At 29.8% G+C, this 282011-nt stretch overlaps 34 protein-coding genes and 1 long non-coding RNA gene across 71 annotated transcripts in view; 18 read left to right on the top strand and 17 right to left on the bottom strand.

Annotated features, from left to right (window-relative positions):
- Positions 1–3887, top strand: part of LOC123263003 — a 4861-nt gene extending 974 nt beyond the window's left edge. The window contains exons 2-6 of the mRNA XM_044725515.1: positions 2400–2489; positions 2598–2730; positions 3550–3605; positions 3682–3828; positions 3860–3887. Of these exons, the coding sequence (XP_044581450.1) occupies positions 2400–2489; positions 2598–2730; positions 3550–3605; positions 3682–3813 (411 nt within the window). The 3' untranslated portion in view covers positions 3814–3828; positions 3860–3887. The remainder of the gene's footprint in view (positions 1–2399; positions 2490–2597; positions 2731–3549; positions 3606–3681; positions 3829–3859) is intronic.
- A 566-nt stretch (positions 3888–4453) lies between these two features.
- On the top strand, positions 4454–7176 carry LOC123262998. Its single transcript, XM_044725507.1, has 5 exons — positions 4454–4956; positions 5021–5488; positions 5798–6045; positions 6384–6803; positions 6854–7176. The coding sequence occupies exons 1-5, from the start codon at positions 4471–4473 to the stop codon at positions 7155–7157; spliced, it is 1926 nt and encodes a 641-aa protein (XP_044581442.1). The 5' UTR covers positions 4454–4470; the 3' UTR covers positions 7158–7176.
- An 832-nt stretch (positions 7177–8008) lies between these two features.
- LOC123263110 lies at positions 8009–12579 on the top strand. Its single transcript, XM_044725646.1, has 5 exons — positions 8009–8573; positions 9442–9589; positions 9659–10321; positions 10628–11126; positions 11652–12579. Exons 1-5 carry the CDS (start codon positions 8037–8039, stop codon positions 12577–12579), a joined length of 2775 nt encoding a protein of 924 aa, XP_044581581.1. The 5' UTR covers positions 8009–8036.
- Positions 12580–13594: 1015 nt separating this feature from the next.
- LOC123263002 lies at positions 13595–15684 on the top strand. Its single transcript, XM_044725514.1, has 3 exons — positions 13595–14318; positions 15203–15350; positions 15425–15684. The coding sequence occupies exons 1-3, from the start codon at positions 13803–13805 to the stop codon at positions 15682–15684; spliced, it is 924 nt and encodes a 307-aa protein (XP_044581449.1). The 5' UTR covers positions 13595–13802.
- On the bottom strand, positions 15673–18178 carry LOC123262999 (cytochrome P450 9e2-like). The gene is made up of 2 exons (XM_044725509.1): positions 17915–18178; positions 15673–17764 (listed from the first exon to the last, which is right to left on the bottom strand). The coding sequence occupies exon 2, from the start codon at positions 17759–17761 to the stop codon at positions 16280–16282; it is 1482 nt and encodes a 493-aa protein (XP_044581444.1). The 5' UTR covers positions 17762–17764; positions 17915–18178; the 3' UTR covers positions 15673–16279.
- Positions 18179–18268: 90 nt separating this feature from the next.
- Positions 18269–22097, bottom strand: LOC123263001 (serine protease persephone-like). 3 transcript variants are annotated; one of them, XM_044725512.1, is made up of 6 exons: positions 21969–22097; positions 21435–21632; positions 20370–20638; positions 20015–20307; positions 18780–19094; positions 18269–18314 (listed from the first exon to the last, which is right to left on the bottom strand). In XM_044725512.1, exons 1-5 carry the CDS (start codon positions 22027–22029, stop codon positions 18803–18805), a joined length of 1113 nt encoding a protein of 370 aa, XP_044581447.1. In that variant the 5' UTR covers positions 22030–22097; the 3' UTR covers positions 18269–18314; positions 18780–18802. The 3 variants fall into 3 exon arrangements, with proteins under 3 accessions (XP_044581447.1, XP_044581446.1, XP_044581448.1); XM_044725511.1 differs by lacking the exon at positions 18269–18314 and having other exon boundaries at positions 18745–19094; XM_044725513.1 differs by lacking the exon at positions 18269–18314 and having other exon boundaries at positions 18745–19094; positions 21435–21629.
- Positions 20189–31678, top strand: LOC123263004 (transmembrane reductase CYB561D2-like). 3 transcript variants are annotated; one of them, XM_044725518.1, is made up of 3 exons: positions 20189–20321; positions 29371–29574; positions 30126–31678. In XM_044725518.1, exons 2-3 carry the CDS (start codon positions 29398–29400, stop codon positions 30645–30647), a joined length of 699 nt encoding a protein of 232 aa, XP_044581453.1. In that variant the 5' UTR covers positions 20189–20321; positions 29371–29397; the 3' UTR covers positions 30648–31678. The 3 variants fall into 3 exon arrangements, with proteins under 3 accessions (XP_044581453.1, XP_044581452.1, XP_044581454.1); XM_044725517.1 differs by lacking the exon at positions 20189–20321 and adding an exon at positions 28432–28534; XM_044725519.1 differs by lacking the exon at positions 20189–20321 and adding an exon at positions 28563–28708.
- Positions 25400–28114, bottom strand: LOC123263009. 2 transcript variants are annotated; one of them, XR_006509074.1, is made up of 3 exons: positions 28083–28114; positions 27150–27153; positions 25400–25489 (listed from the first exon to the last, which is right to left on the bottom strand). It is a non-coding gene; the product is annotated as an uncharacterized LOC123263009 (long non-coding RNA). The 2 variants fall into 2 exon arrangements; XR_006509073.1 differs by lacking the exon at positions 27150–27153 and adding an exon at positions 27272–27274 and having other exon boundaries at positions 28085–28114.
- Positions 31679–32492: 814 nt separating the features above from the next.
- LOC123262997 (sodium- and chloride-dependent glycine transporter 1) lies at positions 32493–39735 on the bottom strand. Of its 2 annotated transcripts, none has more exons than XM_044725505.1 (10): positions 39579–39735; positions 38575–38978; positions 37951–38383; positions 37218–37425; positions 36960–37131; positions 36541–36897; positions 36261–36470; positions 34792–35133; positions 34521–34728; positions 32493–33498 (listed from the first exon to the last, which is right to left on the bottom strand). In XM_044725505.1, exons 2-10 carry the CDS (start codon positions 38620–38622, stop codon positions 33356–33358), a joined length of 2121 nt encoding a protein of 706 aa, XP_044581440.1. In that variant the 5' UTR covers positions 38623–38978; positions 39579–39735; the 3' UTR covers positions 32493–33355. The 2 variants fall into 2 exon arrangements, with proteins under 2 accessions (XP_044581440.1, XP_044581441.1); XM_044725506.1 differs by having other exon boundaries at positions 38575–38770.
- Positions 39736–42245: 2510 nt separating this feature from the next.
- LOC123262993 (T-complex protein 11-like protein 1) lies at positions 42246–48288 on the top strand. Its single transcript, XM_044725501.1, has 7 exons — positions 42246–42276; positions 43216–43303; positions 43925–44264; positions 45738–46253; positions 46353–46537; positions 46615–46781; positions 47941–48288. The coding sequence occupies exons 2-7, from the start codon at positions 43245–43247 to the stop codon at positions 48186–48188; spliced, it is 1515 nt and encodes a 504-aa protein (XP_044581436.1). The 5' UTR covers positions 42246–42276; positions 43216–43244; the 3' UTR covers positions 48189–48288.
- Positions 48237–54162, bottom strand: LOC123262992 (regulator of telomere elongation helicase 1 homolog). Its single transcript, XM_044725500.1, has 4 exons — positions 54118–54162; positions 53839–53983; positions 52161–53285; positions 48237–50259 (listed from the first exon to the last, which is right to left on the bottom strand). Exons 2-4 carry the CDS (start codon positions 53969–53971, stop codon positions 48689–48691), a joined length of 2829 nt encoding a protein of 942 aa, XP_044581435.1. The 5' UTR covers positions 53972–53983; positions 54118–54162; the 3' UTR covers positions 48237–48688.
- Positions 54163–54722: 560 nt separating this feature from the next.
- On the top strand, positions 54723–56338 carry LOC123264424 (FGFR1 oncogene partner 2 homolog). Its single transcript, XM_044727716.1, has 3 exons — positions 54723–54816; positions 54887–55278; positions 55921–56338. The coding sequence occupies exons 2-3, from the start codon at positions 54892–54894 to the stop codon at positions 56173–56175; spliced, it is 642 nt and encodes a 213-aa protein (XP_044583651.1). The 5' UTR covers positions 54723–54816; positions 54887–54891; the 3' UTR covers positions 56176–56338.
- Positions 56339–57389: 1051 nt separating this feature from the next.
- Positions 57390–64677, bottom strand: LOC123264422 (glucosamine-6-phosphate isomerase). 4 transcript variants are annotated; one of them, XM_044727712.1, is made up of 3 exons: positions 64659–64677; positions 58998–59126; positions 57390–58126 (listed from the first exon to the last, which is right to left on the bottom strand). In XM_044727712.1, the coding sequence occupies exons 1-3, from the start codon at positions 64669–64671 to the stop codon at positions 57444–57446; spliced, it is 825 nt and encodes a 274-aa protein (XP_044583647.1). In that variant the 5' UTR covers positions 64672–64677; the 3' UTR covers positions 57390–57443. The 4 variants fall into 4 exon arrangements, with proteins under 4 accessions (XP_044583647.1, XP_044583648.1, XP_044583649.1 ...); XM_044727713.1 differs by lacking the exon at positions 64659–64677 and adding an exon at positions 59702–60053; XM_044727714.1 differs by lacking the exon at positions 64659–64677 and adding an exon at positions 59706–60053 and having other exon boundaries at positions 58998–59130.
- A 1355-nt stretch (positions 64678–66032) lies between these two features.
- On the bottom strand, positions 66033–70523 carry LOC123264421 (ADP-ribosylation factor GTPase-activating protein 2). Of its 2 annotated transcripts, XM_044727710.1 has the most exons (8): positions 70396–70523; positions 69187–69378; positions 68958–69089; positions 68836–68865; positions 67888–68172; positions 67479–67744; positions 66664–67027; positions 66033–66430 (listed from the first exon to the last, which is right to left on the bottom strand). In XM_044727710.1, the coding sequence occupies exons 1-8, from the start codon at positions 70468–70470 to the stop codon at positions 66170–66172; spliced, it is 1605 nt and encodes a 534-aa protein (XP_044583645.1). In that variant the 5' UTR covers positions 70471–70523; the 3' UTR covers positions 66033–66169. The 2 variants fall into 2 exon arrangements, with proteins under 2 accessions (XP_044583645.1, XP_044583646.1); XM_044727711.1 differs by lacking the exon at positions 68836–68865.
- A 3121-nt stretch (positions 70524–73644) lies between these two features.
- Positions 73645–82183, top strand: LOC123264420 (probable protein phosphatase 2C T23F11.1). Of its 3 annotated transcripts, none has more exons than XM_044727709.1 (6): positions 73645–73662; positions 74895–75112; positions 76934–77139; positions 77294–77519; positions 81307–81730; positions 81994–82183. In XM_044727709.1, the coding sequence occupies exons 2-6, from the start codon at positions 74926–74928 to the stop codon at positions 82028–82030; spliced, it is 1080 nt and encodes a 359-aa protein (XP_044583644.1). In that variant the 5' UTR covers positions 73645–73662; positions 74895–74925; the 3' UTR covers positions 82031–82183. The 3 variants fall into 3 exon arrangements, with proteins under 3 accessions (XP_044583644.1, XP_044583643.1, XP_044583642.1); XM_044727708.1 differs by lacking the exon at positions 73645–73662 and adding an exon at positions 73685–73796; XM_044727707.1 differs by lacking the exon at positions 73645–73662 and adding an exon at positions 74465–74613.
- Positions 82184–83855: 1672 nt separating this feature from the next.
- LOC123264419 (protein TAPT1 homolog) lies at positions 83856–89598 on the top strand. Of its 2 annotated transcripts, none has more exons than XM_044727706.1 (8): positions 83856–84063; positions 84145–84486; positions 85319–85473; positions 85594–85691; positions 86840–87162; positions 87461–87558; positions 87633–87848; positions 88489–89598. In XM_044727706.1, the coding sequence occupies exons 2-8, from the start codon at positions 84171–84173 to the stop codon at positions 89131–89133; spliced, it is 1851 nt and encodes a 616-aa protein (XP_044583641.1). In that variant the 5' UTR covers positions 83856–84063; positions 84145–84170; the 3' UTR covers positions 89134–89598. The 2 variants fall into 2 exon arrangements, with proteins under 2 accessions (XP_044583641.1, XP_044583640.1); XM_044727705.1 differs by having other exon boundaries at positions 84142–84486.
- Positions 89599–90347: 749 nt separating this feature from the next.
- On the top strand, positions 90348–96886 carry LOC123263184 (GTP-binding protein 2). Its single transcript, XM_044725738.1, has 6 exons — positions 90348–90476; positions 90744–90763; positions 91808–92070; positions 93675–94603; positions 95264–95539; positions 96379–96886. The coding sequence occupies exons 3-6, from the start codon at positions 91812–91814 to the stop codon at positions 96658–96660; spliced, it is 1746 nt and encodes a 581-aa protein (XP_044581673.1). The 5' UTR covers positions 90348–90476; positions 90744–90763; positions 91808–91811; the 3' UTR covers positions 96661–96886.
- An 8968-nt stretch (positions 96887–105854) lies between these two features.
- On the top strand, positions 105855–114345 carry LOC123263270 (proton-coupled amino acid transporter-like protein CG1139). Its single transcript, XM_044725881.1, has 4 exons — positions 105855–109473; positions 109749–110361; positions 111366–111729; positions 112900–114345. The coding sequence occupies exons 1-4, from the start codon at positions 109397–109399 to the stop codon at positions 113139–113141; spliced, it is 1296 nt and encodes a 431-aa protein (XP_044581816.1). The 5' UTR covers positions 105855–109396; the 3' UTR covers positions 113142–114345.
- A 9306-nt stretch (positions 114346–123651) lies between these two features.
- On the top strand, positions 123652–159008 carry LOC123264256 (paired box protein Pax-6-like). 2 transcript variants are annotated; one of them, XM_044727450.1, is made up of 9 exons: positions 123652–124580; positions 129190–129315; positions 137510–137675; positions 137742–137922; positions 142156–142426; positions 155403–155653; positions 156747–157009; positions 157071–157369; positions 157570–159008. In XM_044727450.1, the coding sequence occupies exons 2-9, from the start codon at positions 129303–129305 to the stop codon at positions 157665–157667; spliced, it is 1542 nt and encodes a 513-aa protein (XP_044583385.1). In that variant the 5' UTR covers positions 123652–124580; positions 129190–129302; the 3' UTR covers positions 157668–159008. The 2 variants fall into 2 exon arrangements, with proteins under 2 accessions (XP_044583385.1, XP_044583386.1); XM_044727451.1 differs by having other exon boundaries at positions 123655–124580; positions 157071–157452.
- On the bottom strand, positions 147379–148718 carry LOC123264259 (pro-resilin-like). Of its 2 annotated transcripts, XM_044727456.1 has the most exons (4): positions 148585–148718; positions 148319–148528; positions 147917–148135; positions 147379–147810 (listed from the first exon to the last, which is right to left on the bottom strand). In XM_044727456.1, exons 1-4 carry the CDS (start codon positions 148588–148590, stop codon positions 147430–147432), a joined length of 816 nt encoding a protein of 271 aa, XP_044583391.1. In that variant the 5' UTR covers positions 148591–148718; the 3' UTR covers positions 147379–147429. The 2 variants fall into 2 exon arrangements, with proteins under 2 accessions (XP_044583391.1, XP_044583389.1); XM_044727454.1 differs by having other exon boundaries at positions 147917–148528; positions 148585–148715.
- Positions 159009–159045: 37 nt separating the features above from the next.
- Positions 159046–167523, bottom strand: LOC123264258 (zinc finger CCCH domain-containing protein 11A-like). Of its 2 annotated transcripts, none has more exons than XM_044727453.1 (6): positions 167352–167523; positions 167086–167155; positions 166205–166324; positions 164618–164789; positions 164368–164484; positions 159046–159856 (listed from the first exon to the last, which is right to left on the bottom strand). In XM_044727453.1, the coding sequence occupies exons 2-6, from the start codon at positions 167143–167145 to the stop codon at positions 159171–159173; spliced, it is 1155 nt and encodes a 384-aa protein (XP_044583388.1). In that variant the 5' UTR covers positions 167146–167155; positions 167352–167523; the 3' UTR covers positions 159046–159170. The 2 variants fall into 2 exon arrangements, with proteins under 2 accessions (XP_044583388.1, XP_044583387.1); XM_044727452.1 differs by having other exon boundaries at positions 164368–164487; positions 167352–167522.
- Positions 161687–164372, bottom strand: LOC123264260 (uncharacterized histidine-rich protein DDB_G0274557-like). The gene has a single exon (XM_044727457.1). The coding sequence runs from the start codon at positions 164255–164257 to the stop codon at positions 163811–163813; it is 447 nt and encodes a 148-aa protein (XP_044583392.1). The 5' UTR covers positions 164258–164372; the 3' UTR covers positions 161687–163810.
- A 1395-nt stretch (positions 167524–168918) lies between the features above and the next one.
- Positions 168919–170091, bottom strand: LOC123263669 (WD repeat domain-containing protein 83). 2 transcript variants are annotated; one of them, XM_044726586.1, is made up of 2 exons: positions 169979–170091; positions 168919–169896 (listed from the first exon to the last, which is right to left on the bottom strand). In XM_044726586.1, exon 2 carries the CDS (start codon positions 169825–169827, stop codon positions 168940–168942), a length of 888 nt encoding a protein of 295 aa, XP_044582521.1. In that variant the 5' UTR covers positions 169828–169896; positions 169979–170091; the 3' UTR covers positions 168919–168939. The 2 variants fall into 2 exon arrangements, with proteins under 2 accessions (XP_044582521.1, XP_044582522.1); XM_044726587.1 differs by having other exon boundaries at positions 168919–169893.
- Positions 170092–170411: 320 nt separating this feature from the next.
- Positions 170412–173308, top strand: LOC123263668. The gene is made up of 2 exons (XM_044726585.1): positions 170412–170501; positions 171692–173308. Exon 2 carries the CDS (start codon positions 171711–171713, stop codon positions 173256–173258), a length of 1548 nt encoding a protein of 515 aa, XP_044582520.1. The 5' UTR covers positions 170412–170501; positions 171692–171710; the 3' UTR covers positions 173259–173308.
- A 1920-nt stretch (positions 173309–175228) lies between these two features.
- Positions 175229–177847, top strand: LOC123263670 (CDC42 small effector protein homolog). 2 transcript variants are annotated; one of them, XM_044726589.1, is made up of 3 exons: positions 175229–175542; positions 175621–175933; positions 177222–177847. In XM_044726589.1, the coding sequence occupies exons 2-3, from the start codon at positions 175658–175660 to the stop codon at positions 177228–177230; spliced, it is 285 nt and encodes a 94-aa protein (XP_044582524.1). In that variant the 5' UTR covers positions 175229–175542; positions 175621–175657; the 3' UTR covers positions 177231–177847. The 2 variants fall into 2 exon arrangements, with proteins under 2 accessions (XP_044582524.1, XP_044582523.1); XM_044726588.1 differs by having other exon boundaries at positions 175230–175542; positions 175613–175933.
- A 948-nt stretch (positions 177848–178795) lies between these two features.
- LOC123263667 (sterol carrier protein 2) lies at positions 178796–184166 on the bottom strand. Of its 2 annotated transcripts, XM_044726583.1 has the most exons (4): positions 183865–184166; positions 183714–183785; positions 180714–181524; positions 178796–179738 (listed from the first exon to the last, which is right to left on the bottom strand). In XM_044726583.1, the coding sequence occupies exons 3-4, from the start codon at positions 181517–181519 to the stop codon at positions 178925–178927; spliced, it is 1620 nt and encodes a 539-aa protein (XP_044582518.1). In that variant the 5' UTR covers positions 181520–181524; positions 183714–183785; positions 183865–184166; the 3' UTR covers positions 178796–178924. The 2 variants fall into 2 exon arrangements, with proteins under 2 accessions (XP_044582518.1, XP_044582519.1); XM_044726584.1 differs by lacking the exon at positions 183714–183785 and having other exon boundaries at positions 180714–181523.
- A 1400-nt stretch (positions 184167–185566) lies between these two features.
- Positions 185567–194160, bottom strand: LOC123263652 (another transcription unit protein). Of its 7 annotated transcripts, none has more exons than XM_044726562.1 (5): positions 194022–194160; positions 190865–191347; positions 188968–190141; positions 186715–187196; positions 185567–185800 (listed from the first exon to the last, which is right to left on the bottom strand). In XM_044726562.1, exons 2-5 carry the CDS (start codon positions 191340–191342, stop codon positions 185622–185624), a joined length of 2313 nt encoding a protein of 770 aa, XP_044582497.1. In that variant the 5' UTR covers positions 191343–191347; positions 194022–194160; the 3' UTR covers positions 185567–185621. The 7 variants fall into 7 exon arrangements, with proteins under 7 accessions (XP_044582497.1, XP_044582490.1, XP_044582493.1 ...); XM_044726555.1 differs by lacking the exon at positions 194022–194160 and adding an exon at positions 192502–192551; XM_044726558.1 differs by lacking the exon at positions 194022–194160 and having other exon boundaries at positions 188968–189664; positions 189704–190141.
- Positions 194153–225389, top strand: LOC123263647 (tight junction protein ZO-1). 5 transcript variants are annotated; one of them, XM_044726538.1, is made up of 12 exons: positions 194153–194673; positions 196592–196742; positions 205070–205136; positions 215224–217091; positions 218178–218352; positions 219028–219240; positions 220123–220434; positions 220824–221053; positions 221119–221317; positions 221386–221789; positions 222836–223089; positions 224459–225389. In XM_044726538.1, exons 1-12 carry the CDS (start codon positions 194379–194381, stop codon positions 224668–224670), a joined length of 4380 nt encoding a protein of 1459 aa, XP_044582473.1. In that variant the 5' UTR covers positions 194153–194378; the 3' UTR covers positions 224671–225389. The 5 variants fall into 5 exon arrangements, with proteins under 5 accessions (XP_044582473.1, XP_044582477.1, XP_044582476.1 ...); XM_044726542.1 differs by lacking the exon at positions 222836–223089 and having other exon boundaries at positions 224459–224510; XM_044726541.1 differs by lacking the exons at positions 194153–194673; positions 196592–196742 and adding an exon at positions 199945–200045.
- LOC123263657 (facilitated trehalose transporter Tret1-2 homolog) lies at positions 201231–204482 on the bottom strand. Its single transcript, XM_044726569.1, has 2 exons — positions 204103–204482; positions 201231–202600 (listed from the first exon to the last, which is right to left on the bottom strand). Exons 1-2 carry the CDS (start codon positions 204230–204232, stop codon positions 201273–201275), a joined length of 1458 nt encoding a protein of 485 aa, XP_044582504.1. The 5' UTR covers positions 204233–204482; the 3' UTR covers positions 201231–201272.
- Positions 225390–226077: 688 nt separating the features above from the next.
- Positions 226078–229201, top strand: LOC123263653. Its single transcript, XM_044726563.1, has 2 exons — positions 226078–227828; positions 228584–229201. The coding sequence occupies exons 1-2, from the start codon at positions 226137–226139 to the stop codon at positions 229088–229090; spliced, it is 2199 nt and encodes a 732-aa protein (XP_044582498.1). The 5' UTR covers positions 226078–226136; the 3' UTR covers positions 229091–229201.
- A 2524-nt stretch (positions 229202–231725) lies between these two features.
- LOC123263660 (elongation of very long chain fatty acids protein 4-like) lies at positions 231726–244566 on the bottom strand. 2 transcript variants are annotated; one of them, XM_044726576.1, is made up of 7 exons: positions 244405–244566; positions 237527–237608; positions 235725–235912; positions 235567–235647; positions 234053–234224; positions 233619–233896; positions 231726–231835 (listed from the first exon to the last, which is right to left on the bottom strand). In XM_044726576.1, the coding sequence occupies exons 2-7, from the start codon at positions 237603–237605 to the stop codon at positions 231755–231757; spliced, it is 879 nt and encodes a 292-aa protein (XP_044582511.1). In that variant the 5' UTR covers positions 237606–237608; positions 244405–244566; the 3' UTR covers positions 231726–231754. The 2 variants fall into 2 exon arrangements, with proteins under 2 accessions (XP_044582511.1, XP_044582509.1); XM_044726574.1 differs by lacking the exon at positions 244405–244566 and adding an exon at positions 237904–238077.
- Positions 244567–246600: 2034 nt separating this feature from the next.
- Positions 246601–251846, top strand: LOC123263658 (glycine receptor subunit alphaZ1). 2 transcript variants are annotated; one of them, XM_044726572.1, is made up of 7 exons: positions 246601–246837; positions 248955–249019; positions 249076–249486; positions 249559–249699; positions 251018–251247; positions 251306–251434; positions 251498–251846. In XM_044726572.1, the coding sequence occupies exons 3-7, from the start codon at positions 249165–249167 to the stop codon at positions 251738–251740; spliced, it is 1065 nt and encodes a 354-aa protein (XP_044582507.1). In that variant the 5' UTR covers positions 246601–246837; positions 248955–249019; positions 249076–249164; the 3' UTR covers positions 251741–251846. The 2 variants fall into 2 exon arrangements, with proteins under 2 accessions (XP_044582507.1, XP_044582506.1); XM_044726571.1 differs by lacking the exon at positions 246601–246837 and adding an exon at positions 247027–247110.
- LOC123263649 (periodic tryptophan protein 2 homolog) lies at positions 251783–258644 on the bottom strand. 2 transcript variants are annotated; one of them, XM_044726549.1, is made up of 9 exons: positions 258503–258644; positions 257350–257462; positions 257086–257180; positions 256828–256956; positions 255495–255975; positions 254868–255449; positions 252906–253924; positions 252627–252843; positions 251783–251984 (listed from the first exon to the last, which is right to left on the bottom strand). In XM_044726549.1, exons 1-9 carry the CDS (start codon positions 258518–258520, stop codon positions 251858–251860), a joined length of 2781 nt encoding a protein of 926 aa, XP_044582484.1. In that variant the 5' UTR covers positions 258521–258644; the 3' UTR covers positions 251783–251857. The 2 variants fall into 2 exon arrangements, with proteins under 2 accessions (XP_044582484.1, XP_044582483.1); XM_044726548.1 differs by having other exon boundaries at positions 254868–255975.
- A 290-nt stretch (positions 258645–258934) lies between these two features.
- LOC123263662 (V-type proton ATPase 16 kDa proteolipid subunit) lies at positions 258935–262185 on the top strand. Of its 2 annotated transcripts, none has more exons than XM_044726578.1 (4): positions 258935–259090; positions 259170–259277; positions 259794–259986; positions 261849–262185. In XM_044726578.1, exons 2-4 carry the CDS (start codon positions 259187–259189, stop codon positions 262063–262065), a joined length of 501 nt encoding a protein of 166 aa, XP_044582513.1. In that variant the 5' UTR covers positions 258935–259090; positions 259170–259186; the 3' UTR covers positions 262066–262185. The 2 variants fall into 2 exon arrangements, with proteins under 2 accessions (XP_044582513.1, XP_044582514.1); XM_044726579.1 differs by having other exon boundaries at positions 258953–259086.
- Positions 262186–269238: 7053 nt separating this feature from the next.
- On the bottom strand, positions 269239–281050 carry LOC123263651 (eukaryotic translation initiation factor 4 gamma 2). Of its 4 annotated transcripts, none has more exons than XM_044726552.1 (7): positions 280955–281050; positions 278758–278863; positions 278436–278652; positions 275350–276362; positions 273021–274020; positions 271323–271628; positions 269239–269444 (listed from the first exon to the last, which is right to left on the bottom strand). In XM_044726552.1, exons 4-7 carry the CDS (start codon positions 276321–276323, stop codon positions 269376–269378), a joined length of 2349 nt encoding a protein of 782 aa, XP_044582487.1. In that variant the 5' UTR covers positions 276324–276362; positions 278436–278652; positions 278758–278863; positions 280955–281050; the 3' UTR covers positions 269239–269375. The 4 variants fall into 4 exon arrangements, with proteins under 4 accessions (XP_044582487.1, XP_044582488.1, XP_044582489.1 ...); XM_044726553.1 differs by lacking the exon at positions 280955–281050 and adding an exon at positions 280857–280922; XM_044726554.1 differs by lacking the exon at positions 280955–281050 and adding an exon at positions 280861–280903.
- Positions 281051–282011: the final 961 nt, after the last annotated feature.

Below are 282011 nucleotides of genomic sequence, written 5' to 3'. Positions count from 1 at the left end.
TATAATTTTTAGACTTTTGAGCTGGAAAAAGCATAGAAAAGCTATCTCTCCAAGCTCGGAGAGCTCAAAATAATACATAAATCGATCCAAAAAAAATTAGGAAAACGGTTGACCCTGAAGGCCATCCCTGCAACTTCCCGCTAATTTCATACTTAGGCGCTTAAAATTGCACCAATGACGTTTTTGAGCTCTTCGAGCTTAAAAATACAATTTATGGGTTATTTTGAGCTCTCCGAGCTCAAAGAGATTGCTTTCCTATCCTTTAAAGCTCTTCGAGCTCAAAAGTCTGATAGAGATTTGATAAGACACTATTTTTTTAATTTTTAAACCACAATAACTTTTGAATGAATAAACTGATTTTTACGCGGTTAGAAGCATTCGACGCAGTTTTTCAAGCCTCACAAAGAATCTTAAATTTTGAATTGATCGCGCTAGGAATTTTGGAGTTATTCCGAAAAAACACTTTTTTCGGTTTTCTTTCGTTCACGATATCTCTCGAATGAATCAACCGATTTTGACCGGACTGGTGGCGATCGACGTGGTTTTTTGAGGTTAAGAGCTGATTAGTTTTTGGAATTGAACTATTAAGCCGTTTAAAAGTTATTCCAAAAAAACCACATTTGAAAAATTTTTTTTTTTTTCAGTTTTTTGAAGATTTCTCAAAATCTATTGATCTGAATCGGTCCAAATAGTTTTCAAAATCTAAGTTTGGTCAAGCCCTTTCGAATGGCACCAACCGCGATGAAATCGGTCAAGCCGTTCAAAAGTTATAAGCGGTTCACATACTTTCACACACACACACACACACATATATATACAGACACCGTGACAACCTCGCGGGGATAGTCAGGGAAGCTTCCTATGACCTTCAAACGTCGAGATCTGATGAAAACTCGATTTTTGCAAAACGGGGTGAAAACAATAACTTCCCGATTTTTGAAAATCTTCGATTTTCTTAGCGGGAAGTTAAAAAGATTCAAGACTTTGAAGCTAAATTTATTTATGGGTTGTTGAAAGAAACTGTTTTTAAGTATGGAAAAAAAAGAGAAACTTTGTATAATCTGGCTGCTAAGATTTTTAATGATAAAACTGTTAAACCGTTCGCGAGAAATAATAAATTTATCAAGTGTCTCGATAAGTATCGACCAAGAGATGATACTTTAAAAATTATTGTTCATCAGATGAAAGTACGACTTGATTCAGTTAACAAAAGAATTCGATTGTTAGAAAAAGCTAAAGAACTTAGCAAATTATATTGGATGTTTTTGAATTTTTTAGCAATTATAAATTGAAAAATTTTATTAATTGTGTTCAAAATATCTAATTATTTTTATATTAATAATTTGGTCATACTTAATTAACCTCGTAGGATTATGCATATATTTTTCTACAATATTTATAAGTCATCTTGTCATATTCTATAATTTTTTAAGTTAATTTTTTAACTCTATTAATGTTGTAAACTATTGGGTTTGTTTCAATAAAATAAAATAAATTCTTTTAGATTTTCTTAATTAGATTTCATATCATTAAAGCTAATTTTTAATTTTTCACTTAGAAGAATACAAAAAACGATAGGAGATATATTATATGTTCTTTGTACTCTCAATAATTTATTCGTTGTAATTTAACGATAATGGTGCGTTAAGCGCCATTTGACGAAGATTGAAAGTTTAATGAGAAAAATGTAAGCTTATCCGGCGATGACAATAAAGGAATCTTCTTAAATAACATTTTTTTTAGTCTTTTTATAGCGTTTTTCCGGAGTAAGTTACAATTTTGTTATTTTTTTAATTAATGTCTTTTTTTTTTCTTTTTTTTTTTTATTTTAACCCCGCTTTTCAGACTTCTGTCTCGATAGGGGTCCGGCCGAGACCGGAAGGGGACTCCAGGCTGGTCGGTACATTAAGTTTGGCAGAATAAGTTTGGCGGTATTACATACTTTTTCAGCCTGGAGAGTAATGCGGCGATGGGCCGACTTTGGGGAAACTGCACGCATTTGCCTGTGCCCCACCGGTAGCACAGGGCTTGGGGAAACCATCGAAAAACCCAAACCTGTACAGCCCGGCGTGAGTTACGAGCACCGATGTTCACTGAAAATTAAATTTCAGCTCACACCGGGATTCGAACCCACGCCTCACCAGTCCCAAGCAAGCATGACAAGCATTATACCACTTAGCCATGGGACTGGCTCTATTTTTTAAAATTATTTTTTATTAATCTTATTATTTACTACAAAATTTTTTATTTTATGTATTTTTACCTGTTTAACATTTGTTAAATTTCAAAAAATTGAATAATCACTCTTAGATTCTTTAATTTAGCATTCTCCGCTACATGTGATTTGATGTCATCCTAACCTAAATTTTTTTTAATTAATTATTTATTTATTTTTTTAGGAACAAACAAAGAAAATGCAGCTGACTATCCGTGGACAGGATACTTTCCTGGTAGAATGCCAGGACAGCGAATTAGTTTTTAATCTCAAGGTATTAATAATAAATTTATTATTGATATTTTTAACTAGCTAAAAATTTTATTTTTCTATTTTAATAAATATTTATAAACCGATTAATTAATTTTAATTGATTTTGCAGGCTAAGATCGCAGAAGCCCAATCTTTCGAAGATACAGAGTTTACTTTGAGTTGCAACGGGCATTTATTGGCTGATGATACTCCAGTGTCTCATTTAGCTGGTCATTTAGACCTTAATGTTCCTCTTCTTGGAGGTTTGTTTTATTTAATTTAAAAATAATACTTTGAATTTTTTTATTAACGCCTCGAATTACAAGCCAAGAAATGATTTTTTATAAAAATTAATAAGTCACTTTTAATCTCCTAAAATTTCTGAAAAAAATGAGCCGTCGCACGACAAGATTGGCCGCAGGTCGATTTTTGATTAATGATCTATAGATCAATTGATAAATTATTAATGCGATTTTTTATATGAATCATAATTAATTACTTAGGGTTGTAGGGGTTCATTTTACTCGGGAGCTTGAACCCTAGGTCGCAGTATGACTAATTAAAAAAAAAATACATTTTTTTTTTATTAACCTTTAATCATACATGGTGTCCCAAAAGTCACGGACGCCATTGTAGCATCTGATAAACAAAATAATTCTGAGACGAAAAGTCCTTAGCCATTTTTTAATCAGACACATAGATAATTAATTATTAATTAAAATAACGTCCTTCTATGCGTTAGAGAGAGAGCACTAGTGTCAAGTCAAGTGCGTTACAACGAAGACGCTTGCACGTGTGAATGTGTAAGTAAATATGTGTGACTACGTTAGCTATATATCCTACTAGAAACTAGTTAGTCATACAGTTAGTTGTGTCTTTGTTTGGCACATACTTTACTGGACACTGGCGCTCTCTCTCTAACAAATAAAGAGACGTTATTTTTAATTAATAGTTAATTATCTATGCGGTTAATTGAAAAATGGCTAAGGACTTTTCGTCTCAGAATTCTTTTTTTCATCAGATGCTACAATGGCGTCCGTGACTTTTGGGACACCCTGTATATTATTTTTTAAATATTTTAGGTAAGGTTCATGGATCTTTAGCTCGTGCTGGTAAAGTCAAGGGTCAAACCCCCAAGGTAATTTATCTTGAATAATTTAATTTAATTTATCCTAGTAATGACAAATTTAATTAATAAAATAATAAATTAATAGGTTGAGAAACAAGAAAAATCAAAAAAGAAAACGGGACGTGCTAAGAGACGCGTACAATACAACAGGAGGTTTGTAACCGTTGTACCAACCTTCGGACGTCGTCGTGGACCAAATGCTAATCCTGGCACATAATTTTTATTAATCAAATTTGGCTTAGCATATTTTTTTATAATCATAGTAATAAACTTTTATTAATTAGCTTTAAATTTTATTTTTAGTGATTATTGAGCCAGCCCTTGATTTTACATCAAAACTAATAGGTCACTTTTAATCTCCTTAAAATTCCGAAAAAAATGACGTATCGCACGACTCAATCCGCTACAGGTCGATTTTAGATTAATGATCTATAGATCATTTGATGAATTCATAACGCCATTTTTTCTAGGAAATCCTGGAAATTTATCTAGAGTGTGGGGGCTCATTTTAATCGGGACAAAAAATTCTAGGTCGCTAGAAGTTAATTTTTTAGAAAAAGCCAATTTTTTTTTTTTTTTTTTTATTCTATTTGACCATGTATTTTTTTCATTACATCTTTCGTAATTCTACACGAATCTTATCGATAAATTTTAATTGTTAAAAATCTATTATAGAATTTAATTGCAATCGCAATTAAAGTTTCTACGTAAAAATCTTTATCGACAAATTTATCTATCGATCAGTCGTTAAAAAATTCCAATTGAAGCCAGCAAATTAAAAAAAAATTTTTTTTCAAACTTTAAAATGTTTTTAAAATTTTTTCTGATATTTTTATTTATCAAAAAAATAACCGGAACTCCAGAAATTTTTAAGATGAGTTCCTTTAAAACTTTTGCGGAAAAATTCACTGAAAAGATAGACGTCGAGTTGAAATTAACTTTGAATTCATTCTCGAACTTCGAAGCGGGAATCACGGATTGGAACGAAGTGAATTTTTTCTCGGACGTCCAGGAGCTTCTGGAGGACACTAAGCTGAGATGTGCGGGTCTTTCTGGACACGTTTCTCGGTGGAACGACTTCCATGAACTCCTGGTGAAGCACATCCGCCGAAGCAAGGGAACTGAGGGAGTTTTAAACGATTTGCATACCAAGGCTTACATATTTTACTCCTCAGTGGTGTATTTACTCCAGCAACTTCCGAGTTTGGCACCAGACAGCCAGCATTTGGAATTTTCCCAATTTTGTAAAGGGTTTAAAATGATGAGGGAGAACAATATTCTTTTTAGGTCGGAAGGAGAGTATAAAAATAATACTAAAGACCTGACCGGGTATTTTGAAGAAATATTCAAAGTTTGGAAGGTTTGAAATATTTCATTATTAATAATTTATAATATTACAGATTTTTAATGAATTTTTATTTCAGACCCCTGAAATCAAAAAATTCTGCGGTAAAATTCCGTCCCCCCGCGCTGGATTGTTGAGATACTTCAAAGTAATTTTATCAATCCACCTCCGGAGATTTATAGTCTCTTATTTCGGCAACGCAGTCTGTACTCGAATCACAGCTAAGAAAGAAACTGAAATTCTCGAGCAATTCCTCAACGAATCAAAGACTTACACCACATTAATGCAAATTGCTCTGAAAGATTTAAGCCATTATGTCTTCGATTGTCCGCCGAAAATTAAAGAAAGAGACCAGGAGGCCTTAAAAATCCAGTTGGAAAGCCTGATAAGGATAAAAATCATCCCCGAGACGAGTCTGAGCAGTTCTGCGATGCCCTGCAAACACAATTGTGACCTCCAAAGCATTGGAAGTTCTCTAAAAACATACGAATGCTCAAAATATCTCGATTGTCGGTATATTTCCACTGGATATGATATTTGTCTATTGGTAATTGTTTTAGATAACAAGCCACTATTAATTTCCTTGAAATTCCGAGAAAAATGAGCCGTCGCACGACAAGATTGGCCGCAGGTCGATTTTTGATTAATGATCTATAGATCAATTGATAAATTATTAATGCGATTTTTTGTATGAATCATAATTAATTACTATGGGTTGTAGGGGTTCATTTTACTCGGGATTTAAAATCCTAAGTCGCAGTATTGATAATTTTAATTAATTCAAAAATTTTTTTTTATGATTGCGTATTGGTAATTACTTTAATTAAATTTTTTATTTTTGGAAATCTGACGACAGAATAACAGTTCAAGATCTTACGAATGGATAAAAGATAACGAGGGAAATATCTATGGTAAGAGTCAACACAGTAGAGCGCACAAAGTGTGTCAAGGGACTACTGTGACCTTAAATAGAGAGTACACGTGGTACAATGGATATTTCTGTGATTACTGTGTTTGTACGTGTGTGGAAAAACCTAAATGGACGAGCCGAATAATCACTGCGATAAGTTTCCGTGATCAACTATCTGACGTCAAAAATAACAGGTAGTTAATTTTAATTACCGATATTTAATAATATTTTTTATTTTGGGGCTTTGTTACACAAAAAATCGGTTTTTTGGGAATAATTACCGATCTGATATAGAAATCGGCACTTTTTTTTCGATAGATCGTTTCTATAGACTCTTCTGGGCCTAAATATGCCAAAAGATCGGCACTTTTCAAAAATATCGGTATGAGACTTCAAGAGTTAAACATGAAAATCGGTATTTTTTAAACTAATTTTTTTCTCACTTAACTTTAACGAAACTAGGGGTTGTTATATATCATTTCACGCGGAATTTCACGAGAAATAACATGGTGACAATTAAAAAATTTTTTAGCGTCGTAGTTGGAGTGAAGTTCGTGAAGAAAGATTTTATGATCCACGTGCAGATAAAAGAAGGACAACTTCTGCCTTACGGAGAAATTAATTTAACAAGATGGAAGGATCTCGAGGCCTTTGACTACTCTGAAGAAAATGGCTGCTTTTATTTGGACAGTTCCTCCGCAGATTCTAAAAACCGGGTGATGACACCTGGAAGAGACTATGGACCTGCTGAGAAAATTAATTTGGACGACCTGGTGGCCCCACCAGGGTACCTGGTCACCGGAGTGAGGTTCAGGTTCGCTTGGGATTCACGTGCTTGGCCCCTTCTTAGGCGCGGGACCACTCAGCTGGAGATCCAAGCAACAAAGTTTGATTTTGTTCAAGGAAAACTTTTTGGAAAATCATTCTGGGTTCCCGCAAGTTCAATGTCAAAGTAAGTTTTTAAAAAATTATCGAATAGAGCATAAATTTTGTTGATTCCAGGAAATATTTGGAGCTGGAGAACCCAGATGACCCTAGCAAAGCTCCCGAAGAGCTCCAGGAAGTCACTTCAGGAAAAACAGTCAAGTTCCGAGCCTCAGACTTCGAAAAAGACGCCGGGCAGTCGACAGTGCCTTTCTTCGATGGCAGAAGCCTGGAATTTTCACCTCCAGTTCCCCTCCAGGGCCTGGGACTCTTTCACCGTGGACACAAGGGCTTTGGAGGATATCTCGCCTTTCGTGCGGTCGATCTTAATATGTTCACTATTTTTTCTGACTATTCAAATTTTGTAAAGAATTTTGAATAAAAGCAAAATTTTCAATTTATTTAATTATTTTCTGGATTTTTAAGCGAACCAATGATTTCACAGAAAAACTAATAAGCCACTTTGATTCTCCTTTAAATTCTGAAAAAAATAACACCTCGCACGACCCGATTGGCCGCAGGTCGATTTTTGATTAATGATCTATAGATCAATTGATAAATTATTAATGCAATTTTTTGTATTAATCATAATTAAGTACTATGGGTTGTAGGGGTTCATTTTACTCGGGATTTTAAACCCTAGGTCGCAGTATTACAAATTTTAAAAAATTCCAAACTTATTTTTTTTCATAATTTTAATCAGTTAATAAATAGGTTAAAAAAATTTTTTTTAAATAAATTCTTTAGATATTTTTAATGTTTATTTTATTCCGAGTAAAATGTCATCTTACGACTTATTTGATAGTAGGTCGATATCTTATCAAAATTCTAACAATAACCTTGAACAATTTTCTAAATTCGAGCAAAAAGACTCAAAAGTACTGAAGATCTTTCTAATAGAGGATAAAATTCTATAAAAGGACCTTCTATGCATCCTTTACCCAAAATTACAATCTAAACTTTCGAAATATTAAATCACACCAGAATAATTTCAAGCACATTTCTATTATAAGAAAAAACCCATTTCATCACCTCATAATCTGTTAAGCCGCGCTATCTTTTTATCACTCGAGTACAAAATTACCGTAATAAATAAATAGTCAAACAATGTAATAATTACTTTTATCAAATACCACGAAACGTTTTTTATTTACCCTAGCTAAAATATTTTATAGTCCATCTTATATAAAAACGCCCGGAAGAAAAATTTATCAGTCGAAACTTGAAATTCACCCAGCGTTAAATTAAAAAAATAAACAAAATGAGAGTGATATTAAGTGTCACAATTCTGGTGCTGACCTTCTCCGGGAGCAACTGCCTCCTGGAGGAGTTCCTGATGTCCGACGACCTAGACCCTTACGCGGCTTTCGTCAGCAAGATGGAGGACAATTTGAAGGGCAATTGTCTGACCGAGTTCTTGATGCCAAGTTGGCGACGGAGGTTCGCCGTCATGAACACCCTTAAGAACATGACGAGGGTCTTGTGCGAGTACGACAACGTAGACAACACCAACACTGAGTTCCCTTGGCGGTCTATTATTGAGAAGCTGGGATTTTACGAAATACAGGAGATGCAGTTCAAGTTCGAGCCGATGCACCTGATGAACAAAATCGCCAAGTATTGGACTGAAATTGACAAAATCACGAAGACGATCGACTTTGATACCGACCTGGATTTCGGCTGCGACGATTTGAGCAAGTACTTTCAATGGATATATAATGTAGATGAGGAATTATGCAACGGGGATATCAATAAAGTGTACGCGCAGTATGTCATAGCGATCAAGGATAAAATGGAGGTAAGAAAATTTTTTGGAGGAAATTTAGAAATCTACGCAGGCTGCGGCCTGGGAATCGTCGGCCCCAGTAAAATGAGTATAAACACTTGTATGTTTAAATAAAAATAAATAGCATATTAATTGATTAATATTTTATTAATCGATCTATAGATCATTAATCAAAATTGACTTACGACCAAATGAGCCGTGAGACGGCCCATTTTACTCGGGAGTTATCGAAGATTAATTATTTTTAATTAATTTATTTTTAAAAAATTTCCTAAATCCATTAATCGCCTTATTAATCATTAATGAACAAAAAAGTTTTGTATTTTCAAAAATTATTAATACTGCGACCTAGATCTTCAAATCCTGATTAAAATAAGTACCTACAACCCTTATTGATTAATATTTGTTCATCCCAAAAATCGCATTAATAATTTATTAAATGATCTATAGATCATTAATCAAAATTGACCTACGACCAAATGAGCCGTGAGACGGCTCATTTTACTCGGGAGTTATCGAAGATTAATAATTTTTAATTAATTTATTTTTAAAAAATTTCCTAGATCTATTAATCGCCTCATTAATCATTAATGAAAAAAAAAGTTTTGTATTTTAAAAAATTATTAATACTGCGACCTAGATCTTCAAATCCTGATTAAAATAAGTACCTTCTACAACCCTTATTGATTAATATTTGTTCCTTCCAAAAATCGCATTAATAATTTATTAAATGATCTATAGATCATTAATCAAAAATCGACCTGCGGCCAATTGGCTCGTGCGATACGTCATTTTTTTTGGAATTTCCTCAGGATTTCAAATAACTTACTCCCTTATTTCTAAAAAATTCCTGGGGTTTAATTTTTGCGTTTTTTTGCAGAAATACGCAAGCAAGCTCAATATTTGCGTTATGAATAAGACTCTTCAGAATGAATTGATGGCGTTCTTTAAGCTGGGGATGAAGGCACACATTCAGAGGTATATTCTTACTTCTTACGAGGTGACTGTTTCTAACCATTGCAAGGATTGTAAGTATTTTAACAAAAAAAAATGAAAAATAACTTTACTTGGTATTTAAATTTGAAAGAATTTTTCAGCTTGCGTAGATGCAGAGCTTGAAACATTAAAAACTCAGTTTTTGAATGACGTCGAAGCCTACAAAAATTTGATGTTCAAAACCATGGAAGAATTCGCGGCTTACATTAAAAAGTGCGACGCGCCAAAACCGACAGTTCCTCCATCCCCTGAAGATCCCAAAAATCCTGGCGGGGGAGTAAAAATTTCGGATCCAAGCAACAAGAAGCCTCCGGCGCCTCCAGCGCCAAAACCGACAATTCCTCCATGCCGTGAAGATCCCAAAAATCCTGGCTGGCAAGTAAATATTCCTCATCCATGCAATGAAAAGTCTCCGGCGCCTCCAGCGCCAAAACCGACAATTCCTCTATCCCCTGAAGATCCCAAAAATCCTGGCGGGGGAGTAAAAATTCCAGATCCAAGCAACAAGAAGCCTCCGGCGCCTCCAGCGCCAAAACCGACAATTCCTCCATGCCGTGAAGATCCCAAAAATCCTTGCTGGCAAGTAAATTTTCCTTATCCATGGAATGAAGAGTCTCCGGCGCCTCCAGCGCCAAAACCGACAATTCCTCCATGCCGTGAAGATCCCAAAAATCCTGGCTGGCAAGTAAAGTTTCTTTATCCATGGAATGAAGAGTCTCCGGCGCCTCCAGCGCCAAAACCGACAATTCCTCCATGCCGTGAAGATCCCAAAAATCCTGGCTGGCAAGTAAAGTTTCTTTATCCATGGAATGAAGAGTCTCCGGCGCCTCCAGCGCCAAAACCGACAATTCCTCCATGCCGTGAAGATCCCAAAAATCCTGGCTGGCAAGTAAAGTTTCTTTATCCATGGAATGAAGAGTCTCCGGCGCCTCCAGCGCCAAAACCGACAATTCCTCCATGCCGTGAAGATCCCAAAAATCCTGGCGGGGGAGCAAATATTCCGGATCCAAGCAACAAGAAGCCTCCGGCGCCTCCAGCGCCAAAACCGACAATTCCTCCATGCCGTGAAGATCCCAAAAATCCTGGCGGGGGAGCAAATATTCTGGATCCAAGCAACAAGAAGCCTCCGGCGCCTCCAGCGCCTCCTTCTCCCCCTCCTTACATTGAATTAGAGCGAGCTTATCAAGTTACGATAGTCAGCGAGGAGAAAATGGATAAAACCGGAAGCTGCTCGCACAATTGTGACCTTTCGAAGGTCAGCATCAATCCAGGAGAAGAGTGCCAAGATTACACCCAGTGCACATTTATTTCCCACGGATTTGACGTCTGCGAGGCTCAAAATAGCGCGAGGAGGTACGATTGGGTCAAGGATAGAAATAACACGGTCTATGGAACCCCTTCTGCTTGCAACGGAAGAACCAAGTCATTTTTCAACATGAATATCTGGTTGTTGTCACTCACTTCCTGCGATTATTGTGTTTGTACGTGTGTTTCTAAGCCTAGACATGATCCACATACTCTTACGGCTGTCAGCTTCAGAGAGCAAACTTCGGATGTCGTTAATGACAAGTAATGATTATTAAATGACCTTGTATCTTGTGAACTATTGACATTTTTAAAGATATAAGCTCATGATGATGTTACATTCATCGAGACCTTTCATGTGAGTACCCACATCAATTTTTCATATATTTTATATATTTATATATATTATATATATGTATATATGAAAAATATATCAAAAATTGATGTGGGTACTCAGATGAAAGCTCTTGATGAGTGTAACATCAAGATGAGCTTATATCTTAAAAAATATCAATGATTAAGAAATTACCTTGTATCTTGTGAACTATTGACATTTTTAAAGATATAAGCTCATCCTGATGTTATACTTATCAAAGCCTTTCATCTGAGTACCAACATCAATTTTTCATATATATGTATATATATATGTATATATGAAAAATATATCAAAAATGCATGTGGGTACTCAAATGTAAGCTCTTGACAAGTATAACATCAAGATGAGCTTACATCTTTAAAAATATCAATATTTAAGAAATTACTTTTCAATTAAACAATTTTATGTTTCAGAGTTGTCGTAGGTCTAAGATTCGTAAAAAAAGACTACATGTTACACATTCAAATTGCGGAAGCGCGTCTTTTGCCCTACGGTAAAATCAACGCATCAACTTTTACCTGGAAACCTTTGGAGAACTTTGAGTTGAAAGAACAGGAGCAAAAGTTCTACATAAAATCAAGTTTTGGAAGGATGGAGGCGCTTTCCCTTGGTAAAGACTGGGGTCACGCTTCGTCGATCAACCTGGACGACGTGGTGGCTCCCAAGGACTACATAGTCACCGGAGTGAGGTTCCGCTACGCAGGAGACAATTTAGCCTGTCCAGTGTTCCAGTCCGGTTCCCTGGAACTCCAGCTGCAGGTCAGAAAACTGGACTTTGCAGGCGGCTACATATCCGAGTTCTACAGTCCCAAGTGGATCTCCGCTGGGAAAAAGTATCACAGCGAGCTGGTGCTCTGCGAACCCGACAACCCACTCAAGGCTTCGATGAACACCGAATTGTCTGCTAGCGGCCATTTTGTTAGGTTCCAGGCTTCGGACTTCCGTAAAGACGCCGGGCAGTCCACGGTTCCGTTCTTTGATGGGTTTGATGTTCTGGGAACTCCCTTGGTTCCCCTTAAAGGTGCTGGGGTGTTCCATCGAGGTCTTAAGGGCTTCGGAGGGTTCGTTAGTCTCAAGATTTATGGTCTAAATTCCAAGTTTTATTCTGCTGCTAATGTCAAGAAAGCAGCTCCTCCAGCTAAGCCTGCAGCTCCTCCAGCTCAGCCTGCAGCTCCTCCAGCTCAGCCTGCAGCTCCTCCAGCTCAGCCTGCAGCTCCTCCAGCTCCTCCATCTAAGCCTGCTACTGATAACTTAGATGAATTTCCAGTTTTAAAATTGATGGAAAATTTGCTTAGAAAACCGATTAAAATAATACATGATTTTGTGAAGAATATGGATTAAATTGTAATTTTTAAATTGTGAATAAATTATTTTTATTTGGAATTAGTTATTATTTCTGGTGATTAATAAGCTAATGATTGATTTTAAAGATAAACTAATAAGCTACTTGTAATCTCCTTGAAATTCCGAAAAAAATGACGTATCGCACGACCCGATCCGCCACAGGTCGATTTTTGATTAATGATCTATAGATCATTTGATAAATTATTAACGTGATTTTTTGTATCTCATCTTGGAAATTTATCCAGCATATGAGGGTTCATTTTACTCGGGATAAAAAATTCTGGGTCGCTAAAACACAATTTTTCAAAAAACAGAAAAATTTTTATTAATGTTAATTATTTAATATTAAATAAAATTTTATATATTCTTTTTACTCAGGTTTACCTCAAATTTTATCAATAATAATGATTTTAAAGATAAACTAATAAGCCACTTGTAATCTCCTTGAAATTCCGAAAAAAATGACGCATCGCACGACTCAATCCGCCGCAGGTCGATTTTTGATTAATGATCTATAGATCATTTAATAAATTATTAATGCGATTTTTGGTAGGAACAAAAAGTAATCAATAAGGGTTGTAGGTAGTCATTTTAACCAGGATTTAAAGATCTAGGTCACAGTATTAATAATTTTTAAAAATACAAATCTTTTTGTTTCATTAATGATTAATGAGGCGATTAATGGATCTAGGAAATTTTTTTAAAATAAATTAATTAAAAATTATTAATATTCGATAACTCCGGAGTAAAATGAGCCGTCTTATAACTCATTTGGTGGCAAGTCGATTTTGATTAATGATCTATAGATCGGTTAATAAAATATTAACGCGATTTTTTGTATCAAATCTTGAAAATTTATCCAGCATGTGGGGGTTCATTTTACTCGGGATAAAAAATTCTAGGTCGCTAGAACTGAATTTAAAAAAAAAAATACAATTTTTATCAACGTTAATTACACAAAATTCTATATAATTTTTTTTACTCAGGTTTACCTCAAATTTTATCAATAAATCGGCCTTCTAAGTTGTAGCTTCTTAATGATAATTATAGACCATTAGTCACCTTTACTCAAAGACAAAGAATCAAAGTCATTAACAGCTTTAGGTGTTAATTAAAAATTAATGACAAAGTTGGCCCAGTAATCTTCTTTTATTTGATTACACTTCTTCTATTTAACCAACAAATAATTTTTTGAGTGTTTTAATTTTTAACAATTTACTATGAAGATTTTTACTTTATTATTTTTCGTGATATTAATCTCGGAAAATAACGCAAAAGTGGACAACGCAGAACTGTACGATGATTTTATCTACGAAACAGAAGTTCGGGCAAAAGGCGCGTGTGAGCGAAGAGATTTCCCGCTGAATTATTACGACAGAAGAGAAAAGCTGGACCAAATCCTGGAGGAGTTTAACACTTTCATGGCCCAAAAAGCTTTGACTGGAGACAGTTCGTACGAATTTCCTGGAGAAGATCTTCTCCGAATGATAAACTTCGAGGCACTGGCTGACAAGAAGGCGGGTATCAAGATGGTGGATGAGAAGAATAAAATCAACTACTACTGGACATCTCTGAACCAGAACACAGTTCGGAATATTGTTCCCGGAACTTTGACGAGGTTCGATTGCGACCCTGGCAAAATCTTCGACTGGGAAACTAAAGTCGATCCGGAGTTCACTTCTGACATCAACGAGATTTACAAAAAATTTGCGATGACTGTTGCCGAGCTCCTGCAGGTAAGAGAAATTTTTTTTTAGAATAATTCAAAAATCCACGCAGGCTGCGGCCTGGGAATTGTCAGCCCGAGTAAAATGAGTATAAACACTTGTATGTTTAAATAAAAATTAATAGCAAATTAATTGATTAATATTTTATTAACCGATCTATAGATCATTAATCAAAATTGAACTACGACCAAATGAGCCGTGAGATGGCTCATTTTACTCGGGAGATATCGAAGATTAATAATTTTTAATTAGTTTATTTTAAAAAAATTTTCTAGAGCTATTAATCGCTTTATTAATCATTAATGAAAAAAAAAGTTTTGTATTTTAAAAAATTATTAATACTGCGACCTAGATCTTCAAATCCTGATTAAAATAAGTACCTACAACCCTTATTGATTATTATTTGTTCCTCCCAAAAATCGCATTAATAATTTATTGAATGATCTATAGATCATTAATCAAAATTGACCTACGATCAAATGAGCCGTGAGATGGCTCATTTTACTCGGGAGTTATCGAAGATTAATAATTTTTAATTAGTTTATTTTAAAAAAATTTCCTAAAGCTACTAATCACCTTATTAATCATTAATGAAAAAAAAGTTTTGTATTTTAAAAATTATTAATACTGCGACCTAGATCTTCAAATCCTGATTAAAATAAGTACCTACAACTTTTATTAATTAATATTTGTTCCTCCTAAAAATCGCATTAATAATTTATTAAATGATCTATAGATCATTAATCAAAAATCGACCTGCGTTCAATTGGTTCGTGCGATACGTTATTTTTTTCGGAATTTCCTCAGGATTTCAAAAATCCTACTCATTTTGGTCTAAAAAATTTTTTAAATCCATAAATCGGGCTTTTAACTAAATTTTTTATATTTTTCAGGAATATCAGAAAGAAATGGAACTTTGCCAGAAGATTCCGAGCATTAAAACCGCCCTCATTGATTTTGTGACCCAAGCAATGAAATCTCACTTCCAGCGGTACATCATTGATGTCTTCGATGCGCGAGTTTCTACTTTCTGCCGTAGACGTAAGTTTATATTATTTTTCTTCGCTGTTTTTTTAGAATATTGAGTTATTTATTCCTTTTTTTTTTTTTTTTAGAATGCATCACCACTGAAGTAAGAGCGATTAATCGAAGATTTATTCAAAATCTTAATGGTTTGGACGAGTTGATCGTGCTGATGACCGCTGACTGGCACGAATTCCAAGAAAAATGTGAACTTAAATCTACAACAACTTCCACAACGACTCCAGCGCCAATTATAATTCGTCCTTACCATCGATCTCGGCCTCACCTAAGCGACGACTATGATTGTTGGGGTATCTTCGACTTGTTTAAACACCACAACTACTTTGATTAGTTTCTTTATTAATTACATAAGTACTAAAAATAAAAAAATTTTTGGAAGAAATATAAAAATCCACGCAGGCTGCGTTCTAGAAATCGCCAGCGCGAGTAAAACAAGTATAAGCACTTATAAGTTTAAATAAAAATTAATAGTAAATTAATTGATTAATATTTTATTAACCGATCTATAGATCATTAATCAAAATTGACCTACGACCAAATGAGCCGTGAGACGGCTCATTTTACTCGGGAGTTGTCGAAGATTAATAATTTTTAATTAGTTTATTTTAAAAAAATTTCCTAGACCCGTTAATCACCTTATTAATCATTAATGAAAAAAAAAGTTTGGTATTTTAAAAAATTATTAATACTGCGACCTAGATCTTCAAATCCTGATTAAAATAAGTACCTACAACCTTTATTGATTAATATTTGTTCCTCCCAAAAATCGCATTAATAATTTATTGAATGATCTATAGATCATTAATCAAAATTCGACCTGCGGCCAATTGGGTCGAGCGATACGTCATTTTTTCGCAAATTTCTTCCAGAATCCAAAAACTTTACTCACTTTTCCCTAAAAAAATTCCTTGACCCAAAAAATCCCACTAAACTTTCCTCCGTTCTAATTTCACCCAAATTCCTCCTTTAGGCACTAAATTCAGACTCTTTTTATCAAAAACAATCTCTTTGTTAGATTTCTCACTCGGGAGGATCCAAAACTTCTTCACCAGCCTAGCGAGCATCAACTTGATCTCCATCATAGCGAACCTTTCCCCAATGCACTTCCTGGGTCCAACTCCAAAAGGCATATAGACACAAGGATCAACATTTCCTTTGTTTTCATCCGCGAATCTTTCAGGGTCAAAAGTCTCAGGGTCAGGAAAGTACTTGCTGTCCTTCTGCATGGCAAAAACCGGAGCCCAGAGGACAGTGCCCTCTTCAACGTCAACCTGGGTTGAACTTCCCGGAGGAGGTGGAAGCTTGAACCTCTTGGAGCAGACGCGATCCAGGATCACTACCGGAGGGAAGAACCTCAGAGTCTCCAGGATGACCATCTCCAGGAACTTGAGCTTCCCCAGGTGTTCATAGTTGATTTCTTCAAAGAATTCGACCTCCTGGTGCAATTTCTCCTGGATGTCTTGATGGAAAGCAAGCTGGTGGACGACGAAGCTCATCAGCGTGGAAGTGGTGTCGAACCCAGCAAGAAAGAAGATGAACGCCTGGGCGACGATGTCGTTGCTGCTAATCTTGTCGCCTCTAGCCTGCATCAGGAGGTGGATCATATCCGGCCTGACGACCTTCTCCAGGTCCCGACGCTTCACTTCCTCCCGGATCAAGTCAATGAAGAACCTGTTGGTGTCCTTGCTGAGGTAAGTCTGCCCCAGGAGGCGCATCATCCTCGGGAACATTATCCCCATTACAAACTTGAAGATCCTGGAGATTCCAGTTAGGTTGGTCGCGTCCTTGCCGCGGAGGTAGAACTCATTCGTCCTGTCCTTTAAGGAGTCAACGGACAGTCCGAAGGCCGAAGTTGCAATCACGTCATTAGCGTACCTGGTGAACAAGTCCTTAGCATCTAGGAGTTCGCAATCCTGAGGATGATCTTCTAAATGCTTGATCACGTTCCTCGAGACTTCTGCCATCAGCGTAAACAGAAACTTCATCTTCGTTGCAGTAAACGTCGGCGTCAACGCACCTCTCACTTGGCGCCATCTGTCCCCCCGGAGAGAAAACACGTTTTTGCCCAGGATCGGGTCGAAGTCTTCTGTTATGAAGCTCAAGTGGTCCGGGTTGTTGTCGAAGTTCTTTATGAAGATCTCCTTGATTATTTCTGGAGAGTTAATTAGCAGAGTTGGCGTGTTGAAGTTCATCAAACCGATGTAAGGAAGTTCCGGGTGCTTGAGGTAAATTTGGCGGGAAAATTCCGCGGGAGACTGCGAACCGGTGAAAAAGAATGTCGTGTTACCGACAAGAGGAATAGGTCGCAGGTGCGGAACTTTTCTTGATGACCAGTAGGTCATTTGGCGGATTATGAAGTACGTCAATATAATGACTAAAGCTGTTAGGAGGATTGTTATAACCTCCATTGCCTAAAATTTACAAGTTTTGTGGTTATTGACTATTAGTAAGTGATGATTTTTTTTTTTTAATAAAATTTGTAAATAAATGATGAGGTCTATAGGTTATTTTTCAAAATATTTAATAAAAAATTAAGATTTTTAATTTTTAAATTTACTTACAGAAAATAAGATGTCAACTATAGTAGAGTGGTTTCTAGACTGACCTTAGTTGCTTATTGCGTTCAATCACTAGTTGCGTAACAATTATCATTTGATTGATGGAGTGGGAAGCGCATACAGTATTTACTTGAGAGGAATAAACGTGTTCTATGCAAAGTTTATGTGGACGTTGGACTACCAAGATATTTATAAGCAAGCAGTTTTTTTTGTCTTGTTAATTTATAAGGAAATAGTTTTTTTGCTTTATTTAAAAGCAAGATTAAAGATAAAATATCGATCCTAAAAAAAAAATTAGGGATGAAATTTATAGAGGGTTAAATTTTCTACAAAAAGTGTCGTGAAATTTTTTTTAATTTTTAATATTTTCCTGGTAATTTTGGAAATAAATTTCAAGGTCAAATTTTGAGTAAATACCAGGAAGTTTTTTTGTTTTAATAATTATTAAAACAAATAATTAATTAATTAACTATAATGAATTAATTATAACTAATTAATTTTAATTATTTAATTATAACTAATTAATTGTAATTAATTAATTATAACTAATTAATTGTAATTAATTAAATGTAACTAATTAATTAAAACTAATTAATTAAACCTAATTAATTATAACTAAATTATTATAACTAATTAATTATAACTAAATTATTATAACTAATTAATTATAACTAATTAATTATAACTAATTAATTGTAATTAATTAATTATAACTAATTAATTGTAATTATTTAATTATAACTAATTAATTGTAATGAATTAATTATAACTAATTAAGTGTAAATAATTAATTGTAATTAATTAATTGTAACTAATTAATTAAAACTAATTAATTATAATTTTTCAAAATTTTTGATCATTTATTTGTAATTAAAAAACTAAATAAAATTTTTAAATAATTCTTTCAGGCCAGACAATGCTTTCAATCCAGTCGATAAAAGAATGAACGGAAGTATAAACAGCGGCATAGGGACCCCCGCAGCTCTGACCAAAGGAGGTAACTCCTATAACAGTGTCCCCAGAGGAAGATAACAGCAGAAGAGGACCTCCGCTGTCTCCCTGACAGGCATCGGCTCGGCGAGTAGTGTTCGGGTCCTTGGCACAGATCATACTTTCGTCCAGGCCGTAGGGGAGCTGTCTGAATCCTTGGTAAGCCGTGGAACAATTTTCTCTTGGTTCCAATCTATAAAATTTACAAAATTAATTTTTGAACTATATTATTAAGAAAATAAGAAAAATTTGTCATATGATAAAATGACCTTGTGAACTATTGACATTTTTAAAGATACCCACATCGATTTTTCATATATTTTATATATTTATATATATTATAAATATGTATTTATGAAAAATATATCAAAAATGCATGTGGGTACTCAAATGAAAGCTCTTGACGAGCATAATTTCAGGATGAGTTTATATCTTAAAAAATGTCAATAATTAAAAAATGACCTTGTATTTTGTGAACTATTGACATTTTTAAAAATATAAGCTCATTATGATGTTACACTCATCAAGACCTTTCATTTGAGTACCCACATCAATTTTTCATCTATTTTATATATTTATATTTATTATATATATGTATTTATGAAAAATATATCAAAAATGCATGTGGGTACTCAAATGAAAGCTCTTGATGAGTCGAACATCAAGATGAGCTTATATTTTTGATATATATATTATATATGTATGTATCAAAAATATATGAAAAATTGATGTGGGTACTCAAATGAAAGCTCTTGATGAGTATAACATCAAGATGAGCTTATATCTTAAAAAATGTCAATATTTAAGAAATGACCTTGTATCTTGTGAACTATTGACATTTTTAAAGATATAAGCTCATCCCGATGTTACAATCATCAAGACCTTTCATTTGAGTACCCACATCAATTTTTCATATATTTTATATATTTATATATATTATATATATGTATATATGAAAAATATATCAAAAATGCATGTGGGTACTCAAATGAAAGCTCTTGACGAGTATAACATCAGGATGTGCTTATATCTTTAAAAAAGTCAATATTTAAGGAAGTACAATGCAATTTAACAATATAATAATTAGTTTTTTTTTTTTTTAGATCAACTTACTGAAGACTGGGAGTTTTAAGAAGCTTGGTAGACTTCTCAGCGTCAATGTCAGTGACTCCCCAGCCGACGACCACGAGGTAGGTCCCGACGACCTGGAAGTCGATCTCGTTGGGGGGCTTGATCTGCAAGCAGATCGGCTTCACGGTCTTGGACCAGTTTATGGCCTCGAACAACTTCAGCAGGGCAATGTCGTAGTACATTGTACTTCGCTTGTACTTAGGATGCGCAATTATTTCCTTTATGGGGATTGTCTGCTCGTCCTTGGACTCCAGGTCTACGGAGCCTACCCTGACCTGGAAAAATTTGTGTAAATATCTTATTTTTAGGAGTTATAGCCATTTTTATATCCACTTACTAAAACAGGAACATCCTCATTATGATTACTAACACAGTGCGCCGCAGTGAGAACAAACCGCGGCGCAATAATAGTACCCCCGCACCCATATTTAATTTTTCTAATTTTTCTTTCGCTATTATCGCTGGTAACTTCGCTTGATGTCTTCTCAACATATCCTAGGGCTGCCAAGTAGGGAAATTCTTCCGCAGCAGCTTCAATTCCCGCCAAAATGTGCCAGGTCAGTCTTTCAATTCCCGAAAGAATTTCATTTTCGTAATCGTGACATGCTAAAAAAAAAATTTTAATTTTATTATTATTATTATTATTATTATGATCATTATTATTTTTAAAATTTTTAAAAATTAAAAATTTTAAAAATTAAAAATTTTTTTTTTCAAAATTTTATTATTGTTATTTTTTTTATTTTTCAATTTAAAAATTTTTTTTTTTAATTTTATTATTATTATTATTATTATTATTACCATTATTATTTTAAAAATTTTTTAATTAATTTAAAAATTTTAATTTCTTTTAAATTTTATTATTATTATTATTATTATTATTAATTAATTAATTATTAAAAATTAATTTAAAAATTACAAAAAATTAAATTTTTTTTTTCAAAATTTTATTTTTATTATTATTATTTTTTTTTCAATGATTTAATAAAATGCAAACTAGGTCATAATATCATTTATCAAAAGTCGTATCAATTTACGTGGGTGGATATAAATAATAATAATTATTATTTTTTCATTAAATAAATTTTAAATAGTCTATCGTAAAAGAAAATAAAATTCCCTTTGATTTGAGTACCATAATGTATTTTTATCACACATCACACATGTGCGTCATGTGCGTCGGAGCACACAAGATAAAAAATCGACATGGTACTCAAATGAAAGGTAATTAAAAGCACTCCAAGAAAATGACTCTAAAAACTTCCAAAAATAAAAACAAGAAAAATTACAAGCAAAAAAGTGGATAATTAAATTTTGAAAAGTGACCTTGGAAGTTTTTGTGACGCAAGGAGTGATTGTTTGTATTTAAGATGGTGAGTAATATATCGGGATTTTTACGTGCCTATGTCAGCCGGACGTATGTTTATTTTTCCTTGGACCGGAGCTGGACAGCAAACAACTTCAATGAACCCAGCGAAGCCGCAGCGGCTTGATAGCGCGGTCCGTCTTCCTTTTCTTGCGTCATCAAGTTTTGGAGGGCATTCGGGCAACTTTGTACAGACTCCAGGGCTGCCGTTTTCTAATAAACATTCACTTCCTTCTGACAGATAATTATTATTATTATTAATATTAATAATAACGCCTATCACTCTTAAAATATTGAGTTTAGGAAAAAATTATGAGACTAAAATTGTAGCTTAAAAAATTTCCTATAAAAAATGTTTGTATACTATGGGTCTATTTTTAATATTTTAGGAATTATTAAAAAAAAAATATAATTTTTTTTAATAATTCTAATTCCTGATAAAAAAAGTTATCAAGAAAAAATGAAGGTCAAGTCCAATTATCTGATAGTTTAAAAATAATAGCAACAATTATCCAATCACACCAATAAAAAAAAAAAAAAGTTATCTTTATTTGTAATGATAAAACTTACCTTCAAGTTGAGTAAAGCCGGTCGCAAATAATCCAAAAAAAATAAAAATTATAAATTTCATTGTAATTTATAATTAAGTATCACAAAATTTTACCGGAAAAAATAAACATTTATTAGTTTATTGACTTGATAAAAATAATTATTTATCATCCGTCCGACTTGTTTGACGGCTGATGCCCGACTGAATTTATATTATTCGATACCATCGACATTATCTCTAATTCATGATTTATTGTTATTACAATAATAAGCGTTGAAAAAAATTTTTTTATAAATTAATAATTATACTTACTATAAAATCTATTTTTTTTTTATTTTTTACTCTTACTATTTCTATCTTCTGAAATATTGAAGACCTATAGTATAAAAACATTTTAAATAGAAAATTTTCTAAGCTACAATTTTTTCCTAAAACCAATATTTTAGGAGTTAAAACTTTTTTTATAATAACAAAACTCTTAAAATTTTCCGTTATATCCCCTCCACAAAAAATAATTCCAATTCCAATTAAAAATCTCTGAATTAATTTTTCTTAAACATTTTTGTCACCGAATCATATTGAAATGTCATGAAATCGTTGCTGTCAAAATTAAAATAATCTTGTATTTTTTTCCAAATTGAATAGCCGCTAGCAATAAAGGGCCCCTCATTTATTTCTGTAACAACACTAATATCTTCATCCTTCTTAACAATAAACGTCTTCTTCCCAAATTTAAACTTCATGGTATCTTCCGTCTTGTCATGAATAACCTCGTTAGGATTGACGTTTTTATCCTTGATCATTTGTCTCAATGACAAACCCCCCATCGGTCAGCGTTAAACCCTGATCAGAACCAAACTGGGGATTAAACTGCCTATCAATATCCTGATCCTCCACCTGAATCCTCACGGATTCTGCGGAGCGATTCCTGACGTGGTGTCGCATTACGAGTCCATTATCAGTGCAGACGCCGTACTCCGTGATCGACAAATTAAGTTCCAAGTGATTAAACGTGAACTTCTGCATCCAGTAAAGTACGCTGCCTTGGTCTTTAATCTCAAAGTGCCCAATACACGAATCAATAACCTTAACAAAGTGTTTATTGACGAGATTCGTCTCATGGAGCTCCTCGGAACTTGAATTATTATTTCCGTCGAGTGAAATCATGCCGGGTTGTTTCTTCAGCAGCTGAAACGTCATTTTTCCCTCGAGGCATGTGTATTCCAATGTGTATTTCAATTTTTTTAAAGTCCTAGTAAATAGATTTTACGAATTTCATTAAAAGTAAAATATTTTGCAACCGCGCACACTAAATTCGTTCCAAATTTTTTTCTTAATTTTTAAATTTATAACACAATTTTTTTTAATTTCCGAAAATCATAAACAATCATATCGGTTACTTGGATTTTTTAATTTTTTTATTTTATATATTTTTGTAAAGAAAAAAACAAATTTTTTTTTCTTAATAGTCTTATAAACGTGGACTTGGCGCGATTTTTTACAGTGAAACTGTTTTTGTTCGGATTTTAGTATTTTTTGTAATTACTAGTATACGTTGCGCGCGCAAGCGCGCGTGTGAATTTAGTATGAAATTATCTATATTTTCATACTTATGATATATTTGACCAATCACGTTACGAATAGTTTGTCTTATTGTGTATATTTTCATATTTTTCATCTAAATTATAAGAGTGGATATACGTTGCGCGCGCAAGCGGTGTGAATTTAGTATGAAATTATCTATATTTTCATACTTATGATATATTTGACCAATCACGTTACGAATAGTTTGTCTTATTGTGTATATTTTCATATTTTTCATCTAAATTACAAGAGTGGATAATAAAAATTTACAATTGGTACCAACTTAAATCTCGCGTTGGTTGCATTTTTTATAGCAAACTATCCCCTTGAAACTACAGTTTATGTAAAAATAATTCCAGCGCACCCTGGCGGGTGTAGATGCAAGCTGTGAAATATCTTTTTTTAACTGTAGTTTCCCATCTAATGAAGGATTACTATGCATTCTCGAATTATTTAGTCTGTGGCAGATCACTTTGCCCATCGAAAAAAAGTCAGGATCGAAATTTTTGCGTTGCTATAGTTTGTGCTGATTAAATTTAATAATTTCAAGTAGATTAATTGTTATAAGTGAATATAATTAATTAATAACAGTCAAATAAAGTATGAATTACTGTTATAATATACAATTTAGGAAAAAAAAGTACCGTAGAATTAAATAAAATTTTGCAACCTCAAAATATCGTCTGCTTACAGTAAACACAGTCGGTAGTCTAGCGCTCCGTTTACAGCAGATTTGAACGGAACTTGGCGCCAGATTCTACCGAATCTGTGGATATGTCTTTCTACATTGGTAATAATCTGTATTCAATGTTTTTAGATGGTAATAATCATTTTATAACTACCGGTGCAGGTGAGGCCATATTATATTATTCTTCTACGATGAAAATAGTATATTACACCCCTTGGGAAGGAAAATAAGAAAAGCCTCAGATCATATGTAATTGTTGGCCGAGGCGAAGCCGAGGTCAACAAACATGTGATCTGAGGTTTTCTTATTTTCCTTCCCAAGGGCTGTATAATATTTTTTTTTGCCCTCCGGGCGGAAAGTGGCAACTTTCGTCCCGCTGCGCTAAACTAAGTTGCCGCTTTCCGCCTTCGTCGGACAAAAAAATAGTATACACTCCACGGGAAGTAAATAAGAAAGCCTCAGATCACATGTTTGTTGACCTCGGCTTCGCCTCGGCTAACAATTACATGTGATCTGAGACATTTCTTACTTTACTTCCCTAGGTGTGTAATATACTATTTGTCCGAGGAAGAAGGAAAGCGGCAACTTTGTTTAGCGCAGTGAGACCAAAGTTGCCACTTTCCGCCCAGAGGGCAAAAAATGAAATTTCCTCGCTTCAACCCATTGATGTCAATAGTATATTACACACCTAGGGAAGTAAAGTAAGAAATGTCTCAGATCACATGTAATTGTTGGCCGAGGCGAAGCCGAGGTCAACAAACATGTGATCTGAGGCTTTCTTATTTACTTCCCGAGGAGTGTATACTATTTTTTTGTCCGACGAAGGCGGAAAGCGGCAACTTAGTTTAGCGCAGCGGGACGAAAGTTGCCACTTTCCGCCCGGAGGGCAAAAAATACAATTTCGAATTTGATATTGAAACATATTCGTACAAACGGAAAAATTGATTAAGATTATTTGAAACTATTGATTTTTTTTTGGGAAATTTGTAGTGGAAAAATAGCTGTAACTAGAAAAGGAGGGGGTTTAGGGAAAAGTGTAAGAGACAAAAATTGTAGCTTAAGAAATTTTCTACAAAAAAAGTCTTTGTACTTCAACTCTATCTTCAATATTTTAGGAAATATAGGAACTTTAGGAGTAAGAAGGTTAATGAAAATTATGAGTGAAGCTTTAGGAGTTAAAAAAGTTGCTATAACTCCTAAAATATTGAGTTTAGGAAAAAATTATAAGAATACAAAATTGTAACTTAGGAAATTTCCTATTAAAAATGTCTATTGTTATGTAAAGAAATTTTTTTTTACATATTTATTAATTGTAAAAAAATCGAGTATGATTTTATTTCATTTTTTAACGATTGTAAAAGATAACTCGAGTGTGATCATTAAGTGTCTCGTTTAACTCTTGTAAGAGACCCAGGGAAATTCCCGTAATTAGTCTAGGGCCCAGGTACATTAAAGAGATTAAATAGATGAATGGGAGTTTTGTTATACGTAAGCAAACTCACTTATACTTAAAATAAGAAATACTTAAGTAATGACAAAGAACATTAAATAAAAGATTTATTTTAAACCAAAAGATTTTAAATTAACTTAATTACAGAATTTTAGTGTTAAGACAAATATTGAAATAAATTTTAATAATGCACTTTCTGAAATAATTTTTAGATAATGAAAATTAGATATGAAATGAGAAACAAATAAAAAAAATAGAACTTGAAAGTTAAATAATTTAAAATAAACAAATATTAAACAATTAAATTCTAAAATAATACAACAAATTTATAAAACGACAAAACAGAAATATTTCTCCAAATAAATAATTAAATTCAAGAAAACGTAAGAGATGCTAGATTCGAGTACATATTTATTCATACGATTTAAATAAATAAATTAATTTAGACAGTACAAATGTATGTCTTTGTCTATGCGTAAATGCGCTTACGTATACACAAACACAAAGATGAATAATAGAACATAAGCGTAAGTGAGAAAGTATGTTGCACTCTGACCCAAGTAGAGGGACTCATGCAACATTTGTAGACAAATTTAAGAGAGAGGGTAAGGGCCCAAGAAAATAGACAAATAATTAGACATTTGTTTCCCCCAATGAGTGGAAATTAGTAACGCGCTAAAATTCGACACCTCGCAATTGTCACCAAAAAAATCTCTCTCGTTGTCCTGACGTCCTAGTGTTAACATCGTACATAGTTTTAATAAGTCTCAATAGACCACGTGTAAATTTAATCTATTGTATAGAAAGTAAAACATTTCCCGTGTAAAAAAAATTTGTTCCTAAGGGATGCCTCAGGAATCCCGCATCAGGAACGTCCCGCTCGTGAGACGGACAGGAACTATGAACGGAAGATTGACGGGACATATTAAAATATTGAAAGTAGCCGAACGAGTCTTGAAAACCTGAAAATGATCTACGAGAAAATTCAGAGTAGTTTCAGGTGTTTTTTCGGAACATAAAAAATTATAAAAGTGCCGCCGAAATTCCTGCAAATAACCTGAGGCTAAGTTTAGGATAGTTTTAAGTACTTTTGCGGAATACAAAAGTAATAATAGCACCACTGAAATCCCTATAAATGGCCTAAGGGCTAATTCAAGTCCTGCAAATGGTGTTTCAGGTTCTTTTTCAGAATATAAAAAATTATAGAAGTGCCGCTGAAATTCCTACAAATAACTCTAAGTAAAATTGAGGATAGTTACCGGTTCATCTCTGGTATAAATAAAAATAACTTAAGTTATAATTTTAGCGACACTTTTATAATTTTTTATATTCCGAAGAAAAACCCGAAACTCCTTTAAATTATCCCACAGGTCATTTCCAGGTTTTTGAACGGTACTTTTATCATTTTTGTATCCCGCAAAAGAACCTGAAACTCCCCTAAATTATCCCCGAGATCATCTGCAAGAATGGTAGCGGTACTTTACTTATTTTTTTTATACTACAGATGAACCGGCAACTATCCTGAATTTTTCTTCAGGTCATTTACAGGACTTTCAGCGGTACTTCTATAATTTCTTATATTCCGAAGAAGAACCTGAAACTTCCTTTAATTATTCCACAGGTCATTTGCAGGACTTTCAGCGATACTTTTATCGTTTTTGTATCTCGCAAAAGAACCTGAAACTACCTCGAATTAGTCCTTTGGTAATTTACAGGGATTTCAGCGGTGCTACTATTAATTTTGTATTCTGCAAAATTATTTGAAACTATCCTAAACTCAACCTCAGGTTATTTGCAGGAATTTCCGCGGCACTTTTATAATTTTTTATATTCTGAAGAAAAACCTGAAACTACCCTGAATTATCTCGTAGATCATTTTCAGGTTTTCAAGGCTTTTTCGGCTACTTCCGATATTTTAATATGTCCCGTCAATCGTCCGCTCATAGTTCCTATCCGTCTCACGAGCGGGACGTTCCTGATGCGGGATTCCTGAGGCATTCCTTAGGAACAAATTTTTTTTACACGGGTTGTAAAGGTAAAGTAAAATCGTAAAGTGAAACCAACTAAAACAAATTAAATTAACAAGGTTCATCAATTTTTTTATCAGGTATTTGTGAATTTAGTAATATTGTAAAATAGTTATATGAAAGAAAAAGTTAACTTTAATCACTGTACAATAATTATAATTATTGTAAATTAATTATTGATAATAATTTTGGATTTAAACAATATATATATTAAAATTATTCAACTACATCAATTATTCAAACAAACCTATCATTCTCAATAAATTAAAACTCGCAAGTTCCCGGTCTATTAGTCTAACACGCTAGGGCCGAATACTTAAACACATTAAATATTTTAAATGTAAAATTAATTAATTACCCTAAATTAAATTTTTTTTTACATAACACTATACTATATACCTATTTTCAATATTTTAGATATAGCATTAAAAAATGCTTACGTGATTAAAATAAAGAATCACAATCTACTTTATAATTATCATTACCACAATTAAATTTATTATTTGTAATTAAACCACCACCAAAATATTTAGATAAAATCCTAGAAAAAGATAACCATCACAAAAAATTCTTTCCGTAACGTCTTGAATAGCTCGATTGTTACTGCGTGATTTCTTTCTTTCTCTCTCGAATTTACTACAGAGCCTCCTACTATGCAACCATCGGAGCAGAAGCCTCTACTCGACATATATCTCGTGCTTAATTCCGATAATAAAAAAAACATAATAATAATTATAATATAGCCTTGTAAACACACGCGTCTTGTCTATATAGCGTCAGTGTGTGCTGCGCTGCTTTGTGAGAAGGATGTTTTTTATCTATTAAAATATTTATCGCGTAAGTAAAAATTATTTATTTACACACTCGAGTGTTTTGAGGAAGTAAGCGAAAAAAAATTTAGATTATTTTATTATAAAAGTCGAAAAATCCCGGAAAATTCAGTGTATTATTTTTAGCGAGGTGATTTTAAGCAGTCGTTAGTTTTTATCGATTTTCTCAGAATCTAAAGAGGTAAGATGGACACTTAGGGTGTGCTTTGGTTAGGAAATTTTCCGGGGAACAATTTTTGTTTAAAAAATTTTCCGATAGCTCCAATAGCTTGCAAGTTATAGACTAAAAAACAAATTAGTGCGCAATTTTTAGAAAATTAAGCAGTCATTAGTTCTCAATTTTCTCGGGATCTAGCGGGGTAAGATGGACACTTAGGGTGTGTTTTGGTTAGGAAATTTTCCGGGGAACAATTTTTGTTAAAAAATTTTCCAATAGCTCCAATAGTTCAAAAGTTATAATTATTTGAAAAGTTCACAAAGAAAATTAATGCACAATTTTCAGCGAATTATTAAACAGTCATTTGTTTTTCTTAATTTTCTCGGAATCTAGTGAAGTTAGATAGACACTTAGGGTATGTTTGGGTTAGGAAATTTTCCGGGAAATAATTTTTGCCTAAAAGTTTTCCGATAGCTCTGATAGTTTAAAAGTTGTAAGCGTTTAAAAGAAAGATTGTATTAAAAATCGTGAATTGTAAATTCTATTGTCGTAATTGTGTAATTAAATAATAATAAATAGTTGTGAGTATGAGTCACTCGCTGAGATTCCTACGCTAATTACGGCGAGGAAAATGTTCATTTTTTATCATAATAATAATTAAAGTAATTATTTTCCTCTATTTGTAGGACACGTTGCTGATAATAAATTTGAAAATGGAGACGGATAAAAGCGGATCAGGTGATAAGAAGAGCGATAGCCTGACGATGATTAACTCTGTAATGACTATAATTACGCACGCACTGCTATTAATTCCTACGGCTTATATTGTCATAATTTACTTTGTTCATTATAACTTTTTTTCATGGCATCCAATTTGTATGGCTCTAGGAGTAAGTTTGATTTTTATAATTAAATGATGATATCTCCTAAAATATTGAAGATAGACCTGTACTGTAAAAACGTTTTTTATAGAAAATTTCCTAAGCTACAATTTCAGTCTCTTATAAATTTCTTCTAAACTCAATATTTTAGGAGTTACAGCTAATTTTTTATTAGCTAAATAATTATTAGGAATTATTAGGAGCTGTATCTCCTAAAATATTGAAGATAGAGATGAAGTACAAAGACCTTTTTTGTAGAAAATTTCCTAAGCTACAATTTTAGTTTTATAAATTTCTCCTAAAATCGATATTTTAGGAGTTATAGCCACTTTTATAGTCCCTCAATGTTAATTTTTAATTTTTCACTTCCTATTCATTCCTAAAGTTGCTATATCTCCTAAAATATTGAAGATAGAGTTGAAGTACAAAGACGTTTTTGGTAGGAAATTTTCTAAGCTACAATTATTGTCCCAAAAATTTTTTCCTAAACTTAATATTTTAGTAGTTATAGCCATTTTTAGTAACGACTGAATTAAAATGACTAATATCTCCTCTTTTAGGTGGGTTTACTTTTAATGGAAGGAATCTTCGCAATATCCGGCGAGTCAAACTTAACCTCGCGCATAAAGCGCACCCAAAGAGTGACAATCCACTGGATACTAGTGACCTCAGGACTGATATTGATGTTCATCGGCTTGATAATCGCAATTATAAACAAAAACCGACTAAATAAGCGTCACTTTGTGTCGACCCACGCGCAGTTGGGCCTCGGCGCTATTGTAATCTCCTGCGTGGTCACCCTGGTCGGCACAGTCGCTTTAAACTCGCGCTGGCTGTACCCCCATGTAAGGCCAGTGGTCATTAAAGTCGCCCACGCATTCGGCGGGATCGCTATGAGCGTCATCTTCGTTGCCACCAACATCAACGGGACCTACAAGCACTCTTTTCCCGGCGGCTATGTTGGGAGGGACTTTGTCTTCGCTTGCTACTTCTTTGGGACGCTGCTGCTTCTTTTCAAGCCGATTATTGGAGCTATTTCGAGGTCGAGAGTCATTTTTAAACCTTCGCAACCTTCTTCGTGATTTTTTTTATGATTAAGGAATTTTTTTTGTATGATTAATTGTTGAGAAATAAATTATTTTTTTACTAACCATATTACCCCGGGTTGGTTTTTTTGGAGAAACGGATGTCGGGAGGGTATTCTGGAGGTCGAGACGAGAAAAATGAGTATAAACACGGGTGGTATTGGAGAAGGTCATGTGTAACGTATGTTACATATGTGTAACAGATGTAACATATGTAACATTTGTAACATTAAAAAATATTATGTGTAACATAAAGTGACAAAAGAAAAAAATCAGATGTGACGCATGTAACATAAAAAAATCATATGTAACATGTGTAACATAAAAAATCAATTGTAACATATGTAACATAAGAAAAACAATCAAATGTAACATGTGATTGTGTAACTTAAAAATCATATGTGACATGAAAAAAATTTTGTGTAACATATAGTATCAGAAAAAAACAGATGTTACACATGTAACATAAAAAATTATGTGACATAAAAAAAATTTTGTGTGACATATAGTAACAAAAAAAAAATCAGATGTTACACATGTAACATGTGTAACATAAAAAAAATCATATGTAACATATGAAGAAAATCATAAGTGACATATGTAACATGTGTGATCTAAAAAAATTATATGTAACATGAATAACATATGAAGAAAATTATACGTAACATTAAAATTAAATAATGTGTAACATATAAGGAAAATCATATGTAACATGTGTAACATAAAAAAATTATATGTAACACATGTAACATTAAGTAAAAATTAAGTGTAACATCAGAAAAAAATCAGATGTAACGAATGTAACGTAAGAGAAAAAATCATTTGTAACATGTGTAACATATGAGTAAAATCATAAGTAACATATGTAACATTACGGAAAAATCAAGTGTAACATAAGGAAAAAATCAAGGTCAACATATGTAACATGACAAAAGTCATGTGTAATATATGTAACACATGTGGAAAATCATCTGTAGCATATGTAACACTAAAAAAAGTATTATGTGTAACTTGTAACAGTGTAACATGTAACAGTGTAACATAAAAAAAATCTTATGTAACATATGGGGAAAATCTTATGTAACATATGGGGAAAATCATAAGTAACATTGTAACGTTCTAGCGAATTTCGAAATTTATTTGACGGTTCTTAGAAATTATTTTTATTAAATAAAACCTCGATCATTCCGTTGCAAGAATTATTTAACGGAGTGACGAGGAGATAAAGAAATTCTGCGAACGCCATCGCGACTCGAATTCAAAACTCATGACGCTGTATGAGATTCGGGCCTCGATGGTGTTCACTAGGGTAACCTGAGATGCGGCGTTGCGACATTTAATTATTAAAATCTATTGTACTGGATGCAAATCCAGAGCAGTCTACCCTGAGCAATCAGGCGACAATCATCTTGGGGCTCCGGACGTATGTCCGGTGCCATCTGGCCCAAATTATATAATTAATTAAACAATTTACTTTAATTTTATATAATCGTGTGTATTATTTTAAATATAATACCCTTAATAATTATTCTAAAAATTTATAGAGTATCTAAGAGCAGGGTGCGCCTGGAATCTATAGATCTCCTATAGACACCTGCCTGGTAAATTATAAAAATATGAGCTGGAAAATCCAGAACGTAACAAACATATGTAACAAAAGAAAAAAATCACATGTAACATAAAAAAATCGTCTGTAACATATTTAATATTAAGGAAAAATCATATGTAATATATATATATATATAACATTTGTAACATAAAAAAATCATATGAAACGTATATAACACAAAGAAAAAGTAATATATAACATCCCTTAAAAAAAAATGATAAAACTCACAAGAGTAAAATCAATTTTTTTATTCATTAAAAGTATTCTAACAACAATTACAATCTTAATTACAATATGTATATATATATATATATATATCCATTTGATAACATTAACTATATATTAATAATTTATATATTTTTACGAGGTCAGGGTTGATTTTCAGGCAATTTTTTAAATCTTATTGATAATAATTGTCAATCGACCAGGTTTGTACTTACAATCTTATTTCTTTGATTCGCGCTTCAATTCACAGTAAGCGTTGTAATTATTCGTAATTAAAATAATTCGTAAATTCAGACTCTATTTACCAACAGCCGATAAATAACTTACAGATGATAACAATCTTCCATATCGACCCGCGATAAAATGTTATCTTAAAAAAAATTCTTAAAAAATAATTATTAAAAAAATATTAATCTATCCCTCTCTACAATTATTATCAATTATAATTAATACTAAACACGTAAAAACATGCAAGTCCATTCATAAAAAGTAATTAATAAATATTTGAACATTAATTACATATATATGAACATTTTTGGGTAAGTATTTGTATATATAGTTTTTTTTCTTCAAAAAAAAATAATTATCATTTGTACAAATGAGCTCGGTCGATAACAAAATTTAAAGTTAAATTATTATTATTGTTTTTTAAAACTATTTACAGTCGATCGGCGTAAGCGAGGTGTCGAGACACAATATTGACATGAGATACAACCTCTCGGCGAGATGAACGAACAGTGACATCTAGCGCTAGCTTTTTTAATCAATTCATTAAGTTTTTAGTTTCTAATGAGCAAAATACACGGACATTTACTTACTTTAAGGGAGCTTAAGTGTTACCGACGGTCGGTAACTAGCTACATTACCGACCTTAGACTTGCTGGGAGGTTATCAGGTCGACCTTGCTGGAGTTCTTGAGGATCGACGGCCCTGGGAGCTTCTGCGAGGGCTGGATCACTGGCTGCCCGTTCACCAGGATTATCGTGTCGTGCACTGATTCGTAGCCATGTTGTCCTGCAAGGATAAATATGGCTGTAATTCCTAAAATATTGTACGATTTTAGGAGAAATATCAACTAAAATAGAAGTTAAATATTTAAAATTGAATTATAGAAGGTTAGGCAGTAGAAAAGTGACCATAACTTCTAAAATATTTATTTTAGGAGAAACTTATAAGACTAAAATTGTAGCTCAGAAAATTTCCTATCAAAAACGTTTGTATACTATAGGCCTATTCCTAATATTTTAGGAGATATCAACGTAAATAGTAGTTTATATTTAAAATTGAATAATAGAAGGTTAGGCACTATAAAAGTGTCCATAACTCCTAAATATTCATTTTAGGAGAAATTTTAAGGAGAAAAATTGTAGCTTAGGAAATTTCCTACAAAATACGTTTGTATGCTATAGGTCTATCTTCAATATTTTTGGTGTTAAAGGAACTTTAATTGTGCCTAAGTAGTGAAAAATAAAAAATTAATTCCTAATTATTATTTAGGCACTATAAAAATGGCTATAACTCCTAAAATATTAATTTTAGGAGAAAATTTTAAAACTGAAATTGTAGCTTAAGAAATTTCCTAAAAAAAGTGTTTTTATACTATAGGCCTATTCCTAATATTTTAGGAGAGATATCAACTTAAATAGTAGTTATATATTTAAAATTGAGTAATAGAAGGTTAGGCACAATAAAAGTGGCTATAACTCCTAAAATATTGATTTTAGGAGAAAATCTTAAGATACCAAAATTAACGCTCAGAAAATTTGCTATCAAAAACGTATGTATACTATAGGCCTATTCCTAATATTTTAGGAGAGATAACAATTTAAATAATAGTTATATATTTAAAATTGAATAATAGAAGGTTAGGCACTATAAAAGTGTCCATAATTCCTAAAATATTGATTTTAGGAGCAAATTATAATTGACTAAAATTGTATCTTAAGAAATTCCCTAACAAAAATGGTTTTATAGTACAGATCTATTGCCGATATCTTAGGAGATATCGGCAATAGATCTGTAGTATAAAACCTTACCTAACGAGTTCGGGTTAGTCAGAGTCCTAGAAGGCGTAACAGAGTTCTGCGAAGCCGGTTTCCAATCCGCAGTTGGTTGTAGCAGAATCCTCGCCCGTTCCCAGACACTCCCACTTCCTCTAACTGTTTCCGAGCTAGTCGAGGTCCTGGGATCGTCAAAATCATCATCATCATCATACGGGCGTCTCTTGGGCTTCCGGAGTTGAAACTACGCAAAAAAATACAAAAGTTACCATCAGTCGGTAAGGAAGATAAATAACTGTCTACTTACTAATGCCAGCACAATGATCACGCAAACCGGGTAGAGCCCAACCAACCACCCAACAGCATCAGCCCATTTAGGGTAAACATAAGCTCCGTAGGTAACTGGCTCGTATTCCACCCAGTTGAAGAACAAGATAAAAAAGAGCGCAGCAGGGGTTACTACTTTCCACATCCATTTCCAGAAAAACTTCCAGCATTTGCTTTTAGGGCCTATCATCAGCTGGACGTCATCTAGAAACCGGTCTGCTCCGTATACCCAGGCTACTAGGATGCACTCGGTGATTGCTATTAGGAGCACTGACCAGTTTGCAGCGTACTTGTCCATTAGTTGGAGCCAGTACATTCCTGCCTGTTGTTCATTTGATTTCATTGGTGATGATTTTGGTGATCGGAGTGAACAATGATGATCAAGATGAATAGTTGTGATCAATATGAACAACGGTGATCAATATGAACAATGATTATTGAAGGGAATGATGATGATTTTTGTGAACAAAGTGAACAATGATTATTAAAGGGAGCAATAATGATTTTTGTAAACAAAGAGAACAATAATAAACAATAGTGATCAATATGAACAATGATGATTACAGTAAACAATGATGATTTTTATGATTAAAAAGAACAATATGATCAATATAAACAATATGAACAATGGTGATCAAAGAAAACAATATGAAAAATGATGATAGATAGGTATACTGATGATCAGTATAAACAATAATTATTAAAGGGAACAATGATGTTTTTTATGAACAAAGTGAGCAATATGAACAATGATGATAATTAAGAACAATGATGATGAATATGAACAATGGTGATTAAAGGGAACAAAAGAAACAATGATGATCAATAGGTACACTGATGATCAGTATGAACAATGATGATCAATGTGAACAATAGTGATTAAAGGGAACAATGACAATTTTGATGAACAAAGTGAATAGTGATGAACAATATGAACAATGGGGATCAATATGAACAATGATGATTGAAGGGAACAATGACGATTTCCTTGAACATAGTGATCAAAAGGAACTATGATGATTTTAGTGAACAAAGTGAACAATGATGATTGACGGGAACTATGATGTTTTTGATGAACCAAGTGAACGATGATAAACAACATATAGAATAATGATTAAAGGGAACTATGATGATTTTGGTGAACAATATGAACAATGGCGAACAATATGAACAATGATGAGTAATATGAACAATGATGATCGAAGGGAACTATGATGATTTTGGTGAACAAACTGAACAATGATGAACAATATGAACAATGGTGATCAATATGAAGAATGATGGTTAATACGAACAATGGTAATTAGAGTCAACATTGATGATTTAGGCGATTCAAATGAACAATGATGATTTATAAAAACAATAGAGATTAAAGTGAACAATAGTAATCGATATGACCATTGATGATAATGATAATTTGAATAATAAATAAAAACAAAATCTACTTACATTAGTAGTAAAAATAATGCCTCCAGCATACCCAAATACAGACACCCCCAGAACAACCCAGACCTTGAAATTCCTCAGTGCTGGAATTCCGTCCAAGATGGCAGTAGTAACAGTCTCCATCAGTGCGAATTGGGAATCCAGTCCCAGAGTGAGCAGCATCACGAAGAACAGCAGTGACCAGATCGGAGCAATCGGCAGTCGCGCCACAACCTGGTGCAATTTATAATATAAATAAACAACCAACCAATATTAGTTAATCAATTAATCATTGAATACTTACCTCTGGATAGACAATGAATGCAAGTCCAGCCCCCTGGTCAACCACCGACGCAACTGGAACGTTCAATTCATGTGCCAGGAACCCAATCACTGAGAATATGACCAGTCCAGCGAAAAAAGAGGTACCGATGTTGCTAACAGCGACAATCAGCGAGTCTTTGTAACAGTTGTTGTCGAACTTGTTGTAGGAGCTAAGAGTGATCAGTCCTCCCCAGGCTGGGCTCAGGGCGAAGAAAATCTGAACTGCAGCGTCTCCCCAGACTTTTGCAGTCGCCAGGCGGTTCCAGTCTGGAGTCAGGTAGAAGAGGATCCCTTCGTTTGCTCCAGGAAGCATGATTCCTCGTACGAACAGCGCGATCTAGGATTTATTATCATTAATGATGATTAATAGGTCATTAATGGTGATTAATGATCACTCACCAAAACCACGTAAGGAAAAAGAGCTGTAAAATAAACGACCTTGCCAGAACTCTGGACGCCTTTGCTCAAACACAGAAAAACAATTAGCCATGCTAATAATAAACACGCAGCCATTGGAGCTCTAATTGTTCCTGTGAATTCAATTCCTTCGCTGATTCCAAGAACATTGTTCCTAAAAAAGATTAAGTATTATTTTATTATTATTATTTAGGTTTATTTAATCATTAAGAACTCAAAAGTCGATTAATAATGACTTACTCAAAATATTCCTCAGCAGGCGGTCGTCTCAAAGCCGACGTAATATTTTCTACCGTCAAATTCATCGCCGACATCTGCGTACTGTTCAAACAATTCCGTTTGTAGTAAGTGTTATTATTATTCGCACAGTCCTCGGCCTTGACTGGGTCGATACAGTCCTCTGTGCTCCATTCTGGGGCGCAATCACTCCAAGGAACTTTGCTGCCACCTAAAACATCCACAATTTTTATTGCTTCATAAAAAATAAATTATAATCATTTAATTAATGTCTATTTTCTGGAACAAGGCCTCTAAAAAGTTCAAATTAACCTAATTGGATATAAATCAGTCATTTTTGTAGTCAAGTTCCACCAATGGAACATTTAGAACAAATCAGGCGCATGCGCAGTACATTTTTTTGCAAAAATAACTTCTAATTACTTAATTACTATCTATATTTTGGAACAAGGACATCTAAAGGTTAAAATAAACCTTATTGTATACAAAGCAGTCATTTTTGTAGCCAATTTCCACCAATGGAACATTTGGAACAAGTTATACGCATGCGCAGTACGTTTTTGGTAAAAATAATTTCTAATTACTTAATAATTGTCTATTTTTTGGAACAAGGACATCTAAAGGCTTAAATAAACCTTATTAGTTGTATATTAATCATTTCTATAGCTAAGTTCCACCAATGGAACATTTGGAACAAATCAGGCGCATGCGCATTAAAAATTCAATTTTTAATTACCGATAACTGAAGCAAAGATGTAATAGAGCGTCCAGGCTATGATCAGGTTGTAATAAAGCATTACAATTGAGCTGACCAGGACCATTCCATAACCGAGTCCGCGGAGCAGCGGCGAGAACCGTTTATAAGCCGCGACTGGGCCCAAGCTCGCGTACTGCCCCAGTGACAGTTCCATGAACATCAGAGGGAGCCCCGCGATTATTAGCATCACCGTGAAGGGGATCAGAAAGGCGCCACCTCCGTTTGAATAGCATAAGTAGGGAAAGCGCCAGACGTTCCCCAGGCCCACGCTGTACCCCAGGAGGGACAGGAGGAAGTCGAATTTTCCGGTCCAGGTGCCCCGTTCCGGGTGCTCGTCTTCGCCATCTTGGAGCGGCGCTTGGCTGTTTGCTACTGAGTATTTGTCATCGTTCTGTAGTTTGTCTTGTGTTTCCTGGAAAATTCTTACTTAGCTTTTCTTTGCTTGGAAAATTATTAGGAAAATTTTTTTTTTAATTTTCTTTGTAGAAAATTTAATTTCCTACATAAAAATTTATTATAAAAATTTTTCAAGCTATTTTTTTTCAAAAAAACTGAAAAATAAATTTTTTGACGATCTTAATTAATTAATTAATTTATACTCACATCCCAGCAGTCAAGATAGGGGCGTATTCTCGGCGAAGAGTCCTCCATCTCACCTGACCAAGTTCCAAAATATCAACACTTGCGGAGGTTTTCCTCAGCTTTTCTACGATCGGCCATCCTCGGGAATTCACTCGTCCATTACAAAAATATAAACAAATAACTAAATTTTCATATGACTTCTAAATTACTCTCCCATCTGCAACACAGTCCAAAAAATTTATAATTTTAAATTTAATCCACTTAAACACTATTTACGTAACCCAAACTGTGACGCAATTCTCTTCAAATTATTATTATTATTATTATTATTATTGGTCGTCGGTTTTAGTTTAGTAGACGCCGGTAATGGGTTTCCTTGACCTAGACATTCATGTCGCACTCTATGTTTGATTAAAAAATATTTTCTGTAAAAAAAATTTTTTATTAGGATTTTTCCCAAGAATTTTCCTGGAAAATTTTCCGAGAAAATTTTCAGAATTTTCCGACCACTTATTAATATTATAATTATAAATTTTCAAGCTTAATTTTCCAAATTTTCCGAATTTTTTACTTAATTCTCCAAACTTTTTTCCTTCGTAAATTTTCCGAATTTTCCTTAGAAAATTTTGTAGAAAATCTGGAAAATTTAAATCAAGAAAATTCGGAAAATTTTCTAAGGAAAATTCGGAAAATTTACGAAGGAAAAAAGTTTGGAGAATTAAGTAAAAAATTCGGAAAATTTGGAAAATTAAGCTTGAAAATTAGGTAGAAAATTTTTCAGAAATTCCAAAAGAAAATTCGGAAAATTAAAGGAAAATTTTTTAATGAAAAATTTGGAAAATTAAGTGAAAATTCGGAAAATAAACTTGGAAAATTGAGAAGGAAAATTTTCTGGAAAATCCAAAAGAAAATTCGGAAAATTAAAGGAAAAATTGATGGGGAAAAATCAAGCAAAAAATTCGGAAAATTTAATTTGGAAAATCGGAAATCTCAGAGAAATTTCGGAAAAATAAAAAGAAAATTACCTTAAAAACTCCAAAAAATTAAAAAAAATCTACACTCCGGAAAACTCGTCGAAAAACTCGGAAAATATAAAATTTTTAGGAAAAATAAAAATGTGACCCACTGCTTGAGCGTAACACAGACATACTGAGGACTGAGGGAAACTGAGAGGTACAAGTGAGCCGAGAGTGAGTTTGGTGTTGAGGGTTTAAATCCATTGAGATCGATAGTACTGCTCCTGCGAGGTGCGTCCTACCCTAAACCTTGCACTCTCACCCTCTCAGCCTCCCACCCGCTCGCCCTCGGCCTCCTCATCTGGTACGCTATTCATCTTCTCTTTCACCGGGGCTTTAATCATTCCTCCTCAGTGCCCTTGCACTCGGCTCGGGCTCGAGTGCTCTGACGTTAGAGCTATAAGTATATTTGCGTTTTCGATTTTAGAGGGCTCTAACGAGGGATCATTTTTAGTTGAGGGGGTTTTTTGAAAGAGAATTTTCCGGGCTACAATTTTTCATTTAAGATAAATTTTCCTAAAATTAATAGTTTAAGATTTATAAGCCTTTAAATAGTTAAAAAGGTGATTTTTTCTAAAAAATAGCAAGTTTGAATTTTGATTGGCTGTCACTCGGAAAATTTTAGGAAAAATTGGTCATCTTAGGATATTTTTGGATAGGAAATTTTCCGGGCCACAATTTTTTACTCTATGAAAATTTTCTTAAAATCAATTGTTTAGGAGTTATAGGACTTTAAACAATTAGAAATCTGAATTTTCCTAAAAAATTGGAAAATTGTGATATAATTGGTTGTAACTTGGGAAATTTTAGGAAAAATTGGTCATCTTAGGATCTTTTTGAATAGGAGATTTTCCGGGCTACAATTTCATTCCATAAAAATTTTCCTAAAAATAATTGTTTAAGAGTTATAGAGCTTTAAACGATAAGAAATCTGAATTTTCCTAAAAAATTGGAAAATTGTATTTTCAGTTGGCTGTATCTCGGAAAATTGAGAAGTAAAGTACACACCTAAGTATTGAATTGGATAGGAAATTTTCTGGGTTACAATTTTTGTCCAAAAAAATTTTTCTAAACTCAATATTTTAGGAGATATAAGCCTTTAAAAAATATTTCCCATAATTTTATTTTTTTTAGCTTTTCCGACTCTCCCAGCCTCGTGAAATTTTATTCTCAAGGCCTGAATAATACATTTAATATATGCATACTTCAATAAATCTTTAGCAAACTCGCACTGACAATAAATTCATGAATAAAAGCCAGACTGATAAAAAATAATGAAAATTCCGAGGTCATGAATTTTTATTATTGTTTTTTTTTTTAGAAAATAAATTTCCTAAATTGGAAAAAAGAAACGGGATTTCATTCATGAACTCGGTAGTAATTAAAGTGATAGACTGTTCGCGTAGGCAGTGAGTCAATAATTTCCCTCTGTAAATCTTGCGAGTTGTTTTGTTTCCTTTCTGCCCGCTGGTGGCGACATCTTTAATCACGCCGAGGAGGTAAAGTGTTAATGAGTGATTAGGTGTTGATCAATGAGGTCTTAAGGAGCCGGAAGTCGGAAAATTGGAAGGAAATTGAGGAAATTTTAGTTTTAAAAAAAATTAGAAAAATTATATTTTTATTGGCTGTATCTCAAAAAATTTTAATGTAAAGTACTTACCTGAGTAGTGAATTAGATAGGAAATTTTCCGGGCTACAATTTTCATCTTATAACAATTTTCCTAAAATCAATAGTTTAAGAGTTGTAGGACTTTAAACAATTAAAAAACTAAATTTTCCACAAAAATTGTAAGTTTTAATTTTAATTAGCCGGAACTTGGAAAATTTTAGGAATAATTGGTCATCTTGGGAACTTTTTAAATAGGAAATTTTCCGGGCTACAATTTTATTCCATAAAAATTTTCCTAAAATCAATTGTTTAAGAGTTATAGGACTTTAAACAATTAAAAATTTGAATTTTCCTAAAAAAATTGGAAAATTGTATTTTCAATCGGTTGTAACTTGAAAAATTTCAGGAAAAATTGGTCGTCTTATGACTTTTTTGGATAGGAAATTTTCCGGGCTACAATTTTATTTTATAAAAATTTTCCTAGAACCAATTGTTTAGGAGTTATAAGACTTTAAATAATAAAAAATTTAATTTTTCCTAAAAAAATTGGAAAGTTGTATTTTCAATTGGCTATATCTCGGAAAATTGAAGAGTAAAGTACTTTTCTGAGTAGTAAATTAAATAGGAAATTTTCCAGGCTACAATTTTTGTTTAAAAAAATTTTTTCTAAATTCAGTAGTTTAGGAGATATTATGCTTTAAAGATTAATCAGATAAATTATTAAATATTTAAAATTTCCCGCTGAATTTCAACTTTTATTTTTTGCCGCCAGAAAGCGCTACTTTCGGTGAATTTCAGAGAATAATAATAACAATTCTCGAAAATAAAATAGATTGCAGTATGACTAAAATAAACAGCTGTTTATAACATATAACCATTTGTGTATATTTTTGATTGAAATATGACGCCGTAAAATAAAATTTAAAAATTCAAATTTCGTTCTAAATTCTAGTAATTTTTTTTTTTATAAAAAAAAATAATATTATGAATTTTTGGTAAAAATATAAAAAATATATGCATTATATATATATTAAAAAAATTTATATGTAAATTGTTGACTTTATAATTAAACAATAAAATTCAAAGTTCAAATAAAACGTAAGTGTTGTTTATTTATTTATTATTATCATTATTATTATTATTATTATTATTATTTTTATAAAATTAATTTATATTATTATTTTTTTAGGAGTCATAAATTTTTTTTTTTCTATAAAAAATCAAGAATTTTTTTTAGGAAAAAAATTGGAACAAAGAAAATTTTTTTTATTAGAAAAAAATTGTTAATATTATTCAATTATTATTATACTTACTATATCTTCTAAAATATTAAAGATAGACCCATAGTATAAAAACATTTTTGATAGGAAATTTCCTTAGCTTTAATTTTGGTATTGTATAATTTTTTCCTAAAATCAATATTTTATGAGTTATAGTTAATTTTATATTACCTAAATAATTATTAGAAATTTATTTATAATTTTTTATTATTTAGGAACTAAATAAGTGGCTATATCTCCTAAAATATTGAAGATAGGCCTATAATATAAAAATGTTTTTAATAGGAAATTTCCTAAGCTACAATTTTTCTCCTATAAATTTCTCCTAAAATTAATATTTTAGGAGTTATAACCATTTTTATCACTAAATAAATTTATAATTCTAATTTTATTATTATTATTATTGTTATTATTATTATTATTATTATTAATGTGTTTTTTAATATAATTATTAATAATATTATTTTAATATTATTATTAATAATAGAAATGACTTCAGCAATAATAATAATAATAATAATAATAATAATAATAATAATAATAATGGAAGTGAATCCTTGAGAGTTCATAAAAGGACAAACCAAGGATTCACCAAAGACAAAACAAATAATAAAAAATAAACACAAAGGTCAACTTTTGTCCTTACTCTCTTAAAAGAGCAACAAAAATCACTAAAAACTTTATTGTAAACTTTTCTTTTGACCGATAAACACCTAATTATTTTTATATTAATTAATTATTGTTTTTCTGATTTCAGTGATAAACTATATTTAATTTTTTTATAAAATGGAAGAAGATAAAAATGTTAATCCAAGTGCTTCTATTAAATCTGATGATAAAGAAAGGTAATTTTTATTTTTAAAATTAATATTGTGGCTAAAATAATAAAAATATAAAAATTTAGGACAATTTTATATTTTTGATACTTTAGCCAGAATTTTAATTTTTTTTAATTTTTTAATAAAAAATTTCCTAAAATTACAAAATTAAAATTTTCTGACTTAAATATTAAAAATACAAAAAAAAATGTGAAATAAAAATTATAGGAAATTCTCTTGCCTACAAAAAAGTATTTTTATATAAATTTTGGATATTTTTGCCAAAATTTGAATTTTTTTTCAATTTTCTATTGAAGAAATTTTAATATAAAATTTCTTTAAATTAAGGTAAAAGACCCAATTGTTGACACTTACCTAATTTTTTGATACTTGCAATTTTATTCTGATTAAAAAAATTAAATGTTCTGAAAAAACCAATTTTCTTAAAATTTTTAATTCAAAAATTATATTTATTAATTTATAAGGGTAGATTCATTTTTTTTAATGAAAATTAAATTGCAAGTGTCAATAACTGGGTTTTTTACCTTACAAACTAAAAATTTTCTGATTTAAATATTGAAGACCCAAACAAAAGTTGTAGGAAATTTTCTTCTCTAGAATTTAAATTTAAAACAATATATCTTCCAGACAATGGTCAGCAAATTTCCTAACAGGAGCATCTCCGCCGAAATTCGTTTCTCTGGACGAAATAATAAACGCGGCGAATGGAATGACAAACATGGCACTGGCTCACGAGATAGCAGTTGACAAAAACTTCAAGCTAGACGCTGCAGTGCTGGAGAACAACTTGGACGAAGGCGAGGAAGCTGAAGGAGAAGCTGACGACGAAGTTGCTAAAACTAAGAAGCTCCAGAAGAAGGTCAAGGAGATCATGCACTACGCTTTCTGGAACTTACTCAAGCAACAGCTGAACGAGGACCCTCCAGATTACAGCCAGGCGCTGGTGCTTTTGAGGGAAATTCGGGAGGTGGATATTTTTTAATTTTACACTAAAGTAAAAGCCCCAATTATTGACACAAGAGACAAAGTTATGATTTGATTTTTTTTAAAATCAAATATCAATATCGTTGAATTTTGTTTGTGGCTCAAGTAATATTTCAACTAATCAATTTTTTTTTTTTTTTAAATGAAAATCCCTGATATTTACTAATTAATTTTAAATAATTAAATAGAGTATTCGGATACACCAAATATTGACAGGTTAAAAAACTGATTGATCTAATAATTGACATACCTTAGCCCCAATTATTGACACCTATACTAAGCATGCCACTAAGGCTTGTAGGTACTTATTTTAATAAGGGTTTAAAGATCTAGGTCGCAGTATTAATAATTTTTAAAAATACAAAACTTTTTTTTTCATTAATGATTAATGAGGCGACTAATGGGTCGAGGAAATTTTTTAAAAATAAACTAATTTAAAATTATTAATCTTCGATAACTCCCGAGTAAAATGAGCCGTTTCACAACTCATTTGGTCGCAGATCGATTTTGATTAATGATCCATAGATCATTTGATAAATTATTAATGCGATTTTTGGTAGGAACAAATATTAATTGATAAGGGTTGTAGGTGCTTATTTTAATCATAGTTTCAAGATCTAGGTCGCAGTATTAATAATTTTTAAAAATACAAAACTTTTTTTTTCATTAATGATTAATAAGGCGATTAATGGGTCGAGAAAATTTTTTTTAAATAAACTAATTTAAAATTATTAATCTTCGATAACTTCCGAGTAAAATGAGCCGTTTCACAACTCATTTGGTCGCAGATCGATTTTGATTAATGATCCATAGATCATTTGATAAATTATTAATGCGATTTTTGGTAGGAACAAATATTAATTAATAAGGGTTGTAGGTACTCATTTTAATCAGAATTTAAAGATCTAGGTCGCAGTATTAATAATTTTTAATAACTTCGATTATTCAATTTTATAAATTTTTCATATGTTGTTAATTAAAAAAAAAAAAAGATGACATTATTAGATGAAGAAATTAATTTAAACAGCATTTAAAAAAATAGCTTTTCTAACGAAAGTTGTTAAGAAAGACGCTCGTAAGCTGGTTTGATGGTGCTAACTTTATTTTTTAATAATTAATATTTAATATTAACGGACAATAATTTTTTTCAATTTTTTAATTAATTAGAATTTAATACAAATTTATCTAGTTACTCTTATTACAGATAAATATAGTTAAAAATAATTTAGGGTGTCATTATTTAGACCCCTGTCAATAATTGGGGCTTTGACTTTATACGTTGCTATATCTTCTAAAATATTGAAGATAGACCCATAGTAAAAAATCGTTTTTAAAAGGAAATTTCTTAAGCTACAATTTTCTTCCTAAAAATTTTTCCTAAACTCAATATTTTAGGAGTTATAGCAATTTTTAGTAGCTAAGTTATTTAACTAAAAAAAAACTTTTATAATTCCAGACATTAGAGGATCTAGTGTTGCCGCACCACAAGAAAATTCGAGAAAACCTCCGCGAAATTCTAGACATCGACTTAATAAAACAGCAAGCGGAGAAGGGAGTCCTGAACTTTACTCACTACTCCCACTACGTGCTGAATTTAATGAGCAAGATCTGCGCGCCGGTTCGCGATGACAAGATCAAGGAGCTTCTGGAGTGCTCGGACATCGTCGAAACCTTTAAGGGGATCATGGAAACCCTGCAGCTGATGAAGCTGGACCTTGCGAACTTCACAATCACGATGATGCGCCCGAACATCGTCGCTTCTAGCATCGAGTACGAGAAAAAGAAGTTCGCCCAATTTTTAGAGATCCAAACGGATGGACTTCAGTTCACTAGGCGCTGGCTACTAAAGCACCTAGATGACAAGAAAGTCGCTGATGCTGCTGATGACAATGCTGTTAAGCAAGTCACACATTATTTACTCGCTGAAGCGTACTTAGATTTGCTTAATTGGGACTCTTCTCCTGAAGCTGAGGTTAGAATTCAAATTCTGGCTTAAATATTGAAGATACAATATTGAAGGAGTAATTAAAAAAATTTAATACTGTCTTAATAATATTTTACTATTTTTTAGACTCTGATGTTAGATCAAGGAAGACTTTTGGAACTAAGGGACAAAATAAACAGACTTGCAATAATAGGATCTATTCTTCTAATCTGCGGAAGCACTGTCGGCGGATTGATGCAAGGTGTTGAGAAATTTAAGAAGAATGTCAAAGGACACTTGGATGTTATCTTAGACACCGTTCATTCTAATGAGTAAAAATTAATTTATAAATTAATTCTAATAATGAAAAAATAAATTTACAAGGTCAATAATTATTTGATTTTTTTAGACAATTAGAAAAAATTATGCCTAATGTGATAGTCCAGATAAAAAAGGACGTAAATGATATCCTGAAAGAAATCCACAGTAAAGAGCTGGATAAAGAAACTGAAGCGATTTTGGAACGGCAGATTTTGGAACTAATTAATGAAGATCATAAAATCCGAACGTTAGTCAGTAAGTTTCAATTTTTTTTAATAAAATTCAGTCGTTTTTGGAGCTAAGTTCCACTAGTGGAACATTAGAAACAAGTTACGCGCATGCGCGGTACGCTTTTTGCCAAAATAACCAAATTATTGTTTATTTTTTGAAACAAGTACAGACAAAGGTCTAAATAAACCTTATTGAATACAAAGCAGTCATTTTTGTAGTCAACTTCCACTTAAGGAACATTTGGAACAAGTAACTTGTAATTACTTAATTATTGTTTATATTTTGGAATAAGGACACCTAAAGGTTAAAATAAACCTTGTCAGTTGTATATTAGTCATTTTAATAGTTAAGTTCCAACATACGAACAATTGGAACAAATTACGCGCATGCGCAGTGAGGTTCTCGCTAAAAAGCGTCTAATTACTTAATTATTGTTCATATTTTGGAACAAGGACATCTAAAAGAATAAATAAACCCTATTGGATTGTAATTATTAGTCATTTTTTTAACTAAGTTCCACCAGTGGAACATTTGGAACGAGTAACGCGTATGCGCAGTGTGTTTTTTTGCAAAAAGAACTTTTAATTACTTAATTATTATTTATATTTTAGAAGAAGAACATCTCAAGGTTGAAATAAACTTTATCAGATGTATATTAGTTATTTTTATTGCTAAGTTCCACCATAGGAACATTTAGAACAAATAACGCGCATGCGCAGTAAGGTTTTTGCAAAAAAACCGTCTCATTACTTAATTATTGTTCATATTTCGGAACAAGGATATCTAAAGGACTAAATAAACCTTATTGGATAGTAATCAGTCATTTTTATAGCTAAGTTCCATCATAGGAACATTAGGAACATGTTACGCGCATGCGCAGTACGCTTTTTGCAAAAATAACTTCTAATTACTAATGTATTGATTATATTTTGAAACAAGGACATCTAAAGGTTTAAATGAACCTTATTAATTATATATTAGTAATTTTTGTAGCTAAGTTCCTATAATGGAACATTTGGAACGAGCTACGCGCATGCGCAGTACATTTTTTAAAAATTTTAATTTAAAAACTGCCTGGACAAATAAATTAAATATTTTTTCTCTATTTTCTCACTAACTTTTACTAAACTTTAATGAACTAATAAAAATAAAATTCTCTATTTAAAATTTTTAAAAATTCTAGACCTACGGATCCGTCAATTCCTCGAGAAAATAATCCTCACCCAAAATGGCGTACCGACCCAAGTTCCTCCCGGATTGTCTTCCTTACAAGAAGAGCTCGCGTCTGTAGCCGCGAGGTTCTTTATAATCGTCGCTCACAATCGGAGCGTCTTTGGGGAATACTACCAGGACATCGTCGCTAAGGAAATTGTAAGGAGGAAGGATTCTTTAGGATCCATGAATCATGACAACGCTGTCATGGACGCTTAGGTCCAGACAACAATTACTAACTTATAAATATATACATAATGTGACTTATTATAAATATTTAACCTTTTATTGGACATTTTGAATGAAAATTTAATTTTACCAAAATAATTCTTATTTAATCTTTCATCCAAGTCCTTTAGTCCTTATTTTTCACACTAATTCACTATAAAAATTTTTTACCGACAGCTGGCACTCAAAATCACTTTACCGATCCAATAACTATCAAAAAAATTTAATTATAAATAATCACTGTCAACAAATCCCTTTGATTATTTAAATTAATAAAATTACCTACAATCGGTAACAAAATTTGTTCACCCAAAAAATTATGAATAGTTTTCATTAAGATTCTACATTATAAATTTTGTTACCGTCGATCCTAAAATTGTATCCTCTACATTATCAAAACTTGAATCTACTTTACCGACCGTAACTTCATTCTATACCCACTATTTACACTATAAAAAACTTTCACTTAACTCTACAAACAATAAAAACAATCACATACCCTTTCTCCTACAAAATTCTTCAAACTCTTCCACATGCTGCTTCTTCAAAAAAGTCCTGAACCCCACAATTAACTCCTTCATCCCCTCCATAAATAACATCTCCAAGGTCTTAATCAACTCATTAAAATCCCCTTCTGCACGATAACTCTCAATCATCTTCGCGAAAACTTTAAAATTCTCTTTACTCAGCTCCTTTTTAACACTTTTAAGATATTTTTGCCCCACTAATTTTTTATCATCTTCTTTACCGACTGCCTCCTCTTCACCAACTGTCTTATCATCCTTATAATTAACCTCAAGCTTCTGAATTTTAATCTTTCTCTTCTTAACAACACCCTCCCCCTCCTCCTTAGTGCTCTCCCAACTCCTTGCGCTCCACTGACCCTGAAGTTTACTTGTAACAAAATTTACCGACCCTTCAACTTTCTTAGCTTCTTTTTTATAAGCCCCAAAATCCACTTCCTTTTCTATCACCTTCTCTACCCCCAAACTTGCCACTTTCTTACCGACCGTCGGTAAAGTCACCGTCGGTAACTCTCTAAAATTTCTTTTACACTCTCCAACATTCTTAAAAAAGTCCCTAAGCTCCCGGGTAACACTCCCGAAATTCTGATAATTTTTTAAGTAAGGTTTAAGCCATTTAGATAGGTGTTCTTTAAACTGAGGACTATTAAACCTAGTATCACACAAAATAATAGCACCATAGTCCCCAATGTGTCTTATAATCCTCCCCACAGCCTGATTAACCGCCCGGGAGGCTTCTAATTGGTACCACTGTCCGCCGGTAAGTCCGTCTTTGTTTTTCTTCCTTACCTCATCAAGGTAACGCTGCTTTAACAACACCCTGGGGTCCATCATCGGTGGGTAAGGAAGTCCAGTTACCAACACAGCTCTTCCGTAGTCATCAGAAAAATCCAGACCCTCGCTGACCTTGCCTCTGCAGACCGCCAGGAAGATGGCGCCACGGGACTCGGGAGCTTTGATTTTCGAATAAAATTCAGAAATTACAGCATTAAAGGTGTCCTTGCCCTGCGGCTCGATGAACACTGGTTTTTTGGAGACTATACTGCTCCAGAGACCGGCTTGCTGCCAGTCCTCGACGCACTTCTTCATAATAGGGTACGAAGGGAAGAAAACTAGGAGGCCATCGGGAATCAGGTTGCTGAAGTTCAGGAGTGTTCTTCCTAAACTGGAGATGTACTTCGGGTCATTTCGGGTGTTGAAGGACGAGTTAAGGACCTGCCCGTTCGGACCAGTACCCAGGACTCCGATGGAAATCTGCTTTGAGGGGATGATGTGAGGGTTCTCAAGGACGATGTCTATCGGGATTCCCAGCTCGGTGATGAACGGCTTAAGAGGGGATAGTGTTCCACTGGTTAGGATTATTGAGTGCGCGCCTAGTTCCAGGAGCTGGCGCATTCCGAAGCCGGGGCTGAAACACCAGTAGCTGATCAACTTCCCCGTGGAGTTTACTTTGGTTGAGGTCCAAGAGTCTTTTTTTGGCTTGGGTTCGCTGGTTACGAAGATGCGGTAGCATTCTTGAACTCGTTCGCGGTGGAGGCCTAAAAAACAGTAAGTTTGGGGTATATATAATCAGAAATAAATTTATTAGGAGTTTTAAACTGTAATAAATAACAGGCGATTTATAATAATTAATTATCAACTGCTAAAAATTACCATTTGAAACAGTAAAATCGTGATTTTACTATTCACTTTATAATATTTATCATTTAAACGTTACAATTTACTTTTTACATGGAAGAAAATATTATTTCAAACAGTAATATTCGCAATGTAAATGTCTAAAATGTTTAAGTATAATAATTAAGAATTCAAACTTTGATATTTATTATTTCGTACCTAAAAAATGATCTTATGATATCGCATTACAAATGCCATAAGGGCGAATCAGCCTACTATACGCCCTTATGGCACCCGGGTACCATAAGGACGTACTAAAAAATTTTTTTCGGGAATCGACGTAGTTATGCCTAAAACGGGCAGAAATGCAAAAAAAAATTTTGGTACGCCCTTATGGCACCCAGGGTACCTACCGAAAGCCATAAGGGCGTACCAAAAAATTTTTTTTCGGGAAACAACGTATTTTTACTTGAAACGCGTAGAAATGACGAAAAAAAATTTTTTTTTAATTTGAAATTTTTTGGTACGCGCTTATGGCTCCCGGTAGGTATCCATGTAAAATGAAAATTCTAAATTTTTTAAAAATTAATCAACTAATCAACTGTTTGGCATTTGGGCCTTGTAGAGGATGTGAATACAATTCGATTGGTACATAACAATCATTATAAATAAATTTATCGAAAGATTTAAAGCCTAAACTAATTTACCATCGTTAAAAATAACTTACAATAGTGACGCGGAAATGTCAAAATTTGAAATTGTTAAATTTATAAAAAATTAATCAACTAATCAACTGTTTGGCCTCTGATCCTTGCAGAGGATGTGAATACGATTCGATTGGTACATAACAATCATTAGAAATAAATTTATCAAAGGTTTTAAAAACTTAAACTAGTTAAAACTCAACAACTATTGATAACAATACCCACGCGGACATGTAAAAATGAAAATTCTAAATTTTTTTCAAGTTAGTAAGCTAATCATCTGTTTGGCCTAGAATCCTCGTAGATGATGCAAAAACGGTTCGATTGGAATATAATGATCATTAGAAATAAATTTATTGAAAGTTTTGAAGCCTTTTATGAGATATTCTAATTATTTTCTGGTATTTTATGAACGTGGTCATGTATCGAGAGTTTTTAAATTTAATACGTGGGGGCGCGTCCGACACGGAAACGCGAAGACGTAACTTGGACTAATTAGTTTCTGGAATCGATTTGGCATTTCCTACAAAAATTTCTAGTTTCTTATAAAATTATTAATTTTCTGAAAATTTACTAATTTCCTAAAAAAATTCACTAGTTTCCGATAAAATTACTAATTTCCTAAAAATTTACTTATTTTCTAAAAAAATTTAATATTTTTTTTATAACATTTCTAATCTACACTAATATTATAAAGAGAAAAGATTTGATTGTTTGTTTGTTTGTTTGCTTTGAATTGGCTACGAAACTACTAAACCGATTTGAAAAATTCTTTCACTGTTGGGAAGCTGCACTATCTCCGGGTGACATAAGCGATATTATATTATGAAGTTTAGTAATTTTTGTTTAATATTTGTGCGAAGCCGGACGGACTGCTCGTTTCCTGTAAAGTTACTAATTTTCTAAAAAAATTCACTAATTTCCTAAAATAATTCTCTAATTTCCTAAAAACATTTACTAATTTCCTATAAAATAACTAATATCCTGAATTCCAAAAAATCTCCTAATTTCCTAAAAATTTCTCAATTTTCCCAAAAAATCTATATTTCTCCTTTACCCACTATCTTTCCAAAACCTCTCAAATTTCCTCTAAATTCCTCAAATAAAAATAAACTCACCAGGCGGCAGCGAGCTGGTGAACACGGTCCTCACAAAATCAGCAAACTTCTGAAGCGCCCTTCCAGTCCTGGCAAAAGGACTCGTCGAAGTAGTAGCCAGCCACAGGACAACCTTATCAAGTTTCTCAGCGACCTGAAGATGATTCCCGACCAGCTGCGCACTTTCTAGCAGCTCAAAGATGAACGACCCGGGATAAGTGTCTCCTTTCTCATCCTTAATCTTCAGCTGATCTATAGCAGCCTCTAGACCCAGAAAAATACTCTTTAGAGTGCAAAGATCATCTGGAGTGAAATCTTTGGCCTCTTTTTCTAATTCAAACCCTCCTCCGACCTCCAGGTCTTCTTCCAGGAGCCGCTTCATCACACTAGTGACCTCATCAATGCAAAGCGCGATGTCTGTGCTGGAGATTTGGAGTGAGGCTGACTCCTCGCAGGTTTTTTCAACGTTGTGAGCTTCGTCGAGGAGGATCACGTGGTTCTGGAGGTCGATGCCCTGAGACCGGCGGGTTTTGGGGTCTAGGAGGTAATTATAAGGCATGAAGGTGATATCAGCGGATTGTTTCAATTCCTTGGCCATGAAATAGGGGCAGCACTTGTGCTTGGTGCCGTTCTTTACAAGATCTTCGATGTCGCAGATGGTGTCTTTAAATACAGCCTCTTCTTTTTTAGTCTCGACGTTGTTGTAGTACATGCAGGACCTGGTGCGCACTTTAGACTGGCACAGGTGGATCTTGTCTGCTGAGTTAGACTCCTTTGAGATCTCCGGGTGGATGCACAGCTGGTCTCTTGAGCCAATCACTGCAACTTTGAGGTGCTTGAAGTTGGTTCGCTTTAATTCGCCCATTACTTGGGTTAATTGAGAGTGCGTGCGTGAGGCGTAGATTATCTTCGGCTGAGACCATCCGAACGACGCTGGGCTCTGACTTGGAGATGGTTCGGGGTTTACTTCTGCTGTTCCTCCGCCACCGCTTGCCATTTGAAGGTCTTTTTTTAGACGCTTGAAAAAATCTCCCCCGAAGTCTGGAGAGTCTATCGCTCCGACTAAGGATTGAGCTTGGAGATGCGCTTTGCGCGCTGATAGCCAGCTTAGGGAGGAACATAACAGGCATAGTGTCTTACCTGTCCCTGAAATTTTAATAAAATTTAGTTAGCCGACATTTAAAATTTTTTAGTTTTTTTTTTATTGAAAAAATTATTACAAAAAATTTTTAAAAAGTGTTACTTGTAAAAAACTTTAAAAACTGTAAGTGAAATTTTTTAAAAATATTTTTTTGTTTTAATTTAATTATTAAAAAAAAAATCAAATAATTAAAAACGTCGGCTAACTTTAGTATCATTTAAATTAAAATTAGCCGACAGAGAAAGATTTTTATTTATTGAATTAGCAAAAAAAATATTTTTAAAAAATTACCTGGATAGTTTTTCAAATTTTTTACATGTGCAATTTTTTGTAATAATTTTATTAATGAAAAAAATTCTAAAAGTTTTCAACTAATTTTATTTTCATTAAATGTTAAATGATATTGTTAGGTGTCAATTTTAAAAATTTTTATCGAATTTTTTAATTAAATTCATTTTATAATTATTTTATTAAAAAAAAAAATCATAAAAAAATTTTTAATGTCTATCAACTTTAATAATAATAATAAAGTTAATTTTTTTTTTTTTTTGTAATTACCTGTCGGCGATTCAAGGACTCCATGCTTTTTATTTTGTAAACATTCTATCACTTTTGACATATAAACCTTTTGAACTTCATAAGGCTCAAATGGAAAGTTTACAATTATATTGTTTAATTTAATGTCTGGCATTTTGACAATAATCTGTAATTACAAATTAAAAATTAAAAATAAATTTTAATGTTAAAAAATTAATTTATTAAATAAAATAAAAATAATTTATTTATTATATAAAAAATTTACTCATTTTTAAGAATATTAAAAAATATTTTACTTACAATAAATTAATATTTATAACCCCAAAAACTTTTCAATTTAAATTCTGTTTTTTTGCGCGTTTTTTTCCACTTTCTTTAAAAATAATTAATTAAATGAATAAAAAATACTAAATTACCAAAAATATAGTTCAATTACTCACTAAATTACTTGCAACAACAATTGTTTACCTTCTCTGACATATTTACATCTTTTTAACCGGTAGAATGTCAAAAAATTCTACTGCGCATGCGCGACTATTAAAATTTACAAAATTTTCCTTATTTTTATTTTTTTTCTTCAATATTTATTAAATAACAATTAAATTTCAATAATTAACACTTTAACAATTAACTAAATTCATTTTATTAATTTTAACAATGAATATTTACTACCTCTGATAATTTTTTCACTTCTGCGCAGTAGAACTCATAAAAAACTTCTGCGCATGCGCAGAAACTTTGCGCATGCGCGCAAGCTCAAAGCGCGGTCAAATTTAAATATTAAATAAAAATTCATAATAAAAATTTAATTAATTAAAAAATAATTAATTAAATTATTTAAATAATTAATTAATTTAATATAATTAATAATAATAAAATTGTTTTTTAATAAAAATTTTTAGTTACAATTTTTTCCACGGCGCTTTTGTCGCTGTCAAATGTTAAAAAATTATTATTATTATTATTACTTACTACAAACATAACCTTGGATTAAAGAATGTAAGTAAATATTTATAATAAAATTTAATTAATTAATTTTATTAATTAAAAATAATTATTTAAAAAATAGAAAAAATGTCGCTGACAGTCCAACAAATAATTTGCGACGCTAAAAAATTAGTCGGTAGAATTTCTGACCATGAAAACACAGCTGACAATTTAATAACAGAAATTCAGAGTGTGTGTAATCAAATTGACAACATGAAGCAGTACCAAGAGGAAATTGAGGTGCTAAATAATGAAGCTAAGCAACAGCCTAGAGACGCTTTGATCGCGGGGATACAGCAGGAGACTAAGCACCTCCGAGAGCTCCAGGCGGAGAACAGAGAGCTCAGGAACGCTTTGGAGGAACATCAGAATACTATTGAGCTGATCATGTCTAAATATCGCGAGCATACTGCGTCTCTGATTAAATCTAATAAAATTAACTTGTCTTCTATTTATAATGCGAGATACGCTAATGTAAGAAATTTTTTTTTCTGGGATTTTGCAACCTTGCAGTGACTAATTTTTTAATTATTGACGATTTTAAATATATAAGCTCATCTTGATGTTACACTCATCAAGAGCTTTCATTTGAGTACCCACATGCATTTTTGATATATTTTTCATATATACATATATATAATATATATAAATATATAAAATATATGAAAAATTGATGTGGGTACTCAAATGAAACGTCTTGATGAGTATAATGTCGGGATGAGCTTATATCTTCAAAAATGTCAATAGTTCACAAGATACAAGATCATTTATTAATTATTGACATTTTTTAAGATATAAACTCATGTTGATGTTATACTCATCAAGAGCTTTAATTTGAGTACCCACATGCATTTTGATAAATTTTTCATATATACATATATATACATATATTCATATAAATATATAAAATATATGAAAAATTGATGTGGGTACTCAAATGAAAGGTCTTGATGAGTGTAACATCGGGATGAGCTTATATGTTTGAATATGTCAATCGTTCACGAGATACAAGGTCGTTTCTTAATTATTTATCTACCATAAAAACCCATTTAATCATATAAATACACTGGCCACAAAATTTTGCTTATTTTCTTAATAATATAAATTACTTTTCAGATAATTACCAACCAGGCAGAGAAAATAAACGAGATGGCTGCAGTAATGCGAGTTGCGGCTAATCTTGACGAAGAATGCGAGCTCAAGTACAAAGAAAATCTCTCTAAATTAAAAGCAGAGAACAATGTACTTCGCGAATTAGTTAACATTGCTAACAGTTACGGTTCTTTGGACAGCAGTAGTACCACCGCGAGCACCGTGATTCAGGACAATAAAACTGTCCAGACTGATACTAATGATAATAAGGAGGTGTAACTTTTTCTATTTTATTTTATTTATTTTTTATAAATTATTTTATTTAAAAATTTTCGGTTTAAACTTTTTCTCCTGATATTAATATTAATAATAATTGATAAGAGTGTACTTGTAGCGTAATATATTTGTTACCGTCACAATAAAATTTTTCTTAATACAAAAATATATTTTTTTAACAATATTAAACTGTGTTTGTTTTTAGGTTTGAAAAAATTCCAGAAGTTAGAAATTGAAATCCGCGGATTTAAAAATTTCGATTTTTAAAGATATTTAAAGACCCGGTCATATAGAAAATTTTATTGGCTACAAAAAAGGTCCTTATCCGCGAATTGATTGGACCAATTAAGAAGTGAGCTTGTATCTCGTGAACTATTGACATTTTTTAAGATATAAGCTCATCCCGACATTACACTCATCGAGACCTTTCATTTGAGTACCCACATGAATTTTTCATATATTTTATATACTTATATATATTATAAATATAAATATATGAAAAATATATCAAAAATGCATGTGGGTGCTCAAATGAAAGCTCTTGATCAGTATATCATCAAAATGAGTTTATATCTTAAAAAATGTCTATAATTAAGAAATGACTTTGTATCTCGTGAACTATTAATATTTTTGAAGATATAAGCTCATCCCGATGTTACACTTGTCAAGACCTTTCATTTGAGTACCCACATCAATTTTTTATATATTTATATATATATATTATATATGTATATATGAAAAATATATCAAAAATGCACGTGAGTACTCAAATGACAGCTCTTGATGATTGTAACATCATGATGAGTTTATATCTTCAAAAATATCATAAGTTGACAAAATACAATATAATTTCTAAATTATTGACATTTTTAAAGATATAAGCTCATCCTGATGTTACACTCATCGAGACCTTTCATTTGAGTACCCACATCAATTTTTCATATATTTTATATATTCATATATATTATATATATGTATATATGAAAAATATATCAAAAATGCATGTGGGTATTCAAATGAAAGCTCTTAATAAGTATAACATCAGGATGAGCTTATATTTTTAATATATATATTATATATATGAATATATCAAAAATATATAAAAAATTGATGTAGGTACTCAAATGAAAGCTCTTGATAAGTGTAACCTCATAATGAGTTTATATCTTTAAAAATATCAAAAGGAAAGGTTCCCCATAAGGAAAGAAACCCCAGACTTATACGTAAGAAAAATATATTTCCTTATAAAAAACAACTCCCAAGATTACAGCTTAGTCTTCAATCAACTTCCGGTGAACATCACTGAGAGCCTTGAAGTACTTGACAGTCTTAACCCGAAGCTCTAGAGTAGCGTCCTCGTCGCAAATAAAGAGCGCATGGGGGTGTTGCTGGAAGGCAGAGACGGTCCACATGTGATTGATGCCCTCCTCGATGGCCTTGTAGAGCGCGAAGGCTTTATGTGACCCGGTGATGAGAATCATGACCTCCTTGGCGTCCATGACAGTGCCGACTCCGACAGTGAGCGCCTGCTTGGGGACCTTCTCGATGTCGTTGTCAAAGAAGCGCTTGTTCGCCTCGAGAGTGTCTTGCGCCAGGGACTTGACTCTGGTGCGAGAGGCCAGCGACGAGCCGGGCTCGTTGAACGCGATGTGCCCGTCCGGGCCGATTCCTCCGATGAAGAGGTCCACGCCTCCGGCTTCCTGGATCTTCTTCTCGAAGTTCCGGCATTCTAGTTCAAGGTCCGCGGCGTTTCCGTCTAAAATGTGCGCGTTTGAAGGCTCGATGTCGATGTGCTTGAAGAAGTTGTGGTACATGTAATAATGGTAAGACTCAGAGTGGCTGCTTGGCAGGTTTACGTACTCGTCCATGTTGAAAGTCTTTACGTATTTAAATGATAGCTTGCCTTTTTTATAAAACTCGATTAATTTTTTATACATCCCTAGAGGAGTTCCTCCTGAAATTAATTATTTGGTTAATTAATTCTTTTTAGTTAATTTTTTTTTATTAATTTTTTTAAATTAATTTTTGTAATTAACTTTTTTAATTAATTTTTTTAGTCAATTTTTTAATTAATTGTTTTTAATTAACTTGTTTAATCAATTGCTTGAATTAATTTGTTTAATTAATTTTTTCTAATAATTTTTTTTCAATTGATTAATTTTTTAAATTAATTTGTCGAATCAGTTAATTTTTATAATTAATTAATTTTTTGTAATAATTTTCTTTTAATTGATTAATTTTTTTTAATTAATTAATTATTGTAATTAAGAATTTCAATTAATTTGTTTAATCAATTTTTTTAATTAATTAATTTTTTTTATCAATTAATTTTTCTAATCAATTAATTTTTTTTAATAAATTTCTTTCAATTGATTAATTTTTTTAATTAATTAATATTTGTAATTACAAATTTTTTAAATTACAAATTAATTTTTTCAATTAATTTGTCCAATCAATTTTTTAAAATAATTAATTTGTTTTAATAATTTTTTTTTTATTAATTAATTTTTTAAATTTATTTTTCTAATCAATTAATTTTTTTTAATAATTTTCTTTTAAATGATTAGTTTTTTAAATTAATTTTTTCTAATTGATTAATTTTTTTAAGTAATTAATTTTTGTAATTACAAATTCATTCGATTACAAATCAATTTTTTTAATTAATTAATTTGTTTTATTAATTAATTAATTCTTTTTATTAATACATTTTTTAATTAATTTTTCTTATTAATTAATTTTTTTAATTACTTAATTTTTTTAATCAGTTAATTTTGTTAATTAATCAATTTTTTTAATTAAAAAATTTTTTTCGAAAATTTTTCTACCTGTAGGCAAGCCCAAGACGAAGTACTTGTTCTCATTAGGTTGGAAGTCATGGATACGCTTCATTACATACTTCGCGGACCACTCTGACACGTAGTCGACTGTGTCACAGATTACTAGACGCATTTTTTCTGGAAAAATAAAATTAAAATTTAATTTCCTACAAAAAAGGTCCTTATCCGCGAATTAATTTAACCAGTAGTTTAAAAGTTACAAAAACCGCGAATTAAAAAATTTCAATTTTTAAAAAATTTCTTTTTAGATTCTTATAGGAAATTTAATTTCCTACAAAAAAGGTCCTTATCCGCGAATTAATTAAACCAACCCTTACAAAGTTAAAAAAACCACAAATTAAAAAATTTCAATTTTAAAAAAAAATTTCTTAAGAATCTTATAGGAAATTTTATTAGCTTAAAAAAAGGTCTTTATCCGCAAATTAATTACTCCAGTAGTTCAGTTGTAATAAAACTAATAAAAAAAAATTTTTAATTAAAAAAAAAAGAGATAAGAAATTTATTTCTGAAGAAAAAAATTTTTTATCCGCGAATTAATAATACTGTTTTAAAGTTCTAGATAAAAACATTAATTTTTTTTTTAATTTTCACAAATATTAAATCTAATTTTTTAAAATTAAATTTTACACTTTATACTACAAATATTTCTAAATAAATTAATTAATTATTAAATTCCAGGATTTATGACTCACACAGTTATTTTCCACAAAAGAATAATGGTGTATTGTTTACAACAAAAACAATCCACTGAAAAATTTAATATGACCTTATTAAAATTCTGCAGCTCTTATTTAATAACTCCGATAAATAATATATCAGAAGTCGCCCGGTTGATAAAAACCCTCCTACATATATCTAACTACAATAATAATAACACTATTTAATTATTATCCCCAATAAAATACGTATAATTACATAAAAACTCTAAATTGGTGTCAACAAGATCGCCAAAAAAAAACAAATGGCGGGCGGTGGGAGGAGAGGGGGTGGGTCTGAATTTTTGAAATATTTTTTGAAATTCTAAGAGAGGGAATTTTGGTGAGTATTAATATAATTTTTTTTTTTTAATAATTGTTAATAACTGATGTCAAAAATCTATTTTCTAAGATTGTATCGTCGGTATGTGACCACGACAAGATGGCGGCGGGAATTGAAATGGCGCGCTAAAGCGCGGGAAATTTTAAAATTGAGATTTCGAAATTTGGTGAGTTAGTTGTGATTAGGTTAATGGCTTTTATAGATAAAATGATAATAGAATTTATTTTGGTTGATAGTTGAGTCTAAGACAAAATGGACGACAGAAGAAAGTATTTTATTTTTCTATTCACCACGCTGATAACTTTGATTTCTATTGGGTCCATATCTTACCTCCTGCTTAGTCATATTTCGACTGTTGATGTTATGACAGCTAGATTTTTGGATTCTAAGAAATTTCGGGGTATGTAAAATAAATTTTTTTTTTAATTTTTTATTTTACTAACTTGTAACAGCTGGGTCAATTAATTCGTGGATAAGGAACTTTTTTGTCGGAAATTAAATTTCGTTTAAAAATCTAAAAATTTTTTTTAAATTGAAATTTTTTAGTTCGCGGTTTTTTAACTTTTGAACTATTGCTTTAATTAATTCGCGGATAAGGACTTTTAAATTTCATTATTTACACGGAAAGAATAAGATGACATTGGATATCATCCTAGATTATACTCAGTGATATCTGTGGTGAAAAAAATTTAAGATAGTAGCTAAAAAAATCCCGACTGTACTGCGTGATATCTGGATTATACTCATTATAATCTGAATTATACTCATTGTTATCTGGATTATCCTAGCTACTATCTGAAATTTTTTTTCACTCAACATAATCTGGGATTATATCCAGTGTCATCTTGTTCTTTCCCTGTACACATCTTATATTGTTGATTATAAAAAAAAAATTTTTTTTTTAATAAATTTTTTTTTTTTAATAAATTTTTTTTTTTTTTTTTTTTTCAGAAACTTATGATGAACGTCGCAAAAAGTGGGTCAGCGCAAGCAAAATTAATTATTACCACTAAAAATAAAAATATTGTGATATGTTATTTTAAAATAAAATTTATTTAAAAATTGAACTATTGAATTTTTTTTTTTTTTTTTTTTTTTTTTTATTAATTATTATTTAGAGTCGGTTTTAACTGCTGAGGTCATATCGCCGACTTTAACTGTTGGGAGTGGTACGTTGGGGTCTTTTTGGATTGTGTAAATCTTAACCTACGCGGCAAGGGCCGAATATCAACCAAGTTGGTTTCTAAGACCAGCTTGGGATTCGAACACACGCCTGGCCGGTAAGTTAGTCCGAGTTCTCTATAGGCCATGCGCCTTAGACGACTCGGCTAACGTCACCGGTTTTTGAATTTTTATTTATTATTATTATAGAAAATTAAATTTTTTACAAGATCCTCATCAGCAAATCAATAAAACCAAGTATTTCTAAATTACACCCAAAAAACTAAATTAATTACTTTAATATATACAAAAAAAATTAAATCGTAGTAAATAGTCAACTAAAATTCATCATCACTAAAAATAATTTTAATCATTATACCGGATATCACTAAATTCTTTATCACAAACGATTAATACCTTAGAAATGATGTAGATAACTTTAATTAAAATCCCACAGTCTTAAAACTACAATCAAAATTCTTTAAAAAAATTATCCATGGCTTTAAAATTAATTTTCTTAAATTTCTTTTTAATCTCTGTTCACTCTTACATTTTTCACGCACCAGAGGAAATAATTACTGAGTGTACAATAGAGAACTATAAAAAATTCGGGATAAATCCCGAAGAAGGTAAGACTAATTTTCAATTAACCGCTATTATCTCTTTAACTACTGAGAATATTTTCTCGACCAAAAGCTTATCTGAAAGGAAAATTCCTCCTCTACAAAAAAGGTCCTGAGGTTAATCATAATAAATCCAATAGTTTCCGAGTTACAGTGCTATTAATCAAAACAAGTCGGTAAACTGGTGATTACAGACCGGAAGTTGATTAATTTAGCTGTAACTCGGAAACTATTGGACTTACGATGATTAACCTCAGGACCTTTTTTGGAGAAGAGGAAATTTTGATGCTAAAATGTCCAAGTTTGAAGCAATCAGAGCATTAAGGGGAGAGTTAGCGGCTTTTGAAATAAAATTTGGCTTTTTTAGTTGAGGATTGTAAAGACATTAAGGTTTTTTTGACGGATTTGGGAGGCGGCAGATTCTGGTTGAAGATCAACCAGTTCTATAATGTTCAGTACTATGATTTCGAGTTTAATTATGATGAAGAAGCTATTGAGTCGATTGTGTCTAGAGAGTTTGATGTTAGACATTTGGTTAAAGATGGAAGGAGAATTTCGTTTGTTACTAATAATGTTTGCGGGGTAAATTTTGGATTATTATTATTGATAGTAATTATTTTATTTTTTTTTTAATTAGTTTTATTTTAGGATTATAGTGAATTTAGACACTTGCACTCGGTTCATGATTATGAGACTAAAACATCACTTTTGATATCAAAAAATTTAACTGTGGTAAGTACTGAGAAAATTCTATTTTATTTTATTTAAAGTATTAAGGAGTTGAAATTTCACTTATAAATTACTAGCGAATAAATGAATAGAATTTTGCTATTTTAAATAATGAATTTTGTTAAATTGCACTGTATTTTTTTAACTATTGACATTTTTAAAGATATAAGCTCATCCTGATGTTATACTCATCAAGAGCTTTCATTTGAGTACCCACATGCATTTTTTATATATTTTTCATACATAAATATATATAATATATATAAATATATAAAATATATAAAAAATTGATGTGGATACTCAAATGAAAGGTCTTGATGAGTGTAATGTAGGAGTGAGCTTATATCTTTAAAAATGTCAATAGTTCACGAGATACGAGGTCATTTCTTAATTATTGACATTTTTTAAGATATAAACTCATTTTAACGTTACACTCATCAAGAGCTTTCATTTGAGTACCCACATGCATTTTTGATATATTTTTCATATATACATGTATATAATATATATAAATATATAAAATATATGAAAAATTGATGTGGGTACTCAAATGAAAGGTCTTGATGAGTGTAATGTAGGAGTGAGCTCATATCTTTAAAAATGTCAATAGTTCACAAGATACAAGGTAATTTCTTAATTATGTATCTACCATTAAAACCCATTTTATCATATAAATACACTGGTCACAATATTTCGCTTATTTTCTTAATAATATAGATATGAAAATATATTTTAAAACATCTAAAATTTTTAGAATGGCATTATCTTTAACAAGTATCACATTCGTAATATTAACAACGGGAAGCATATAGTAATTGAATTAAAAAATACAGTGGATACTTATGGAGGTAAGAATATTTTTTTATCATATTTATCACTTTTTTTAATTATATTTTTTTTTAGAAATTTATTATGATAATTTATTGGAAGCAAAAGAAGTGAATGGAATTAAAAATGGAATGTCTATTAATTTAAATATTAATGTCGATTATTCAAAGAACAAGTAAATAAAAATAATATTATTTTTTGTATAAATATTTAAAAAAAATAATTGAATTAATTTTCAGCAAAATTTTAAAGACTGATGTAAGAATAATGAACATTTTAATCTACTGGAATGCAGTAGCGATGTTATTTTCTGGATTAAATCAAAAATTTAATATAAAAATAAAGAAACTAAATTTTGCTGAGGTGAGATTTTAAAAAATATTTTTTAAGTAATTTTTAAAAAATATTTTATAAGTAAATTTTTAAAAAATATTTTCAAGTAATTTTTTTTTTTTAATATTTAAATGATTTTTTTTTTTTTAGACTGCTGGTGTATTGTTTCCGAAGGAACCTTCCATGACCTACACATTGTTCGGGATCTATAGATCTATAAATAATTATTTTTCAAAGAACAGAGTGTCTGTTAGAGACAATGTTGACATTCAAGTGGCTATGACAACGTAATATTTTTGATTTAAATTTTTTAAAATTAATTTTGACTAAGTTTTAAACTTGGGTTAATTAATTCGCAGATAAGGACCTTTTGTAGAAAATTAAATTTCCTTTCAGAATCTCAAAAAAAAATTAAATTAGAAATAATTAATTAAGTAATAAAATTAATTAATTAATTAAAAAAATTAAGTAATTTAAAATTAATTAATTCATTTTAAATTAAATAAAAAAATAATTAATTAATTAATTACTTTAAAAAATTAATAAAAATAATTAATTAAAGAAAAAACTAAATTGGAACTAATTAATTAATTTAAAATTAATTAATTAATTTAACAAATTAATTACAATAATTAATTAAAAAAAAACTAAATTAGAACTAATTAATTAATTAATTTACAAAATTAATTAATTAATTAATTAAAAAAATTAATAAAAATAATTAATTTAACAAATTAATTGAAAAAAAATTTCTAATCTAAAAATAAAATTAGTTTTTTTTTTTGAAGAAAATTAAATTTTTTATAAGAATCTAAAAAGGAAATTTAAAAAAAATTAAAATTTTTTAAATTTGAAATTTTTTAAAAATTGAAATTTCCTTCAATTATCATGAAATTTCCTTAGAAATTCCCATAAAATTTTCTTTAAAAAAACTTACCTTTATATTCCATAATTTTTCAGGGCCGACATATGCTTACGCGCTGTAGCTGCTGACTGCGACATAAAAGGTAAAAAAAATACTTCTTTAATTAATGAACTTCTTGAATGAACCCAAAATAAACTTCTTTAATTCTTCAATAATTATCAAAAAAAATTTTCAGGGTACACGCTTCTATTATCAGACGTCCGTCCAAGCGATAAATTAAACATTGCAGTAATAAATTACTCGCCTTTACTGCTTAATTACAATCTCGGAGCTCGCGAAATCGCGCATTCGTAAGTTTATACCTTCAAAAGAAAAATAATAATATTTAATTAAAAAAAATTTTAATTATTAGATTAGGAGTTAAATATGAAGATTGCGAAGGAATAATGAATAGAGATAATTCACGGCAATCATTTACCTGGTGTGAAGAAACTTTGCCAGAATTTAGAAATATTGAAGAGTTTATTGAAATTTTGAGGTATAAATAATTTATTTAATTAATTATTTTTAATGTAAGAAATTCATTAAAAAAATTATTTGTTTCAGGATGAACGGAAAAAGCCACAGAAACTCTCATATTCCACTAAGTTTGAATTATTAAAGTGATAAATCATATTTTAGAATTATCTAAATTATTAGATTAACCAATAAAAATTTTTTGAACATTCTAGAACTCCAAAAATTCAGAATTTAGGAGTTCTGAATATTCTAAAACCTCCAAATGGCTCTAAAATCTTTTTATGATCCTCAAAGTACCAAAATGCTGAAAAAAAAATTTTTTTAATTGTTCCTGAAACACTTTAGAATATTCTAGAATCCTAGAAATATTAACTTTAATGGGACTGAATGTTCGAGGAGATCCAAAACAGTTACTAAAGGCTTACTATTGCTCCAAAATTTGAATATAACTCATAGAACACTTCAAAAGTTCTCGGAACCGTTCCTGGAACCTTTTGAACATTCTAGAACTTCAAAATTGTTGAATTTGCACTATTTACAGATCCTAGAGGTTCCAAATCAATTCTAAGAACCTTCTAAAGGTTTTTAAGTCTTGTTTTGATCTGAAAAAGCATTCTAATTTCCCAGAGCTGTTCCTAGAATCTATTAAACATTCTATAACTTCAAAAATGTAAATTTCTCGGGATCTATTAACTCTAGAACTTCCAAAAAAGTTCTAAAATTTTTCTAGAAGTTCCAAGACTTCAGATCATCCAATAAAATATTTTTAGAATATTTAGAACCATATTAAAAATTCATTCAAGCATTCTAGAACTCTCAAATTCTTAATTTCTCTTCATCCAATCACTCTAGAATCTTCAAATCTTCTCTTAAGGTTCCAAAACTTTCTCACGCCACACCAAACATTCTAAAATCATAAAAAAAAAATAATATTAATAGTGATAATTTTTATTACTCAATAGAACCTTACAAATAATAACTTTAAGGCAAATAACAAACATTTACTGTAAAAAGATTAACAATCAATTAATTTATATTTAATTACAGGATAAATTAATTTATCATTAAAAATAACGATCCTGTAGTGAATTTACCGCTGCATTTGCCAGAGAACTAATTTTTCCAGCAACTTTATTCACACCTTGACGCACTGACTCGCGAACATCCTCAAGATCAACGGAGCCGGTTCTAGCGGCGATGCTGCTCATCGAAAGTGACCCCGGTGAGTACGAGCCAGTCGGAGAAATTTGATTGCTCCCAAAGTAATCGGAGGAAGAGATCGATGAGGAGCCCTCGAATCTCCTTAAATTGCTCTTGCGTTCCCACTGTAATTATTTTATCAAAATTTAACCCCCGGATTCTTACTCCTGATGAAATTCCGCGTAAAATGAGTACCCACAAGCTTATGTTTGCTTTGTGTGCGTCGTGTGTGCTGTGTGTGCACCCGGGCCGAATATAGGCTTGTGGGTACTCATTTTACGCGTCTCGCAACCCCGGACACGATTCCGAGGGTCTCGTTGAAAAAAAGTGTACTTTGAAGAATTGAGAGCATAATTACCGCATCGTCGTTGTTACCATCGCGGAAATATTGATCCGAACTGATCGCCTTGGCTTCCCCGAATTTTCTTTGGGCTTCTCCGTCCCCGCTGGCCAAGTGCTTGACTTCCGGCTTGACCCTCGGACCTCTCTTAGGCGGCTCGGGCTCGCTGATCACAACGACCTCCTCGGTCGACTTGTAGGAAGACTTTGAGGAGTACGGCGTGCTTATCGCCGAGAAAAAATCGTCTAAATCGTTGACGATCCTCACAGAGGGCGCTTCCGTCTCTGGCTCGTCTCTTAAAGAGAACTTGGACTCCTTGCGAGTGTTGGTTGACTCCTGGGTGATTACTTTCATGTCACTGAACGCAGAGTGACTCGCTCCGCTAAAAAAGAAATAATCTATATTATTAAGAGAATAAGTGGAATTTTGTGGCCAGTGTATTTATATGATAAAATGGGTTATTATGGTAGATAATTAAGAAATGACCTATCTCGTGAACTATTGATATTTTTAAAGATATAAGCTCACTACGACATTACACTCATCAAGACCTTTCATTTAAGTACCCACATCAATTTTTCATATATTTTATATATTTATATATAATATATATATAAATATATGAAAATATATCAAAAATGCATGTGGGTACTCAAATGAAAGCTCTTGATGAGTGTAACATCAAAATGAGCTTATATCTTTAAAAATGTCAATATTTAAGAAAGTACAGTGTAATTTAACTAAATTAATTATTCTACAAAGCGACATTTTATTTATTAATAGTTCACAAGTCACGGCAGTCACATGCTTGTTAAAAAAAAAGTCTTAAGTACCTGCGCGAGCCGAATCCCATCCCAAGGCGCTCCGCCTGGCTAGCCTTCTTAGGGTCCATTTTTTTAGCACGCTCATTCACGAGCTTCGCCTGTTCCGTAAGATTCTGCTCCATCTTGTAAGCCAACCGGCTGTTAGCTTCTGATTGGTCCTCTTCTGTTTCCGGTTCCTTAATAACAGCCGCCTGGGACTCGGCGACTGATTTTTCCAGCTCGTCAAAGTTTGTCGTCACTCTCTGGGCTCCCATTCCTCCAGCTTTCTTTCCTAACTGTTAAAAAAATAGTTAATTAAAATTAAAAAATTTTTTAATAAAAATTGAATAGTAGGAAATAAAAAAAAAAATTAAGTACTAAAAATTGAATAGAAATTAAAAAAAAACTAAATAAAAATATTTTAATTAAAAATATTCACCCCAGGTCTCTTCTGCTGAACTTTCCGTCCTCCAATAGTCGATTTAAAACTACCACCTCCAGATCCTTCCGATAATTTAACAGTAGGTCCCATAGAATTAATTAATAAATCAACATCTTTATCCTTGTCCTTCTCTTTCACCGGCTCTATCGTAGGAGCCGCCATTTTGAGGCTGGGAGCCGCCATATTGTTCAGCTTTTCGAAAGATTCGTGCTCGGTGAAAAAATCAACCTCTTCTTTGTCTTTTTCTTGGCATTTATTCGATTCGCTTTCATCAATATGCAGCTAAAATTAATTATTATATTAATTTATTTATTTAACATTATTTTTTTTAATTTGCCTGTTAATTAACACACATTTAATATTTTTATTTTAAAAATTGAAATTATAATTTATAAATTAAATTTCATCTTTTTTAATACTTTAAATATTGTTAAAACAATTAAAATAATTAATTTTTCAATAAGTATGATATGTACAACAAAATGGCCGATGAATTATTTGAATTCAAAATGGCGGAGCGCGGGAAAATTTTTAAATTCAAATTTTTTAATAAAAATTAAATGATATTTTTTCTTTTTTAATAATTAGTCAAGTTTAATCATTTAATTATTGATTTTTTTATTTTGCTTTTTAATTATCACACTTTTAATATTTTTGTCAAAATTATTTTATTATAAATTAAAATAATAATTTATAAATCAAATTTAAACTTTTTAATACTTGAAATATTATTAAAACAATCAAAATAATTAATTTTTTAATAAGTTTGATATGTACAACAAAATGGCCGATGAATTATTTGAATTCAAAATGGCGGAACGTGCGAAAATTTAAAAATGTAAATTTTATTTCTTTTAATTATTAGTCAAGTAAAAAATGAATTATTAATTTTTTTTTTTTTTTTTTTTGTTAATTAATTTAACACACTTAACATTTTTTTCTCACCATTTTAATGTCATACGCTGTAATTATAACCTACAATTTAAAGTTTAAATATATTTATATAAAAAAAAATTTTCTGAGATTTTTGGAGGGAAATTTGAAAAATAATAATTATTAATTATTACCTTGGTACCGTAACGTTTCATTGCTTGATTGGAAGCTTGAGCAAGTTTTTCCCGGTACTGCATCGCGGTACGGGATTTGTATTTTTGTTGGGCGTCTGTGCTTGTACAATTGTGTGATGAAAAAAATGATCTCTGAAATATTTAAAGATATTTTTTTAATAATAGTAATAAAAAAAAAATTTATTATAAATTTCTAAGACAAAATAATTAATTAATTAATTAAACTTACTGCGTGAGCATTTCCTCCCAATTGCATATTCCGCAATTGTTGCCATGTCCAATTAGTGTCTAATTGAGAAGATCTTACAAATGTTAAGTGAACTCCCAAGCTTCGGTGGATTGCGGAGCAATCAATGCACAGAAATACTCCGTACGTGACACTGCACCAAGCTGGGTTTTTTGCATTGCAGTCAAAGCATGTCTTAAATATTTTAAAAAATAATTATAATAATAATCTCAATATTTTAATTGTTAGAAATAAAAACTGTAAAAAAATTTTGACATAAAAAAAAATTTTTACACTCACAAATAACAATTTTAAATTGTAAAAAAATTTTAATAAAAATTTTGACAAAAAAAAACAATTTTAAATTGTAAAAAAAAATTTTACACTTCAAAAAAAATAAAAATTGTAAAAAAAAGTTGACATTTAAAAAAAAAAATTAAAATTGTAGCAAAAAAATTTAATAAAAATTTTTGACATTAAATTAAATTAAAATTGTAAAAAAAAGTTTAATAAAAATTTTTGGCATTAAAAAAAAAATTTAAATTGTAGAAAAAAATTTGGACGTTTAAGAAACAAATTAAAATTGTAAAAAAAAAAAATTACACTTACAAAAAAACAATTTTAAATTGTAAAAAAATTTTTACACTTAAAAAAAATTTTAAATTGTAGAAAAAAAATTTGAGATTAAAAAAAAAACAATTTTGAATTGTAAAAAAATTTTAATAAAAATTTTGTCACTTAAAAAAAATAAAACTTGTAAAAAAAAATTCTTAAAATTTTTGACAAAAAAGTTTAAATTGTGAAAAAATTTTGATATTTTAAAAAGTCAAAATTGTAAAAAAATTTAATAAAAATTTTGACACTTAATAAAAATTTTCAAAAATTAAATTTTGACAAATTTCAAAAGAATGTCATCCATAACCTGAAACTTATAAAATTCACTGATTAAAAATAAAAAAAAAATAATTTAATAATAAAAAATTACCAAAAATAATTTATTTCAACTCACTAATAATTATTTAAACAATAACAAACTAATTATTGATTAAAAATTCGGAGATAATTATGTAAATATGTGAGGCGTGTCAAGAATGTGATCAAAGATGAGCATGTTGATATTTTTTAGCCATAGTTTTGATAAATAAAATGACTCTTGAAGTGAATTTTGTAAGAAAAGTAATTAATTAATATATTTTTGATGTAAAAACTCACTTTGTTTGAAGAAATAGCACGCAAACGTTTAAAAACTTCCTCAATTTCGGTTTTTGTTGGAGATGATTCTGCCATTTTTGACGTGTTGTCACTCTGCTACGAGGTCGCCTTGTTTTTTATCGCTATTACGCATGACTGTTTCCGTTTTTAGAACTTGTCAGTGCTGCGCTCTGGCGTAGAAATTTTTATTTTAAATTTATAAAATTAATTTAGTAAAAAATTGCGTTTTTTTAATTTATTAAAATTTTTATTTGACTTCATATTTTTTTATTTTTTATTGTTATTATTAATATAAATTATTATTATAAATATTTAAATTGTTTATTATTAATTAAATAAATATTATTTTAATAATAATAAAAATTGACAACTTACCGGAGGAATTTTAAACAATTGATTTGTTTATATATTACTAGCTGACCCGGCAAACATTGTTTTGCCATGTGAATAATTTCTAGAGAACTTCTAGTGTCGGAAAAAAATTACTAACTTATTGGAAGTGTATAAGGATGTGGAATATGAGTGAAAAAGGCCTGGAGCGCTGTGAACGATGAGGGAATGTTGTTTAAAAATAACAAAACACCAAACATTAATTGTTTTAATTTATTAAAAGTAATAATTATTTATATAATTAATTAATTACATAATATTAATCTCTTAATGCTGCAGCGTGAACAATATTTTTTGTTAGCTCGTCTAATCTCATGACTTCATTGCATTCAGCTCGTGTATCGTCTGATTGTTCTTGACGCAATTGCGCCATTCTCACACGCGCTCTAATATTTTCTTCCTGAACTTGTTCTTCGGTTCTTTGGGCTCTTCTATTTCGAATGCTTCTAGATTTATTTGTATCACGGCTCAAATTGGCCCCTTTGCGTTTTGTAGGCATTGTTCACTGTACAATACAAAACACACATGAATAGAACTGATTGAATTATTTAATTATTATATTAATCATTTATTTTATCTTTGATTACATTAAATATACATGTAAAAATTAGATAGTTTCACGAAAGCGAAAAATTTTATGTTTCTTAATTATATCTAAAATACATATTGTTAGAAATAGTGAAAAAAAAAAATTCTGTCGAAGTTAGAGCTCTTATAAGTAAACACAAAAAAAAATTTCCCAATTGTAATAAAAATCAAACTTTCACCGAATTCGTTTTTCACCATTCCCAACAATATTTTCGTTATAAATAAGAAAGAATAATTTTTGATTTTATAATAAACGTAAAAAATAATTTATACTTGCAACTCAATAGCCCTTGTTTACGGGAACTCATGACACGTGTTGAGTATTTTAGAGGTTTGTAAGTCACTTAATTAACTGATCGTGCGATTTACACTCAAAATTAATAATTTTATTAGTTATTAATAATTAATTATATTCAATAATATTAGTTATTAATAAATAAATAATAAAGTTACTCGAGAATATATTTGATATGAGAGTTACACTGAGATAGTAAAAATGTTTAACTACTACGCTTGAAGCATAAACACTAATAATAGCCGAAAACTGTAGAGGTAACATCCCTACTCCGTGCTGTTTACAGGGTGAAAAGTGACGACGGTAGACACATGGAGGGGATAACTTACCAAGTGATAATAATTGATGTTATCGAGCGGGATAGAAAATGATAAAATTATGAAAATGACTATTAAAAAGCAAGGGTTGGTGATAAAAAAGTGCAAATTTAGAGTTGTATGTATTTTTTGATGCCACATAATAAAAAAATTAAAAAAAAAATTTTATCAAAAAAAAAAAAAAAAATTTTTGGGGTGAACACCCCTTATCACTTAGAGGTTAGACAAATAGATAGTAGCCGATTCTCAGGCTTACTGAATATGCATAAAAAATTTCATGAGAATCGGTCAAGCCGTTTCGGAGGAGTATGGCAACGAACATTGTGACACGAGAATTTTATATCTATATATATATAGGAGACTTTCTATAGATATAGATAGTCACTCATTACGATATCTCTGGAACTATAAGACCTAGAGACTTGAAATTTGACAGGAATATTCCTTTTGCCAAGTAGAGGTCAGCTAAGAACGGATTTCACGAAATTCCACCCACAAGGGAGGTTGCGGGGGTGTTCACGAAAAAAAATTCATATTTTTCAATTATGGCTTTTAATAGTTCAAAACTTGGTCAGAATGTTTCAAATTACATTTAGAAATTTTTTAAAAACGAATTCTGTGACATTCCACCCCCCTGGCGTGCCCGTGCGTGGGCGTCAAATTAAGAAAAAATTCGTAAATTTCAATCTATAGCTATTAATACTTTGAAACATGGCCAGAATGCTTTTTTGGCGTTTTTTAGCTGTTAAGAATAAATTTCATTAAATTCTACCCCCACATGTCCGTGCGTGGGCGTAAAATTAAAAGAAATTGTACCTTTTAATCTATAGCAGCTAAAGGATTGAAACTTGGCCAGATTGATTTTTTTGGAGTTTTTGAGCTGTAAAGAATGAATTTTATGAAATGCCACCCTCCCAAATCCTTGCGTGGGCGTTAATTAAAAAATTATAAAATTCAATTCCTAAAGGATAATAAGAAGGCATTAAATATAAAAAAAATTAAAAATTTTTATATAAGGTAAAAGCCCTAATAGATGATCATGTACCATTATATGATTACTCTATGTATTTGTACACCTATATTTGTGAATATAGATATACAAATACACGTATATTGTACGCCACGTGAAGCGGGCGGGTAACGGCTAGTATTAGATAATAATCAAAAAATTTCATTAGTCATTTCATTAGAAAATTTTCATTAGTCATACGTGTACTTTTATTGTAACTCTTTTTGTATACTTTAACCATCTGGCTATACTGCCTTGGCATTGAAATTAAATAATAAATAAATAAATAAATAAATAAAAAAGTTATTTTTGAGTCATTTAACTTTCTATAAATACTCAAATAACATTAATTAATAATAATTCTATTTTTTTTATTTAATTTGTAAACTTTTTATCTCCTTTTTCATGTTTTTTTGACGCGAGCCTACCAGCTGGCTGTTTTACAATAAATAGTTCTTAAAAATTCCGTCAGAGCGCGGGACTAGTTTATTTTTAAAAATTTAAAAATTTTCGCCACGGCAGAGGAATAATTTCACTTTCCAATCACCTATTAATAGGCTTATCAAAGCATGCAATTTCATAGTCCAACAGGATGGTGATATTGATTTGCTTAACTTCGCATCGCGTACAAGTGCCAATATACTCGCAACCGTGATTGTTAACTCCAGGTAAACAGACTACATAGTGAAAAATATTGTGTAAGTTCAGCACAATGTTTTTGTGTGGACCGTATTTAGCACAATATTTCTTACTGTGTACCGTTCTCCGGCATCTACATCTACATCTACTAATACTCACTTAGGTCAGCAAATTTCCTAGTTCCTAAACGGTTAAACTCTTATTAATTAATCTATATGTCTAATAATTATCTACCTCAGTCATACTTAGTCATATATAATATAATAAATTATAGAATGTAATACATTTATCGAACATTACTGGTAAGCTGTATATATGTATATATGATTATAACATCTTTATATCCTGTAAATAGTTCATGGGATACTTACGCTAATATTACCATAACAATAAATCATTTATATTTAACATTATATTATTATATAACATAATATTTACAGAATGTAAAACATTATCTTATACATATGTATCTTTGGTTACATGCGCCATTCAGGCTCAAACTTACTGTGTCTTATTGTAACCTTATTATTGGCCTTAAAAGGCTGTTAGGTTTTTATCAATAAAGAAATAAATAAATAAATAAATAAAAGAGTATCACGGAGGCTAGATATATCTAGCCTCCATGGTTTAAATTAATAAAATTAATTTAATAAATTTTTTTTAGTGTTAATTATTGAAATTTCATTGTTAATAAATAATTAAATACTCTTTTAAAATTTTTAGAATTTTAAATTTTAAAAAATAAACTAGCCCCGCGCTCTGGTGGAATTTTAAAGAACTATTTATTGTAAAACAGCCAGCTGGCAGGCTCGCGTCATGAAAACATGAAAAAGGAGATAAAAAGCTAACAAATTAAATAAAAAAAATAAAATAATTATTAATTAAGGTTATGTGAGTATTTATAGAAAGTTAAATGACCCAAAAATAACTTTTTTGATTATTATAATAAATAAACAAATATATTATTTGAAATTCCTCCGGTAAGTTGGCAATTTTTATTATTATAATAATATTTATTTGATTAATAATAAACAATTCAAATATTTATAATAATAATTTATACTAATAATAATAATAAAAGATTAAAAAATATCAAGTGAAATAAAAATTTTAATAAATTAAAAAAATGCAATTTTTTTTTAATAATTTTTTTTAACAAATTTTTTTTGTTAAAAAAAATTAAAGTGACTAATATAAAGTGAAAATAAATAATAATAATGATAATAATAAAATAAATAATGATAGTAAAAAATTATTTCAGACTGTTTTTTTTATTAAAAAAAAACTCAAAAATGGGGCAAACTTTAAGCGAGCCAGTGACAACAAAACAATCAGCATGTTGCCGGGATGAAAATTACCTGGTGGGCAGTTCAAGCATGCAAGGATGGAGGGTCAAGATGGAGGATTGCCATGTTCATATTCTGTCGCTTCCTGAAGACCCTGGGACTGCTTTCTTTGCCGTCTACGACGGCCATGGTGGTTAGTTAAATTTATTATTTTATTAAATTTATTTTAATTTAGGTTAAAGAAATTTTTAGTCTCAATTTTGTTACAATTATTTATTTATTGATTGATTAATTCATAATTATATTGGAACTTGATTTATCCTTATTTTGATTAATGGATTTGAAAATCATATTGAAAAATTCTTGGAGCCATTCTTCAAACTGAAAAAAATTAGTGTGATTAATATTTTTGGTTTTTAAAAATATAAAATTGATTAGTTATTATAATGATAATAATATTAGATTAAAATGATTTAAAAAGCATTAATTAATATATTAAAAAAAATTATTTAATTAATTAAAAAATTAAATAATTAATTTAAAAAATCAATTAATTTAAAAAAAATTATTTAATCAATTAAAAAATTAATTAATTTAAAATATCAATTTAAAATTAATTATAAAAAAAATTTCTAATTCAAAAATAAAATTATTTTACGCCCATAAGAGCGTGTTAAAAATTCTATTTTTTTTTAAGCCCAAAAAAAATTTCTTTTGAGAAAAAAATTTTTTTTTTTGAGAATTAACTTATTTTTGTATAAAACGTGGAAAAATGCAAAAAAAAAATTTTTTTCTAAACTAAAAATTTTTTTTGGACTTAGAAAAAATAATAGAATTTTTTTTTTAAGAAAAATTTTAATACTTACTCCTTCTGGGATGTATTTAATGATCTCAACGATGTTCCTCATAATTTTTATGAATAATTTTTCAAATTTAATAACTTCACGCTTATCTAATTTATGGCTGAAGTTGTGGCAAATTTTGCGAGGTTTTTCTGTATTACTTTGCTGCGCCTTTAATACAAAAAAAAATTTAATTATTATAAAAATAGAATCACAATAATTTTTAATTAAAAATTGCACTAAAATTAAATTTAAAAAAAATTATAAGTTTATTAGAAGAAAAAAATATTTTACAAATTTTTATTTAAAAGCATTATTGGTTTAATTATGAAATAATTAAAACTTACATTAACAATTGCACAAATTACTAAAACAGTCAATAATATAATAATTATTGATTTACTCATTTTTATAAATATATTTAAATATTTTATAAAATTTTTAAAATAAAATTTAAACACGTGGTCTTGTGAAAATAAAATCCACTGTAATTATGGTTGGAAGTTATTGCTGCTGCAGGTAATTGGGGACTGAGGGTTGGACGATGAAATTTAAAAAGAAAATTACTTTAAAACTCCAGGTGCAAATTGTAGCAAAATTTTCCCTTTAAATATGAGAGCCTCATTAGCTAATTACTATACTAAGTGCAATAATAATGGTAATAAGTTTTTAAAAAATAGGCGGTAAAATTTTTAAGTAAAATAAATTTATATTTTTTTTAGGAGCGATAATACTGTCTGAAATATTGAAGATAGATCTATAGTATAAAAACGTTTTTTATAGGAAATTTTCTAAGCTATAATTTTAGTTTTATGATTTTTTCCTAAAATCAATATTTTAGGAGTTATAGCCATTTTTATCATACCAAAATAATATATTGATAATAATAATAATAATAATAATAATAATAATATTAATAATAATAATAATAATAATAATAATAATAATATTAATAATAATGAATTTGTTTATTTTTAATTAAAAGAATTTTCTTTTTTCTTATAAATTATAATATTTTTTTTACTCAACAATAATAACAGTAACAATAATAATAATAATAATAATAATAAATTTGTTTATTTAAAATTAATAAAATTTTCTTTTCTTTTTGAACATTATTTTATTTTTTTTTTTACTTTACAATTTCTAATTACATATTTATTTTTTTCTAGGAGCGACAATGTCCCAGCATGCCGGGAAACATTTACATGATTACATTGTGAAGACTCCGGAGTACAAACAAGGAAAAATAGTAGAAGCTATGGAACAAGGATTTTTGCAACTGGATGAAGCTATGCAAGCAGACACAGTTTTAAGAGCCGAACGTGCTGGGACTACAGTTATTGCAATTCTTATTAAGGATAATGTACTTTATAGTGTAAGTAATGCATGGTTCAATTTTTAATAAAAATATTTATAATTTTTAATAAAAATTTTTTATATGTCCTAAAATATTAAAGATAGGCCTTTAGAAATTTTTTTTTATTTCTTATTTATTTTCTCTTAAATTAACTAAATTTTAATTTTTTTAGGCAAACGCTGGAGATAGCAGAGCAATAGCCTCCGTAAACGGCTACCTAGTTGAGCTGAGCCGTGACCACAAACCCACATTGGAGGACGAGCGGAAGAGAATCGAAGCCGCGGGTGGTTGGGTGGAATTCAACCGCGTAAATGGTCACCTCGCGCTTTCTCGCGCTCTGGGTGACTTTAAATTCAAATGGAACAATACTAAGACTGCCGAAGAACAAATAGTTACAGGTAAAAAATTTTTTTTTCAATTAAAAAAAGAACAAGGTCATTTTTTAATTATTGACAATTTTAGAGATATAAGCTCATCCCGATGATACACTCATCGCGACCTTTTATTTAAGTACCCACATGCATTGATATATTTTTCATATATTCATATATATAATATATATATCAAAAATATAAGCTCATCTTGATGTTACACTCATCAAGAGCTTTTATTTGAGTACCCTCATGCATTTTTGATATATTTTTCATATATACATATATATGTATTAGAGTGGTCCAAAAAAAAAAAGTTTTTTGCCTATCATCTTAAAAGCTTCTCTAAGGTATAAAAAAAATTCCCTTCAAAGCGCAGTTTGATATCTCAATTCTTCATGAAGCTCAATGAATTTTTATTTTCCCATTTAAATAACACGTAAAAAAATTTTATTTACGTTTTTATCCGGCAATAATACGAAAAAAATTTTTTTTGTATTTTTCGTCAATTATTCTTGTAGGAAATTTAATTCTCTACAAAAAAGTAATGAGGTAGTTTCTTCGTAATCTTAACGAGTAAAAAGTTATTGAGTTTTAAATACTTGCACAAAAAAAATTTGAACGAAGATAGTTTCAAAGCAACTTTTCGAAAACTTTTCGGTAACTGCATGTATTTATTTCAAAATTTATCAAACTAGACTGTTTCTAATATAATTAACACCTGTCTTTTGGTGAAGTATTAACTGTGAATGATGAATAATTTCTCTCATTACAATTTGGATATTTTTTCCTATGAGCAGTGATTTATTAAAATTGAACTTGAATTTCATTACGGAATCTGAATCAAGAGCAAGCTAGTACTTCCGGATGTATACCGAATTTAATTTTTTTATTTAAGAAGATGTAGGACAGGTAGAACAGGTGAATATTTAAATTTTGAACATGATGCTGGGACGCTTTTTGACCGAATGAAAAATCACGAAACTTTGCAGGAGTACGTAAATAGAAGTCCTTCGTGAATTGATTCTTTTATTTTTAAATTTAATCATTGAAAAAAAAAATGATAAATAAACAAGTAGAGTTAGTGCGGAAAACTGCCTTATCTCAGGAGTCATCACATATTTAAGTAAATAAGCTTGACTATAAAAAAATTGCTAATAAACATACAACCAATATAATCTTTGAGACTGATTTAATTTTTTGGTTATTTCTTATTTTAGTTTATATGACTTATAAGACATAATTATTAAAATGCAGCTAGGTTGAAGTAAAAACTAATTGTCAACAAAAAATTTAATTTACTATATATCTTCATGTAGGCCGCAAGAGAGTGCTAAAAGTAAATTATCTAGTTTAATTTTTTTAAGCAGTGGTTAGAGTATTTACAAAGTCTGGTAATCTCCTTCAGTGCATTTAACATGTGGTTCAAATAAACAAACCGATATATTGAATTGTCATTTGTTATCACTGGTCCAGACTGAATGACCGATATCAGACTGTATACTATGTTTTTAAGAAAAAAATATAAATTACTTAATCAAATACTTTGAAACAGAAAATGTGATACAACATGAATTCTAAAATCATATCTGAGTAAATTTTCTTTTATTGCGAGTATTTAAAGCTTAATAACTTTTTACTTGTTAGGATTACGAAAAAACTACCTTAGTACTTTTTTATAGAGAATTAAATTTCCTACAAGAATAATTGACGAAAAATACAAAAAAAAATTTTTTTCGTAGTTTTACCGGATGAAAACGTAAATAAAATTTTTTGATGTGTTATTTAAATGGGAAAATAAAAATTCATTGAGCTTCATGAACAATTGAGATATCAAGCTGCGCTTTGGAGAGAATTTTTTTTATACCTTAGAGAAGTTTTTGAAACAGCAGCACTTGAAAAAAAAATAAAAATGTTTTTTTTGGACCACTCTAATATATATATATATATATATATATATATATATATATATATATATATACAATATATGAAAAATTGATGTGGGTATTCAAATGAAAGGTCTCGATGAGTGTAACATCAGGATGAGCTTAAATCTTAAAAAATGTCAATAGTTCACAAGATACTAGGTCATTTCTTAATTATTGACATTTTTTAAGATATAAACTCATTTTGATGTTACACTAATTAAGAGCTTTCATTTGAGTACCCACATGCATTTTCGATATATTTTTAATATAAATATATAAAAAATTGATGCGGGTACTCAAATGAAAGGTCTCGATGAGTGTAACCTCGGGATGAGCTTATATCTTTAAAAATGTCAATAGTTGACAAGATACAACGTCATTTCTTAATTATGCATCTAGAGGTAGAGCATTTTTAAATGCAGCCTAAATACTTATGGGGCATTCCATAGTAACTGGTGGGACATTTGACTCTGGAATTCCATCAATTATATATAATTATGTGACTGAAACTTATACTACAGTAAAATTAATCTTATAATATAGAAGAATAACTAATTAACAAGATCCCTTTGTCAACAAACCTCCATTACTTTTTAAGTTTCTCGTAATTATAATTTGACTGAGTGTGACTGGTGGGATTAACAACAAATCCTTCTCTCTTACCAAAGGTATACTTAAAGTCCAATTGTCAGTTCGAGCACTAAACTTTTAAAAAATACTTCCCTCGAAAATAACAAAATTAATCCTACAACACATTGAATATTTTGAAGAATTAGACTGATTACCTACGTAGAAACAATAAAAAAAATTTGTTTTTATTGCGACTGGTGGGACAGGCATTTGTCACTGGTGGGACAAGTACTAAATCGTCTACATCAAGTTGTTTATTAAAAAGACTTTTATATTATTTCAACCTTACAAACATTATTGTTTATATATTTAACTATTAATTATTTGGGATAATTAAAAAAAAACTAATTAAAAAAGACAAATAAAGGGGATTTAGCTTGCTGACAACACCATCTTGATAAACTTAGGTGTTAATTAATAACGAACATAAACAAAATTTGTTCTTAAAACTACAATAATAAATATGTTAGTTAATAACAAACATTAAATGAATTTGTTGTTAAAACTTTTAAAACAACATTTAACCCGGATAAATGTTAGTACGGCTGAAAAATTACTAGGAGAGAAAAATCGATTTTCTTATTGATTAAAAAAAATTTTCTTTACAAATTAGTAAAATATAAACTTTTAATAATAAATTAGGACTTAATTAGAATTAATTAGAAATTTTTAAATTTTATTCATTTTTTCATTTTGCATGGAATACCCCAATAATTAATTCTTAATAATTAATTAAGAATTAATTCTTAATTCGTAATTAATTCTTAATGAATGCCCCAATAATTAATTCTTAATAATTAATTAAGAATTAATGATTAAGAATTAATTCTTAATTAATTAAGAATTAATTCTTAATTAATTAAGAATTAATTCTTAATTAATTAATTCTTAATTATTAAGATTTAATTCTTAATCAATTCTTGATTAATTCTTAATTAATAAATTCTTAATAAATGCCCCAATAAATAATTCTTAATAATTAATTAAGAATTAACTATTAAGAATTAATTCTTAATTCTTAATCAATTCTTAATTAATTCTTAATGAATGCCCCAATAACTAATTCTTAATTCTTAATTCTTAATTAGTTATTAATTCTTAATTCTTAATTCTTAATTAGTTATTAATTCTTAATTCTTAATTAATTCTTAAATAATTCTTAATGAATGCCCCAATAATTAATTCTTAATCAATTATTTTCTTTACAAATTACTAAAATATAAACTTTTAATAATAAATTAGAATTTTTTTTTCAGCATTTCCTGAAGTACAAAAATTTGAAATAAATAAAGATTGGGAATTTATTGTCCTTGCCTGTGACGGAATTTGGGACGTAATGACCAGTCACGAGGTAGTAGACTTTATCAGGAACTATATAGCGACTCAATATAGCGTTGACGAGGACTCGCATCCTCGGAGTCGCGATTCTAGTATCGAAGACTATTCGGAAGATTCGGACAAAGGAGGGAAGAAAAATTTGGAAAAAGCTACTGTAGACCCGGAGTTAATTTGCGAGGAGCTGTTGAACCATTGTTTGGCTCCTGACGCACTCATGGGAACTGGCTGCGATAATATGACGGCTATTGTCGTCTGTTTGCTCCATGGAAAGCCTGTTTCTGATTTGATACTTCGCTGTCAGAGGAAAAGCCATGACACGGAAAATTTATTACATATCAATAGGTAGTTTTTTTGTTTCTTGTAAAAGTAGCTATAACTCCTAAAATATTGATTTTAGGAGAAAATTATGGGACCAAAATTGTAGCTTAGGAAATTTCCTATAAAAAACGTTTTTATACTATCGGTCTATCTTTAATATTTTAGGAGATATAATAACTAAAGTAAAGAAAATTAAAATAAATTACTGCGCATGCGCGACTGCCATTTTGAATCCCTACGCCATCTTGTCGTCAATATTTCTTATAATTTTCTTGTTTTTTTTTCAGTGAACAAGAAGCAATAAACAATAAAGATGCAGATTAATTAATTAATTCTAAGTATAATGAATGTTAATTAGTATTTATTTGTGTTATTATTTAGTTTGGTGGTGCTTGAGAAGAAAAACTGAACTTTATTTATTTACTTTGTAAAATCAAAATTAATGTATTAATCATGTTGATTTTTTTGTAAATAAACGTATTTTTTTTTTTTGAAAACTACCCTTGACTGAAAAAAAAATAATGTATATTTAAAAAAAATTTTTTGCAAATCTTTTTAATAATTTTAGAGGTGTTGAAAGATTTCAGAACTTTCTAGAACCTTAAATTAATTAAATTTACTCATTTTAAAACTTCTAGAAGCTTCAAATAATTTTTAAAATAATTCTTGAATCTTTTCTAGACCTATTTCTTCTTCCTAGAATTTTTTAAACCTTCTAGACTCTTCAAAATTGCCTTTTTTTATATTTCTAGAATCTTCTTTAAAATTTATTTATTTCTAAAATCCAAATTTCCCGCTTTAAATTCAAATATCCTGCCTTGAACATTCTAGGACATCAAAATAATTAATTTTACCCTTTTCAAACCTTCTAGAGCCTCCAAATATTTTTTAAATAATTTCTGAACCTTCTTAAGACCTATTTCTTCTTCTTAAAACTTTTTAAACCTTCTAGACTCTTTAAAATTTCCTTTTTTAAACTTCTAGAATCTTCTTCAAAAGTACTTCATTTTAAAATTCAAATCTTCTGCTTTAAATTCAAATCTCCCGCCTTAAACTTTCTAGAACTTCGAAATAATTAAATTTACCCTTTTTAAACGTTATAGAATCTCCAAATTTTTTTTAAATAATTCCTGGACTTCCTCTAGACCTATTTCTCCTTCCTAAAATTTTTTAAACCTTCTAGAATCTTCAAAATTTATTTTTTTTAACTTCTAGAATCTTCTTTAAACTTCTTAATTTTTTAAATTCAAATTTCCGTTCTAAATTAAAAATTACCGCGCATGCACGCCATCTTGAACATTCTAGAACTTCATAATAATTAAATTCACCTTTTCTAAACCTTCTATAAGCTTCAAATTTATTTTAAATAATTCCTGAACCTTTTCTAGACCTATTTTTTCTTCCTAAAATTTTTTGAACCCTCCAAACGCTTCAAAATTTCCTTTTTTTTACTTCTAGAATCTTCTTGAAACTTCTTTATTTTTTAAATTCAAATTTTTCGGTCTAAATTCAAATCTCCTGCACATGCGCGACGTATTGAACATTCTAGAACCTCAAAATAATTAAATTTACCCCTTTTAAACCCCCTAGAAGCTTTAAATTTTTGTTTTTAATCTTATTAATAATTTAAAATATCTTAAAAATTTTTAGAACTTTTTAGAACCTTAAAATAATTAAATTTACCCCTTTTAAACCTTCTAGAATTTCCACATTTTTTTAAAATAATTCCTGAACCTTCTTAAGACTTATTTCTTCTTTCTAAAATTTTTTAAACCTTCTAGACGCTTTACAATTTCCTTTTTTCACCTTCTAAAACCTCCTTAAAAATTCCTAATTTTTAAAATTCAAATTTTCTCGCTTTAACATTCTAGAACCTCAAAATAATTAAATTTACTCTTTCTAAACCTTCTAGAATCTCCAAATGATTCTCAATATCTTCCTAAACCTCCTCAAGCTCTATTTCTTCTTGCTAAAATTTTTTAAACCTTCCAAAATTTCTTATTTTTAACTTCTAGAATTTTTTTTTTTAATTCTTAATTTTTGAAATTCAAATTTTCCCGCTTAAAATAAAAAACTCCCGCGCATGCGCGCCGCTTAGTTTCAAAACTGACAACCGACAGTGCACAAGTCCACACATGAACAACAGCTGTACTGTTGTGTAAGTGATGATGTGTCACACGTACAAAAAATAATAATAATAATAATTACACACTTGAAATTGTCTTAATAATTATTTTTCTAATAAATATTAATATTGTAGTGAACGTAAGATGTTTTTATAATATTTTTCTACAAATGATTATCTGCTCGAGTCCAGTCGAGTAAAGTCGAGATCACACCAGCTGTTTTGCTACAAAGTATAAAAATAAAAATAATTATTTAATTATTTATTATTAATTAAATTAAATAAATAAATTTTTTTATTAATTTAAAAGAAGAAATAGGTTATGTTGAAGTGTTGACCATGGCCACGGAAAATGACAAGGTTGTTAATAATAATTATCACAATAATAACATTCACTTTAAAATAGTAAACAAAAATAGTGAGCAAGAAGGTGGTGATGTCATCATGGACAAAAAACATATCAGGTTCAGAAAGTCTTTTAATTATGATAATGATGATGATGATGATGATTATTGTGGGGTTGGTGATAATTCTCGGGTTCAGGGGCTCAAGATAGCTAATGGTGAGGATGCTAGAGGTGGTGATGACCTGGTTGATGGTCATGATCAAGGACAGATTAGTGGGGAAGAAAGGAAAGAAAGTCATATTAGAAATGGTAAGTTTTTTTTTTATTTATTATTATTAGTATTTTAGTAAGTTACAAGTGTTAATCATAATAATAATTTTTATAAAAATTTTTAGCATTATTATTATTATTATTTTTTTATTAAGTTACAAATTTTAATAATAATAATTTTTACAAAAATTTTTGGCTTTATTATTATTATTATTATTTTTTATTTTTTTTTTATTGTTACAAATTTTAATAATAATATCAATAATATTTTTTTTAAAAATTTTTGGCATTATTATTTTTTGTAAGTTAAAAATTTTAATGATTATAACAATAATAATAATTGTAATTATAGTAATATTTTTTAAGAGTTTTTGGTATTATTATTATTATTTTAGTGAGTTACAAATTTTAATGATAATAATAATTTTTACAAAAATTTTTAGCATTATTATTATTATTATTAGTTATTTTTTTTATTAAGTTAAAAATTTTAATGATTATAACAATAATAATAATAATAATAAAAATAATAATAAAAATAATATTTTTTACAAAAGTTTTTGGTATTATTATTATTATTATTTTAGTAAGTTACAAATTTTAATGATAATAACAATAATAATAATAATTTTTAAAAAAATTTTTTAGCAATTATTATTATTATTTTTTCATTGTTACAAGCTTTAATGATAATGACAATAATAATAATAATAATTATTATTATATTTTTTTCAAAAATTTTTGGCATTATTTTTGTGAAAAAAATTAAAAAATTTTTTTAAAATTATAATTAAGGAATTTTTTAGTAAAAAAAATTTTTTTTTAAAATTATTATTATTTTTTAATTATAATGATTAATTTATTTTTTTAGGTGGATCATTTTTTGATTTTATTAAAACGGAGCTAACAAGAGGTTATGAGTTAGAAAATGATGAAGAAAGATTTTCTGCAAGAAGAGAAAAAATATATTCTTTTATTAAAATTCCTAGAGAAGTTGAAAAATTTATGACTTATGGATTTCTTCAGGTATTTATTTATAATTAATAATAAATTACTAAAAATTTTAATTTTATTTTACAAAAAATTATTTTTAATAATGTTTATCAATTGTATGAATTTTTTTCTATACTATTTTTTTTTTTTTAGTGCGCAGATTCATTTTTATTTGTCTATACATTTCTACCTCTCCGCTTCCTAATGGCAGTCTGGGCGATAATTTCAAAATTCCTCGGCTACTGTTTTGGGTAATTACATTTAAAAAAAAATAATAATAAATTTAAAAAAATTATTTTTAGTGTCATTGCAAAGATCTTGAATTTATCCATTCTTAAGTCAATTTATTATAATGTATTTAAGCTGCATTCAAAAATAATCTCTACATACATAATTAAGAAATGACCTTGTATCTCGTATACGATTGATATTTTTAAAGATATAAGCTCATTCTGATGTTACATTCATCAAGACCTTTAATTTGAGTACCCACATCAATTTTTCATATATTTTATATATTTATATATATTATATATATGTATGTATCAAAAATATATCAAAAATGCATGTGGGTACTCTAATGAAAGCTCTTGATGAGTATAACATCAAAATGAGTTTATATCTTAACAAATGTCAATAATTAAGGAATGACCTTGTATCATGTAAACTATTGATATTTTTAAAGATATAAGCTCATTCTGATGTTACACTCATCAAGACCTTTCATTTGAGTACCCATATCAATTTTTCATATATTTTATATATCTATATATATTATATATATAAATATATGAAAAATATATGAAAAATGCATGTGGGTACTCAAATGAAAGCTCTTGATGAGTCGAACATCAAGATGAGCTTATATTTTTGATATATATATTATATATGTATGTATAAAAAATATATGAAAAATTGATGTGGGTACTCAAATGAAAGCTCTTGATGAGTATAACATCAAGATGAGCTTATATCTTAAAAAATGTCAATATTTAAGAAATGACCTTGTATCTTGTGAACTATTGACATTTTTAAAGATATAAGCTCATCCCGATGTTACACTCATCAAGACCTTTCATTTGAGTACCCACATCAATTTTTCATATATTTTATATATTTATATATATTATATATATGTATATATAAAAAATATAAAAAAAATGCATGTGAGTACTAAAATGAAAGCTCTTGATGAGTATAACATCAGGATGAGCTTATATATATATATATATATATATATATATATATATATATATATATATATATATATGTATATATGAAAAATTAATGTGGGTACTCAAATGAAAGCTCTTGAGGAGTGTAACATCAGGATGAGCTTATATCTTTAAAAATGTCAATATTTAAAAAAATACAGTGCAATTTAACAAAAAATTTTCAGAGTTAAATCTACGCGAAAATCCGAGCGATTTTTGCGACCAGCGGAGATCTGCGACCTCCTAAAGGGAATCGTGGTGATAAGCTGCTGCGTTGCGACAACCCACTTCGACACCTCAATAATCTACCACAGGGTGAAGAGTCAGAGTGTAATAAAGCTGTACATCTTCTACAACATGCTGGAGGTCGGAGACCGGCTCTTTAGCGCTATCGGTCAGGACACGATAGATGCGCTGCTCTGGACTGCGACCGAGCCGCAGTCGAGGTCCCGCCGGCATCAGCATCTCGGGACTATTTCACATTTATTGTTCACTGTTGGTTATGTCAGTATCCTTTTATTCAAAAAATAATTTTAATTATTTATTATTAATTAAGGTAACAGACCCAGTTATTGACACTTGCAGTTTTATTTTTATTAAATAAAACAAATCGACTTTAATAAATTAATAAATATAATGTTAATAAATAAAAAAATAAATTAATAAATATAATTTTTTAATTATAAATTTTAAGATAGTTAATTTTTTGAGAAAAATTTATTTTTTTAATTAGAATAAAATTGCAAGTCTCAATTTTTTACCTTAATTATTTATTTATAATTTTCCTTAATTTATTTATTAATCAGTATTACATAGTATATTAGTCCTAGTCCAAGCAGCGACATTAAACGTCGCTATTAATAGCAGTAATAAGGCGTTGCTAACAATTGTTTTAGCTAACAATGTAAGTAAAGTATTTATTTATATTTTTTTTAAGTTAATATAATAATAATAAAAATTAATAAAAATTTTTTGCAGTTTGTTGAATTAAAAGGAGCAGTGTTCAAAAAATTTGACAAGAACAATTTGTTCCAAGTAGCCTGTTCCGACGTAAGAGAGCGCTTTCACCTCCTGACGCTCCTGGTAGTGGTGAGTCTTCAAACAATGCGGGAGTACGCTTGGAAAATTGACCGGCTTTATATATTATTGCCAGATTGTTTTGCACTACTCGCTGCGGAAGTAGTCGTTGATTGGGTAAGAGATTATTTATTTAAATATTGACATTTTTTAAGATATAAGCTCATCATGATGTTACACTCATCAAGAGATTTCATTTGAGTACCCACATGCATTTTTGATAGATTTTCGATATATACATATATATCATATATATCAAAGATATAAGCTCAGCCTGATGTTACACTCATCAAGAGCTTTTATTTGAGTACCCACATGCATTTTTCATATATACATATATATAATATATATATAAATATATAAAATATATGAAAAATTGATGTGGGTACTCAAATGAAAGGTCTTGAAGACTGTAACATCAGGATGAGTTTATATTTTTAAAAATGTCAATAGTTTACGAGATACAGGGTCATTTCTTAATTATTGATATTTTTTAAGATATAAACTCACCTTGATATTATACTCATCAAGAGCTTTCATTAGAGTACCCACATGCATTTTTGATATATTTTTCATATATATATATATATATATATATATATATATATATATATATATATATATATATATATATATATATATAAAAAACTGATGTGGGTACTCAAATGAAAGGTCTTGATGAGCTTAACATCAAGATGATCTTATATCTTAAAAAACGTCAATATTTCATAAGATAAATTTCTTAATATTGTTTCAGATAAAACACGCCTTCATAACGCGGTTCAACGAGCTGCACTCGACAGTTTACAGAGACTACACCTTGAGCTTGGCCTACGACATGGCTCAAACGCGGCAAAAAACGGCATTTTCGGACCCCTCGGACTTAGTGGCGCGTCGGATGGGCTTCATTCCGCTGCCGCTAGGTGTCGCGATGAGCAAAGTCCTGTTCTCGACTTTGTCAGCGACCTCTAGGCCGTCGAACATGATCCTGTTCCTGCTGGGGTACTTGATCCTGTTCGCATTAAGGATCCTCAACAGCCTGATCCTCCTGGGGCGGGCTTGCGACCTGATCGCCTCCCACTCCGCGGAAACCAGCGACAAGTTCGAGAAGACAAGGAAGAACAACGTCTTCAACAGGACACTCAGTGTCGATCACACCAACATATACTTCCGAAAACACGGCGCGGAATTTTCTCCCGTGCCGTTGATTGTCTTGAATGACAAAGATCCCAAGTCCGGCGTCGCCATCTTGTCTAACAGCGCCACCAGCTTGACCAGCGTCTGCTTCAACGACTCTCTAAATGCCGACAAGAAGTCCTGCGAGGCCTCTTTGTCCTGCAATGATGTTAATCAAGAGATAAAACCTGTGGCTCGCGCTGAAAGCGAGCCGCTGTTGCCTTAAGCCTTTTTCGGAGACTTCAGAGCCCTCTGGCGCCTCAAATAGTCACTTTTGGACCTTGTCGCTTTCCATTATTACTCATCGCTGCCTTTTGCACCACATGCAACCCTTTTCTCCCGAATTTTGTTCCGAAACAAAATGGCCGCCGGCATAGACACAAAATGTTTGCCAGAACGGGAAAATTTGAATTTTTAAAATTATGTTTTTGACAAGAAATTTTGAAAAATTTTGATTTTTTTTTTTTGACTAATTTTTTGTGCCAAAAGTTGTTTAAAATTCCCGCCAAGAAGCCATTTTGAAAGCTCAGAGCCGCCATTTTGTTGAAATAGAATTCTGGAATTTTTGAGGCGCAAAAAAGGCTCTAGAGACTCGGAAAAAAATTACAGTTTATATTATTAGCTAATTTTTTTTGTTGTAAAGTGTATATATTATATATGTCTATATATATTAATATATTTATATATGTGGGAATTTTTATATTTATAAGTATGTGTTTAACTATAATATTTAATTTAATTTGTTTTTTTTTTGTGGATCTTAAGGCTAATTTTTTTTTATACGGAAAGTTTTGTTTGCGTTAATAAAAATTTATAATAAATATTTTTTTTATTGGCAATTTTTTTTAACCTTATAACAATAATAACAATTAATAATTATAATTATAATAATAACAAATAATAATAATAATTTTAAAAAATAAAATTAATAATTCAAAATTGAAAAAAAATAATTTTTTTTATTAAAAAATAAAATAATGATAATAATAATAATAATAATAATAATAATTTTGAAAAATAAAATTAATATTTCAAAATAAAAAAAAATTTTTTTTTTTTACTAAATAATAAAAAAAATGATAATAATTACTAGATAATAATAATAATTTAATAATGCTAATAATAATAATAATAATAATAATAATATTAAAAAAAATTTTTTTAATTTCCCCGCTAAAAATTAAAAAACATTTTTTTTTTTTTAAATAAAATGATAATATTTACAATAATAATAATAATCATAACAAAAATAATAATTATAACAATAATAATAATTAACAAAATTTTTTTATTTCCCTCGTAAAAAATAAAAAATAAATTTAAAAAAAAAATAAAATAAAGATAATAATAATTACAGTAATTACAATAATAATAAATAATTTTAAAAAAAATTTTTAAATTTCCCGCTTAAAAAAATAATTTTAAATTAATTCCAAAATTCCGCCACCAGATGTCACTTAAAACCAAAATGGCGACAGTCTAACAATCAGCTCCCAAGTGCTGAGTTTTAAAACAACAACTACCCAGTATTTATCATCACACATTAAACCGTGAATGGAAAACTAATCAGTAAGTAATTAAACTTTGCCAATTACTCATTATTTTCCTATAACAATACCAATAATTCCCTTACCTGGACAAAGAAACTGAGGTAATATTGCGCGCTTTAACCAGCTGTCACTTTCTCTCCAAATTTCATCATTATTAAATGCCCCTTTTATTTTCCAACAATTATTTAAATAACAAATAATTTTATTTATATTATTAATTATTAATAATCATAATTTTAATAATTATTGTAATAATAATAATAATAATATTTTTTTTTTGTTTCAGGACAGAGTGATTTGTCGCAGGTAATTTGACCTTCAGCTGTTCAGTCTTGTCATTGTTATTGATAGACTTTGTTTGTATACAAGATATAACACACCAAATTGTCAAAAATAATCACGTGACAGCTGATGCAATTATTTTTAATAATAATTTGTTGCATAAGGGCTCATATTTTATTTTATTTTAAAGAAAATTAAGACACAAAAATAAGATTAGAAATTTTTTTTTTTACTAAAAATATTTTTTTTTACTTAAAAAAAAATTTTACATTTTTTTTTAATTTTATAAATTAAAAAAAAATTTTTATCATTTTTAATTTTTATTTTTACAATTTTTAAAATTGAAAAAAATTTTTTTTTTTTAATTTTAAAAAATTAAAAAAAAAAAATTTATTTTAAAAAATAAAATCCTGCTAGTATTTTTGTAAAAAAATTGTGGCTCTAAAATTAGATAGAAAATTTTTTATAAATTTTTTTTTTTACTAAAAATATTTTTTTTACTTAAAAAAAATTTTTTTATTTTTATTTTTACAATTTTTAAAATTAAAAAAAAATTTTAATTTTTTTAATGAAAAAAAATAAAATACAAATTTTATATTTAAAAATAAAATCCTAGTATTTTTATAAAAAAATAATGACATAAATTTTATCAAAAAAAAAAAAATTTTAAAATCAATTAATATTTTTAATATAATTTTTAGTATTAAAAATTTAATTTATAAAATTAAAAAAAAATTTGTTACTCCGCCGGGAATCGAACTTACGTCCAACCACTTTACAGATCATCGGCCTATAGGCCTGATTGAAGGCCTGCACGAAGTAGCCACTGTACGAGTTACGAAAGCGAGCGTCTTAGAATTTCACTTATTCTTAGAATCTACAATAATTAAATTGACTAATTAAAATTAGTATTGTTTTTTTTTTTTTTTTTAATTAATTTAATTTATTAAATTAATGAAATAGAATTAATATTAGTGTTTTTTTATTTTTTTAATTAATTTAATTTATTAAATTGATTAAATAAAATTAATATTGTTTTTTTTAATTAATTAATTTAATTAATTTTAGGACAATGGAATCATTTCTGGCACTTTTTGACACTGAGGACGTAAAGTCCAAAAAATGGGACAAGTTTAATGGAAACACTGACGTGGAAAGTATGAAAACCGAAGACGACTTAGACTTGGACTGTCTGCCTCCAGAACCCGAGCAGGGGAATATTGAGTATAAATTGAAGTTAGTTAATCCCTCGTGCCAGCGGTTCGAGCACCTTGTTACGCAGATGAAGTGGCGGCTCAAGGAAGGACATGGTGAAGCTATTTATCAAATTGGTAAGTTAAAAATCTCTAAGATACATAATTAAGAAATGACCTTGTATCTTGTGAACTATTGACATTTTTAAAAATATAAGCTCATCATGATGTTACACTCATCAAGACCTTTCATTTGAGTACCCACATCAATTTTTCATATATTTTATATATTTATATATTATATATACAGAGTGTCCCAGAAGTGACGGACGCCATTGTAGCATCTGATAAACAAAATAATTCTGAGACGAAAAGTCCTTAGCCATTTTTTAATCAGACGCATAGATAATTAATTATTAATTAAAATAACGTCCTTTTATGCGTTAGAGAGAGAGAGCGCTAGTGTCAAGTCAAGTGCGTTCCAACGAAGACGCTTGCACGTGTGAATGTGTAAGTAAATATGTATGACTACGTTAGCTATAGAAACTAGTTAGTCATACAGTTAGTTGTGTCTTTGTTTGGCACATACTTTACTGGACACGGGCGCTCTCTCTCTCTAACAAATAAAGAAACGTTATTTTTAATTAATAATTAATTATCTATGCGGTTAATTGAAAAATAGCTAAGGACTTTTCGTCTCAGAATTATTTTTTTCATCAGATGCTACAATGGCGTCCGTGACTTTTGGGACACCCTGTATATATGTATATATGAAAAATATATTAAAAATACATGTGGGTAGTCAAATAAAAGCTCTTGATGAGTGTAACATTAGGATGAGATTATATCTTAAAAAATGTAAATACTTAAAAAATGACCTTGTATATTGTGAACTATTGACATTTTTCAAGATATAAGCTCATCCTGATGTTATACTCATCGAGACCTTTCATTTGAATACCCACATCAATTTTTCATATATTTTATATATTTACATATATTATATATATGTATATATGAAAAATACATCAAAAATGCATGTAGGTACTCAAATGAAAGCTCTTAATGAGTATAACATCAAAATGAGTTTATATTTTTATAAATTTCACAATTTGACAAAATACAATATAATTTCTAAATTATTGACATTTTTAAGGATATAAGCTCATCATGAAGTTACACTCATCAAGACCTTTCATTTGAGTACCCACATCAATTTTTCATATATTTCATATATTTATATATATTACATAAATGTATATATAAAAAATATATCAAAAATGCATGTGGGTACTCAAATGAAAGCTCTTGATAAATGTAACATCATGATGAGCTTATATCTTAAAAAATATCATAAATTGATAAAATACAATATAATTTTTAAAATATTGACATTTTTACACATATAAGCTTATCATGATGTTACACTTATCAAGACCTTTCATTTGAATACCCACATCAATTTTTCATATATTTCATATATTTATATATATTACATATATGTATGTATCAAAAATATATAAAAAATGCATGTGGGTACTCAAATGAAAGCTCTTGATAAGTACAACATCAAAATGAGCTTATATTTTTGATATATATGTTATATAATGAATATATTAAAAATATATCAAAAAAGCATGTGGGTACTCAAATGAAAGCTCTTGAAGCCTGTAACATCAGGATAAGCTTATACCTTAAAAAACATCAATATTTAAGAAAGTACATTGCAATTTATTACCTAGGCGTTGAAGACAACGGCAAACTAACAGGCCTGTCCCGAGACGAAATGAAAGCTTCCTTAAAAACCCTGCGAGACATGGCGTCGCGCCTTGGCGCGACGACCCGAGTGCTCCGCGAGCGCTCTGCCGGGCCTCAATCAAAGCTCTCACCTCCCCCGGAGCGGCGAGTCGCAGAAGTGATAGTAAAAAAGTTTCGCAAAGGCGATAGAGAGGGCCAGGACATAACTGACCTTCGCTTAGCAGTCGTAGGCTCTCAAGACGCGGGTAAGTCAACGCTCCTAGGAGTCCTGACCCAAGGAGAGCTTGACAACGGGCGCGGAAGGGCGAGACTTAACATGCTGCGCCATCTACACGAGATCCGCAGCGGCAGAACTTCCTCGATCTCCCACGAGATCATTGGCTTTGCTCAGGACGGTCATGTGTTAAATTACGCGGAAATGACAACCGCGGAGGAAATTTGCGAACATGCTAGTAAAGTAGTGACCTTCATTGACCTCGCAGGGCACCGGAAGTATCTCAGGACAACGCTATTGGGTCTGATGGGGTACTCTCCTCATCATGTGATGCTAGTAGTAGCTCCGCCCCTTAATGAAGCTGCCCAGGAGCACATGGCGCTGTGTCTCGCTCTCAGGCTGCCGTTTTTTATCGTTGTTACTAAAATCGACCTTGGGTTCTCCAAACGGCTGACTTTGGAACAGCTAGAGGGCGCTGTCAGGGCTCAAGGATGTACCATGCCTCTGCAAGTGGTGAAAAATACTGGGAACTTCAGGAATGAGAGGTGGGACGGGAAAATTCCCGTGTTTTGTGTTAGCAGTGTTTCTGGAGTGGGATTGGAGGATCTTACGATGTTTATTAGGGATCTCCCCGCGGAACCTTCGGATCTGGAGACTGAGACTGGAACTTGCTTGTTTCAAATCGACGAGACTTTTAAGGTAAGGAAAAATTTGAGTTTAATTCCTAAAATATTATTATTATAGGCACTAGAAAAATTACTATAACTCCTAAAATACTAAGTTTAGGAGAAAATTATGAGATAGAAATTGTAGCTTAGGAAATTTCCTACAAAAGATATTTTTATACTATGGGTCTATTTTTATTATTTTAGGAATTATAGGAACGTTTATAGTGCCTAAATAGCGAAAAATAAAAAATTAATTCATAATTTTTATTTAGGCACTATAAAAATGGATATAACTCCTAAAATATTGATTTTAGGAAAAAATTATAAATGACCATAATTGTAGCTTAAGGAATTTCTTATCAAAAACATTTTTATACGATGTATCTATCTTCATTATTTTAGGAGTTATAGGAAATTTTATAGTGCCTAAGTAGTGAAATATAACAAATTATTTCTACTTATCATTTAGGCACTATAAAAATGGCTATAACTCCTAAAATATTGATTTTAGGAGAAAATCATAAGAAACCTAAATTGTAGCTTAGGAAATTTTCTACTCACAATGTTTTCATACTATAGGTCTATTTTTAATATTTTAGGAGTTACAGGAACTTTATAGGAACTTTTTAGGAGATATAGCCTTTTTATATGAAACTTCTCTAATTAATCCCTAAAAAAATTATTTTTCCAGGTGGCGGGTCTGCCGGATCCAGTTCTTGGAGGTCTAATGGTCAAAGGTAGCATCGCTCCAGGATCTCGGCTTCTAGTCGGACCACTGCCTGACGGCGAGTTCTCGCACGTCCGCGTGGTAAGCCTGCACCGGAATAAAGCCCCCTGCTGCCTAGTAAGAGCCTCGCAGAGCGCGAGTCTCACCCTAGAGGGCCTAGAAGACGCACTACCGCATCTAAGGCCCGGAATGGTTCTCGTCTCAAGCGCGGACCATCCCCACGCTACTGTCTTCTTCCAGGTAAGAAAACTCCTATACTATTGAATTCTCCTTAAAATTCCTAGAAATTTGAGTACCCACATGATTTTTTGTAATTTTTCCGGAAAATTTGCGAATTTTCTTGAAAATTTCCATGAAGCATATGGGTACTCATTTTTCCGGAAAATTCCTCTAGAATTCAAAAATAATGATTATACTTATGAAAAATTATTTTCATTGCTTGATTTTTCCGGAAAACCTGCAAATTTTTCCGGAAAATTTTAAAAATGCATATGGGTACTCATTTTATCGGAAATTTCCTGGAAAATTAAAAAATAATAATTATATTAATGGAAAATTATTTTTTCTGGCTTTCCGTATTTTTTCTGGCTTTCTATTTTCCGTAAAATTTGAAACAAGCATGTGGGTACTCGTTTTTTCGGAAATTTCCTCTACAATCCAAAAATAATAATTATATATATGAAATTTTTTTTTCTGGCATAATTTTCCGGAAAACTCGCAAATTTTCTGGAAAATTTCAAAATAGCATGTGAATACTTATTTTTTCGGAAATTTCCTCTAGAATTTAACAATGATAATTATATTTATGAAAAATTATTTTTTCTCCTTGATTTTCCGGAAAATCCGCAAACTTTCCGGAAAATTTCTAAATGGCATGTGGGTACTCATTTTTTCATCAATTTTCTAAATAATTTGAGAACAATAATTATATTTATTAAAAAAATTTTTTTTTTGGTGAGTTTTCCGCGAATTTTCTGGAAAATTTCAAAAAGTCATGTGGGTACTCATTTTTTCGGAAATTTCGTCTACAATTCAAAAATGATAATGATATTTATGAAAAATTATTTTTTTGGCTCCAGGCGACAGTTTTCGTGGTTTACCACGCAAAAGGGATTTTCCCGGGTTTTCAAGCGACAGTGCACGTCGGCAACGTCCGACAAACTTGTGTAATGGAGGGAATCATGGACGTGAAAGAAGACGGGCTCCAGACAAATGACACCGCATCGGTCCTGTTCCGGTTCGTGAGTCACCCGGAGTACCTCCACGTCGGGATGCGGCTTCTCTTCCGCGAGGGCAAGACCAAGGGGATCGGTAAAATCACTCAGGTATTTCCGCTCATTGGATCTCAGAATCGACCTTAAGTTTTTTTCGTTTTTTTTTTTTTTTCAAATTATTTAAAAATAATTATTAATATAATTAATAAAGATATATTACAAGACAAGTAGTATTTATTGTGAGAAAATATTTATCGTAATTGCTCAATAATTATGACGAATATTTTTATATATCATTACTGTCTATCAAGTGTTAAGGCCATTGTAAATAGACTAGCTCTAAGATTACAATAAAAAAAAAAATTATTCAGAATTTTTGAATTTTTTTTTTTTGATAATTTTTTTGGATGAAATGAAGTGTGGATGGTTAATGCTGAAGTGATTATGGTTAAAATGAGTACCCACATGCCTATATTCTGTCAAAGTGACAAAAACCGCGAATTAATTCGCAAATTTATTCGAATTAATTTGGAATAATTCGAATTAATATGGAATAATTCGAATTAATTTGAATTAATTCGAACTAATTTGAACCAAATCGAACTAATTTGAATTAATTCGAATTGGTTCGAAAATTAATTTGAATTAATTCCAATTAATTTGGAATAATTCGAATTAATTTGGATTAATTCGAAGAAAGTTGAACCACTTCGAACTAATTCGAATTAATTTGAATTAATTCGTGATTAATCTGTGGATTTTGCTTATAGGGCATGTGGGTACTCAAACTTCAGAGAATTTTATGAAGATTAAAAATATATAGTCAAAAATTCCAAAATTTTGAATATTAGGATTGTAATTATAAATTTAAGATTTTTTTTTGTAACTAATTTTCATTTTTTTTTAATTTTTAACTTCCAAAAATTTTTTTGGTCAAAATGACCTTTAGATTCTTATTCTACATTAAATTCCGGTTAAAATGCGTACCCACATGCCTATATTCCATAAAAGTCATAAAAACCGCGAATTAATCTGCGGGTCGCAGATTAATTCGCGGTTTTTCGCAGATTTTGCTTATAAGGCATGTGGGTACTTAAACTTTAGGGAATTTTATGAAGATTAAGAATATATATTTAAAAATTTTAAAAATTAAAAATTAAATTGAGGTTTTAATTAGAAATATAACAGAAAAAAATAGATTTTAAACTTTAGTTGATATATCAAAAGTAACTTTAAAATTTATCGTAATACTTTTATGAAGTAATGTTAGTGCCGGATATTAAAGCGGGCAGGGTAGCTGGCAGAGCGCCATCTACAAAGTTATACACTTAATTCTTCTGCGCTCACACTTCTAACCCGAGAACGTACTGGCGAGTTTAACCGTAATTCAAACAATAATCCAACTCTGCGGTGCGACATATCTCGTAATCAACCCAAAGTTGAATTATCTTCTGGTTCCTACCCAACATCTATCTCCTTCTTAAATTCTCTTGAATCTTTTTTAAAATTCATTTTTTTTTAATTTCACCTATATTATGTTATTCTACACAAAATTCGCTAAAGTTTAAGTACCCACACGGCCTATAACCAAAATCCGCGAAAAACCGCGAATTAATTCAATTAATAATTAATTAATTCAATTAATCACTTTCATTGAATGTAAGCTTGTGAGTACTCATTTTAACCGGAATTTAACGTAGATTAAGTATCTAGAGCTCATTTTTGAAAAAAAAATTTTTGGAAGTCAAAAAAAAATGAAAATTAATTCTAAAAAAAATTTTTAAATTTGTAATTAAAATCTTAGTTCCTAAAATTTTGAAATTTTTACTTATAGATTTTTAATCTCCATAAAATTCTCTAAAATTTGAGTATCCTCAAACCTTATAAGCAAAATCTGCAAAAAACCGCAAATTAATTCAATTAATAATTAATTAGTTACTTTAATAATTAATTTAATTAGTCACTTTTATGGAATAAAGGTTTGTAGATACTCATTTTAACCGGAATTCAACGTGGATTAAGAATCTGAAAGCCATTTTGAAAAAAAAAATTTTTGGAGCTTAAAAATGAAAAAAAAAAATGAAAATTAATTCTAAAAAAAATTTTTTAATTTCAAAATTTTGCCATTTTTAGCTATATATTCTTAATTCTCACAATATTCCCTAAAATTTGAATACCCACAAGCCTTTTAACTAAAATCCGCGAAAAACCGCGAATTAATTCGCGGATGTTCGGGGGTTTGGTCACTTTTTCGGAATATAGTCATGTGGGTACTCATTTTAACCGGAATTCAATGTAGATTAAGAATCTTGAGACCATATTTGAAGAAAAAATTTTTGGAGCTGAAAATAAAAAAAAATGAATATTTGAAAAAAAAAATAAATTTAACAGACAGTTAAGGGTAAAAAATGACGATATTGTAGAGGAATTTCTATAAAAATCCTCAAAGAAAAACCAGACAGTGCGGGTGATACGCAACCGTGTGTAAGGCAGACAAAGAATATTTCTTATCCCAGCGCACGTAACCCTCTAACAAGCCCCGAAGTTTGCCAATAAATTGTGAGCGAGAAATATTTGTTTTCAACTTTCCAGAAAAATATTTTTTAATATACAGCAGAAGAATTTTTAGATTGAAAGGGGGATTTTGACCCCCCTTAGCTTGAGCTAGTAGGGAGCCGTAAGACTTAAGTCCGCGGGGGGGCTGTTAATTATAAAGCTTATGAATAATAATAGTCGTGTAGTTGCACCAACATTGTGCTTAAATGTTTGTAAGGTACGCCCCAGTCAGTGTCGCACGCTCCGGGCTACCCTTTTGCTTGGTGTTTACTCCTCACAGTGGGTCGGCCATTACCTGAAGAAAATAATAAGAACAACTTTTTTAGTTGGTTATCTTTACAGGATCTTTTAGTGTTGATAGAAATTTATTTATGAATTTCGCTACTTGCTTTAAGGCTAATGAGAAAGTTCCCACGTAAGGAATAAATATGTTTATTTTTACATGCGAGGTTTAGGGTGGCTTTGGCTTCTAGGATTGCAAGAGAAATTTGAGAATTTTTATTGACAGCTGTAATTGATTTTTAATTGTCGGTTTACGAAAACGCTGAAAGTTGTAAGGGTCTATTAAGCTACAGGGGGCAGAAAAAAGGCACGGGAGGGGAGAAGTTAATTGGGGAATTGAATTTTGGGGAAAAAAACCAGATTTAGAAGTTTAAAGAAAAAAATTGTGTTATATTTTTGTAGATAAAAGACTTTAAGTTGGGTAAGTAGAAATTTTGTGGATATCCTTCATTTTGTTCAAAAACCCAAACTTAATTTTCTCAAAAGTTATTAGCTTGACTGTTTGCCAAATTTATATCGTAATTTCTTACATTAAGCCCTTTCAAAAAAACTTTAATTAATTCTAATCTGACCAATAGTTCCTTAGAGAACTGCAAAAAATGAAATTTTTGAAGATATCCTTCATTTCGTCCAAAAACCCAAACTAAATTTTCTCTAAAAATATTAGCTTGATTGTTTGACAAATTTATATCGTAATTTCTTACATTAAGCCCTTTTAAAAAAACTTTAGTTCATTAAAATCTAACAATTAGTTCCTTAAAAAACTGCAAAAAACGAAATTTTTGAAGATATCCTTCATTTCGTCCAAAAACCAAAACTAAATTTTCTCAAAAAATATTAGCTTGATTGTTTGCCAAATTTATATCGTAATTTCTTACATTAAGCCCTTTTAAAAAAACTTTAGTTCATTAAAATCTAACAATTAGTTCCTTAAAAAACTGCAAAAAACGAAATTTTTGAAGATATCCTTCATTTCGTCCAAAAACCAAAACTAAATTTTCTCAAAAAATATTAGCTTGATTGTTTGCCAAATTTATATCGTAATTTCTTACATTAAGCCCTTTTGAAAAAACTTTAGTTTATTGAAATGTAATAATTAGTTCCTTAAAAAACTGCAAAAAATGAAATTTTTATAGATATCCTTCATTTCGTCCAAAAACCCAAACTTAATTTTCTCAAAAATGGCTAGCTTGATTAATTTCAAACTTTATAACGTAATTTCTTACATTAAGTCCTTTCTAAAAAACTTTAGTTCATTAAAATTAAACGATTAGTTTCTGTAAAAAAACTGCAAAAAACGAAATTTTTGAAGATATCCTCAATTTCGTTCAAAAATACAAAGTTAGTTTAATCAAAAATGGCTTGTTAGATTAATTCCAAACTTAGTATCTCAATTTCTTGCATAAAACCCTTTCAAAAAAGCTTTAGTTCATTAAAATCTAACAATTCCTTGAAAAACTGCAAAAAACGGGATTTTTGAAGATATCCTTCATTTTGCCCAAAACCCAAACTTAATTTTCTCAAAAATTGCTCAATCGATTAATTTCAAATTCTATATCGTAATTTCTTGCATAAAACTTTTTTAAAAAAACTTTAATCCATTAAAATCTAACGATTAGTTCCTAAAGAAACTGCAAAAAACGAAATTTTTATAGATATTCTTAATTTCGTCCAAAAACCCAAACTTAATTTTCTCAAAAATAGCTTTCTCGATTAATTTCAAACTTTATATCGTAATTTCTTACATTAAGTCCTTTCAAAAAAACTTTAGTTCATTAAAATCTAACGATTAGTTTTTGAAAGAAATGCAAAAACGATATTTTTGAAGATATCCTTAATTTCGTTCAAAAATACAAAGTTATTTTAATCAGAAATGGCTTGTTAGATTAATTTTAAACTTCATATCGTAATTCCTTACATAAAACTCTTTCAAAATAACTTTATTCAATTCAAATCTAACCATTAATTTCTCAAAAAACTGCAAAAAACGAAATTTTTGAAGATATCCTTCATTTCGTCCAAAAACCCAAACTTAATTTTCTCAAAAACGGCTCAATTGATTAATTTTAAACTTAATATCGAAATTCCTTCTACAAAACCCTTTCAAAAAAACTTTAGTTCATTTAAAACTGACCATTAGTTCCTTAAAAAACTTGAAAAAACGAAAATTTTTAAGATATCCTTCATTTCGTCCAAAAACCCGAACTTAATTGTTACAAAAACCGTCTGCTCGATCAATTCAAAACTTTGTATCTCATTTTTCTATATAAAACCCTTTTAAAAAAACTTTAGTTTATTAAAAACTGACCATTAGTTCCTTAAAAAACTTCAAAACATAAAAATATCCAGAAATTCAAAGTTTCTATCCTTGTTTCGCAAACTATAAAATCAACAATATACCTTTCACCTGGTATAGCACCTGTCTATCTTAAATTCCCTTATTTACCCAAAAATTAGGACATCAAACGTGACAATACTCCCCACATTTCTTTAGTAATTGTAAAGAGCCATTAAAGCGTTACGACCCCTCCTGCTCTTACATGAGGCGCGAAGTATAAGAGGGCTAACATAGCAATTAGATTATTCATAGACTGCCAAAAAGTTATCCGGTGTTGAGTCTATCAGATCTAGATGTGATGTAGATGTTGACGTTCCAGACAGGGACAGACGTAGGAGCAGTAGCAGAAATAGGGACATGGCCAGAAATAGGGATGGCATATGCTGTAGCCCAAGAGGATGACACTTGGGGTGGATTATAATCGAGATCTGTTATCTTTGTATTAAAGCGGACGCTCACTCTCGTCCGTGTCTCACACGTGTGTTACGGATTACTCTTCCTGCTCCTGCTGATGCTCCTGCTCCCTCAGCGCCACTCCGCGATAATAGAGATGTCAACTTCTCGAGGATTTGACGAGCCAACTTCCCGACCAACTAATCTTCTGTCTATTATTCCTCCTCTTCTGGGTAAATTTATAAATAAATTTACAAATTAGTAATGAGGCTGAGTTATGAAAAATTTTTAATTTTTTTAATATTCTTCTGGACCCTACGACCAACTTGGTGATAACGCAGGACTTTCGGACGAATGGTTTGCCACCCACCCTACGTTATATCGACATCCCCCCGCCGTCCAAAGCTTGTTCCGATCGCTGAGTCGATAATCGCGCTAAAGACCCGGGGGTACGCATGTCCAGATCGGTATCGGATTTAAATACTTTCTGCCACGTGCCGGAAGACTGGAAGTGTGATGATAGATCGGTTTGGGATGAAACTACTTTCGAGATCCGGGCGGGTGATTTTTTTTATTAGGCGAACTGTTTTTGAGATAATTTTCGGTGAAATGGAGGATATCTTCGACAATTTGGTTTTTTGCAGTTTTTTAAGGAACTAATCAGTAGATTTTAATCAAGTAAAGTTTTTTTGAAGGGGTTCTATGTGATAAATTGAGATGCAAAGTTTAAAATTAATCGAAAAAGCCATTTTTAAATAAACTAACTGCGAATTTTTAGACGAAATGAAGGATATCCAAAAAAATTTCGTTTTTTTGCAGTTTTTTAAGGAACTAATGGTCAGATTTTAATGAACTAAACTTGTTTTTAAAGGGTTTTATGCAAGAAACTGAGATACTAAGTTAGAAATCAATCAAGAAAGCCGTTTTTGAGAAAATTAAGTTTGGGTTATTTGGACGAAATGAAGGATATCTTCAGAATTTCGTTTTTTGCAGTTTATTAAGGAACTAATGGTCAGATTTCAATGAACTAAAGTTTTTTTGAAACGGGTTTATGTAAGAAATTACGATATAAATTTGGCAAACAATCGAGCTAATAATTTTTGAGAAAATTAAGTTTGTGTTTTTGGACGAAATGAAGGATATCCTCAAGAATTTCGTTTTTTGCAGTTTTTTAAGAAACTAATGGTCAGATTTCGTTGAACTAAAGTTTTTTTTGAAAGGGTTTCATGCTAGAAATTGAGATACTAAATTTTAAACCAATCAAAAAAGCCATTTTTAAATAAACTAGCTTTGAATTTTTGGACGAAATGAAGGATATCTTCAAAAATTTTGTTTTTTGCAGGTTTTTAAGGTTTTAATGGTCAAATTTAAATGAACTATAGGTTTAATAAAAGACTTTTATGCAAGAAATCACGATATGAATTGGGCAATTACTCAAGCTAATATTTTTTAAGAAAATTAAGTTTGGGTTTTTGAACGAAATGAAGGATATCCACAAAAATTCCGTTTTTTACAGTTTTTTAGAGAACTAATGGTCAGATTTGAATGAACTAAAGTTTTTTTGAAAAGGTTTTATGCAAGAAATTACGATATAAATTTGGCAGACAATCGAGCGTATGATTTTAGAGAAAATTAAGTTTAGGTTTTTGGACGAAATGAAGGATATCTCCAAAAATTTCATTTTTTGCAGTTTTTTAAGGAACTAATGGTCAGATTTTAATAAGCTAAAGTTTTATTTAAAGATTTCCATGCAATTAACAAAAACACAAAGTTAAAAATTGTTCTAGCAAGCCGTTTTTGAAAAAAAATTCAATTTTAGATTTCGTTTGAATTGATACCTTGAAAAAAATTTTTTTTCAGCATTTTCAAGAACTTGGATTTTTATTCCAGCTTAGATAACTTTTTAACTTCATTTCACAACAAAATAAAGATAAGACTCAAAAATTAGAACCAAGTCCTTGAAATTCAAATTTTCATACTTCGAAAATGAAAAAAAAAATTTTTTTGAACAAACGTAGCTCGGTGAAAAATCTTCTCAGGGTCTAAATACAGTTGCCTGGCAGTGGGAGATAAAACAGGAATGCAATTGAATTCAATATATATATTTTTTATTGTCCTGAGAAACGCCTTCCCCATTGTCAGCTCTTGAGAACGTTTGACTCGGTATAATATGATTGCAGGGTGGATTTCTTGGTAGTTTGGGGTTATTGTGCCCAAGAATTGAGGGGAGGTGCTGCGGCTCCTCAAAAATCGATACCCTAAATTTCAAAATATCCTCCCCTTGCACTTGCTATCACTTAAAAAAAAAAAAAAAAAACTTCAATAATTCCCGAGCAGTATTTGTATAAACCGCAAGTTTAATTCAAGCATGAAAGCTCATTCGCGAAAAAGTATGAAAATATTTCCTCGATTTTAGACGAATAATATTTCTCCTTTTTAAATAGTTGTTTTTGGTTCTTTTGGTTATTAATAAAACGTTTGAATCCGCTTTTGTGGGGTAAGGGGGGTGGGTAACTGGTGTGTTGGCTGTATACTCTGCCGACAACGGGCCGCGTTGGTGTAGAGAGAGTGTGCGGTTGTGCTTTTACCGAAACCCACGCCTAATTTCGAAATTGCAAAACATTTTCACACTCTCGTGAATACGTACTGGTTAAAGCTTGTTATACAGAAGCCGTGATATGTGTCCGAGAGGATACTCCTCTGTGCTGTATGGTATCATATCCTCTATCTGGATGCGGACGCGGATTAAACCTGTACCAGAGGTTTCATATGCTCAAACGCCGGCAACTAAATTGCGGTGCCAAAAGCATCATTTTAAGCATTCGACTGAAAAAAAATGCAAACCACCTTTTTCTGTTGGATATGTTATTAAATTGATGACGGGAGCTGGAGCTGAAGGTCCTTTGTGCGAATTTTTAATAGAGATTCATTTATCTCTTTTTGTGTTAGGATTTAGAATAGAAGGATTTTTTTGAAAACTCTTCATTCGATCGGTTTGCAATTTCTCACGTGGATTTCTTTAGTGGCACTTGTTTAAAAAAATTTTAGTTCATTCAAATCTGACAATTAGTTCCTTAGAAAACTGCAAAAAATGAAATTTTTGAAGATATCCTTCATTTCGTCCAAAAACCCAAACTTAATTTTCTCAAAAATTATTAGCTCGATTGTTTGCCAAATTTATATTGTAATTTATTACATAAACCCGTTTCAAAAAAACTTTAGTTCATTAAAATCTGACCATTAGTTCCTCAAAAAATTGCAAAAAATGAAATTTTTGAAGATATCCTTCATTTCGTCGAAAAACCCAAACTTAATTTTCTCAAAAAATATTAACTCGATTAATTGCTAAATTTATATCGTAATTTCTTGCATAAAACTCTATTAAAAAAACTTTAGTTTATCCAAATCTGACCATTAGTTCCTTAAAAAATTGCAAAAAACGAAATTTTTTCGGATATCCTTCATTTCGTCCAAAAACCCAAACTTAATTTTCTCAAAAACGGCTTGCTTGATTAATTTTCAGCTTAGTATCTCAATTTCTTGCATAAAACTCTTTCAAAAAAACTTTAGTTGATTCAAATCTGACCGTTAGTTTCTTAAAAAACTGCAAAAAATGAAATTTTTTTTGGATATCCTTCATTTCTTCCAAAAACCCAAACTTAATATCCTCAAAAACTATTTTTTTTAATAATTTCAAACTTTGTATCTTAATTTCTTGTATAGAAATTTAAAAAAAAAAACCTCATTTTACAAAACTTCAACAATTGGTTCGCAAAAAAATGCATATTTTTTTATGATTTTTTAGGTATCCAAAATAATTCTAATCACTGGCATAATGACAACACTAAACAAAATAGATTAGCATAGTTTATGGGTTTTAATTGTCGTTAAAAAAGTCGGCTCGTGAGGTAACGGTGGCGGTCATTAAATTATTCCGCGTTATGAGTCCAGTGACGAAATGGTTGGTAGAAAAAAAGCCTCACCAAAGATTCATTTGTACTATTAAGTCATCCATTGGCAGTAGGATAAATAAAACCTCGAAAACATCTGGTTCGATATGTGTGTCGAATAATGGGACAATGGACGGTCCTTGACTCGGAAGATTCGAAAAAGAAATAAAAGAAGAAAGGTGATATCAAAGCTAAGCGCATAAAGCGAATCCCGCCGTCAATAATGTTGATATTCCTCGGTGCATTCGAATGTCAAGTCATCGGGGTGCCTAATATTCTGTTGAAGGAGCCACTAAAGAAAAAGTTTAAGGGGAAGGGGAAGGGAGAAGGGGTGAAAAAAATAAAAACAGAATTAGTTGTCCCGAGGCGTGTCCGGCAGCAACTTTAGCACGAGCTAAAGGATCCTTAACGATTCAGTGAATCCGAAAACGATCCTCAAAAATGTGCGCGAACCCAAACGTGTCGGCAAACAGACCCAGTTGGGTGGATGAATCGTTAAACCACTCGCCTGCTCAATATGTCGGGATAAAATACTTGCTATTTGAATTATTGAATTAAATTCACTCTATAAACCCACAAATCATAATCATAGTTGCTACCTACTAACAGATTGCTTCAAAGCCAACCGCGGATTCGTTTGTGAGGAAGGCCCGCGGGCGAGGTGTCACTCACTTGCAGGTTCCCAACTGTTTTATAAGAGGACTTTGCTCACGGAGGGAGCACGCCAGAAGAGCTATGTTTTAGGAAGAAAATTCGCTTTTCTGTGGATATCTTCGAAATTGCGTTTTTTAAGTTGTTTAAGGAACTAATTGTCAGTTTTAAACGAATCAAAGTTTTTTTAAAAAGGTTTTATGCGAGAAATTGAGATACCGAATTTGGAATCAATCGAAAAAGCCATTTTTAAATAAACTAACTTTGAATTTTTGGACGAAATTTAGGATATCCAAAAAAATGTCGTTTTTTAAGGAACTAATGGTCAGATTTTAATGAAATAAAGTTTTTTCAGAAGAGTTTCATGTAAGAAATTACGATATAAATTTGGCAGTTAATCGAGTTAATATTTTTTGAGAAAATTAAGTTTGGGTTTTTGGACGAAATGAAGGATATCCACAAAAATTCCATTTTTTGCAGTTTTTTAAGGAACTAATGGTCAGATTTGGATGAACTAAAGTTTTTTTAAAAGAATTTTATGCAAGAAATTACGATATAAATTTGGCAATTGATCAAGCTAATATTTTTGGAGAAAATTAAGTTTGGGTTTTTGGACGAAATGAAGGATATCCACAAAAATTCCGTTTTTTGCAGTTTTTTAAGAAACTAATGGTCACTTTTCAATGAACTAAGGTTTTTTTGAAGGGGTTTAATGTAATGAATTACGATATAAAATTTGAAATTAATCGAATTGATGGTTTTTGATAAAATTAAGTTTGGGTATTTGGACGAAATGAAGGATCTTCAAAAATTAGTTTTATTCATCAACTTTACCAAAATATTTATTAAAAAAAGAATAATTACTACTATAAAACAATATTTTGATGAAAAGATGACGATTCGGGATTAATTGAGCCATCTGGGTCTGCAAAGAAAGAGAAAGATAGAAAGACATACATATAGTGAACTGGAAAGACGTCATGGGGCTCGGATAAAATGTGACTAAAATGTGCCTTAATCGCACGCAGTGTTTACACTTGAGATGATGCTTCCCAATGGAATACGCGGCGTTAATTCAAGTTCATATATATAATATAATATATATAAGGCACTGTATTTCTTAATGCTCAATCGGGAATAATCCAATGAATGGCTGCCGATTATTATCGAGTCGAGCGAGTCCCGTGAATGTGTCCGCCGAACCGTCCGCGGTACACCCGCTGGGTTAACCGACGTCCAACTACTAAATCCCCCGTGAAAAAACCCATTTTTATAATACTAGATGTAATATCTATTGTTATTATTTCATCATTGCTTCCACCGGTGACAATATTTAGAATTCACCATCAGATAATCGCTTTTTTATTGACCTAAAATATTTTATTGTGACCCATCTTGCCTCCAAGATCATAGACTAAAAGGTTCATGGGTTAATTTTCTTTAAAAAAATTTCCTTTACCAAAAAAAACCCATTTAAACCCAAAAAATTCCAAAAAACACCTTCAAACATTTTCTATAACCCATAACTTTTTTTCTAACCCCAAAAAAAATATTTTCTAACCATTATTCGTTAGGAAATTTTCCTTCCTACAATTTCCTGCCCTTATTTTTCTTAAAAAAAATTTCCTTCCCTAAAAAAATTCCATTTAAATCTCAAAAACCCAAAAAAACTCCGAAAAACACCTTCAAACATTTTCTAAAAGCCATAACTTTTTTTCTAACCCCAAAAAAAATATTTTCTAACCATCATTCGATAGGAAATTTTCCTCTCTACAATTTTCCGCCTTAATTTTTCCTCAAAAAAATTTTCTTGCCCAAAAAAATCCCATTTAAATCCAAAAACTCAAAAAACACCTTAAAAAATTTTCTAAACCCCATAACTTTTCTTCTAATCCTAAAAAAAATATTTTCTGATTACCAATCGCTAGAAAATTTCCCGCTCTACAATTTCCTGCCCTTATTTTTCTTCAAACAAATTTCCTTCCCCAAAAAAATCCCATTTAAACCCAAAAACTCCCTAAAAACTCAAAAAAACACCTTAAAATTTCCTTTAAATCTCCATAAATTTTCTTCTAACCCTAAAAAAAATATTTTCTGACTACAATCCGATAGTAAATTTCCCGCCCTTAATTTTCCTCCAAAAATTTTCCTTCCCCGAAAAAATACCATTTAAACCTCAAAAACACCTTCTAATAATAAAAAAATATTTTCTAACCTTTAATTAATAGGAAATTTTCCGCCCTGCAACCTCCTACCTTCAATTTCTCTCTAAAAAATTTCCTTCCCCAAAAAAATTCCATTTAAACCCTCAACACTCCTTTTTTCCAAGATTTCTTCAAATCAAACACACCCTCTCGATCCCTTAGGATATAAATACGTCCCTCGGGATAAATCGGCTCCCTTAGTCCATAACTCGGTCAGTAAGTCCTTTCTTAACCATCTTCAGTTATCCGTAAAGGGGTAAATTTTCTCCTTTTTTCCTTTTGTCACCCATCGTAAGGGTCGGGACGAATTAACGCATCCTTAATCACCTAATAAGATAATTTATCCCAGGTATAATTTTTATAAAAATAAATAAGGTTAGAGTCACTCAAGCCTTTGTTTATTTCTTTATTATAATTTTTTTTTTTTTTTAAATATTTAATCAACTAAACTGAAGTTAATCGCTAATTACCAATTACTTGTAAGTGACTTCAGTTTATATTAATAAAAAATGACCGAGGTTGAGCGTGCCAATGGCGAAGAGCCCTTCGATCCTTACCGCAGGGACGCGAATAAAAAGTACCTCTCGTAAGTACCCGCCATTTTTTTTCCTAAATCACTTTTTTAAAAAAGTAATTATATTTTTGTGTTCCTTGAGTCATTCCGCGTTGATTGAATACCCACATGGCCTACAAGCTGTCATTTTTGTGTGTGTGTCACACACGACGCACATGTGTTACAACAACGGCAACCTAGGCTTGTGAGTATTCAAATTACCGGAAATTTCCCGGAGAGCACAAAAATGTTACTGGTTAGTTGATTAGAATTAAGGGGAAGGAAATAATCGAGCTTTTTTCCTCCAGGGACTTTGGCTCGTTCATGAATTTAGTGAAAAGCGCAGCCGGGGCCGGGTTGTTTGCGATGCCATATGCTTTTGCGAGTGTCGGGATGATCTTAGGGGTCGTCGGGACTCTCCTGATGGGTGTGTTGATAACCGTAGCTCTGCATTTGTTGGTGATAACACACAGCCGATTGTGTACTGAGCAGCGGCGGCGGGCCATTCCGTATGACCAAATCGTCGCTGCGACAGTGGCCAGGGGAAGACTTTCTACTAACACTGCTAGGTTGGTCATCGACATCATCATGCTGATCTGCTACATCGGAATTGGCGCGGTCTACATCATCTTCGTCAGTGGAATCATCCAGGATCTTGTGGATCAAGGAAAGACTGTCGGACTTGCGTATTATTCGTTGATTTTGTTTCCCCTGTTTTTGCTGCTTAATATGATCAGAGGATTGAACGCCATTGCTCCGGTTGCTATCATTGGAAATGTCCTGATTGTTGTTGCTGCTTTTATTGGAGTTGCTTATGCCGTTGTCAAGGCTGAAAGTGACTGGGTTTTTTTTCAGAAGGACTATCGGAAGTATCCTAAGTTTCTAGGGACTGTTTTTTTTGCACTTTCGTCGCCGGCTTTGGTAAGTTTTTAATTTAAAATGGGATTTTTTGGGGGAAATTGGGGATTTTTCTTTAAAATTTTTTGAAAATATTCTATAGAATTTATTTCTACGTAAAATGAGGTATAATAATGTTAAATTTAATCAAAATTAAGGGGTAAAATGGGTTAGTGAAAACAAAAAATAGGTTATTTATTAATATTTTGGAGTTTTGGGGTTTAAATCGTGATCTATTTAGGGTAAATAATTTTTTTGTTTTTTTAATTTTTTAGGAGTCTTCTAGAGGATTTAATTCTGCGTAAAATGAGGTATAATATAGTAAAATTTCATCAAAATTAGGGGTAAAATGGGTTAGTGACTATAAAAAGTAGGTTATTTACCAATATTTTGGAGTTTTGGGGTTTGAATCGTGATCTATTTGGGGTAAATAAAATATTTTTTGAAAAATTTTTTATGAGCCTTCTAGAAGATTTAATTATGCGTAAAATGAGGTATAATAAAGTTAAATTTTATCAATATTTAGGGGTAAAATGGGTCATTAAAGTTAAAAAGTATCTTTATTTTGTAAAAATTGACTCTTTTGGGTTTCAATCGTGATCTATTTGGGGTATATGAAACTTTTTTCGAAATTTTTTTTCTTAATCTTCTAGAGGACTAAATTCTGTGTAGAATGAGCTATAATTAAGTGAAATTTAATTATAATTAAGGGGTAAAATGGGTAAGTAAAGCTCAAAAGTACCTTTTTTTCCTTAAATTTTACGTTTTTGGGGCTTAAATCGTGATCTATTCACCTTAAATAAATTTTTTTGGAAAAATTTTCATTTAAACTTTTTAAAGGACTAAATTTCGCGTGAAATGAGCTATAGAAACTTTAAAATAACTGAAAATAAAGGGTCAAGCCAGGTCAGTAAACCTAAAAAATCTCCAAATTTCCCAATTTTTCCCATTAAAATCACAATTTAATCCTCTCAAACTTCTTCTAACCCCTTCTTTCTTCCCTTCTGTTTCTCTTTATCCTCCTATAGGTTCTGGCAATCCAACAAGACATGCAAAGGCCAAGACACTTCACCCGCATGTGTGGAGTCCTGAACTGGGGTATGGGATTCCTGATCCTGCTGCATTTGTCGGTCGGAATAGTCGGCTACGCAAAATACGGAAGCTCAGTAACCGGAAACTTCGTCCAGAATCACCCGATACTAGACACGGTGACAGGAATTGCTTTGGGGGTCCAAGCTTTGGCGATATTTTTCAGCTACGGACTGCAATGCTACCTTCCAATTTCCATTCTTTACAAGGACTATGCGGTTCGCTCGATTCAAGACGGATTTTTGAGAGGCACACCTTTTCTATGGAGCATCTTGATTAGGGTCTCAGTTACGCTACTTACTTGTAAGTCTATTTTTACACAGGAAAAATTAATTTAGAAGTTTTTATTTTTTTTTATGTAAATTTAACAATTTTTCCATGCATTAAATTTAAATTTTTTAAATGTAAATTTTAGAAAATTTTCATGCGATAAGTTACATTTTTTCCATGGACTAAACTTACATTTTTTTATGTAAATTCAACAATTTTTACTACTTTCTCAATTTACATTTTAATTTTGTAAATTTAACAATTTTTCTATGCACTAAATTTACATTTTTTATGTAAATTTAAGTGTTTTTTTAAAAAGTAAGTTTACACTTTTTCCACGAAGTAAGTTTACATTTTTTCCGTGTAAATATGAACGTTTTATTAAAGTGTTAAATTTACATTTTTTTAATGTAAATTTTACAAAATTGTTATGCTTCAAGTTTACCTTTTCTCTATGCAATAAATTTACATTTTAATTATGTAAATTTAACAATTTTTCCATGCACTAAATTTAGATTTTTAATTAAAATTTAATAGTTTTTGTATTTTCTGAATTTACATTTTTTCCATGCATTAAATTTACATTTTTATCTATGTAAATTAAAAAATTAATTTTACATTCTAAATTTACACTTTTAATGTAAATTCAACCATTTTTTCCATGCATTAAGTTTACATTTTTTCCGTGTAAATTAAAAAATTAACTCTACATTTGAAAATTATATTTTAAATGTAAATTTAGCAATTTTTTTCATGCAGTAAGTTTACATTTTTTACATCTAAATTCAAAAATTAATTTTGCATTATAAATTTACATTTTTTTTTATGTAAATTCAAAGATTTATTTTACATTCAAAATTGACATTTTAACGTAAATTCAACCATTTTTTCCATGCATGAAAATTTACATTTTTTCCATACACTAAATTTACATTTTTTCCATGTAAATTCAAAAATTAATTTCATTTTCCAAATTTAAATTTTTAATGTAAATTCCCCAAATTTTTCCATGTACAGAATTAAAATTTTTTCCAGACACTAAATTTACATTTTTTTTTTTAATTAAAAAATAAAAAAAAAATTTTTTTTTTAAATGTAAATTAGATAATTTTGATATTAAATTTTATTTTCCTGCACCTAAAAAAAATCTATAAGATATCTTTATAGTGCAGAGCATAAGTGATAAAAATAAAATCCTTTTAGGTATCCTTGCGGCGTCAATTCCTCAACTGCACGTCTTTGCCAGCTTCGTGGGTGCGCTGTGCGTCGCCACCTTGGGTTTCATCATCCCGGTGATGGTCTACATGATCAGCCACTACGGAGAATTCGGCCGTTTTAAGTGGAAATTGGTGCTGAGCATAGTTTTCTTAATCCTCGGAACTCTTGCGATGATCCTCGGAATGATATCCAGCGTTAAATCTATGATTGATTACCTAAAGGAATAGTTACAATTCCGTTCTTTTGATTTTTAGAGCGAGCGTGCACGTGCGGCTTTAAGATACCGAGTAATTACGCGTGAGGCACGTGCGGCTAAACGCTCGCTAATTGCTACTTCATGGACCAGTTGCTTTTTTTTTGTAACGCTTTGTGTAATACTTTTGTAATAAAAGAATAAAAAGTAAAAAAAAGAAAAAAAAATTACTAACTTCACATATATATAGACCGTGAAAATAAGGAAAATATTTTCCGGAAAATTTTAAAAAGTTTGTCCGAGGTTAAAATTACCGGAAAATTAAAACTTTTCTTTCAGCGCCTCGGCAGTACTTTTTCACGCCGTAGTTTTGCACCAGCAAGCGCTAAAAATACGATCGAAGACTCTACGTGCGCCCTATTGAACCCTCTACACGGAAAAGTTTTCCTTTCGCCGAAAAAAAAATTTCCTACCCGGAAAAATCGCAGTCAAAATTGACAACTCCGGAAAATAAAAAATTTTCATAAAACTTTTTTTTCAAAACCCTATAACTTTTTTTCTATCAACCCTAAAAATACCAACCAAAGAGGAAAATGATCCTCAGAGTATCCTCTTTGACCGTCCGTTAGCCACTTGGCTCTAAAAAATTTTCCTCTTGCTCTTTTCAGCGCCCCCATTTTCAACCCTCCCAAATTCGACCTTGGAAAATCTTTTTCCCTCTGTAGTTTTCCAACCGCTTGCTCTCAAAATTCGACCAACCACTCTTCTTCCTCCTCTTTAAACCGTCTAGAGCCTCTTGCCCTCATTTTTTCCCTAAAAAATTTTCCGACCCCTTAAATCACCCTAAAAGCCAAAAAATCCTTGAAATCCTTGAAAATTATCACTTTTTCCGGGAAAAAGGGATTTTCTCATAAAAATTTTCATGCGCGAGGAAGATTAGCCAGGGGTCTTAAACCAGGGTTGTATATAGCCAGATTTAGTAGGTTGTCATCGCCACGCGGAGTCTCCTCAGCCATTTCTTAGAGTGTCTGCCGGCGGGTCTTATCTCGAGTCTGCAAGACTGGCTTCGTAATACTCTACCGTGAAGATCTGAGGGTGGTTCCACCTCTCTCAGCCCTCAGTTAGCTGTCCTCAACACAGCGAAGAGGGCCGGGTGTGTTAGAAGAGAAAAATAGCCTTTCAATAAAGGATTAACGCGCGAAAAGATTAATCTCACAATATTTTATCGGTTTATTGTTCAAAAAAAAAAAAATTATTATCACCCTCGTAAAAAAATATAAACGACCTTAAAGACATGGGGTGACTATACGACTGGGTATATATACATGTTGAGACCGTGGAGTGAGCACACGCATAAAGAGAAGGGGGAAATATACCCAGAGAGAAGCATCCCCGGAATTATGTCGCGTTTAAATTTACGGAGGCTTCATTATACGCGACACTTTACACGCTTCGTTTGTTCTTATTCGCTACGTTACGTGTCACTAAATTATTGAGAATAACTATCTTTTTTTATTATTATAAATTTTTTAGAAAAAATCCCGTTTTTTCCCGAAAAAAGTGATAATTTTCAAGGATTTCAAGGATTTTTTGGATGTAAGGGTGATTTTAGGGGTCCGAAAATTTTTTAGGGGAAAAATGAGGGCAAGAAGCTCTAGAAGGTTCAAAGAGGAGAAAGTAGAGTGGTCGGTCGAATTTTTAGAGCAAGCGGTTGGAAAACTACAGAGGGAAAAAGATTTTTCAAGGTCGAATTTGGGAGGGTTGAAAATGGGGGCGCTGAAAAGAGCAAGAGGAAAATTTTTTAGAGCCAAGTGGCTAACGGATGGTCAAAGAGGATACTCTGAGGATCATTTTCCTCTTTGGTTGGTATTTTTAGGGCTGATAGAAAAAAAGTTATAGGGTTTTGAAAAAAAAGTTTTATGAAAATTTTTTATTTTCCGGAGTTGTCAATTTTGACTGCGATTTTTCCGGGTAGGAAATTTTTTTTTCGGCGAAAGGAAAACTTTTCCGTGTAAAGGGTTCAATAGGGCGCACGTAGAGTCTTCGATTGTATTTTTAGCGCTAGCCGGTGCAAAACTACGGCGTGAAAAAGAAGGACTGCCGAGGCGCTGAAAGAAAAGTTATAATTTTCCGGTAATACTAACCCCGGACTTAAACTTTTAAAAATTTTCCGGAAAATAGTTTCCTCATTTTCACGGTCTAATCTTATTATTATTAGTCTATAAAAAATAATATTCTGTGAAAAACTAATTAAATCTAATCTAAAAATAAAAACAAGTCTAGTTATTCGCACCCTATATTTTTCAGAAGCAGCTTCCTAGAGCTGATTGGATGTAGAGTTATCTCGCGTAACGTTACTTCCGGTTGATTGGTCGCTGCGGTCGTCATGACTACCCACCACCCACAAGTTAGTGGCATTCCCACCCCCTACATATGAATTCCCGCCGTACATTTTGCACACATTGATGCCCGCCTGCGAGCTTCGATAACACGCGTCAACATCTGTACTTTCATACCACCCACATATTTATAATTTAATTTTTTTCCTTCATAATTAAACATCCAAACTTCTCTAGCTTTAGATTTTTCCATTTATCACACCGATTTGTTGTATAAATTCAATGCCGATTCATCATAACTCATAACAATTTTCGATAATGCATTTTTACATCATTATCCTACAAAATCGGTTGTAACTACGAATCTGATATAGAAATCGGCACTTTTTTCTCGATAAATCGGTTCTATTAACCACTCTGGACCCTAATGTACCAAAAGATCGGCAGGTTTCAAAAATATCGGTATAAGACTTGTAAATTCTGGATCATTTTAAAAACTTCAAACGCCGATAAGTTATAAACTATTGAAAATACAAAAAAAAGTTTCGAACAAAAGTTGTAGGAAATTTCCTTTTCAACAAAAAAGGTCTCTTACAATTTTCCCGTAACTAACCATTGCCCCAGAATCCGCCTCCAAAACCCTGAAAGTGCTACTGATCCAAAAAAACCGGTTAGTTACCGATCTGATATAGAAATCGGCGCTTTTTTTTCGCTAGATCGTTTACAGTGACCCCTCCGGCCTTAAATCTCCCAAAAGATCGGCACTTTTCAAAAATATCGGTAAGCGACTTGCAGTCTTCACACCCCCCACTCCAAAGCTTTAAAACCTCAAAAATCGTTCTTTTTTCTCCGAAAAAAATCCTCCTACCTCAAAATATTTTCTAAAATCCCCTTATAAACTTTCAAGTGACACTACACTGTTTATTAAAATGTAAATAAATGACTCACAGTTGATCAGACACGTGAAATAGACACACGCTTACATTAGGCGCCGAATTAATCGCCCGTCAACGTTGTATAATCCTATTATATATGACACTTGATGTTTTATGCTAATAATAAACACTTTCCCCCTCTCTAGCCCTTTTTTTTATTTAAACAGGGATCTCTCCTGCCTACCGTGGAAAATCCTTCACTCTTTTATGACGAATATTAACAATTATTATCATTATAACGACAAAATGGTAAAGTAGGCGTGACCATTTATATATGTATAACAATAGTCCAGTTGAGATGTCACTTTTGTTGGGAATTCGTCAGGGACATCTGAACCAAATTCGTCTCGAGTACCGTGGATCATTTAATTTATATAGATTTAGATATATATATATTACGATTGGGAATATCAATCATTATTTTTTGGAGCAGATCCTGATTTTCGGGAGAATCTTGGAGATTGGTAAGATTGATGGCTCTAATTGGAAGTTGGGGTAATTGATAGAAAAATATTGATTTAGAAAGGGTTAGGATTAGATTTAGGGAATTAATTTCCTGCTCTTGGATAATAAAGAAAAATTTGGAATTAATATTTTTAGTAGTTCCCGAGAAAATCACAAGTTTGAAAATCCGAAAGCATTCTAGAATTGGAATTTTTGGAGGTTTTTAAGGCACTACTCAGCAGATTGGCTTCAAATTTGGAAGATACTATCTGTTGGACTCAAGAAAGGAAGTTCCGAAGTTTGGAATTAATTCGTCCAGTGGTTTCCAAGAAAATCGGTGGTCAAAAATGACAGTTTTGAAGGATAGCTTTCTAGAATTGGAATTTTTGAAGGTTTTTAAGGAACTAAGCTAATGATTAGGTTCTAAATTGACCTGGATCTTCTGATACACATAAGAAAGAGAGTTCCAAAGTTTGGAACTGATCCTTCGAGTAGTTTGCTAGAAAATTGCTGTTGAAAAATCGCTATTTTGATGGGAATCATTCTAGAACTTCAATTTTTGCATTTTTTGGGGATCTAATCATCAGATTGACTTCAAATTCAATACATACCTTCTGTTTCACGTAAGAACCAAAGTTCCAAACTTTGAAATTAATCTATAAAGTAGTTTTCGAAGAAGGAAACCATTAAAAATTCACAATTTTCATGAGAATCATTCTAGAAATTCAATTTTTGCATTTTCTAGGGATCTAATTATTAGATTTACTTCAAATTTAGTACATACCTTCTGTTCCACTTAAGACCCAGAATCCCAAACTTAGAAACCAATCTATAAAGTAGTTTTCTAGAAAACTACCATTAAAAAATCGCAATAATCATGAGAATCATTCTAGAACTTAAATTTTTGCATTTTATAGGGATCTAATTATCAGATTGACTTCAGATTCAGTACAAACTTTCTGTTCCACCTAAGAAACAAAGTTCTAGACTTTGGAACTGATCTATAAAGTAATTTCCTAGAAAACTACCATTAAAAATTCACAATTTTCATGGGAATTATTCTAGAACTTCAATTTTTGCATTTTTTAAGGATCTAATCATCAGATTGACTTCAAATTCAGTACATACTTTCTGTTTCACATAAGAAACAAAGTTCTAGACTTTAGAACCGAGCTATAAAGTAGTTTTCTAGAAAACTACCATTAAAAAATGGCATTTTTAAGGCAATCATTCTAGAGCTTCAATTTTTGAAGTTTCTGAGGATCTAATCATCAGATTTTCAAATTCAGTACATACCTTCTGTTCCACCTAAGAAACAAAGTTCCAAACTTTGAAACTGATCTATAAAGTAGTTTCCTAGAAAACTACAATTAAAAATTAACAATTTTCATAGGAATCATTCTAGAACTTCAATTTTTGCATTTTCTTGGGATCTAATCATCAGATTGACTTTAAATTCAGTATATACTTTCTGTTCCACCTAAGAAACAAAGTTCTAGACTTTGAAACTGATCTATAAAGTAGTTTTTTAGAAAATCTAGGTCCAAATCTACATTTTCCTAAATACTATTTTAGTTCTTAAAATTATTCATTTTAAAAACGGAACTTATCATAAAATAGCTTTAAGACTCAAAAATCAGTCTTGTAACCTCCAGGTAACATACCAAACCCTTCGAGGAAAGCACCTGTCACCAGAAAACAGCTTGAAGAGCTAATAATATCAGAATATATCTTCGCACGGCGACATTTGATGCGATACTGTTATTGCGGTAACATTAGACGCCCGGTCGGGTCCTATAGGATGACCCGAGTCATTTTATACCTCTGCGACAGATGACAGACGTCCTGGACCACCTCGGAGACCTCGATCTTCTTTATCTCGCTCTCAATCTCGATCAACCGCCAATAAAACTAACACATAATTATTCCGTAGCGAAACAAATTGTCACTTTTCGTCCAAATCTCAATTCTAAATCTTGCCTAGTTATATTTAAAATATTTCTCACGTCATTATTGAGCAACTTTTCGACGCTTCAATTGTTAAAGTCAACAACGGAGAAGTTAAAGTCTTCTGGCTTCTAGTCTATTCTCAAAAGCAGCCATTGAATTATTTTTATTGAAATTGTAAAGACTTTTTTTTTTTTTTTTTTTTGTAAAGGGATTATGAATATGGACTGTAGACGATAGACACACAATGAAAAACTCTAGCTGCAGTTGTGAGTATCTTATTTTTATTTATGGTCTATATAAAAGTGTATAGACACCGGACAAGAAAATATTTTATTCACTCTATTATAATCATCAACATTTTTATTTACCTAATTTTTCTTACTGCTTCAGTGAGATTTATTGTCCTTTAATATAAGTCGTGTCAAAATTTTTTTTTTTCGTGCTTCGATTTAAAATTCGAATCATTTATGATGTATCCTTATTAAAAAGAGTATTTTTTAGTGTTGGAAAATGGATTTAAGTGAAAAAGTAGAGAATTTTAGTAAAACAAGGTATGTATTGAATTTGAAATCAATCCGATAATTACATCCCTAGAAAATGCAAAAATTGAAGTTCTAGAATAATTCTCATGAAAATTGCGATTTTTTAATGGTAGTTTTCTAGAAAACTACTTTATAGATTGGTTTCTAAGTTTGGAATTTTGGTTCTTAGGTGGAACAGAAGGTATATACTGAATTTGAAGTCAATATAATGATTAGATCCCCAAAAAATGCAAAAATTGAAGTTCTAGAATGATTCCCATCAAAATAGCGATTTTTCAACAGCAATTTTCTAGCAAACTACTCGAAGGATCAGTTCCAAACTTTGGAACTCTCTTTCTTATGTGTATCAGAAGATCCAGATCAATTTAGAACCTAATCATTAGCTTAGTTCCTTAAAAACCTTCAAAAATTCCAATTCTAGAAAGCTATCCTTCAAAACTGTCATTTTTGACCACCGATTTTCTCGGAAACCACTGGACGGATTACTTCCAAATTTCGGAACTTCCTTTCTTGAGTTCAACAGATAGTATCTTCCCAATTTGAAGCCAATCTGCTTAGTAGTTTCTTAAAAACCTCCAAAAATTCCAATTCTAGAATACCTTCGGATTTTCAAACTTGCGATTTTCTCGGGAACTACTAAAAATATTAATTCCAAATTTTGGAACTATATTATGTATATTAAATATAAACTATATACCGAATTTAAAGTCTAGATGCTTAAATCTACTCGAAAAGGTAAAATTCATTTTCGTCATAAATTTATTTTCTTAAAGCGTTCTAAAATTAATATACTTCTCTTTTAGTTCCTCAAAATATACAAAAAAATTTGTAAACGTTTCGATAAAAGTGAACTAAAACGTAAACATCTGTCGAGCATTATTGTCCATTATAATATTAAACATTGACACTTATATTCTGACCAGGAAACATGATTAGTGTCTGCACACTTGACCTGACTGAGACCCTCCGTCCCTTTTCCCTCCTTTCTTCTTCTCTGGCATTATATCGATACCAATATACAAGGGCCAGGGGACACCAGCTTCGCTCTTATATATATATATATATATATATATATATATATATATATATATATATATATATATATATATATATTCCCATTCACAATAATAACAATACTACCTCGTACAACCGTTGGATTTTTGGAATAGAACCGTAACAATTTATTAATATTCCCTCTAACTTCAGATTTTTCCATTTATCACACCGATTTGTCATATAAATTCAATGCCGATTCATCATAACTCATAAAAATTTTCGATAATGCATTTTTACATCATTATTCTACAAAATCGGTTGTAACTATCGATCTGATATAGAAATCGGCACTTTTTTCTCGATAAATCAGTTCTATTAACCACTCTGGACCTTAATGTACCAAAAGATCGGCAGTTTTAAAAAATATCGGTATAAGACTTGTAAATTCTGGATCATTTTAAAAACTTCAAACGCCGATAAGTTATAAATCATTGAAAATACAAAAATAAGTTTTGAACAAAAGTTGTAGGAAATTTCCTTTTCAACAAAAAAGGTCTCTTACAATTTTCCCGTAACTAACCATTGCCCCAGAATCCCCCTCCAAAACCCTAAAAGTACTACTGATCCAAAAAAACTGGTTAGTTACCGATCTGATATAGAAATCGGCGCTTTTTTTTCGCTAGATCGTTTACAGTGACCCCTCTGGCCTTGAATCTCCTAAAAGATCGGCACTTTTCAAAAATATCGGTAAGTGAATTGCAGTCTTCACACCCCCAAAGCTTTAAAACCTCAAAAATCGTTCTTTTTTCTCCGAAAAAAATCCTGCTACCTCAGAATTCTCTCCGGAATCTCCCTCTGTAAAAAGAAAGCTAAACAAATCACCCCTAATCCAGCAGTTAACCTCCAAATTTATCGGCTTTAGTCAGCAGCGCTACCTATCACCTCTTAACGCGCCATTACTGTTACACCTTGACAATCGCTGCGTCATCAGGTTATCAATTAGTCCTCATCACCCCCACAAATTTATCTCAAACACATACATGAGATATATACAAAATACTTTTGATGTTTGGCCGCCTGTTGCACGAGTGACGTCACAGCCCCCCACCGCTCCCTCCAAGCGGGGGGAAGCGCCAATGAGAATGCAGAGGCGGGGCTTAGCGCCCGCCCACTTTTTACAAGCCACGCCTGCTTATTAATTTTTTAGCTAGTTATCTATGTATTTTTTTAGGTAGTTCTAAATAATTTTAGCGATAAAATAACACGAATTAACCTAAAAAAATAAACAGTTTTTTTTTAGAATAATAAAAATTGAATTATTTATGGTGATTTACACAACTGTGTAAAGTTTGACATAATTTAACATTTACTATTTGCATTACGCAATTGTTTTACATAATAACCAGACTTTGATAATCACTAGTGGCCTAAAAGTTGATAAGATAGTTTTTTTTTTTTTTTTTTTTAGCAAAGCCTATATATACGTAAGGTGACTTGACCTTGGCTGGATTTACGCGTTGGTGAGCTAATGCAAAATCGAAACGCGTTACTTCCACAGCGTGAGTACCCTAAAGCCGAGATAGAGATAGAGACAGATAAAAAGAAAATAAAATAAAGATAAAGGGTGGGGGGGGGAGAGAAAAGCAACTTTACTTTTCGGAAATATGGTTATTATTTTGATATTTTTAAATGGGTGACACTTGGAGGGGGTGAGGGTGACTCAGAAGCACTCTACCGTAGTTCGTCACCCTTAGTGAAGAAACGCGTGACTAGATAGCGCGTAGATGAAAGGAAATAAACGCCAATTATAGGGGCTTACTTTGTTTTTGAAGGTAATGGAAAAGGATTTTTAAGGAACTGCACATTAGGTTTAAAAAATTTAGAATTAATATTTTTAGAAGTTCCCGAGAAAATCACAAGTCTGAAAATCCGAAGGTATTCTAGAATTGGAATTTTTGGAGGTTTTTAAGGTACTACTAAGCAGATTGGCTTCAAATTTGGAAGATACTATCTGTTGGACTCAAGAAAGGAAGTTCCGAAGTTTGGAATTAATCCGTCCAGTGGTTTCCGAGAAAATCGGTGGTCAAAAATGACAGTTTTGAAGGATAGCTTTCTAGAATTGGAATTTTTGAAGGTTTTTAAGGAACTAAGCTAAGGATTAGGTTCTAAATTGACCTGGATCTTCTGATACACATAAGAAAGAGAGTTCCAAAGTTTGGAACTGATCCTTCGAGTAGTTTGCTAGAAAATGGCTGTTGAAAAATCGCTATTTTGATGGGAATCATTCTGGAACTTCAATTTTTGCATTTTTTGGGGATCTAATTATCAGATTGACTTTAAATTCAGTATATACCTTCTGTACCACCTAAGAACCAAAGTTCTAGACTTTGAAATTGATCTATTAAGTAGTTTCCTAGGAAACTACTATTAAAAAATCGCAAATTCATGAGAATCATTCTAGAACTTCAATTTTTGCATTTTCTAAGGATCTAATCATCAGATGGACTTCAAATTCAGGACATACCTTCTGTTCCACCTAAGAACTAAACTTCTAAGCTTTAGAACTGATCTATCAAGTAGTTTCCTAGAAAACTACTTTTAAAAATTCACAATTAATGCGAATCATTCTAGAACTTCAATTTTTGCATTTTCTAAGGATCTAATCATCAGATCAACTTCAAATTCAATACATACCTTCCGTTCCACTTAAGAACCAGAATTACAAACTTAGAAACCAATCTATAGAGTAGTTTTCTAGAAAACTACCATTAAAAATTCCCAATTTACGGGTATCATTGTAGAACTTCAATTTTTGCATTTTCTAAGGATCTAATCATCAGACTGACTTCAAATTAAGTACATACCTTCTGTTCCACCTAAGAACCAAACTTCAGAACTTAGAAGCCAGTCTATAAAGTAGTTTTTTAGCAAACTACCATCAAAAAATCGCAAATTCATGAGAATCATTCTAGAACTTTAATTTTTGCATTTCCTGGGGATCTAATCATCCGATCAACTTCAAATTCAAGACATACCTTCCGTTCCACTTAAGAACCAAAATTACAAACTTTGAAACTGATCTATAAAGTAGTTTCCTAGAAATTTACCATTAAAAATTAACAATTTTCATGAGAATCATTCTAGAACTTCAATTTTTGCATTTTCTAAAGATCTAATCATCAGATTGACTTCAAATTTAGTATATACCTTCTGTTCCATAAGTGAACCAAAATTCTAAACTTATTAACCAATCTATGAAGTAGTTTTCTTGAAAACTACCATCAAAAAATCGCGAATTCATGAGAATCATTCTAGAACTTCAATTTTTGCATTTTCTAGGGATCTTATCATCAGATTAACTTCAAATTCAGTACGCACCTTCTGTTCCACCCAAGAACCAAAGTTCCAAACTTGGGAACCAATTTCTCGATAAATTCTATAAGAACCTCTGCTCTCACCTTTTTCCTTTTGAAAGATTTCTAACTTAAGAATCTAATCCAGCATCATCAGCAGCGGGCTCTATAAACAAATATCAACAAGTAGATAAATAAATCCCGTTAAGACAATGACAAAGTAAAACTAGTAGTTGGTAGTAGGAACAGCTCGGGGTAGTTAAAATAAATGTATTTCTTAATATAACAACATATAACTTGAGCAATAATTCTGTTGCGCTTGCGAACTTCTCGACGCTCCGACCCTTACTCCAGAGTTCCCTTCGCCCCAACACTGCTGTCGTCCCTGCAATATTTATATACATATACACACTCACACTATCCCGCGGAACGAGCGCCCCCGAGAGTCGCTTCCGCACGAATAACCATTCTAGCCATTCACAATCGATGATGTCACGACTCAAGGCGACTTGGGAGGGGGGACCGCCTCTTTGCGCTGGAGGGAGCCGCGCTGCGGCTCTCATTGGCGCGCTAGCTGCTCTCCACACCCCACTACTATCCACAGAGAGAGAAGATGCACAAGCCTCGTGTCTCATGTGTTACAACCTGGAGGGGGGAGAATTCAAGTTTAGTTTACTCGCGAGTCATAATCCCGATGTGTACGCGCCAAAACGACACGCGACTCCGCTCCCGACGGTGCTCACGCTCGTGATCATTTCTACGGACGCGGCTCCGGGATTTTTTTTATTTTTTAACCTACTAGGTAGCTTTAGTGGTTTTTTTTAATTTTTGGTGCCTAAGTTTGAAGTTGTGATCTCACGTTCAGTGGTTTTGTGATTTTGGATCTTTTTTTTCGACACGGAGTTACAGGATTGGTAAGTTAATTTTTTAAATCAAATTTTAATTCTGAAGGTAAATTTTTTTAGCTTTATTTCCTTGACTATTAAAGTTTTTAACGATGTAAGCTCATCCTGATGTTACACTCATCAAGAGCTTTCATTTGAGTACCCACATCAATTTTTCATATATTTTTTATATATTCATATATATAACATATATATCAAAAATATAATCTCATCTTGATGTTACACTCATCAAGAGCTTTCATTTGAGTACCCACATGCATTTTTGATATATTTTTCATATATACATATATATGATATATATAAATATATAAAATGTATGAAAAATTGATGTGGGTACTCAAATAAAAGGTCTTGATGAATATAACGTCAAGATGAGCTTATATAGTCCAAAATATTAAAAGTTCAAAAGATATAAGTTTATTCTGATCTTACACATCAATTTTTCATATATTTTTGATATTTACATATATATATATATATATATATATATATATATATATATATATAAAAAATATAAGCTCATCCTGATGTTACACTCATCAAGAGCTTTCATTTGAGTACCCACATGCATTTTTGATATATTTTTCATATATACATATATATAATATATATAAATATATAAAATATATGAAAAATTGATGTGGGTATTCAAATGAAAGGTCTTGATAAGTATAACATCAGGATGAGCTTATATCGTCCAAAATATTAATAGTTCACGATATAAGCTCATTCTGATCTTACACTCATCAATTTTTTATATATTTTTGATATATACATATATATAACAGATATATCAAAAATATAAGCTCATCCTGATGTTATACTCATTCAGAGCTTTCATTTGAGTACCCATATCAGTTTTTGATATATTTTTCATATATATATATATATTATATACATATTATATAAATATATATAAATATATAATATATATAAAAAATTGATGTGGGTACTCAAATGAAAGGTCTTGATGAGTGTAACATCAGGATGAGCTTATATCGTCTAAAATATCAATAGTTCACAAGATATAAGCTCATTTTGATGTAACTCTCATCAAGAGCTTTAATTTGAGTACCCACATCAATTTTTCATGTATTTTTTATATATAACATATATATCACAAATATAAGCTCATCCTGATGTTACACTCATCAAGAGCTTTCATTTGAGTATCCACGCGGATTTTTGATATATTTTTCATATATACATATATGTAATGTATATAAATATATAAAATATATGAAAAATTGATGTGGGTACTCAAATGAAAGGTCTTGATGAGTGTAACATCAGGATGAGCTTATTTCATTAAAAATGTCAATATTTCACGAGATACAAGGTCATTTCTTAATTATCTATCTAGAAATACCTTTTTGAATTTTTTTTCAAAAAATTCCTAAGAAAATTTTTTTTTCGAAGAAAAAAAAATAGCATCGTTATTATTAATATTAGCATTGAACATGACAACAGTAACATTAATAAATCCCGGCAGAGTGAGTGTTTGGCATGTATACTAACCAGAGAGGATTACCACGGGATTATGCTCGAGTGAGCGCAAACAGGATCCCTGTTTACAAGACTCGATTTAACACATATCCCTTTTCATTTGATTTTAAATTCTATTTTCCTCATCTACCCTTTCTTCCTCCAGCCTACGAACAAAAAGCTACACCTCCCAACTGGAACATTCGTCATTCACCGGAAATTAATCGCGGTAATTAAGTGCCTACTATACTAATTTTTCGACACACTCAAGGGTGGTCTTTTATCTGAGAATTGCAAAACATTGTACACCCTTTTGGATAATGTAGATCGAAAGGAAGGGCGTAATTAACGGGTTTCAGTAGCTTGTAGCTTGTAGCTTGTAGACTCTTGTTGTTCCTCTGTAATTGTCGATGAGACTTACACTCAACTACCTGCACTCTTATTTGTCTTCCAGCCTATTTACGGGGTGTGTTAGAGGGAATAACGTGTTTGCCGCCTTCAAGGCTTTGTTTTCAGAGAAAGTTTTACGGGTAATCGATTTTCCGGGCTTATATTGACGGGAAAATTTTTTAAGGATCAGTTTTTTTAGGTGGAATAAAAAGTGCAAGTTTAAAAAAAAAATTTGGGTAGGAAAATTTTTAGTTTTTCTTTTAGGAAAAATTACTAGTATTTTTTTTTTGGTTGGAAAATTACTAGTAGTTTTCCATTTAAGAAAACTTACTAGCAATTTTTTTTTTAGGAAAAAATTACTAGTAATTTGCATTTAAAGGAAAATTACTAGTATATTTTTTTGCACGGAAAATTCCTAGTAGTTTTTTTTTAAGGGAAATTTCTAGTAGTTTTTCTTTGAGAGAAAATTACTAGTATTTTTTTGGTAGGAAAATTACTAGTAGTTTTTCTTTTAGAAGAAAATTACTAGTAACTTGTATTTGAGGGAAAATTACTAGTAGTTTTTCTTTTTACGGAAATTTACTAGTATTTTTTTTGGTAGGAAAATTACTAGTATGTTTTTTGCTCGGAAAATTACTAATAGTTTTTTTTAAGGGAAAATTACTAGTAGCTTGCATTTGAAGGAAAATTACTAGTAGTTTTTCTTTTAAGAGAAAATTATTAGCAATTTGCATTTAAAGGAAAATTACTAGTAGTTTTTTTTGGTAGGAAAAATACTAGTAGTTTTTCTTTTAATTAAATTTTTCCTAAAAAAAACTACTAGTATTTTTTTTGCTCGGTAGTATTTTTTTTGGTAGGAAAATTACTAGTAGTTTTTCTTATGAGAAAAATTCGGAAAATGGGTTGTTTTTCTTGATAGGAAAATGACTATTAGTTTTTCTTCAAAAGAAAATTTTCTGTAGTTTAATTCATAAAAAAATATACAGTTGATGATTTAAATAAGAAAATAAGTAGTAGTTTTTCATTGAGGAACACATTTTGTAGTTTTCTTTAAAGGAAAATGGGTAGTTTTCCTTTGAAAAGAAAATAACTAATAGTTTTTCTTTCAAGGCAAGTAACTAGTAATTTTTTTATCGGAAAATGCAGAGTAGTTTCTTTCTATAGGAAAATAAGGAATTGTTTTTCTATTGAAAGAAAATGCCTAGTAGTTTCATTTATTAGAAAAATGACTAGTAGTTTTTACTAGGGAAAATATATTTTCGTTTTTCATTTCGAGGAAAATGACTAGTAGTTTTTCTTTACATAAAAATTCCTAGTAATTTTTCTTTCCATGAAAATTCCTAGTAGTTTTCTTCAATAAGGAAATTCCTAGTAGTTTTTATTTAATAGGAAAATCCCTAGTGATTTTTTTACAAGAAAATTTCTAGTATTTTTTCTTTCCATAATAATTCCTAGTAGTTTTCTTCAATAGGGATATTCCTAATAGTTTTTATTTAATAGGAAAATCCCTAGTAAATTTTTTACATGAAAATTCCTAGCAGTTTCCTTCATTAGGAAAATTCTTAGTAATTTTCCTTTACATAAAAATTCCTAGTAGTTTCTTTCAATAAGAAAATTCCCAGCAATTTTCTTCAATAGCAAAATCCTTAGTGATTTTTTACATGAAAAATCCTAGTAGTTTTCTTCAATAGAAAAATTCTTAATAATTATTTTACATGAAAATTCCTAATAGTATCTTTTAATAAGAAAATTCCTAGTAGTTTCCTTCATTAGGAAAACTTCTAGTAGTTTTTCCTCAATAGAAAAACTCCTACTAGTTTTATTACATGAAAATTCCTAGTAGATTCTTTCAATAAGAAAATTCCTAATAATTTTTTTCAATAGGAAAATTCTCGGTAGTTTTTCTCTACATGAACATTCCTAATAGTTTCTTTCAATATAAAAATTCCTAATAATTTCATATTAAAAAAATTAGGAATATTTTTCGGAAAATTAATTTATAATTTTCCAGCATAGAAAAATAGCTTCCCTAAAATTTTTTTTTTAAATATTACATTTAACGAAATATTTCGCAATAAGCCGATAAAATCCTTGAAAAATCTCAAACCGACAAGTTAAATATTTTATTATAAAAGAATAAAAATATAATATGAATTAAGGTATTGATTTTGGTGATAAGAAAAGAGTATGATGAAATAATTCACGACAATAAAATTTATATTGAGACACTCTTATGACTAATTATCGCACTCGGTCGGAGTCGGAAATCCATGGCATGTAGCATACTAGAGAATGTTGTGAAAGAGTATCAATGAAGGTGCTGTGGTGCATTAAAAGGGAGCACGTTTGTAAACACATCTACACAAATATACAAATATATATATTTTACATTGAGTTAATGGGGTAAATTGCGACACTTGAAAACAATCTCATCTTTGAAACAAAATAAATAAAAATTATTTCTTTAATTAGCAGGGGATACAACAAATAAAGTTTTGGGTTTGTTTTTTCAGCAAATAAGTTCGTTGAACTTGCTCTAAATGTCGAGCGTTACGCAAGATTTGTTCGGTCGTGTACATATACTGTTGACGCAGTTGGCGAAAATATTTCGAATCTGCATTAAATTACTTTTATAGAATTATTAAAACCAACTAAAGAAATTTACCTGACCTGATTTTGAATTTGATAACGAATTATTGTGTAATTTTCGGTTATTATTTATGTATGCTAATCTTTTGCGCAGATATTATAAGACGTTATAAAGGCCCGAAGATTCTGCCTTCGCAGCAACTTAGCGCTGCGGTCGCTCCATGGCCGGGCGCCACCGGCCTTTTGGCCTCTGTTACCGCTGACGATATGGCACACAAAGGTATGACACTTTTTTTTATATTTTTTCCCTCTAACTCCCTTAAAACAAAATATTTTATGAAATTTTATTACTGAATCTTAAAGCTTAGAATATTTCCTACAAAAAAATCATCAAACTTCTCCCCCTAGACAATTAAATCGCGTGCAAATTGCGTTAAAAGCTCAAAAACTCAAAAAATCCAATTTTTCTCCATTTTTAAATCTTCAAAAATTTTTTCCTCCCTTAAAACAAAATATTTTCTGAAATTTTATTACTGAATCTTAAAGCCCGGAAAGTTTTCTACTAAATAAGTATCTGACTTTTCACTTCAGACCTTTAGTTTGCGTGCAAATCGCGTTAAAAGCCTAAAAACTGAAAAAATATAATTTTTCGCAATTTTCGGAGCTTCAAAAATTTGAAGATAGAAAAAAAATGTTTCCTACAAAAGTTGTTGGTCTTCAGATTCTCTGCAGAAAAGGTTCTTATGACTTTTTATCCCAGACTAATAGTTTCTTCAAAAATCGCATTCAAAACCCTCAAAAAAATGTCGCTTTCTCCACACTGAAAAAAAAGTTTTTTTTTACCAAGGAAATGTTTCCTTATGGTTAAAAAACTGGTATTCTTATGGTTAAAATACGAAAGTTTTTTAACTATAAGAATACCGTTTTCTCACTGTCAAAAAACTAGCCTTATAAATAAAGCGTGGTATTTTAAGGTTAAGAATACCAGTTTTTTTATATCAAGAAAACTCAATAAAAAATTTAGTATTCTAGGTGGAAAAAAATTTTTTTTTCAGTGTATAAGCTAGTTAATAACCCCGATAACTCGTAAAATAATTAATGGATTTTTAAAATTTTTGGTAGAATTAATCTATACCAAAATGCAAAGGGCCCCATAAATTTGGTACAAAATCCAAAAGACAGTTTTCAAAATAATCACAAATTTTGATTTTTTTTGGTTTTTTTTTTGCATATTTCAACTCGAGATTTTGAGTTAACTATTGAAGATATAAAAAAATGTTTTAAACAAAAGATATAGCTCTTGAAATTCCCTACAAAAAACATTTTTACATTTTTTGTGTATAACCTATATTTTTGTTAAAAATATCAAAAATTAGAAATGATCTAAAAAAATGTAATTTTTTTGAAAAATTCTGCAATCAGGAATTTTGTAAATTTAAAATAGAAAATTTAATATCGTGGAAGATAAAATCTCAGGGCATTGATCGTTTTTGAATACCGAATGATATAGAGAGTAGTAACCCCCTGACTAAAGAACGTCGGCGTCTTATGCTTCAGAGCGTCGCACCCCCATTCTCTTTTGCTTACCCTCACCCTTACACACGCTCACAACTAAATACATATATATTTAACGTGAGACTATTTTATACTTTTACTCGTTAAAAGTCGCCGCGAAAAACACTCTTTAGAGCTTACCAGCAAACTCCATAGGGGTTCAAAAAAAAGGGTATATATAAACATATACAAGTACAAGGAACTCGAGGAGAACATTAAAGACAGCCAAAGTGTCGCAGACATGATAAGAAATTTTCGTCTGCAAGGCCCTTTTGATCTAGTCGCTCTCTTGCCTCTTATTCAATTAATTCTTAATTTTCCGGCGAGAAAATTTTTTTACTTTAAAATATGGAATTTTTTGAAATTGAATTTACAAAAAAATGTTTCCTACAAAAATTGTAGGCCTCTTAATTCCCTACAAAAAGGTCCTAATGAATTTTTATCCCAAACTAATAGTTTCTTCAGAAATCGCATTCAAAACCTTCAAAAAAATATCGTTTTCTCTATGAGCTTATTAATAACGCCGATAACTCGTAAAATAATTAATGGATTTTTTTAATTCTCGGTAGAAGTAATCTATACCAAGGTACAAAGGGCCCTGTAAATTTGGTACAAAATCCAAAAGACAGTTTTCAAAATAATCACAAATTTTGATTTATCCACAATTGCGCATTTTAGGTTTAATTTATTGCGGCTATTAAATTGAGATATCTCGTAAACAATTTTATGTACAAAAAAAAGTTTTCGCTCAATTTGAAGTACAACCCTGAGAATTTGCTAAAATAAAGCCTTGGTTTTTTTTTCTTCAATAGTGCAAGCACGATAACTTGGAAACTAATTTATGGATTTTGTTTAATTTCCGTGGAAGTTTATTATTTTGGGCCCTGAAGGATCCTATTGAGTTTGAAGTTGATCGGCAAAGTAGTTTTTGAGAAAATCGAAAAATAAAATGTGCCGCTAATTTTTGGATATCAAAAACGGAACTTTTGAACTGGCGATAACTTGGAAAATATTGAAGATAGAGAAAAATGTTTTGAACAAAAGTTGTTGCCCTTCAGATTCCCTACAAAAAGGGTTCTTATAATTTTCACCTCAGATCAATATTTTACTCGCAAATTGCATTTAAAATAAAATAATGGGCGAAAATACGATTTTCCGGTATTTAGACATCGATAACTCGTCTAATAATTAGATTATCATAAATTGTGATGAAAGTACACATTTGCAAGGACTCTAAAAAATATAAAGCGTCCAAAAGCATGGCCGTCTTGTAGAATTTTATCGCTTTGTTTCGTGGTATTGATTCGATGATGAGGAATTTTTTAACGTTTTCATTTTTTGTTTTATATTTATTTTTTAAAAGATACGGATCTGGAGAGAAAGAGAGTCGCCGGCTCGCTCTCCCGGAATCGGTGGTGCATCCGACTGTAAAATTTCCTCTTCAAACAGAACGCCTCATCCTCGTCCTCCGACGCTCCCCCGGGCACCTCGTGCCTCTTTTCATGCCCCTCGTGAGCCAGAGTCTTGCATACATAGTATATAGTACAGAAGGGATGTTCAAGACACGTTTACCAAGACAACGTTTTAAAACAAAAAACAGTTTCGATACATCCACCTTTTTCCTTTAATTTTATCTGTGTTTTACAACCAAAGGAAAGATACACTCTGCTTTCTTGTAAACTCCTTTTTTATTTAATTTTTTCGAAAACTAATCTTCTGATTTGATCAATAGTACCGAAAATTATCAATATCCTGTTGGTCAATTAATTCAAGAGTTATCATCATAAATGTCTAAATACTGGAAAATTGTATTTTCGCCCATTTTTTTTCTTTAAATGCGATTTACGGGCTAAATATCGGTCTGAGGTGAAAATTTATAGAAACCTTTTTTGTAAGGATTCTCAAGGGCAAAAACTTTTGTTTAAAACATTTTTCTCTATTTTCAATATTTTCCAAGCTATCGCCAGTTAAAAAGTTCCGTTTTTGATATCCAAAAATTAGCGGCACATTTTATTTTGCGATTTTCTCAAAAACTACTTTGCCGATCAACTTCAAACTCAATAGGGTCCTTTAGGACCCAAAATAACAAACTTCCACGGAATTTTAAAAAAATCCATAAATTATTTTCCAAGTTATTGTGCTCGCACTATTGAAAAAAAACACTAAGGTTTTATTTTAGCAAATTCTCAGGGTTGTACTTAAAATTGAGCGAAAAGAGTAAGATACTTATAAAATAAACCGAAAAAGGAATCAGTGGTTGAATATAAAAAACCGAAAATTATTGTTTACGAGTTCCTCGACAATGAAAACAGTTTGTCGGGGTTGTTATATACATTAATAAAGGTACAATCTCATATAAGCGATCACAAGGTGCGCTTTACAATGCTAAAGTCCTAGTGTCATTGTGGCCGCGCTGCGGGGATGTCCAGGCCCAAAGTAATGCATCCAGTCTAGGTTTGTAGACTGGCTATTCTTACCTCAGTATTGGGACTCGGTTCCCATGGGCCCGAATTAGGCCCACAAATATTAAACTCCGCAGGACAACTCAGTAATTAAAACAGCTATCATGGGAAAATAAATGTTTTTTTTTTCTTTTAAGAGGGGATAGCGATGTCGAATTCGACTGCTAAATAAAGATATCTAAAATCACGAGAAATATTTACCCTATAGGGGGTTGCGCTATTGAAAATGCAACATCCATTATTACAATAAGATCGATGTAATCTTCGGCTACTATTTGTAGGGGAAAATTAGACCGACAGTTGTACTTTTACCCCTCAACTATTTGTGTAATCTCGGAACTAAATCCATCATTTGTCACAATATTTTGTTGCGCTGATTTTTTTTGCCAACGGATTTGATTTTTTTGGGACCTATGGATAAAAATTTTTAGTTACTTGAAAATAGCTAAAAAGTATTTAGGTTGTCAAATCTTTGATAGTTTAATTATTATTGATTTTTTTTTCAATAGTGCAAACACGATAACTTGGAAAATAATTTATGGATTTTTTTTAATTTCCGTGGAAGTATTTTATTTTGGGTCTTAAAGGACCCTATTGAGTTTAAAGTTGATCGTCAAAGTAGTTTTTGAGAAAATCGCAAAATAAAATGTGCCGCTAATTTTTGGATATCAAAAACGGAACTTTTTAACTGGCGATAGCTTGGAAAATATTGAAGATAGAGAAAAATGTTTAAAACTAAAATTGTTGCCCTTTAAATTTCCTACAAAATAGGTTCCTATAAATTTTCACCTCAGACCGATATTTAGCCCGTAAATCGCATTTAAAGAAAAAAATGGGCAAAAATACAATTTTCCGCTATTTAGACATTTATAATGATAATTTGTGAATTATTCGGTAAAAATAAGCTTCAAAACATCACTTAGGACCCTATAAAATTTGGCATGAATTAAAAATTAGAAAGACTTTTCCAAGAAGATTCTAATTGAGCCTTCAGTAAGATGAGAAACAATACAAAGGATGACAAAGATGTTTATCGGTAAACAATCGTTAAGCGTCGCAGGTATTTGAGAATAGAATTAAATTAGTATCCAAGCTGGCATAACTTGGGATCGGACGTTTATGTGTGTACACGTTATGTCTAAAGTGTAAGTACACATACTGTTAAGACTGGGGTTGGCAAACTGGCAGCAACAGCAGCGGCAGAGGCGGCGGACGTGGTCTCTAAAGCGGACCGGACAAAGAGCTCGTAAACGCGTTATTCCACGCCAACGGATCTGTCAGAGCCGCTTCTACGGGTAAGCTACGTGGAAAAGGTCTGTCCATACAGTCCCTCTCCCTCAAGCACATTATGCCATTCTTACAACTATTTTTCCGAGAGATGGAATATTTATCTCAGACCAGGAGATTAAAAGTTGAGTTACTTTTTTACAGTGATTACGCGGCTGATGATTAGACAACGTGACGTTTTACGAGGAAAATTTCCGATTGTTTGAGTTCCTACAAGTGTCCCTTCTCAAAGATCTCGTTTAGGAACTAGGAATGGCCTGAAATTTAATTTTTATTTTTGCCAAATTTTTTTGGGTCCTCAGCGATGTTATAAGCTTAAATTATTCATAATCGAGACGAATTTATTGATTAATTTACGAATTATCGCGTTACTTATATGATTATAGGGAAAACGATATTTTTTTGATGGTTTTGAATGCGATTTTTGAAGAAACTATTGGTCTGATCTAAAAAGTCACAAGAATCTTTTTTGTAGGAAATCAAAAGGCCTACAATTTTTATAGAAAACATTTTTCTCTAAGATCAATATTTAAAAAGTTGAAACTTTTATAGATTTAATGAAAATTGGCATTTTTGCGAATTTAGCAAATTTCTCAAAAACTCAAAACTATATTTGCCAAATTTTTTTGGGTCCTTTGCGATATTGTAGGCTTAATTTTATTCATAATCGAGACGAATCTATTGATTAATTTACGAGTTATTGCGTTATTTATATGGTTATAGGGAAAACGATATTTTTTTGAAGGTTTTGAATGCGATTTTTGAAGAAACTATTGGTCTGATCTAAAAAGTCACAAGAATCTTTTTTATAGGATATTAGAAGGCCTACAATTTTTGTAAGAAACATTTTTCTCTAAGATCAATATTTAAAAAGTTGGAATTTTTATAAATTTAATGAGAATTGGGATTTTTGCAAATTTAGCGAATTTCTCAAAAACTCAAAACTTTATTATGTATCATAAAAATTAATATAGTTAAACATTGAAGCAAATAGATCTCCATAATGGTCCCCCCGCTGAACCTAAAGAAGCTAACAAGAGAAAAAGGTCAAAGCGGTGAATTGGATACAAACAGCAACAAATATTCGGTTATTGTAATCCCGGTCAGACACACACCCCAACAATGTCTGGATCTATAGACATACCAATCCATTTTGAAAACACGGCCTTAACAATATCACTATTATGATTCCATAAGATTTTGTTGGTTCATTCACTGAGCGCTGTTCGGTCAATTCTCTTTTAAATCGCTCAACAACTTGAGAATTACGGACAAAAAATATCCAAGTGCTTCCGCGCTTCAGAGATATTCATTCACCTGGTTGGTCAGCCAGCTAACAGAGATGAGTAGTTTTGTTGAGTGGATCTATCGTGACTAAAATTAACAATAAAACCCTCGTCATGTCACTCGGCGGGTGTCTGCTACGATTCAGACCTCCTTTTTTACTTAATAACTGTTTTCTGCTTCCCGGTAAGGATCAGAGCTTACATTTTACTGAAATCTCAATTAGAACATTTTTTTTTAACATTTTTGAATTTAAAATTTTTTTTTGGTTCAAACCAAAAAAAAAAATTTGAAGATACAAAAGAAAATTTTGAAACAAAAGTTGTAGATCTTCTGACCCTCTACAAAAAAGGTCTTTATGATTTTTTAATTTAAACCAATAGTTTGCTGGAAAATCGGGTCCAAAATTAAAAAAAAATGTCGTTTTCCCTATAACTGCATTATTAATGACGATAACTCATAAACTAATTAATGAATTCTTTTTATTCTTGGCAGAGGTCCGCAAAGTCCCCAAAGACCCTACAAAATTTAAAGTTGATCGGCAAAATCATTTCCGAAAAAATGGCAAATTAAAATTTGCAGAAAATCAAAATTTTTTTTGGAAATAACAAAAAATTTTGAAACAAAATTTTTAAATCTTCTGACCGTCTACAAGAAAGATCCTTATGGCTTTTTAATTTAAACCAATAGTTTGCTTGCAAATCGGGTCCAAAATTAAAAAAAATATCGTTTTCTCTATAACTGAGAAATTTCCAAAATGGCGCAAATTTTCCTTCTTGTAATCTAAAAATAGTCATTGGGGCGGCAAGCAAAATGTTTTTCTTATCTACTAGAAAAAACCTTATCGATAGGCTATTTATACTGGAGTATCTCATGCAGAGAAACGAGTTTAATCAACCTCGATTAGATTTTTTTACACCTTATTTTTAGTTATATATAAAATAATATTTTATAACATTACATAGAGGGTATTTTTTTTATAAAAAACGGCCTAGATATCAGTTGTTCGTCTATTGGGTGGTAAAATAGCCGCTCAAGGGCCCTCGAGGACTGTAACGAGGTGTATAAAAGTATCAACAGCTCTCAAAATCCTCAACGGGGCATTTAACACTCGGGTATTTATTATAAATATAAATACACTTTTGGGCGACAAAAAAGGTGACATGATTCACGTCCCAACAGAAATCGATGTCATTTTTACCGAACAACAATTTATCGTTCTTTTTTCACGGGCGATTGAACACACACATATCCCCCCTCTGAAAATTTAGCTCATGTTAATAACTTCAGCTGTTTATTTTTATTTTTCTGATTCTAATTCTGGATCTCAAGATTAGATCTCCCGAATTTTTTATGAGCGCGGGGTGTCACGTACACAATGAACAATGAGTAAAAGTTATCTGGCTGAAAAAGAGCCAAGAAAAAGGTTGAGGGCGACAGTTAATCGACCCGATGAAAAATACCGAAGCTATTGTGATGAAAGAAACCTACCAAATGAATTATCATATTTTTTTGACACCCTATAAATTTTAGTTAACTTCTTTTTGCTGTTTTTAAGGGTGGGTTTCTTTATTTTGAAATTTCTTCTTAAAAAAATATTTTCGTAGTTTTTAAAAAATTTAAAATAGAAAAAAATGTTTCCTACAAAAGTTGTAGGTCTCCTAACCCTCTACAAAAAAGGTCCTTTTGACTTTTTAATTTAAACCAATGGTTTTCTCAAAAATCGCATTCAAAACCTCAAAAAAATATCGTTTCCTCTATTAGCTTACTAATAACGCAATAACTCGTAAATTAATCAATATATTCGTCTCGATTATGAATAAAAGTAAGTTTACAACATCGCAGAGTACCCAAAAAAATTTGGCATTAATAAAAATTAAATTTCAGGCCACAGCGGAGTGAATCAACTGGGCGGCGTCTTCGTCGGAGGCCGACCGCTGCCGGACTCAACCCGCCAGAAAATAGTCGAGCTAGCTCACTCAGGAGCCCGTCCTTGTGATATTTCGCGGATCCTCCAGGTCAGCAATGGCTGCGTGTCCAAAATTCTCGGCAGGTAAGTCCACAAAATTCTCCAAGCCCTTTCTATGTTAATAATTTATAAATTATTTACGTGTTTCAGATACTACGAGACAGGGTCCATCCGTCCGCGAGCAATCGGTGGCAGTAAACCGCGAGTCGCAACCGCGGAAGTAGTCGGGAAGATTTCTCTGTATAAGAGCGAGTGTCCTTCGATATTTGCTTGGGAAATTCGGGATAGATTGCTTCAGGAAGGCGTTTGCACAAACGACAACATTCCTAGCGTAAGTAAAAAAAAATCCAAAATTAAAATTTTGAGATACGAAAAAATGTTTGAGACAAAAGTTGTAGATCTCTTGATCTTCTACAAAAAAGGTCCTTATGAATTTTTAGTTTAGATAAATAGTTTGCTCTTAAATCGGATCCAAAATTCAAAAAAAATACCGTTTTCCCTATAAATGCATTATTAATGACTATAACTCATAAACTAATTAATTAATTCGTATAACTATCACTAAAACTGCTTTATATACTCTCCCCAAAGGACCCCATAAATTTGGTACAAAATCCAAAAAGCAGTTTCCAAAAAAATCTCAAATTTTGATTTTTTCCTAAGCGCTAAGTTTTCGCGCCTTTAAACTCGCGATATCTCCTAAACTATCAATAGTCCGAAAAAATGTTTGAAATAAGAGTTGTAGCTGTTGAAATTTTAAACAAAAAAGATTTGAAAGTTTTTGATCCTAGACCAATAATTTCGATGTAAATTTGAAATGAAATTCACCTGGACCATTACCGGGATAATCGCGACGATAATGGTATGCATGAGTATTTTTGTAACGCACCCGTTGCCATGGATATTTGCATGCGTCCAATAAACGGTTAGCTGAAAGTGTAAGAGGGTTGCGTCCCCTCAGTCTTACCCTAAAATCCGGGTATCTTAAATTCTTACCCTCTTGCCTAATGGCGACGCTCTGTAATCGCCATCTTTGACATGAAAAACAATAACCAGCGCGTAGAATCTAGACATACTTTTTTTTTTTATCAATAGCTTAAAGATTTAACTAAGCCTAGATATCAATAGGTTTGATTTAAACCGATTACACGGGCCATTAACAAATGGTTAATCTTAACCGCAAAACAGATTGTTGGAAAAGCCGCGCTCAAGTAGCTTCCAGTTGGATTACGACGCCTTTGATCCTTTTTCGACACCCTTTACTCATTTCCGCTTAAAACTTTAGCTAGCTCTCTTTGTTAGTTGTGAGGTCATCTTACAAATCTCATCCTCTGGTTTGGATTCTGGAATTTCGAGAATATTTTCAATCGGAAAGCGAATGAGATAAAAATAATAATAATTATAATAGAATCGAAATGAGAAAACGCGAAATGAAACATATTTCTGGTAGAGGTTGGGAAATTTCATTATTCTAGACATTACCCCCGTTATTGTAATGCCATAAAATTGAATGCTCCGAGAAGAGCTTGCTCTGATACTGAGTAATCTTCACTTTTTCATTATGCTGAAAGAGGACAGAGCTACTACGTATTTAGGTGGTTGTCAAATGTTTGATAATTTAATTATCATTGATTTGATTTTTTTATTTAATAGTGCAAACACGATAACTTGGAAAATAATTTATGGATTTTTTTTCATTTCCGTGGAAGTTTATTATTTTGAGCCTTGAAGGACCCTATTGAGTTTGAAGTTGATCGGCAAAGTAGTTTTTGAGAAAATCGCAAAATAAAATGTGCCGCTAATTTTTGGATATCAAAAACGGAACTTTTTAACTGGTGATAGCTTGGAAAATATTGAAAATAGAGAAAAATGTTTTAAACAAAAGTTGTTGCCCTTGAGGATCCTTACAAAAAAGGTTTCTATAAATTTTCACCTCAGACCGATATTTAGCCCGTAAATCGCATTTAAAGAAAAAAAATGGGCGAAAATACAATTTTCCAGTATTTAGACATTTATGATGATAACTCTTGAATTAATCGATGGATTTTGATCATTTTCGGTACTAGTGATCCGTATAACATCGCTAAGGATAAAATTATAAGCTAAACGGTATTTACGTGGCTGTCAAATCTTTGATAATTTATTTTTCATTGATTTTGGTTTTTCAATAGTGCAAACACGATAACTTGGAAAATAATTGATGAATTTTTTAATTTTCGTGAAAGTTTGTTATTTTGGGTCCTTATGACCCTATCGAGTTTAAAGTTGATCGGCAAAGTAGTTTTTGAGAAAATCGCAAAATAAAATGTGCCGCTAATTTTTGGATATCAAAAACGGAACTTTTTAACTGGTGATAGCTTGGAAAATATTGAAAATAGAGAAAAATGTTTTAAACAAAAGTTGTTGCCCTTGAGGATCCTTACAAAAAAGGTTTCTATAAATTTTCACCTCAGACCGATATTTTTCACCAAAATCGTATTTAAAGAAAAAAAGTGGGCGAAAATAAAATTTTCGCTAATGAAAATTGCTTTTCAAACATTAGCGTAAAACCCTTGGTATGACGACATACTTTTTGTAAGCAGTGACACCATGGATTTATTCAGCCCTTGAAGAGTGAGGGGCAGCATTGTCGAGGTGGCATGATCGCTGATTAAAGCAGCGAAAAAAAGACAATGATCTTAGACCAGTAAAAGTTGAGATAGCTGAATGAAAGAGGCTGGAAAATACATAATGCAGTAGCCGGACGTCTACTAACGCCCTCCTTACTCTCAGGGAGAGAAACTCTGTCCTCGTCAATCCAAGGTCTGCTCACGAAAGTCCATCTCTTTCTTGGGATATCTTGGGGGTGCATTGATTTACGGTGGGACGGTGGGATGATGGGATGCCCGGGTGTCTCCAACCCACACCCAGTTTACTAAGGAGTATATAGAGTCCTCACACCGATAAAACCACCCCAGCTTCCTTTCGAGCTTAGACCCAACAATTCACTCGCCTTGGCTTTCTAAGCCCATCCATTTTATCCATCACCCATTGTTGCGGTTGCTCCTATCCTCCATAGCTGAATTTAGATAAAAATTTTGTTTATGAAGATCTACCGACAAGAACAACAAATGTCGCAGATGCTACCAGTGATTCTCATTTTTACCCTTCTGTTGAGAATCATAGGGTGGCATTTAGGATTGATGAGTGTCTATAGCAATTAAGGTTGAGAACCTTACAGCTAACTGAGCGTAGATCCACAGGATGGAATTCTAATGACCGATATTTCATAGCCTGGATGATTAGTCACTTTCATTAGGAAATTTGCCGATTTTGTTTTGAGAATGTTTTCGCCCATTTTTTTTTAAGTACGATTTTCGGGCAAAATATCGGTCTGAGGTGAAAATTTATAACAACCTTTTTTGTAGGGAACCTCAAGGGCAACAACTTTTGTTTGAAACATTTTTCTCTATCTTCAATATTTTCCAAGCTATCGCCAGTTAAAAAGTTCCGCTTTTGTTATCCAAAAATTAGCGGCACATTTTATTTTGTGATTTTCTCAAAAACTACTTTGCCGATCAACTTCAAACTCAATAGGGTCCTTAAGGACCCAAAATAACAAACTTCCACGGAAATTAAAAAAAAATCCATAAATTATTTTTCAAGTTATCGTGCTTGCACTATTAAAGAAAAAAAACCAAGGCTTTATTTTAGCATATTCTCAGGGTTGTACTTAAAATTGAGCGAAAAGATTAAGATACTTATAAAATAAACCGAAAAAGGAATCAGTGGTGAATATAAAAAACCGAAAGTTATTGATTACGAATTCTTCGATACTAAAAACAGTTTGTCGGAGTTGTAATGAAAATTGGAATTTCCAAAAATTAAGTTACATTTAATAGTTGATCCAAAATCGATAAATCTTCAAGTTTCCCTACCTGCCACGTGTCAGAATAATCTCCGCGAAATTACAACTCAATCCAGCTTGAATAAATTCCCGCACGTGTGTGCCTAACTTCTCTTATTCTTAATAAACCCCAGCTATAAAAACACTTATATTAATCCACCGTAAACTCCCTACGGAAGTCACCCACCCCCGGAAGTAGCTGCACGGTCTGGCGCAATATTATGACAACAACTGAAGCATCACATAAAATACTCTTACTGTAAATGCTAATCGATATATATTAATCTTGGTTGTGCCCATGAGAGCAGTATCTAGTTACACTCACGTCTGCTCGTATAAAAATCGTTGGAATTGGCTCTGGGAGTCCTTGAAGCCCGCAGAGCTGTCATTTCCCGTTGACGATCTAAAAAAAATCTAGCTTGGGTCCTCCAGCTTCAGCTTGTCAATTACCTGAACAATATCAGTCACATCAACGTCAGGCCTTTGAAAAAGCTGAGTGGCTCACGGAATGTCACCAAAGGGCCCACTTGGGAGCCATTGTTGGGCTCAGCCCCACTCCTGCTACTCCCACTCCAGTTCCATCAATTAGTTGATGATCTTGCTCCGTAGGGAAATCATCCAATCCAATCCAGCTAATTGATTGACACTCTGCTAATCATCAGAATGCTTCTGTTCCAGGTCTCGTCGATCAACAGGGTGCTGAGGAACCTTGCCGCCCAGAAGGAGCAGCGCCAGCAGCAGCACCACCAGCATCATCAGCCTGGAGTCCCAGTCAGCCAGCCGGACAGCGTCTACGACAAACTGAGGCTTCTTAATGGCCAGGGCAGCTGGCCCAGGCCCAATCCTTGGTATCCTGCTGGACCTGGCAGTCCCTTTCCGTCCCTCCAGCCCAGCATCAGCCCCAGCCACTGCGCGCTACCGCCCGAGCAGGATATCCTCCAGAAAAAAGGTATGTAGCTAATTCCAATTTGTGCTAATTGTTAAGATCAAACGCTTTTGGTGATATTCCCCGGGAAAAATTATATGTTTATTGGGATTGTGATTGTTTAACACTTGCGGGTACGCCTGGCGAAGACAAGGCTACTGTTTCAAAGGATCAACCGCACGCGAGCCCCCGGGCTTTGATTATTTCCGAGGGTTGCTTATGGGATAGCTATTTCTGAAGCCCCCGGGGAAAGATACATGGAATTATCAATTTGGTCGGTTGGGATACAGTTTTATTATGGGCTTTGAGGGTTGGAATTTTAGGAATTTTCAGGTAGCAAGGGGAAGGGTGATGATATTTTAAATTGGGAGGCGATAAGAGTGATTTGGAGGGGTGAGGGATGGTGTTGAGGAAATAAAGTTATGATTATTATTATTATGATCATAGTCATGATCATTATTGTTATAATGATCATAGTTGTGATCATAATCATGATCATTATGATCTCAGTCATGAGCATCGTTATTATGACCATATTTATGGTGATTATGATCATATTTATGATCACTGTGACCATATTATGACCATATTTATGGTGATTATGATCATATTTATGATCATCGTCATAATGATTATGATCGTGGTCATGATCATCGTCATAATGATTATGATCGTGGTCATGATCATCGTCATAATGATTATAATCGTGGTCATGATCATAATCATTATGACCGTAGTTATGATGATAATGATCATAATTATGATAATTGTGACCATATTAATGATGATTATAATCATAATTATGATCATTGTGACCATATTAATGATGATTATAATCATAATTATGATCATTGTGATCATATCATAACTGTTGCCATACTATGGCCATATTTATGATAATTATAAACATAATTGTGATCATTATGACCATATTAATGATGATTATAATCATAATTATGATCATTGTGATCATATCATAACTGTTGCCATACTATGGCCATATTTATGATAATTATAAACATAATTGTGATCATTATGACCGTGGTCATAATCATCATGATTATATCCGTAGTTATGATGATTATGACCATAATTATGATCATTGTGACCATATTAATGATAATTATGGCCATAATCATGATAATAATTATGGCCATAATCATGGTTATTATGACCATAATCATAATCATTATGACCATGGTCATGATTGTAATTATTATTCTGACCATATTTATGATGATTATGATCATATTTATGATCATAGTCATAATAATTATGATCATAGTCATAATAATTGTGATCATAGTCATAATAAGTATGATCATAGTCATAATAATTATGATCATAGTCATAATAATTATGATTGTGGTCATCATCATCATGATTATGACCATAGTTATGATGATTATGATCATTGTGACCACATTATGACCATATTTATGATGATTATGGGCATAATTATGACTAGTGTGACCATATTTACAGTAATTTGATCATTATGCCCACATTAATGATCATTAACATTATTATGACTATATTTGTGACCATAAAGGAGAGGACAGTGATATTGGAGGGGTTAGGAATAGTATTAAGGGGAAAAAGTTATGAAATTCTTGATTTTAGCGCTACGTTTGCCCAAAAAATCAATAGCAAAGGACTCTATCGATATTTTATTGATGATATTGCAATCTAGAGACTTAATAGTAATATTTTTAACCTGAAATTTAATATCGACGCTGTTTAGAGAATTTATATTGAATAGCGATGAATTTCTGATTACTAAATGATAAAAATCTTGATAAAAAATAAAATTTTTGCATCGTAGCATCAAACAATAATATCTCTGATGCAAAGGGTTGGATATTATCAATATCGACACTTTATTGTCGCCGACAAAAGCCTCCGAAACAATGGCGTCCCTCTGGGTCAGGTATTGTAGCCTTTAAGGCCTTCAAAAGCGGAACCTATGATTAAATGGATCTTCATTTTTATCAATCCAGGGTAGGCTCAGTTCACTAGTAATTTTCTACCTCATATTTACAATTCGTATGCATATATCAAACATATGAACATTCTCTCGTTTTTTCACAAACGCATTGTCTAGTCACTCTCTGTTGTAAGTTTTCTCTGTTTGTTCTTCTCGATGACAATGACTCGACGTCTTTTTGTCAGCAACCTGATAGAGGTCTCAGCGCTCGGTGATACAATAGCAAAATACAACACGCTGTATCGTGGAAAAAGGTTGATTTTTAGATTTTTATGATGACTTTAAACAAAAGATACGCAATGCTTAAGCTCAATCGTGAGGCCATTGCAGTAAAAATGCCGACAAGGTACCGATTTATGAAAATTATTATTATTATTATTATTATTGATATTATTATTATTATTATTATGATCATTATGCCCATATTCATGATTATTATGACTATAATCATGACCATTATGACCACAATCATGATTATTATGACCTTGGTCATGATCATCACTATTATGATTACAGTTATGATGATTATGACCATAATTATGATCATTGTGACCATATTTATGGTGATAATATAAATTGTTATGGCCATATTTGTGGTTAGAATCATCATTATGACCATAATCATGATCATAGTCATGATCATCACTATTATGACCATAGTTATGATCATAATGACCATAATCATGTGTGACCAGAATCATCACTATGACCATATTTGTGACCATAATCATCACTATGACCATATTCATGGTCATAATATAGATTATTATGACCATATTTGTGGTGAGAATTATCATTATGACCATAATCATGATCATAGTCATGATCATCACTATTATGACCATATTTATGATTATAATGACCATAATCATGATCATTATGACCATATTTATGGTTATTTGAGTATTATGACCATGTTCATGGTCATTAACATTATTATGACCATATTTGTCATCATAATTATCCCTATGACCATAATTATGGTCATTATAAAAATTATTATGACCATATTTGTGACCAAAATCATCATTATCATCATAAGAATAATTATTACCTGTTAATTATTATAATAACAATTATGACCACTCTTATAATTACGACCATCATTATAATCATAAATATGATCATATTTATGACCAATTAATCATTTTGACGATATTTACGACTATGATCTTCATTGTGATCCTAATTATGATCACACATATGGTCATAAACATCATAATGATCATTATTAAGCCATAGTTATGACCAAGAATATAAATATGATCATAATTATTATTATTATGACCATGATCATAATAATGATAATGATGATGATCATATTCGAGATTGAAGATGCTTCTGGGTTCTCGTACGAGTGTCATAAAAGCATACCAGGATTCCCAGGTCAGTGGGCTGTCATCCTGGATCACCGTTCGCTGGCGTCCAGTCACACCGAGTAGAATTATCGCTCGTCAATCTCCAGTGACCTCCCAGCAAGTATCGAGTTACGATTGCAGCCAACCGCGGCATCACGAGCCATCAACATGTATTGAGGCTTAACTCATGCATAACTCGCGTGCGTCCTCGGTACATTCCCTCGAGAGCTGACTTCGCTTGTCTAACCAACAACTTACAGCCAATCAGAGCTCTACCTTTTGTCTTTCGCTTAGGGTTTATCCGACCGCGAGATCAACATGGATAAAGATCGCGGTTTTACTTTACTTACATACGAACTCAAGGCGAGCTCCAAGAGTAGTTCCACCTATTTATCATAACTTCCCTCTCCCTAGGCCGCGTTCCTTTGTTTCGATCGATTCCCGCCACTTTTTTCGAGCGGAAACTCACGAGCTGGTTCTACTCTCATCAGCCCTCATGGTTGTTTTGATCTTTTTCCCATCCTAACATTCATAAACCCTAACATTCAGGATCTTCAAATTTACTCTTCAAAATTCGTTTTTTTTTTATTTTTATCAAGACTATTCTTCTTTTACGTACTTTTACCTCATATTTTCCTAAAACTAGTCCTCTGCACAAAATATCCAAGCTTTGCCATAGTTAAAATTTCAATTTTCCCCAAATTTGGGCCATTTTTCCTATAAAAGCTATCTTTAGACTACTTTTTCACCTAATCTAACCTCTAACTCAACTTCTAATCATCGCAAATCTTCCAACAATGTCTCGTTCACTCCTACTTTACTATCCGATCACAAATTTCAAAATCCAACCTTTAGATCCAAAGTTACAGTCAAAAATTCGGAAATCCGAATTGCAAATTTTGATGTTTTTTTAGATTTTCATCAAAACTTTCAATTTTTTCCTTACTATTCAATATCGTCTTACAAAAACTAGCACTTTTACAAAGATCTCCAAGCCCTGCCATCAAAATTTTCCAAATTTAGGCCATTGTCCCCGTTAAAATTATCTTCCGCCTATAACAAAGTTTCTAACCCCCACAACTGCTTTCTTCTTCTTTTTTTCACTCGAATTTTCTAAATCCTAAATTTCTATCATCCTAAAAAACAAAGCGAATTTGGCTTTGATCCAGGACTAATCCCTCCAGCATCGAGCTCGAAAACGTGACTAGAAAAGCAAGGATATTCAAAGTAATCTAGCCTTGAAGTATCGATCGTCTATGAACAAAAAAGGATTGGTGTAACGGGGGATGATTGAAGACCTCCCGTGGAGTCTTAGGTATATTCCCTGCAAACAAACACCGTTCCACCTGCTTGCTTCCATACCTTTTGTCCCAACAATCGACCTCCTCCTGGGCACTCGCCTTAGGGTTCGTCCTTTGTCCGCGAAATTAATCCCAACTCTCGATATTTATTTATTGGCCTTCGCACCTAGAAATCATCTAGACCAATCTCTGACCATCTAACTTCAAGTTTCAAAGTTTAATCGCCTCAGAAAAGTTTCAGCTAATTGCTCCAAGTGAAAGGAAGGAACCGCACAACTCAATATTAAATATTTCAAATTTCGCGGTTAAGCCACAAATCAATAACCCTTCTATCGTCAATTCATATTTATTATCTCTACAATATTACATCAAATCAAATCTCTAAAAATTGATCAAAAATCTCTGCTCGCCGGGATAATTAAAGTTGCTGAAGCTAGCAACAGGCACTGCAACTTCCTCCGCAGGAGTAACCTTTGCAGCAACCGGGACCTGAATCTTGGCAGCGACTCCTTGAACTTCCAAATTAGCGGGAGCGAATTGCAGCTTCTGGAGTGGCTGGTAAGCATAAATTGGTCCACGAAGTGGCTCGACATTCTCAGCCTGGATTTTCGCAAAGTACTTCATGGCTTCTAAATCCTGGCGACTGACATACTGGACCCGTTGGAGCCTTCCATCGGGCAGAGCAATGAAGTACTCGCCTTGCTTAAGCTCGTCTACGTTCCCCGTATCGTCCAGTTCATTGACTGACTCAACCGGCTCGGCCTGTAACCAAACGTCCTTGACATATCGAAAGTTTCCGTCGGCGGAATACCAATCACCCAAACGGAACTTGGTACGCCGCCGGATTATCAATTAGTTTGTTACTTACCTGGGATTCTGTCGTTGGGAAAGTTGTCTCGTCGTAATCCGGGACTGTTGATGATTCCGATGGGTATTGTGGTGTTCCGTACTGGTTTTGGGGCAGTCCTGGTGCTCCGTAGTGGTCTTGAGGTGCTGGAGTTGGTGTTCCGTATTGATTTTCTGGAACTGCTGGAGTTCCATAATGATTCTGAGGTGCTGCTGGTGTTCCATATTGATTTTGAGGTGCACCATATTGATTCTGAGGTGCACCATATTGACGTTGAGGTTGGTTTGATGGATTCTTCAAAGCTCCACTGAATGGCAAGACTGGTGTTCCTTTTGATTGTCTTTCTGGTGCTCCATATTGGCGTTGAGGAGCTGGATTGGGACTCTTCAAGGCTTCACCAAGTGGACGTCCACTAACTTGTCTTTCTGGTGCTCCATACTGATCCTGGGGAGCAGCTGGTGCTCCGTACTGCTTAGCAGGCTGAACCTGCTTCTGGGGAAGATCAAACGCTGCTCCTTCAGGCTTCCATCCAGAAGATGGGTAAGGAGCTTCTTCCTGCTTAGCGAAGTAATAGGTGTTCCTTACGGGTGGCTCTGCTAGCACCACCACGACACAAGCCAGTAAGATGATTACCTAAAGCAAGATTAGTTATTATCATCCTAAGATACTGGGGAGGACTTGAGACTTACCTTCATGTTGATCCAACGAAGCTATCGATGAAACTGATGATTCGATGAAGCGCCAGGCGGGTTTTATACCCGCGGATGACATTGGCCAATTGAAAATTGAGGACGGAATAATTAAAGGCCCAGATGAGTTTCCAAGGCATTCTAATGGGATTGAGGCCATTAGTTTCGGAATTTCCTGGACCATGGTTATGCAATTGTTGCTGGTTAATCTAGGGTTAGTATTCCTGGCACGCGTTAATAACGTGCGTGTAATAAGTAGTGAAATGTGGAGGGGGGGGGGGATTAATATCGAGGATTTTATATTAAAAATAGATGGTAGATTTGTGTTGATAAAATTTTAGAGAGAGGGAAAATAAGAATAAAGTTTTAGTTTTAAAGACCGGGGCACTGCAAAGAGGGTTTCGCAAAGCAAATTATTAACACTCAAACGACTCCATTTCAATATCGGAGTTGAGAGCGAGGGACAAAAGAAGGGCGAGATACTACCGTCCCTGCATTACTGAATTCAAACTTCTCACACTGATTTTTATTTTAGTTGAGAATTTTTTAAATTTTATTTTTTACAAGCGAAATTTGGACTAGTTTTAAATTAAACCCGGTAATCGAATACCGGGGGCGTTTGTGAGGATTCCGACTTATAAATTACCCTGGAGGGATGCGTGTAAACTGGATTAATCGTCTATGAAGGGTGGATACTGTTATTAAAGGGAAGGACCTAACCCTTGGCCCAGCTCGGTTCATTATCATTCGAATCAACTTTTTGTTGCGTTAAGATATATTTAGCCTTTGTAACACAACTGATTCTCGATGATATCATTTGTTTATTTAACTCGTACTTTTTATTTGTCAGACCATTACGCAACCAACTACGTGATCATTTTTATTTATAAGTCTCTGGGGACCGGGGAGCGCAGCGGTGTTAAAGTCACGCTAAATTTGCACGTTCACAGCTTAAGCGACCGTTGAAGGCTTGATGAAGAACCCTTTTTTTGGTTTAAAAAATTCGCGTTTACTTATAGCCAAATTTTCCGGGCTCCTATTGGTGGAATTATAAAAGTGCATACACTTACTTGTAGGGGAGAAAATTCGCTACAAAAAATGTGATAGAAAATTTTTTATAGGGCCCATAGGTTCCGAGTTGGAGCGCGGTGGAATTAACCCTAGGGTTTCAAGGTCATTTGGAAGGAGTTTTTTGGAATTGAAATTCTGATGAAATGGTGCGAGATACAGAAAAATCATCTTAGTACTTTTCGATAGGCAATTAAATTTCCTATAAATGTAATTTTTAGTTTTTATCGTAAGTCCCATAGGTCCCGAGTTTTGGGCCTTAGAAATTAAGCTATTAAAATTGCGGATTTTTTAACAAATTTTGGCGGGAAAAAAAGCAAAATTAATTATTTTAAAGTAACTTTGAGCTTGTTACAAAGCTGTATCTTAAGATATCAGTAACAATTGGGCTGAAAGTTAGGGCTGGCTGCTCAGCGAACTATGCAGCAAGCAAAACTTGTAAAGGTACACATCGCAGGAGTCAAGAAGCCGGAAATAATTGTCCTCTTAGTCGTGTGTTTCGCCTATTTAGCTCCTGGATTGTTGACAATTTGCCTCAGCTCCAGACTACGGGATCAGAGATTCCCAATTATTATTTTATCATCGCCATTTCTTAGAATAATAATAATATTGGGGAAAAATGTGTAATGAGAGGACAAAATAACAAAAATTTATATAGATTCGCAAATATACGGGTGGAATTTGATTGAGTTGCGCATAAGGAGATTTGCTCTGCTCGCTCACTCGAGCGTTTGTTGGCAAAGAGGATTGGAGTCTATCGGCTGGGAAACCGTGCAGTTATATATTATTCTCTTCTTCTCCTCGCCGGGGAAAATACTCTGCAGAACCGTGTGTAAAACACATGAACATGAACATATAAAGACCGAGTTACAAATGAATCGCGTAATAACCCCAGCAAACTCAGTTACCTAGAAAGAGCTGCTTATGTATTCGATCGTATACAACGGATGGTTGCATTTAATCCACTTCTATAATATTTCCGTTCTCATTTATCCAATTCATCTTTCGGGACTCCGGATCAACTTTAAGACTCCTGTTATGTGCTTGTCATTTGTAGCTTCCATGGTCTTGGTGACTTCGAAGCTATAGACGCTCCGTGACCCGTCGGGGTGTTTAGATCAACTAATCTTACAACGGGTGGTTCATTAGTTCAAGAGGTTCTAAGTTTCACTTGAAATTGATCATTTTTGGCTTTAAAATCAAAAGTATGGTTAAGTTTGAAAATTTTAAGGTCTAGAAGGTTAGTCGGGGTTCTTATTAAAAGATTCAGAAAGTTAATTAGTTCATTAAATTAATTTTTGATACCCTGCGAAAGGTTTGAAGCTTGATAGGATATCTAATTGCGAAATTTACGCTTTTTTAGCTTTAGAATCGAAATTATGGTTAGTTTTAAAAAATTTAAGGTCTAGAAGGTTAATCGGGGTCTTATTGAAAGATTCGGAAGGTTAATTAGTTCATTAAATTAATTTTTGATACGCTGCGAAAGGTTTGAAGTTTTATAGAATATCAACGAATTGCAAAATTTAGCTTTTTAAGGTGTGGAATCAAAAGTATGGTAAGGATTGAAAATTTTAAAGTCTAGAAGGTTAGTCAGGGTTCCTATCAAAAAATTTGGAAGGTTAATTAGTTCATTGAATTAATTTTCGATAATCTGCGAAAGGTTTGAAGTTTGACAAGATATCAACGGATTGCAAAATTTAGCTTTTTTAGCTCTAAGATTAAAATTATAGTTAGGTCGGAAAATTTTAAGGTCTAGAAGGTTACTTTGGGTTCTTATCAAAAGATTTAGAAGGTTAATTAGTTCATCAAATTAACTTTAGATACCCTGCAAAAGGTTTGAAGTTTGATAGGATACCTAATTGCGAAATTTACCCTTTTTTGGCTTTAGAATCAAAATTATGGTTACGTTTGAAAATTTTAAGGTCTAAAAGGTTACTCTTGGTGGTTATCAAAACATTTTGAGGGCTAATTAGTTCATTAAATTTATTTTTAATAATTCGCGAAAGGTTTGAAGTTTTATAGGATATCAACGAATTGCAAAATTTAGCTTTTTTAGCTCTCAGATTAAAATTATGGTTAGGTTAAAAAATTTTAAGGTCTAGAAAGTTACTCTAGGTGGTTATCAAAAGATTTGGAAGGTTAATTAGTTCATTAAATTAATTTTTGACAATCTGCGAAAGGAATCTAACAAATTAAGATATCTTCATGTTTAGCTTAAAAAATCAAAACTATCGTCTAATTTCTGAAATTTTGAAGTCTAGAAAATCACTTTAAGTCTTAATTAAGGTATTAATACTAAAATTTTCCATAAAAATTAATTAGACTCTCTACCGCTCAGCCGTTTGCCGTCGGACGGAGTCGAAGAGGCAAGCGCATCCCTTAAAAGCAAGATCTGTTAAAAATATTGACACCAAAAAGGTTAACAGCTACGGAGAGTCGAAATAAAGTAAAGATAAGTAAAAAAAAAAAAAAAAAAGAGTAAGAAAGATCGTCTGAAGTCGTTGGAGCGTAATGGGCGCTTGTCTACGGGCATTTTAAGGTGTGTTAAAAGCACTCGAATCTACTGGGGTGAAAGTTTAAAAGTGTTGGAACCGGGACAAAGAAAAGCCAAGAAGGAAAGCAAAGAGTTCTTAGGCACGGTCAAGTGACAAATGCACAAAAAGACTGGAGGAAAAGTTTTATAATGGAGTTACCACTTACCACTTAGCTAAACGCTTCTATTCGGCAACAATAACCTGATTGATTGTCCCTCCTCTTAAACTGCAGTTGATTTTCATTAAATGGCCCACGTGCTAACGGTTAGCGTGAAACAATGCCGATCAAACGGTCGGACTGGCTGCTCCTTAATGTTAAGGGCTACTTGGCGCCCAAGGAGTTCATTATACCTCGATAATTTATTTAACCAATCAAAAGTTGGTAACCGTTTTCGATTAACAATCCCTTTTGGCCTCTTTGAGTCCACTCGGGCGTTAACGAGTCATCGCGTGGCAAAATGGCGGCGACAGATGCAAGGCGGCAACAATGAAAGACAACATCCACCCGGTGATGATACAGATGTTATGTACCATTCAACAAAACTGGTACTTTTATTAGGGTCGACTAATGCCAGATAATGGGAATGACTCCCTAGACCCTGAAAGGGAGGGAATACAAATCTGATAGGTTACGCTACGACACCTTCAATTTAGCCGCCATTAAATCGATACCTTAAATATTTAAACTTTTACCTGTGTGTGCATGACATGTCAGGCGTAAATTATCTAAGTTACTAAGTGGTTGATATCAAGCTCAGGAGTTTCTTGTTTCAAGATGAGAACTTTCAACAGTAGATATATAAGTTTATTTACCGGCTTAACCAACCGATGTAAGGTAAAGGGGATTTTTTTTTAAATCAAATATCAATATCGTTGAATTTTGTTTGTGGCTCAAGTAATGTTTTTAACTAATCAATTTCTTTCGAAAGTTGTTAAGAAAGACGCTCGTAATCTGGTTTGATGGTTAACTTTATTTTTTAATAATTAATATTTAATATTAACGGACAGTAATTTTTTTCAATTTTTTAATTAATTAGAATTTAATAAAAATTTATATAGTTATTCTTATTACAGATAAATATATTTAAAAATAATTTAGGGTGTCAATATTTAGACTCCAATCTTTAATATTTCTTGCTTGACAGAGAACTATAAGTACTGATCAGACAAGTCAGGGTTCAAATCCCGGTCAGGTAAAATAATTTTTTAATCTCTAGAATTAATTTTTTATTGTCTTTTTATGACTAAGGTAAAAGCCCCAATGACACTATAAGAGACAAAGTTATGATTTGATTTTTTTAAAAATCAAATATCAATATCGTTGAATTTTGTTTGTGGCTCAAGTATGGTTTTAACTGATCAATTTCTTTTTTTAAAATGATAGTGATATTTACTAATTAATTTTAAATAATTAAATAGAGTATTCTTACACCAATTATTGACAGGTTAAAAAACTGATTGATCTAATTATTGACATACCTTAGCCCCAATTATTGACATCTATACTAAGCATGCCTACAATTATTAGCTTATTCTTATTTATCTAAACTAATTAAGTAATCAATATTATTAAAGTTTATTAATAATAATTTCCATAAATAATTAATTACTGTTAAAAATATAAAAATTAATTTAAAAATAATTTATTGAATCAACAGTTCAAACTCTTACAGTTAATTTTTGGGTTAAAGTAAAAAAAAAAGGCGTGATAGCGCTGTCGACTGGCTGTCAATATGAGATTCAACTTAAAAATTATCAACTAGTTATTGACACCCATTATTTAAATATTATAAAGGAAACAATTAATTTCGATTATTCAATTTTATTAATTTTTCATATATTGTTAATTAAAAAAAAAAAAAAGATCATATAATTAGATGAAGAAATTAATTTAAACAGCATTTAAAAAAATTGCTTTTCTAACGAAAGTTGTTAAGAAAGACGCTTGTAAGCTGGTTTAATGGTGGTAACTTTATTTTTTAATAATTAATATTTAATATTGAACAGTAATTTTTTTCAATTTTTGAATTAATTAGAATTTAATAAAAATTTATATAATTATTCTTATTACAGATAAATATATTCAAAAATAATTTAGGGTGTGAACATTTAGACCCCTGTCAATAATTGGGACTTTTACCTTAATCATCGATTGATCGCTTATTTCTTTTGAGTGACAACATAAAAAGATCCTTCTGCCATCTGGATTGTTTTGTCAATCAATTAATCAACAAATTTTCATATTAATAGGTCATAAATCTACTAATTAATCAATTTTTGATCCCAATTGTCGAATTAATCGACAATTGAAGCATTAATGAGTCAATTAATCGACTTGTTAATGACTTAAATCATTAATAGACCAATATAGTTCACCTATTTTAGACTGATTAATTGATTAATGTTGGATTAATTGGCTTAGAAAGCGATTTTTAATCCCAATTGTCTGATTAATCAACAATTGGAGCATTAATGAGTCATTTAATCGACTTTGTGACGACCCAAATCGTTTATAGATTATATAATGAACCTATTTTAGACTGATTAATTGATAAATGTTCGACTAATCGGCTTAAAAAGCGATTTTTGATCCCAATTGTCTGATTAACCGTTAATTGGAGTATTTATCCGTCTAGAGCGTAAGTTTTATTGAATTTAATGTTAAATAATAACAATATAGACGATTTGAGTTGAGTGTATAACTTGAGAACGCAATATAAGTTTATAACATGGCGGTTTTAATTGCTGCTTAAGCCTTGGTAGGGATCTTGCGTAGCTAAACTCAAGACAACTCATTTGCGCCGTAGCACTGTTGGGTTAAATTTTCCCTAATCCTCACCCTTAGTTGGATTACTCTAAGAGTAGAGACTCCTCGTGGTAGGTAGAGAAGAGCGTAGCCGAACTACCGTATGATTCAATGTTAAAAATCTGCTATCTAGTTTCCATTACCGCATTGTCAGGACCGGGTAGACTATGAGCGATAGCTAAAACGGGAACGGAGGCATCTTATCGCTTCCCATTCCTCGACACACAAAACTCACCCCGTTCCTCTGCTCCCTTGCGTTCTCTCATTCGGTTCTCCCTCGCTAAAACCAGTGACGCTCGAACGCGCTCACCCAGAAACTCCAGATAAGGTTTCTCTGTAGCTGCAATCCTGTACGCATCTAGTTGTAATATACATTTTTTCTTACGCTACATTGTTTGATTGATTTTCAGTCGCTGACTTGGAGGGAGGACACTCTGACGAGACCAACAGCGGGGGCGATAACAGCAACGCCGGCAGTATTGGCGCCGACGACGACCAAGCTAGGCTCAGGCTCAAACGTAAGCTCCAGAGGAACCGCACCAGCTTCACCAATGACCAGATTGATGCCTTGGAGAAGGAGTTTGAGCGCACTCACTATCCTGATGTCTTTGCTAGAGAGCGGCTTGCTGGCAAGATTGGACTGCCTGAAGCCAGGATACAGGTAGGGTTTAATGGCCTTCATTTGGCTATTCTTTCCTAAATCAACCTCTCATTGATTCCTAAGCCATTGATTTTTAACCTAGGCTTGGTTAGAATCATAAATCTTGATCCTAACCCTTCAAATCTTGATCCTAAGCCTTTTGATCTTGATAAAAACCTTAAATTTTAAGTCTAAACTGTAAGCTTAATTTTAGGCTTGACCAATAATCTTAAGCCACCAAATCTTGATTCTAAATCTTCTAATCTTGACCCTAAAGCTTCTAATCTTGATCCTAAGCCTTTTAGTCTTGATTAGAACCTTAAATTTTAATTCTAAGCTGTTTAAACTTAATTCTAGGCTTGAAAATTGACCTTAAGTCACCAAATCTTGACCCTAAGCCTTCTAATCTTGATCCTAAGCCTTTTAATCTTGATTATAACCTTAAATTTTGATTATAAGCTGTTTAAGCTTGATTCTAGGCTTGAATATTTATCTTAAGTCACCTAATCTTGATTCTAAATTTCCTAATCTTGACCCTAATCCTTCTAATCTTGATCCTAAGCCTTTTAATCGTGATTGGAGTATTAAATTTTAATTCTAAACTGTTGAAACTTGATTCTAGGCTTAATTCTTAATCTTGAGCCACCAAATCTTGACCTTAAAGCTTCTAATCTTGACCCTAAGCCTTCTAATCTTGATCCTAAGCCTTCTGATCTTGATTAGAACCTTAAATTTTGATTCTAAACTGTCAAACTTAATTCTAGGCTTAAATATTAATCTTAAGCCACCAAACCTTGATTTTAAATCTTCTAATTTTGATTCTGCTATTCTTGAACCTGAGCTATATATTCTGATTATAATCCGAAATCTTCATCCTAACCCTTCTAATCTTGATCTAAAGCCTCCTTGTCTTGATTTGAAGTAAGGCTTCAATCCTAACCCTTCTAATCTTGACCTAAACCTTCTAATCTGGATCTAAATCCTTCTAATCTTGATTTAAATCTCAGATTTAAATCCTAATCCTTCCAATCTTGGCCCTAATCCCAATTACTGCCCAAATTATCCTTCTCCCTGGATTGTAGCATAGAAATTGACCTTATCTCAACTAACTCAGGTCTGGTTTTCGAATCGCCGCGCAAAGTGGAGACGCGAAGAAAAGCTCCGCACCCAACGACGTGACAATCAACCAGCCCAGCAACCCCAACAACAAACCAGTCATTCTGTGAACCTAGTAGGCGGGCATCCGACCCCGCCACCACCATCGGGGATACTAGGTGCCCAGGCACCACCACAAGTTCCGCCATCTCCTCCAAGAATCCACCATGGCTTCGCACCGAGTGTCTACCCGGGGATTCCCAGCATGCCTGACTCCTACAGGTAAGTCCAATCTCCTACCTTACCCTAGAAGACCTTAATTAATAATCTTATTGTCTTGCAGCCCAATGACATCAATGTCAAACTTCAGCATGGCCCAGCAGAGCCAGCAGCACACGACGTCGATGTCATCACTAACCAGCGGAGGAATGGGCCACATGGGGATGACCGTCGGTATGACAGTTGGACCCAGTCCAGCGGCTTGTCTTCACCAGCGGGACAATGGCTACTCTTGCGGCGTAGCTAGACCACCCAGTTACGAGCCTCTTCATCTAGGATACGGGTCCAGGCCGAGCTGTAGCCCCACCCAGCCGTACCACACGCCTGGGCTTAACCAGTACAACCAGAATCCCAGTTCGACCGGTGAGTGTCTACCGCACTCACTCCACTCGCTGCTAGCGCTCTAGCCACACGTGGGACTCGGCTACCATCACCACTGCTAATCGGTAATGGATAACCAATCATGGATGACCGACCCAGCTTATCTAACATGCTTGCTAGTCTTAATTAAGTCTTCTAGAGCAATTCGAATGCTAATCTTGAACCCTGGTGTCCTTTTTTAGGTCTCATTTCTCCTGGGGTCAGTGTTCCAATTGCTGTACCAGGTCACCAACCTACTCCAGATATGGCTGCTCAGTACTGGAGTCCTAGGTTACAGTGATAACATCAATTGTCGACTTACCGACTGATGATAAGTCAGTAATGTTCTGTGTTACCGACTGCAGACTTATCGATATACCATCTGAGTGAAAAGTCACTAACTTACCGACAACTTCTTAATTTACAACCCTTAATAATTAAGAAGGTTATCATTAGGGCCAGGAATTTCACTAACGTTTTAATGACTGTTTATATGTTTAACCTTCAATTTGAACAATTGAAAATACGCCCTAGTTAGGACCATATTGGAGATCCGAACGAAAATGTACCCAACATTAGAAATGAAATCGGGTTTTAAAATAAAATGAGACATAATAAAAAAATTTCTAATTAATCAATGTAATATATAAATTAACTGCGGAATTCTGCAGCATTAAAATTGGGAAGGACTTAAAAAAAAATCCCTTAGTTTTTACTGACTAATAATCAATTAGTTAATAACTAATTATAAATAAGATCAATCTTAATTGTCATTGTCAATAAAAGAATTTTTTATAAAAATTTATTACTATTTTTTTTTTGCAATTGAAGTAAGTTAACCATATAACCTATTAACGATTTGAGTAATCAAGAAGTCGATTGATTGGCTTATTAATGCTCCAATTGTCGATTAATTGGACAATTGGGGGCTAAAAAATCGCTTTTGACAAGCAGTGTAAATTGTCGACTTGTAAAAATAAACTTAAAAATTTTTCCATTGTATATAACGGTGATAATTTTTAGTTTTGTTGTATGCACTTGATTTTTGTTTAGATTCAATATGAAACACTTATAATATTAATGAAATATTTATTAAATCTTTTGTTATTATGTTTATTATGTTTCATTCTATTTGAAAACTAATTGCATTTCCTATGTTGGCTAAATTTTCGTTCGAATCTTCAATATAGTTCCCGCTAGTTATCATCTTAAGCAAGATGGCGGTATTAAACTCACCAACAGATGGACTCTAATTTCTATGAGACACATTTTAACAAGTCTTGATAAAGCATAGACTAATGGTAAGTCGGTAAGTCAGTTTATTACCGACTCCTATCGACAGTTGATAAATTATAATTTACAATATATATAAATTTTGTTAATAGCTAATTATCAGTTATTTTATTTCTCTTATAGATAAATTATTAGTTAGTCAAATAGTTGTTAAGAGTAACTGATTAATTCCAATAATTATCATTATTATTATTATAACTATTATTAAACTAGTGATTATCAGTGTAATAAGGTTCTTGTTAAACCCTTTTTTTAAGTTATAATTGTAAAAATTTGGCGACCAATTGTGATTATTTCTGTTAGATAAGCATAATATATCAATTATAAATAAAAATAACAATTTTAAATTATTTTCTACCTTACTGACAATAAAATAATTCGTATACAGGAATACTTTTTAATTCAATACAATACAAAAAATAATACTCAAAATAAATGCAGAATCACAAACAAAATGGAGGCACTTACTGAGAGTATTTGATGAAAATTAAGGGGTTTAATATAGTAAATATCACGTCTCGCCAAGCAGCTGATGAATATCGTCCATAATATCATCAACAGCCTCTGCAGTATCACCAACGTCATCTAGGGGATCATCTAAGCTTACTTCCTCCTGCTTGCCGTTTTCTTCTTTTCCATCAGAAGTGCTGTCACACAGCCTCAATTGGATGTCCTTTGCAGCATCGCCTGGTTTATGATCTTCTTTACCGACTGTCTGATCTTCTGTACCGACAGTAGAATTTTTGGCGCTAGAGCGCTTTAATTTAATAGGCTTGGAAGGTTGATCTTCGAAAATCTTCCTTTTTCTCGATTCCGTCGGTAATATACCATCAGATGGTGTTAAATCTTCATTACCGATGACTGATAAAGTCACTTGATTATCTAATGAGTCGTAATCTGAGCTGTTAGTCTCAAAAATAGCCTTTTTACGGCGTTTTATCTCTTCTAAAGTCAGAACTTCAAAGTCCATGCACTTCTCTTCCGTGTTTAGCTTCTTGGGAACAATTCTAGATGGCACATACTCTTCTCCCATTGGCTTATAAACTGGGTAAGAATAATACGCAGCTGTTTCTTCAACAATCTCATCAATCCTTTCTTCCTCGTAGGTTTTCTGCCGACGGAAGTTCAAAGGCGGCCGTGGAGATGGCGCTTGTGCTGATTTCTGCGGCGACGGGGTATTTCCTTCATTATCAGTCTCTGAAATAATTAATTAATACATATTAATAAAGGTTCATTTAAAAACATTAAAAAGAGAGGTAAATGAATTAAACGTTGATAATATTGCCCATAATATTTATTAATCAAAATAATGAATCAATAAATAATTAATATCAATCGCAGACAATAATCAGTTCTTTATCAAATAAATTTTTTAAAAATTTTTGATTAATCGTGGTTAATTTTGTAAAGAGATTAAAGAAAAATCCAAGAGAAAATTAATTGTATTAATGATTAGATAATCTCGATTAATCATTTTTATAATTGCTTTTACAATAAATATATTTTAATAAAAAAAATTAACCATCGCATAGGCAGTTACAATTTGCCGAGCTGAGAAAATTTTTTTAATATCAATATTAATTTATATTTATTTATTATATATATTTATACCATTGCAAAGTGTATGCAAATGCCACTACGAAGGTTTTACACGCTTGTTTATTAATTAATAATTCTAATTAATAATTAAATCAATAATTATCTAATTAATATAATTTTTGTTAATAAAAATTCTATATATTTTATTAAATAGTATTAATTACCTTTAATTGCTTTGAAAAAACAAAGAAAACACTTTTTTTCCTTTCTATCTATTTTTTTTTCATTAATTTATATTAATCGTCGATTAATCGCTTATTTTTTTAGTGACAACTTAAAAGGATCCTCCTGCCATCTGGATTGTTTTGTCAATCAATTAATCAACAAATTGTCGCATTAATCGGTCATAAATCGCCTTATTATCCAATATTGAGCCCAATTGTCCAATATACGACAATTGGAGCATTAATGAGTCAATTAATCGACTTATTACTGACTCAAATCATTAATAGACCATACAGTTCATCTATTTTAGACTAATGAATACAATAATGTTCGATTAATCGACATAAAAAGCGATTTTTAAGCCCAATTGTCTGATTAATCGACAATTGGAGCATTAATGAGTCAATTAATCGACTTGTTAAAGACTTAAATCATTAGTAGACCATACAGTTCACCTATTTTGGACTAATTAATTAATTGATGTTTGATTAATCGGCTTAAAAAATGATTTTTAACCCCAATTGTCAATTAATCGACAATTGGAAGGTTAATGACTCGATTTAGATCCAAATTAATGGACTTATTTGATCGATTAATTGATTAAGATATCGATTAATCAACAGATTAATCATGATGGCATATTAGTATAAAAAAAACGCCCGATTTCATTAAATTTAACTATTTTTTTTTATTTATTTAAATTGTTAATCAACTGATGTGATTATATGATTAATCAATCAATATATTTATTAATTGGAAGTATCATGTAACAAGCCAAAACATATGAAGGCATTGCAGCTTTGTGTTATTAATATAGTTTAATAATGCTGACGATTGTTTACGCTTTTGATAAATCCTTCAGGCTAATAATTAATTAATTATATTATTATTTTTTTTTATTATTTAATTGATTGGTAGTTTCTTTAAGCTGATAAATGAATGCGATAACAAATAATAGGATTAATATTTAATATGTGCATTTATCGTATGATTAAATATATATTTATATATTTATATGTCTCCTCGGTAAATTATATTAATATTACAAATATTTTAAATTTTAAGTGATTAATCACTAGATTGCGGTACATGAAGCGCAAATTAAAAATTTGAGAATTAATTGTGAAATTTTGGATGTTAATTAATCAGTTGAATAATTAATATGGCTGGTAATCAAATTGGTTAACGTAAATTGATAGTAAGGCACATAAGTACTCCAATTTGGTGATTTAATCACAAACAATTTAAAATATTCGATGTCAAGGGGATAATTGTGACAATTGGGGGATTAATCGTTCGATTAACTGGCTATTAATTGGTATTAATCAATTGGAAATGCATTAAATAATTGCTATTTATGGTCTAGTTAATAAAAATCGTGTTCAATTGTCATTAATTGCCTGTTAACTATCTCAAATTGTCGATTAATCGTTCAAATTGTTGAAATTTGATGATTAATTGGCTTTAAATTGGAGTTAATTAATTATAAATGTCATAAAAAGTTACTAATTATGTTCTTTAGGATGTTAACTATAATTAATCAGCAAAAAATTAATTTTAATAGATTGTTAACTATCTCCGATTGTCGATTAATCGTTCAAATTGTCGAAATTTACCAATTAATTAGCTTTAAATTGGAATTAATTAATTGTAAATGTTTTAAAAAGTTACTAATTATGTTGTTTAGGATGTTAACTATAATCAATCAGCAACAAAAAAATTTTAATGAACTGGTAATTAGCTCTAATTGTCGATTAATTATTTAAATTGTTTGAATTCCATTAATAATTAGCGAATAAACGTTATTAAACGGGTTTAAATAGAATTTAATGACCAATTAACGATTAATTTAGTGTTTGGAGTGTGATCTGTCAATTAATAACAAAAAAATCACAATTTAATGGTAAAAATTTTGATTAATCGGCAGTTAATCGTGTATCAATGCTTATAAATGCCAAAAATTGTGATTAATAGCCTATTAACGAATAATTAATCATAAAATCTAAATAAATTGAGGAGATTGCAAAAAAAAAATTGACAAAAAAAACAGCGCACGGCGCCATCTTGTAAATTAACTAATTAACAAATTAAATTTTGTTAAAGTGATTAATAACAATAATCAGTGTAATTTAAGAAAGTAATAGATTAAGTATCCATAAAATGTTAAACAATTAATTAATCGTGTAATTTGAAACCAGAAAAAAGAGGCCATTAATTATTCGTGCAATTGTTAATGGCCGTTAACTCAAAATAAATGAAAATTTCAATGGTAAATAATAGAAAATAAATTGTTAACCCACCATGGAACCCCCAACGTAACAACAAAAAATATAAAATTAATTGCACATTAAAATAAATCTCCGCCAGGCAAATGCATTAACCATCACGTTAACTTGTCATTAATCATCAATTATTCACCAGTCACCAGATAAATCAATTAATTATTGGATTAATCTTCGTTTTGTTTGATAAATCGCCCAATTGTCTCAATTGACGTCAAAAAAATTCAACTAATAGTCCAATTTTCGATTAATCACAAAAAAAATCTATAAAATGAAATATAAATAGCTAAAAAAATTAATTTATCAACAATTGGCTAATGGGTGACAAATTAAAGTCCTAATTGTTGAAAAATCATCAGATTAACGTCAAAAAAATTCTTTAAATGGCCCAATTGTTGATTAATTACCAATTGGTGCTACCAATTGGCCAATTGGTGTCAAATTGATTTACAAATTGGCCAATGAACGTCCCAATTGTTCAAAAATCATCAGATTAACGTCAAAAAACTCTATTTATAGTCCAATCGTCGATTAATCGACAATTAGAGCTACCAATTGGTGTCCAATTAACATCCCAATTGTTCAAAAAATGTCTCAATTGTTCAAAAATCATCATATTAACATAAAAAAAATTTTATTCATGGTCCAATTGTTGATTAATCACCAATTGGAGCTACCAATTGGCCAATTGGTGCCAAATTAACATCTCAATTGTCTAAAAATCATCAAATTAACACCAAAAAAATTCTAATTATGGTCTAATTGTCGATTAATTGCCAATTAGAGCTACCAATTGGCCAAAAATCATCAAATTAACATTAAAAAAATTCTATTTGTGGTCAAATTGTTGATTTATCGCCAATTGAAGCTGCCAATTGGCTAATTGTCTAAAAATCATCAAATTAACACCAAAAAAAATTCTATTTATGGTCCAATTGACGATTAATCGCCAATTGAAGCTACCAATTGGCCAATTGGATCCCAATTGTCTAAAAATCATCGGATTAACTCCAAAAAAAAATAGTATTCATATGTACTAGCCAATTTAAGATTAATGACTCGGTTAATCCAGATTAAATAATTGATTAATCTTTAATAAAAGTGCTCAGTACCTTCTCCAGGAAGTAAAACCGAGAAAAGGAAATGGATAACGTGATCTATTACTTGAACTATTAACGTCGGGTAAATTAGCCGTAGCAGAATTATGGGTAGTAAAATTATTATTCGGCAATTGGGGCTGATTCTGATTTTGAGTCTGAATGTTGGTAATAGTACGGTGACCGGGTAAATTAGAGAGAGTTGAAATTTGGGTAGTGTGTCCGAACAGCTGGCTGTGGTAGTTTGAGGGATTAACTTGCTGATGCTGATGCTGGCCACTCTGGAGTCCGTTGTGGTGAAGAGGATGCTGTTGATGCCGAGCATGTTGCTGGTGGGGGGGAATCCGTTCGATATCTATCAGCTGGTGACTACGAATCGGCAGAGCCGGGCTACGGCCCGGAGGATGCTGATGCTGATGGTGGTTCAAGTGGTTCAAGTGGTGATGGTGGTTCATGTGGTGATGCAAATTTGTCGACGTGAGGGACAGAGCGCCTGGCGTGAGATGATAGTGCACGTTGAAGGGTGCCGGTGGTGGGCGGCGGGGGGGCTAATAAAGCCTCATACCTTCGTTAAACCGGACTATTATGGGGTCCACCACTGACCCGCTGATAAAACTGCTTGATTCGCTACTCCCGTGGCCTACGCTACTCTCGCCACTGGCTTCTGCAAATTTTTCGCCATCTGCTGGAGGAAAATTTAGTTTTAAAAAAAAATTTTTATTATTAAGTATTTATATACTTTAAAATTAAAAATTAATTTCTAATAAATATTTAATTATTTAAATATTCATCAGTTACAATAAATTCTAAATTACCTGGACGATTAGACCATTCTTGAGTGACCGGTTTTGGTCCAGGAGTCTTACTAGGGTTGATAGTCGCTTCACTGGGAGCTGGTCGGTCAAGGGTGTGCAGAAATGGGCAGTGAGGCTTCTTGCACCCGCCGCGTTGGCTTTCCCAGTAGCACGGAATTGACTTACGATTTTTCTGTAAAAATTTTCATTAATTTTCTTAGACAAATTTATACTTATACTTATAATTTTTTTCAACCTAGGTATAAATATAATTGTAAACTATAAATAAATAAAATTTTGTATTATTAAATAATGATTTTCGTTAAATTGCACTGTACTTTCTTAACAATTGATGTTTTTGATAATATAAGCTCATCCTGATGTTACATTCATTAAGAGCTTTCATTTGAGTACCCACATGCATTTTTGATATATTTTTCATGTATAGATATATATAATATATATAAATATATGAAAAATTGATGTGGGTACTCAAATAAAAGGTCTTCATGAGTGTAACATCATGATGAGCTTATATCTTTAAAAATGTCAATAGTTCACAAGATACAAGGTCATTTCTTAATTATTAACATTTTTTAAGATATAAACTCATCCCGATGTTACATTCGTCAAGAGCTTTAATTTGAGTACCCACATGCATTTTTGATATATTTTTCATATATACATATATATATATAGATATATGAAATATATGAAAAATTGATGTGGGTACTCAAATTAAAGGTCTCGATGAGTGTAACATCATGATGAGCTTATATCTTTAAAAATGTCAATAGTTCACAAGATACAAGGTCATTTCTTAATTATTAACATTTTTTAAGATATAAACTCATCCCGATGTTACATTCGTCAAGAGCTTTAATTTGAGTACCCACATGCATTTTTGATATATTTTTCATATATACATATATATATATAGATATATGAAATATATGAAAAATTGATGTGGGTACTCAAATTAAAGGTCTCGATGAGTGTGACATCATGATGAGCTTATATCTTTAAAAATGTCAATAGTTCACAAGATACAAGGTCATTTCTTAATTATTAACATTTTTTAAGATATAAACTCATCCCGATGTTACATTCGTCAAGAGCTTTAATTTGAGTACCCACATGTATTTTTGATATATTTTTCATTTATACATACATATAATATATATAAATATATGAAAAATCGATGTGGGTACTCAAATGAAAGGTCTTGATGAGTGTAATGTCAGAATGAGCTTATATCTCTAAAAATGTCAATAATTTAAAAATTATATTGTATTTTGTCAAATTATGATATTTTTAAAGATATAAACTCATCTTGATGTTACACTCATCAAGAGCTTTCATTTGAGTACCCACATGCATTTTTGATATATCTTTCATATATACATATATATAATATATATAAATATATGAAAAATTGATGTGGGTACTGAAATGAAAGCTCTCGATGAGTGTAACAACGGGATGAGCTTATATCTTCAAAAATGTCAATATTTATCAACTTATCATCATAAATTGACTATTAGTGAGAATGATATGAAACTCTTAACAATATAGATTATTAAAAATTAATTAAACAAATAAAATTACTTTAAGCTCCATGTGTCGAAAGTTGCAATGTTCATTCATGCAATTGCCTTGCTGCCAATATGTACACATAACTTCGATTCCCAATGCTGATGGCTCATGTCTAAAATGGCAACTATCACCCTAAAAAAATTAATTAATTAATCAATCAATATATTATATATCATTTCGAATAATTGAAATGTTATTAATAAATAGTAGCTATGAATCTTCAATATATCATTTCAATTTTTATTAAAAAATTAATTGTTTTTTTTTTTTTTTTAATACAATAATTAGTTTAATTTTTTTTTTTTAATCAAAAAAATTAAAAATAATTATTTTATTATTAGAATAAAATATTTACAAAATTTTCTTAATTAAAAAAATAATTTTTTTAAACAAAAAATTTTATAAAAAAAAATTCAAAATGATTTTTTTTCAGATTAAAAAAAAAAATTTTTTTTTTTTAATATAAAAAATCACACTTGTTAATTTATTTAAAAAAAATAAAATTTTATTTTTAATAACTAGTAAAAATTTTCTTAATAAAAAAAATTCTATTTAAATAAATTTATAAAAATTAACAAATGTCAAAAAAAATATTTTTTTTTATTTTTCAATAAAAATAAACTCAGACAGTGCTCTATAATTAATACTGTCGAGTTAAAACAAAACAACTAAAAACTGTCGATGTGTGTAACAAGAAAAATTAATGAACAATATGGCGAACAATTTACAAATTATTCTGAAATGTATCAAGTGTATAAAATGTACATTAGCTTAAAATATATTTAAAAAAAAATAAATAAATTTAAAATCGGCGGAAAAATTTTTAAATTTTTCTACAAAATTAATGAATTAATTAAATAAATAAAATTAATCCATAAATTAAATTAACTTACTTTAGTGCACGTGGAGTAATAATAGAAATAACAGTCTTGGTTTTTGCTGCTCTGCTCCATATTAATTAACCTAAAAAAAATAAAAAAAATCAATTATAAAAATTACAACAATAAACAAAGAAGAAAAAAATTAAAGAAAAAATTTAATAAAAAATAAAATTGAAGGGAATTTTGGAGGTTAGTGATTTTGCTGGAATGAGATGAGAGCAATAATTAATGTAAATTAGTATTTTTGACAGATGGTTTATTGGAAAAGTATTACTCACTCTTTTTGCGGGGATTGAAACAAACTGGCAGTTGATTTTTCGGAAAATTTTTACTCCAAATAAACTTTAAAGAAAAACTATTTTTCAACAATTTTTTACGAGCGATTGCTCTGATTGAGCCAATGGATAAGATAAGCGCTTGTCTCGAGGGTTTAGTTGCAAGCTGTCTCACTCTTTCTCGAAGGCTCTGGCAATTGGGAGCGCTGATGACAGATGGCGGGACTGGGGTAAGTTCGTTTTAAAAATGGCGGGAAAAATTTGAATTTTAAAAATTTGTTTTATTTTATAATACTAAAGTTAGCCCATGAAATTTAAATTAGCCTACATCTAAGAATTTTTAGAATTTTGTTTTTATTCAAAAATAATTTTTAAAAAATTAAAACATAAATTTTCACATGTAGAAAATTTTAAAAATTATCCGTGGAATTTTTTAAGAATAGTTTTGTAGTTCTAATTTTTAATTTAAAAAAAAAAAATCAAAGAGTTTTTAGTGTCGGCTAACTATGAAAATCAAGTTAGCCGACGTTTTTAAGTTTTATTTTTTTTTTCAATAATTAAATTAGAACAAAAAAATTGTTTTTAAAAATTACACTTACAGTTTTTTAAGTTTTTTACAAATGAAATTTTTTTTTTTATTTTTTTGGAATAATTTTTTCAATACAAAAAAATTCTAAAAATTTTCAGATGTCGGCCAACTTAATTTTCATTTTTAATTTTATTGAACAATTAAATTAATTCTAATAAATTATTTTTAAAAAATTGCATTTTTAATTTTTTAAAATTTCTACATGTCAATTTTTAACTTCCCGCTAAGAAAATCTCAGATTTTCAAAAATCGGGAAGTTATTGGTTTTACCCCGTCTTACAAAAATCGAGTTTTCATCAGATCTCGACGTTTGAGGGTCACAGGAAGCTTCCCTGACTATCCCCGTGAGGGTGTCACTATGTGTGTTTGTGTGTATGTGTGTGTGTGTGTGTGTGTGTGTGTGTGTGTGTGTGTGTGTGTGTGTGTGTGTGTGTGTGTGTGTGTGTGTGTGTGTGTGTGTGTGTGTGTGTGTGTGTGTGTGTTTGTGTGTATGTGTATGTAAGTATGTAAACCTCTCATAACTATTGAATGGCTCCACCGATTCAATCGCGGTTGGCGCCATTCGAAAAGGCTTGTCCAAACTTAGATTTTGGATACAATTTGGATCGATTCGGACCGATAGATTTCGAAAAATCTAAAAAAAATTTTTTCAAAAGTGGTTTTTTGGAATAACTCGAACGGCTTTATTGATCAACTCCAAAAACTAATCAGCTTTAACCTTGAAAAACCACGTCAATCGCCGCTAATCCGGCCTAAACCCTCACTCTTAATTTTATCAAACTTACTACTTACTCCTAAAGCTCCTATATCTCCTAAAATATTGAAGATAGACCTATAATATAAAAACATTATTTATAGGAAATTTCCTAAGCTACAATTTTGGTTTCTTATAAATTTTTTCTAAACTCAATATTTTAGGAGTTATGATCACTTTTATACTGCCTATCCATAAAAACTACAAAAAATAAAAAACTCCTAAAATTCCTTTCAAAAAATTTTTTATTAACCTTCATACACCCACATAAAAACATTGCTGCCATTGCTAACCAAAACACAATTGTCTGTAGGATGAACACTGACAGAAACAACAGGAAACCTTGAATCGCCTTTGAGCCTATCCACGAGCTCCCCAGAAGCGAGGTCCCAGATGCATAGAGCGCCATCTGCGGAGCCGGACAAGACTCTAGAGTCTTGAGAGTCAACAGAGGACTCTAAACAGAGGTCGCTGGCCAGATGGCCCTTGAATTCGTTCAGGAGTTCACCGGAGTCCTTATCAAGGAGCCTGAGGGCGCCATCAGCGCAGCTGTTAAGAGTGCACTGTCCATCCCTGGTGAAGGACGAGCAAGTAACAGCATCTCCAAGGCAGTCTGTGGCAAGCTGGCCAACCCTGACGTCGTACCTCCTGATTCTAGCGTCGAAGGAAGCGGTCAGGATTTCGTGGTCGGAGATCCTGACACTCGAAATGGCGTCCTTGGCGTCGGAGAGAGTCTGGACCGGGTCCTGGGACCTGGAGCGCGCGTCCCACAGCTGGACCAAGTTGTCCCTGCCCCCGGAGACTATCAAGGTCGACTCTTCGCTGAATTTCACCGCAGCGACCCCACTCGCGTGGCCTCGGAACCTACGCAGAGGACTCGCCGTTGCTACGTCCCAGAGAATCACAGATTTGTCCAAGCCACCAGAAATTATCTGGCTGCTGTCGCAGGAGCTGTCCGCGTCCATTACTTCTCCGCCATGTCCGCAGTAAGTCTTCAGCAGGGCGCTGCGGTGAGGGTTGAACAGGTACAGCCGACGGTCGCTGTTACAGACGATGCAATAAGCTCCGTCGACATTGAAACGCACTGTCCTTACTATGCTCTTTGTCTTTAGAGTTTGCGTTAACTTGTACGCCATTTTGTCAGTGTTTTAGTTTTTAACCCTTTTTATTTTTATTATTTTGCTGTTTTAAGCTTCAGATATTAGCTGGGGACAGAATTAGTTAAAATAATTATTTATTTAATTAGTTAGTAATTATTGTATGGAGAATTCTTAAGTGTTTACTTACCCAGGTGTCTTTTGTTGCTCGGTTACCGTCAAAATGGCAGTTACCATCAAAATGGCAGAGAGAAGTGAGAAAATGTTGGTTGAAAATCCGCTAGATGGCGGCAGCTAATTATTTTTTATCAGCGGCGGGTAAGAAGCGTTTAATTTAAATTATGTCATGGTGTTCACGCGCATACGCGTTACTTTTACAATAATAATTAAATTTACGCAACTAAAATCGTGCATATGTAAAACATAACCTTTAATAAGTAGCACTTGTTTATTATTTTTTTTTAATTTATTTGAACAATAAAAATTGAATTATTGTTTTTTTTTTAATTGAATAAGAATTAAAAAAATGTTTTTTAAAAATTACAATAGTTACAAATTTTAAATTTTTCTAATAATTTAAAAAAAAAAAAAATAATTTTTTCTAAATTTAAATAACAGTGAAAATTTTAAATTGTGAGGTAATATTAAAAAAGAAAAAATAAAAGTAAAAGAGAGCGTATAAGATATTTTGTACCAAATTCTCAGTTGACATCCCTCACGGTTTTGGAAATGCCGTAAAGATTCGGTATTTATACGATATAAATGCTGTATTTTTACCGTAATACTTGAGTTATTTTAGCCAGTTTTTTTGTCGAATTATTACGAAATAAATTCAAAATATTTACGGCAATACAATAGAAAAATTACGGTATATTAACAGCATTTAAACCGTAAATGTACCGCATATTTACTGTATATCTGCGGCACTATTGCAGCAAAAAACCGGAAAAGAAGATCCCTACTTTCTATTACCGGCAAAATACCAAAAATCTGCTGCTTTACTACTATTTTTCAATAGCTTAAAATTTTTTTTATAATATAAATAATCATGAATAATTTTTAAGAGGTTGATAAATTAATTTCTCTGTTATTATTATTATTATCATTTTTTTTAGTCCAGACCGGAATTCGAACTCGGATCATCTACTTACGCGCTGAAGGCACTACCAGTTGAGCTGTCAGAGACACTATCCGTATCTATTTATAGTAATATTAATTACTATTAATTACTATAATTACTATAAATAGAGTAATATTTATTACTAATAATAATTTATTAGTAATAAACACAACCATCATCCATCTTACGGTAGAAAGCATTATATATCTTTAATTATATCAGTATAAACGCGGTAAAATTGCAGTATATATTTGGTATTTTTACCGTAGAAATACCATTTTATTATTGTAAAATTATAGTAATATTATAGTTAATACATAGATTTTTTACGGTAAAAGTTCTAGAGTTTTACGGTAATTTTATCGTATTATTTCTGAACTTTTCAGCAAAAGTACGGTAGAAATGCTGTATAACTATAGTAACAAAAACTGGCCAAAATAACCACAGAAATACCGTATTATTTCAGAATTATAACGGTTAATTTATGGTAAACGCATTAATACCGAAAATTTACGGTATTTAAAAAACCGCGAGGGCATCAAATGTATCATTTTAAAGTTTAATATTTAACTAGAATTTGAATTTGCGCGCGCAAGCGCGCACCTGACTGTAGCATTTGCATATATTTTCATGCTTATGATATATTCGACCAATCACGTTACGAATAGTTTGATGCCACATACATTTCATCTCAATTTTATATTATAATATTATAATAATATAATAATATAATATAATAATATAATATTAGGATAACTTATATATTTATCTATTATTATTATTACAGTAAATAAGATATAAAATGGATCCTGAATTAAATCCAACAACAACTAACAACTCACTGATGTATCAAGCCATCGAAGATGACAAATTGGAAGATCTTAAATTGTTATTAGAAAATGGAATTAATGTTAATGAACCGATAATCAGAGCTGGAAAATATGCTGGATTCACAGCATTGCATATTGCATGCATGAAAAATAAAGATGACATGGTGGAGTTACTAGTTAATGATTATAAAGCAGATGTCAATGCAATGTGTGCTGATGGGACTCAACCCATTCATTTGGCTTGTTTTTATGCACAAATAGACTATAAAGTCAGTTTGTTTGACGAATACGAAGAAGAAATAACAGGGATTAAAACAATAGAAATATTAGTGGAAGCTAATACAAATGTTGATGCTAAATTCGGACAAGAAATTTTTTTAAAGCACGTCAAAGACAGAGAATGGTGTCCCGATTTTGGTGAAAAAATGCCACTAGTTGCATATGCTGTTATTTATTGTAAACCATGGATAATTTCTCTTCTCAAAAAAGTCAACGTAGATATTATAAGCCTTGCAAATAAAACATTGCTAATGTACGCTGTTGAAAGCGAGTGTGATCGGTACATTCCAGACATTATGTCAAATGTTGAAGATCCTGGATTGATGGATAAGTTGATAAACCACCGCGATGATGATGATGTACCACTCACTCATTATCCACTGCATCCTAAAAAATTTGGAAAATTTCGATATCTTAAAAGGTTCGCTGGTACTGGTGGAGTGCAAGTCAACTCATATTTTTTTTCTAAGCTATCAAGTTGGGGAGCTGACATGTATGCACTTATAAACAATGACCCGGCAACATTTTTACCCAATCTATTAGCTTACAGAAGTTCTACTATACTGATGCTGGCTTTGCCTTATTATACTTCTATGTCATTATCTAGAGTTTTATACTACGCCACGCTTCCTATAGATGAAAATTCTGAGCATTTAATAAATACCAATTCAGAACGTAAGCGACTTAATTATCTAAAATCAATTAGAAGTGATCAAAAACGATGTATAGCTATTGTTATAAAAGATCTGGTCTTGAGGAGTTTATTCAGATCACCTGTTCCAGAACAACAAGTTAAATTGATGGATGAATTAATTGCCAGTGACGAATATTTCAGGAAGATTGTTGATGACTTCAAAAAAGATTTCATTGAAAAAGAATTCCAAGAACGCTTTATTGAATTCGGCGATAATAAAATGACAATGCATTATTTTTTAATGCAAGTTTTTGATGATAAAAAATTAAAAGTTTTGGCGCGAGAAGAGAATTTACCGGATGCCCTGGATAAAGTTATCAGGCAGAGTAATAATATCCCGAGATTTTTGTTCTATGAAATCTATCAAAATCCAATCAAAATCAGAATAATAAATGCTAAGGAAAGATTAAGACTTCTTAAAAATTTGAAAAAAATTTCATCACTTAGAGAAGCTATACCGTTACCGTTTGAAGTGGTATTAGATATTGTTGAGTATTTAAACAACAATCAGTTGAACGCATTTATAAGAGCATTTTATAGTTCGTAATTATATATCGAAACCAGTTTTAGTTTTAAAAAAGAAAATTTATTTTTCAATTATTATCAGTTTATATAAACAATTTTTAGGTTTCGCTATTTTTTTATAAGTATTAAATATTATTGTAAAAGAAATATTGTTGAAAACCATTAAATGGTTAAATGACCACAACTTTGATAATGGAAAGAACTAGAAATATAATCCTTGTATTAAAAAATAAAAATTTTGTTAATTGTATTTCTCTAATCCATAAAAAATAAAAGTTTTCCCTCAGCACTTAGTTAAAAAAATAATAAAATAATATTTTTAGTTACAGCGGTGCAAAATTTAATTTTTTTCTCTTGATAAAAAAATATATTCAAAGTTTTATTATGATTTTTTCGTACGCTTAAAGTTATTTTTAAAAAACATAAAAATTCAAATTTTTTTTATTAATATTTTAATATTGAAATTTTTTTATATCGCGTTTCAGATACCATAAGGGCATATACCGGCAAAAGGTCCTGGTGAAAAACCATAAGGGCATATAAAAAATTATTTTTCGGGAATCGACGTAGTTTTGTCCGAAATGGAGAGAAATGCTAAAAAAAAAATTTATATGCCCTTATGGCTTCCGGGACCCACCTCGGATGCCATAAGGGCGTAGCAAAAAAAATTTTTTTTGGGAATCAACTCATTTTTGTCTGAAACGTGCAGAAATGCAAAAAAAAAATTTTCGCCTAACTAAAAATTTTTTTAGATCTAGAAAAAAAAACCAGAATTTTTATTATACGCCCTTATGGCATCCGAGGTGGGTCCCGGAAGCCATAAGGGCGTATAAAAAAATTTTTTTTCGGTAATCGATGTATTTTCGTCCGAAATGTGCAGAAATGCAAAAAAAAAAATTTTATACGCCCTTATGGCACCTGTAACGCGATATAAAATTAGTATTAATTAATTTCTTTAAAAATTTTAATATTATATTTTTCTTAAAAATTTACTGTAATAAAAATTCTTAAAAAAAATTTTTTTTAATTAATTTTTTATATTGATATTTTTTAAGAAAATTTCTGTATTCAATTTTTTTATTGATATTTTCTAATAAAATTTCAAAATTGAAATTTTTTTATATAAAATTATTAATAAATTTCTTTAAAAATTTTAATATAAAATTTTTCTCAAAAATTAAATATTAAAAATTCTTTAAAAAAATATTTTTCAATTAATTTTTTATATTGACATTTTTTTTTATATAAAATTAGTAATAATTAATTTCTTTAAAAATTTTAATATTAAATTTATCTTGAAAATTCTTAAAAAAAATTTTTTTTAATCAATTTTTTATATTGATATTTTTTAAGAAAATTTCTGTATTAAATTTTTTTATAAAAAAATGTCAGTATTAAATTTTTATATTGACATTTTTTCATATAAAATTAGTATTAATTAATTTCTTTAAAAATTTTAATATTAAATTTTTCTTAAAAATTCTCTTAACAAAAATGTTTTAATTAATTTTTTATATTGACATTTTTTTTTTATATAAAATTACTAATAATTAATTTCTTTAAAAATTTTAATATTAAATTTATCTTAAAAATTTTTTTTAATCAATTTTTTATATTGATATTTTTTAAAAAAATTTCTGTATTAAAAATTTTTCAAAATAAATTTTTTTTAAGAAAATTTTTTTATATAAAATTATTAATTAATTTTTTTTTTAATTTTAATCTAAAGTTTTTCTTAAAAATTTACTATATAAAAAACTCTTTAAAAAAAAATTTTTCAATTAATTTTTTTTAAGAAAATTTCTTTATTAAATTTTTTTATATAAAATTAATAATTAATTTCTTTAAAAATTTTAATATCAAATTTAAAAATTTTTAAATTTAAACAACTTTCCCGCCAACTTTAAAGATGTCGCTTTAGTCGTCAGAAGGCCTTAAGAATACACAAAAATATCTATATATATAATATATATAAATATATAACATGCAATATCACAAAAGTTAAAAGCCAAGGTGAAAACAACTGAACACACAAAACACATAAATATATAAATACATAAATATATAAATATATAACATTTACCTCACAACTGGGGTTGTATCACTTGATCCCAATTGGCAGTTTAGTTCTTCGATAATTTCTTCGTTTTTCTAAATTGTGAAAAATAGACTTGAATTTTTATCTAACCTTAAAAAAAAAAAAAAAATTAATTAATAATAATTAACCTCAAAAATAAAGTGATGACAATTTTTACAATTTTGAGTGTAAAGATGACTGAAGATTAATTTTGTGATCAGCTGACTGGGTAATTAATTTTTGAATTAATTTATTTAATTATTTAATTTTAATTTGAGGTTATATTGATCCCTTTGCAGCTTTGCAGGTATTGCTGGTGAGTGGAGAGAGCTTGAGGAATTAAGATGGCGAACAACAGCGAGGTCTGGGTCCAGTGTTTCACCTGCTGCCTGACGCACCAAGGGCGCAGCTCCAGGAGTCAAAGTCAGCGCCAGAACGAAGCCAAGGGAAGACAGAGGCAGCGGCTCAGAATCGACAGGAGCATGATTGGCGCGCCGATGAACTTTCAGCACACCGGGCACATCGGCAGCGGAGACTTGGACATGGAGAGCGCGCATTTGTCCGTTATTCAGCACCAGATGCAGGGCAAGGGCGGCTACGAAGCTTCTTTTGGAGTCAAGGTACCTTGATGTGTGTTTTTGGAGTGTTTAAATTTTTTATTACAATTTTAAGCCCAACATTTGAACAAAAAATTAATTTTTTTTAATCCGAGCCCGAAATTAATACCAAAAATGAATTTTTTTAATTTTTGAGCCTAAAATTAATGGTAAAAGTTAATTTATTTAAATTTGAGCCCAACATTTTAACAAAAAATTAATTTTTTTAAGTTTCAGCTCAAAAATAATACTAAAAATTAATTTTCTTATTTTTTGAGCCCATAATTGATGTTAAAAATTAATTTTTTAATATTCGATCCCAAAACTAATGTTAAAAATTAATTTTCTCAATTTTTGAGCACAAAATTTTAATAATCAACTAATTTTTAGTGTTTGATCCCAAAATTGAGACTAAAAATTGATTTTTTTAATGTTTGAGACAAAAGATTTAGTAAACAATTCAATTTTTCATACTTGAGCTCAAGATTTTAGTAAAAAATTAAGTTTTTTAATTTTTGAGCCCACGATTAATGTAAAAAATTAATTTTTTTAAGTTTGAGCCCAACATTTTAACAAAAAATTAATTTTTTGATGCTTGAGCCCAAGAATTTAGTAAAAAATTAATTTTTTTAATTTTTGAGCCCAAAATTAATGTTACAAATGAATTTTTTAAAGTTTGAGCCCAAAATTGAAATTAAAAATTAATTTTTAAAATTTTTAAGCTCTAAAATTCAGTCAAAAATTAATTTTTTTAATTCTTGGCTCCATAATTAATGTTAAGAATTATTTTTTAATAATTGATCCCACATTTAATGTTAAAAATTAATTTTTTTAATTTTTGAGCCTAAAATTAATGTTAAAAATTAAGTTTTTTACGTTTGATCCCTAAATTAATACTGAAAATTAATTTTTTTAATTTTTGAGCCCAAAATCAATGTTTAAAATTAATTTTTTAAAGTTTGATCCCAAAATTAAAACTAAAAATTAATTTTTTTAATTTTTAAGTTCTAAAATTCAGTAAAAAATGAATTATTTTAATTCTCGGCTCCATTATTAATGTTAAAAATTATTTTTTAATAATTGAGCCTACATTTAATCTTCTTAAAAAAATAAAATCTTCTTAAAAAAATTAATTATTCAACATTTGAGCCCAACATTAACATAAAAAATTAATTTTTATTATTTGACCTCAAAATCGAGCAAAAAATTAATTTTTCAAATCTTGGATCTCAATAATGTAATTTAAATTAATTTTTTTTCAAAAATATGTACTTACTATATTCAATAATAAATTTAATTTATTTTTTTTCAGGCATGCTGAAAACCTGGTTAGTATTGACAAGAGTCTACACACTCGTGTAAATACAAGGAATAAATGAATCTTAATCCGTTGGACTACTTACCCCATACTTGAGACTGTTTCTCCATAAATGTTCACCCCGTAAAATTAATAGCCGCATCTTCACCCTGAAACGTCCAAATTATGCTCAAAATTAACGTTACAATTGACGCTTGTGCCTTCCATAAGGAATTGGAAATACTTGCTCACTAAGAAAACTATTTTTGCCATAGACGCATTAATTATACAAATTTATACTAATTCTTCCAGAAGATTGCTCATTACATTCAAAATAATGAGTGATTTGATAAAACATTTAATTAACTGCCGTGCGCAAGCTTTTTTATCGACTTTACAAATTCAAGTCTCGGTTTTTTAAAATGCGTTATTATTTATTGTATAGAATTTAATTTATATTAATTATTATAGAGTAGAAATTATGATTATTATTATTATTAATTGAGCATTAAAGATAGTGCAATAGGCGATCAAATTAATTTATACATTTTTTCCTATTTTTAATGTTTTTTTTCTTTAAAGTAATTTACTGTCTATTGTAACTTTTTTATGTACGAGGAATAAATTAAATTAAGCAATAATTATTGTCAAATTTTTGAGCCCAAAATAAATTTTTTATATTTTTGAGCCCAATATTTATGGTAATAATTAATTTTTTAATGTTTAAGCTCAGTATTTTAGTCAAAAATTTTTATATAAAGGTTTGAGCCCAAAATTAATTTTTTAGTTTTGTAGCCCTAAATTAATGTAAAAATTGTTTTTTTCGAGCCCAAAGTTATAATAATAAATTAATTTTTTAAAGTTTAAGTCGAAAAAATTAGTAAAAAATTAATTTTTCAATTTTTGAGCCCACAATTTTATTATAAAATTAATATTTAAAGGTTTGAGCACAAAATTTATAGTAAGGATTAATTTTTTAGTTTTTGATCCTATAATTAGTGTCGAAAATTAATTATTCAATTTTTGAGCCCAAAATTATTCTTAAAAATCAATTTTTCAATGATTGAGCTCAAAATTCCATCAAAAAACCAATATTTAAATTTTTGAGCCTAAAAATTTAGTAAAAAAATTACTTTTTCAATTTTTGAGCCCAAGATTAATGTCAAATATTAATTTTTTAGTGTTTGAGCCCAAAATTTCAACAAAAAATCAAGATTTTAATTTTTGAGCCCAAAAAATTAATTGTTCAATTTTTGAGCCCAAAATTAATGTTAAAAATTCTATTCTTAATGTTTGGTCCCAAAATTTCAACAAAAAATTAATATTTTAATTTTTGAGCCCAAAAATTTATTAAAAAATTAATTGCTCAATTTTTTAGCCCAAAATGAATGTTGAAAATTAAGTTTTTAATGTTTAAGCCCAAAATGTCAACAAAAAATCGATTATTTTTGTTTGAGTCCAAAATTAATTATTCACGTATTAGAGCCCAAAATTAATGCTAAAAATTAATTTTGTAATGATCGAGCTGAAAATTGACCTTGAAAAAAATTAATCAATATTTTTACACCAAAAAATAAAAACCCTCTTTATAAAATCCTAGCCCTCTTTATTTATAAAAAAATTACATAACAATTGTATAAAACCTGAAAAATTTCCTAGAACAGTAGAAATAAAACTCTAAAACTCCCGCTGAACCTTAACCAGAAATCCCTAGGTGCCTACAATTTAGCCTTGAGCAGTTCAATTTTTTTAGCAGCGCGCTTCTGAAGGTCCGGAAGCTTCATAGCGAGGCCCATGTTGCCCTTGATCTTGATCTTCCCCTGGAAGAAAGCCTGCTGGGGGTTCAACTTTCCAGAAATGAAGTCAACAATATCAGTGTCGCTAATAGTAAAGACAACATCGGGTTTTTCCTTGCCCTCGAATTCGACCTTGCCCTTGCCAGCCTTAGCATTGATGATCCAGTAGCCCTCAGCACCCCCAGGTCCGTTGATGATCTTGAATCCATAAACTCCGCGGAACTTTTCAATGAGCCCGTCTTCGTCATCCTGCATCGCGACTTCAAACACTTTGAAGACTTTGTTCGCCTGGAACTTCTCTGGAGAAACTTTTCCGCTGATGAAATTCATCTGGGGACCGCCAACGAAGCCTAGTTTGTACAACGCGACGACCACAGCGCCTCCTAGGCCGATGTTGTGCTGCAAAGCGAGCTTAGCTCCAGGAACTTGGCGCTTTCCAGCTTCGCCACGCAATTGCCAGCAGAGTTCAGCGCACTGGGCCAGCCCGGTTGCTCCTAGAGGGTGACCCTTGGAGATCAGGCCCCCGCTGGGGTTGATCACGTACTTCCCGCCGTAGGTGGTGTTCCCGGAGTCGATCAGCTGGGCTGCTTGACCTGGAGCGCAAAGTCCAAGGGCTTCGTAAGTTATCAGCTCGTTTGCTGAGAAGCAGTCGTGCAACTCGATAACATCTACGTCGGAAGGTTTGTAGCAAACCGAGCTAAAGACTTTCTCCGCGGCGTTTTTTGTCATATCGTACCTAGAAGTATTTAAAAAATAAAAAAAAAATTGTTTAAATACATCAAGGTGATCTTTTTGAATAGAAAATTATTTTTTAAATTTGAATTTTCGCGGAAGAGTGACGTAGTTCCTAATCCGGCGCGCAACGCCATCTTACAGAGACTCGCGAAATTATATCCATGCTTAAGGTGTTTTAAATAAATAGGCTTTATTTAGGTTAGATTTGTCGGGTAAATAAATTAATAAAAAAACAATTTTGTTCGAAAGTAATTAATAATTATTTGGGAAAAATAATAATTATTTAAAAGCGTGGACAGATATAAGGCTACTAAAGATATTTAACAATAGTTTACCGAACCCGGACATGTTGTTTGTTTCAAGCCTTAATCGAGCATACTTTTTATTTATTCGAGATTATTTTGCATTAATTAAAACAAACTAATATTATTAATTTTATAAAAGAATCAGTGATTAGAAACAAACTAGCCAGCCAATAAGAATGATTCTTACAATGTCATAAATTAACGAATTATTATATTATAATGTAAAAATAAGAATGATTTTAATTAATAGTATTGAAAATAAAATGGCTTAAATTACTAAATATTCAAATTTCTTAATTACTATGTAATACGAGGATTAGTTAATAAGAATCTAATCAAAATTTTTCGCGATAGAAAGTTGATGCTATTTAATAAAAAAAATCTTTTTGAATTTGAATTTTAGCGGGAGAGTGACGTAGTTCCTGATCCGGCGCGCAACGCCATCTTACAGATTTTTTCCGAACTAAATTTTTAAACTCTTGTTTTTTAAGCCTTTTTAATGACTTTTTATTAAATAATTCATTTATTTATCAAATTTTAATCACAAAATTAATAAAAATTCTTGTTTATGACACTTTTTTAATAAAAATTTAAATTAATCCACAGGAACTAAGTTCAAATTCTGAGTAGAGTATTTTAATTTTAATAAAAAATTATAAATTAATTCTTACCCAACAAGCTTAATACTGCTTTTTTCCGCAAAAGTAGATGGCGTGTCAGTAGTCATCTCCATAGCCAAAATTTCCACAGCCTGTTTTTGCAAATTGTGTTTCCTGACAAACTGCTCATTGGCCAGGACAACGGCGGCGCTGCCATCTGAAGTTGGGCAGCACTGAAGCTTGGTCAAAGGGCCAAAGACTTTCGGGGCCTTGAGAATTTCCTGGAGGCTGTATTTATCCCTAAATTGTGAATAGGGATTATTGACGGAATGAAGATGATTTTTATAAGCAATCTTGGCAAAATGCTCGGGCTTAGTTCCGAATTTTTCCATGTGTTCAATGGCGGCGTTGCCGAACAACTGGGCAGTGATTGGTCCGTCGGAGATTCCGGCCAGCTCGGACATGAGTCCCACGTGCTTGTCCATGGGGTTGGTCCGGTCGAGGAACTTGGAGGTCAGCGAGCCACGTTCCATTTTTTCGAAGCCAACTGCGAGGGCGCAGTCAGCGCGCCCAGACTCTATCATCTGTTTGGCAACCATCAGTGCCGAGGCGCCAGTCGAGCAATTGTTGTTCACGTTGAAGATCGGGCATCCCGTCAGGCCCACTTCGTAGAGGGCGCGCTGCCCACAGGTTGAGTCGCCATACACGTAGCCAACCGCTGCCCCTTTTATTGAGTCGTACGGCACTCTAGCGTCTTGCAGCGCTTTTGTTACCGACTCTTTCACCATTTCCGGATAGTCGAAGTCATCACGGGTTCCAGGCTTTTCAAACTTTGTCATCCCTACTCCCACGACGTACACTGGGTCTCTTCGAATCATTTTTTCTGCAATATTAATTAATGGTCAAAGATTGGCCGGATTAAGAATTTTTATTATTTAATAGAGAATTGTATTGAAATTCAAATTTAAAAAGATTTTTTTAAATAAATAGCACTAATTTTTTATCGCAAAGATTTTTATTAGATTATTATTAATTAATCCTCGTATTACATAGAAATTAAGAAATTTGAATATTTATTCATTTATGCCATTTTATTTTCAATACAATTAATATCATTCTTATTTTCACATTATAATATAATTATTCGTTATTTTATGACACTGTAAGAAACATTCTTATTGGTCGGCTAGTTTTTTTCTAATCACAGATTCTTTTATAAAATTAATAATATTAGTTTGTTTTAATTAATGCAAAATAATCTCGAATAAATAAAAAGTATGCTCGATTAAGGCTTGAAACAAACAACATGTCCGGGTTCGGTAAACTATTGTTAAATATCTTTAGTAGCCTTACATCTGTCCGCGCTTTTAAATAATTATTATTTTTCCCAAATTATTATTAATTACTTTCGAACAAAATTGTTTTGTTTCTATTAACTTATTTACCCGATAAATCTAACCCAAATAAAGCCGTTTATTTATTTAAAACACCTTAAACATGGATGTATTTCCTCGAGTCTCTGTAAGATGGCGTTGCGCGCCGGATAGGGAACTACGTCACAGCCCCGCGAAAATTCAAATTAAAAGAAATAATTCTCTATTTAAAAGTCAATTAAATATTAATTAATGGTCAAATATTGGCCGGATTGAGAATTTTTATGAATTTTTTCTAAAATTAATATTTTAGGAGTTATAACCACTAAAGGTAAAAGCCCTAAATATTGACGCTATAAGAGACAAAGTTATGATTTGTTTTTTTTTTTAGCAATCAAATATCAATATCGTTGAATTTTGTTTGTAGCTCAAGTAATGTTTTTACTAATAAATTTCTTTTTTTAAAATGATAATCAGTGATATTTACTAATTAATTTTAAATAATTAAATAGAGTATTCTTACACCAATTATTGACAGGTTAAAAAACTGATTGATCTAATTATTGACATACTTAAGCCCCAATTATTGACACCTATACTAATGCCTAGAATTATCTGCTTATTCTCATTTATCGAAACTAATTAAGTAATCAATATTATTAAAGTTTATTAATAATAATTTCCATAAATGATTAATTACTATTAAAAATATAAAAATTAATTTAAAAATAATTTATTGAATCAAGAGTTCAAACTCTTACAGTTAATTTTTTAGGTTAAAGTCAAAAAAAGGCGTGATAGCGCTGTCAACTGTCAATATGAGATTCAACTTAAAAATTATCAGCTAGTTATTGACACCCATTATTTAAATATTATAAAGGAAACAATTAATTTCGATTATTCAATTTTATTAATTTTTCATATATTGTTAATTAAAAAAAAAAAAAGATGATATAATTAGATGAAGAAATTAATTTAAACAGCTTTTAAAAAAATAGCTTCTAATGAAAGTTGTTAAGAAAGACACTCGTAAGGTTTGATAGTGCTAATTTTATTTTTAAATAATTAATATTTAATATTAACGGACAGTAATTTTTTCAATTTTTTAATTAATTACAATTTAATAAAAATTTATATCTATATAAATATAAATAATGCTGTGAAGCGGGAAAGAATAGGAGTTACGGTAATTATTACGTGAAGCGTTCCACATTCACGTAACAGGATAATGGGAGGGAAGGGATTGGAACAGGATTTGGAGAAGATAATCTTAATGTGAGTGTATAGAATATGCGAGAAAAATTATTAGATAGCTCGGACTGGGATTCGAACCCAGAACCTTCCGAAGACATGTCGGCTACTCTACCATTTGAGCTATCCGCTCTATACTAAATTTCCATTCGCTTATTCTATATACATTAAGCCACACCGTCCATCTTACGGCAAGCATTTTTACAAATATAAATAATGCTGTGAAGCGGGAAAGAATAGGAGTTACGGTAATAATATTTTATATAAATATAATAACTATAGTTATTCTTATTACAGATAAGTATATTTAAAAATAATTTATGGAGTCAATAATTAGACCCCTGTTAATAATTGGGTCTTTTGCCTTATATACAAACAAGTAAATTTAACATACTAAAAAAAAAAAATTTTTTTTTTTTAAATAATTTAATAAAAATTTCCAACTCACCGGAATGTAAATATTAATTACACAATTATCCACTGAATAATCAAAAGCCGTGGCAAATTAAACACGATACCTCTGAAATAAAAATTCAAAAATTTCAACTATTAAAAACTTAAATAATTAAAATAAGTAAAAACTTTCACTCGATAATTACCTGGAATATTTTTCCTAATTTTCGGAATAGAAATAAGTGATAAATTAACGATAAATAAGCAAACGCCTTGATTGGACTTTGGATACTTGTAGACACTTTTATTTCTGATTTGCAGATCGATTTAATTTTTATAATTATTTATTTTATCGAAGTATCAGCGACCTTTGACCGGTCTAACAAGTTGGCAAAAAATATATTAGACTTGTTTGGAGTTTTAGATGCTTTACCAATATTTAAATGGCGTAATTATTTATTTTTTGCTGGCACTTGTAATTGTGATTGATAAATAATGACAAGGTGATGTTATTGAATACAGTTTGTGCGGGAAATTACTAGCAGCGCTCTTTTAAAAAATTGACAGATCTTTTGGCGGGGAATTTAAATTTGAGAGATTTTTTTAAGAGGGAATTTTTTTGCATAATAATAATCATTTTTAATGATTCAATTAATCAAAAATTGTTAAATGTCTGCTAACTTTAGTAATATTGGTCTGATGATTTAAAAAATGAATTTTTTAATTTTTGAGCCCAAAATTTTAGTATAAAATTAATATTTAAAGGATTGAACTTAAAATTTTAACAAAAAATTAATTTTTTAATTTCTGAGCCCAAAATTTATCGTAAGGATTAATTTTCGAGCCCACAATTAATGTTAAAAATTAATTTTTCAATGTTTGAGCCAAAAATTATAGTAAAAAATTAATTATTTAATGTTTGAGCCCATAATTAATGTCAAAATTTAATTTCTTAATGTTGGAGCCCAAAATTTTAGTGAAAAATTGATATTGAAAATGAATTTTTCATTTTGATCCCACAATTTTAGTAAAATGAATCAATATATTAATGTTTGAGCTCAAAAATCTCGTAAAAAATTAATGTTTTAACTTTTGAGCCCAAACTTATTGTCAAAAATTAATTTCCTAATGTTTTGAGCCCAAAATTTCAACAAATTATTAATTTTGCAATTATTCAGCCCAAAATTATAAGAAAAAATTAATTTTTCAGTTTTTGAATCCAAAATTTCAATAAAGAATCAATTTTTTAATGTTTGAGTCCAAATTTTGAGTAACAATTCAATTTTTAAGCCCAAATTTCAGCAAAAAATTAACATTTTAATTTTTGAACCCACAAATGTATGGAAAAATTCATTTTTCAATGTTTGAGCCCAAAAAACTTATTAAAAAATGAATTTTTCAATTTTTGAGTCTAAATGTATAGTTGTAATTAATGTTTAATGTTTGACCCCATAATTAATGTCAAAGTTTAATTTTTTAATGTTTGAGCCCAAAATTTTATTAAAAAATCAATATATTAATGTTTGAGCCCAACATTTCAACAAAAATTTTAGTGAAGAATTCATTTAAAATTTGTTTTTTTTTTCAGTTAATTAAAAAATTTTCGGTTGAACTTTTTATATTTATATTCTTGTAATAAAAAAAAATGAGTTAAAGAACTATTATTTATCTTATTTATAGTTGTAATATTGAATTTTTTATAATCATTAATTTAATAAGAAGAATAAGTATTTGATAAAAATTCTAGATTTTATAAGAAATTTTGGTATTAGATAATTTTTTTTTTATTTTTATTTTTCTAGCTCCTATTAAAAATATTTTAGAATTAATCGCCACTTTAAAAGTAACTAAAAAATAATTAGGTATTAAATTGCAAAAAGATTCATTTTTTTTTAATTATACATTATTAAAAAAAAAAAACTTTATTGTTAATGTTAATAAGTAAGATACAAAATAAGTTCATCTAATCACTATCAGCATCAGCCTTTTCATTATCTCCACCGCTTTCAGAGCCACTATTAGAACTAGCATTAGATTCTTCATCAGATTCCTTCAACACCTTGCCTTTGACACTCTTCCGAGGTCTGGTTGTTTCAAAGTCAGATCCTTCTTCGTCCGACGAGTAAATATTTGATGCAGACACTAAAAATAAGAAAATATAATTGTTAAAAAAGAAATTAAATATTTTGTTTCTTTAAAATTGACTAAAAGTTAGTAAAAAAATAAAGAAAAATCATTTAAATACCCCTAGGCGACTTTTTAAATACAAAATAATTTTTTAAATTTGAATTTTCGCGGGGCTGTGACGTAGTTCCTAATCCGGCACGCAACGCCATCTTACAGAGACTCGAGGAAGTATATCCATGTTTAAGGTGTTTTAAATAAATAAACGGCTTTATTTAGGTTATATTTGTCTGGTAAATAAGTTAATAGAAACAAAACAATTTTTTTCGACAGTAATTAATAATTATTTAGGAAAAATAATAATTATTTAAAAGCGCGGACAGATATAAGCCTTCTAAAGATATTTAACAATTGTTTACCGAACCCGGACATGTTGTTTGTTTCAAGCCTTAATCGAGCATACTTTTTATTTATTCGAGATTATTTTGCATTAATTAAATCAAACTAATATTATTAATTTTATAAAAGAATCTGTGGTTAGAAAAAAACTAGCCGACCAGTAAGAATGTTTCTTACAATGTCATAAAATAACGAATAATTATATTATAATGTGAAAATAAGAGTGATTTTAATTAATAGTATTGAAAATAAAGTGGATTTAATTAATAAATATTAAAATTTCTTAATTTCTATGTAATACGAGGATTAGTTAATAAGAATCTAATAAAAATCTTTCGCGATAAAAAATTAATGCTATTTATTAAAAAAAATTTTTTTTGGATTTGAATTTCCGCGGGGCTGTGACGTAGTTCCTTATCCGGCGCGCAACGCCATCTTACAGATTTTTTCCGAACTAAAATTTTTAAATTCTTGTTTTTTCAAGCTTTTATCATATTTTGCGTTAATTAACATATTAATAAGCCAATAATTACCTTTAGTAGCAACTGCACCGCCTTTTTTATGTTTGCTCTTAATAGCAGCCAGCGAAATAGCGCCTTCATCATCAGAACCATCATCATTATAGGCATCAGCAGCATAGCTGGCACTCCTGCCAGCACCTCGGCCACTGCCAGTCTTCTTGGTCTTCCCCTGGTTCTTCAGCGCCATCCTGAGCTTTTCCTCTTCCTTTTTAATGAGCTCGTACCTGTTTTGGTCCGGGTTGTGGCCCACTGTGCTGAGCACTTTTATTCCCTGAAGCTTCTGGGACCTGTCGGCCAAAGACATGGTCATCTTCTTGTGGGTGAAGGAATCTGTAGAGTGCGGTCTGAAGGTCAACTTTGTCCTAAAGACCGCTTGACCTTGCAAACCGGTTCCTTGACGGATGTACAGGTGGTTGTGGTCGCCCTGCAGCGGCTGTTTGTACACGTCGAAGATTTCTGAACCTAAGTGGAGACTCATGCTGCCATCTGACCATCTGGAAATTGAGAAAATAGTTGAAAAAAGTAAGGTAAAAGCCCCAATTATTGACAGGGGTATAAATATTGACACTAAATTATTTTTAAATATATTTATCTGTAATAAGAATAACTATATAAATTTTTATTAAATTCTAATTAATTAAAAAATTAAAAAAAATTACTGTCCGTTAATATTCAATATTAATTATTAAAAAATAAAGTTAGCACCATCAAACCAGCTTACGAGCGTCTTTCTTAACAACTTTCGTTAGAAAAGCTATTTTTGTAAATGCTGTTTAAATTAATTTCTTCATCTAATTATATGATTTTTTTTTTTTATTAACCATACATGAAAAATTTATAAAATAGAATTATCGAAATTATTAAAAGTTTTTAATACTGCGACCTAGATCTTTAAATCCTGATTAAAAAAGTACCTACATTCCTTATTTATTAATTTTTTTTCCTACCAAAAATCGCATTAATAATTTATCAAATGATCTATAGATCATTGATCAAAATTGACCTGCGGCCAAATGAGTCGTAAGACGGCTCATTTTACTCGGGAGTTATCAAAGATTAATAATTTTAAATTAGTTTATTTCAAAAAAATTTCCTAGGCCCATTAATTGCCTCATTAATCATTAATGAAAAAAATAGTTTCGTATTTTGAAAAATTATTCATACTGCGACCTAGATCTTTAAATCCTGATTAAAACAAGTACCTACAACCCTTATTAATGATTTTTTGTTCCTACCAAAAATCGCAATTTTTTTAAATGCCGAGTTTAAATTAATTTCTTCATCTAATTATATCATCTTTTTTTTTTTTTAATTAACAATATATGAAAAATTTATAAAATTGAATAATCGAAATTAATTGTTTCCTTTATAATATTTAAATAATGGGTGTCAATAACTAGTTGATAATTTTTAAGTTGAATCTCATAATGACAGTCGACAGCGCTTCCACGCCTTTTTTTTACTTTTACCTAAAAAATTAACTGTAAGAGTTTGAACTCTGTTGATTCAATAAATTAATTTTTATATTTTTAATAGTAATTAATCATTTATGAAAATTATTATTAATAAACTTTAATAATATTGATTACTTAATTAGTTTCGATAAATAAGAATAAGCAGATAATTCTAGGCATTAGTATAGGTGTCAATAATTGGGGCTAAGGTATGTCAATAATTAGATCAATCAGTTTTTTAACCTGTCAATAATTGGTGTAAGAATACTCTATTTAATTATTTAAAATTAATTAGTAAATATCACTATCATTTTAAAAAAAGAAATTAATTAGTCAAAACATTACTTGAGCCACAAACAAAATTCAACGATATTATTTGATTGCTTAAAAAAAATTGAATCATAACTTTGTCTTTTATAGTGTCAATAATTGGGGCTTTTATCTTATCTCAGGTTTTAATAAAATTTATTTGATGAATTTTCGTTTACATAAGTAAAAATTGAGAAAATTCTGAGGTAGAAACTTTGACGACAAAATGGCGTAGGGATTCAAAATGGCAGTCGCGCATGCGCAGTAATTTATTTTATTTTTTTTTACTTTAGTGATTATATCTCCTAAAATATTAAAGATAGACCCATAGTATAAAAAGGTTTTTAATAGGAAATTTCCTAAGCTACAATTTTTGACTCTTATTAAAATATAAACAAACAAAATAAATGAATATATAAATAATATAATAATATATTATTAAAATATCTTATAAAATTTTTTTCTAAATCAATATTACAGGATATATCAAAATTAAACTCACCTAACAAACCTAGCGTTGCTTTCCTTGACAGGTTTGCCATCCTCCCCAAACTCTTCCCTCCACCTGATAGTATTCTCGACCTTGAGCTTCAACCTGGCCCTACCCTCCTCATCGAGGGTCTCCTCTTCATCAATCTCATCCTCATAGGTCTCATGGTCAAAGGGCCTGGTCTCAACAGACAAGAAATTAGGAAGCTTGACAAAGTGAATTTCCTTGCCAAGGTCGGTGGTAATCTTCGGAATGAGGACATCAATCCTGGTCTCAGGCGGAGGTTCAGGCTCGTCTTCCTTCTCCTTGTCCTCCGGGTCTTCCTGGCGCTCCTCGCTGCGCCCACGGCTGAGACTCCTGGACCTGGACCTGGACCTAGATCTTGACCTAGACTTGGACCTGGATCTAGACTTGGACCTAGACTTGGACCTCGACCTGGACCTCGACTTGGGAGACTTTTTCTCCTCATCAGAGCTGATGTCCGAAGCGTCTCCGAAGAGCGCATCTGCTGTTGGCTTGACAGTCTTCGCTGGTGTCTCTTCTTCGGAGTCGCTGTCGATCAACGCTCGGTGGCGCTTTGCTTTCTTTGCCTCCACGTCCGACTCAGTCGCTTCCAGGTCGGCGAGTTTTCGCTTAGCGACTTCTTCATCGCTGTCATATCCGGATTTTGCTTCTCCTTCTGGAGATTTTGAGCCTCTCGGCTTGCTCACTGGAGATCCTGATCTTGATCTTTGATCTTTTGGACTTCTTGGAGATCCTGATCTTGATCTTTGATCTTTTGGACTTCCAGGAGATCCTGATCTAGATCTTGATCTATTTTTAGGACTTTCTGGAGATCCTGATCTAGATCTATTTTTAACACTTCCTGGAGATCCTGATCTAGATCTATTTTTGACACTTTCTGGAGATCCTGATCTAGATCTTTGATTTTTAACACTTCCTGGAGATCCTGATCTAGATCTGTTTTTAGGACTTCCTGGAGATCCTGATCTAGATCTATTTTTAGGACTTCCTGGAGATCCTGATCTAGATCTATTTTTAGGACTTCCTGGAGATCCTGATCTAGATCTATTTTTAGGACTTCCTGGAGATCCAGATCTGGATCTATTTTTAGGACTTTCTGGAGATCCGGATCTTGATCTATCACTTTTGGCACTTACTGGTGATCCTGAACGTGATCTATCACCTAATAATAATAATAATAATAATAATAATAATAATAATAATAATAATTAATAAAAATATGACATATAAGTACCCATATGCATTTTTGATATATTTTTCAAATATACATATATATATAATATATATATCAAAAATATAAGCTCGTCCTGATGTTACACTCATCAAGAGCTTTCATTTGAGTACCCACATGCATTTTTGATATATTTTTCATATATACATATATATAATATATATAAATATATGAAATTGATGTGGGTACTCAAATGACAGGTCCTGATGAATGTAACATCAGGATGAGCTTATATCTATAAAAATGTCAATAGTTTACAAGATACAAGGTCATTTCTTAATTATTGACATTGTTAAAGATATAAGCTCATCTTGATGTTACATTCATCAAGAGCTTTCATTTGAGTACCCACATGTCTTTTTAGATATTTTTTATATATTTATATATATAATATATATAAATATATTAAATATAAGAAAAATATATGTGGGTACTCAAATGAAAGGTCTTGATGAGTGTAACATCAGGATGCGCTTATATCTTTAAAAATGTCAATAATTAAGAAATTATATTGTATTTTGTCAAATTATGATATTTTTAAAGATATAAGCTCATCCCGATGTTACACTTATCAAGAGCTTTCATTTGAGTACCTACATGCATTTTTCATATATAATATATATATTTATGACATAATTTTAATAATAAATTTACCTTTCGCACTTCCAGGACTCCCAGATCTAGACCTGTCTCCTTTATTACTCCCTGGAGAAGCAGACCTGGACCTAGATCCAGACCTAGACCTGGACCTGGACTTCTTGCTTCCAGGACTTCCTTGGTCATTCCTGGGACTTCCTGACCTGGACCTGGGAGTCGCTGATCTGCTGCGAGAGCTGCGATTGTTTGAATTATTACTCGCTGCAGAAGCAGACCTGGATCTTGATCTAGACCTGGACCTGGAGTTTGAGTGGCGGCTCTTGGGTGAGGACCGTCTGCTTCCTGGAGAAGCTGCTCTGCTGGAGCGGCTGTGGTTGCTGTGATTGCTGTGGTTGCTCTGGTGGCTGCGTACAGAAGCGTTCGAGGCGTTTGAAGCTGGAGACGCTGATCTTGGACTTGGACTCCTGGACTTGGAGCCGCTGGACCTGCTGGAGTATGATCGCGCTGGAGAACCTTGGGATCTTGGGCTCGACATTTTTCCTGGGGTAAATGTATTTATTAATTTATTATAATAATTAATTCAATTAGGTTGCACTCGAAATTTCTCTATCTCTAGATACATAATTAAGAAATTACCTTGTATCTTGTGAAATATTGAGATTTTTAATGATATAAGCTCATCCGGATGTTACACTCATTGAGACCTTTCATTTGAGTACCCACATCAATTTTTCATATATTTATATATAGTACATATATGTATATATGAAAAATATATCAAAAATGCATGTGGGTACTCAAATGAAAGCTTTCGATGAGTATAACATTAGGATGAGCTTATATTTTTAAAATATATATTATATATATGAAAAATATATCAAAATTTAATATGTTATTAAATTAAAAAAAAAAAAAATTGTTTTTATCAAATTGCATTTTTTCATTTTTAAAAATTTTTTTGCCATCATTTATTTGTTGTAAATTTTTTAAAATTAAATTTATGCTAAATTAATTTTCATTAATTAAAAAATGACCTTGTATCTTGTGAATTATTAACATTTTTAAAGATATAAGCTCATCCTGATGTTACACTCATCGAGACCTTTCATTTGAGTACCTACATCAATTTTTCATATATTTATATATATTATATATATATATATATATATATATATATATATATATATATATATATATATATATATATATATATATATTTATATATCAAAAATATATCAAAAATTGATGTGGGTACTCAAATTAAAGCTCTTGATGAGTGTAACATCAGGATGAGCTTATATCTTTAAAAAAGTCAATAGTTAAAAAAGTACAGTGCAATTTAACGAAAGTCATTATTTAATAATCCAAGATTGCTAGTAAAAATTGCTTTTTAAAATCAGCTGATTCAAAAAATTCTTTTACAACTCTAAAATTGACAATTTTTTTTGATAAATAAAAAAAAATTCTGCATTCAAAAATTGTAAAAATATAAATTCAATTTTTAAAAAATAATTTATTAATTGTCATTTTTTTTTGTCAATAATAAAAAAAATTTACTTACAAAAATTAGTTTGTAATTTTTTTTATTTTCTAAATGTAAAATTTTTATTATTAATTTATTATTTACATATAAAAAATCAACAAAACATTTACTAGCGTTTTATATTTATTTAGTATAATAAAAATATACTCACTTTTTTATTAACAACGTTAATTATTTATTTATTTATTATCATTGAAATAATAATAATTGTTAAATTTTTCACATGGATCAAAATATATTTATTTATGTTTATTTTTAAGGTTAAGATCCTGATAAATTCCGGTTGGAGTTGAAAAATATTTTAAATTATTCTGCGCATGCGCAGAATTAAGACCCTTGCGCATTCTTAGAAAAATATGAAAAATTTAATTATTGTATATTAAATTTTTAAATAATTAAAATTGATAAAATAATTTTTGATAAAAATTTTTTATTTAATATTTTAAATAATTTGTAATTTAATTAAAAATAAATAAATTTTAAAAAATCCCGCTTAAAAATAAATAAAATTAAAAATTAATAAAAAAATAAATGATAATAATAAAATTTTTTTAATTATTAGAATTGACAAAATAATCTTAATAAAATTTTTTTACTTAATATTTTAAATAATTTAAATTTAAAAAAAATAAATTTTCAAAAATCCCGCTTATAAATAAATAAAATTAAAAATTAATAATAATAAAAATTAATTAAAAATTAACAATTGAAAATTAAAAATTAATAATAATAAATAAATAAATAATAATAATAATAACTATAAATAAAATTAATACTAATAAAATTAATTAAAAATTAACAATTGAAAATTGAAATTTAATAATAATAAAAAAATAAAATTTATTATTTCAAATAATTTAATTTTTAAAAAATAAATTTTAAAAAATCCCGCTCAAAAATAAATAAAATTAAAAATTAATAAAAAAATAAATAATAATAATAATAAAATTTTTAATAATCAAAATTGATAAAATAATTTTAATAAAATTTTTTTATTTAATATTTTAAATAATTTAATTTAAAAAAAATACAATTTTAAAAAATCCCGCTTAAAAATAAATAACAATAAAAATTAATTAAAAATTAACAATTGAAAATTAAAAATTAATAATAATAAATAAATAAATAAATAATAATAATAACAATAAATAAAATTAATACTAATAAAATTAATTAAAAATTAACAATTGAAAATTGAAATTTAATTATAATAAAAAAATAAAATTTATTATTTCAAATAATTTAATTTTTAAAAAATAAATTTTAAAAAATCCCGCTCAAAAATAAATAAAATTAAAAATTAATAAAAAAATAAATAATAATAATAATAAAATTTTTAATAATCAAAATTGATAAAATAATTTTAATAAAATTTTTTTATTTAATATTTTAAATAATTTAATTAAAAATAAATATAATTTTAAAAAATCCCGCTTAAAAATAAATAACAATAAAAATTAATTAAAAATTAACAATTGAAAATTAAAAATTAATAATAACAAAAAAATAAATTAATAATAATAAAAAAATAAATAATAATAATAACAATAAAAATAAAAATATATAAATAAAAATCATAATAATATTAAAAATAAAAATAATAATAATAATAAATAATAAAAATTAATTAAAAATTAAAAATAAATAAATGAAACTGTCATCTGAACTTACTTAAAAATTTCTCCACCAGACGTCGCAACACATCAATGTCCCTGAAATTGTAATAAACAGAAGTGTCGACACAAACTGCACAAACTATTTTAATAATAAAAAGAAAAAAAGAGAAAGACTGAGGAAAAGGGCTTGGAGGGGTGAGTTAATTCATTGACAATTCCCACAGTCAGTTAGAGAGGAGAGCGGCAGGAAATTTATTCCAGTAACTAGCAACGAGCAACGAGCAACCTTCCAACTAAAACCGCAAACACTACAGCTACACTAGCCACTAGCGTAGATGCATTTTCATCACGCATGACACCTGTTGCTCTTCTCCAAATTAATTTAAAATTAATTAAATAATTGTAATTATTAATGGCGGGATCCTTGGAGATAAAAATCCTGCTGTCGAGGCACAAGTCCTCGCTGCTGCAAGAGTTAAATTCGACAGATCTGCTGAGTGTGCTAGTGAAACGCGGAGTTATTACTGACGTTGACAAGGACGCGGTTGCCGGGAACCCAGAGCAGACCGTCAACGCGGACATCGATCTATTTATCGACATCATCGGTGCTAAGGGCTTTGATGCCTTCAGGGAATTTTGCTTCGCTCTTGAGGCCGAGTGTCCTCATGTCTTGACTGACCTCCTGGTGGATCAGCACAGCGTCACTGGTAAGTTTTTATTTTGACAACTAAAAAAGTGTTTTTTGTAAAAAATGTTTTTTTTTAATTTTTTGTAAAAAAAATTTTTTTTTTTACAAAATTAATTACAAAAATTGCAATCAAAAATTTTATTTAAATTTTTAAATACAGATTTTATTTAATTTACTAAAAAAAATTTTTTTAAAAAAAAGTTTTTTTTCAATTTTTTGTAAAAAAATTTTTTTTTAATATTATTAGAATATTTTTTGTGAAAAAAATTTTTTTCTACAAAATTAATTATAAAAATTGCATTTAAAAATTTTATTTAAATTTTTAAATACATAATTTTATTTAATTTATTGAAATTTTTTTAAAATTATATTAAAATATTTTTTTTTCTCATTTTTTGTAAAACAAATTTTTTTTTTACAAAATTAATTACAAAAATTGCAATCAAAAATTTTATTTAAATTTTTAAATACAGATTTTCTTTAATTTACTAAAAAAAATTTTTTTAAAAAAAAGTTTTTTTTCAATTTTTTGTAAAAAAAGTTTTTTTTAATATTATTAGAATATTTTTTGTGAAAAAAATTTTTTTCTACAAAATTACTTATAAAAATTGCATTTAAAAATTTTATTTAAATTTTTAAATACATAATTTTATTTAATTTATTGAAATTTTTTAAAAATTGTATTAAAATATTTTTTTTTCTCATTTTTAATTTAATATAGAATTTTACTTAATTTACTAAAAAAAATATTTTTTTTTAATTGTATTAAAATACTTTTTATGAAAAAAAAATTTAATTTTACAAAATTAATTACAAAAATTGCAATTACGAATTTTGTTTAAATTTTTAAATACAAAATTTTATTTAATTTACTAAAAGAAATTTTTTTTTAATAAATTTGCTGGAAAAAAATATGAAATAATTTTATTTTTAATTCTTACAAATGAAATTTTTATAATTAATTTACTAGAAAAAAAAAAATTTTTTTTTAAATTGTACAAAAATATCTTTTTTTAATTTTTACAAGCTAAATATTTAAAAAAAAAAAAATTTGTTTTATTAAATAATGACTTTTGTTAAATTGCACTCTACTTTTTTAACTATTGACGTTTTTAAAGATATAAGCTCATCCCGATGTTACACTCATCAAGAGCTTTAATTTGAGTACCCACATGCATTTTTGATATATTTTTCATGTATACATATATATAATATATGTAAATATATAAGCTCATCCTGATATTACAATCATCAAGAGCTTTAATTTGAGTACCCACATGCATTTTTATATATTTTTCATCTATATATATATATAATTGATGTGGGTATTCAAATGAAAGGTCTCGATGAGTTTAACATCAGGATGAATTTATCTCTTTAAAAATCTCAATAATTAAGAAACTATATTGTATTTTGTCAAATTATGATACTTTTAAAGATATAAGCTCATCCCGATGTTACACTCATCAAGAGCTTTAATTTGAGTACCCACATGCATTTTTGATATATTTTTCATGTATACATATATATAATATATGTAAATATATAAAATATATGAAAAATTGATGTGGGTACTTAAATGAAAGGTCTCAATGAGTATAACATCAAGATGAGCTTATATCTTTAAAAATGTCAATAATTAAGAAATTATATTGTATTTTTTCAAATTATGATATTTTTAAAGATATAAACTTATCCTGATGTTACACTCATCGAGACCTTTCATTTGAGTACCCACTTGCATTTTTGATATATTTTTCATATATACATATATATAATATATATAAATATATAAAATATATGAAAAATTGATGTGGGTACTCAAATTAAAGGTTTCGTTGAGTGTAACGTCGGGATGAGCTTATATCTTTAAAAATGTCAATAATTCACAAGACACAAGGTCATTTCTTTCATTAACAATATTTATTTTTTTTTAGGTGAGTATCAACCAAATGAAAACAAGGAACCAAAAGAAGAAACAAAGAACGAGGAAAAAGATAGCAGGGAAAATTCATTAGTTATCGTTGAAGACGAAGATACCAAAAATCCGGATATTATTTACGACGATGAAGATAGTTCTAAAGATTGGTAAGTTTTTTTTTTAATATTTAATTTAAAAAAAAAAATTTTTTAATATTTAATTTTAAAATGAAATTTTTTATAATTTATTTGTATAAAAAATAGTAATATAATTTTTTAAAGAAATAACTTTAAATTAATAAAATTTTTAGATAAATAAATTATAAAAGAATTCTAAGAATAACCATTTTATTGTTAGAATTTTAGCCTTTTATGGATTTAAGTAAATATTTGTATTTGGTAAAATCAGTTCGTCAAAGATTCATCTGTTTTTATTATACCAGCGTCTGACATTGAGTTTTATTGGAGCTCCGTAAGAGTTAGTACTGGAAAAACCGGAAATCGCGGAAACTAGTCGTTATAGAGTATATAGTTATTTTTAATACTTTGTATGCTTGATTTAACTTGTTAAAAGAGGTCGCTTTTGTAGGAAAGTTTTTTTTAAAAAGTAGATCGCTTTTTTTTTAATAGAAATTCTAGTCTTTTTTTAGAAATTTAAATGGTTATTTTGGGATATAATTTTTTTTTAGAAAATATTTTTATTTTTTAAGGATTTTAAATAAAAATTTTTAAATTAATTTATTTAATTAATAACATTTGAAGATATTGATTTTATTATTAAGAAAAATTATAAGGGGCATTTCATAGTGACTGATGGAACATTTAACTGGAATTCCATCAATTATATATAATTATGTGACTGAAATTTATACTACAGTAAAATTTATCTTATAATATAGAAGAATAACTAATTAACAAGATCCCTTTGTCAACAAACTTCCATTACTTTTTAAGTTTCTCGTAATTATAATTTGACTGAGTGTGACTGGTGGGACTAACAACAAATCCTTCTCTCTTACCAAAGGTATACTTAAAGTCCAATTGTCAGTTCTTGCACTAAACTTTTAAAAAATACTTCCCTCGAAAATAACAAAATTAATCCTACAACACATTGAATATTATGAAGGATTAGACTGATTACCTACGTAGAAACAATTAAAAAAATTTGTTTTTATTGTGACTGGTGGGACAGGCATTTGTCACTGGTGGGACAAGTACTAAATTGTCTACATCAAGTTGTTTATTAAAAAGACTTTTATATTATTTCTACCTTACAAACATTATTGTTTATATATTTAACTATAAATTATTACGATAATTAAAAAAAACTAATTAAAAAAGACAAATAAAGGATTTAGCTTGCTGACAACACGATCTTGATAAACTTAGGTGTTAATTAATAACGAACATAAACAAAATTTGTTCTTAAAACTATAATAATAAATATTAGTTAATAACAAACATTAAATGAATTTGTTGTTAAAACTTTTAAAACAAAATTTGACCTGGATAGAAGTTAGTACGGCTGAAAAATTACTAGGAGAAAAAAATCGATTTTCTTATTGATTAAAAAAAATTTTCTTTACAAATTAGTTAAATATAAACTTTTAATAATAAATTAGGAGTATATTAGAATTAATTAGAGAAATTTTTAAATTTTAGTCAGTTTTCTATTTCGCATGGAATGCCCCAAAATAAATTCTTAATTAATTATTAAAATTAATTCTTAATTAATTATTAAAATTAATTCTTAATTAATTAATTATTAAGAATTACTTCTTAATTAATTAATTATAAAGAATTCATTTTTAATTTATTAATTATTAAGAATCAATTCTTAATTAATTATTAAGAATTAATTCTTAATAATCAATTCTCAATTTATTAATTATTAAGAATCAATTCTTAATTAATTATTAAGAATTAATTCTTAATCAATTACTAAGAATTAATTCTTAATTAATTAATTATTAAGAATTTATTTGCAATGAATTAATTCTTAATAATCAATTCTCAATTTACTAATTATTAAGAATTCATTCTTAATTAATTTAATTATTAAGAATTAATCCTTAATCAATTACTAAGAATTAATTCTTAATTAATTACTAAGAACTAATTCTTAATTAATTACTAAGAATTAAGTTTTATTTAATTACTAAGAATTAATTCTTAATTAATTACTAAGAATTAATTCTTAATTAATTCCTAAAAATCAATTCTTAATTAATTACTAAGAATTAATTATTGATAATTAATTCTTAAGAAATATAAAAATGGTCATAACTCCTAAAATAATGATTTTAGGAAAAAATTATGAGACTGTAGCTTAGAAAATTTCCTACAAAAAACGTTTGTGTTCTATAGGTCTATCTTTAATATTTTAGGAGATATATTAATTAGATAATTAAAAATCATGATTTAGTCATTATAAAAATAATCATACATAAAATATTGAATTTATCAAAAATTCATAAGAAAAAAAATTAAAATTCTTACAAAAAAGTCTCTTAAAATTTTTCCGTATCTCCAAAATTTTAATTACAAAATTTTCAGCCAATTTAAAATATAAAAAATAATTCACAATTACAAAAAAATTTTAATATCAAGATTTTGACAAAATAATTAATTTATTAAACTCGAAAAAATTTCTAGAAATAAAGATAAAATTGAACAAAATTTAAAACTACCAAGAAAAATAATTATTTAAGATAATTAAAAAGAAGGAAGGAATTGTAGCTGAGAACCGGAAAAACATATCATATATATCTATATAAACGAATCTTTTGTCTATATAATTATTTCTTATTCTCATGATTGTAATGTAGACAGTGATGTAGCTGGTACTCGAGTGTACGGCATAACAACCACTGGGTCAATGATCACTGGGATTACAATCACTTTAATTGGTTATTATCTCTTTATCATCCTCAGTTTATATATATTATACAATATAAATAAATTATTACCACCAGTGGACTCGCCAGAGCCTTTTGACATCCAGAATCTGACTAAATAAAAATGTTACCAAAATAAACTCCAAAAATAATATCGAGGAAAGAGGAAAGAGGAAAGCAACAAGACAAGTAGGGGCGGGTATTTATAATTTCGCTTCATAGTCACTCCAGTCTTCGAGCGTCCGTCAGATATGCTCATAATAATAACCGGTAATTGGTAAATAATTCACTTTATCCGAAAAGAGCCCCAAAATCTTGTAGAAAATTTTATTCTACACAAAAAAGTATTTTTTTACTTTTTTTTAGCTCCAAAAATTTACTCAGAATTTAAAAATTTATAAGTGCATGCCTAAAAAAAAAAAACAAATTTTATTATTAAAAAGTGTTTATTTTCAATACAAGTGTCTCGTGAGTACATAGTACACAAAATGTACGCTAATTATGATAACTACATGAACAAATTGGACTATTCTCTGATCTTAGAGTCCTATAACCTTCCGGGGTACCGGTACAGGCAAGTTTTAGTTTAAAAAATAAATAACCTTAATATACTAATATATATAATATTTACACTACAAGGAAAAAATAAATGGGAATTTTTTACGGCTTATAAGATTTTTTTTTGGAGTTAATTGCAGTTCTATTATTTATATTAATGTTTAGTTTCATTAAAAAAAAAAAAAAATTAACTCTAGCCAAGATTCGAACCCAGTTCCTGCGTAATAGTTTAAATTTCGGACAAAAATTAAATTTAATTCTACAATAAAGAATTTCTCATTAATTTATTGACAAAAAATTAATAAATAAATAAATTATTAAAAAAAAAAAAATGGTTAAAAAGGCTTGAAGAATAAAAATTAAAAAATTTAGTTCGGAAAAAATCTGTAAGATGGCGTTGCGCGCCGGATTAGGAACTACGTCACTCTCCCGCGAAAATTCAAATTTAAAAAGATTTTTTTTAATAAATAGCATTAATTTGTTATCGCGAAAGATTTTCATTAGATTCTTATTAACTAATCCTCGTATTGTGTAGAAATTAAGAAATTTAAATATTTATTAATTAAAGCCATTTTATTTTCAATACTATTGATTAAAATCACTCTTATTTTCACATTATAATATAATTATCCATTATCTTAGGACATTGTAAGAAACATTCTTATTGTTCGGCTAGTTTTTTTCTAATCACAGTTTCTTTTATAAAATTAATAATATTAGTTTATTTTAATTAATGCAAAATAATCTCGAATAAATAAAAAGTATGCTTGATTAAGGCTTGAAACAAACAACATGTCCGGGTTCGGTAAACAATTGTTAAATATCTTTAGAAGCCTTATATCTGTCCGCGCTTTTAAATAATTATTATTTTTCCCAAATAATTATTAATTATTCGAACAAATTTTTTTTGTTTCTATTAACTTATTCACCGGACAAATCTAACCTAAATAAAGCCTATTTATTTAAAACACCTTAAACACGGATATACTTCCCCTTCTCTGTAAGATGGCGTTGCGCGCCAGATTAGGAACTACTCTCCCGCGAAAATTCAAATTTAAAAAGCAATTCTCTATTTAAAAAGGTCACCTTGATGTATTTAAACAATTTTTCTTTATTTTTTTAATAACTTAAGTAAAATTCTTTTATTATTTCAAGACTTTATAATTCTCTATTTAAAAAAGTCACCTTGATGTATTTAAATAATTTTTTTCCGCAATAATTCCCATTTTTTTTTCCTTCTAACTTAAATAACCTGCTTAATCTTATGCACCGCTAATTTCGTCTGAATTTCCTGCAAAGTTTTCCCCTTAGTCTCGGGAACAAAGAAGAACGCAAAGAACGCGGACAAAGCAGCCATGCTTGCAAAAGTCCAAAAAGTAACATCAGGCCCAGTGGCCTCAACCATACTCGGAAAGAACTTAGTCACGACAAATACCAGCGCCCAATTGACCATAATACAAAGACTACTAGCAACTCCCTTAGTCTCCGGCGGAAAAAGTTCCGAAATAACCGCAAAAGGTACCGAGCCATACCCGACACTAAACACAACATTAAATAACGCAAGACACGTCAAAGGGAGCCACCCGACTGATTCTAAGTTAACTTTTTCCGCCTGAAGCTTGAAGTAGTACCCAAGCACAGCCAAGCAAATGGTCATAGCAGTGCCTGAGATTACCAACAGAGGCTTTCTGCCGAATTTGTCGATGACTGTGGCTACAACGACCGCCATGATGACTTCTATGATCCCAATGATGATTGTAGCGATGAAGGGATTGATGGTACTGCCAGCGTCCTTGAAGATTTTGACGGTGTAAAAGAGAACTGCGTCGATTCCACACATTTGCTGGAACCACATAAGGCCGACGCAAGTTCCAATGGCCTTCCTTCCGGCTCTGGTGCCAATTAGGTCCCGGATTCCGCCTTTGCTGCTCTCCACGCGGTCCGCTTCTTCTTGAAGCACCGAAATTTCCTTTTTGAATTCGTAATTCTCCCCCCGGAGCGTTCTGAGCGCCCTTTCGGCTGTTGCCAGGCGGCCATTTTGAACTAACCACAGCGGCGACTCCGGGAGGAAGTAGACCAGCAGAAAAGGAACTAATGTCAAGGAACAGGCGATGTTGAAGGCCATATAGGCGGCGTAGGCTCCTACTACGTAGACAAACACCACCCCGGTGGAAAATAGTAGCGGGAAAAACGACCCGAGGGCGCCACGGATCGAAGGCTCGGATATTTCGCCGATATAAACTGGCACGAGGACGCAAGCTGACCCTGCGCCGATTCCGCCAATGAAGCGCGCGATGTAAAGGCTCACTAGGTCCCGCGTGAAGATTATCGTCAGCCAGGAGATAAAGAAGGGCACTGCTGTTATCGTTATCGCGGTCTTGCGTCCTATCTTATCGGCAACCTTACCGGCCGGGACGGCACCGACTATTGCACCCAGCGCCATCAGTGCGCACACCCACGACATCTTGTTCTCCGTCATGTCGATCAGGAAAGAGGTCTCTGAGGTCAAGTAAGGCCCCACGGGTGAGGTCCAGCTTAGCTTCATTCCTGCTTGCATCGACATCAGTCCCGCTGGAAATTAAGAGGAAGTTTTAGTTAGTTTGTTTTGTTGGTAAGCTTATTCGGGTCACGGTGAAAACAAAGAAGGTTACGGTTCTTTGATATTTATAATGTTGATTTTAGTTATCTAGACAATGAGTTTATGACCGATTAACATGCTATTACTTTCTTTTGTTTTCTTTTGTTGGTAGTCAAGGTTGCTGAGGGATATTTAGATTTAAGATTAATATTGATTTTAGGAGAAAATTATTTAGGTACTAAAAAAATGGTCGTAACTCCTAAAATATTGATTTTAGGAAGAATCATAAGGATCCAAAATTGTAGCTTAGAAAATTTTCCACAAAAAATGTTTGTATTATATTGACTTATCTTCAATATTTTAGGATTTAAAGGAAGTTTATTAGTGACTCGTTGATGAAAAAAATTATAATCTAGTCTTTATAAAAAATGGCTATAATTCCTAAAATATTGATTTTAGGAGAAATTTATAAGAGACAAGAATTGTAGCTTAGAAAATTTCCTACCAAAAACGTTTGTGTTATAGGGGTCTATTTTCAATATTTTAGGAGATATAGCTATTTAAGTGGCGAAATAATAGGAAATTAAAAATTACGATCTAGTCGTTTTAAAAATGGCTATAACTCCTAAAATATTGATTTTAGGAAAAAATCATAAGAATACAAAATTATAGCTTATTAAATTTCCTATCAAATACGTTTTTGCATCAGGGGTCTATCTTCAATATTTTAGGAGATATTACTTATATAGTTTCTATATAATAAAAAATTAAAAATTAATTCTTAATAATTTTTTAATATAAAAATGGTCATAACTCCTAAAATAATGAGTTTAGGAAAAAATCATAAGAGTATAAAATTGTAGCTTATTAAATTACCTATAAAAAACGTTTGTGTATTAGGGGTCTATTTTCAATATTTTAGGAAATGTAGTAATTTTATAAAAGAATGAATAATAAAAAAATTATGATCAACTCACTGTAAAAAATAATTATAACTCCTAAAATATCAATTTTAGGAAAAAATCATAAGAGATCAATCTTTTAGCTTATAAAATTTCCTACAAAAAATGTTTGTGTTATATTGACTTATCTTCAATATTTTAGGAGTTATAGGAACTTTATTAGTGACTCGTTGATGAAAAATAAAAAATTATAATCTAATCTTTATAAAAAATGGCTGTAACTCCTAAAATAATGAGTTTAAGAAAGAATTCGAAGCAAACAAATCTAGCTTATTAAATTTCCTAAAAAAAACGTTTTTATATTAGGGGTCTATTTTTAATATTTTAGGAGTTGTAGGATCTTAATTAATAAAAAAAATTTTCCGTTTAAATTTCCGACCCCTTCACCGCTGCACCGACCGAAAAAATAATCACACGTTCTATATATATCCGATAAGATATATTTACTTTGTAATTATCACCAAATCTGGTCAATAAAAAAAGTCTAGGTACATAAATGAATAATTCCACCAATTAGGATTATCAAAACTCACCAATAAGCGTGGAGGTGTACTGAAAAAACTTCTTCCCCTCGGTGATGCTCCTCGCGTTGTGCTTAATTAGCATCGGTTCAACAACATTGTTGTTCCCCATCCCCTTGTCGTCCATCATTTCCATCTCCATGTTAAGCGCGACCCATTAACTCTTAAAATAAAAAAAATCAAAACCAAAAAATGCAAAATCAAAAAAAAAACTTGTCACAACCAAAAACAACCGACACAATTCAAAGTCTTCGACAGAATGTACATCTACCACGCGTATAATGTAATCTTGTCTTATGTTCGTTATCTCTTAAGATTTATATACCAATAATTAACTATTATATCTTTTTATTTATTTAAAATAAATTATATTTACACAAACTATTTTCCATAAATAATTAAAAAATTATTTTCCAATAAACTAATTTTACTTTTAGGATATTTTGATCCTGTCATTATTTTTTATTTTATAAAATATATATATAAATATGTATATATATATATGTATATATCAAGAGGTGAGTGATCTTTTGAGTAGAATTGTCTTGATACAACTGTTATGTTTAATATAAACGACAATAGCCCGCCAGATAATCTTCCTCTCCTTCGTACATTTCATAACGCAACACCGTGATTAGTCCTCCAATCACGGTTAAAAGATTTGTATAGTCACTTAGTGTACTGACAATCTACATACGCCTCCACTTCCTCCTAAATTTCGACATCTGAGGAACTAATTAAAGTTATTTCGTTCAAATTAATGGATCTGTATTGAAAATCTATAAAAATTTATTTATTTATAAAATGTATTTATTACCTTGAAATAATGAATGCCGTGGGTGCAATTCAGTAATGCAAAATGTTAGATTGTTTAATCTTATCTTACTTATCAAAGATTACGACTTTGATGATATTAATTGCTTTTATCACTATTTTATTAGATTATTAATTTATTTGTTGGTATTTTTTCTATTTACAGCCTGGATGGAGACCCCGAGAGGTGGAGCGGCCCCGAGGAGATCCTAGATGAGCCTGTCGACGAACCGGTGAGTTTAGTTTGATTTTTTGCCGATAGATGGCGCGTGCGAAAGAGTTTCTCGCATGTTTGAGGAGCTTAGAAATAAAAAGCTTAGTTTATTTAATGGAGAGACAGTAATTATTATAAAAAGTCTTGAAATAATAGAAGAATTTCATTTGTTATTAAAAAAATTAAGAAAAATTATTTAAATACATCAAGGTGACCTTTTTAAATAGAAAATTATTTTTTAAATTTGAATTTTCGCGGGAGAGTGACGTAGTTCCTAATCCGGCGCGCAACGCCATCTTACAGAGCTTCGAGGAAGTATATCCATGTTTAAGGTGTTGTAATAAATAAACGGCTTTATTTAGGTTAGATTTGTCGGGTAAATAAGTTAATAGAAACAAAACAATTTTGTTCGAAAATAATTAATAATTATTTGGGAAAAATAATAATTATTTAAAAGCGCGGACAGATATAAGGCTACTAAAGATATTTAACAATAGTTTACCGAACCCGGACATGTTGTTTGTTTCAAGCCTTAATCGAGCATACTTTTTATTTATTCGAGATTATTTTGCATTAATTAAAACAAACTAATATTATTAATTTTATAAAAGATTCAGTGATTAGAAAGAAACTAGCCGACCAATAAGAATGTTTCTAACAAAGTCATAAAATGACGAATAATTATATTATAATGTGAAAATAAGAATGATATTAATTAATAGTATTGAAAATAAAATGGCTTTAATTAATAAATATTCAAATTTCTTAATTTCTATGGAATACGAGGATTAGTTAATAAGAATCTAATAAAACTATTTTGCGATAAAAAATTGATGTTATTTATTAAAAAAAAACTTTTTGGATTTGAATTTTCGCGGGGCTGTGACGTAGTTCCTTATCCGGCGCGTAACGCCATCTTACAGATTTTTTCCGAACTAAATTTTCAAAATCTTGCTTTTTTTTAAGCTTTTACCTTATTTTCAATATTTTTCTTTTAAAAAACTCTTTTTTCCACCAATAAATGACATAATAAACCTATCTAATCCCTTAAATTAATAAAAAGAAAACAACGCGAACATAAACAGGAAAAAAAAATGTTTTATTTTTTAATCCGCACTTTTGGGGCTTCTAAATCCGTTTCCCGGCCATGCTAGTCTTCTTTCCCGACAAGATCCGCTCGACTTCGCAGACATTGTCGGCAATTGTTAGAGACTTGAATAAAATAAAATGCAACGTAAAATAATAATAAATAAATAACAAAATAGGGGCGTTTGTATATGCGTCCGCGTACGCACACATGTACTGTGCGTTGCGTGTAATTTGTAATAGGATGCTCTCTTTTCAATTTACTAGCTCTGGGTAGATATAGCGTGGTGCATTATAATTCTCAGTACATCCACATGTTTTGTGTTACTGATATTATATCTGTTTCTTTACACATTATTCGTATACAATACACATATAATGTTGTTACTACACATTTAATCGTTGTGAGCGGGTGTAGTTAGTGCTTTAGTGCCTCTATGACCATCATACTAAGTGGACGCGTTTTTTTATACCATTTTAACTGACATTTATTTATTTATTCATTTATTTATTAATAAAAGTTTGAAATGAAGATCTTGAGCAAGTTATTCGGGAATAAAAGTAATGTTAAGAAGAAAAGTAAATATATTTCTAAGAACAAGTACAAGAAACATAGTAATGGGACTGTTATTCCCAAGGATGAGTTTATGTTTGGTGACAATTGTAGCACGAGTACTAAACGTCACCGACGGAAACGAAGGGTATGATTTTTTTGGATTTATATCGAAATATTGTTCGGTTATTTTTATTGATTTTTATTATTTTTATTGACATTTTTAAAGATATAAGCTCATCTTGATGTTACACTCTTCAAGAGCTTTCATTCGAGTACCCACATGCATTTTTTATATATTTTTCATATATAATATATATAAATATATATAAATATATAAAATATATGAAAAATTGATGTGGGTATTCAAATGAAAGGCCTTGATGAGTGTAACATCGCGATAAGCTTATATCTTTAAAAATGTTAATAATTAAGAAATTATATTGGATTTTATCAAATTATGATATTTTTAAAGATATAAACTCATCCTGATGTTACACTCATCAAGAGCTTTCATTTGAGTACCCACATGCATATTTGATATATTTTTCATATATACATATATATAATATATATAAATATATAAAATATATGAAAAATTGATGTGGGTACTCAAATGAAAGGTCTTGATGAGTATAATGTCGGGATGAGCTTATATCTTCAAAAATGTCAGTAGTTCACAAGATACAAGATCATTTATTAATTATTGACATTTTTAAGATATAAGCTCATCCTGATGATACACTCATCAAGACCCTTTATTTAAGTATTCACATGCATTTTTGATATATTTTTCATATACATATATATATGATATATATAAATATATAAAATATATGAAAAATTGATGTGGGTACTCAAATGAAAGGTCTTGATGAGTATAATGTCGGGATGAGCTTATATCTTCAAAAATGTCAGTAGTTCACAAGATACAAGATCATTTATTAATTATTGACATTTTTTAAGATATAAGCTCATCCTGATGATACACTCACCAAGTCCTTTTATTTAAGTATTCACATGCACTTTTGATATATTTATCATATATACATATATATGATATATATAAATACATAAAATATATGAAAAATTGATGTGGGTACTCAAATGAAAGGTCTTGATGAGTATAATGTCGGGATGAGATTATATCTTTAAAAATGTCAATAGTTGACAAGGTACACCGTCATTTCTTAATTATGTATCTAGAGATATTTTCAAATGCAGCCTGAATACTTATTGGGCATTTCATAGTGACTGATGGGACATTTGACTGGAATCTCATCAATTGTATATAATTATGTTTATGTGACTGAAACTTATACTACAGTAAAATTTATTTTATAATATAGAAGAATAACTAATTAACAAGATCCCTTTGTCAACAAACCTCCATTACTTTTTAAGTTTCTCGTAAATATCATTTGACTGAGTGTGACTGGTGGGACTAACAACAAATCCTTCTCTCTTACCAAAGGTATACTTAAAATCCAATTGTCAGTTCGAGCACTAAACTTTTAAAAAATACTTCCCTCGAAAATAACAAAATTAATCCTACAACACATTGAATATTATGAAGAATTAGACTGATTACCTACGTAGAAACAATTAAAAAAATTTGTTTTTATTGCGACTGGTGGGACAGGCATTTGTCACTGGTGGGACAAGTACTAAATTGTCTACATCAAGTTGATTATTAAAAAGACTTTTATATTATTTCTACCTTACAAACATTATTGTTTATATATTTAACTAATAATTATTTAGGATAATTAAAAAAAAACTAATTAAAAAAGACAAATAAAGGATTTAGCTTGCTGACAACACGATCTTGATAAACTTAGGTGTTAATTAATAACGAACATAAACAAAATTTGTTCTTAAAACTATAATAATAAATATGTTAGTTAATAACAAACATTAAATGAATTTGTTGTTAAAACTATTAAAACAACATTTGACCGGGATACAAGTTAGTACCGCTGAAAAATTACTAGGAGAGAAAAATCGATTTTCTTATTGATTAAAAAAATTTCCTTTACAAATTAGTTGAATATAAACTTTTAATAATAAATTAGGGGTAAATTAGAATTAATTAGAGAAATTTTTTAATTTTAGTCATTTTTTCATTTCGCATGAATTGCCTCAATAATTAATTAATCATTAAGAATGCCCTAATAACTATTTCATAATAATTAATTCTTAATTAATTATTAAGAATTAATTCTTAATTAATTATTAAGAATTAATTCTTAATTATTAAGAATTAATTCTTAATTAATTATTAAGAATTAATTCTTAATTAATTAATTGTTACGAATGCCCCAATAATTAATTCGTAATAATTAATTCTTAAGAATTAATTCTTACTTAATTATTAAGAATTAATCCTTAATCAATTATTAAGAATTAATTTTTACTTAATTAATTACTAAGAATTAATTTTTAATGAAAATTACTAAGAATTAATTCTTAATTAATTACTAAGAATTAATTCTTAATCAATTATTAAAAATTAATTCTTGAGAATTAATTTTAATTAATTAATTACTAAGAATTAATTCTTTATTAATTATTAATCAATTATTAAAATTAATTCTTAAGAATTAATTCTTAATTAATTAATTACTAAGAATTAATTCTTGAGAATTAATTCTTAATTAATCAATTATTAAGAATGCCCCAATAATTAATTCTAAATATTTTTAATATTTTAGGAGATATAACAACATTAAACTAGACTAACTTTTCTCAGAATTTAAATTATAAAATAATTAGCTAAAAAAAAGTCTCCAATTTTCGAGCAACGAAAATAATTTTAATTATCAATATCAATAAATAAAGTGATTCATCAAACGCCTCTTTGATAAGAATACGCCCATACATCGTGGTGTTAAAGAAAACTACAATGAGTTTGAAAAAAAATGTAAAAGGGTAATTAAAATAAGACCTTGAGTAAATCTAAAGTACATGACCTTTAAACTAAGGAGTAGTTCTTTGAATTAATCAGTTTATGAGAAGGAAAAACCCCTGAGGATTTCCGGCGAGAAAAGGAAATAACTTCGCTTGTTTTTTTTTATATTTTAATTGTAATATTCTCTGAGAATTATTAAGAATTTTTTTTATTTTAATTTTGGAAAAAATTTCTGAGTCCAAAATTTTTTTTTTATTAAAAAAAAAAATAAAGATAATTTAGTGTTTTTTTTTTTATATATAAAAGAAATTCCTTTGCAATTAAAAAATTCATTTCCAATTACGCAAACAGAAACAAAACCAATCGTACAATAATAATGATAGTACATAGCAATAAAATTACTAGCAATTACCTGAGATAAAAACTATGCCATGCTAATAAAATATTTCCGTCCCCGGTCATTGAAACCGAGTGAATGTACTCCCTCGGTTAAAGAAAATGTATTTGACTAAATATTTTACAATAAATTTGTTTGTATAATTTAATAGTTTTTTGGAGAAAATTATTTAGTTACTGAAAAAATGGTTGCAACTCCTAAAATATTGATTTTAGGATAAAATCATATATCCAAAATTGTAGCTTTGGAAATTTCCTACAAAAAATGTTTGTGTTATATTGACTTATCTTCAATATTTTAGAAGTTAAAGGAACTTTATTAGTGACTCGATGAAGAAAATTATAATCTAGTCTTTATAAAAAATGACTATAATTCCTAAAATATTGATTTTAGGAAAAAATCATAAGGACTCAAAATTATAGCTTATTAAATTTCCTATCAAATACGTTTATGTATAAGGGGTCTATCTTTAATATTTTAGGAGATATAGCCATTTAAATAGTAACGAAATAATAGGAAATGAAAAATTATAGTATAGTCACTCTAAAAATGGCTATAACTCCTAAAATATTGATTTTAGGAGAAATTTATAAGAGACAAGAATTGTAGCTTAGAAAATTTCCTATCAACAACATTCGTGTTATAGGGGTCTATTTTTAATATTTTAGGAGATATAGCTATTTAAATGGCGAAATAATAGGAAATTAAAAATTACGATCTAGTCGTTTTAAAAATGGCTATAACTCCTAAAATATTGATTTTAGGAAAAAATCATAAGAATACAAAATTATAGTTTATTTAATTTCCTATCAAATACGTTTTTGTATCAGGGGTCTATTTTCAATATTTTAGGAGATATCACTTATATAGTTTCTATATAATAAAAAATCAAAAATTAATTCTCAATAATTTTTTAATATAAAAATGGTCATAACTCCTAAAATAATGAGTTTAGGAAAAAATCATAGGAATACAAAATTGTAGCTTATTAAATTTCCTAAAAAAAACGTCTGTATATTAGGGGTCTATTTTCAATATTTTAGGAAATATTGTCCAGTTTTTAGATAAGTATAAAATTAGTCCCAAATTAGTTCCTCCGATATAATTCCCTTGCACTCTTTTAAATTAAATAATAATCTATTATATTTTCGAAAACTGCTTAACATTTCCCATAATTCTATTCCCAAGGTGTGTCAGGTAAAAAACACGCCCTCTGTGCTCATACTCGCCAAGCATCCAGCGAGTATAGTGTCTACGTAGAGTTTAAGTATACTAAACCCGCAACGGACACTATAAGTCACTATAAGCTCAAGTAAACTCGTTCCTACGCTCAGTAACTTGCTCTTAATTTTTTTAAAAATTATAGTGATTCCCCTCCACCTAAAAAAATTCCTAATTAAAAATAATAAGCATAAATAATTAAAAAAAAAATATATTTTAAGTATTTTTAAAAAATAAATTAATAAATAAAGAGTAAAAGTTTTTGGAGGGGGAATTGGAATGTGCAACAGGTAGAGAAGGCTGAAAATATTTTTTCAGTCGTGTCTCAGTACACCTATAGAACATACGGTTTATTTTTTAAATAATAATAATAATAATAAATGGGGTAATTTTTTTAGTTTATTTTTTTTAAATGTTTTTATTATGATTTTTCGTTATGGAAAGAAGTGATAATAATACTAGTGGCAGCGGCGCTAATAATAATAATATTAATAATAATAATAATATTGTTAATAATAGTAATATTAGTAATAATAATAATACTAGCAATAATAGTATTAATAATAGCAGTATTAGCAATAATAACAACAACAATCCTGGAAACGGCCTTCAACCGCATAACGAGGTAATTAATAAATTAAGAGTGGGGGTAAATGTCACGCGTCAGTGGATAAGATTTTTATTTAGTTTTTTAATTGTGAGAAAATTAAATTTTATTTTGGGATGGGAAAATTAAATAATAAATAGTAATATTGAAGATAGACCCCCGATATAAAAACGTTTTTTGCAGGAAATTTAATAAGCTACAATTTAGTATTCTTATGATTTTTTCCTAAACTCATTATTTTAGGAGTTATGACCATTTTTATATTAAAAAATTATTAAGAATTAATTTTTTATTTTTTATTAAATAGGAACTATAAAAGTAATATCTCCTAAAATATTGAAGATAGACCCCTAATACACAAACGTTTTTTTTAGGAAATTTAATAAGCTACAATTCTGTTTTCAATAATTTTTTCCTAAAATCAATATTTTAGGAATTATAGCATTTTTTAAAACGACTAGATCGTAATTTTTAATTTCCTATTATTTCGCCACTTAAATAGCTATATCTCCTAAAATATTGAAAATAGACCCCTATAACACGAACGTTTTTGATAGGAAATTTTCTAAGCTACAATTCTTGTCTCTTATAAATTTCTCTTAAAATCAATATTTTAGGAGTTATAGCCATTTTTAGAGTGGCTATACTATAATTTTTCATTTCCTATTATTTCGCCACTTAAATAGTTATATCTCCTAAAATATTAAAGATAGACCCCTAATACAATAACGTTTTTGATAGGAAATTTAATAAGCTATAATTTTGTATTCTTATGATTTTTTCCTAAAATCAATATTTTAGGAGTTACAGCCATTTTTTATGAAGACTAGATTATAATTTTTTATTTTTCATCTACGAGTCACTAATAAAGTTCCTATAACTCCTAAAATATTGAAGATAAGTCAATATAACACAAGCATTGTTTGTAGGAAATTTTATAAGCTACAAGATTGACCTCATGATTTTATCCTAAAATTGATATTTTAGGAGTTATGACCATTTTTATATTAAAAAATTATTAAGAAATAATTTTTGATTTTTTATTAAATAGGAACTATATAAGTTGCTATATCTCCTAAAATATTAAAGATAGACCCCTAATACAAAAACGTTTTTGATAGTAAATTTAATAAGCTATAATTTTGTATTCATATGATTTTTTCCTAAAATCAATATTTTAGGAGTTACAGCCATTTTTTATAAAAACTAGATCACAACTTTTTATTTTTTTTTATTATTTAAATTATCTCTATCTCCTAAAATATTGAAGATAGCAATGTGCAGATACTTGTTGAAAGATTCAAGTGGTATTGGTTAGTTACAAAGATGTATTTCATAAAAGTAGGCAATATAGTGGAACTTTCATCTCGGTGGGGAGGAATTCCGAGAGGAATAGAGAGTTGGAGAAACGTTCTATTGAGGAAAATTTAGTAATTTTGTGCCAATGACTCATGAAACCGCAAGGAGACTTTTCGTAGGTCCGAAATTTTTACCGTGACCTTTTATTATTTTTTTATTTTTAAATAAAATTTTTATTTAAATTATTAAATTTTTTTTTTTTAATTCAAATTTTAATAATTTTTTAAGTGCAGAAAATAAATTATTTTTTTTTTGTGTGGGGAAAATATTTATTATTACTTACAATTGCAAAATACTCCAACGCAAAAAGATAAATTGACATTCCTATTAATTGCTTAATTTAACATTATTCTTATTATTATTTTTTTTTATTGCAATAAAATTGAGAAAAAAAAATTTTTTTTTTCAATTCAATTAAAGAACTAAAAAAATTATAAAAATTTTTTCTTTGTCTAACAACTAGGAAAAAAAATAAGCTGAATATTAAAATTAAAAAAAATTTTTCCCTTGATTAAGATTAGAGAACTGTAAATATGTCTCAGAGATTAGGAATGCGTCCTTTATCCTTCTTTTAAAAAGCCTCAAGGAATTCTCCAGTTATGAATCACTTTTAACCTGTTTGTCAACCTTTAAATTTCTTTATCATTATTATTATCATTTTTTTTAATAAAAATTCTGACAATTATAACAATAATAATAATTACTATGAAAAATTTATTTTTATTTTCTTATATAAACATAAAAAATGTTACGTTAAAATTCGAATTTAGATTTTTCTATCATAAATAATTTATTTAGTGCATTGACGCTTAAAATCAATGTAAAATTATTTTTAGTCAATGTATTAATTACTAATAATAGTAATCATCATTAATGTCAATTCAAAATTCAAATTTATTTATGTATTTATGTGACTCATTAACTATTTTTAGTATATTGACCAAAATTAATTTTTACTATTAATTTCAGCATAATATTTAAATTAAGCAAGTTTTTGGTTAATTTTTCACTCAAAATCAATTCAAAAATATTTATAGTCAATATTACACTCACTCATATTAATATTTACTATTATACTCCTTTAAAAATTTAATTACACTAGTTTATTGAAGCACTAATAACTTTTTTTTACTACATTGACATTCATAATGCATTCAAATTCTAACCAAGTAAGCTTTGACGCGATAAATAATGTTTTTGTACTACAATGACGCTCAAAATCAATGCAAAAAAATGTATAGTCCATCTAACATTCACTTACACCAATATTTACTATTAATATTACTTTAAAGTTCTAATAAAGTAGTTTGACAAAGTAGAAATTACTTTTTTCTACTACATTGACACTCAAAATTAATGCCCAACCATTTTTGTCAATATTTTAATCACTAACAATAATATTTATCATTAGCAACGCCTTTAAATCCAAATTGAGTAAGCCTTGACGCTATAAATCATGTTTTTGTACTACATTGACTCTCAAAATCAATGCAAAAATATATATAGTCAATGTTACAGTCACTAATATTAAAATTTAGTACTATTATCCTTCTAAAATTATAATAAGCTAGTTTGTTAAAGCTTTAATGATTTCTTTTTACTACATTGACACGCAAAATCAATTCACGACCATTTTTTGTGAATATTTTAATCACTAATAGTAACATTCATCATTAATACCACATTTAAATTCAAAATAAGTAAGCTTTGAAACGATAAATGATGTTATTATACTACTTTGACGTTCAAAATCAATGCACGATCATTATTTATCAATATTTTTCAATTTTTAACAGCATTAATTATCATAAATAACATATTAAAATCCAAACTAAGTAACCTTTGAGACGATAAATAATTTTTTTATACTACTTTGACATTCAAATCCAATGCACTAAATTTTCCTCAATATCTCAAGAACTACCCAATTTTTTAAAAATTTTGATATGTTACCAAGCTAAATATTTCCTAGGTCGGTGACAGAGGATGGGAAGTCCACCACGTGACAGTAACCCGAGTGCCAGGTTACGGTTTTGGAATCGCAGTATCAGGGGGCCGTGACAACCCCCACTTTACAAACGGCGACCCCGCGATTGCAATATCCGACGTCTTAAAAGCCGGACCAGCTGAAGGAAAGCTCCAAGTAAACGACCGAATAATTTCCGCTAACGGAGTTTCATTAGAAGGCGCAGATTACGGCGCTGCTGTAAGAGTGCTCCGCGACTCCGGATCTACAGTCCTGCTGGTGGTAAAGCGACGAGCCGTGACCTCAATGGCGCCACCAGCGCAGCCCCAAACTCACCGGCTGACCTTAACCAGGAACAACAAGAAAGACGACTTTGGATTAGTCCTTGGCTGCAGGCTCTACGTCAAGGAAGTCACCCGAGAAAATGGCGCGAAGCCTGGAGACCTTTTGACGAGAATCGGCGGGGTTGCTGCGGATAACATGAGCCTGAAGGAAGCCAAGAAGATAATGGACTCTTGCAAAGACAGGCTGTCTGTTGTGGTCACTCGAGAACCTGGAGCGTCTTCTTCATCAGCTGCTGCGGCGAATTATTCCACAGCTAAAGAAGCTGGGGAGTATTTATCCGGGGCGAGTTACAGCAGCCAGAACTTGTACGTCCCGCCACCTACAAGGCAGCCGGAGGACAAGAGCAACCTCGCTCCTAGAGGCGGAAGGTCCAGAGGACCTCTAATGGACGTCTCACTGAGCCAATTGGACCTTCCAGCGACTCCTACAGTGGATCCGCCAAGACCTCCTCCTCCAAGGCCTGAAGACTACTACTCCTCCCGCCGGCAGCTCTACGAGGAAGAGCAGCTGCGTGTCAGCTCCAAACAGCAGCCAGTGCCCGACCCTAGGTTCATAACCTTCCAAAAGGAAGGATCTGTTGGAGTTAGACTCAGTGGAGGAAATGAAACCGGAGTTTTTGTGACTGCTGTCCAACCTGGATCTCCAGCTTCCTTGCAAGGGCTTCAACCTGGCGACAAGATCCTTAAAGTCAACGACATGGACATGAAAGGAGTCACCAGGGAGGAAGCTGTCCTCTTCTTGCTCAGCCTCCAGGAGCAGATTGATTTGATAGTCCAGCATCGTCGCCAGGAGTATGATCAGATAGTAAACTCTGGAAGAGGAGACTCGTTCCATATTAAGACACACTTCCACTACGAGCAGCCGGACAAAGGTGAGATGAGCTTCAGAAGTGGAGACGTCTTCCACGTGATCGATACTCTCCATAACGGCGTGGTTGGAGCTTGGCAGGTCTTCAGGATTGGCAGGAACAACCAGGAGGTCCAGAAGGGAATCATCCCGAACAAAGCTAGGGCTGAAGAACTTGCTACTGCGCAGTTCAATGCGACTAAAAAGGAACTGAGTTCTAGTAGTGAGAGCCGTGGAAGCTTCTTCAGGAGAAGACGAGGGAGTCATAGAAGGTCTAAGTCTCTTGGGAGGGATCACTGGGATGATGTTGTCTTTGCTGATAGCATCAGCAAGTTCCCTGCTTATGAAAGAGTTGTGCTAAGACATCCTGGGTTCATTAGGCCTGTGGTACTCTTTGGACCTGTTGCGGATCTTGCTAGGGAGAAGTTGTTGAAGGATTTTCCGGATAAGTTTACTTCCCCGCAGATGGAAAATCAGTTAGAAGACTCTGCCAAGGGGAAGACTAATGGGATTATTAGGTTGAGTGCCATTCGTGAGGTTATGGAACGAAGTAAACATGCTCTGTTGGATATCACTCCCAATGCTGTTGATAGGCTCAATTATGCCCAGTTTTATCCGATTGTTATATTTTTGAAGGCTGAGAATAAACAAGTTATCAAGGAGATGAGGGCTGGGATTCCCAAGTAAGTATTTTTTTATTTAAAAAAAATTTATTTAGTAAATTGATGTAAAAGCCACAGTTATTGACAAATATTTGTCTGTAATAAGAATAACTATATAAATTTTTATTAAATTCTAATTAAAAAATTGAAAAATATTACTGTCCAATATTAAATATTAATTATTTAAAAATAAAGTTAGCAAACCAGCTTGCGAGCGTCTTTCTTAACAATTTTCGTTAGAAAAGCAATTTTTTAAATGTCGAGTTTAAATTAATTTCTTAAAAATTTACCCAGGATGATAACAAGCAATTAGTTTACTAAATTGAATAATAGAGAAATTGTATATTTTTCTTTTAAATTTCATTAAAATTATCAAAAAAATTAATTCAAATTTTTAATTAATTTATTAGAGTGATTTTTAAATTTTAGATTTTTTTTTAATTTGAATTTTCGCGGGTGAGTGACGTAGTTCCTTATCCGGCGCGCAACGCCATCTTACAGAGCGCGGGAAAACAAAATTTTAAATTTTTCGTAAAATAAGTAAATAAAGTTAAAGCTCTAAATATTGACATCCTAGATTGTTTTTAAATTTATTTTTCTGTATAAATTTTTATTAAATACTAATTAATTAAAAAATTGAAAAACATTACTGTCCAATATTATATATTAATTATTTAAAAATAAAGTTAGCACCATCAAACCTTACGAGCGTCTTTCTTAACAATTTAGGTTAGAAAAGCAATTTTTTTAAATATTTAAATTAATTTCTTCATCTAATTATATGATCGTTTTTAATTAACAATATATGAAAAATTTATAAAATTAAATAATCGAAATTAATTGTTTCCTTTATAATATTTAAATAATGGGTGATTTCCTTTATAATATTTAAGTAATAGAAAATTAATTTTTTGAATTTGAATTTTCGCGGGAGTGTGACGTAGTTCCCTATCTGGCGCGCAACGCCATCTTACAGAAAATTTTCAAACTAAATTTTTTTTTTGTCTTTAAAAACCTTTATTAAAATTATTTTAAATCAATCTGAGGCTATTTTATTAATTAAAAAGAATATATTAATATTAAAATTAATTATTTTATTTGTTCCAGGTCAGCCCACAAAAGCAGCAAAAAATTATTGGAACAGTGCCAGAAACTGGACAAAATCTGGGGCCATACCTTCAGCGCAGTGATAACGCTGACCACACCTGAGGCTTGGTATCGTAAACTCCGTGAGTTAATTGACCGACAACAGCAAGGACCTCTGTGGATGAGTCAGACCAAGGTAATAATTAAAATAACAATTAGTGACTAGAAATTTCTTAATTGCGTTAGAAAGTTTAAAATTTCTTGCACATATTTTTCTAATTACTCAGTAATTATCTTTTACGACAATACTATTAAAGTTCTTTAATGCACAATTACTTTCTGATAACAAGCATCACTTCTCTGCTTGAATAATTACTGGGTAATATTTATTTTTAAATTCAAAATTTTGAAACAAAAAGAAAAACTAATGGGATTGTATTTTGTAGCCGGTAGAAATGGTGTCGGATCTCTATCTTCCTCCTTATCACTCCTTCTTCAATCCCTACGACCCATTTTACCCCAATAATAACAACAATTTCATTAACAATAACAATAACTTAACTAACCACAACAATATTAATAATAATAATAATTACTACGACAATAACAACAATTTAGCGCCTCCGCGCCCGCCAACTCCTCAGTTACACAGTGCTGCCCCCAATCAGAGTGTTACTGAACAATTTTTCGGCTACATTTAACCTAAAAAGCGATAATATATTACTCTAACCTCAATTTTCATTTCTCATTGCATCACTCACGCATGTCGCATGATTAATTATAATTACAGTAATAATTTTTAATTCTAATATTCATTTATCATACAATTAATTAATTAATATAAATAATAAACATTTTGCGTCAATTGTAGCCGGAAGAAGCACTCTCAGATGATTTCCTATTCCCGATGACATCTCGCCTCTCCTACGCATCCTCTCCGGAAAGCGACCTGGAACTAAACACGAATGTTCCGCTCTTATCGGGGCAACTTGGTCCCCCTACGCGTCTTAAGAGTAGCTCCGATCCGAGCATTGCTACGCAAGATGACACTGCTGCGCCTCCACCATACACTTCTAGTTACCAGGTAAGTCTTAAAATTAATTAAAAAAATTAAGAAAAATTATTTAAATACCTCCAGGTGACCTTTTTAAATAGAGAATTATTTTTTGAATTTGAATTTTCGCGGAAGAGTGACGTAGTTCCTAATCCGGCGCGCAACGCCATCTTACAGAGCCTCGAGGAAGTATATCCATGTTTAAGGTGTTGTAATAAATAAAGGGCTTTATTTAAGTTAGATTTGTCGGGTAAATAAGTTAAAAGAAACAAAACAATTTTGTTCGAAAGTAATTAATAATTATTTAGGAAAAATAATAATTATTTAAAAGCGCGGACAGATATAAAGATATTTAACAATAGTTTACCGAACCCGGACATTTTGTTTGTTTCAAGCCTTAATCGACCATACTTTTTATTTATTCAAGATTATTTTGCATTAATTAAAACAAACTAATATTATTAATTTTATAAAAGAATCTGTGATTAGAAAAAAACTAGCTGACCAATAAGAATGTTTCTTACAATGTCATAAAATAACGAATAATTATATTATAATGTAAAAATAAGAGTGATATTATTTAATAGTATTGAAAATAAAATGGCTTTTATTAATAAATATTCAAATTTCTTAATTTTTACTTAATAATACGAGGATAAGTTAATAAGAATCTAATAAAAATCTTTTGCGATAAAAAATTGATGCTATTTATTAAAAAAAAATCTTTTTAAATTTGAATTTTCGCGGAAGAGTGACGTAGTTCCTAATCCGGCGCGCAACGCCATCTTACAGATGTTTTCCGAACTAAATTTTTTAATTTTTGCTTGTTTAAAGCTTTTACCCATTTTTCATCAATCAAAAATTATTTTTTCTTATTAATAACATTATATTAAATTATTATTAATTTTTTAGGCGTTTGAGCAACACAAACGAGCAGTTCCAGACAACAAATACGGATTTTCTCCCTCAGGAGAACCCAACTTACCATCATACACTCCAGGAGTTCCATCAGCGAGATCTCCCCACCACGGGCCTCCAGATTTGCCGCCACGAGTCGACAGGAACGCGAAACCTCCCGGCCGCGGTACTCTCGGTCGTTCTGCAGTGGACAGACTGGTCAATAAAACAGACTCTGTGCTGGACATGCGGAACTATATCAACGCGACTCCTCATCGTGCTAACGCAACTTCTTCTTTGGAACGTTCTCAACCCAAGCCGGTTGCTGTAAGTATTTTTAACTAATTTTAATTTTGATTTGTATTAATTAATTAATTAATATAAATTAATTAATTCATTCATCCAATTTAATTAATTCAAACTAACTTAACTTTGTATTAATTAATTAACTAACTTAAACAAATTAATTAATTAATTCGTCTAAATAATTTAATTCATACAAATTAATGAATTTATACAAAATTACAAATTAATTTATACAAAATTACAAATTAATTTATACAAAATTACAAATTAATTTATACAAAATTACAAATTAATTATTACAAATTAATTAAATAATTTATACAAATTAATTAACTAATTTGAACAAATTAGTTAATTAATTTATACAAAATTACAAATTAACTATTACAAATTAATTAATTAATTTTAAGGGAAGTTATGATAGTATGTCTTCATACGACTCATACAATACAAACGGCAACCAGGTGTACAACGTAGGCCCAAATTTGAACACTTCAACTGGTCGACTGGGCCCTAATGTTCCTGATGATCTCAAGACTGGTAACATTCCCCAGAGAGCTCACGATCCTTATCGGTTTACAAGGTCTACTGCGCAGCCGACGGGCAGCCAAGAAAATCGCGGGGACTACGCTAAGTACAGGTTAGAAAAAATTATAAGATTACCAAATGAAAGCTTATTGTTAACCAACAAATTTAAATTAATAGTCGCCCGGAACACAAAGTGATACCGACAACGCCCTCTAAGGGCAACAGCAACACTGGAACTTACAAGCCAGTGCCGCCACCTAAGCCCAAGAACTACCGGCCGCCTGTCCAGAGCACTGTTCCGGACGAGAACAATCCCGGAAATTTGTACCAGCACGCCAAGAATTACTCACTAACGCCCTCTCACGTTCACAATGGGGTAAGTAACCTCAAAACAATAATTATTTACTTATTTATTTAATATTTAAATTAAATTTTGAATTCCAGATTGAGAACAACGGGAACCACAGGAACAGCGGACAATACTACTACAACATCCCCCCACCAAACCGCGGACAGGACGGGAACTTCCTTATCAACACGAACAACCATAACCACTCTCACAGTTTAAGTCACTCCCACTCCCACTCCAACCCCCCGGTGGCCAGCCACGCTCACAGCAACTCAGCTGGCCAGCTGACCCTCAACCACAGCCACAGCAGGAGCAATGTTAATAATGCTAATAATGTTAGCAATAATAGTAATAATAATGTTAACAATGCTGTTAATGGGCATGCGCATAATGGTGGACACAACCGCGAGCCGAGTGGGTTAGATTTGGCGGGCAGTCGCGAGCAACGTGGCAGCGCTTTTGAACTCTACCGGAAGCCGCCAATTCATCATAATGTCAGGTAAATATTTATTTTATTATTATTAATAATAATAGACAAGTTGCATTTTATTTTTGAGTTAATTTTATTAAAATTTTGGTCGAGAAAAAAAAACTAGTTATATAGTAAATATATTTTTATAAAATTAATTAATGAGTTAATTAATAAAAAATATTTTTTTTATTAATGCAAAACATGGTAAAAGCTTAAAAAAGCAAGAATTAAAAAATTTAGTTCGGAAAAAATCTGTAAGATGGCGTTGCGCGTCGGATTAGGAACTACGTCACAGCCCCGCGAAAATTCAAATTCAAAAGATTTTTTAATAAATAGCATCAATTATTTATCGCGAAAGATTTTTATTAACTAATCCTCGTATTACATAGAAATTAAGAAATTTGAATATTTATTAATTAAAGCCATTTTATTTTCAATACTATTAATTAATATCACTCTTATTTTCACATTATAATATAGTAATTCGTTATTTTATGACGTTGTAAGAAACATTCTTATTGATCGGCGAGTTTTTCTAATCACAGATTCTTTTATAAAATTAATAATATTAATTTTAGTATTAGTTTGTTTTAATTAATGCAAAATAATCTCGAATAAATAAAAAGTATGCTCGATTAAGGCTTGAAACAAACAACATGTCCGGGTTCGGTAAACCATTGTTAAATATCTTTAGAAGCCTTATATCTGTCCGCGCTTTTAAATAATTATTATTTTTCTCAAATAATTATTAAATATTTTCGAAAATTGTTTTCTTTCTATTAACTTATTTACCCGACAAATCTAATCTAAATAAAGCCGTTTATTTATTTAAAACACCTTAAACATGGATATATTTCCTCGAGGCTCTGTAAGATGGCGTTGCGCGTCGGATTAGGAACTACGTCACAGCCCCGCGAAAATTCAAATTCAAAAAATAATTCTCTATTTAAAAAGGTCACCTTGATATATTTAAATAATTTTTTTAATAACTTATGATAATATAAAATGCAACTTCTCTATTAATTAATTTTTATTAACTGAGTGATTAATAAAACGGTGGTGGTGATTAATAGGACTTCAGGAATTACGAAGGGATTGTTTAATAACGAGGGAGGTATCTTGCGAGGGCCAGGAGATGTTGTTATGACAATACCTCCTGGTGCTATACCAACGATTAACCACCAGGAAATATATTTCGCCGTAGTTCCGCCTGTTAATAACACTATTAATAATAACCAAAATGACATTTATTACGATTTTGATAATCTTGATATTAATGACATTAACATTAAACAACGTGGATCTATTTCACCGCCGGTTAATAAGGGTGAGAATTTTTTAGTTAATAGGTGGTGGGTTGGCATTAATTTTAATTATACAATTAATTATAATTAATATTATTATTAATAAAAATAATTGTAGCTTAGCGAAATTTCCTAGAAAAAGTCTCTATAATTTTTTCCAATAAGGTAAAAGCCCCAATTATTGACAGGGGTCTAAATATTGACATCCTAAATAATTTTTAAATATATTTATCTGTAATAAGAATAACTATATAAATTTTTATTAAATTCTAATTAATTAAAAAATTGAAAAAAATTACTGTCCGTTAATATTAAATATTAATTATTTAAAAATAAAGTTAGCACCATCAAACTAGCTTACGAGCATCTTTTTTAACATCTTTCGTTAGAAAAGCTATTTTTTTAAATGCTGTTTATTTTCTTTATCTAATTATATGATCTTTTTTTTTTTTTTTTAATTAACAATATATGAAAAATTTATAAAATTGAATAATCGAAATTAATTGTTTCCTTTATAATATTTAGATAATGGGTGTCAATAACTAGTTGATAATTTTTAAGTTGAATCTCATATTGGCAGTCGACAGCGCTATCACGCCTTTTTTTTACTTTAACCTAAAAAATTAACTGTAAGAGTTTGAACTCTTGATTCAATATATTATTCTTAAATTAATTTTTATATTTTAATAATAATTAATCATTTATGGTAATTTTTATTAATAAACTTTAATAATATCGATTACTTAATTAGTTTCGATAAATAAGAATACGCAGACAATTCTAGGAATTAGTATAGGTGTCAATAATTGGGCCTAAGGTATGTCAATAATTAGATCAATCAGTTTTTTAACAATAATTGGTGTAAGAATACTCTATTTAATTATTTAAAATTAATTAGTGAATATCATTATTATTTTAAAAACGAAATTGATTAGTTAAAACATTACTTGAGCCACAAACAAAATTCAACGATGATATTTGATTTTAAAAAAATCAAATCATAACTTTGTCTCTTATAGCGTCAATAATTGGAGCTTTTACCTTATAATTCTTTTTTAAATTACAAATTTTTAACAATATAAAGAAAAAAATACTTCAAAAGTTTGTTAACATGATTTTTAGATAGATAATTAGTTTTTTGAATTTGAATTTTCGCGGGAGTGTGACGTAGTTCCCTATCCGGCGCGCAACGCCATCTTACAAAAAATTTTCAAACTAAAAAATTTTTTTTTTCTTTAAACTCTTGTTAACTTTATTTTAAATCAATATCAATATATAATAATAATAATATTTTAAATCAAAGGCTATTTTATCATTATAGTGTCATCGGGGCTTTAACCTTAATGCATGTTTAAATATTCTTTTTACTAATTCAATATTTTTCTGCTTCAGGTGAGTCGCTAATGAGCCCGTTGATCGAGTGTGGTCCTCGCGGGATGAAGTTCAACAAACCAATCGAGCTGCGCATCCCTCACAACGGAACCCCCAAGCATAAGCTGATCCTGAAGACCGCGAATAACGAGGACCTGGACAACAGTTGGTCGGACATAAAACTTCCCAAAGCGAGTGGTGAATATATTTTCGTGAAACTAGATCATTTTTAGTAGCATGATCAATATAAGGACCAATCAATAATTTTGTAAAATGAGTACCTGTAAAAAATTACAATTTATTTTATTTATCCTAAATTTTTTTTAACAATTTATAATTAATTATACAATTTTAATTTTAAATAATGAAGGTACTCATTATACTTTTCGACGCATGCTATTTGTTAGGAGATTCGACAATTGTCACAAAATTAATCAAAAATTAGAACAAATTACTATTTACAAAATAATTAATTAAAGTGCCCTTAAAAATTAATAATTAAATGCAATTATAATTAATCGATCAAATTAGGCGTAATGTGATGGTGCCATGGTACCGTTTAAAAATAAAAACTACGCCAGAATTTTATTCTCTGTGAGAGTAAAAACTCTGCGAATTATTTAATAAATATATATATTAATATTAATAAAATGTATATACTCATATATATATATAAAAAAAAAATATTAATGATATCTAATGCATTTATCTGGTACAAGGAGAGCAAGGCTGACCTACCAAATCTGAATCAATGATATTGATAAATAATAAACAGATAACTAGACTCATTCTTTCTGAAATCGAATCTTGCTCGCACATTATTATTATTGATAATATAACTGCATAATCTCATTAGGATTAAGAGGAATTAACTGAAATATATTGATAATTATATTAATTGATGAACTGTTTATTAAATAGATATGTTGTATAATAAATTTTTATTATAAATGATTTATTTGGTTTTTAATATCAATAACAGGGTTGTAAATTGAAAGAAAAATTGTTTAAATATGTCCAGGTGACCTTTTTAAATAGAGAATTATTTTTTAAATTTGAATTTTTGCGGGAGAGTGACGTAGTTCCTAATCCGGCTCGCAACGCCATCTTACAGACTTTCCCCGAACTAAATTTTTCAAATTTTGTTTTTTTCAAGCTTTCACCATATTTTACATTAATTAAAAAAATATTTCTCTTTAATTACTTTATTTTCTTATCAATAACATTGAATTAAATCATTAATTAATTTTTGAAAAATATATTTACTCTATAACTGATTTTTTTTTCTCGACCAAAATTTTAATAAAATTTATGCCTCAAAAATTAAATGCAACCTCTATTATTATTAAAAAAAAATTTATTTTTTATTAATCAAAATTTTTTATTAATAATAATTACAATTATAATTCCTTTAAATAATGATTAAAATGTTTTCAATAAAACATATTTATAAAAACTTTCAACTTACAACCCTGTATTATAAAACCAGTAGTCGCTCATGCGTGAAGTTACCATGACAACAAAGCCACAACATATCCACTTGTTGTCATTTAACCATCCGTGCCTAAACATTCTCCAATATTCCTTTCAAAATTTCTTACAAACTGTTTTAAAAATAAATTAAAAAAAATTAAAATAAATTTTAAAAAATTAAACCTCAAAAAGTGTAAAGTGAAAATACCAAAGTGTCTAAAAAAAAATGTCAAAGCACCTAGACTTTATTCTCGGCTTCGAAGAACCGACATTAGACCGAAGACTTAGTTTCAAGTTTTCCCGCGCTCGTCTTTCAGCGCCACCTACATCTTCAGTTTTACATTTAACTTCCCACCCACGTAACCAATCTTCCCCGCAAAAACTGTCAGAAGACGGTCTGTACGTCTCCCCAGGCCCTCTGACGACGGAAATAGTGAAGCCTTACCAATTAGACAGCCACCGGAAGATAATAACCTCCCGAGTGCCGTCTCCCCAATCGCGAGTCCTCGAATTCTCCATAAGCGAGTTTAAAATGGCTGACCCTGGCTTGATAACCTCAGTGAGCCTGTTGCACCAAGACACAGTTGTTTGCCGGCTATCTCCGCCATTTTGTTCCAAGTTGTGCAAATTATTACTAAAAAAAGAGCCTAACTTGAGCCTGAAGCTAACTTCAAGCTCCTCTTCGGTAATCTTACCCCTCCCACTGCCTAGCCGGTGCGTGAAGAACTACCCAATAGCGATAGACTTCTCGCTCCCCTCTCCTTTGATCTCCGGCCAATGCGTGGCCTTGATGAGCCTCGAAGCTCCTACAAAGCCGAAGAGTTACCACGCTCCGCCCACTTCGGACCCCAACGACCCCCAGAACGTCGCCATAAGGCCCGCTAGGGCCAAAAATGCGTCATTTTTCGCGCTAGTCGACCCTGGACTTTGCATCGAGGCGCCATCTGTTGAACCAACCGCTAAAACAGTTGTAGAAGCCGCCACCAAGGTCATAAACGAGCCAGCGACGTTTTCTTTGCGAGATATTACGTTTAATGGCTGGTTCGAGGCCGCTAGGCCCTTAAGGCCCCTCAAAATGGCCGACAGAAAGCTTGAGGCCCAGATAATGGTGGAAAAAAATGAAGTGTTAGCTCTGACGGTGCTCAGAGCCGTCCAGGTGCCGGTTAGAGAAGAAAATGGCCGCGCTAATCCCGTTTTAGTGCTCCAGTGGGGAGATATTGTCGAAGTCACCAAAATGGCGGACTCTGCGAACCCAATATGGCAGCAGACGTTCAATTTCGGGCTTCCGAAGAACTTTCAAGAGGAAATGGGCATTAAAATGATCTTGTATGATCAGCATCCGACCTGGGGGCTACAATGGTTAGGAGAATCTGCAATACCGACCGAAGGTAACGAGAATTATTTCGAGATTGAGCGATGGGTTACCTTGTCGAGGTTGAAGAAACCCATTTTGAGGTTCGGGTACAAAGAAAATGGCGACACGAGGATCTATGTGTGTCTGAAGGTAAAGAAGAACTTCGGGAAGGAAGATAGAATTAAAATTGATGTCCTTGCGAAGACTATGCAGAGGTGTGTGGTCCCATATAAGCTTGAGGGCCTGGAGGGGGAGGTTGATGAGGTTGTGATGAGGTTAAGGACCCTGCCGAGGAAAGTAGGACCTGTTTTACCGAGGCAGGCGCTCAAGATTGGAAAAGTGGATTACTTTGGAAGGGCCGCGCTGTTGGCGAGTTTGCTAGCTGGGGAAGATAAGGATGCTTTTGTGGTGATTGGAAGCTCCCAGGTGAGACACCTGGCGGCGTATGTTGTTACTGTCGGTAAAGAGGTGGAAGTTTGGGATGCTGAGAATGGAGAGAAGGGGAAAATCGGCGATAGCGGGTGTTCATTGGTTAGAATTCATAGGATGGTTAGTCATGGTGGGGTAAGTTGATTTTAAATTTTTATATCTCCTAAAATATTTAAGATAGGTCAATGATACAAGAACGTTTTTGATAGGAAATTTTATAAGCTATAATTTTATATTCTTAAGATTTTTTCCTAAAATTGATATTTTAGGAGTTATAGCCATTTCTTTAATGACTATACTATGGTTGTTGAATTTTGACTATAGTAACACTATTTAAGTTACTATATCTCCTAAAATATTGAAGATAGGCCTATAGTATAAAGAGCTTTTTGATAGGAAATTTTCTAAGCTACAATTTTTGTTTCTTATAAATTTCTCCTTAAATCAATATTTTAGGAGTTATAGCCATTTTTATAATGACTAGATAAAGATTCTTCATTTTTAATTATCTTGTCATTAATTAAATTGCTATATCTCCTAAAATATTGAAAATAGGTCTATAATATAAAACAATTTTGATAGGAAATTTCTTAAGCTACAATTTTTGTCTCTTATAAATTTCTTCTAAAATCAATATTTTAGGAGTTATAGCCACATTTATAGTATCTAGATCAAAATTCATCATTTTTAATTATCTTATCATTATTTAAATGGCTATATCTCCTAAAATATTAAAGATAGACCTACAGTATAATAACGTTTTTAATAGGAAATTTTCTAGGCTACAATTATTGATTCTTATAAATTTTTCCTAAAATCAATATTTTAGGAGTTACAGCCATTTTTTATAAAGACTAGCTCAAAATTCTTCATTTCCACCAAACTCATAGATCTGGAAGAACCTCCAAACTTCAACTCTCTCCAACCTCCGGTTCAACTTCAAGAACTCAAAAGACTGGCAGTTGATAACCTCAACATCAGCGACACCTAGAGAGCCTCAAACCTTGACCCTAGACGCCGAGCCCGCTTCTGAAAACTCCGAAGAAATGGAAACCTACCTTAAGGACAACTTGTCACAACTGCGCAGTCGCCTAGGCTTCATCACAATTTTTAATAGACACGCTTCTTCGGTCCTCAAGCCCTACTTAGAATCACTGGCTACTCAGGACCCAAAAGTCGGCCATCTTGAGCAGCTACACCGCGTCTACTTAATTTCCGGCTACGTGGTGAATCTTCGGTATGATGGTAAAGAAGAACTCCTTAATTTCTTCTTATCTACAAAGATTCAAGAAGTTACTGGGCCAGTTGAGTTCTCAATTGTTTGCAATCTGCAGCGCCATGTTGGAAGAATTTTTTCGTTGTGGCTATGTGTCGCCATCTTGCGGACTCGCGAGTAGAATTAGTATTTTATAATAATTTTGTTGTATATCTCCTATAATATTGAAGATAGCCCTATATAATAAAAAAAATTTTAATATGAAATTTCCTAAGCTACAATCTTCTATGGCACGCTGTTTTACTATTTAATAGAAGAAAAAAAATGATCTTAAAATTAATAACTAAAAGGAAAAATGCACATTTTATGTTAAAGCATAATCAAAATATAATAGATTAATTTTATGTTTATACTTATATTTTTTAAGGAATAATTATTATGTAAGGACATGATATATACAGCTAATGCTTGTTCTGCAATAAGCCAAATCAAAGTCTGAGAAAAAAAAATTGATCTGACTCATAAAAAATATTTGACCAGGCCGGGATTCGAACCCTGACTTCTCTGGTTGGTACTAATAGTACCCTAAACTACTGATAAAAAATGTTTTATACTATAAGGCTATAAGGTAAAAAGCCCCAATTATTGACAGGGGTCTAAATATTGACACTAAATTATTGTTAAATATATTAATCTGTAATAAGAATAACTATATAAATTTTTATTAAATTCTAATTAATTAAAAAATTGAAGAAAATTACTGTCCAATATTAAATATTAATTATTAAAAAATAAAGTTAGCACCATCAAACCTTACGAGCTTCTTTTTTAACAACTTTCGTTAGAAAAGCTATTTTTTTAAATGCTGTTTAAATTAATTTCTTCATCTAATTACATGATCTTTTTTTTTTTTTTTAATTAACAATATATGAAAAATTTATAAAATTGAATAATCAAAATTATTAATACTGCGACCTAGATCTTTAAATCCTGATTAAAATGAGTACTTACAACCCTTATTGATTAATATTTGTTCCTACCAAAAATCGCATTAATAATTTATCAAATGATCTATAGATCATTAATCAAAATTGACCTGCGGCCGAATGAGTCGTAAGACGGCTCATTTTACTCGGGAGTTATCGAAGATTAATCATTTTTAATTAGTTTATTTTTAAAAAATTTCTTAGACCCATTAATCGCCTCATTAATCATTAATGAAAAAAAAAGTTTTGTATTTTTTTTAATTATTAATACGGCGACCTAGATTTTTGAATCCTGATTATAAGAAGTACCTACAACCCTTATTAATGACCTTTTGTTCCTACCAAAATTCGCAATTTTTTTAAATGCCGAGTTTTAATTAATTTCGTCATCTAATTATATGATCTTTTTTTTTTTTTTTTAATTAACAATATATGAAAAATTAATAAAATTGAACAATCGAAATTAATTGTTTCCTTTATAATATTTAAATAATGGGTGTCAATAACTAGTTGATAATTTTTAAGTTGAATCACATATTGGCAGCCAGTCGACAGCGCTATAACGCTTTTTTTTTTATTTTAACCTAAAAAATTAACTGTAAGAGTTTGAACTGTTGATTTAATAAATTATTTTAAAATTAATTTTTATATTTTTAATAGTAATTAATCATTTATGGAAATTATTATTGATAAACTTTAATAATATTGATTACTTAATTGGTTTCGATAAATAAGAATAAGCAGATAATTCTAGGCCTTAGTATAGGTGTCAATAATTGGGGCTAAGGTATGTCAATAATTAGATCAATCAATTTTTTAACCTGTCAATAATTGGTGTAAGAATACTCTATTTAATTATTTAAAATTAATTAGTAAATATCACTATCATTTTAAAAAAAGAAATTGATTAGTTAAAACATTACTTGAGCTACAAACAAAATTCAACGATATTTATATTTGATTTAAAAAAAATCAAATAATAACTTTATCTCTTATAGTGTCAGGGGCTTTTACTTATATAAAAAATTAATTCTGAAGAATAAAAAATTATTTTACCTGACCGGGATTCGAACCCTGACTTGTCTGGTCAGTACTAATAGTTCCCTATCAAGTACTTTAAACGCTTTAAACACTATAATTTTTCCTAAAATCAATATTTTAGAATTTACATCCATTTTTTTAGTAACTTAAATTACATTTTTGCTATTTTAAGGTTAAAAAAAATAAACAAATTTTTTATTAAACATAACAACTTTTATTGCTTAAAAAATTTTGAAAAAATACCGTACAAAATTTAAAAATCTCCAATATTATAAAAGTCCTTTTAATTTATCATCCAATGGCAGTTTTATTGCAGTAAAAAACAATAAATAAATATCCTTCGATATTAATAATAATAAACTAAAATTTAACTATCAAAAAAACAACATTAAATAAAATTCTATTAAAAGTATTAAATAAGCATTTAAGTTTTAATTTGTGCTTTTTTTTTTTAATTATTTACATTAGTCTAGTTTTTTTTTTTTAATTGTATATTTATATATAAATTGTATTGTTATTTATATTCCCTTAAAAAAATTAAGTACAAAATTTATTACTTAAGTAGTCACGGTCATCATTTTAAGTCCAAGAATTATTACAGTCATTTATTAGAATTTTTTTTTCTTTTTTTTTATGAAAGTGTCACGCGCATTAGTCTTCAGTAATGTCGCGTCATTATTGTGCTGATTTTTATTTATTTTACTGTAAAAAGAATTTTTTATACTTAAATTATTATCCTCATTTTTATTGTAATATATTATTGTATTTATTTTATTATTATTATTATTATTATTATTATTATTTAATTTGTCTTTTTTTTATTGAACTTTTTTAACTCCGTTGACGCCATTTTGTCGGCCGTTTACTCGAGCTTGATGGTTTGAATATGCTTGTTTTCCCTGAAAATTTTATAGAAAATTTATTTATTGTTTACAATTCAAAATAAAAAAAATTAAATAATTTTATATAAATTTTTATGAAAAATTATATGACTTTTTTTAAGGTTAATTAAATAGTCATTTAATTTTAAAAAATATAGAAAAAAAATATTATATAATTATATATAAGGTTTTATATATAATTATACAATTTTTTGTCAAAATATAATTATATAAAATTATATTAAAAGTTATGAAATTTACGTAATTTTAAAAAATATAGAAAATAAATTTTATATAGTTATATATAAGTAGTTATGTATAATTATATGAATTTTATCGTAATATAATTAGATAGAAATAATTATATAAAATTCTAAAAAATTTTTAAAGCTTCAAAAAATTTCATATAATTTTATATAATTAGTTATATATAGTTATATAACTTTTGACTATAATATAATTTTATATAGCCACTTATGTATATAATTATATAAAGTTATAATATAATTATATAATGTTATAAAATTAATTTATTATTTCAAAATAGACAAAAAGAAACTTCATATAATTTTATATAACTAGTTATAAATAATTATATGACTTATGAGCTCCATATAATTTTATATAAATATACAAAGTCATAAAATTAATTGTTTCAAACTAGAAAAAAAGAAACTTGATATAATTTTATACTAAATTACTATTAAATTTTTTTAAATATAATTTTATATAACTAGTTATGTATAATTATATGACTTATGACTTCAATATAATTTTATATAATTATATAAAATCATAAAAATGATTGTTTTTAACTATACAAGACTTTATATAATTTTATACAAGTACTTATATATAATTATATGACTTCTTGTACCTCGATATGATTTTATACAAAATAGTCATGTATATTTATATGATTTTTAGCCTTAATATAATTATCTATAACTACTTATATATAATTATATGGTTTATGACTCTATATAATTATATAAAATCAAAAAAATTCATGCATTGTTTCAAAATATCAAAAAAATCATATAGTTTTATAGAAGTAATTATATATAATTATGACTTCTTGTACTTTAATATAATTTTCTAAAAAAATTTTCTATGTATAATTATATAATTATATCTCAGTATAATTTTACATAACTAGTTATACATATAATTATGACGTTCAGACTTGATATAATTTTCTACAAGTAGTTGTATATAATTATATAATTTTTAACTGTGATATAATTTTATATAAACGCTTATATATAATTATATGACTTATAATGTGTAATTATATGAATCGAAAAATTTTTAATTGTTCTTAATTAGATAAAAAAACTTCATATAATTTTATGTAACAAGTTATATATAATTATATGACTTATGACTATCAATATAATTTTTTATGATTAATTATATGACTTTTGACTGTCAATATAATTTTTTAAAATTATATGACTTTTAGCCGTAATATAATTATCTAAAAGTAGTTGTATATAATTATATCCTTTTTAATTGTGATATAATTTTATATAAATGCTTATATATAATTATATGACCTACAATATAAAATTATATTGAATCAAAAAATTTATATTGTTTTAAATTAGATAAAAAAAACTTCATATAATTTTATATAACTAGTTATATATACTTATATGACTTTTGACTATCAATATAATTTTTTATGAATAATTATATGACTTTTTGTACTTTGATATAATTTTTTACAAAATAGTTATGTATAATTATATAAAATTAAATATTAATATAATTATATATAAAAAAAAAAGAAACTTACCTTGGCAATATAAGCCTTGGTATAAAAGTTACCAAATAACACAATAAATGAGATCATGTATAACACAAGTGCATACTGCATCCAAAGCGGGAAGTCGCACCCGGACCTGATGCCATTGATCCCCAGAACTAGAGCACTTGTGAACTGAATCAGCTGGAGTATCGTCAGATATTTCTTCCACCACAAATATTTAGCGACCTCTGGCCCGAAAGCGGCTAGTCCGTAGTACGAGTACATCAGGACGTGGATAAAGCTGTTTACCATCGCCGGTAAAAATGCTGCAGGCAAGAATAGCAAAAAAAATGAACTATTTATTATATTGCTTGAGTTGATGTTTGTTTATCTTTTACTTTTGATAACAATAATTGCGACGATAAATTCAGTAACTGTCACGCAAATACAGTTATCTTTGTAATTGTAATGTAATTACTCACTAGACCCGCTAGGCACCCATTTAATGCCGATCCACCATAATGAGAACATTGTTGAATGATGATAAACATGCAAGAAACTTAATTGATTGTCTTTTTTCCGTAATATGAAGAAAAATGTATCGCAAAACTCGAGTAATTTACTGAAGTAATACCACCACACTGCATTTGCAATCTAGAAATAATTATTTATTATCAATATTATTATTGTAAATTTATGATAAGTAAGCTGCATTTGAAAATGCTCTATCTCTAGATACGTAATTAAGAAATGACCTTGTATCTTGAGAAATATTGACATTTTTAAAGATATAAGCTCATCCTGATGTTACACTCATCGAGACCTTTCATTTGAGTACCCACATCAATTTTTCATATATTTATATATATTATATATATGTATATATGAAAAATATATCAAAAATGCATGTGGGTACTCAAATAAAAGGCCTTGATGAGTATATCATCGGGATCAGCTTGTATCTTTAAAAATATCAATGATTAAGAAATGACCTTGTATCTTGAGAAATATTGACATTTTTAAAGATATAAGCTCATCCTGATGTTACACTCATCGAGACCTTTCATTTGAGTACCCACATCAATTTTTCATATATTTATATATATGTATATATGAAAAATATATCAAAAATGCATGTGGGTACTCAAATAAAAGGCCTTGATGAGTATATCATCGGGATCAGCTTGTATCTTTAAAAATATCAATGATTAAGAAATGACCTTGTATCTTGAGAAATATTGACATTTTTAAAGATATAAGCTCATCCCGATGTTACACTCATCAAGGCCTTTCATTTGAGTACCCACATCAATTTTTCATATATTTCATATATTTATATATATTATATATGTATATATGAAAAATATATCAAAAATGCATGTGGGTACTCAAATGAAAGGTCTCAATGACTGTAACATCAAGATGAGCTTCTATCTTCAAAATATATGTTATATTTATTTATATATGAAAAATATATCAAAATTTGATATATTATTAAATTAAAAAAAAAATTATTTTTATCACATTGCATTTTTTCATTTTTAAAAATTTTTTTTGCCATCATTTATTTGTTATAAATTTTTTAAAATTAATTAGATGCTAAATATATTTTCATTAATTAAGAAATGACCTTTTATCTTGTGAACTATTGACATTTTTAAAGATATAAGCTCATCCCGATGTTACACTCATCAAGGCCTTTCATTTGAGTACCCACATCAATTTTTTATATATTTCATATATTTATATATATTATATATATGTATATATGAAAAATATATAAAAAATGCATGTGGGTACTCAAATGAAAGCTCTTGATGAGTGTAACATCGGGATGAGCTTATATCTTTAAAAATGTCAATAGTTAAGAAAATACAGTGCAATTTAACAAGAGTCAATATTTAATAAACCAAAATTTTATTTATTTATAGTCCATAAATCACGGCAGTCACATAGTGACTGCAAGGTTGCTAGTTGTTATTATTATTATTTTTACCTGTAATTCTTCAGCTTTCCAAACATTTCTAATTGGTTGGCAAACATAACTATAACTTAATTTGAAAGAAGCGACAAAAAGCTGGAATAATAAACATTTATTATTAATACCAACTGATTAATTAAATTGATTTATTGTTTTTGATTAAATTAACTTACTTGGATAGCAATATAAGCGTTAAGCGCCGTCATTGCAAAATTATAAGGAACTAAAAGCCATGTGAGCTTAAACGCTTTCCGTTTTTTCATGAGCTTAGGTCCAGCCCAGACAATTAGAAGATATATCATTGTGTAGAACAATGTTGGGACTGGAGAGTCCACAAGGAGCCATCCTTTTGTTCTTTCATCTATTTTTTAAATTAAAGTATAATTTTATATAAAATTATATGAAGCAATGTGATATAATCATGTAATATAATTATATGATTTTTCTTCATGATAGAGTTTTGTGTATATTGTTCAAAATTTAATAAAAAAAATTTATATAATTTTATATAAGTAGTTTTGGATAATTATATAAAATTATATGGAAAGTCATAGAATGTTTGTTTAAAAAAAATAAGAAGAAACTATATGAATATTTATATATAATTATATGACTTTTGACAATAATATAATTTTATATAACTACTTTTATGTATAATTATATGAAATATGACTTTATATAATTATAAAAAATTCTAAAATTTATACATTGATTCAATCTAGATAAAAAAAACTTCATATAATTTTATATAAGTATTTGTATATAATTATAAGACTTTTGAGCCGCATATAATTTTATATAAATATTTATATATAATTATATCGAGGTAAAAATTATTTTACATTGTTCTAAACTTCACATAATTTTATATAAGTAGTTTTATATAATTATATGACTTTTGATCTATATATGATTTTACGTTAATATTTATATATAATTATATGAAATTCTGCATTATCAAATTATATATAATTATATATAGTTAAAAAAATTTTAAAGTTCTTTTAAAATAGAAAAAAAACACTTTATATAATTTTCTATAATTATTTATGTAAAATTATATGATTTCTAATCCCAATATAATTTTATAAAAATATTTATATACAATTATATGACTTATAATTATATATAATTATAAAAAATTCAAAAAAATTAATCCATTATTTCAAATTTCATATAATTTTATATAAATGGTTATATATAATTATATGATTTTTAATCATAATTTTTTAAAAATATTTATATAAAATGATATATGATTTATGATCCTAATATAATTTTATATAAAATTATATAACTCATAAAATAATATAATTTTATACAAATATTCATTTAAAATTATATGACCTATGATTCTATATAATTATAAAAAAATTCAAAAAATTTATATATTATTTCAAACTCCATATAATTTTATATAAGTAAATATATAGTTAAAAAAATTCAACAATTTTCTAAGTAATTCAATTTCAATTTTTTAATTCAAAATTCAATTTTTCAAGTAAAAAAAACTTCATACAATTTTATATAAATCATTATCTATAATTATAAGACTTATAATTGCGATATAATTTTATACAAATATTTATATAAAATTATATGACTTGTGATTCTATATAATTATAAAAAATTCAAAAAATTTATAAATTGTTTCAAACTTCATATAATTTTATATAAAATTATATGACTTATAAAATAATATAATTTCATATAAATAATTATATAGTAAATAAATTTAACTTTTTTTAAATTTTTATATAATTTTATATAAATCGTTGTATATAATTATATGACTTATAATCGCGATATAATTTTATACAAATATTTATATAAAATTATATGAATTATGATTATAAAAATTTATAAATTGTTTCAAACTTGAAATAATTTTATATAAAATTATATGACTTTTTATAATATAATTTTATATAAAATTATATGATTTTTATAATTAAACTTAAAAAAAATTTCTTACCTGATATAGAAAGCGTCCACAAATAAAAATCATAAGCATCACCAATAAGCGTAGCAGTAGAATTTATTAAACTCGCCATCACCTGAAACAAACAACAAACAATTGAAATAAAAATAATACTTAGCAACAATGTATATAAACCAGGAAAAAATAATTAAATCAACAACGCTCGTAAAATCGCACTAATTACAATTCTTATTTTTTAGTTAAAAATTTTTCCTTCAAGTTAAATATTCTAAAAATGAAACTAAAAGTAAAATGATAAATTTCTCTAGATTATAAATTGTTTCCTATCACAAACTTTCACAAGTAAAGGCCGAGAAAGGATTAATAAAAAAAATGTAAATACACTCTCACTAAATAAATAATTAACTTACCGCAGCACTAGCACATCACAGGTAATAAAAAAAAAAAAATTAAAATTAAATTTCTGTGATATTTTCTGACGACGGTCTTTAGATCGCGAGAGTACCGACGTATCTGAGCTCTGTGTCGCGATGAGCTTTATAACTTCAGTTCTTACAAATGGGGGTCGCGGTCTAACTAAACCTGGTGGTACAACAACCGACTTTGGTAGTGCGTTATTGGGCGTCTTAACATTGGGAAAGGGAAGACGTACCGATTTCGGATAGAACCGGAGTGGGAATTTTTTTTGTCATTATAATTATTTGTTCTTGCATGTCTAATTTGTTTTTATTTCTGGAATTTTAATAGTTGAGATAATGGAAGAAGTTCTGGTTGTCGAGGACGGAAAATACGGTAAACCGTCCCAAATTTTAATTCAAGATCAATGAGATCTTTGCTTTTTGTTAGAAAGCTACAGTTTTTTGTGGGTCAGCCTTCCAGAGAAGAAATTCCGATTGTGATTTAGGTGCTTTGAGGATGTTGATATTATTAGTCGCTATATCTTCTAAAATATTGAAAATAGACCCGTAGTATGAAAACGTTTTTTGTAGGAAATTTTATAAGCTACAAATTTTGATTCTTATGATTTTTTCCTAAAATCATTATTTTAGGAGTTATGATCATTTTTATATTACTTAAGAATTATTAAGAATTAAGAATTAATTTTTAATAATGAATTAATTCGTAATAATTAATTAAAAATTAAGAATTAATTCTTAATAATGAATTACTTAAGAATTAATTCTTAATAATTAATTAAGAACTAATTATTAGGGCATTCATTAATAATTAGTTAAGAATGAACAATTAAGTCTTAATAATTAATTAATTAAGAATTAAGAATTAATTCTTCATAATTAATTAATTAAGAATTAATTCTTAATGATTAATTAATTAAGAATTAATTCTTAATGATTAATTAATTAAGAATTAATTCTTAATGATTAATTAATTAGGAATTAATTCTTAATGATTAATTAAGAATTAATTATTGGGGCATTCATTAAGAATTAATTAAGAATCGATTAAAAATTAATTAATTAAGAATTGATGCTTAATAATTAATTAGTTAAGAATTAATTCTTAATAATTTATTAAGAATTAATTTTGGGGCATTCCATCCAGTCACTATAGAATGCCTATATCTCCTAAAATATTGAAAATAGCCCTATAGTATAAAAACATTTTCCTTAGAAAATTTCCTAAGCTACAATTATTGTCGCAAAAATTTTTCTCAATCTTCAATATTCCCCTCTTAATTCCTGTATTACCTAAAATTCCCTCCCACTTAGCGATTTATCACATATTTGCAAATTCCAAGCAAACACCGAAGTACAAATATGAATATTTTCCGTGTTAATATCAATAAATCTGGTGGGAAGCGCAAACATTAAACAATACCAGGAATATTTATTTTTGAATAAAAAACCAGAAATTGCGCAATAGTTTTTTTAACAAAATAGAAATTCCAATTGCACAATATCGGAATCGGATAACATATATATTTAATTAAAACAACTTCGGAGGTCATATTTCCGCTTCACTATTGTCAAGATAATTTATGTGTATAGTAATTTAAAACTTTACTAATTGATTAAATTTAATAAATCTGCGAAGAAAGTACACTGTTAAAAATTTTTGTAAAATTGCAATCATGTTACAAAACAAATAATAAGTAAAATTACAAATTAGTGTATAGCAATGCGAAATAAAATACAATTCATGTAATTTTCCAACACCTGTCAGAAAATCTACTAAGATGTATTGTAATTTTACATTCTTCATGTATAAACCTAACACGCATTGTAATATTACAGAACTGTTGATCAATTTTTAAGAAAAAGCTTTTTAATTTTGCAAACATTATTTGCCATCTGATTCGGCATAATTGTATGTAAAATCACAAAAAAATATTTTAATTTATATTACAATAATCTGATAAAAAATTTAAAAAGCTTTTTTTTATTTTTACAATTTTCATTTTAAAATTACACAGTGCAATGTAATGTTACCAGACAATTTTAATTATATTACACTAATTGTAATTCTACTTCACTCTTTTCCAATTTTAAAAACAATACTTTTAAATTTTACAAAAATGAGGCTGATGTATCAAAAAACAACAATGTCCTTGATATTTATTTTTACTAATTTTTAGTCTATGGTTGTTCATTTGTAATAATAAATTCGAGGCATCATTTATCTTTTATAAATTTTAATATTACGCTCAAACGATCATTTCCAAATCAATATATTTTAATGAGTATATGTTAGACTTTAATTTTTATAATATTCAATGAATTATAAATAATGTAAAAGTTAGTTATTTTCCATCAATAAACAGCATCAAATAACACAACTAATGTGAATAATAAAAAAGGCCATTCGGCAGCCGAAATGGAAGTAGATTTCATAACAATAAAAAAAAAACTACTAGGATATACAAAAAAAAAAAAAAATCTGTCATTACACAGATTTCCGCATCACCCATGAGGTAAAACGAAATAAGAAAGTGAAGAAATATAAATTTTTATGATTTCCAAAATTTTGAAATCCTGGTATTTCTAAGAAATTTCACGACTACACATATGATATGGTACTAAAATTGAAGCTTATTTAAAGAGCTTTCAGATACATTTTACAGAATTTCAATAAGTTATCCCACTCGAAAGTTATTCGAGTAAGAAAGTGAAGAAATATGAATTTTTATGATTTTAAAAATTTTGAAATCCTCGTATTTCTAAATTACTTGACCGATTAAGCTCATCTTAGAACTTGACTTTGGTATTTATCTGTAGAATAAGTATGTTGAGTGCCATATTAAGGCAAATTTTAAGGGAGTTGGGAAAGAACGGATAGGGGAAAGGGGGGACCTACTCAGTGGGGATTTTTCCGTAATTGAAAAAATAATCAGACAGCCCAGACTGGGAATCTAACCCAGATCTCTCGGTTACGCGCCAAGGGCTCTACCAGTTAAGCTATCCGAGACAAGTACTGACTACTTTATTCAGTCACGTATATACGTGATATACGTGATATATATATATATATATATATATATATATATATATATATATATATATATATATATATATATATATATATATATATATACATACATATATAAACTTTTGAACCATATGCATTTTCTGAATTCGCTTGACGAGCTGAGTCGAAATATAGCAAAATTTTTCAAAAGTTCCGTCATGAGGACCAATGCAATAGTTAGATTTCTATGAAATCTACTAATAATAAGCCGTAAAGCTCAATCACCACATAAAATTAGCTTGTAAGAATAATAAGATGTTAAATCACCTATCGGTCGTACGGCGTAGAGCGTTAGGTATCGGTCTGGCAAGCAAGCGGCTCGCGTTCGATTCTTAGTTAGGGTAAATATTATTTTCACTTTATATCATCAGAGTTGTAAAAATTAGGTCTACCTGAGATGCAAAATCTAGTTAGCGCTTCATAAAAATAAAATGACAACAAATATTAAATCAAATTTTTCTTTTTTATTATTTCAATTAAAGTAAATTTCAAAGAAAGTATTGTAATTTTACAAACTTAGCTAATCTAAAAATATTTTTAAAATTACAAAACCTTGTAAAATTAGTAACCTCACATCTATATATGTTTTGTAATATTACTATACCCGATTGTAATTTTAAATAAATATTTTGCCTATTAGCTTTCAATACATTTCTTGTGAAATTACAATAGAAATTTTTAAATAGTCCAGAAAATTAAAGAAAAAAATTTTCAATAAATCTAACTGTTTAAAAAATTAATGTGTCTTTTTACAATCTTCCACAAGCGAGCAATATAATTTTTTATTAAAAAAGTTGTTAATTATACACTTGCAATTATTAACCTGCAGGCTCTTAAATCCTTTTTTTGTCAAATTACAATTAAAAGACAGAAAAAATGTAATTTTTTTTAGAAACTTGACTTAGTATTTTTACAGTAAAATCCATAAATATCAAGGCATATAATTCCTTAGGCATTAGCTGTACAATCCGCGTTGCTAAAATAAAAGTACCTGAAGCAAGTGGGTGCACTTTCTTCCCGTTTTTTTTAATAATAAGATATCCAATATAAAAATATATATTTACCCATACATAAATACATAAATACATAAATACGTAAGGCAATCGCCTCACTCACTTTCGAGGTCAATGTCTACCGGTAGATTGTAAATTGTTCCACCGTACGAACACAATATTAAATATATACAACCCATTAAAGTTTCTGGTGATTATATCTTCAATTTTATTTCCTTTCTATCTTTTAAGAATTTTCACCAAAAATCTTTAAAAATTATTTTAGAAAAATTAACTAAATTTTAAGTTTTTTGAGATTAAAAAAAAATTCTTAGAAAACAATAATATATTTTTTTTTATCAAAAAAAAAAAATACTTAATTTTTCTTCGAAAAATATTTTCATAAATAAGAATATTAATTTATTTATTACAAGTGAAATTTTAAGTTTTCTAAGAATAAGAATTTTTAGAAAATAAATAAGATTTTTTTTTATAACAAATAATACTTAAATTTTCTTAGAAACAAATAAATTCTTAGAAAATAAAATTTTTAAGTATTTTTTAAATGAAAATTATAAATTGAAATATTGACTACTAAATTAATAGAAAAATTTGCAGGTTTCTAAGAAATTACTACAAAAGAATTCTTAGAAAAAAAAAAATACTTTTTTAAGAAAAAAAATACTTAAAATAATGTAAACTATAAAAAAAAATTTTGCTTTATTAAATAATGAATTTTGTTAAATTGCACTGTATTTTCTGAAATATTGACATTTTTAAAGACATAAGCTCATGTTGATGTTACACTCATTAAGAGCTTTCATTTGAGTACCCACATCAAATTTTCATATATACATATATTTTAAAAATATAAGCTCATCCCGATGTTACACTCATCAAGAGCTTTCATCTGAGTACCCACTTGCATTTTTGATATATGCATATATATAATATATATAAATATATAAAATATATGAAAAATTAATGTGGGTACTCAAATGAAAGCTCTTGATGAGTGTAACCTCGGGATGAGCTTATATTTTAAAAAATGTCAATATTTCTCGAGATACAAGGTCATTTCTTAATTATTGACATTTTTAAAGATATAAGTTCATCCTGATGTTACACTCATCAAGAGCTTTTATTTGAGTACCCACATGCATTTTTGATTTATTTTTCATATATCCATATATATATAATATATATATAAATATATGAAATATATGAAAAATTGATGTGGGTACTCAAATTAAAGGTCTCGATGAGTATAATGTCGGGATGAGCTTATATCTTTAAAAATGTCAATATTTCTCTAGATACAAGGTCATTTCTTAATCATTGACATTTTCTAAAATATAAGCTCATCCCGATGTTACACTCATCAAGAGCTTTCATTTGAGTACCCACTTGCATTTTTGATATATTTTTTATATATTCATATATATATAATATATATATATATATATATATATATATATATATATATATATATATATATATATATATATAAATATATGAAATATATGAAAAATTGATGTGGGTACTCAAATGAAAGTTCTCGACGAGTATAACATCAGGATGAGCTTATATCTTTAAAAATGTCAATATTTCTCGAGATACAAGGTCATTTCTTAATCATTGACATTTTTTAAAATATAAGCTCATCCCGATGTTACACCCATCAAGAGCTTTCATTTGAGTACCCACATGTATTTTTGATATATACATATATATAATATATATAAATATATAAAATATATGAAAAATTGATGTGGGTACTCAAATGAAAGGTCTCAATGAGTATAATGTCGGGATGAGCTTATATCTTTAAAAATGTCAATATTTTACAAGATACAAAGTAATTTCTTAATTATGTATCCTTGAAACAAAATTTTTCTTATTCTGTTAATATAGATGATAAATTTTCTTAAAAATAAACCCTAGAAATAAAACAACCCTAACCTCGAGTTAAAAATAAAAATTAACCTATTAACCCGATAAAAAAGTCAAATCACTCTCAAGTACGTAATTCAACTAAAAGAATGTAAATGATGAATAATCCGCCGAATCGAAGGCAATAACCATATATTTGTATAAATAGTTACCTAAATTTCAAGATCACCGTAATATAAATTCGGCATTGTGCCTACTAACCTCAATTTAAAATTAAAATATTGCCCTAAAATATATAAAATTTATAAAATGAATAAAATAAAACATTTAACGATATATTATAGACAAAACAGCGAAAGTAAAATTTCTCGAGTGTAACGAGATGTTATTCGAGACTACATCAAGAGAGAGTGAACGTTTTATTAACCAGACACGCTATCTGGTATCAACTAGGAATTCCGGTTTTCATTTTCACTGATACTTTTTTATAAATAATTTAACAATTAATAAATAATTAAATAAATTAAGAATAAAACTTACCTGATATTAAATCCATTTAATTTCTCAAGCAAAATTTATCTCATTGTAGAATTGTAGAAGGGTTCCGTAAGGCGGCCATTACTCTCCGGTAAATCAATACAGTGCTAGACATGGCGGCGAATTCAATTCATGAATTCGTCTGTTGGATTTTCCGCTCCGCTAATGTAATACGTAGAGCTAGTATAGTCAGTAGCCATAGCGGAGCATTTAAAGTGCTTAATAGGGAACTATTAGTACCGGCCAGACAAGTCAGGGTTCGAATCCCGGTCAGGTAAAATAATTTTTTATTCTTCAGAATTAATTTTTTATTAAAGTAAAAGCCTTGACACTATAAGAGACAAAGTTATGATTTGATTTTTTTTTTGATCAAATATCAATATCGTTGAATTTTGTTTGTAGCTCAAGTAATGTTTTAACTAATCAATTTCTTTTTTTAAAATGATAGTGATATTTACTAATTAATTTTAAATAATTAAATAGAGTATTCTTACACCAATTATTGGCAGGTTAAAAAACTGATTGATCTAATTATTGACATACCTGAGCCCCAATTATTGACACCTATACTAATGCCTAGAATTGTCTGCTTATTCTTATTTATCGAAACTAATTAAGTAATCAATATTATTAAAGTTTATTAATAATAATTTCCATAAATGATTAATTACTATTAAAAATATAAAAATTATTTTAAAAATAATTTATTGAATCAAGAGTTCAAACTCTTACAGTTAATTTTTTAGGTTAAAGTAAAAAAAAGGCGCTGTTGACTGGCTGTCAATATGAGATTCAACTTAAAAATTATCAAATAGTTATTGACACCCGTTATTTAAATATTATAAAGGAAACAATTAATTTCGATTATTCAATTTTATTAATTTTTCATATATTGTTAACCCTGAATAAAAAAAAATATTAAGACAAAGAGAAAAGTATTGGATTGACGAGAAAATCAATACTTTTCAATACTTTTCTCTTTGTCTCAATACTTTTTTTTAATCAGGGAATTAAAAAAAAAAATCTATAATTAGATGAAGAAATTAATTTAAACAACATTTAAAAAAATTGCGATTTTAATTAGGATTTAAAAATCTAGGTCGCAGTATTAATAATTTTAAAAAATACAAAACTTTTTTTTTCATTAATGATTAATGAGGCGGTTAATGGGTCTAGGAAATTTTTAAAAAATAAACTAATTAAAAATTATTAATCTTCGATAACTCCCGAGTAAAATGAGCCGTTTCACGACTCATTTGGTCGCAGGTCGATTTTTATTAATGATCTATAGATCATTTGATAAATTATTAATGCGATTTTTGGTAGGAACAAATATTAATTAGTAAGGGATGTAGGTACTCATTTTAATCAGGATTTAAAAATCTAGGTCGCAGTATTAATAATTTTAAAAAATACTAAACTTTTTTTTCATTAATGATTAATGAGCCGATTAATAAGTCTAGGAAATTTTTTTGAAATAAACTAATTTAAAATTATTAATCTTCGATAACTTCCGAGTAAAATGAGCCGTCTTACGACTCATTTGGTCGCAGGTCAATTTTGATTAATGATCTATAGATCATTTGGTAAATTAGTAATGCGATTTTTGGTAGGAACAAATATTAATCAATAAGGGTTGTAAGTACTCATTTTAATCAGGATTTAAAGATCTAGGTCGCAGTATTAATAATTTTTAATAATTTCGATTATTCAATTTTATAAATTTTTCATATATTGTTAATTAAAAAAAAAAAAAAAAATCGTATAATTAGACGAAGAAATTAATTTAAACAGCATTTAAAAAAATAGCTTTTTTAACGAAAGTTGTTAAGAAAGACGCTCGAAGGTTTGATGGTGCTAACTTTATTTTTAAATAATTAATATTTAATATTGGACAGTAATTTTTTTCAATTTTTTAATTAATTAGAATTTAATAAAAATTTATATAGTTATTCTTATTACAGATAAATATATTTAAAAATAGTTTAGTGTCAATATTTAGACTCCAATCTTTAATATTTCTCGTTTAATAGGGAACTATTAGTACCAGACAAGTCAGGGTTCAAATCCCGGCCGGGTCAAATAATTTTTTGAGTCAGTTTAATTTTTTTTTTCTTAGATTTTAATTCAGCTTATTGCCGAACAAATATTAGCTGTATGTATTACAAAAAAAAAAAACACGTGGACCTGAAAGAAAAAACGTAAATTGAGGCCACGGTAAGAAGGAGAAGATTTAAAAGCTGGTACCGTTTCTTCGCAAGAGTGTCAGCGTATCTCGACAGAAAGAGAGGGGAGAGTTTGTAAGATTTGAATATAACAAAGACGGAGGTAAATTTCTACTCTTCCTTTCCAGCCGAAGCCGATCAAGGTCGAGAGTTCCAACCGTCATTGATTACCGCTAGGAACTTTCTTCGAGATGATTGATCTCCCGTGAAGGTAATCCTCTTCTCACGAGACTCGGTAGAAATAATCGTCATCACGAATAATTGTTGTGTTGTTGAGGCTGCAATCGATTGTTGTGTTGTTGATGGGTAAATTGGCTTGAGCTTCCGCAGAACAATTCACCTAAGACACTTTAATTGAAGCTTAATATGACAAAATTGATTAATAGCTTTTGTTTTTAAATTTTAGTCAGTCGCAGTTAGATTCTTAAGAAGAAATGAGGTTTACGATTATTTTTTTGCTCCTCCCTATTGGATTTGTTTATGGGTAAAGTTTTTCTAGAGGAGTTTTTTTTTAAACTATATAATTATATGATAGTTTGTATAGTATAATTTTTTTTATGAAAGATAATTGTATGGTTTTCATAAAATTCTATACAATTTTTTTTAATAGAAAAATTTATTTATTTACTTGTTTTATTAAATTGTACTCTACTTGCTTAACTATTGATATTTTTAAAGATATAAGCTCATCCTGATGTTATACTCATCAAGACCTTTCATTTGAGTACCCACATCAATTTTTCATATATACATATATATAATATATATATATATATCAAAAATATAAGCTCATCCTGATGTTATACTCATCAAAAGCTTTCATTTGAGTACCCACATGCATTTTTGATATATTTTTCATATATACATATATATAATATATATAAATATATGAATATATATAAATATATAAATATATGAAAAATTGATGTGGATACTCAAATAAAAGGTCTTGATGATAGTAACATCAGGATGAGCTTATATCTTTAAAAATGTCAATAGCTCACAAGATACAAGTTCATTTCTTAATTAATGAAAATTTATTAAGCATCTAATTAATTTTAAAAAATTTATAACAAATAAATGATGGCAAAAAAAATTTTTAAAAATGAAAAAACGCAATTTGCTAGAAATAATTTTTTTTTTTTTAATTTAATAACATATCAAATTTTGATATATTTTTCATATATACATATATAACATATATTTTAAAGATATAAGCTCAACTTGATGTTACACTCATCAAGAGCTTTCATTTGAGTAGCCACATGTATTTTTTATATATTTTTCATATATACATATACATAATATATATAAATATATAAAATATATGAAAAATTAATGTGGGTATTCAAATGAAAGCTCTCGATGAGTATAATGTCGGGATGAGCTTATATCTTTAAAAATGTCAATATTTCTCGAGATACAAGGTCAATCATTGACAATTTTTAAAATATAAGCTCATCCCGATGTTACACTCATCAAGAGCTTTCATTTGAGTACCCACATGAATTTTTGATATATTTTTGATATATACATATACATAATATATATAAATATATGAAATATATGAAAAATTGATGTGGGTACTCAAATGAAAGCTCTCGATGAGTATAATGTCGGGATGAGCTTATATCTTTAAAAATGTCAATATTTCTCGAGATACAAGGTCAATCATTGACAATTTTTAAAATATAAGCTCATCCCGATGTTACACTCATCAAGAGCTTTCATTTGAGTACCCACATGCATTTTTGATATATTTCTGATATATACATATACATAATATATATAAATATATGAAATATATGACAAATTGATGTGGGTACTCGAATGAAAGGTCTCAATGAGTATAATGTCGGGATGAGCTTATGTTAAATCCAGTCCGAGCTATCTAATAATTTTTTTCTCGCATATTTTATAAACTCACATTAAGATAATCCTCTCCACATTCCTTTCTCAATCCTTTCCTACCGATATCCCGTTACGTGAATGTGGAACGCTTCACGTAATAATTACCGTAACTCCTATTCTTTCCCGCTTCACAGCATTATTTATATTTGTAAAGCAATTGTGGAGAGGATCATCTTAATGTGAGTTTATAGAATATGCGAGAAAAAATTATTAGATAGCTCGGACTGGGATTTGAACCCAGAACCTTCCGAAGACATATCGGCTACTCTACCATTTGAGCTATCCGGTCTATACTAAATTTCCTTTCACTTATTCTATATACATTAAGCCACACCGTTGATTATATCTTTAAAAATGTCAATAGTTCACAAGATACAAGGCCATTTCTTAATTATGTATCTAAATTTTATTTATTAGATTATACAAACCAAAAAACAAAACCGTGGGCCCAGAAGTGGTTCTCCCCCCCACTTATATAAAAGGTAAGTTTACCCCCACCCTGATTAATAAATCTATTTAGTAATTATTCTTTTTTCAGAGATCCGACCGTCTTTAGAAGAAGGCAAGCCAGTGGAAGTAGACTTCAAGATTTTTGTGGTTGATATAAACTCGATCAACGTCGAGGACATGGACTTCCGAGTGGACATGTTCATCAGACTAAGCTGGACGGAAACAAGGCTGCGAATGTCCGAAGAGATTTTTGAGATTGGCGATGACTATGTGACCTTGCCTCCGGAATTCTTCGACAAACTTTGGCAGCCTGATCCGTATTTTCTCAATTCTAAAATCGCAGAAATAGCGACGCTAACTCACAAATTCTCCTCGGTAACTTTGTACCGTAACAAGACAGTGACATATTCAGCGCGAATGCACGCAATTGTTGCCTGCCAGATGGAGTTCCAATTGTATCCGATGGACATACAAATCTGCCCTATTTACATCGAAAGTTGTAAGTACTTTTTTTATTTAATTAACTTTTAATTAACATTCCAAAATATTTCTTAAGGTAATATTTTGTTAGTTTCATACAACAGTCAAAAATTGCAATTAAAATGGGCGTCAACTGGCGTGACTGTTAACCCTGAATTGAAGTTATTACAGTATAATTTTGGAGAGCCTCAATTATTGCAAGAGATTCATAGTTACGTCACTGAAAAATTAGGTAAGTATGAATAATTATTTTTTTTTTAATTAAAAAGAAAATTATTAATCAATTTTAATGCAAACTTTATCAAAATTTTTAGTAAATTGCAAAAAATGCAGAAAAGATTAGAATTACAGTGGGCGGGGCTAAAGTTGCTATGGAATAGTTGCTAAGGGCGTGACTAATGATTCTAAGGGGCGTTGCTATGATGTTTAAAGGCGTGGTTAATTTTTAAGCAATGGTTTTAATTATGCAAGCGAAAAAAGGGTGTGGTTAAGGTTGCTAGTCAACAGTTGATAAGGGCGTGGCTAATTATACTAAGGGGCGTTTTTCATATATAGAGGCGTGGTTAACATTGCTTAGAAACGGTTACTAGGGGGCGTTCCTAAAGTAACTAAGGGGCGTTAATTAGAATTCAAAGGGCGTTTTTATAGTTTCTAATAGCGTGGCTAACGTTGCTAAGTCACAATTGCTAAATAAGCTCTGTTAAGGAGGCATGATTAGAAATATGTTTAGAGGCGGGGCTAATATAGCTTAGAAACGGTTACTAGGGGCGTTTCCAAAGTTACCGAGGAAGTTTCTGAAGTTGCTAAGCAACGGTTGTTAGGAGTGTTGCTGAGGGGCGTTCCTAAAGTAACTAAGGGGCGTTTTATAATTTTGAAGGGTGTAGCTAACGTTGCTAAGTTACTAACGTTTAGTGGCTAACGTTACAATAGCTAAATAAGCTATGTGAAAGAGGCGTGGTTAAAATTACTGGGCGGGGCTAAGGTTGCTAGGCAATAGTTTCTAAAGATTTTGCTAGGGGGCGTTACTAAAGGCGTGGCTGATATTTTTAAGCAACGGTTACTAGGGGGCGTTTCTAAGATTGCTCATGGAAGTTTTGACGTTGCTAACAACGTCACTAAGGGGCGTCCCCATAGTTACTAAGTGTACTAAGGGCGTTTCATAGTTTCTAAAGGCGTAGCTGACGTTGCTAAGTTGCTAAATTACAAATTAGTTGCTTCCGATTTAATTGCTAAATTATCTTTGTCAAAGAGGCGTGGCTAGAATTGCAATGGGCGTTTCTAAAGTTACTAAAAGTGTGGCTAATTTTTCTAAACAACTAGGGGTGTTTTTTTAATCTAGGGGCGTTGCCACAGTTGTACGGGGGCGTTTCTTAAGTTGCTAAGCAACCGTTGCTAAGGGGCATTGTTAAGGTGTCTAGAGGCGTGGCTAATGTTACTAAGCAACGTTTGCAAGCTAAAAAAATTTTCTTGGACTAAATTAATTATGTTTTTTATGTATTTTGATGCACTGAATCCAAATCTGAAGAGAAGAAAATTATTATCATTTTTAGGAAATTATTCAAGACTTATAGTCTTCTTCCGATTCGAGCGTCAAATCGGGCATCACTTGATCCAAACATTTGCGCCATCTACTCTGGTGGTAATGTTGTCATGGTTCAGCTTCTGGTTGGGTTTAGACGCCATTCCAGGGCGCGTTACCTTATTGGTCACCAGTATGTTGACACTAGTGACGATGTTCACCGGTTTAAAGACCGACATTCCACCTGTCGCCTATGTTAAGGTAGAAAATTGCTCTACCGGTATGGAAAAAAATTTCTAACCTTACTAATAAATTTTAGGCTCTAGATTTGTGGATGGCAGGTTGCATGGTCTTCGTCTTCGCTTCTCTAAGTGAATTTGTCGTCGTGAAAGTCATCGACGCTCGGCAGAAGCAATTAGAGTTGCAATTAAACAACTTACGAGCTTATGTAATTATAATTATTTAAAAAAAATTTTTTTTTTAAGATTTAACTTCCTAAAATTTCTTCTAGAGGGCGTCAGTAGAGCGCAGTGTCTCCATCTGGGACTACGAAGCGTCACTGGACCTCGAGCCAAAGCGCAAGCGCGGTAGCGCGGATCTTTTGCAGCCAACATGGCTGGACCTGAAGTTGCTGCGGCCCCAGCGCACTCTGTCTAAAAAAATCGACTACTACAGTCGGGTTATTTTTCCCTCTTTGTTTTTACTCTTTACAGTTCTATACTGGCCCATAGTTATCTTCAAAAAACGTAATTAGTCTAACAGGTTATGGGCCCAGAATTTAGTAATAATACTTAGATTTAAAAAAAGATTTTGTATTGATAAAGTATATTTACAAGAAATAATTAATTTAATTATAATAATGGGTTTAATCTTAATCTTCATCCATTTTCATGAGAGTCATTGAACTATCGGACTCATTGTCGGAATCATCTGTAGGCTTCGATTTAAGCTTCGCTGTTCTTATTATATAGTCGGTTGTATATTTATTGAAGTCACATCTAAAAAAAAATTAGGAAAATTTATTAGTAAATTATTTATAAATAAAATAAAAAAGTTAAGAAGGGAAATTTCAAAATTTTTTGATAAGGAGGCGTGGCTAGAGTTACTAAGGGCGTGTCTAAGGTTTCTAAGGGGCGTTTTTATAGTTTCTAAGGGCGTGGATGATGTTACTAAGTTACAATTACTAAGGAGATGTTACTAAAGTAGTTAAGAGACGTTTCTAAGGTTGCTAAAATTGTTGCTCGGGGCGTGTTTATGTGTACCTAGGGGGCGTTTCTGAAGTTACTGAAGGCGTGGATAATATTTCTAAGCAAAGGTTGATAACAGCGTTGCTAAGGGGCGTTTCTATAGTTTCTAAGGACGTGGATAATGTTACTAAGTTACAGTTACTAAGGGGGCTTTACTAGAGTTGTTAGGGGGCGTTTTTAAGGTTGCTAAGCAACTGTTGCTATAGTTGTTATTAAGGGCGTGTTTATAGGTTTCTAAGGGTCGTTTTAAATTTGCTAGGGGCGTTTCTTATTACTACTTAGAAGCGTAGCTAAATTAAGGGAATAAAATCCTTTATTTTATTAATTTTTACCCACTAAATTATATCTAAATAAATATTACTTAAAACTACTAATGCCACAAAAAAAACTTACATTTTACTGAGATCGTCATACTTCTGCTGCATATTTTTCTGAAGAGTCAACAATGACGTGAGTTGTAACGGTGACAATTTATGTCTACATTTACCCAGAATAATTTCCGCGAATATCAAATAAAAATGAATATGCCTCGTCCTCTCCAATTCAACACCAACGAATTTCAATAACCGGTCGATGTAGACTTCCGGTAGTGACGTAACAGTCAGTTCCACTATAACAACAATGTTTATAAGCATCCACGATTTTTTTTTTTTTTTTTTTTTTTCAACTCACCATCATCAACAGGCACAGCTTCTACAACAAACCGAATGATGTCCTTCTCATTCAACCTAAGAGCCATCATGAGCGCTTGGGAAAATTCTTGATCCTCAACCTTTTCCCTGACTGCCTCGGGAGTGATGTTGATCTCCAACATAAAGGGATCGAACATGTCCCCGGAGTCGACTTTGAAGATCAGAAGGCCCTCTGTCGTCGCAGCGGCCCAAGCTAGCCCGGTGGGTGAGAACTGAAGCTGGAAGACTCTAACCTCAGGTTTGGTTGCTCTGCTAGCCATATCCCCACTCTTGACTCCCGGGAGCTTGATATTGACGCCATCTTGTCGTTCATCAACTAACGCGAGGTTTCCAAACTCGGTGATCTTCCTCCGGTTTATAAAATCGTCCACCGCGTCTAGGGACCTATTTTGCGTAATTTCGAACTTCTTAACCAAAACTTGTTCCCTTACGTCGTAAATGCAGACGTTCTTACTAGCGCCACCTGCCAGGATGCACTGACCATCCGCAGAGTAGCACAAAGAAGTAAAAGCTTTTCCCGCGAGGTTTTTTTTAGCTGTTATTAAATCAGTCTCTGATCTTCCAGCGCCTAAATCATTCCTGCCCTCTATCGAGCCCGTTTGCAACGAAGTCTTGACGTCGAAGAAACTTATTGCGCCATCTAGCGTAGACACTGCGACTTCTTTACCGTCGGGCTTGTAGATCACTGCCAGACCGTCGGAGGTTAAGTTTATCGTCTCGTGCTCGGAATTGTTCTCAATTGCGTTCCAGAGTTTTAGAGTTTTATCCCAGGATACTGACGCCATGCTGCTGCTCCCCGGGCTGCTGGTGAATGCTAAGCTGGACACTGGTCCAGTGTGTCCGGAGAGAACCTCGAGTAAGGTGCCGAGTTTCATGCTCCACAGGTAGATGTCGAAGTAGTCCTGGCCTCCTGCGGCGATGAACTCGTTCGAAGAGTCCAGAGCTAAGCAGGAGAACTGGACTGGGCGGGGGGATGTTAAGGTCTTGAAGTTACGGTATCTGGAGAATAGGCATAGCTTGTTAAATATTGGAGTTAGCGCTGGGGTATACAAATGTTTTTTGTAGAAAATTTTGTAAGCTACAATTTTTGTTTAGATAATTTTTTCCTAAACTCAATATTTTAGGAGTTATAGACATTTTTATAGTGCCTAAACCATGATTTATAATTTTTAATTTTCTAATTCCTATATAAGTTCCTATATCTCCTAAAATATTGAAAATAGACCACTGATACAAAAACAATTTTAATAGGAAATTTTGTAAGCTACAATTTTTGTTTGGAAAATTTTCTCCTAAAATCAATATTTTAGGAGTTATGGCCATTTTTATAGTGCCTAAACCATGCCTTATAATTTTTAATTATCTAATTCCTATATAAGTTCCTATATCTGCTAAAATATTGAAAATAGGCCCCTATAACACAAGCATTATTTATATAAAATTTCCTAAGCTACAATTTTAATCTCCTATAAATTTTTCCTAAAATCAATATTTTAGGAGTTATCACCATTTTTATAGTGCCTATCCTAAAATTTTCAATTTCCTATTATTTCGTTATATTTACAACTTAAATGGCTATATCTCCTAAAATATTGAAGATAGCCCTATAGTATAAAAAAGTTTTTCATAGGAAATTTCCTAAGCTACAATTTTAGTCTCCTAAAATTTTCTCCTAATTCCAATATCTTAGGAGTTATCACCAATTAAAAGTAACTAGATAATAATTATTCCTTTTCCATAAATTAATTCCTATTAAAGTTCCTATATCTCCTAAAATATTAAAAATAGACCCCTGATATAAAAACATTATTCATAGAAAATTTCCTAAGCTACAATTTTCCTCTAATAAATTTTTCCTAAAGTGAATATTTTAGGAGTTATCATAAAGTGAATATTTTAGGAGTTTTCTTTAAGTAAATATTTTAGGAGTTATCATAATTACCTTGTAAGATCATGCGCCCTGACAGTTCCATCCAACGAAGCAGAAGCGACAAACTTCCTATCATTGCTAAAAATGACCTCCGTGACCCTGGAACAGTGTTCCGAGAAAGTAGCGACACAAAATCCAGTGGTGGTGTTCCAAAGCTTGACCTTTCCATCATCCCCTCCAGTAACAATCCACAATCCATCTCCACTGTAAGCCAGACAAGTCATATCATGAGCGTGTCCTTGTTGTTTAAGAACATAAGTCTCACTTTGCCACTCCCAGACGAGGAGTTGCCCCAGGAGGCTGGAGCCAAGGGCGATCCAGTCCCCAGAGGGGTTGAAGGTGACAGTGGACAAAGAATTGTTCGAGACGGACAGCGAGTGGATTAAATTAACCTCTGGCATTTCGTAGAGGAAGAAAGACCCGGTGCTAAAGCCTACGACGAGGATTTTTGAGGCGGCATGGTAGGAAGCCGTTGATGCGGCTACTGCGGAATTGTCTTTTTTCTGTGCTTTAGCTTCGTCCGCAAGGTAGTGTCTGGAAGTTAATTTAAAGAAGAATTTTAGAGGTTCCTGCGGATCGTGTGGCTTCTGCGGATCAGGTGTAACCTGTTGATTTTTTAGGACATGTGGATCTTCCAGGGCCTGCGGATTGTGCGGATCCTGCGGATCTTCCGCACAAATTTTAGAATTTTTTGCAAATTTTTTCGAAGCTTTAGTATGCTCGATCGCATTCTCAAGGTCGATGTCGTCCTCAGACTCGCTGTCTTCCCTCTTGACCTTCTTAGGAACAAAAGGCTTAAGATCCTGCGGATCCAATGAAGCTTCCCAGAGACACAAGTGCCCGTTTTTTGCCAGAGTGAATAAATCGTAACTCCCAGAAGCGTCGAAGCTTACATAAATGATCTCGTCGCTGTGACCGCCGATGTTGCAGTACCGGAAGTTAGCGAACTTTTCCAGAGAGTAGAGTTTTGTAAAAGTGTCCTTGGAACCTACTAATAGGAACCGAGAGTCCCAAGACCAGCTTAGGGTCGTGGTCTCGTCCACTGCGCTGTGGAAAACTCGCTTCATTTCAAACGGATTGTAGGAATCTGTTTGAAGGCCAGGCGCACTAAAGATGAACACTGGAAATTTTTAATTTTAATTATTAAAATTGAATTGTTTTTTAAGATATAAGCTCATCCTGATGTTACACTCATTGAGAGCTTTCATTTGAGTACCCACATGCATTTTTGATATATTTTTCATATATACATATAGATATAAATATATAAAATATATGAAAAATTGATGTGGGTACTCAAATGAAAAGTCTTGATGAGTGTAATGTCAGGGTGAGCTTATATCTTTAAAAATGTAAATAATTAAGAAATTATAGTGTATTTTGTCAAATAATGATATTTTTAAAGATATAAACTCATCCTGATGTTACACTCGTCGAGACCTTTCATTTGAGTACCCACATGCATTTTTGATATATTTTCCATATATACATATATATGATATATATAAATATATGAAATATATGAAAAATTGATGTGGGTATTCAAATGAAAGGTCTTGATGAGTGTAAAATCAGGATGAGCTTATATCTTTAAAAATGTCAATAGTTTATAAAATACAAGGTCATTTCTTAATTATTGACATTTTTAAAAATGTAAGCTCATCCCGACATTACACTCATCGAGACCTTTCATTTGAGTACCCACATGCATTTTTAATATATTTTTCATATATACATATATATGATACATATAAATATATGAAATATATGAAAAATTGATGTAGGTATTCAAATGAAAGGTCTTGATGAGTGTAACATCAGGATGAGCTTATATCCTTAAAAATGTCAATAGTTCACAAGATAAAAGGTAATTTCTTAATTGTGTATCTAGAGCAATAATTTTAGTTTCTTATTAATTTTTTCTAAAATCAATATTTTATATTTTACAATAAAAAATTGAATTTTTTCTTACCATTATTTTGCTTGCAAACAGCAAGATACTTTCCATCCGGTGAAAATTTAATACAGCTGACTGGTTTTTTAAATCGGTACTTGTGAATTATCATCTTACTGATCATACTGATAACATGCGCCTCACCCTCTGCAAAAAAATATAATTTAGTATTTTTATTTAAAAAAAAAATATTTAAAAAATTTCTTAAAATTTTTTCCAGTAAAAAATTACAATTATTTTTAATAAAATAATTTAAAATCAATAAAATATTTTTACCTTCATTAACAGCCACCAAAATATATCCATTTGGTGATAAATCAATTGCCGTGTAATTATATCGGCTCTCTACTGGCAATGTCGATGACTTGTGACTGTAATTAGAAAAAACATAAATTAATAATTATCATAATTCTTTATTACATATTTATTAAGATTCAAATAAAATGTTGAAAATTAAATTTAATTTAATAAAATTATTTTTTTTTTTGGTAATAAATTTATTTAAAATAAATTTTATTTATTTATAAAATAAAAACTTACTTTTTTAAATCATAAACACTGATTCGATTTCCTACGGGGCTTATTAAAGATGATCCATCATTAGCGAATAATAAATTACCTTTGCGGTAAACTGTGCTCAGCAAATTTCCAAACTAAAAATAATAATTTAATTTGAATAAATAAAAATAATAATTAAAATACAATAATAAAATTTAAAGAATTTTTTTTATTAAATAAATTATTAAAAATAAAATTAAAACAATAATTAAAAAAAAATTAATCTAAAAATTTTTAAAACAAAAGTTATTAAAAAACAAAAAAGTAGTTTTAAAAAAAATATTTTTTTTAATTAGAATAAATGTAATTATAAAATTTATGCATTTAAAAATTCAAGAAAAATTTTTATAACAAAAATTAAAGAAAAAAAAATATCAAAATTAAAAAAAAAGTAGTTTTGAAAAAAATATGTTTATTTTTAAATAAATAATAATTTAATTATTAAATTTAAACATTTAAAAATTTTTTTTTAAATTTAAAGATAAAATTTAAAAAAATTTTAAAAATAAAAATTAAAAAAGTAGTTTTAAAAACAAAATATTCTTTTTAATTAAAAAAAATTTAATTATAAAATATATGCATTTAAAATATCAAGAATAATTTTGAAAATTTTTAACTCAAAAATTGAAGAAAAAAAAATATTTAAAATGTTAATGAAAAAAAAGAACTACTTTTGAAAAAAAAATTATTTTTAAGTCAAAAAAAAATTTTTAAAATAAAAATTGAAAAAAAAAATATATTTATTTTTAGTTAAAAAAAAATTTATGCATTGAAAAATTAAAGAAAAATTCAAAAATATAATTTTTAACTTAAAAATTGAAGGAAAAAAATATCAAAATTATTAACAAAAAAAAAATACTTTTGAGTAAAAAAAAAAATTTCTTAAAAATTGAAAAAAAAATCAAAATTATAAAAAAAAAAATTAGTTTAGAAAACAATATATTTATTTTTAATTAAAAAAAATTTAGTTATAAAATTTAAACATTAAAAAATTGAAATAAAATTTTATCAAAAAAGTTATCAAAATAATTGTAACAAAAAAAAATTAATCAAAGAAAAAAAACTTCTTATCACCCTAAATAAACTTTAAAAAAATAAATAAACCTTTGGTAAATAAAAAAAATAAAAATCTCACCTTATATGCAAACTTCATGATTACACAAAAATAACCACTAAATTACCACGTGCTCTCCATAAAACTTAAATCTCTTTTATAAATTTCTCCTCAGTATCTCTCTCAAAAAAAAAAAATTTAATAAAATATTTTCTCTTAAATTCACTCCAAAAATATTTCAATTAATAATAAAAACTCAAAAATTACAAAATAATATTAAAATTAATGTCATCAACAAGTCACGCGGTTCTGAACTCGCCCTAATTCTACCGCGCATGCGCGGAGGTTCTGCGCCTGCGCAGAACCCCCGCGCATGCGCAGAGGCTTTTTCCCACCAGATGTCGCAAAAATCAGTGCCTTGGCCTGGTAATCGACGTCAGCTGCCTCGTTCTCGGTCTGATTGGCTCTTTCTTTCGCCTTGGGAGCTCTCTGACCAATAAACAAGCGCCTTCCTGTTTCCAATTCGTCACATGACGTCTTGGCTTGGCACTGTAGGCTGTAATACTGTAAAAAACTCCTCGGGCAGCAGATACTTATTCATCCGTTGTTCTTGTTCTGGCTCAACAGCTACCGTCGCAGAAATTTTAATTGTCTAGTTTAGTGAAGTGGGTGTGTACCTGTTTTATAACAATTAATCATTAATTTATTATTTTAAAACAATTATTTTAATACTAAATTACATTTTTAGTTGTTAACAAAATCAAAATGAGCCCCTCAGCAGTACTTCCAGAAGACTGTCCTATCTACGGGCCATTTTTCGGCGTAATGGGCGCAGCCTCAGCTATTATTTTTTCCTGTAAGTACATTAATTAATTTACAATTAAAATAATTACACTAAATTATTTAAAATTTTTATTTTTATTTTTAACAAAAAAAATCTAACATAAAAATTTATTAAAAAAATTTTTTTCCGTCCGCCATTTTGAGTACTAAAAATTTTTTTTTTTGAGAAAAAAAAAATTACATTTTTAAAAAAATTTTTTTTAAGAATAATTATTTAAAAAAAAATCGAGGGCGCCGGTGTCGAAAAAAAAAAATCAATAATTTAAATCACTAATTAATAATTTACTGCGCATGTTCAAAAAAAAGTATTTAAAAAATAATAAAAATTTTTTAGATAGATAAATAAAAAATTGATAATTTTTTTTTTAATGAGTAAATAAATTATAATTGAAATTGGGAAATTGTGCCACGCCCCCCGTCATGTGACGGCATGTGAGACTCATGTGACTTAACGGGTTGGGTTGTCTATTTATTTATTTATTTTTTTTTTTTAATTTTTTTTGAAAAAATTTTATTAAAAATTTCTCAGCCTTGGGAGCGGCGTACGGAACCGCGAAAGCAGGAACAGGAATCGCAGCGATGTCAGTGATGCGACCGGAGCTGATCATGAAGTCGATTATTCCTGTGGTCATGGCGGGTATTATCGCCATTTACGGGCTAGTAGTCGCTGTGCTGATCGCTGGAGGACTCAGTGAACCCTCTGCGGGGTACTCTTTGTATAAGTAAGTTTTAAGGGTCGTTACTGGGTTAAGAGAGGAAGGGGTGGGGGTAAGATTATTGATTGATTTTTGAATGTTAGCGGGAGAAAAAGAAGATTTTGGTATCTAATTGAAGAAAAATTGAAATTCTGGCTAAAATATTTAAAAAAAAATTATGGAAAAATTCCTTTTTTTCTAAAGAAAATTTTAGATAAATTTTGTAGGAATTTTTATAAGTCAGAATTTTTATTTTCTATCTTGGGAAATTCTTAAAAAATAAATTTCTTAATTATTAATCTTGAAATGAAAATGATGAAAAAATCTTAAAAAACCATTAAGTATAGATGGATATTTAACTACTTGTAACTACTCATTCACCTGAACCAGTATTCCACTAAAAATTCTAACACTGGCTTTAATATTTAAAAAAATTAACATTTCAAATTTTAGAAAATTTAAAAAAATAAAAATTTTTTCATTATTTTTCTTAGGATTGAAATTCTGGCTAAAATATCAAAAACAATAAAAAAAATTTTAAGAAACTCTTATTGTAGAGGAGGAAATTTTCTATAACTTTTTTTTCTAACTTCATTATTTTAATCAAAATTTCAATTTTTTAACTTAAAAATTTTTTAAAAGTCAAAATTTCCTAATTATTGATCTTAAATTTAAAATTCTTGCTAAACTATTAATTTTTAGCTTTAAGAAATTCTTAAAAAACAAAATTCTCATGATTTTTTTTTTTAAATTAAAATTCTGGCTAAAATATAATAAATATGAAAAAATTATAAGACTTTTTAATCTAATTTTTAATCTTAGGAATTTGTTTAAATTCAAAATTTCCTCATAATTTTTCTTAAAATTCTGGCTAAAACATCAAAAAAATTATGAAAAAATCATCAGAAAAATTTTTTCTACAGGAGAAAATTTCTTAAAACTTTAGTTTCAAACTCTTTTAAAATTTCAATATTTTACTAAAAGTTTCAATTTTTAACTAAAAATTTATTAAAAGTCAAAATTTCATTATTATTGATTTTAAATTTAAAATTCTTGCTAAAATATCAAAAAATTATAAGAAAACTTTTTTTATAAAGAAGAAAATTTTCTTAAAATTTATCCCTATTTTTTCCTTTTTTTTTTTTTTTAACTTTAATATTTTAGGAATTTTTTAAAATTCAAAATTTCAATTTTTAATCTTAGAAGATTCTTAAAAATCAAAATTTTCTCCTTATTGATTTTAAATTTGAAATTTTGGCTTAAATATCAAAAATTATAAAAAAAAATTTTTTTATAGAAAAGAAAATTTTCTAAAATTTTAATTCTAAACTTATTTTTTTTAACTTCAATAATTTAATGAAAATTTCAATTTTTAATCTTAGGAATTTTTAAATTAAAAATTAAAATTAAATTTAAAATTCCGGATAAAATATAAAAAATATAAAAAAATCATAAAAAACCTTTTTTAATAGAAAAGAAAATTTCTTATAACTTTTGTTTCAAATTTTAGTAAAAATTTCAATTTTTTAACTTGAAAAATTTTTAAAAGTCAAAATTACCTCATAATTTTTCTTAAAATTAAAATTCTTGTTAAAATATCAAAAATATAAAAAAAATCATCTGAAACATTTTTATAAAGAAAATTTTTATCTTAAACTTTATTTTAAAATTTCAATATTTAATTAAAATTTTCAATTTTTTAACTTAAAAAATTTTTAAGTCAAAATTTCCTGCTAATTTTTTTTAAAATTAAAACGAAAAAAAATTATAAGAAACATTTTTTATAGAGTGAAAAATTTCCTAAATTTTTTTTTTTAATTTCAATAATTTTATTAAAAATAAAAATTTGAAAATTTTTTTGCAAAAATATTTAAAACTAAAATTTCCAGGGGTTTCATTCACTTGGGAGCCGGCTTAGCTGTCGGTTTTGCAGGACTGGCCGCCGGATTCGCAATAGGAATCGTAGGTGACGCGGGAGTCCGAGGAACAGCCCAGCAACCGCGTCTGTTTGTAGGAATGATCTTGATCCTTATCTTCGCTGAGGTACTTGGTCTCTACGGGCTTATCGTCGCTATCTACCTGTTCACCAAGTCGACCACCCAGTAATTGCCCTCTATCATCGCCGCCTGCCACCACCTTCGCCATCTTATTAATTATTTTCGACGCTACAGTGTCGCGTCTTCAGTGATAGTATTATCTCATTTTTTTTGTTTTTTTTTTTTTTTTTTTAATAACAAAAAATATTTATATAAAAAAAAAAAGAAATTTTATTAATTAATATCCAGGCGGCATTTATTAATTAAACTGTCACAAATCAGGCAACTGTATAAATTTATTTAGCACAATTTCTATTATATTAATTACTAATTAATTATTGTATTAATAACTTGTAAATCGATTAATCTTTTTTTTTTTGTCAACAAAATTTAATCTTTCTATTTTTTAATTAATTTTCAGTTTTATTGATTAAAGGTTTAATTTTTAAATTAAATATATTTAGAGTAATTGTATATGATAGTGTTAAGTCAATTTGAGAGGCTGGCATAATCAATTTTATTATTAATTAATGTTATTATTTTATAATTATTAATTAATTTAATAAATTAATTAGTTAATAATGTTTTTTTAGTAGTTTGCTAATTATAAAAGATTTTCAATTAGTTGTATTAATTAAAATCACTAATTAGTTAGTTCTTTAACTATTTAGTCGACTAATTAATTCAACTTAAAAAAATTAGCTAATTCAATTAGTAATCTTAATGAAATTAATTAAAATGACTAATTAGTTCGTTAACTATTTAATCAGCTAATTAATTCTACATCAAAAAATTAGCTAATTAGTTGAATTAACCAAATTAGTCATTTTGATAAAAATTATTGAAATAACTAATTAGTTCTTTAACTATTTAGTCGGCTAATTAATTCAACATCAAAAAATTAATCAAATTAGTCATTTTAATAAAATTAATTAAAATGACTAATTAGTTAGTTTTTTTAATTACTTAGCTGACTAATTAATTTGATTAGTTAAAAAATTAGTTAATTAACTAAATTAGTCATTTTAATCATGATTAAAATTAGTCGATTAATTAACACTGAACTAATAAATTAGCAAGCTTAATTGAATAAATTATTAAATGAAAGTAAAATTCTCTAGTTAGTAATTTTAACCAAATTCATTAAAATAACTAATTGATGTTAAATTAATTAGTTTTTCAATTTTATTAATCAATTAACTTAATGAGCTATTCAAATTCACTAATTAGTATTTTTAATCACTTGATTAAAATAACTAACTAATGTTAATTAGTTTTCTAATTAAATTTACTAATTTAATTGATTAGCTACTAAAATTATCAAATTAGTTGTTTTAATGATTTGATTAAGAGCGGTTTATAGTTGATTTTCAAACGTGTTTTTCTCATGTATGTGATAAAATTTTGAAGAAAAACGCTTCGCGCTTCGATAGATAATTTAATTATCTATCTAAGAGCGAAGCGCTTTTTTGGAAAATTTTCATTTATTTTTGCATAAAATGCGTTTTAAGATTCCACTTGTTGTACAAGTATGACAGAGATACTTTCGTTTGTCCAATAAAGGGCGAGAGAGAGTAAAAATGTAAACCCTTCTTAAAATAACTAATTAAGGTTAAATCAATTAGTTGCTGATTAATTTAACTAATTTACTTAATTAGCTACCGAAATTGACTAATTAGTCATTTTAATTATTTGATTAAAGTGACTAACGTCAAATTAATTAGTTTTTTTAATTAAATTAATTAATTTAAATAATTAGCTGCTCAAATTATCAAATTACTCATTTTAATCATTTGATTAAAACTAACTAATTAATGTTAAATCAATTAGTTGCTGATTAAATAAACTAATTTACTTAGTTAGCGACCAAAATTGACTAATTAGTCATTTTAATCATTTGATCAAAATAACTAACGTCAAATTAATTAGTTTTTTAATTAAATTAATTAATTTATATAATTAGCTGCTAAAATGAACCAATTAGTCATTTTAATCCTTTGATTAAAATAACTAACGTCAAACTAATTAGTTTTTTTAATTGAAATAATTAATTTATATAATTAACTGCTAAAATCAATAAATTAGTCACTAATCATTTGATTAAAATAACTAATTAATTCTAAATCAATTAGTTGCTGATTAATTTAACTAATTTACTTAATTAGCTACAAAAATGGACTAATTAGTCATTTTAATCATGTGATTAAAATAACTAACGTCAAATTAATTAGTTTTTTAATTAAATTAATTAATATATATAATTAGCTACTAAAATTAATTAATTAGTCATTTTAATCATTTAATTAAAAAAATTTTTTTTAATAATTAGTAAACTTACCTAAAGCATAATTAACTAATTAATTTTTCAAAAAAATTAATTACTAAGGCCAGTAATTAATTTTTTCTAATTGTGTCATGTGTAAATCACATATTAATTGTATGTACATTCCATAGATTTTTTTTTAGAGCGGGAATTTAAAACCAAAATTAATTATATTTCTCACATGGAGCTGATGGGTAATATAATTAATTAATTAATTAAAAATTTTCTACTCGCGTAAATCCTAAAAAAAAAAAAAAAATAATAAAAAATAATCAAAGCTGGCAAATTGACTTATAATTATCGCGTCCCCCTTCCTGTCATAATATAATTTAGTGTACATAATTAACAGTAAATAAACGATAAAAAAAATGAAAAAAAAAAAGCTTGGTATGTACACATGCTAGTTATTATATAATTGAAAATTGAATTAAATGTAATCGGTTATAAACGTTTGAGTGGGAGAGAGTGACTGCTGTCATGTAGTGTAGATCTGGAGAGATACAATTAAATATATCAATATCAATAAATTAATTAATTAAAGAACAATTAATAATTATTTTAAAATTTATTTAGAGTATCTTCCAAGATAAGTTATGAAAAAACTGCATGACTGGGTTGATAAGATGATATATGGTTTAATTATAAATATAAATATGGATTTTGAATTATTATTGAGTATATATAAATATATAAATATTTATGTTAATCCTCGATGTTACAGATATAATAAACGATGTGTTTAATAAAATTTATACCGGGTTTCTTTTTTGGAATTTTAAGGGACCTTTTTTGGCTTCTTATAATTTTTTCTTAAGGTTAAAGTCCCAATTATTGACAGGGGTCTAAATATTGATACCCTAAATTATTGTTAAATATATTTATCTGTAATAAGAATAACTATATAAATTTTTATTAAATTCTAAATAATTAAAAAATTGAAGAAAATTACTGTCCAATATTAAATATTAATTATTAAAAAATAAAGTTAGCACCATCAAACCTTACGAGCGTCTTCCTTAACAACTTTCGTTAGAAAAGCTATTTTTTTAAATGCTGTTTAAATTAATTTCTTCGTCTAATTATATGATCTTTTTTTTTTTTTTTAATTAACAATATAGGAAAAATTTATAAAATTGAATAATCAAAATGATTAAAAATTATTAATACTGCGACCTAGATCTTTAAATTCTGATTAAAATGAGTACCTACAAGCCTTATTGATTATTATTTGTTCCTACCAAAAATCTCATTAATAATTTACCAAATGATCTATAGATCATTAATCAAAATTGACCTGCGACCAAATGAGTCGTAAGACGGCTCATTTTACTCGGAATTTATCGAAGATTAATAATTTTAAATTAGTTTATTTCAAAAAAATTTCCTAGACCTATTAATCGGCTCATTAATCATTAATGAAAAAAAAAGTTTTGTATTTTTTAAAATTATTAATACTGCGACCTAGATTTTTAAATCCTGATTAAAATGAGTACCTACATCCCTTACTAATTAATATTTGTTCCTACCAAAAATCGCATTAATAATTTATCAAATGATCTATAGATCATTAATCAAAATCGACCTGCGACCAAAACGAGTCGTAAGACGGCTCATTTTACTCGGAAGTTATCGAAGATTAATAATTTTAAATTAGTTTATTTCAAAAAAATTTCCTAGACCTATTAATCGGCTCATTAATCATTAATGAAAAAAAAAGTTTTCTATTTTTTAAAATTATTAATACTGCGACCTAGATTTTTAAATCCTGATTAAAATGAGTACCTACATCCCTTACTAATTAATATTTGTTCCTACCAAAAATCGCATTAATAATTTATTAAATGATCTATAGATCATTAATAAAAATCGACCTGCGACCAAATGAGTCGTGAAACGGCTTATTTTACTTGGGAGTTATCAAAGATTAATAATTTTTAATTAGTAAATAGGCGGGCAATAGCCTAGTCGGCTCGGTGCCCTCTTTTCGAAAGAGTGGGACCCGGGTTCGATCCCGGCACGCACCACTATTTTTCAGTGATTATAAATAAAAATATGTGCGTTACGTTGCCAGCTTCTGAAAGTGGCAGAGATAGCCGGGCGGCACACGTCTGACTTGGGTGATCACCCATTTAAGCAACAACTTGAATGGGTGACCACTCTAGTCGGCGTTGGTTAGCGCGAGGGATCTCTGCACACTAGGAGAGGGGCCTAATGCTCCAGTGGTCAATAAAGAAGAGTTTCTTATCAATCACTGTAGACTTAGCCCAGCTCCGACTGTACTAGCATGGGTTTTCTCTATGGTTTTCCCATGGTTCTGTTCCAACGGCCTGAGAGGTGAGGTTCAGGGTGAATACGGTACAGAAAGCACAAGTCGGTCCACAGCCGCAAAAATTAAAGTAAAAATGAAGTGTCGGGTGGGACTTGCTAAGGTCCAATATGAGAAATAGAAAAAGCGTAGAGCTAGGAGAAAAAGAGGAATCAGCCTTGTAAAAAACCGAGAGGTGTACAAGTAAAGCATAATAATAATATAATTTTTAATTAGTTTATTTTTGAAAAATTTCCTAGCCCCATTAACCGCCTCATTAATCATTAATGAAAAAAAAAGTTTTCTATTTTTAAAAATTATCAATACTGCGACCTAGATTTTTAAATCCTGATTAAAATGAGTACCTACAAGCCTTATTGATTAATATTTGTTCCTACCAAAAATCGCATTAATAATTTATCAAATGATCTATAGATCATTAATCAAAATCGACCTGCGACAAAATGAGTCGTGAAACGGCTCATTTTACTCGGAAGTTATCGAAGATTAATAATTTTAAATTAGTTTATTTCAAAAAAATTTCCTAGACCTATTAATCGGCTCATTAATCATTAATGAAAAAAAAAGTTTTGTATTTTTTAAAATTATTAATACTGCGACCTAGATTTTTAAATCCTGATTAAAATGAGTACCTACAAGCCTTATTGATTACTATTTGTTCCTACTAAAAATCGCATTAATAATTTATCAATTGATCTATAGATCATTAATCAAAATCAACCTGCGACCAAGTGAGTCGCGAAACGGCTCATTTTACTCGGGAGTTATCGAAGGTTAATAAATTTTAATCAGTTTATTTCAAAAAAATTTCCTAGACCCATTAATGACTTTTTGTTCCTACCAAAAATCGCAATTTTTTTAAATGCTGTTTAAATTAATTTCTTCATCTAATTATATCATCTTTTTTTTTTTTTAATTAACAATATATGAAAAATTAATAAAATTGAATAATCGAAATTAATTGTTTCCTTTATAATATTTAAATAATGGGTGTCAATAACTAGTTGATAATTTTTAAGTTGAATCTCATATTGACAGCCAGTCGACAGCGCTATCACGCCTTTTTTTTTTACTTTAACCCAAAAATTAACTGTAAGAGTTTGAACTGTTGATTCAATAAATTATTTTTAAATTAATTTTTATATTTTTAATAGTAATTAATCATTTATGGAAATTATTATTAATAATATTAATTACTTAATTAGTTTCGATAAATAAGTATAAGCAGATAATTCTAGGCATTAGTATAGGTGTCAATAATTGGGGCTAAGGTATGTCAATAATTAGATCAATCAGTTTTTTATCCTGTCAATAATTTGTGTAAGAATACTCTATTTAATTATTTAAAATTAATTAGTAAATATCACTATCATTTTAAAAAAAGAAATTGATTAGTTAATACATTACTTGAGCTACAAACAAAATTCAATATTGATATTTGATTTAAAAAAAATCAAATCATAACTTTGTCTCTTATAGTGGCAATAAAATAAAATCCAAAATCTGTCGTAACTTAAATTTATTCATTAAAAAAAAAAAGTGACATCCATACATGAATTTAATCTAACAATAATCATAATAATAATGATAGAGAAATTAAAAATCAAACAAACGCAGATACAACTTAATTAAATACAATTAATAATTAATATAAATTATTCTACGACCTAAACCCTCTCTACAATTCTACTTTAATTAAAATTTAATATTTTTTCGTCGGATACAAATTGTCATTTAATTATTTTATTTATCAGCCGGCTTTTCAATTTTTGACAAAAAAAAATTATATACAGACAGTATTTAATGAAACAAAAATTTCAAATTAATTCAATTTATTATTGCACTATTTAATTTAATTTTTTTTTTTATTTTTTACAGACGCCAGGCTGAATTTTTTTTTTTCGTTATTTTTTTTTTAATGAGTGGGAGACTAATGAATAAAAATCCGGGAAGAATGAAAAAGGATATGATTTTGTTGTTACATTTAATTATTTAATTGAATATAGTTAATTAATTAATTACGCTAATTAAGATAAATTAAAATTTTTTTTTTTAAGTTTACAATTATGTAATAAATTACATCAGTGATTAATATTTATAATTTTTTTTTTGAAGAAAAAAATTTTTTTTTTGAAAAAAAAAATTTTTTGAAAAAAAATTTTTTTTTTAATTTTTAATATTTTTAAATTTTTTTTTACTTTTAAAAATTTATAATTTTTTTTTTTTTTGTAAAATAATTCGACAAAATTGACGTACAAAAAAAAAAAGACAATTACACGGAAAAAAAAATTAATTAATTAATTACAAATTAAAATTATTATTTTTTTTTTCAACTTTAAATTGCGCTAATAAAACAAAAACAAAAATTAATTTATCTCAATAATAATAATTAAATATTTTCCGGTGGAAATAGTTGGCATGCACGAGCGCTAGCTATTATTATTATTATTGATTGATTTTTTTTTATTTTTAATTGTTAATAAACTTTTTTTTTATCAAGTTTAAATTCATTTTATTGTTATTATTGTTGTTGTTATTTATTTTTTTTTCGATTTTGTTAAACGGCACTTGACAAAAAAAAAAAAAAACACTCCTTGTTCGATGACAAATTAGTTGACCAGCATTAATTCTTTTTCTGTTTTATTTTCCTTTTTTTTGTTTATTTTATTTTGTTTAGTTTGTTGTTTTTGTTGTTGTTGATTGCTATATTGTTGGCAGGCGTCTATATTGTTTAATTATCGCCTTCATCTTCTTCTTCTTCGGAAGTGGCTTGTTCGAGCCAAGTTAACCAACTATTGACCTGAAAATAATTAATTTTGTTAATATTAAGAAAAAAATTAATTTTTTTTAGTAAATATAGCCATTACAAATATCAATATAGCAATATTTATTAAATATAGCCATTTTTAAATAAAAGTAGCCATTAATTATTAAATATAGCCATTTTTTAAGGAATATAGCCAGTATTTATTGAATATAGCCATTATTTTGTAAACATAGCAATCAAAAATCGAAATTTATTAAATAATAATTAAATATAGCCATTACTTAATGATAATAGCCAGAATTTTTGAAATATAGCGATATTAAAAACAAATTTATTGAATATTGATTAAATATAGCCATTTTTGATTGAATATATTCATTATTTATCCAATATAGCCATTTTTCATTTAATATAGCAGATATTTTAGAAATATAGCTACTATTTAATATATATAGACATTATTTATAAAATATAGCCATTATTTATTAAATATAACCATTATTGTATAAATATAGCAATTAAAAATTCAAATTTATTAAATGTTAATCAAATATAGCCAGAGTTTTGATAATATAGCAATATTAAATTCAAATTTATCGAATATTAATTAAATATAGTCATTACTTAGTGAATATAGCCGATATTTTTTGACTATAGCTATTATTCGATATATATAGCCACTATTTAATGAATATAGTCATTACTTAATGAATATAGCCATTTTTTATTTAATATAGCCATTATTTAATGAATATAGCTATTATTTTATAAATATAGCTGATATTTAATAAATATAACAATTATTTATTAAATATAGCCATCATTCATTAAATATAGCCGATATTTTATGAATATAGTTATTATTTAAGAAATATAGCAATACCTAACTCACATCTATTAAATATTGATTAAATATATTTATTTTTTGTTTAATATAGCCAGTATTAATTACATCCAGCCGATGTTTTATAAATATAGCTACTATTTAATATATATAGCCATTATTTATTGAATATAGCTATAATTTAATATATATATATATATATATATATATATATATATATATATATATATATATATATATATATATATATATATATATATATATATATATAGCCATTATATATCAAGTATAGCCATTATTTAATGAATACAGCAATATAAAATTCAAATTTATTGAATCTTGATTAAATATAGCAAATATTTTGTGAATATAGCTACTGTATAATATATATAGCCACTATATATTAAATATAGCTATTTTTCATATAATATAGCCAGTATTTATCAATCGTAGTCGATATTTTATGAATATAGCTACTATTTAATACATATAGCCATTTTTTATTGAATATAGCCATAATTTACTAAATATAGCCATTTTTGATTGAATATACTCATTATTTATTGAATATAGCCATTTTTTATTTAATATAGCTATGATTTATTTATTATATCAGTTATTTATTGAATATAGCAATAATTCGTCATATATATATAGCTATTATTTAACAAATATAGCAATCCTTAATTTCAATATCTTGATTACTATTTAATTACAATAAATATTATTTCAAATATATTGATCGTTTATTAAATATAACTATTATTGATTAAGTATAGCAGTAATAGATTAAATATAGATTGTTGATTCAATATAACAATTATTGATCTGATATATTGATAATTACGTTTTAAAAACTGATTATTGATTATTAATTAAATATATCAATATTTATCCAATATATCCATAATTCAATTTATTATATTAATTATTGTTTCAATATATTGAAATTAAAATGAAATATAATTAGTTTTTATTAAATATTTTAATATTAAATTTTTATTTAATAAATTTTAATTAGTAATTTAACTTAATATATGAATTATTAAAAAAAAAAATATACATACTTGGAATAATGCACGTCCTTTACCAGGATAAGCGTCAGTAACATCTTCCTTCCATTTAATAAAAGCCTCTTCATCAATAATAGACAATTCGTAAAGCGCAACGAACCATCTTAGGAGCATGCCCTTGGGGAAATTATGAGACAGGCAAAAGACCTGCAATGAGTGTACGGCAGTAACCTGGGCATCGATAGTCACCAAAAATGATTCGAGAACGCGGGTGTATTTCTGCAGTAATCCACGCTCTTTTTCCTGCAGAGATTTCTCTGGCACTACTGTTGTGTCTGTGCCTGGAGATAATGTAGTTTCCTGGAAAAAATATTATTTTATCACTATCGCCATTTTGTTGTAATCTTATTATTTAAATTCCAGTTAAACTATCAAAAATTTCTAAAATTTATAATATTTTTTTTATCTAAAATTAAATTCTCTACAACTTTTGTTTAAAAAATTTTTCTCTATCTTCAATATTTAACCCATAAATCCTACTTTTTAAGTTCTAGACTTTTCGATCATCAATACTCTAAAACTTTAAACTTAAAACACAAAATCCAGCTAAACTACCCAAAATTTCTTAAATTTCTACAATACTTTTTAATCCAAAATAAAATTCTCAAAAATTTTTGTTTAAAAAATTTATCTCTATCTTCAATATTTCACCCAAAACTCCAATTTTCGAGTTCTAGACGCTTTAATCAACACTCTTCTAGATTAAAATTCAAAATTCCAACTAAACTATCCAAAATTTCAAAAATTCATAACAATACTCAGCTCCAAAATAAAATTCTCTACAACATTTATTTCAAAAATTTTTCTCTATCTTCAATATTTAACTTAAAAATCTAATTTATTAAGTTCTAGAATCTTCTATCAACAAATTTTTTATTATTCCTAACTATATAATCAAAATTTCAGCTCAACTACTCAAAATTTCTAAAATTCATAAGAATAATTTTTTATCCAAAATTTAATTCCCTACAACTTTTATTAGAAAAAATTTTTTTGTATCTTTAATATTTAACCTTAAAACTCAAATTTTTAAGTTCTAGACTCTTCAATTAATATTCCAAAATCCTCTTTAAATTAAATTTCAAAAAATCATAATACTTTTTAATCCAAAATAAAATTTTCTACAACTTTTGTTTAAAAAATTTTTTTGTATCTCCCATATTTAACCTAAAAACTCAAATTTTTAAGTTCTAGACTCTTCAATTACAATTGCAAAATTCCTTCTAAATTTAATTTTTAAATTCCAGCTTAACTACCCAAAATTTCAAAAAATCATAGGAATACTTTTTTACTCAAAATAAAATTTCCTACAACTTTTGTCTCAACCATTTTCCTCTACCTTTAATATCTAACCAAATAATCCTATTTTTAAAGTTCTAGATTCTTCAATTAACATTCAAAAATTCCTTTTAACTTAAATTTCAAAATTCCAGGTAAACTACCCAAAACTTCTCAAAATTATAAGAATACTTTTCGCTTTAAAATAAAATTCTCTACAACTTTTGTTCAAAAAATTTTGTTATATCTCTCATATTTAACCTAAAAACTCAAATTTTGAAGTTCTAGATTCCTCTAAATTTTTAACTTAAAACTTAAAACCCAGCTAAACACCCAAAATTTATAAGATAACTTTTTAGCCCAAAATAAAATTCTCTACAATTTTTATTAAAAAATTTTTCCTTGCGAACTTACCCTGGTAATATATTGCAAGAGGACCGTCATGAGCGCATTAATAAACCCAGGATCGGCATGATGAGCCGGATGAAGTTTGTCCTTGATCCACTTGTAGAAGGCATTGGGACTGGGGTCGCTCTCAAGCTGTCGACTCATATCCCCCTGGATCCTGAGAAGCGGATAAAGAAAAGTGAGTTCCCGGTCCTCAAGAATTTCCCCGAGCCTCTCCTTGGTCTTCTCAGCCTCCGGCAGCTGGCTGATGAGGTTGACCTTGCTGTCGTTGAAGATCTGAGTGAGGACAGCCTTGCCCTGGGTCTTGTGGAGCTGCTGGAGGGTCAGGAGGAACAGCGGGTGGTGAGCGCCGTTCTCGGTGACGACAGCGAGGTCGTGGAGCTGCATCAGGTTGTTAACAATCGCCTTGCCGGTGATGCTGGCCACGTGAGAGGCCACGCAAGGAACGGTGCTCTCTTTATCAGCAATTCCAGCGACCAGCTCCTTCCAGCCGTCCATCGCGTGGACGCCCTGGATCACGCCCTCCTTCTTGAGCTCCAGGACGAATTTGACCGCGAACTCACGCTCTGAGTCTCCCCGCTCTAGGGTGTTGGTGTAGATCGCCGCGATTGCGTTCCTCAGGAACCGCTCTGGGATTTTTAAATCCTTGAACTGGGCCATCGCGTCTCCAAGGTTTATGTCGTCGATTTTTAAATCGTCCATCATCGCTGTGACCTTCTTCACTATCTCTTCCTTCGTTGGACCCTTGTCCTTTCGGTCTCGCGCCTTGTCTCGCTTGTCCAGCGGCCCCTGCTTGATCACGATCGGCGCTGTGTCCTTGTGCAGCAGTGGCGGCGTCTTCAAGGTCGTTGCGCGCAACAGTGGCGCCTCTGTGCGCGCTGGGAACAACTCGTTTGTGATTGGCAATGATGGCTTCATTGTTGTTTGTTTAAAGATCATTGAAGTTGTGCTTGGGCGCAGGGACACTTCTTCTGGGTGTCCGATTAACATTTTGTTTTTGTTGAATCTGAACATTTTTTTATTAATTATATTTTAGTCTAATAATACATTGATCTTAAATATTAATTTTATTTTTTTTTATTATTAGATGACCTTGAAAATTTATTTAATATTTTTTATACTGCATTAATGGTCAAAATTAATGTAAAATTTTTTTTTTGTAAAAATTTGATTGACAAAAATTGTACTAAAATTCAATTTTATTTTAATAAAAATTTTATGCTGTATTGACTGTCAAAATTAATATAATTTAATTTTTAATTATTAAATTACATTGAGAATTTATTTTTAAAAAAATTTTATGCTGCATTGACGCTAAATATCAATGTATTTTGTTTTAATAATTAGATGACCTTGAAAATTAATTAAAAAAATTTTTATACTGCATTGATGTTCAAAATTAATGCAAAAATTTTATACTATATTGACTTTCAAAATCAATGTAATATTACTTTCAAGTTATTAGATGACTGAAAATTAATTAAAAAATTTTTTATACTGCACTGATGTTCAAAATCAATATAATCATTATTTTGTAAAAATTATATTAAAATTCAATTTTAATTTATTTAAAAATTTTATACTGGATTGACTGTCAAAAAATCAATGTAATTTTATTTTTTTTTTAGTTATTAGATGACCTGAAAAATTTTTATGCTGCGTTGACGCTAAAAATCAATGTAATTTTATTTTCTTTAGCTATTAGATTATATTGAAAAATTTATTAAAATCTTTTTTATACTACACTGATGTTTAAAATCAATGTAATTTTTTTCAGGGAATTTGATCGACAAAATGATGTTAAAATTCAATTTTAATTTAACATTGTATTTTTTGTACTGCATTGACGCTCAAAATCAATGTAAAAAATTTATAACCTAAAAATTTAATTACCAATAATAAATTGATCCTAAAAATTTCCTTTAAACTCAAACGAAATTAATTTTATTTTTATTTTGCATTGACGCTTAAAATCAATATAATTTTTTTTTTTATCCAAAATTAAACTCCCAATAAAAAATTAATCCTAAAAATGACCTTTAAATAAAAACTAACTTCTAAAATATTTTTCTTGTGCATTGACATTAAAAATCAACCAATAAAAAATTGATCCTAAAAATTATCTTAAAATTCAAACTCAATTTTTTTTAGATTATTTACTTAGCATTGACGCTCAAAATCACTATAAAAATTTTTAATCCAAAATTTGACTCCCAATAAAAAATTGATCCTAAAAATGACCTTCAAATAAAAACTAACTCCTTAAAAAATTTTTTTTTTGTGCATTGACATTAAAAATTAATTTACAGTTATAAAAAAAAAAACAAATAAATACCTCAAACTCTGCTCCTTATTAGCATTGTTGTTGAAATTAGCATTAGGATGTGGAACCTTATTCGGATAGCTCTGCCGAGCATTAGGAAAGTAGTTCTGGTTCCTCCTGTAGCCGACATTCCCAGCAGCCTGTGGGTTCTGCGGAACACTGGGGAACCCGTTGGCATTAAAGGAGCTAGAAATTCCGAAAGATGGCGCCAGAGGAATGCTTCCGACGCCAACGATGTCCATGTCGATGCCAGGGCGTCCGATTTTTCTAAGAAAATCATTGCCAATTCTAGAGTCGTCGCGATTGTTCCGATGATGATGATTATTGTATTGACTCTGAAGGTTCCTCTGCATGGAGTTCTGCTGAGCCATGCCCAGTAGACTCTCATCAGCGTCGTTCCTAATTTGATTAATAGGCATTGGGCCCTCGGTAGATGTCGCCTTCCTTGGAACCCAGCCGTCGCGACGCAACTCGATAACGTCGCGCAACATGAAACGTATTCTCAGTGGCAGGTCACTGTTTTCAGCAAGTGACATCATACGTTGAAAGTACTGCTGCATGAGACCCTGGCCTTTGTTAGAGTCGAGGATCCTACCGCAGGTTCGTATGATCTGGCAAAGACACTCGATGTCCTCCGCAGTGTCCCCCCGGGGTCTACGGCGACGTTTTTCAAAGAGCAGCTGCATGATACAGCGGTGGAGAATTGACTCACTGACGATCTCCAATTTGCCGAGCTCTCCGATGAATTTGATGTTTCCCAGCATCTTCCGTTTGGCCATCTGCCGGCGCTCTTCCTCCTCCGGCATAAGCTCATCTTGGTTCTCGAAGTAATCGTATGCCTTTGATCTGTTCTCAAACTCGAGTTTGCACTTGTTGAGCAGCAACAGGCAGAAGGTACTCTGGGGCTTCTGACCGTCGACTGTCGGCTTTGGTGACTCGAAATTTGGCGCTTCGTCGTATAAACGCTTGCACAGCTGTGCGTACATAGAACTGTATTTCGGCTCATCGAGGGCTTTGTCGAAGATCTGAAATATATGGAACAATTTTAGTTCTAGGAACGGTCTTAATTTTAAAAAAAATTATCTTAGTTCTAAGAACAATCTTGGTTCTAAGAACGATCCTAATTTTTGAAAAATGATTTTAATTTTAGGAATAATTTTACTTTTAGGAACGATCTTAATTTTTGAAAATGATTTTAATTTTATATAAGATCTTAGTTCTAGGAACAACCTCAGTTCTAAGAACGATTTTAATTTTAGATAATGATTTTAATTTTAGGAACGATCTTAATTTTTGAAAATTATTTTAATTTTGTAAACGATCTTAATTATAAGAACGATCTTAATTTTAAATAATGATTTTAATTTTAGGAACGATCTTAGTTTCAAGAACGATTTTAATATTAGTAATAATCTTAATTTTTTAAAATTTATTTCAATTTTAGGAACGATCTTAATTTTTGAAAATAATTTTAATTTTTTGAACGACCTTAGTTCTAGAAACAATCTCAGTTCTAAGAATGATCTCAATTTTAGATAATGATTTAAATTTTAGGAACGATCGTAGTTCCAAGAATGATTTTAATATTAAGAACAATCTTAAATTTAGAAAATGATTTTTATATTTACGAAAAATTTTAGTTTCAAGAACGATGTTAATTGAAAAAAACAAAATTAATTTAATTTTAAGAACGATCTTAATTTTAGATATTGATTTTAATTTTAGTAACGATCTTAGCTCCAAGAACGATCTTAATTTTTTAAAAATTATTTTAATTTTGTGAACGATCTTAGTTCGAAGAATAATCTCAATTTTTGAAAATAATTTTAATTTCGTGGATCTGTTCTACGAACGATCTTAATTTTCTAAAAATTATTTTAATTTTGTGAACGATCTTAGTTCGAAGAATAATCTTAGTTCTAAGAACGATCTTAATTTTAGATAATGATTTTAATTTTTAGGAATGATCTTAGTTCCAAGAACGATCTTAATATTATGAACAATCTTAATTTTAGAAAATGATTTTAATATTCACGAACAATCTTAGTTCCAAGAACGATCTTAATTTTTTAAAAAATTTTTTAATTTTAGAACGATTTCAATTTCAACAATAATCTCAATTTGTAAAGATTTAAATTTTAGGAATGATCTTAGTTCTCAAAAAACGATCTCAATTTTTGAAAATAACTTTAATTTTGTAAACGTTCTTAGTTCTAGGAACAATCTTCATTTTAGAAAAAATTTTAATTTCAAGAACGATCTTAATTTTTAAAAATTAATGATTTTATTTTATAAACAACCTTAATTTTAAGAACGATCTTAGTTATAAAAAATGATTTTAATTATAGAAAACGATCTTAGTTCTATGAACAATCTTAATTTTAGGAAAAATTTTAACTTTAAGAACGATCTTAATTTTCAAAAAATGATTTTATTTGATAAAAAAATCTTAATTTGAAGAACGATCTTAATTTCATATCATTTTAATTTTAAAAACAATTTTACTTCTAGGAACAATCTCAGTTCTAAAAACGATTTTAATTTTAGAAAACTATTTTAATTTAAAGAACGATCTTAGTTCTAGCAACTATCTTAGCCGCAGGAACGATCCTAATTTTAGAAATTAATTTAAATTACAAGAACAATCTTAATTTTAAAAGCGATCTGAATTCAAAACCGAGGTTTAAGGGTGAAAGAAGGAAGATACGAAAAAATTATAAGAGATCTTTTTTTTAGAGAATGAAATTTCCTATAAATTTTATAGGAAACTTTTTTTTTTTCAACCAATAGTTTAGTCAGAATTTTGATTTATAGTTTTTAAAAATTTTCAATCAAAATTTTTTAGTTATTAATTTTATAATTAAAATTTTGGGAAAATTATTAAGAACCCTTTTTTTAGAAAAATTAATTTTCTTCAATTTCTTTCTACCTCCAAAAATTCCAATTTTAACTTCCTAAATTTTCCCCCTTTAAAATTTCCACGCAAACAATTAAAAATACAAAAAAAATCACAAAAAAACCATTTATGTAGAGAATAAAATTCCCTAAATTTTTCTTTAAAAAATTGTCTCCTATCCCCCTAAAAAATCAAAACTTACCAGTATAATAACACCTTTGAGAATAACATCAGAATTAAGTTCAATTTTGAGCAGATCGTTGCTCAGCTTTCCGAACTTTTCAGGTGTGAGCTTGTTAAGGATACCCCGCACCTTGCGGAAGATGAAATCATTTCTGTTTTCTGGGGTGAAAGCATCGCGTCTAACAGTTGAAGGAGGGATCCAGCGTCGCTCAGTGGATAGGGAGCGATTATCGTCCCTGGAAGGCATCGAACGTTTTTAGTCACAACTTTATCTTAATGCCTTTAATTGTTTTTTTTTTTTATTTTTTTTATTTTAGTTTTATTTATTTCAGAATCCTGACCTTCCTCCCGAGACACGAGAAGCACCCCCCGGTCCTGTGGGGTTGTCCGTTGTTGCGTGTGTGTTAACGCCTTCAGTGATAAATCAGCACACAAAGTTCCTGGTGGCTAAAAATAAAAAATTTATTAAAATTTTTTTTTTTTTTTTTTGTATTTATTAAAGTCATTGAGGGTAAAAAAATTCAAGGGGCGCGGCTCATGGTCAGACGGTCAATGAACTCGCGACGCTTCACCCTGACTAGCTGTTCCTGTCTATACGCTGGTAATGCTTCATATATAGGTAGTAAGTGTGTGTGTGTGTATCGCTGGAGCCCATTACAGTTTACATTGCTACGCACACTCGAGATTCATCCTTTTTTTTTTTTTCTTTTATATACTTGAATTTTTTTTTTTTCTTCTCAAGGAAATTATCAAGCAAGGTGAAATAAGTGATATTGAAAATACAACAAGTTTACCGTGAACTACACACGTCATTGCGCCATCTTATGTATAAATTATTTATTTATTTTATAAGTTATTATTTATTAAAAATTAAACGTCAAAATTTTTATTAAATTTTTTTATAAAAAATTTACAATAAGGAATTTTAATGAAATTTTTTAATAAGAAATTTCAATAAAAAATTTTTATGTAATTTTTGATAAAAAAATTTTTTAATAAAAAATTAACAATAAGAAATTTTAATAAAATTCTTTAATAATAAATTTTAACAAAATTCTTTAAAAAGAAATTTTTATGAAATTTTTTAATGGAAAAATTTTTTAATGGAAAAATTTGATGAAATTTTTGATGAAAAAATTTTTTAATAAGAAATTTTAATAAAATTCTTTGATAAAAAATTTTTATGAAATTTTTTTTTTTTTTTAACAATTACAAATGTCAAAATTTCATTAAAAAATTTTGTTTTTTTTTTAAAACTCAAAATTTCAACTTTTTTAATTTTATAAAATAAAATTAAGAAAAAAAAATTTTTTTAATAAAATTAAAATTGCAAGAAAAATTATTCCTCAAATATCAAAATTAAAAAAAAAAATTTTTTTTTTTTTCAAAACAAATTACAATTGTCAAAATTTCATTAAAAAATTTTGTTTTTTTTAAAAAACTGTCAAAATTTTAATTTTTTTAATTTTATTAAATAAAATTAAAAAAAATTTTTTTTTTAAACTACAAATGTCAAAATTTCCTTAAAAAATTTTGTTTTTTTTTTAAATTGTCAAAATTTCAATTTTTTTAATTCTATAAAATAAAATAAAAAAAAAAATAATTTTTTAATAAAATTAAAATTGCAAGAAAAATTATTCCTCAAATATCAAAATATCAAATATTAAAAAAAAAAATTTTTTTTCAAAAAAATTACAATTGTCAAAATTTCATTAAAAAATTTTGTTTTTTTAAAAAAACTGTCAAAATTTTAATTTTATTAAATAAAATTAAAAAAAATTTTTTTTTTTCAAAAAAAAAATTACAAAATTTCATTAAAAAATTTTACTTTTTTAAACAAAATTCATTTTTAAAATTTTATAAAATAAAATTTTAAAAAAGATTTTTTTTTTTGTTTAATATTCCAACAAAGTGTCAAAAAAAATTTTTTGTTTTTAAAAAAAAAATTACAAACGTCAAAATTTCTTTAAAAAAAATTTAGCTCTTAAAACTGTCAAAATAATAAAATAAAATTAATTAAAAAATTAAAAAAGAAGCTAAGTATAAAAATAGAGACAAAGGAAAAAATTTTATAATGAAACGTCAGATCTCGCGTGGGTTAAAAACCTCCGATAAAAAAATTAATAATAATAATTAAAATATAATTTTATAAAAAAAAAAGTGAGTAAAAAAATAAAATAAAAATAAAAATTGAAATAAAAAATAAAATAAATTGATTGAAGTGAATAAAGTGAATAAAATGAATAAAGTGAATGAAGTGAATAAAGTGAATAAAATGTCGACTAAGATGGAAGATGGGCATGACGCATGTTAGTGGAATAAACGAAGAGACGACAGGAGAGAAATTACGGCTCCAGAAAATTCCACTGTCTTGGTGTTAAGTCTGGCATTACTCGGGTAGTTATCACAACACAAAACTAATCACGATAACCGAACTTACCAACCTGGATTGGAGTTAGTTTAAAAGTTATTTTATAATATAATTATAACTGCGAGGAGTTGTACTTAAAATAATTATTAATATCACAAACTACTTACGGTCGATGCTCGATGTTGTTTGTGAAGGCTTTCGCAATCTGTCGGACACTCTCGGAGACTTCCTGCACTAGCGAACAGCCGAGTCCATATCAGCAACCATTTTATAAGAAAATGGCGCTTTTTTTGACGGCTTAAGCGACATCTTTAAAGTTGGCGGGAAAGTTGTTTAAATTTGAAAACTTAAAAATTTTTTAAAGGGATTTTTTTTTTAAATTTAATATTGAAATTTTTTAAAAATTAATTAATAATAATTTTGTAAAAAAAATTTCAATATTAAATTTTTATTTGAAAATAAAAATAAAAACTTTATTACAGAAATTTTTTTTTTAATTTTTAAGAAAAATTTAATATAAAAATATTTAAATTTTATAAGAAAATATCAATAAAAAAATTTAATAAAGAAATTTTCTTAAAAAATATTAGTTAAAAAATTTTTTTTAAAGAATTTTCAATACAGAAAATTTTTAAGAAAAATTTAATATTAAAATTTTTAAAGAAATTAATTAATACTAATTTTATGTGAAAATATTAAAATTTTATAAGAAAATATCAATAAAAAAAATTAATAAAGAAATTTTCTTAAAAAATAATAATTAAAAAAATTTTTTTTTAAAGAATTTTTAATACAGAAAATTTTTAAGAAAAATTTAATATTAAAATTTTTAGAGAAATTAATTAATATTAATTTTATATAAAAAAAATGTCAATACTAAAATTTTATTAGAAAATAAAAATAAAAACATTTGATAGAGAAATTTTCTTAAAAAATTAATAAAAATTTTTTTAAAGAATTTTTAATAGTAAATTTTTAAGAAAAATTTAATATTAAAATTTAAAAAAAAATTAATTAATAATTTTATATGAAAAAATTTCAATATTAAAATTTTTAAAGAAATTAATTAATACTAATTTTATATAAAAAATGTCAGTATAAAAATTTTATAAGAAAACAATAAAAAAATTTAATTTTTATGTTTTTTAAAGATAATTTTAAAGCGTACGAAAAAATCATAATAAAACCATGTATAAATTTTTTTATCAAAAGAAAAAAAATTAA

The sequence above is a fragment of the Cotesia glomerata genome, linkage group LG4 (assembly GCF_020080835.1).
Source record: "Cotesia glomerata isolate CgM1 linkage group LG4, MPM_Cglom_v2.3, whole genome shotgun sequence".
NCBI classification, from domain to species: Eukaryota; Metazoa; Arthropoda; class Insecta; order Hymenoptera; family Braconidae; genus Cotesia; species Cotesia glomerata.
This window is presented reverse-complemented; position numbering and strand designations above follow the sequence as displayed.

Bases quoted from the DNA above. Each gene is read 5' to 3' on its own strand.
- LOC123262998 (XM_044725507.1), top strand. From the start codon at position 4,471: ATGAGTTCCTTTAAAACTTTTGCGGAAAAATTCACTGAAAAGATAGAC. The intron at 6,046-6,383 runs GTAGTTAATTTT...AAAATTTTTTAG, and splicing joins TCTGACGTCAAAAATAACAG to CGTCGTAGTTGGAGTGAAGT. The intron at 6,804-6,853 runs GTAAGTTTTTAA...TGTTGATTCCAG, and splicing joins CCCGCAAGTTCAATGTCAAA to GAAATATTTGGAGCTGGAGA.
- LOC123263110 (XM_044725646.1), top strand. From the start codon at position 8,037: ATGAGAGTGATATTAAGTGTCACAATTCTGGTGCTGACCTTCTCCGGG. The intron at 10,322-10,627 runs ATCCCAAAAATC...CATGCCGTGAAG, and splicing joins AATTCCTCCATGCCGTGAAG to ATCCCAAAAATCCTGGCGGG. The intron at 11,127-11,651 runs GTAATGATTATT...TTTATGTTTCAG, and splicing joins TCGGATGTCGTTAATGACAA to AGTTGTCGTAGGTCTAAGAT.
- LOC123263002 (XM_044725514.1), top strand. From the start codon at position 13,803: ATGAAGATTTTTACTTTATTATTTTTCGTGATATTAATCTCGGAAAAT. The intron at 14,319-15,202 runs GTAAGAGAAATT...TATATTTTTCAG, and splicing joins CTGTTGCCGAGCTCCTGCAG to GAATATCAGAAAGAAATGGA. The intron at 15,351-15,424 runs GTAAGTTTATAT...TTTTTTTTTTAG, and splicing joins TTCTACTTTCTGCCGTAGAC to AATGCATCACCACTGAAGTA.
- LOC123262999 (XM_044725509.1), bottom strand. From the start codon at position 17,761: ATGGAGGTTATAACAATCCTCCTAACAGCTTTAGTCATTATATTGACG.
- LOC123263001 (XM_044725512.1), bottom strand. From the start codon at position 22,029: ATGAAATTTATAATTTTTATTTTTTTTGGATTATTTGCGACCGGCTTT. The intron at 20,308-20,369 runs GTAAGTGGATAT...AAATTTTTCCAG, and splicing joins ATGAGGATGTTCCTGTTTTA to GTCAGGGTAGGCTCCGTAGA. The intron at 19,095-20,014 runs GTAAGTTGATCT...TAAATTTTATAG, and splicing joins CTTAAAACTCCCAGTCTTCA to ATTGGAACCAAGAGAAAATT.
- LOC123263004 (XM_044725518.1), top strand. From the start codon at position 29,398: ATGGAGACGGATAAAAGCGGATCAGGTGATAAGAAGAGCGATAGCCTG. The intron at 29,575-30,125 runs GTAAGTTTGATT...CTCCTCTTTTAG, and splicing joins CAATTTGTATGGCTCTAGGA to GTGGGTTTACTTTTAATGGA.
- LOC123262997 (XM_044725505.1), bottom strand. From the start codon at position 38,622: ATGGAGGACTCTTCGCCGAGAATACGCCCCTATCTTGACTGCTGGGAT. The intron at 37,132-37,217 runs GTAAGTCATTAT...AATCTTTTTTAG, and splicing joins CCTGCTGAGGAATATTTTGA to GAACAATGTTCTTGGAATCA. The intron at 33,499-34,520 runs GTAAGGTTTTAT...TTATCCTTGCAG, and splicing joins GACTAACCCGAACTCGTTAG to GACAACATGGCTACGAATCA.
- LOC123262993 (XM_044725501.1), top strand. From the start codon at position 43,245: ATGGAAGAAGATAAAAATGTTAATCCAAGTGCTTCTATTAAATCTGAT. The intron at 43,304-43,924 runs GTAATTTTTATT...TATATCTTCCAG, and splicing joins AAATCTGATGATAAAGAAAG to ACAATGGTCAGCAAATTTCC. The intron at 46,538-46,614 runs GTAAAAATTAAT...TGATTTTTTTAG, and splicing joins GACACCGTTCATTCTAATGA to ACAATTAGAAAAAATTATGC.
- LOC123262992 (XM_044725500.1), bottom strand. From the start codon at position 53,971: ATGCCAGACATTAAATTAAACAATATAATTGTAAACTTTCCATTTGAG. The intron at 53,286-53,838 runs GTAATTACAAAA...TTAAAATTTCAG, and splicing joins AGTCCTTGAATCGCCGACAG to GGACAGGTAAGACACTATGC. The intron at 50,260-52,160 runs GTGAGTTTATTT...ACTGTTTTTTAG, and splicing joins CACCAGCTCGCTGCCGCCTG to GCCTCCACCGCGAACGAGTT.
- LOC123264424 (XM_044727716.1), top strand. From the start codon at position 54,892: ATGTCGCTGACAGTCCAACAAATAATTTGCGACGCTAAAAAATTAGTC. The intron at 55,279-55,920 runs GTAAGAAATTTT...ATTACTTTTCAG, and splicing joins ATAATGCGAGATACGCTAAT to ATAATTACCAACCAGGCAGA.
- LOC123264422 (XM_044727712.1), bottom strand. The intron at 58,127-58,997 runs GTAGAAAAATTT...AATTAATTTCAG, and splicing joins CGTCTTGGGCTTGCCTACAG to GAGGAACTCCTCTAGGGATG.
- LOC123264421 (XM_044727710.1), bottom strand. From the start codon at position 70,470: ATGGCAGAATCATCTCCAACAAAAACCGAAATTGAGGAAGTTTTTAAA. The intron at 68,866-68,957 runs GTAATAATTAAT...TTTAAATTGTAG, and splicing joins TGAAACGTTACGGTACCAAG to GTTATAATTACAGCGTATGA. The intron at 66,431-66,663 runs GTAATTATGCTC...AAATAATTACAG, and splicing joins ATGGTAACAACGACGATGCG to TGGGAACGCAAGAGCAATTT.
- LOC123264420 (XM_044727709.1), top strand. From the start codon at position 74,926: ATGGGGCAAACTTTAAGCGAGCCAGTGACAACAAAACAATCAGCATGT. The intron at 77,520-81,306 runs GTAAAAAATTTT...TTTTTTTTTCAG, and splicing joins CGAAGAACAAATAGTTACAG to CATTTCCTGAAGTACAAAAA. The intron at 81,731-81,993 runs GTAGTTTTTTTG...TTTTTTTTTCAG, and splicing joins AATTTATTACATATCAATAG to TGAACAAGAAGCAATAAACA.
- LOC123264419 (XM_044727706.1), top strand. From the start codon at position 84,171: ATGGCCACGGAAAATGACAAGGTTGTTAATAATAATTATCACAATAAT. The intron at 84,487-85,318 runs GTAAGTTTTTTT...TTATTTTTTTAG, and splicing joins AGAAAGTCATATTAGAAATG to GTGGATCATTTTTTGATTTT. The intron at 87,559-87,632 runs GTAAGTAAAGTA...AATTTTTTGCAG, and splicing joins CAATTGTTTTAGCTAACAAT to TTTGTTGAATTAAAAGGAGC.
- LOC123263184 (XM_044725738.1), top strand. From the start codon at position 91,812: ATGGAATCATTTCTGGCACTTTTTGACACTGAGGACGTAAAGTCCAAA. The intron at 92,071-93,674 runs GTAAGTTAAAAA...TTTATTACCTAG, and splicing joins TGAAGCTATTTATCAAATTG to GCGTTGAAGACAACGGCAAA. The intron at 94,604-95,263 runs GTAAGGAAAAAT...TTATTTTTCCAG, and splicing joins AAATCGACGAGACTTTTAAG to GTGGCGGGTCTGCCGGATCC.
- LOC123263270 (XM_044725881.1), top strand. From the start codon at position 109,397: ATGACCGAGGTTGAGCGTGCCAATGGCGAAGAGCCCTTCGATCCTTAC. The intron at 109,474-109,748 runs GTAAGTACCCGC...TTTTTCCTCCAG, and splicing joins GCGAATAAAAAGTACCTCTC to GGACTTTGGCTCGTTCATGA. The intron at 110,362-111,365 runs GTAAGTTTTTAA...ATCCTCCTATAG, and splicing joins CACTTTCGTCGCCGGCTTTG to GTTCTGGCAATCCAACAAGA.
- LOC123264256 (XM_044727450.1), top strand. The intron at 142,427-155,402 runs GTATGTAGCTAA...ATTGATTTTCAG, and splicing joins GGATATCCTCCAGAAAAAAG to TCGCTGACTTGGAGGGAGGA. The intron at 155,654-156,746 runs GTAGGGTTTAAT...CAACTAACTCAG, and splicing joins TGCCTGAAGCCAGGATACAG to GTCTGGTTTTCGAATCGCCG.
- LOC123264259 (XM_044727454.1), bottom strand. The intron at 147,811-147,916 runs GTAAGTAACAAA...GTTTGGTTACAG, and splicing joins TCCCAACGACAGAATCCCAG to GCCGAGCCGGTTGAGTCAGT.
- LOC123264260 (XM_044727457.1), bottom strand. From the start codon at position 164,257: ATGAACCACCATCACCACTTGAACCACTTGAACCACCATCAGCATCAG.
- LOC123264258 (XM_044727452.1), bottom strand. From the start codon at position 167,145: ATGGAGCAGAGCAGCAAAAACCAAGACTGTTATTTCTATTATTACTCC. The intron at 164,790-166,204 runs GTAATTTTATTT...AAATTTTTACAG, and splicing joins TTCGACACATGGAGCTTAAA to AAAAATCGTAAGTCAATTCC. The intron at 159,857-164,367 runs GTATGAGGCTTT...TAATTATTTCAG, and splicing joins AATAGTCCGGTTTAACGAAG to AGACTGATAATGAAGGAAAT.
- LOC123263669 (XM_044726586.1), bottom strand. From the start codon at position 169,827: ATGGCGTACAAGTTAACGCAAACTCTAAAGACAAAGAGCATAGTAAGG.
- LOC123263668 (XM_044726585.1), top strand. From the start codon at position 171,711: ATGGATCCTGAATTAAATCCAACAACAACTAACAACTCACTGATGTAT.
- LOC123263670 (XM_044726589.1), top strand. From the start codon at position 175,658: ATGGCGAACAACAGCGAGGTCTGGGTCCAGTGTTTCACCTGCTGCCTG.
- LOC123263667 (XM_044726583.1), bottom strand. From the start codon at position 181,519: ATGATTCGAAGAGACCCAGTGTACGTCGTGGGAGTAGGGATGACAAAG. The intron at 179,739-180,713 runs GTAAGAATTAAT...AAATACTTCTAG, and splicing joins AGCAGTATTAAGCTTGTTGG to GTACGATATGACAAAAAACG.
- LOC123263652 (XM_044726562.1), bottom strand. From the start codon at position 191,342: ATGTCGAGCCCAAGATCCCAAGGTTCTCCAGCGCGATCATACTCCAGC. The intron at 190,142-190,864 runs GTAAATTTATTA...TATTATTATTAG, and splicing joins GAGTCCTGGAAGTGCGAAAG to GTGATAGATCACGTTCAGGA. The intron at 187,197-188,967 runs GTGAGTTTAATT...CTCAATTTCCAG, and splicing joins AGCAACGCTAGGTTTGTTAG to ATGGTCAGATGGCAGCATGA.
- LOC123263647 (XM_044726538.1), top strand. From the start codon at position 194,379: ATGGCGGGATCCTTGGAGATAAAAATCCTGCTGTCGAGGCACAAGTCC. The intron at 221,318-221,385 runs GTAAGTAACCTC...TTTGAATTCCAG, and splicing joins CCTCTCACGTTCACAATGGG to ATTGAGAACAACGGGAACCA. The intron at 221,790-222,835 runs GTAAATATTTAT...GGTGATTAATAG, and splicing joins CCAATTCATCATAATGTCAG to GACTTCAGGAATTACGAAGG.
- LOC123263657 (XM_044726569.1), bottom strand. From the start codon at position 204,232: ATGGAGATGGAAATGATGGACGACAAGGGGATGGGGAACAACAATGTT. The intron at 202,601-204,102 runs GTGAGTTTTGAT...CTTAATTTCCAG, and splicing joins GTACACCTCCACGCTTATTG to CGGGACTGATGTCGATGCAA.
- LOC123263653 (XM_044726563.1), top strand. From the start codon at position 226,137: ATGTCAAAGCACCTAGACTTTATTCTCGGCTTCGAAGAACCGACATTA. The intron at 227,829-228,583 runs GTAAGTTGATTT...CCAAACTCATAG, and splicing joins GGATGGTTAGTCATGGTGGG to ATCTGGAAGAACCTCCAAAC.
- LOC123263660 (XM_044726576.1), bottom strand. From the start codon at position 237,605: ATGGCGAGTTTAATAAATTCTACTGCTACGCTTATTGGTGATGCTTAT. The intron at 235,648-235,724 runs GTAAGTTAATTT...TTATTATTCCAG, and splicing joins ACGCTTATATTGCTATCCAA to CTTTTTGTCGCTTCTTTCAA. The intron at 231,836-233,618 runs GTAAGTTTCTTT...TAAAATTTTCAG, and splicing joins CCAAGGCTTATATTGCCAAG to GGAAAACAAGCATATTCAAA.
- LOC123263658 (XM_044726571.1), top strand. From the start codon at position 247,061: ATGAGGTTTACGATTATTTTTTTGCTCCTCCCTATTGGATTTGTTTAT. The intron at 247,111-248,954 runs GTAAAGTTTTTC...TTTATTTATTAG, and splicing joins CCTATTGGATTTGTTTATGG to ATTATACAAACCAAAAAACA. The intron at 249,020-249,075 runs GTAAGTTTACCC...TTCTTTTTTCAG, and splicing joins CCCCCCCACTTATATAAAAG to AGATCCGACCGTCTTTAGAA.
- LOC123263649 (XM_044726548.1), bottom strand. The intron at 252,844-252,905 runs GTGAGTTGAAAA...TTGTTGTTATAG, and splicing joins AGCTGTGCCTGTTGATGATG to TGGAACTGACTGTTACGTCA. The intron at 251,985-252,626 runs GTAAGTTTTTTT...ATTTTTTTTTAG, and splicing joins TATGACGATCTCAGTAAAAT to ATGTGACTTCAATAAATATA.
- LOC123263662 (XM_044726578.1), top strand. From the start codon at position 259,187: ATGAGCCCCTCAGCAGTACTTCCAGAAGACTGTCCTATCTACGGGCCA. The intron at 259,278-259,793 runs GTAAGTACATTA...AAAATTTCTCAG, and splicing joins CTCAGCTATTATTTTTTCCT to CCTTGGGAGCGGCGTACGGA. The intron at 259,987-261,848 runs GTAAGTTTTAAG...TAAAATTTCCAG, and splicing joins GCGGGGTACTCTTTGTATAA to GGGTTTCATTCACTTGGGAG.
- LOC123263651 (XM_044726551.1), bottom strand. From the start codon at position 278,663: ATGCCTTCCAGGGACGATAATCGCTCCCTATCCACTGAGCGACGCTGG. The intron at 276,363-278,435 runs GTAAGTTTTGAT...CATATATTTCAG, and splicing joins TCAAAGGTGTTATTATACTG to ATCTTCGACAAAGCCCTCGA. The intron at 271,629-273,020 runs GTAAGTTCGCAA...TATTTTTTCCAG, and splicing joins TCTTGCAATATATTACCAGG to GAAACTACATTATCTCCAGG.